This window comes from Chrysemys picta, chromosome 13 (genome assembly GCF_011386835.1).
Source record: "Chrysemys picta bellii isolate R12L10 chromosome 13, ASM1138683v2, whole genome shotgun sequence".
NCBI lineage: Eukaryota > Metazoa > Chordata > Testudines > Emydidae > Chrysemys > Chrysemys picta.
The window spans coordinates 52,194,119-52,447,061 of record NC_088803.1 but is presented as its reverse complement, the minus strand read 5'-3'; the positions used below and the strand labels follow the sequence as shown (position 1 = coordinate 52,447,061).

The 252,943-nt window shown below is 52.6% G+C and overlaps 10 protein-coding genes and 3 long non-coding RNA genes across 37 annotated transcripts; 5 read left to right on the top strand and 8 right to left on the bottom strand.

Annotated features, from left to right (window-relative positions):
• The first annotated feature begins 9,558 nt into the window (after positions 1-9,558).
• Positions 9,559-41,788, top strand: SNPH (syntaphilin). Of its 7 annotated transcripts, XR_002889429.3 has the most exons (7): positions 9,574-9,724; positions 9,955-10,060; positions 30,334-30,424; positions 31,931-32,137; positions 35,242-35,391; positions 37,336-39,510; positions 40,204-41,788. XR_002889429.3 is itself a non-coding variant. In XM_005304915.5 (6 exons), exons 3-6 carry the CDS (start codon positions 30,381-30,383, stop codon positions 38,570-38,572), a joined length of 1,539 nt encoding a protein of 512 aa, XP_005304972.2. In that variant the 5' UTR covers positions 9,559-9,724; positions 9,955-10,060; positions 30,334-30,380; the 3' UTR covers positions 38,573-41,788. The 7 variants fall into 7 exon arrangements, 6 of the variants coding, with proteins under 6 accessions (XP_005304972.2, XP_008170411.2, XP_023964695.2 ...); XM_005304915.5 differs by having other exon boundaries at positions 9,559-9,724; positions 32,030-32,137; positions 37,336-41,788; XM_008172189.4 differs by having other exon boundaries at positions 31,949-32,137; positions 37,336-41,788.
• A 1,145-nt stretch (positions 41,789-42,933) lies between these two features.
• On the bottom strand, positions 42,934-54,179 carry SDCBP2 (syndecan binding protein 2). 6 transcript variants are annotated; one of them, XM_065566310.1, is made up of 10 exons: positions 54,074-54,136; positions 50,422-50,654; positions 48,218-48,295; positions 47,724-47,787; positions 47,048-47,157; positions 46,163-46,327; positions 45,545-45,720; positions 45,278-45,449; positions 44,151-44,242; positions 42,934-43,356 (listed from the first exon to the last, which is right to left on the bottom strand). In XM_065566310.1, the coding sequence occupies exons 3-10, from the start codon at positions 48,269-48,271 to the stop codon at positions 43,302-43,304; spliced, it is 888 nt and encodes a 295-aa protein (XP_065422382.1). In that variant the 5' UTR covers positions 48,272-48,295; positions 50,422-50,654; positions 54,074-54,136; the 3' UTR covers positions 42,934-43,301. The 6 variants fall into 6 exon arrangements, with proteins under 6 accessions (XP_065422382.1, XP_065422381.1, XP_023964696.2 ...); XM_065566309.1 differs by lacking the exon at positions 50,422-50,654 and having other exon boundaries at positions 46,163-46,324; positions 54,074-54,179; XM_024108928.3 differs by lacking the exon at positions 50,422-50,654 and having other exon boundaries at positions 54,074-54,176.
• Positions 54,180-67,085: 12,906 nt separating this feature from the next.
• Positions 67,086-83,120, bottom strand: FKBP1A (FKBP prolyl isomerase 1A). Of its 2 annotated transcripts, XM_005304922.5 has the most exons (5): positions 82,976-83,120; positions 82,822-82,869; positions 71,389-71,501; positions 68,581-68,742; positions 67,086-68,145 (listed from the first exon to the last, which is right to left on the bottom strand). In XM_005304922.5, the coding sequence occupies exons 1-4, from the start codon at positions 83,010-83,012 to the stop codon at positions 68,614-68,616; spliced, it is 327 nt and encodes a 108-aa protein (XP_005304979.1). In that variant the 5' UTR covers positions 83,013-83,120; the 3' UTR covers positions 67,086-68,145; positions 68,581-68,613. The 2 variants fall into 2 exon arrangements, with proteins under 2 accessions (XP_005304979.1, XP_005304978.2); XM_005304921.5 differs by lacking the exons at positions 82,822-82,869; positions 82,976-83,120 and adding an exon at positions 80,730-80,947.
• Positions 83,121-83,182: 62 nt separating this feature from the next.
• On the top strand, positions 83,183-85,782 carry LOC122172397 (uncharacterized). The gene is made up of 2 exons (XR_006172702.2): positions 83,183-83,491; positions 84,490-85,782. It is a non-coding gene; the product is annotated as an uncharacterized LOC122172397 (long non-coding RNA).
• A 447-nt stretch (positions 85,783-86,229) lies between these two features.
• LOC101935850 (sodium-dependent lysophosphatidylcholine symporter 1-B-like) lies at positions 86,230-107,528 on the bottom strand. 5 transcript variants are annotated; one of them, XM_024108931.3, is made up of 14 exons: positions 101,991-103,278; positions 100,310-100,432; positions 99,752-99,876; positions 98,261-98,393; positions 97,368-97,446; positions 96,369-96,526; positions 96,159-96,249; positions 95,543-95,664; positions 94,343-94,426; positions 93,931-94,014; positions 91,847-91,959; positions 91,065-91,208; positions 90,414-90,590; positions 86,230-89,334 (listed from the first exon to the last, which is right to left on the bottom strand). In XM_024108931.3, the coding sequence occupies exons 1-14, from the start codon at positions 102,075-102,077 to the stop codon at positions 89,304-89,306; spliced, it is 1,551 nt and encodes a 516-aa protein (XP_023964699.2). In that variant the 5' UTR covers positions 102,078-103,278; the 3' UTR covers positions 86,230-89,303. The 5 variants fall into 5 exon arrangements, with proteins under 5 accessions (XP_023964699.2, XP_065422377.1, XP_042698555.2 ...); XM_065566305.1 differs by lacking the exon at positions 101,991-103,278 and adding an exon at positions 100,747-101,599; XM_042842621.2 differs by lacking the exon at positions 100,310-100,432 and having other exon boundaries at positions 101,991-107,528.
• Positions 100,362-110,243, top strand: LOC135975385 (uncharacterized). Its single transcript, XR_010592408.1, has 2 exons — positions 100,362-100,488; positions 101,599-110,243. It is a non-coding gene; the product is annotated as an uncharacterized LOC135975385 (long non-coding RNA).
• Positions 109,436-124,071, bottom strand: NSFL1C (NSFL1 cofactor). The gene is made up of 9 exons (XM_005304926.5): positions 123,865-124,071; positions 121,702-121,799; positions 120,062-120,136; positions 116,628-116,793; positions 116,160-116,252; positions 114,699-114,808; positions 113,861-113,998; positions 112,913-113,077; positions 109,436-111,401 (listed from the first exon to the last, which is right to left on the bottom strand). Exons 1-9 carry the CDS (start codon positions 123,964-123,966, stop codon positions 111,239-111,241), a joined length of 1,110 nt encoding a protein of 369 aa, XP_005304983.1. The 5' UTR covers positions 123,967-124,071; the 3' UTR covers positions 109,436-111,238.
• A 2,515-nt stretch (positions 124,072-126,586) lies between these two features.
• LOC101944493 (signal-regulatory protein beta-1-like) lies at positions 126,587-133,101 on the bottom strand. Of its 2 annotated transcripts, XM_065566274.1 has the most exons (5): positions 132,531-133,101; positions 132,238-132,417; positions 129,190-129,531; positions 128,476-128,581; positions 126,587-127,725 (listed from the first exon to the last, which is right to left on the bottom strand). In XM_065566274.1, the coding sequence occupies exons 2-5, from the start codon at positions 132,308-132,310 to the stop codon at positions 127,581-127,583; spliced, it is 666 nt and encodes a 221-aa protein (XP_065422346.1). In that variant the 5' UTR covers positions 132,311-132,417; positions 132,531-133,101; the 3' UTR covers positions 126,587-127,580. The 2 variants fall into 2 exon arrangements, with proteins under 2 accessions (XP_065422346.1, XP_008170427.3); XM_008172205.4 differs by lacking the exon at positions 132,531-133,101 and having other exon boundaries at positions 132,238-132,465.
• A 242-nt stretch (positions 133,102-133,343) lies between these two features.
• LOC122172398 (uncharacterized) lies at positions 133,344-137,676 on the top strand. The gene is made up of 3 exons (XR_010592407.1): positions 133,344-134,246; positions 135,522-137,500; positions 137,552-137,676. It is a non-coding gene; the product is annotated as an uncharacterized LOC122172398 (long non-coding RNA).
• LOC101936938 (signal-regulatory protein beta-1-like) lies at positions 135,484-170,678 on the bottom strand. Of its 5 annotated transcripts, XM_065566268.1 has the most exons (10): positions 170,086-170,678; positions 169,443-169,562; positions 162,678-162,850; positions 160,238-160,579; positions 146,230-146,403; positions 145,050-145,391; positions 141,378-141,692; positions 140,406-140,756; positions 139,704-139,814; positions 135,484-138,349 (listed from the first exon to the last, which is right to left on the bottom strand). In XM_065566268.1, exons 3-9 carry the CDS (start codon positions 162,748-162,750, stop codon positions 139,708-139,710), a joined length of 1,704 nt encoding a protein of 567 aa, XP_065422340.1. In that variant the 5' UTR covers positions 162,751-162,850; positions 169,443-169,562; positions 170,086-170,678; the 3' UTR covers positions 135,484-138,349; positions 139,704-139,707. The 5 variants fall into 5 exon arrangements, with proteins under 5 accessions (XP_065422340.1, XP_065422343.1, XP_065422339.1 ...); XM_065566271.1 differs by lacking the exons at positions 169,443-169,562; positions 170,086-170,678 and adding an exon at positions 164,166-165,267 and having other exon boundaries at positions 139,704-139,811; XM_065566267.1 differs by lacking the exons at positions 169,443-169,562; positions 170,086-170,678 and adding an exon at positions 164,166-165,265.
• Positions 170,679-174,049: 3,371 nt separating this feature from the next.
• Positions 174,050-190,438, bottom strand: LOC101945039 (signal-regulatory protein beta-1-like). Of its 2 annotated transcripts, XM_065566273.1 has the most exons (8): positions 190,199-190,438; positions 187,690-189,594; positions 183,957-184,130; positions 180,292-180,633; positions 178,912-179,226; positions 177,553-177,903; positions 176,865-176,975; positions 174,050-175,796 (listed from the first exon to the last, which is right to left on the bottom strand). In XM_065566273.1, the coding sequence occupies exons 3-7, from the start codon at positions 184,027-184,029 to the stop codon at positions 176,881-176,883; spliced, it is 1,176 nt and encodes a 391-aa protein (XP_065422345.1). In that variant the 5' UTR covers positions 184,030-184,130; positions 187,690-189,594; positions 190,199-190,438; the 3' UTR covers positions 174,050-175,796; positions 176,865-176,880. The 2 variants fall into 2 exon arrangements, with proteins under 2 accessions (XP_065422345.1, XP_065422344.1); XM_065566272.1 differs by having other exon boundaries at positions 187,690-190,438.
• Positions 190,439-192,454: 2,016 nt separating this feature from the next.
• LOC101952660 (signal-regulatory protein beta-1-like) lies at positions 192,455-215,658 on the bottom strand. Its single transcript, XM_065565238.1, has 10 exons — positions 215,226-215,658; positions 212,931-213,272; positions 211,779-211,899; positions 200,008-200,105; positions 199,742-199,915; positions 197,397-197,738; positions 196,236-196,550; positions 195,196-195,546; positions 194,483-194,590; positions 192,455-193,595 (listed from the first exon to the last, which is right to left on the bottom strand). The coding sequence occupies exons 1-9, from the start codon at positions 215,479-215,481 to the stop codon at positions 194,487-194,489; spliced, it is 2,103 nt and encodes a 700-aa protein (XP_065421310.1). The 5' UTR covers positions 215,482-215,658; the 3' UTR covers positions 192,455-193,595; positions 194,483-194,486.
• Positions 215,659-224,166: 8,508 nt separating this feature from the next.
• On the top strand, positions 224,167-236,429 carry LOC101952936 (tyrosine-protein phosphatase non-receptor type substrate 1-like). 3 transcript variants are annotated; one of them, XM_065566266.1, is made up of 6 exons: positions 224,167-224,303; positions 225,440-225,544; positions 227,537-227,878; positions 231,722-231,929; positions 232,432-232,474; positions 236,001-236,429. In XM_065566266.1, the coding sequence occupies exons 2-6, from the start codon at positions 225,472-225,474 to the stop codon at positions 236,136-236,138; spliced, it is 804 nt and encodes a 267-aa protein (XP_065422338.1). In that variant the 5' UTR covers positions 224,167-224,303; positions 225,440-225,471; the 3' UTR covers positions 236,139-236,429. The 3 variants fall into 3 exon arrangements, with proteins under 3 accessions (XP_065422338.1, XP_005291786.2, XP_042703331.2); XM_005291729.5 differs by lacking the exon at positions 224,167-224,303 and adding an exon at positions 231,930-231,951 and having other exon boundaries at positions 225,130-225,544; positions 231,722-231,826; XM_042847397.2 differs by lacking the exon at positions 224,167-224,303 and having other exon boundaries at positions 225,130-225,544.
• The last annotated feature ends 16,514 nt before the right edge of the window (positions 236,430-252,943 follow it).

The following is a 252,943-nucleotide window of genomic DNA, read 5'->3' as shown; positions in this document are numbered from 1 at the left end:
CATTTAGTTTCTCTGCAAGACTTTATTGTCTTTAAGTGCTTCTTTTGTATCTCGATCGTCCAGGGGCCCCACTGGTTGTTTAACAGGCTTCCTGCTTCTGATGTACTTAAAAAACATTTTGTTATTACCTTTGGAGTTTTTGGCTAGCAGTTCTTCAAACTCCTTTTTGGCTTTTCTTATTACATTTTTACACTTAATTTGGCAGTGTTTATGCTCCTTTCTATTTACCTCACTAGGATTTGACTTCCACTTTTTAAAAGATGACACATACTGGAGCCAGGATTTGCTTCCTTGATTTAGCATCTCCCAGGCAAATTATACAGTTTAAAAAATAGTGTTTACACTTGATTTGCAGAGCAGCCCTACCAACGATCCATTTTTGGAAATATCCTGGAGAAAATGTCTCTTTTAAACTGTCAGCAGTTTAAGAGTAAAACAGAATGCTAAAGGTTCCTATTCTCCCCATAATGATCTGATTTGTGTGTAGCTTTAAGGGGAAAGGGAGCTTATTACCACTTATTGAAATTGCACAAAGTGCTGATATGCTTACTCCTAGGATTTGGTGTGCAGCTCAGGAAAAGGGCAAGTTACAGATGTCCAGAATGACTGGAAGAAGCTGAAAACAGGGAAGAGCAGAGCTGGTTTGGCACTTGCCTAGCAGATCACATTGTATGTATTTTTTATTGTACAGGCACCTTGAATTTGAAAAATTAAAATAAATACTGTAAACTCAAGTGTACATCCCAAGGATCTCAGTTCTGCTCCTTCCTTCTCCCAGTTGGGCTTCTACCTCCTGGATAGAATTCTGGGGATCCCTGTTCGATTCACCACTTATTAAGCTAAAAGAACGAGGAGTACTTGGGGCACCTTAGAGACTAACAAATTTATTTGAGCATAAGCTTTCGTGGGCTACAGCCCACTTCTTCAGATGCATGCAGTGGAAAATACAATAGAAATATATATATATATATATATATATATATATATATATATATATATATATATATATATATCTTTCTACTGTATTTTATATATAGATACAGAGAACATGAAAAAATGGGGGTTGCCATACAAACTCTAATGAGACTAATTGATTAAGGTGGGCTATTATCAGCAGGAGAACAAAAACTTTTGTAGTGATAATCAGGATGGCCCATTTCCAACAGTTGACAAGAAGGTGTGCGTAACAGTAGGGGGGAAATTAGCATGGGGAAATAGTTTTTACTTTGTGTAATGACTCATCCACTCCCAGTCTTTATTCAAGCCTAATTTAATGGTGTCCAATTTGCAAATTAATTCCAGTTCTGCAGTTAAGCTGCGTTTCAAGTTGAGGAAGACTTATTCTTTGTTTAACAGTGATGACATGCTTGGCACTGTACCAGACATAAAGATAGACCTGGTCCCAATGGGCTTACAAGCTAAAAGATAGACATAGAGGAGACAGGCTACACTGGAAAATTCAGAGGAGGGACTAACTTCTAGATTTGTTTGTTTGTTTATGGGGCATTGCAAAAGAAGGGAGTTTTAGAGCTTGAGCCAAAGGGGATTTGGATGAGCTCCTTAGCTCCATTGCACAGGTGTAGTGAGGGCATAATTTAAAGGCATGTGGGCTGCATGTTACCAAAATTCTGATTTTTTGCAAGATCTTTCATTACTGACGATGATGTGTGAGAAGGAAAGAAGCCAGAGCCCAGATGAAGTTTACAGATTAAGTTTGCAGGGCTGGCATTTAAAAACAATATTTTTTAAAGTGAGCACATTTGGTTATAGAGTCCTTGAGACACAACAAACATGGAATCTCGCAATGACCTTTTTACCGTTGCTTTTCAAAGCAGGACTGTACTTTAATGTTGTATTTCAATTCAAGAATTGCTGTCTTAGTTTTTGATATATAATATAGGCCTTAGTCCTGCAACTGCAGGTGCACCTTTCATTGAATCATAGCATATCAGGGTTGGAAGGGACCTCAGGAGGTCATCTAGTCCAACCCCCTGCTCAAAGCAGGACCAATCCCCAACTAAATCATCCCAGCCAGGGCTTTGTCAGTGCCCACATAGAGTCCTATTGATTTAAATGGGGCGCAGCAGTGCACCCGTGGATTGTCGACTGCAGGATCAGAGCCATAGATTTCCACCTGACAGAATCTCTCAGTTCTTCTTTGAGTGATCGGCCACCTGTATTCTACTTCTGGTGTGCATGCGCCTGAGACCATAATCTTTTTGAATAGCAATGCCTGCACGCCGCATGCCCTCTGGTGCCCCATAGCCAAAGGTGTAAAGGGAAGAGTAGCCACAACTGTCCTTCAGTTTCTTCTTACCGCCCAGAACAGCGAGATGGAACTCCTGCAGTGTCCCCGTCATGGTGCAATGCTTTCCCTACTTATTTGTTAGTTGTAACTGGTGTTATAGTTAGCATAATTAGATTCCCTTCCATGTATGCGTACCCACCCATTCAACTAATACCAAAGGTCCTGGCGTAGCTCAGACAGGGTGCAGCCTTGATGATAATGATAGCCCCGACATGGCCCAGACAGTTTTGGTAGGCTCATCAGGTCCATCAATACGGGCTCTGATCACACTTCCAGCTCAACATGATATAATAATGTAAACCAAGGGCCATATTCTATACCCAGTCCTACATCAGTGTACCTCACAGTCTGGATGTTGGCTGGCTAACAACCACAGACAGATCCTCTTCCAAGAACATCCAGGATATTCTGGCTTGTAGTAGAAAGGACTCCACTAAGGCAACTTATGGGGGAAAATGGAAGCAATTCTCTGTCTGGGCAATGCAGATGCCCATACCTCCATTAGAGACGGCAATAGCCACTATTCTAGTTTACTTGCTAGCCCTAAAGTGTTCAGGACTCTCCGTCAGCTCCATAAGAGTCTTTTGGCAGCTATTTCTGCTTATCATCCTCTCATACATGGTCACTCGATCGTCTCACAGCCAGGAGTTGTTACGTTTCACCAATTGTCGAGGGTCAGCCTTTCTGGGACCTCATAATTATGTTATTGGGGTTAATGAGTCCTCCCTTTGAACCCCTGGCATGCTGTTCATTATACCACCTGTCTATGAAGATCACCCTCTTAGTGGCTGTAACCTCATCCAGAAGAATAGGAGAGATCCAAGCCCTTATGGCAGGAACACTGTCTAGACTGTTCGGTAAGGACAATGTGACACTAAGGTCCCCACTCAAAATTCTTGCTTAAAGTTGTCTCTGAATTTCATTTGAATCTAGTGATCCACTTGCCAGTTTTCTTTCCCACGCCTGATCCCACTCAAGATGAAGCTAAACTCCACACCTTGGATGCAGTCAGGACTATCTTTTACCTTTTGGACAGAATGAGACCATTCAGAAATTCCCCTAGACTATTTCTGGCCATTGCCACCAAAATGAAAAGTCAGGTTGTAGCCGCACAAAGATTTTCTAAATGGGCTTTGGTCTGCATTACAACTTTCTCTGCAATAGCTCACTTGGACCCCCCCCTACGGAGATCAAAGTTTGTTCCACCAAAGCTCGAGCAGCCTCGACAGCTTTGCAAAGGGGCATTCCAGTCTCAGAGACTTACCGATCAGCTCCCTGAAGTTCAGTGCTCACCTTCACCCAGCACGATCCCTTAGCTGAGGACTCCAGATCCAATGTCTGTTTTGGCAAAGCTGTTTTACGGTCATTGTTTCAACAGAGTCTGAGCATAGACTCATAGAATATCAGGGTTGGAAGGGACCTCAAGAGGTCATCTAGTCCAACCCCCTGCTCAAAGCAGGACCAATTCCCAACTAAATCATCCCAGCCAGGGCTTTATCAAGCCGGGCCTTAAAAACCTCCAATGAAGGAGACTCCACCACCTCCCTAGGTAACGCATTCCAGTGTTTCACCCACATCCAGGCCTTGAGCTCGCTGCTTGTGTGTCACCAGAAGTGGTATACGTGTTGACAATCACTCTGAAGAACAAATGGTTGGCTACTCTACCTGTGGTTTTCCTAGATCTGTTGTTCACAATATATTCCACAACTCTCCTTCCTTCCCCCACGACTACAGAGTCCTATAGCAATTGCGTTCTGTTTTAAGGAAGGAGCTACGCTGCAGTTGAGACCGCTCCACAGGGCGCTGAAGGACATGCAAAGTACAGGTGCAGCCCCAACGGACACTGCTATTCAAAAAGATTCTGATCTCGCACGCATGGGGCACATGCATGTCAGAAGTGGAATATATGTGAACAACATATATCACAGATCCACAACTACAATAGGGTAAGTGACCATTTTTTTTCACTTACATTGATAAATGATCTGGAAAAAGGGGTAAATGGGGAGGTGGTAAAATTTGCAGATGATACAAAATTGCTCAAGGTATTTAAGTCCAAAGCTGACTGAAAAGAGTTTCAAAGGGATCTCACAAAATTGGGTGACTGGGCAACAACATGGCAGATGAAATTCAGTGTTGATAAATGCAAAGTAATGCACACTGGAAAACATAATCCCAACTACATATACAAAATGATGGATCCAAATTAGCTTTTGCCACTCAAGGAAGATCTTGGCGTCATTGTGGGTAGTTCTCTAGAAAACATCCACTCAATGTGCAGTGGCAGTCAAAAAAGCTAACAGAATGTTAGGAACCATTAGGACAGAAAATATCATAATGCCACTGTATAAATCCAGAGTACTCCCACATCTTGAATACTGCATGCAGTTCTGGTTGCCCCATCTCAAAAAATATATATTAGAATTGGAAATGGTACAGAGAAGGTCAACAAAAATTATTAAGGGTATGGAACAGCTTCCATGTGAGGAGAGATTAAAAAGACTGGGACTTTTTAGCTTGGAAAGGAGATGACTAAAGGGGGAATATGATAGAGGTCTATAAATCATGAATTGAGTGGAGAAAGCAAATAAGGAAGTGTTATTTACTCCTTCACATAAGAATCAGGATCACCCCATGAAATTAATAGGCAGCAGGTTTAAAACAAACCAACTGAAGTATTTCTTCACACAATCCAAAATCAACCTGTGGAACTCATTGCCAGGGGATCTAGTGAAGGCCAAAAATATAATGGGGTTCAAAAAAGAATTAGATACTTTCATGGAGGACAGGTTCATTAATGGCTATTAGCCAAGATGGTCAGGGATACAACTGCATATTCTGAGTGTCCCTAAGCCTCTGACTGCCAGAAGCTGGGAGTGGACAACAGGGGATGGATCACTTGAAGATTGACTGTTCTATTCATTCCCTCTGAAATACGTGGCATTGGCCACTGTCAGAAGACAGGTTACTGGGCTAGATGGACCATTGAGCTGACCGAGTATGGCCGTTCTTATAAGGAATAATTTGATTTCAATCGAAGGCTTCGTTGCTGTCTTCAAAGCCTGGTAAGTCAAGGAGCATATAGTAGTTAATAATGCTTCACTGTGTACCATATACTATCCATACAGAAAAATGAATGTAGTGTGATTAAAAAAAAAAAGATTAATTCAATTAATGGATTGAGTACAAACTTGGGCTCTGATCCCATAACATGCAAGAAAACTCCTGAGCATGTGTGAATATAGTTTCGGGACTGGGTCCTTAATACTCCATTGGAAACATTGCTGGTTATAGGAAACATTGCTACTTATATGCAGTGCAATGGGTGGATCCAGTATTTTGAAAAGGCTCATGGAAGACAGGCATGTTGTTTATCCTGATGCTAGCATTAAGGTTATATCAACAATTCTCTTTAGAAAAAAATCTAGGGGATTTTAATATCTCAGCCACAATTTTTTTCTATTGTCTAAAAGATGGGACCAAATACTATTTACGGAAACTGAAAAAAAGATTGGTTTGCCATCGGTTTAAGTTATAGGAATGCCCCTTCCCCGCAAAAGTTAAATGAGTGGTGTTAATTTTAGTTTTGAATTTCTGAATTTCCACACATTTATCAGTTTGGATACCTCCTCAGGGCCCAAACACATGTTGCTCACCACTGACATGTGAAAAGTTACTTGTTTGTGGAATCAGGGCCCAATCCTGCATAAGAGTAGCCCTTCCCATTGATTCAATTAGACTACTCACATGAGTAAGAGTTAGTAGAATTAGCCATTAATTATTATTTAAATGCTGTTTGCTTGCTTGTTGTTGCCCAGCTTGAGATAACCTAATAAGGTACAAATTAAAAAAGGAGTCCTTGCCGTTATTCCAGGGCAGATTTGACAGATTGTCTTCTGTGAAGAAAGAGACCCTGCCAGGCAGAACTGAAAGACCTAAGTCTATCTCTATAGAAGCAGAACATTTTCCATTGATGACATGTGCAGGAGAAATCTCATCCAAATTTAGACTGGCCTGGGACTGTAATTATGAATGGCTTATATTTTTCTTTTCTTTGTTGGCTGGCCAGACACTTTTATTTAGGAGTCTGAGTACCAATTTGTGGAGAAAAAGGGAGTTTGTTTTTCAAAATCTAGCATCTGTTACCTTGGGAGCAGGCCCATGACCAAGTCAGCAATAAAAATGTTTCTTTGACTTCCAGTCCCAGGCCTCACCCACCAAAGCTTGCTAAGTCCCCATTGGGCCATCTTGTATATGAATCAGGAAGGCTCAAATGATGGGCATTCTAGAAAATGTAGTTGTAAACCCAAAATGAAAACTTTTGAAAAATAGGCTCTAGGATGTTATGAAAGGAATTTTTTTGGAAATGGCTTCCTTGTCAGAAAGGTAGTTTTCAAGGACCCTCTCAGGCCACATCTGACTAGTTAAGGGAGTAGTTACTGACACTATCATTTGTCACTCCTCAAGTAAACTTTTATGCTAACTGTTATGCTAGCTGACTGCCAGGAACTGGGAGTGGATGTCAGTGGATGGATTATTCAATGATTGCCTGTTCTGTTCATTCCCTCTGACACACCTGGCTTTGGCCACTGTTGGAAGACAGGATACTGGGCTAGATGGACCATTGGTCTGACCCAGTATGGCCGTTCTTATGTTATAGTCTTCTGTACTTGGGGAGAAAATTAACTGCATATTTTACATCTGCAACTGCCTTGTGGTAGTGCCTTCATAAATCCCAGGTAGCCTGTCTGATAGCTGGTTTTGAAGTGCAGCGTAGAAGAACTGACACGTTAGGGTATGATACAAGGAAGGGAAAGGGAAAGACCTGCAGTGTATGGTGCATCCAGAGAAAAACTGCTGCATGAGAGACTCAGGTGGAGAGAAATTAATGCCGGTGACGCAGGAGATGGAGACCAGGAGGGAGAAGGGTCTGAACATGAAAATAACTGCAGTACCTGGGGTGCATGAGAAGACACGACTATAGATCCAAGGTGCGACAATAATACAAATACAGAAGGACACAACAGTGAATAGGAAGATGAACCAGCAGAAATATAGTCTCCTTACTGTACTGGTTGGTACATTGTAATGTAAACAGTAGGTGACCCGGATGCTGCTCTCTTGCGGGGATAACTATCCCTGCCGCTTCCTTAGCTAGAGTTCTGCTGCGCTTCAGTCATTTGTGGATGGAAGATATGGACATTCTCACCTTCCCAGGCTCTCACTTTGCAGTCTAGGGTTACAATTATTGGAGCAGATTATTTGTTCTGCTTTCATGGTTCTGGCTTCTGCTGTGGACGGCTCAAACTCCTTTGAGCTCCAATTCAGTCCAGAACCGTTCAGGTGTCCAGAAAAACTGGCACTCCCAACTTTCAATGTGTTGCAGGTGTTTTTAAGTCACCAAACTCTGTAATGTCTATAGGAAGCATACTTCTGTCCCCTCCAGTCTTTCATGGGAGAAGAGATCATCTCTCCCTTGTGGAACTCTTCAATAGGACCCAGATTTCAATGCTGGAGATTTTGACTCCACTTCAAAATCAAGATCTGTAGATGGTTTAGGAACCTTGCAAAGGTCACTGTTTGAAAGACTTCCACAGAATGAGGTGTGTTTTGAAGAGGGATTTGAAGGAGGAAAGAGGTTATTTAGCTTGCATGTGTCTAAGAGTGAGGAGCTTGCAGTATGGAAGAAAGCATGAAAGGAAGAGTAGGAGCAGGATATAACCAAAGTGGTTTGGAAGAAGATCTGAGAAGGCAAGCAGGGATGAACAAGAGAAGTGTAAGCCGGAGAGAGAGAGAAATTGAACACAATGTGTATACTTCAGTTGAATCAAATACAAACCTTACAAGAAAAAAATACTATAATAAACAATATCATGTGCTTACAAATTATATCAGATTCAATATAAAATGAGAAGTTAGGGATTTTATGAATGCAGTTTGCAAATATAGACAAATACAAATTTGTTTAGCTGAGTATATATAATATTTGAGGCATGAGTTTGGTTTATTTAATCTAGATGTTTGTATTTTAAATAATGTAGAAGACGTTATATTAAATAGATATCAAAGAAAATGTATGAGTAGTAGTATGACCAGCAAGAACATGTATCAAGATATGTTGCACAAAGGAATCTCTGCCTTCAATGTCAATATGGATTAAGGGTCTGAATGCATGTTTCCCATTAGATGTTTTACTCTGAATTGAGAGGACATGCCGAGACATTTAAGAAGCTGTACACAAATGTGTGTGTTGCCATTACTAAGTATAAACTTTTCTTTTGTTAGTTAATGTTTATTAGCGTTTGTAGCTATATATGTTGTTAATTGCAGCCCAGATGTTGGCTGCATTTCTGTCCTGTGTGAGTGAGCTGTGTGTGTGTGTGTATTGAGCTGTGATCCTGCAAAGATTTTTGCACATGCTTTACAAATACTGCACAAAGTTAAGTATGTACAAAAGTCTTTGCAGGATTAGGACTTTATAGACTAAAACGACAGCACCTTTCATCCAAAAGTCTCTCAACGCACTTTACAGATTTTTCACAGTATCTAGTCCCAAACAGATTGAATAGTCAGGAAATACAAAATAGAATCCCAAATACCTTAAACACCTGACAGATGAATTGTCACCGTATCTCCCTGTTTGACTGTTCTGGGTCTGATTCCTTGCTCCTCTCCATCCATTTTACACAGATCAGACTCTGTCCTAGAGACTGTAAAGTGCTTTGGGGAAATCTGTCTGGATGGGATGCATGTTGCTATAGAAACTATTATTGCTTGTGTGACATTTCCTGTGGCTTTTTTCCCCCTTTGTTTGTGTGGCAGCCTTCACAAGCTGTGCAAGGCATTGGGCTATTCATGGAGTTTCTTGTCCTTTCACTCCTGCTGCAGTTTATTAACACTGCCGACGCCCTCCCCCTTGACACGGAACATAGTGAGGTTGTGTGAATTGCAGCGGGACTGGAAAACCAAACAGGTAACTGCCATGTGCTTAGATTAGATGTGTCCTGGCCTCACGGCACTGAAGTCCGGAGTGGCACCAGGAATGAATATGGCCCATCATTCCGAAGTGGAGCGGGTTTAGTTAGAGCCCCCTAACACGCGTGGCTGGAGTGCTTTGGGTCCACTGATCGCGGGGAGCGGGAGGAGGGGGGGTCTGCTATAAACTTTGCAAAAATCGCCCTTGACGGGGGCAGGAAAAGCCCAGCGGGGCGGGGACCCCCTCGCCGCTGCCAAGCGCCAGCTATCGCTTTAAGAGCCAAGCGGCAGTCACGCAGCGGCATGTGAGCGCAGGCAGGCGCTGCCTTCCATCCATGACCAGCCCTCCCAGCGCCAGCGCCCGCGCCAGCCCCAGCGCAGCCGCCTCTCCCAGCGCCCGGCCGGCCACGCACCAGCATCCTGGCATGGCCGCGGAAGCAGGTGATGGAGGCAGAGCTCCCATTCCCCCTGCCGGCACGGGAAATGGACGATGCTTTGCGGGGGATTAGGCTGCGGAGGGCGGGCGGGCGGGGGTGAGCATCTCTTGCCGTGCGCCCCGGGGTGAGCCTGTCCGTGCGCATCCCTCCCCGCGGGGCTGAGGTTTGGGAGGGGCAGGGGCCTGGCGCTCGGCTCTGATCGGTTCCCCTTGCCTCTGTGTTCCCCGCTGGCAGGTTGCTGAGCTAGCCGGCTGCCTGCTGCAGTACCGCAGTGGTGCTGCCCCCCCACCCCCGGAGGAATTGCCGAGAAGACCCGGTGGGCCCCGCTGAGCCAACTCAGGTGAGCGCAACGCCCCCAAGATGCGCACACAAAGCGCTGCATCACCCTGGGGGGGGGGGGGGGAGGAAAGCCAGGGGCTGGGGAAATGCTCCGGACACTGGAGTGGGGATAAGGCTCTCGCCTCCCCAGAAGTAAAACTTAATGATGCTGCATGTGACCGGCACAAACCGCCCCTCTGCAAACGCAACGCAGCCCCGGAGCTCGGGCTCTGCGGCGAGGAGGCTGCCAGGCTGCTTGGCAAGGGGGGGGGGGGGATATTCCACTTTGGGTCGGGCAGGCCCCCAATCAGCGTCTTGCCCGGGCCATTCCCGATGCCTCTCCGGCAGCATTGCACCCTGGGGCCTTGTTGTGCAGGTGGGGGGGTATTATTTAATGATGGATGCTGCATCTCAAAGGGGTCGCTGGCAGCACAGGGGTGATTGATGCGTGTGCTCCTTGCTTATTTCTTCCCCCTCAAGGTCAATGAAGGCAGATTCTCCCTTAAAAATCCCCTGCCCTGCATGTGTCATCCCTGTAAAATATCGCTCTGCCCCTGTCTCTAGATAAGGCATATTTGAAGTAATGATCTTGCTCAGGCAGGTAAAATCATTTCCCCCAACCTTTTCTAGGTCTCTCTGATCTTTAAGCGTTTGCATCTTGTGCTCAAAAGAAAGCAACATCTCTGCCCACGCTTTATAGGGCCAGCACAAGGTGTCCACCACCACAGAAACCCCACTTCAGCCCCAAAGGCTTCTTTATAGACTTTGTGAATGGCTTCTCCTGGCTCAGGGTGGATTGAGGTTAGAGGGGAGCTGGTCATACCAACATTTCGCTTTTTTCTTCCACATTGAGAAGTGAATTTCTCTTCGCACGTCATTCTCCCTAGCCCCATGGAATTGTATCTTCGGTCCCTGAGCTGCCCAAGCAGGCCGGCTCGCTTTGCCTTCTGTAATCAGCTGCTTCCCTGACTCACCGTTCTATCTGGGCCTCACCTAGGAACATGGGGCCTAGATCCCAGGGATCCTGCCTTCAATCTACCCCTGCTCTTATCCCCGCTGGTCCCTAAGCGTCTGTCACAGAATTCCACTCCCCCACGCCTCTGCCCATGAATAAGTGTCTCTGCGTCAAACAGGGCTGCTTGGAGAGACTGTGTGTTTTGATAAAGCCAGTTAACAGAGTGCCACATACTGTGCACATTGGCATAGGTGCTGGAACTAAGGATGCTGCTGCTCACCCTGGCTTGATGGGGTTTCCGTTATATCCGGGGTTTACAATTTGGTTCAATGGCTCTCCGCCCCCCCCCACTGTAAAAATTGTTCCAGCCCCCCTGCAGATTGGATCAGGCGCAATGTAAAGTTGACAGCAAATTAACCCCCGTGGAACTGGGACAAGCTGATGAACTGAACCCCTCTGCACAACAGGGAATGTGTCAGTTGTAACCAGCTTTACAATCTTGCTGTATGTTTTTCAAACTATTCTTGAAGACACACGGGAAGCTTTCCCGTCGTACAGGAAGGGAAAGAGTTACCCTCCGATGATCCCTTCCTCCTGGGAATACCAGCACCCTTTGTCCCTGCGTTAATATCAGTTTGAAAAACCGATCAGCTACTTAGCACCATAACGTATTCTTGTCTAACGGGTTTCTTTTCAATAGGATCTTTGATGGAAACTCAGCATTTAGTGGTGAGCCAAAAAAAGAAAAGGTTTCCAGTTACATGTGTAATAGCAGCTCTCAGAGAAATCCCTTTCTGCTGCTGCAATGGCTCCTTAAAGCACAAATCTTGAATGTGCATGTTAGTCTACAGTACCACCTTTCCCTAGTCACTTCTGTCACCAGCCCCCTGGAAACCACCAAAAATCCCAGAGCCCACAGGATCAAATGATCTTAGAGTGCAGGGCCGGCTCCAGGCACCAGCGCAGGAAGCGGGTGCTTGGGGCGGCCAATGGAAAGGGGCGGCACATCCGGGTCTTCGGCGGCAATTTGGCGGCGTGTCCCTCTCGGAGCAAAGGACCCGCCGCTGAATTGCCGCTGAAGAATGAAGCGGTGCGGTAGAGCTGCCGCCGAACTGCCACCGATCGCGGATTTATTTATTTAGTTCCCCCCCCCCCCCCCCACACACACACACTTCGCCGCTTGGGGCAGCAAAAAAGCTGGAGCCGGCCCTAGAGTGGGGCAGATGCTTCATCTGAAGGAGCGGGAAGCAGGGTAAACCTCAGATTTGCCCCATTATAAAATGGTTGTACTTTGCCTAGGAAATTTCCTTCAGATTCTGTGTCTTTAAAAACCATCATCCCATCTCTAAGATAAGAAGCTTTTAAAAACGTAAAGGGATGAGCACTGTCTTTGCTGGGGGGAGCCAAAGGCTCCCTGGGCCTCATTGTCAGAGATGCTGGGAACACAGGCTCCGTTTACACTGCCGGGGAGGGTGAGCCTGCCAGCCTGGGTTTGCAGACTCACGCTCGCTGGGCTGGAGCGAACGTTGTGGCTCTAGCAGAGACGCGGACTAGCCACCCGGGCTCAGATGCAGGGGGTCGAGTGGGCTTGAGCGCCTGAGCTGCAGCCGAGCTACGAGGTCCACGCTGATATTTTTAGCGCACTAGCTAGAGCCCCGTTAGCACCAGTCTAACGAGGCTCACTCCCAGCTGCAGTGTAAACTTACCCACAGAGCCCTCATTGGCTTTCAACGGCCTTCCAAGTGCTCCGCACATCTGAAAATCAGTCCACGACTGCGATTGTGTGTGTACAATCATGCATAAGTAAAGCACAAATATTCCACAGTGCGGGTAAGTAACCCCTGGAACAATTTAACAAGGGTGGTCGGGGAGTCTCCATAAATCAAGATCAGATATTTTTCTCAAGGATCTGCTCTAGTTCAGGGGTGTGCACAAGTGGGGGCAAGCAGGGCCCTGGGCCCTGCAATAATTGGGGTGGGGGGGGGCACAAAGCTCTTCTGGCAGCGAGTTCCTCTGGCCCCAGGGCCTCAGCGGGGGCACAGAATGTGCCCCTCCGAAAGCAGTGAAATTTAAATTCCTGCTTATGCCGCTGCTGTAATTCAAACAGGAATTAGTCTTGTGGCCTGTGCTGTGCAGGAGGTCGGACTAGGTGAGCACAGTGCTCCCTTCTGGCTTGACAATCTGTTAATCAAATCGACTGAAGATGCCCGTAATTCCCACAGACCAGCTAGCTGCCAAAATTGTTACTTTGTGTCTGCAAATGACGTGGGCTCCAATGGAAAGGCTGAGATGAGGCTCTTTTGAAAATTTGGCCCAGAATATCTTTGCGTGTATTCTCCCTACTCTGTAGCATTGGTAAATAAGCATTGCCACTCCCAGAATGGGGCGTTTTCCTGCTGACCTTTGTAGGGAAGGCTGGAGCAGGGCTGTCAGAATGGAGCCATGATGGCTTGTGTGCTTGGGTTGAAACCCAGAAATAAATCGATGTTGGCCCAGTGGAAAACTGCAAGCTCTGCAGGGAAACAAATGTTGGGTGGAAACATGAATCTGCTTTTGCCAGTGTTTGCACACCTGCCTGTGCGTTCCCCAAGCCTATTCCTTGCCAAGGAGCAAAGCAGGTCTGATGGCAAATCCATCACTTCACCCCATGTAGCAGTTCGGGGATGGGGTGGATAATGAAGGGGAAAGGATTCTGGGTAAGCAGAGCCAACCTTCTGTATTCTGCATGAGATGATTCAAATTCACATATGTTTAAATACGATTAATGAAGCTATGGATTTAAAAGCCGTAATAAAGCTAGTATTGTCCCCAAGACCCAGGGTTCGAATGGTGAAGCATTTAACAAAGGCAGGAATTTCTCTTTCTTCCCCCCCCCCCTTGTATATCTATTATTAAGTAACAAATCTGAGACCAACACTGCCCCATTGGATCATAACAGTCAGATCACAACTTAAGCAGTTGGCTGCTCCATTGTAAACAGGTGGGATTCAGGCAGTTGGAGTCCTACAGCCACAAAAATTACAAGGCTCTTCCTACAGTCACCTCCATAGTTGGGCACAAGAGAGACCAATGGCTTCCAAACACCCCCAGGTCTTTGTGCTGCAATTTGCTGATCAGTTCTTAGTGCCTTGCAATTACCCTCTGGCAGGGGGAGTGGAATGTAACCCGTGCAAGTTCATTCGGTACAGAGGCCATCAGGTCGCCAGACTGAGCAACTGCCCCATGCCACTGATAACAGATCTTTGCAATCCATGTGGTTCCAGTTTATGGGGGGGCCGGATCCCATTGCTCCAAAGAGCCCATCTCAATCTGCCACTATGTTCAATGTGACCCTAATATAAACATCTTGTATTCTTTGCCTTCCCTCCTCCCACCCCTGGGGAAAAAAACGATTGAAAGATTTGTAATGATCTTTCTGAACTTAGAACATCTTCCCCCACACCAGGTTTATGTTTTGTTTGTGATTTTTTTTTTAACACAAAACAAAAAAAGGCCTAATATAGAATAGCGCAAGGAGGCCTCTTTAAAGTGCGCCTCAGCATTTTGTTAGCCATTTCAAAACGAAGGTTCGGATCTGCCTTCACTGTGTGCCCGGTATTTTTAACCCTTTGGGGTTGCCGAACGCTGGGTATATCCCACTAGCAACTTTGCAGGATGTGGAAGTGACACTGGTACTCGTGAGATCTCCCGATATGAATCACTGGAATGCATTACCTAGGGAGGTATTGGAGTCTCCTTCCTTGGAGGTTTTTAAGGCCCGGCTTGACAAAGCCCTGGCTGGGATGATTTAGTTGGGAATTGGTCCTGCTTTGAGCAGGGGGTTGGACTAGATACCTCCTGAGGTCCCTTCAACCCTGATCTTCTATGATAGTATAGTGAAAAGCAGGGTATAGGCGCCTAAATGTAAATCCTCCATTTTATGGTAATGGCTGTCGTTTATTAAATAGGTTTATATCAGAAATGTGTTCTTGATGCTACTGGAGTGATGTGTGACAAGGAAACCAAGGTCATTCTGAGTTCAGATAGTCTCGCTGTTCTTCCTTCAGCCCCATTGTGTCTCGGCTTTGCAGTCACTCAGGGCTGTGTGGTTGCACTGAAGTGCCAAGAAAGCCTTTCCACAGGATTTCCCTGGGTTTGCCAGTGACCTTTAGGTTCTTTTTCAGACATGGCCTCCAGTTTTGTGGTTGCAGATGGAAGCATTGAGACATTTACCTGATTGCCACCCGCAAATCGGGTGGTTAGCTGTCGAAATTCTGACGTATGTGCCCAGAGTTACTTGCGGGCACAGAATTATGCCCACAGGATTGGAGGCTGGGTTGAGGCTTACACCGAAGTGTGGAGTCGGTCGGTTTTCGTTTGCTTTCTAAAAGCAGGGCCCTGGTTCTGAATCAGGATCCTCTAGGAGAGACCCATGCGCCCACGCAGAGTGTATCCAACGTCAGTGGGATGCCACACAGGTGCAGGGATTCATGTTAGCATATCCTCAGGCAGGACTGGGGATTGATATAAGAAGTATGTGGGGAAAGAGGGCATGAGTTAACTTTTGGGACAGAAACCAAACTTACCATCCAGTTCCTGGCGTTTTTGTTTTTATTTTTATTTTTTATTTATTCATTGCCAGTCAGTTAAAATCTTGTTCCAAAATGGCTATCATTCCCATTAAATTAAGAGTAAAGGCTGCAAAGGGCAGACATTAGATTAGTATAAATAAACTCTTAACCTTTGAGAGAAATGTGCTTTCCTGGGCTAGAGCCTAGTGGATTAGCCCGATTATAACTGAACTGCCCCCCTCTTTACTGACAAATCAAATTCTGTTTAGAACCAACATTCAGACACAGTCAAGTTTAAACCCTGCTTAAAGATCCTTCTCAAACTCTGTTTAAAGCCCTGTGTGAGTGGGCACATAGCAGGTTTAGTGAGCACAGTTCTCAGGGGGGAAAGATTGTCCCCATCAGTCAGGAGGGCCCTTCGAACACTATTAGCCAAAGCCATATTGAACCAGAGTTGTAGCTTGCTGAGTTCTTCTCCCAGGCGAGCTCCATTGGGATGTACGTAAACCGCTATTTAGAACTTTGCTTTGAACCCTCCAGAAGGAGGGATGAAGCCTCAACACAGCCCGCAAACACGAGGCGAGGCCATTCTGTTAGAAACTGGCAAAGGTCAGCATTAGATTAGATTATGTAAAATATAACAAAAGGAGCAATGAAAGGGAAAACAACCCTAAATCCAACACAATAGCAGCACTGCATGAGGAACAGTGACTCGAATAGCAGGTGGCCAGACAATTTCAGTATCAGAGTTAATGTTCTGAAACAAGTCTCCTGTGCGTGGCCTCTGCACGTTCCCACTCTCGGAACAATCTGATGGATCCTGCTCCAATTACCCAGTGAAGTTTCTGGTCCGTCTGCTGTCTCAGTTGGCAGGAACTGAGGGAGTCGGAGTGCCATGCCACCCTTTCGTAGCCTCACCCTCCGAACGTTCACAGTCACCCGGGGGCATGAGAGCGCTTCAACAGGCACTGCTGCTAGACCGTTCCACTGGTCCACTCTCACTGTGGCCACATCCCAGGAGTGTGAACGTGCCGGGGTCCTCAAAGAATTCTGGTTCATTTTCATATCATCTTGGGAACTATCCATCCTTTACTTTCACATGACTTATGAGGAGAGGCTGAGGGAACTGGGATTGTTTAGTCTGCAGAAGAGATGAATGAGGTGGGATTTGATAGCTGCTTTCAACTACCTGAAAGGGGGTTCCAAAGAGGATGGATCTAGTATTCTCAGTGGTGGCAGATGACAGAACAAGGAGTAATGGTCTCAAGTTGCAGTGGGGGATGTTTAGGTTGGATATTAGGAAACACTATTTCACTAGGAGGGTGGTGAAGCACTGGAATGGGTTACCTAGGGAGGTGGTGGAATCTCCTTCCTTAGAGGTTTTCAAGGTCAGGCTTGACAAAGCCCTGGCTAGGATGATTTAGAGGGGGATTGGTCCTGCTTTGAGCAGGGGGTGGGACTAGATGACCTCCTGAGGTCCCTTCCAACCCTGATATTCTGTGATTCTGTGGTCACTGTTCTATACAGAAACCAGGCCCTGTCCTCTCAAAAGGGCCTGTCCAGTTCTTGGCAGAGCTGATAGGTACAAGATGGTCTCTAGGCATTTTTGGTTAGATCGTCAGCTGGCACAAACCAGCATAGCTCTGTTGCTGTTGTGGAAGCTATGCCAGTTGACCCCAGCTGGGGGTCTGGTGCTATATATCTGCAGAGAAGAGACCCCTAACTGAAGGGTTTCGTTCTTTTACTGGGTAGACCCTGTTCTTCCCTTTCAGTAAGCGTCAGGTTCCCCTCTCACAGAGATACTACTGCTTGGCTCCGTTTTAGGTGGCAGCTTTCTGCCTGCCTGAGTGAGGTTCAATGGTGCTGAGGGCCTCAACTTCCTTTGGAGTCGGTGGCAGGTGAGGGCACCCAGCACCTAGCAGGATGGTGGAGCGTAAGGCCTCGGCTAGGCTGCTGAGTTAGACTTGTACTGGCCTTGTTCTGGAGCCAGCACAGTACCTAGGCAGCATCCACTGATTCGCTCAGAATTCCCGTGTGGGAGACACCTGAAAACGTGTGTCTGCTTGGCACAGGAAAGGTGGCTGAGCTGGCGTCCCTCCCTGGGCGGATGGCAAACTTATTCCCATATCTGTTTTAATGCGGTGCAATACATTGTGTTCCACTGTATTATAAACACCCTCAAATCTTTATCTCAGCTAGGCAGTAGCCTACGATCGTATGTGATGGTCTCAGCAGCGCTATTTATCCTTTCACTCCAGTGAGGACTGCCTTTTGACTCGGTCTGCTTTTGTGTAGGTTTTGTCCCTATAAAATGTCGGAAATAGCCGTAGCTGTAGTATGCCCGCAAAGCACCGGACTGTGAATGCTGGAATCATACGATAGACCAAAAGACTGATCACTTCAAGTGCCGTTTTTCCTTTGCCTCCAATCCTTAATGGGACTGGCCGTCCCGTGGTGTTCAAAGCTCCACTACTTGAAGTGGAACAGAGTCATCCGCTGAAATGGCGATTCTGCATTCAGAACCTTCTATATTTCTGTTAGATCCTCTTTGAGATGCGGTGTCCAGAGCAGAGTGTTCGAGGTCAGGGCATAGTATTGATTTACAAAATGGCGTAATATGGCTCTCCATCCCATCCCTTTTTCATTCTCACACTTGGTTGTCTTTCGTGACCCCTGCCTCACACGGAGCACAGAGGTCTCCTCCGAGCTGTCCACAATGATAGCAATTCTTTTGGTGACGTTATAGCTAATTTAGAACCCAGTACGAGGCTCAGAGAGGATCTCTTTTGAGACTGGAATGCTAGTGTCCTTAGCCCGCCCAGAGACCATGTGCTATTTTGCTGTTACATGACGTACTGGAGAATCTGCTCCTCTGGATTTTGGAAGCCTACGTCAACGTATGGACGTTGGCAGTTTGATTCCCGGCTACAAGTCTTACATTGGTTTGGGGGGGCTGAATCTTAGGGCTTCGGCCCACACGGCTGTCGTGCACCAGACTAGAGAGCTTGGAATGACTGAGCCAATTGCTCAGTTCTTGCCATCCGACAGTGACTACAGCAACCAGGTGAAGAACTGAATATCCAAACAAACCTAGGCCAGCATTCTGACTGTTCCTGTTTAATTCAAGAAAATCTCCATTTTTAAACTGAAAGGAAGCTGGCCTAGAATTCCAGTCTGCCATACCAGAGTCCCACCCAATCGAGGGGACTTGCTGCATAATTTACATCCAGCTTGCTTGGGAGTCTGGGGGGCGAAATGATCTAAGGATGAGGAGGAGTCTGCTGATATGAATTCCATAGAAATTGTGAAAGTCTCTCTCTCTCTCTCTGAGTTGGCAACTGGCAGGCCCTCCCACTGCCATCTGGAATGAGATCACCCTGGACTGCGTAGGGAGTCTCAGGAAGTTGCCAACACCTGCCAGCAAGCTGGGATTACAAACATAGTCTAAATGCTTCTTCAGAAAACCCAGGTCCTCGCCTGGAGTAGATGGTCTCATCTCCCAGGCCTCCGTGCACACGAGATTGGACACATTCTGGCTACGCTTTATTCCAGCCATTGTCAACCGGTGGGTTGGGACCCCTAAGTGGGTTGCAGCCCCGTTTTATTGGGGTTGCCAGGGCTGGTGTTAGACTTGCAGGGGCCTGGGGCTGAAGACCAAGCCCCACTACCCGAGCCCAAGAGCTTCAGTCCTGGGTGGCAGGGCCCAGGGTTACATGCCTCCCGCCTAGGGCTGAAGCCCTGGGGCTTTGGCCCCCCCGCCCAGAGCGGTGGGGCTCAGGCTTTGGCTTTAGCCCCCACCCCCACCCCCACCCGGGGCAGCTGGGCTTGGGTGGGCTCAGGCTTCGATCCCCCGTCCAGGGGTCATGTACTAATTTTTGTTGCCAGAAGGGGGTCGTGCCCCCGGTGCAATGAAGTTTGAGAACTGTTGCCTTATTCTGTATCATCGGTAGTGCACAACATTACTGCAGAATGAAGCGCTTTCAGCGGGTGTAGACCGTGACTGATGTGCCCAGGTGAAGGAAGGACTTAAACTGTTGCTCCCCGCTCTTGGGGCTGGCCGTGCAAGTTTCCACATGTGGGTCAGGTGACTGCAGTTGGGGAATTTTGCATTCTTCTGCACTCCCTGGCATCTCTGCCAGGCAGGACCAAGGGCAGGGACTTGGAGTGAGGCTCTGGCTGGCAATTCAGAACTGTGTGTGGTGTGGGACCCCGTACGACTGTGCAGATAGCAGAGATCCCCTGCAGCCAAGTATCCATGGACTTGGGTGGACTGTCCCACTGACTTTCTGAATAGCCCCGAGGACTCATGGCTTAAGAATATTTTGGAGGTTGGGGGATATGAACCCACTGGCTCTTCTGCGTGGTGCTGGAACACATCCGTCCGATGGTAGTGCAGGGGATGCTGTTTGTTGTCTATCTGCAGCAGCGTCAGATGCTCTCCGATCCTTTAAACCTCATCCCCGTTGCCATGATAACCCTTACAGCTGGGTTATAGCAACCTAGAGGCCAACGTGGATTTTTGTGGGGTGCTGGTAGCTGCTGCCTTGAGGAAGAGGACTTGGGGGGCTGGCAGGGCGTTGGATTTCAATGACAGCTAAGCTTCCAAAGTCCAGGGACCATGGCTGAAGGCAGGGTGTCCTTTCTCCAGTAAATGCAACAAACAGAAGTGGGGGGAGCTGGGGCTTGGCAGGTTGGACACGAAAGGTGAAATTTATGAAAGACCAGTTGTAGGGTAGAAAATTGGGCCCTGTAGCAGAGTCGAAGGGTCAATCCCCTCCCCAGACAGCTGTGTTTTAGGGCGAATGGTGACTTGTAGGAGAGCACCTGGAGCAATGAAGAAAGAAAACAATTATCTGACTACTTTCCAGCTCTGCTTTAGGACTCTTTGTTACGACATTCCATGAGGCCTTATTCCATCTGATACTAACCCCCAGTATAGCCCCACTTTGTGATTCTTGTGCTAGATGCATCTTCTGGGGGTGTCGGGGTATTCAGGTGCCAGCAGAGTCACTCCATTCTGGAAAACGTGCTTCTGGACACTAGCTTTGCTAACCAGGGTTGCTGATGGTAAGTGGCCTGTGAACAGGGGAGGGCCAGGGTTTCAAACTCTGCATTTTCAGATCCATTTGGCATGCAGCTGTGTGTTGCGCTCGCAGGCCCCGTTTCAGAAGTTGTGCTCACATTGTAATGCATGTTGAAAGCTTTACAAACTCTGCTCTAATCACTCCTTCCCTTCCAACTGAACAGGCCGATGACGAGTGACATGAAGAGATGAGGATCAGTTCACTTACGAACTGATGGAATTCTCTCAAGTCTGCCGTGTTTCTTCTGGTAGGCTTCGTCTGTGCTGCAAAGCTAGGCCGGCATCGCCCCGGGGTGTAGATGCAGCCGTACAGGCACAGAAAGAGTTGTTCTTCTTCGCGTGATTGCTCATGTCCATTCCAATAGGTGTGTGTGCGCTGCGTGCACGAGCGTCGGACGTTTTTACCCATCGGGTCAGCTGTGGAGCCCCCTGGAGTGGCACCTTTATGGCGGTGTATATAGGCCCCTGCCGACCCACCGCTCCTTCTTACCGCCAGTGACGGTCGTTGGAGCAGCTGGTCTCTTGCTTGAGCAAGTGCTTCCTAGTGGTTTTGCCTGTACATAGTCGTTATCCTTCATCTTAGTAAGTTGGGGGATTCCCCTCCCCCCGATATTTTTTCCTGTCACCGGGGCATGCCGCGGCCCCAGGAGTTCAAGCCGTGCGATAGGTGCGGTAAACCTATGCCCAGTGGGGATCCACACACCACTTGTCTGAAGTGCCTGGGAGAGGGTCATTGGCAAGAAAAGTGCACCGGCTTCAGGCCCAGAACTAAGCGGGAGAGAGACTATCGCCTCACGCTCCTCCGGATGGCGTCCGCTCTCCGGCTCAAGAGCCAGCACCGGCAGCCTCGGTGCACAGCGCACCGGCCTCAGCACTGAACAAGGACTCACATAAGGAGCATCGGCACCATTCCCTGGTGCGGAAGGCCGGCTCATCGGTGGGCACCGATCACAATCCCCGGTGCCACATAAGAAGAAGAAGGTGGAACAGGGCCACTCCCCTGCCAAGAAGAGCGGACAGAACTCCAGCATGCTGTGTCCCATGCTGGGACGCCAGAAGGCTGGTCCACCAGTCCCGGCACCGTCGACTCAGGCCTTGAAGGGGGGTCCGTCGAGTCTGGTGTCGGTGGACTCTGGTCCGGGAAGTGTTGAGGGAGGACTGGACCTATTGGAATGGACATGAACAACACATCTCGAAGAACAACAGTTACGAAAGGTAGGCAACCGTCTTTTCTGCTGGTGTGGGACTCTTTTCGTGGCATAGCTGTGTCTACACTGAGAGTTTGTTGGCACTGCTGTGTTGGGCAGGGGGGTGTTTTGTTTTGTTTTTTGTTATCATCCCTGACCAAGATAGCTATGCCGATTACAGGTGTAGTACTTGAGTACTGCAAGGCATTCCCCCTAGTCCTTGTTCCCCAAATTGCTGTCAAAACTAATTGGGAGGAGGAAACTATTTCACCTGCTTTTGATCTTATTCAGGACATCACAGAATCCAACTTGCAAGCAAGAGCCAATCGAGCTGATGGGAAAGTGTGATCTTTAACAAGTTTAAATGTAACAGTCTCCTCAAGATGAATGGATGAAGTTCACACCTCGCTGCAGGTTCAGCAAGACAGTGCTGCACGAATGTATGAGTGACGCCTGTACTCTGCACCCAGAAGGACTAGAAATGCCATTGTGTAATGACGTCAGCAGGTGGACCTGACGGCTGTTGGTTTGTAGTGCTCTGTCCTGACCAGCAAAGCTGATCTCTCCCTTTGTTGCAATAAATGAGCCATAACCTTGCCCACTAATTAAGAGGATAGCCAAGAGATTGCAATGTCAGTTCAGGGGCGTACGTTTGGCCTGGTCTACACTGAAATATTAGATTGGCCTTGTTATGCCATTCAGGGCTGTGGAAAATTTTCACGCCCTGAGTGCGATGGTTAGGTCGACCTAACCCCCGGTGTAGACACAAGAAGGTCAATGGAAGAATTCTTCGGTTGACCTAGCTACCACCTCTCAGAAAGGTGGGTTAACTACATTGATGGAAGAACCCCTTTCGTCGATGTAGGAAGTGTCTACACTATGGTTTTACAATAGCACAGATGCAGCAGTTGTGGTGTAGACACGTTTTTAGACAGAAACCAGCTTGCTACACATACTTCATTTTTCATGCATTCATTTCTATTGCCTGGATACAAAAGTTGCAAACCTGTTGCCATCTAAGTCAATTGCAAAACTCTGATTGATTTCCATGGAGCCAGGATTTCATTCAGACTGTTGACGTGAGCTTTTCTGTTACATATGTAATCTCTGAAATGTTCCTCCCCATTCCCTTGGTCTCTTTCTCAGAGGTGATCCCATGGAGCCCATCCAGTGCTGGTTTGGTGGGGCTCTTCCTGCCTGCTAATTTGTTTGTCTCTCATGGTGTTTTTTGGATAATTGACATGATCCTGGCTTGCTTCAGTGTTTTGTCTTTCCTCCTGGCAAAGACAGATCTGTTAGTGGTACCTGCCTTACCCTGCACTCTTCATCACTGAATCGTTCACTTCATTGTTAGCAAGGTCCCTCTCTCTTTTCTAGGTGATGTAAATAACCCCTGACCCCACTGTTGCCTGACGCAGTAACTTCTCACTTAGATGAAGTGGCTTTTTCACCTCCCCTTTTTATTTACCGCTTCCTCACGTCTCTGCTTTGGCCTTCCCATTTTGCGCTGAAATCCTGCCCATCCTCTCCTGCCCCAGATGCTTTTCGATCTCCCAGAAGCACCTCTCTCTCTCCTGCCTTTGATTACGCTTCTGCATTTTCTTGGCCATCCCCAGTGGCAGCTGGTGTATTTGGTTGCTGGAGAGTATACAGCGCACGTGGGCATTCAGTCATTTATCTCTGAGCACTTTCCATTTCCTCTCTGTGTACTTTTCCTAATGACTAATAGACGAACAGCCGCAATAGAGTGTGTTGCCCGCAATGCTTGGGCTCATCGCCACAGCAACAATAAGACAAGCTTTCATGAAAGCTGCCTTCAGAAATGCAAGGCGTGTCCAGTGAGTACGAGCTCCGAGTGGAGTTGAGCGCCTGGGGATGAAGAGGGCAGGGTAGAGATTCTTCCATGGAGGTGTATGGGCTTCTACTAATGTAGCACCCCCGTGGGTAATAATTTTTCCAGTGCAAAACTCTGGAGTCCATCAACGCTTCCATGCTTCCTCTGATTCTCCACAGAATAAGTATTGTGCTTCCAGTGACGAATTGCCTGCCCTTTATACTCTATGAGCGTTGTACTGGGTAGGCTCTACTCTCTCCTCTTGACAAAGTGCTCTGAGGCTGGTGTCCTCCCTGCCTTTCAGATTTGGCTAGCTAATCTTGGATTTGCTGATGCTGTTGTGGAAGGACTATCTCCTTACTCAGTTGCACACACACAAAATGGGAAATGACTGTCGAGGATGGAGTACTGCAGAAAGGGATCTGGGGGTCACAGTGGACCACAAGCTAAATATGAGTCAACAGTGTAACGCTGTTGCAAAAGAAGTGAACATGATTCTGGGATGTATTAGCAGGAGTGTTGTAAGCAAGACACAAGAAGTAATTCTTCTGCTCTATTCTGCACTGATTAGGCCTCAGCTGGAGTATTGTGTCCAGTGGGCGCCACATTTCAGGAAAGATGTGGATAAATTGGAGAAAGTCAAGAGAAGAGCTACAAAAATGATTAAAGGTCTAGAAAATATGACCTATGAGGGAAGATTGAAAATATTGGATTTGTTTAGTCTGGAAAAGAGAAGACTGAGGGGGGACATGATAACAGTTTTCAAGTACATAAAAGGTTGCTACAAGGACGAGGGAGAAAAAATGTTGTTCTTAATCTCTGAGGATAGGACAAGAAGCAATGGGCTTAAATTGCAGCAGGGGAGGTTTAGGTTGGACATTAGGAAAAACTTCCTAGCTGTCAGGGTGGTTAAGCACTGGAATAAATTGCCTAGGGAGGTTGTGGAATCTCAATCATTGCAGATTTTTAAGAGCAGGTTAGAGAAACTCCTGTCATAGAATCAGAGCATTAGAAGGGACCTCATCTAGTCCAACCCCCTGCTCAAAGCAGGACCAACCCCCGGACAGATTTTTACCCCAGTTCCCTAAGTGGTCCTCTCAAGGATTGAACTCACAACCCTGGGTTTAGCAGGCCAATGCTCAAACCACTGAGCTCTCCCTCCCCCAGGGATGGTCTAGATAATACTTAGTCCTGCCAGAAGTGCAGGGGACTGGACTAGATGACCTCTCAAGGTCCCTTCCAGTGCTATGATTCTATGACCTTCCCTGGCTGCCCTTCTGCACGTCGATGCTTGAGATAGCCAAATTGATTCCTTGAGAGCAAAGATAGTGACAGTTTATTACTGATGATTAAAATCAAATATACTTGTTAAAACGGCTCTGGGGAAAGCCTGCAAAGCGGACCTGGATGTCTGTGTAAGACAAAGAAAGAACATGCAGTGTCTGAGCACGGTCGCATTTCAGGGCATAGTTGGCCAAGAGATTGGCGGTGGGGGGAGGGTGCACATATGACACAATGTTAGCAAAGAATGTTTGAAGCTGGATGGAATTTAGTTGCATTCTTGGTGAGTATAAGACAGCACTTTCCGGCTGGAGGTCTTGTCTTTCTGTGGAAGCAAAATCCTAAGCTGCAGTTCTGGGCCCTGATGCCATGAAGAGGCCAGGGCAGAGAGCCTGGCCTGAAATCGAGCGTTTGTCTTTCCTTTTTCTTTTCGTTTTTTAAATGAAAGTTTCACCAAACTCAACTCGTAATATCTATACAAATTAAAAAGCCCTGTTCGTTTGCCTCCTAATGCTCAAACATTGCAGCCATGAGCTAGTGCCGCTGAACCAGAAAGGGAAATGCACTGCTTCGTGTCCACTGTCCAGACTGAGCAAACGATACAAGGTAACAAACGAGAAATGCTGCAAAGCGAGTTTGACTTATTTAAATAAAAACAACAATCCACTTGCGATAGTCTGAGGTATTATTAGTAATACCAGTATGGGGACTTTTCAGTGCAGTGGGTGTGTACAAAGATGGAGTATCCATCTCACCATGGAATGGGCATGCGGGGGGGGGGGGGCTGCGAAAGAGAAGCTGATGTGATATTTCAAGGTAGAGCGCTGCATGATCTTGCTACTTAACACTTGGTCACTGCCCGGTCCAAGAGTTGCATTAAGCCTGGTGCCGACAGCCACCAGAAGCAAGGGCTAATGAGGGGGATTTCTGAATCACCCGGGGCAGGTTGGGGCCTACGTCCCACTGGTGACTTTGGAAATTTCCCTCTAAGACAAACTCTTTAGTCACCCACTAAATAGAGCATCTCCATGTGGAAAAACATGTGACCGGAAGGGTAAGAGCAGGAGGTGGAGACAATACCCTGCAAGTACCAGCTGCCAGGAGACATTTGCCCCATTAGAGGCAGACGGTGCTAAGTTATTGATCTTGTGAACAGCGTTGTGCTAGCCGCTGTCTGGACGCACGGTAACAGACAGTCCCTGTTCCAAGAAGCTTATGGCCTAACTAGACAAGCAGAAAGGAAAGATTCTTCTCTGCATTTTACATCTGGGGACTTGAGGCAGAGAGAGGTCAAGCAAGTTGCCATGGGGCATTCAGAGAATCGGTGGCAGAGCCAGGAAATACTGCCGGCTCTTTTGAGTCCCCATTCAGTGCCTTAGCACAAGACCATCCTTCCTAGGGAGTTGTGTGGCTCACCCTGGAATTCAGCCAGGAGCCGGCTGGCCTGGAGCTACTTGTCTAGCACATGCAGCTCTCCGCAGGCACCAGCTGGTCTTAAAACTGTTGGCAAAAGAAGCGATTTCTCGCCGCGCGGCTGCCAGTCCCATTCTCCCGCTCTGTACCCCGGCGCCGCGCTTGGAGCAGGTTCTCCCCCAGCTCTCCTGCAGCCCCACCCAGAGCCAGTGACGTGGGGCCCACCTCCTGCAGCCTGAAATCCTCTGCCAGGTTCCTGGGGCCGCTGTCTCCTGCGCGCCCCGGCAGCGCTGGAGTGACTGCTTTTCGCTCAATCAGTGCGCTTGGCGCTCGCCGAGCCTCTTCAGGGGCAGCGGTGAGGTTGGGGGTGCGTTTGCAAAGCCGCCTGGCTCGGGGAGGCAGACACTGGCTCCTACGTGGCTGATTGTGGCGCTTTGATCCAGCGTGGTCCGTCTGCTTCCTGCCTTCACACCTGGCTGCCGCCACCCCGAGCTTCCGTTCTCGAGGTGGAGCCCAAGGGCCAGAGTGAGACGGCAAATATCTGGCAAGGGGTTTGTTGTGGTCCCCATAGCGCGTTCGATGCTGTGCAGACCTAGCTGAGGAGACGGTACCCGGCCCACGTCGCTGATGAGCTAGCTCGGGAGCTCAGTGCATTCGTTTGGGTCTAGCCGTTGCCGGGGCTTTTGATTCTGTAACGGTTTCAGCGCTGTTGGTTTGGGAGCCCTTTGTGCAGAGGCTGGATGCTGCGGGGTCAGGGAGGAACGGCACCGCAGTCAGAGGCACAAGGTGGAATTTGCTATATTTGATGTGCCCAGAAAAAAGGGGTTGGGTGAGGAGAGAGAAGGCGGGAGAAGAGCTATAGAAAATGTTGGTGAGCCCTTCAACTGCCGTTGGCTCCATCCCTGGTCATCCCCTTTCCCTTCCTTTCCTGCCACCCCCCAAGGAGCATGGCCCAGCCAGCATGGAGCATTTCCAATAGCCACCCTATTGATTAGGAGATGGCTGGCTTGATTGTTCCCATCTCGCTGAGATAAGGGACGCTGGCAGAGTTTTCCATGCAGGGGCGAAACTGGTCAGGTCCTACTTAAAGCACCAAGGACGGCAGTGCAAAACTGCTGCTCATATCTGCTGCCCTTCATGTGTGGGGCAGAGGAGGCCTGGGTGAGGGCCAAAAGGAGGAGACGCACCTTCCACCCCAGAAAGTGCATTGATGGGGGCACAGAGCAGCCATATTTCCCGTAGGTTTATGGTGTGTTGGATAGTGTGAGAACACATAGGGCATAGGAAAGAGAGACTGTATTCATAGATCTAAGGCCAAAAGAGATGGCTGTGATCATCTAGTCCAGTGGTTCTCAATGAGGGGACACGTACCTGGGGGTCCGCAGAGATCTTCCAGGGGGACATCAGCTCATCTAGAGATTTGCCTAGTTCTACAACAGGCTACAGGAAAAGCACTAGTGAAGTCAGTACCAACTAACATTTCATACAGACAATGGCTTGTTTATACAGCTCTCTCTACGATACATGAAATGTAAGTACAATGTTTATATTCCAATTGATTTATTTGATAATGCTATGGTAGCACTGAGAAAGTCGGCCATTGTTCAGTACTAGTGGCTGTGACACTTGTATTTTTATGTCTGGTTGAGTACGTGAGTAGTTTTTAAGTGAGGTGAAACTTGGGGGTACACAAGACAAATCAGACCCCTGAGAGGGGTACAGTTGTCTGGAAAGGTTGAGAGCCACTGATCTAGTCTGAGCTCCTGTATAACACCAGCCGTAGAACTTCCCTGAATTAATTCCTACTTGAAATAGAGGAAAAACATCCAGTCTTGAGTTGAAAATGTCCAGGGATGGAGGATCCGCCCCAGCACTACAGCAGTGCCTGCTATAATCTAGAGTAGTGGTCACCAGCCGGTCGATTCTAGAGGATGTCCCCGTCGATCGCGATCTCCGGCGGTGCAGCGTGGCTGTCGCTAAGGCAGACTCCCTGCCTTCCCCAGCCCCACGCCGCTCCCGCAAGCGGCCAGCACGGCCCCGTGGCCCCAGGGCAGGGGTCTCCCTCTGCGCGCTGCTCCTGCCTGCAAGCACCGCTCCCGTTGGCCGGAGAGCTGCGGGGGCGGTGCTTGCAGAGAGGGGCAGTGCACAGAGCTATGTGCCCCCCACACTCCTCAGGGGCATAAGGGAAGCGTTGGACCCTTCTGGGAGCAGTGTGGGGCGGGGTAGGCAGGGAGCCTGCCTGAGCCTCGCTCTGCCTGCCGCTGACCAAGAGCCACCGGAGGTAAGTGCTGCCCGGTGGGAGGCTGCACCCCAACCCCCATCCCTGAGCCCCCTCCCAGAGCCAGTACCCCGAACCACCTCCTGTACCCCAAGCCCCAGCCCTAAGCCCCCTCCCAGAGTCAGCACCCCATACCATCTCCTGCACCCCAAGCCCCAGCCCTAAGCCCCCTCCCAGAGTCAGCACCCCATACCCTCTCCTGCACCCCAATCCCCAGCCCTGAGCCCCCGCCCAGAGCCAGCACCATATACCCTCTCCTGTACCCCAATCCCCAGCCCTGAGCCCCTGCCCAGAGCCAGCACCCCATACCCTCTCCTGCACCCCAATCCCCAGCCCTAAGCCCCCTCCCAGAGCCAGCACCCCATACCCTCTCCTGCACCCCATACCATCTCCTGCACCCCAAGCCCCAGCCCTGACCCCCCCCATCCCAGAGCCAGCACCACATACCCCCTCCTGCTTCCCAACCCCCTGCCCCAGCTCTGATCCCTTCCTGCAGCCCTCATCCCCTCCTGCATCCCAACCCCCTGCCCCAGGCTCAGCCCGGAGCCCCCTCCCACACTGCGAACCCCTCAGCCCAAGTTCAGAACCCGCATCCCCTCCCGAACGCCAACAGTGAGGGTGGGGGAGAGCGAGCGACGGAGAGAGGGAGGGATGGAGTGAGCGGGGCGGGACTTTGGGAATGGGGTGAGGCCTCAGGGTAGATCCTGGGTGGCCCTTAGATTTAAAAAGTGATCTTGGGTGTAAAAAGGTTGGAGACCACTGATCTAGAAAATAGCATCAAAGGAGAATTTAGGTGCTGACCTCGTATTTTCTAGATTTCTCTTCCCGTGCAGTTTCTTATTCCCACCCAGGGGCCAGCGCCAAAGGAAAGATTCCAATCGATTTCAATGGCCTCTGGATCAGACTCATTATTTGCATGAAAAACCAGATTTTTGGTTTTTCACGAGATTCTCTGCTCATGCGGGATTGCCTGGAATCCTCTAGTCCCATGTCTGGTTTCTTTGTGCTGTGGATGATTTTGATGTAACTGAGGAATAAATAGTAAGAGAACATAACATCGCGTGACCAGGCCCCTGGTGCGGACAGAAGAGAGTGGTCTGGCTAAAGCCCAGAGCTGGGCGTTAGGGACCTGCCTTCTACTCCCAATTGTGCGACCGACTCACTCTGCAACCTTAGGCAAGTTGCTTCACTTCTCTGGGCCTCAGTTTCTCCTGTAAAACAGGAGTAAAATGTGCACAGGGGGACTGAGGTTAATGTTTGTGAAGTGTTTTGAGTCCCCGGCCTGGACAGCGCAGAGCAGAGTACAGTATTAGGTGGCTGGTGATCAAACTGAAGGAGGATGGATAATACAGAGCACAGGAATGGTTCGTTTAAAAAAAAAACCCCACATGCTGGACCAAATCTTCATGTGATGTAAGTCAGCAGAGCTCCGCTGCCATGGGACTTGGCCCTCTGGGCAGAATGCCTTCCCCCAGGGACTGGAGGGGCTAAGCATCCGACATTCTGTCTGTCTGGGTCCCGTAGCACCCTACAGGCTCCCATCAGGGACCAGGCCCCAAAGCGGTAGGTACGGGACACACACAATGAAAAAGCTGGACCTTGCCCCAGACCCTCACTCAGCATCCTCCAGCCCTCCAGCCGAGGTGCCTCTCAAGTGACGTCGTTCACACTTCCAGCTCTCACTCTCTTTCCTCCTGTCTTTCTCTTTATTTAGCTGGTGTGCCGGTTACCCTCACTGCCGGGACCTGCAGTGCTATTGCTATGTCCCTGCCGGGAAGCAGACGGTCCTCCACTGGCTCTCGAAGGTGAATACGTCCAACCTATTATTGTAGATGACACCGGAATCCCTGCAGCGCCTTTGCCGAGAAACGATACAAACTAGAGGCCATTTTTCCTCTCCTCCCAAATGCATTAGTGCAGCCTGAGTGAAGGAGTAGATCCGAGCGCTTTTATTTAAGAAGGGCGGCTAGCAAGGTCTTTTTCTGGACCTGGACCGGCAGCATTGTGCACAGACCAGACCCCAGGGTCGGGCGATGGTTTTGGCAGCTGCCGAAATACCTTGTGGCCTGTCTTAACGACTCTTCTGCATAGCACTTGCACAAGGGTCCGCTTCCTGCATGCACACTTGCATTTGTCTCTCCACTGCAGTGCGTGAAGTCGGGATTATCTCTTCAGCTCTGTTGGGCCAAAGCCAGGTGTTGATGGAGTGTCCTTGTCCTCAGCCACTGGTGTGGAGGTTGTGGGGCTTTGCGGGGTTTGCCCCTTGAAGAGATTTTCCCTAGGCTGCCGTACTCTGGGTACAATCAGAGGACAAGGGAGAAATGCGTGTTCACACCAGAGTTTGTTCATTAGAATCATAGAATATCAGGGTTGGAATGGACCTCAGGAAGTCATCTAGTCCAACCCCCTGCTCAAAGCAGGACCAGTCCCCAACTAAATCATCCCAGCCAGGGCTTTGTCAAGCCTGACCTTAAAAACCTCTAAGGAAGGAGATTCCACCACCTCCCTAGGTAACCCATTCCAGTGCTTCACCACCCTCCTAGTGAAATAGCGTTTCCCAATATCCAACCTAAACCTCCCCCACTGCAACTTGAGACCATTGCTCCTTGTTCTGTCATCTGCCACCACTGAGAACAGCTGAGCTCCATCCTCTTTGGAACCCCCTTTCAGGTTCACATCCTCCCCGGACAGGAGTTATTTCACTATTGATTGTGTCAATGCCTGGCTAGCGGTACCTCCAGAGTGGCCATGTGATGCTGTCGAAGAAGAGAAGCCCAGAGGTGGCCCAGCAGACAGATGTTTTGGGAGTAGCAGGGTTGACTTGGCTATAAATAAAACACAATGGGATCCCAGCGGGCTCAGGAGAGTGTTGGGCTCGCGGTGTGAAGGGGAAAGGCGCGCTCGTTATAACAGAACGGGGGGTGGGGGAGGAGAGTGCCGAGTGGCTCCAAACCCAAACGGCACCCGAGGCAGAATTCACACCACTGCTGTCACTGGGCGCAAGACCCTAGCCGTAAGACGGGGTGGATTGGTGCCCGTTAGGCAGCCCCTGTCTGCGGCGCTCTCTGTAGAGCTGCTGAAGAGAGGTAGGAGCTCTTTGTTGTGATGGGCAGTAGAGGTGGGAGAGGGGCACAGCCTCCCTGGGCCTGGCCCAGGGGACGAGGGCAGCACCGGGTGTGCCGCTCCCCTCGGCCCCCCCCCCTTCGCTATTGTCACCGTTGTGAGACAGCCTTGCTCTGTTCCATCTTGATCCCCGCTGTTTGTTTTGTCCTTTTGTCTTGTGTGTCCCTGTGTCTGTGGTGGTTTGGAAGCCGGGGGTTTTATGGAAGGAGTGGCTTGGCCTCGTTCTTTAAGTCTTCAGCACCCCCTGCCACTCCGACTGAGAAACAGCCTCTTCTTCCTGCCTCCAGGCGCCCCTCTCCCCCCGTCAGCATGCGGGACACCTACGGCACCTCTTCACTGAGCAGCAGCAGCAACTCGGGCTCCTGCAAGGGCAGCGACAGCAGCCCCACCCCAAGGTAACCGGTCCAGAGCGCCCCGGGGAGGCCGCCCCGCCTCGCCCACCTGCTCCACTGACTGTCCGGCCAGCCACGTGGAACGGGGACACGGGCCTTGCAGTGGCTCCGTGAGCTTTCCCCGAGGGGGTCTGGTTTGTGGAAGCCTCTAAGGCGGACTGCTACGCAGAGTCTGAAAGCCCTTGCCCGGTCACTGGCTCTGCTGGCAAAGAGCAGCGTTAGTCTGAGGCCCGGGCTTGAAACCCCTCGAATCCCTTCGTCCCGTAGGTTCCTGTCCCCGCAGGGCTGGGGCTGGCGGGACTTGTGCATGTGCAGTAAGGCAAGGCATAGCACTGTGCGGGTGTGGAACGGCTGATCTGCCGGGAGGTCGTGTCAGAGGAAAGTTTTGCCCTGGTGTCCTTGTCCAAAAATTTCCCCGTCTCTGCTCCATTTTCTTTCCTGCCCATCACCTTGATTTCCAAGCACCCTTTTCCCTTTGTCGCCTTTCCCGCCAACACACACGCTGTCGCATAGAGCACTGGGCGCCACTGTCTGCTCCCTTCCCGCACGCCCTGGTGACATACGGAGATCCTTCAGGAGGAACGGCACCATGGAAACAAGAGGTGGTTGTTATTGTCCCTTTATGATGCCCGGAGGATGTTGGACTGGAAAGCAGGAGACCGGTGGACTTGTTGGAAGAGGAGAATTTTGACTCTTCCCTGGGATAAAGGACAGTTGAGCATGGAGCACATGAAATGGCCCCAAAGATTAAACACAGCTCCCATTGCATTTCTTTCCCCCTTGGGAGTAGAATTGCGGGGCCCGGGGATGCTGTGAAATGCAGTGGTACTTGCTACAGACAGCTACATTGGTCCCAGGGCTATAATGGATCGTTTCTATCCCTCTTCTCCACTCCCAAACCTAATTGCTGGTTCCTCAGTGAATGGCCCAAGCTCATCATGGAGAAACTGACCAACTTCTCGCTATAAGTAAACATATGGCCCCCTCCGAGTTTGCTGAGAAGGACTTAGCGGCTCAGAAATCTCTGCGTTACAGCTACTGTGAGCCCCTCTGCTCTCTTCTTTGCTTACATGTCGTCTGTGTGTATTGCAGCCGAGGGAACAGATCTCCAGTGCTGTGGCAATAACACTTCGCAGACACAATGCACAGCTGGCTTGGTTTGTCGCATGCCTCTTCGCCCTTCTTGTGCTGCACGTCAGGTCTGGGCCTTGCTGTGTCACTTGTGTCTTGTCGTGCTTGACTCAGCCAATACAACAGGAAGTGTGAGGACTGAGTAAACGTCGGTGCCATGGCCAGGGGAGAAATGACGTGGGGTTTAACAGCGGAGAAGATATTTCTGCTTTTCCTGTCCCCCCATTGCCACGCTCTGCTCCCCAGTTAATGAGTGCAGTTCCGTTGACTTCAGGGCAGCTGTGCCGATTAACCCCAGCGGAGAATATGGCTTGTTGTCTACAGCGTGTTGTGTGTTTAGGGTTGGGGCTGTATCGAAGCCCATTCCAGATGGGCCCCCAAATCTCCTGGGTTCTCCAGAGGCGCACACAGCCCAAGGGTGCCCTGCCAGGACAGATATTCTGCTTTGAATTTCTGAATGAATTCACTGTTTGGGACAGCGCTGGACTAATGATACCAGCCAGAGTCTGCAGCTAGACACTGCACTGGGCTTCCTCACGGAGCTCTGGCAATGACCCACAACCCTCCTCCATGCTTCACTCCCCGTTGTTCCAGCCCCAGGCCCCCATGCAGTCGCGTCAATACATGTCCCTCCTGAGAGGCAACCCCCTCTTCTAGTTCAGCCCTGGCCTTCTTGAGCAGTGGCGGCTAATCATGCCCCGTTGTCCAGGGGCTTTGTGCTATGGACAGGTGACAGCCATCAACCTTTATTTGTGCGTCTGATGCCAGCAGGAGTTGAACGTAGGTGTGCAGGAGCAAAAAGTTAGCCCATGACTGACTACTCACCGCGGCCCTTAGAGTCCTCGGGGTGACCCTTCGTGGCCACAAGGAGCGACTGCCTCAAGCAAGTTCTAATCCGGAGCTCTCTGCCTCTTGGAAACATGCTCCTGATGACGTATTCCCGGGGAGAGGTCCCACCTTGGGCTCGCTTTAGAAAATCACTAAGAATCTTGCGTTGCCATGGGAGCTCGCTCAGAGAGGTCGGGGTGTTTGCTGTCTGCAGGGTCCCCTCTCTCCTAGCAGAGCTCTGCGAAGGATCTACCCTTCTTCTAGGTCCAGCTTTAGTGTTAGCGTCCCAATGTGTCAGTAACCAGGGCAGGCGATGTTTCTGTAAGTGTCATGTCTAATGAACACTTCCTTTTGCTTCTGGTGGCTGTATTTTCCAGGGCTAAAGTGGAGTCCCTCTCCAGGGAGATGGGGCATCACCCATTCTGCCGTGGGACTGTCGGCTGCTTGGGGGCAAGGGCCTATCTTCAGTGTGTCCGTACAGTGCTTTATATGCCCATGAAGCTCTAGTCATAATAACCACAACCGTAGCTCAAGGCTGCAGCACAAATACCGTCTACCTAGGCGGGGGGTGTCCTAAGGGTCTGGTTAGAGGACACAGCCTGCTTTAATTTCTGCATGAAAATGTGTGATATTCAGCAGTTCTTAATATTCTTACCATGTGTCCCACTTTAGGAATATCGGGGCTCTGACACTGCAGGGTGTTAAGGGATGAGAGGGGTCTTCTGTTCGTCACACAGACAGGCTCCTTTCTCCAGGACCGATCTGGGGTGCCCTAGGTGTGTTCAGTTGAGCGCACGCTGGGACGTCTCATTGGAGTCCCGCAGGGTCTGGGGAGACCCTCAGTGTGGTCAGCTGAGCACATGCTGGGACGTCTCACTGGAGTCCAGGAGGGTGTGTAATCCAGGAGGTTTGTACTTCAGATCTGAGAAGTGGGGAGGAAAAGGTTAACATTCCCCACTTGGTGAAACCCCTCTTCCCTTTGAGACTCCTGGCTCCTATCAGCCTGTGCCCCAGCGCCTGGCTGTGCTAGAATCAAGGAAATGAGCCGAGATCTGGGGCGGAGCGGCTCTGTGGGACCAGCACTGACGTGGTCGGGATTGTTTTACTTGGCGTGCTTGGAGGGTTGTTGACTGTCCATGTTTTCCCAGGCGACCCATCAAGTACAGTCTGTGCAGCGATAACCATGGGATAAAGCCCCCCACTCCTGAGCAGTACCTGACCCCCCTCCAGCAGAAGGAGGTCTGCATTAGACACCTGAAGGCCCGGCTGAAGGACACCCAAGAGAGACTCCAGGACAGGTAAGTGCTGATGCAGGTGAGCAGGTAACAGGAGGGTCCCAATACCAGTGGGGATGAGGGAATGGAAGGTTGTAACTGAATGCATAGGAACCTCCAAATCAGGTCAGGCCATCTAATCTAGTGTCCTATCTCTGACAAGTATCAGAGGGGTAGCTGTGTTAGTCTGAATCTGTAAAAAGCAACAGAGGGTCCTGTGGCACCTTTAAGACTAACAGAAGTATTGGGAGCATAAGCTTTCGTGGGTAAGAACCTCACTTCTTCAGATGCAAGTAATGGAAATTTCCAGAGGCAGGTATAAATCAGTATGGAGATAACGAGGTTAGTTCAGTCAGGGAGGGTGAGATGCTCTGCTAGCAGTTGAGGTGTGAACACCAAGGGATGGCTACCTTTACATCTGCTATATATACACTTCAACCTCCCTGGCCACACAATAACAGATGTAAAGGTAGCCATCTTACAGCAAAAAAACTTCAGGACCAGACTCCAAAGAGAAACTGCTGAGCTCCAGTTCATTTGCAAATTTGACACCATCAGATCAGGATTAAACAAAGACTGTGAATGGCTAGCCAACTACAGAAGCAGTTTCTCCTCCCTTGGTGTCTTGCATCTGAAGAAGTGAGGTTCTTACCCACGAAAGCTTATGCTCCCAATACTTCTGTTAGTCTTAAAGGTGCCACAGGACCCTCTGTCTCTGACAGTGGCCAGTATCCACTGCTTCAGAGGGGGGTGCCAGAATCCATGTAGTGGACAACTATGACCAGAGGGGAAACAGCCTTCCCAGCTGCAGGCAATTCGTGGTTGGTTTGTGCCCTAAAGCATGAGAGTTTATATCCCTTATATAGGATAAAAATGTGTAGCTGTGGATGATCTCATTATCCATATGAATGTCTAATCCTTGTGCTAATCTGACTAAGCACTCAGTAACATCCTGTGGCAGTGAGTTCCACAGGTTAGTCAGGAGTGGTGTAAAGCAAAGTGTTTCTTTTTATCAGTTTTAAGTTTGTTGCCAAATTTGGGAAGGAAATTTGGAGATTGCAGAGACTGATTTTCACCTGGCAGGTTTGTGACTCTCCCGTTCTCCATCAAGTTGCTCTCTGATCTGATTTTCTTGAGCAGCAGATATTAGTACACTATGGTGTTCTTACATTTCTACCTGTATACTGTATATTTATTGAGCGTTGTATATGAATACAAATCGCCCTCTCCCCCCAATACCTAATAACTTGGCGGTGTAGGAAAAAGGATGGAGTTGTGAACTAGACTCATAGACTCTAGGTCAGAAGGGACCATTGTGATCATCTAGTCTGACCTCCTGCACATGGTAGGCCACAGAACCTCACCCACCCACTCCTGTCACAGACCCCTGACCTCTGGCTGAGGTACTGAAGGCCTCAAATCATGGTTTAAAGACTTCAAGTTACAGAGAATCCACCATTTACACTAGTTTAAACCTGCAGAGCTAAGAAGATTCTCATCTGACCACTGTAAGAGATGGTCACAGGGTTTCTATTTGGCTGTCCCCCCACTCTGCTTCCCTCAGAAAGTATCCCCACGGCCCCTATGTGCTTTCTGACCCCCTTCCCCACTGAGCACACCCCCCTCCCCAATGCTACTGTTACCCAAGGGAACCTGGGATTGGACAATCTAATCACAGAACAACTTCATGCCAAAGTACTTTGTGCTTCGGTTTACGACCATTTTTACCCATATACATCCTGTCTGCCCTTCTCCTTGTATAGAAGGTCCTTGCATAGGTGAGAGGAGAAAGATGGTGAGTAGGGGGTTTGGACAATAAATTGCCCTCAGAGAGTGACCCCAGAAATGCACCGTCCAAACTACTTTTAGCGTGGACTGTCAACACCTATGCAAAATTCCAACCTCCGGTCGTGTCACACCGGCCCCCTCGGGTGGAAGTGGTGGTGATTGTCTGTCTGTCTGGTGCAGGGATACTGAGATTGAGGATCTGAAGACCCAGCTCTCGAGGATGCAGGAGGACTGGATCGAGGAAGAGTGCCACCGTGTGGAGGCCCAGCTGGCACTCAAGGAGGCCCGGAAGGAGATCAAACAGCTGAAGCAGGTGATTGACACCGTGAAGAACAACCTGATGGAGAAGGACAAAGGCCTTCAGAAATACTTTGTGGACATCAACATCCAGAATAAAAAGCTGGAGACCCTGCTGCACAGCATGGAGATAGCACAGAACGGGGCTGTGAAGGAGGAAGGGGCCGGGGAGTCGGCAGGGGGCTCTCCAGCCCGGTCCCTCACCCGCAGCTCCACCTACACCAAGCTGAGTGACCAGGCAGCAGGGGACAGGAACGCTGGGGACTCACAGACCCTGTCAGCTGAGGAGGTGGTGGACAGTGGCTTCGTGGCTGCAGATGACTCGCTAAGCCGGACAGACTTGCTGGAGCAGAGCAGCCTGCTCTCATCAGGGGTAGAGTTCTGCACCGAGGAGGGGTCTCTACAGAGCTCCTTCACGCTGGGCTCCAGACTTCCCACCAGCTCCACCTATGAGAAACTGATGGGTACGCAAGGCAGCGTGGAGGCCGGAGTGCAGGCGAGCTGCATGCAGGAGCAGGCCATCCAAACTGACTTTGTGCATTACCAGCCGGACCTGGACACTATCCTGGAAAAGGTCATGAAGTCCCAGGCTTGCAGCCTGGGCAGCCCCACTTCCGTGTGGGTGTCCGAAATGGAAGACCTGGTGCCCAGCTCCGAGCCTCAGGCCCAGAACTTCTCTGGGACCACGGACTTGATGGCGACTGAACCCAACTCCGCTGTGGCGGTGACCGCAGGAGAGGGGCCAGAGACTCCGGAGGGGCAGGAGGGCTGCCCGGGACTGGTGACCAACAACCCTGCTGTGCACCAGCCCTCTAGCACTAGCCAGTCGGTGAGCGTCGTTTGCACCCTGGAGGAAGACGCTGCCGAGCTGAGCCAAGAAGCCACAGTACCGAAAAGCTATTGGAGTCGCCATTTCATCGTGGATCTCTTGGCCGTGGTGGTGCCGGCGGTGCCCACGGTAGCCTGGCTGTGCCGTACTCAGCGGAGGCAGGGCCAGCCCATATACAACATCAGCTCGCTGCTCCGCGGGTGCTGCACGGTCGCTCTGCACTCCTTACGGAAGATCAACTGTCGCTCCGTTAGCAACGTGGGAGGTAGCAGCGGCAGCTCCCAGCCATAACTCTTCTCTTCCACCAAGCAAACACATTGCACATGCTTCGAGAGCCGACTTGGTGAAAGGATCAGAATTTCTCTGACCACTGATTGTAAATTCCGGACACACCAAACGTTCGTTTTATTTATTTGAAGTACGTGGGCAACTTGACATCCTCTGATCTGCTGCAGCTAGAATATGCAATTCCAGGGGGCTTGCCGGGGGCCTGAGGAAAATGAGCTTCTGGGTTTGCTTTGGCTTCTGAGCTGTTTGAGGAATAAAAAAGGCCAATTCTGGAAGAGCAGAGTTGGGGGGGGCCCAGCCTCCTCGCTGCAGGACACTCGCCCAGCAGGTGATGTAGCTGATGGATTTTGCACTGTCTGCAAGTGACGTCTGTAGCCCAGATGTGTACTTGCCGGGTGCGTCTACACAGCGCAGCCCCCTGTGGCAGCAAGGCTCAGAGCCCGGGTCAGCGGACTCAAGCTCACGCTGCAGGGCTACAAATTGCAGTGTCGATGTTCTCGCTCAGGCTCTGAGACCCTCCCCGCACCCGGTATCGGAGCCCGGACCCCAGCGCCAGCCCAACATCTACACTGGCTATTTTGAACCTGCGGCAGAAGCCCGAGTCAGTTAACCTTACGCTCTGAGACTTGCTGCCATGGGACTCTTTCTGCTGTGTAGACGGACCCACGGTCACTTCATGTAGGGAGACAGAGCATTGCAAGCCCTTCCCTGGACTGATGGATCCCTTCCACCCCACCCTGCCTCCCCTGACTCGTCCACTTCTGTTGTTCCCTCTGGACAGGGCAGGGCCATTTGAAAGGCTAGCTGCCCAACTACCCTTTTATTGCATTGGACTTGTTCTGACAGTTGTTCCTGAGTCCCAAGAGGAACCCGCCACGCCTGCCGTCAGTGTGAGGGGAGTCCTGCGGGTCAAACCCTGCCCAGGGCTCCGAGGACATAGGGTAATGGCTGTAGCAAAGACTCATTTTAACGTGTAGAAAACAAAGGGGAACTCAAGAAGGCCTGGGCAGGAGAGATGGGGACAAGGGCTAGAACGGGGGAGGTGCCTCTCTAGAATAGATGTCCTTATTCCCAACACGCTTTGCAGAAGAAACAGGGAGAGGCCTGAATTCCCGGTTTGCAGAGAGGCGTCTAGTCTCAATCGGTGTGAGAGCCGGTGCAGAACGTGGCTTCCCTCCTTCTAGGAGCAGGGCTGGAGCAACGAGGGTTGCCCAAGTCTGCTCCCTTTGCCCGTGGGAGAGTCAGTGACTCTGAATCCCTTCCCTCAGAGGACAGAGTGGACAGATGCTTGCCTATACATTCACTTTGGAAACCATGTGAATGTCACTCCCTTATCCTTGGCCCCTCCTGGGGATTTGGACCTGTTGGTTCAAGTCCTGCTTTGCTGACCCAGTTCTAAAACTTTTTGCCTCCTGGAAGATGTGACAGTAAGGGCCCGGTGGCCAAGCAAGAGAAGCCAGATATACCTCATGTGACGCTCCAGAGCCGACTGCTGTATCTCTGGGCAGTATTACATATGCACCCGGGTTGCCCATGGTGAGAACTCCTTAAGTTCTGTAGCTTTCATTCCGTGCTTTGCACTATGTTCACTTTTTGCAAACGGAAGCTCCATTGTAGAGGTTTCTCTGCTGCAGGTTTCGATGACAGGCTGACGTCTGCACTGCTGGCAGAGTCCTGAAAGGACGAACCAAGGAGTCCTTTGCTGCTGCTCTGCGTCCATCCCAGCTCTTCGTCCTGGGGCAGGGAGAACAGCTGGCTTTCCTCAGGCCGTAGCGCGGCTCCCTTCGGTCCTGGAGTGTCTGCTAGGAGTGCAGGGTGAGAGTGTTTTGGTTACGCTAGCTGAGGGGGCGTCTGGCTACCCATCGCCGCAGAGCTTTCGATGCTGATGCTGAAAGCTGGAGATGCTGGAACTGGCATGGAGTGGGGGGGCGGGGGGGACAGAACAGAGAAGGCAGAGGGCCACGTGGGGCACAGGTAGAGCGTAGCCCTGGTCTCTGGAGGCAGCTTGTCTAAAACTCAGGCTGGCAGAAAACATCTTCAAGTGAAGGTGGCCTCCGGAAATGCCTTTAAAAGCCAAATCTCACTGCAGAGCTTGATCAGCTGGGGACAGATGCCTAGAGAGAATGAGGCCTCATCCAAACCATTTCCTCTGCCAATCTAGATGTTCAGCACAAGGCTGCTGGCGTACGCTCCAGTGCTCTGACGGGTAATCGGCTCGGGGTTATCTGCAGTGTTCGGCCCTGAGAGCGCATAAAATCAACTCCGTGAGCTTGGGTGGCCTTGCCCCTGTCTTCTCTGGGAAGTGACTGACCCGAAGGGCTAGGGCTTCAGAATGGCGTGAGTGCATTTTTGTACACACGCACACACACACACGCATGCACAGTGATAACTATGCACATATACCTTGTGTACAGAATTGCACACACGTGTTTCTGAATCTGGCTGCAAAGGTTTTGTTTACCTTTACGATTACTTGAACTAACAATGTTTCTGCTCTTACGTTCCCCCACCCCCTGCCCCGCTGCCCTCTCCTCCACACAGGTGGGGTGAGGGAGTATTTATTGTAATCGTTTTATTTTGTGATGGTTTAAAGCTAGTTTTCTGGCGGGGGTCAATCACATTGGTACACCTCCCCATGTTTTTTGCCCTCTGGGTCAGACTGTCAAACAGCTTTATTTAGACTTTACCACAGGTGGCTGGCTACCTTGGTCACGTGCCCCCCGCCCCCCAGTTACTGTTGTGGGGGGCAAGGGGGTGTTGCTGCATGTGTTGATGTTGCCACATGCTCGTACTTTCACAACCTGTATCCAGCACGCCTGGACTGTCACAAATCAATATCCCTTTGAAACAAGAGCTTGTTGCAGGATAAAAGTGGGCTACTGATTTTCAAAATGTGGTAGCCAGCTGGGGGAGCCGGGGGTGAAGGAGCCTGGGGTTTGATAATGTAATATAAAGTATTGGGGGAGACATGGACAAAACCCAGGCAAAATGGCAACTGTAATTGGAACTAGGATATAAGCTCTTGTGCGATGTACTTGTGAATGTGTGTACATGTCCGTTAGACTATCCAAAGCTCTGCTGAGAAATCAATGTAGGATTATATTTGAAAGAGAAATCTATATATTTTTTAAATACAGAACTTAAAAGCTGTAACCACTTTTTGTTCCCAGGGGCCTGTAATCTTTGTCTGTTGGTGGATGTAATAAATGTCATTGGGGCTCTGCCGTGCCTGTTTCCATGAAGCCGGCCGTAGGCTTCCTCTCTGGAGCGAGCTGGGCTGGAGCGCACGTTCCGCAGATGTTCCCCGGTCAACGTGTCCCTGCCTCTGAGCCAGGGCCGCCCGGGGGGGGGGGGGGGGGGCAATTTGCCCCCATGAGAGTTTTCAGGGCCCCCCACGAGAGTTTTCAGCAGCAATTCGGCGGCGGGTCCTTCACTCGCTCCTGGACCCGCCGCCGAAGACCCCAGGCCCCCTGAATCCTCTGGGTGGCCCTGCTCTGAGCGACGAAACATTGCTAGAGTTAGGGCCTAGCCCTGCTGCCCAGACGTGATGTCTCGACCCGGAATGTCCATTCTGCTCCCGGGGCACTAAGCGGCTCTCAGGCCTGGGCAGTCAAACCCGAGCCAGGGATGGGGAAGCGGCGACACCCAGAGGGCCTTGTGCTTGATGGCTCAGCGGAGGCTTTCAGGCATGCCGTGCTGGTGGGGTGTGTCTCAGGGCGGGACTGGGGAAGTAGGAAGGCTGATAAAGCAGACAGGAGATAGGGCAGTTCTAGTTTAAGTCCTTGATTCTCAGTGGGGCAGAGGCCCCGCACAGCGTGGCTCTAGTGGACCATGGAGAAAGGAATAAGACTTCTTCTGACAGTGCTGAGTACGGCGTTCTGGGCCAGGACTGGGGACTTTATGCTGCATCGTGTTGGGACTTCAGTCCACCAGTCCCCACTATGCCCCTTTGGGTAGCAGCCTGGGAGTATTAACATGCGCCTGTCTTTGCCTTGAGGCCTTTCCCGTTCTCACCTACTCTACCCATTAATCTGTGATGGGACAAACGCCCTCGGATCTGACCTGCTCTGCAAACATCTCCCTCAAGCACTGCAGCTGGCCCGTGATTTAGCTGAAGAAGAACTCATGCCCATGGTTCCCCCTCCCCCTCACACACACACGGCTTGACAAGTCCCACGTTGTGCAAAGAGGAACAAGTGCGAATGCATTGCTAGCCAGCCGCAGGGCTCACCCTTCAGTAGTAAACTACTTGGGGGCGGTATTGCACAGTGGCTTTGGCACACTCGATGCTGGAGTGGCCACTGAGCCATTCATTAGCGCCTAAACCAACCCTCACTTCCCTCGGTTTAAGAACAGCAAATAGGAACAGCTTTAATTTAGTTTATTAAAAGAGCTCTCTTTGTGTGGGTCTCGAAAGAGCTGCATCACATGACCTCCACCAGGGAGGCCCCCCAGAACCATTCACCTCGCTTCTGTGTATGTTCACCCGCATCTCTACCCACCTCCACCTCCCCACGCTCCTTCGGACACCAGCCGATTGGATGGACAAAACAAGTCTCAAGCTGTCCGGGTGAATGAATAAAAGATTAAAGGAAAGAGTTGGTCTTTGCTCTAGAATATCCCCCATAGAGATGCACCTGTTTTCCCAGGCATTGTAGGAAAGTCTTTGGTATATTGCATTTAATAAGAGGAAGGAAGATTCTCTGAGCTCCCGCTGACCAGGGGCCTGGCTTTAAGCATCAGGAAGCGAGTGGTCCATGGATGACTTGATCTGCCCCGGTGACAGCCTAGTTCGTAGATGGAAAAAAGGTCAGTTAGGAAGTGTTTTTGCAAAGGATCTGCCCAGTATCTTTACCTAGCACCCCTCCTCCCAGAGCCTACTTACGGGACATTTTTGGGGGGTGGGGAGGGCAGGAATGGACTCTTCCAGAACAGCACCAAAAAAACTGTACTAGGTAAACCAATGTATGTAGTACAGGGTGCGCTAGGTGCTGTACAGAAAAGGAACATGACATGGTCCCTGCCTCGAACGGCGTCCACACTAACCATGCAAGGTACAGAGGAAGGTGGAGGAACAGGCCTGCAAAAACCCTGCTGAGGGAGCTGTGGGACTTCGCAGGAGCGCTGTTGGTGCCGGGGGTTTTTGGTTTTTGATCCTTTTAATTGAAAAGGGAAAGATGCCAGAGTCCAGCGGCGGCCAGCGGCCCCGTTGCGCTAACCACCATGCAGAGGCAGTGTGGGATTTTTGGCACCTATGAAAGGCATAATTTGTTAGCAATTTACAGTAATTAACCTGACCCTTGTCTAGCACCTGTGGCTGAAAGCGCTCACCACTTCACAACCGTGTTCATTTCAGCTCAGAGCCTCCCTGCGGGGTCGGGAAGGCTGATCCCCAGTGCACAAAAGGGACCAGCGCAGCCTACACTGTAATAAAAGCCCCAGGGCACGGCCGTGGCTGGAGCCAGGGCTCTGAATTCTAACAGAACTCTATGAAGAGCTCACAGATGCCTCCAGCTGGGACGCGCCGGGCCAGGAGGCCTCACTTTGCCATTGTACGTGTGTGGGAAGCCAGTGTCCCTACCGTTTGACCATGTGCTCGTAGATCACTGTGGGGATGATGGTGATGGTGACGGCGTTACCAGCTGTAACCAGGATATCCAGGATTTGTTTGTCCTTGAGGGGGGAAGAGTTGAGAAACACGATATTACAGCCCCAGATACTGCACCTGCCAAGCGTTCCTCCCCCCCAGGCAGAGCGAACGCACAGCTGCCACTCCGTTGTGCACTCCTGCAGCAGCACAAAGGGGACCTAGCATGGCCAGAGTGTAGGCCCGTCAGTTCCCTGCTAGGGGTGAGTTATGCATGCACAGGGGGTTATTTGCATGGACAGCTGTGCAAACCTAGCTATTAAAAAAAAAGTCAGCCTTGATTTTTTTTAAAACGTTTTTAACCCAGCAGCCTTTAAAACCAAAAGACTCACCCCCTAGAGGCAGCTGCAGGGACCTCCCACAAACCTCCCATAAAGCAGCCCTTATTCAGGCTGACAACACACCAGTTAACTTCACTAAATGACATGAAAAAAGACTTTGTTTCGCCCCACCAAGCCCCAGGCTGGGGCACGCTGGTCCCCCAGTAAAAGGAAGGCCTGGGAAGAGGGACCAAAACAGCCACTGAGTGTTGGCTGCAGCAAAAGACTCCAATTTATCATTTAATTTCTGGTACATTTAACTAGAGATCAGTTTCCTTCAGCCTCCAACCACAATTTTTTCTTTTAATCAACGAAACCACCTGGGGGAGATTTTCAAAGCCACAAGGGGGCGTTCGGGACCCTAGTCCCACTGAAAGGGGCTGGGTGGCTCTAAAAATCTTCCCCTCAAACTCCTCAGTACCCAGCTGCTCTGACTGCATCACACTGATGGCCACAGGAAACACGTCAACAGCAGCAATGAACAAGGAGGCATCAGTAACCCACAGTGGCAGCGTCTCAGAACACTCAGTTCCTGTTTCTCCAGAGAGAGACAAATCTTCAACTGTAGGGCACCCAAACCCGTGTTTCCAACGGCTCCCCCAGAGAGGCGGGATTCTCCTGCTGTGGGACCAGGCCCCGAGCGAGGGATGGTCACAAGTTGGTCCCTTTCCTGGCCAGGGGCCTGTCTCCGGGAGTCTCCCGCGCGCACCCCTCCCAGCCCATCTCGCCGGCGGCCTTTACCTTCAGGCCGATGACATTCTGCCCGTTCAGCTCACAGATGTAGTGGTTGATGAGGAGGCCGTTCCGGGCTGCAGAGCTGCCTTTGGTGAGAGAAACGATCTTCCCCTTCTTGATGACAAACCCCACGTGCCCCGTGCTGTCCTTGTGCATCGTCACCGTGCGCTGGAAGGGCCTGGGGGGGAGGCACCGGGACACGGGTGGTTAGTCAGGACCTGACGCTCCGCTGAGGAAGCTGGATGCAGGCCGAGCGCCCCCCACCCCACTCACCTGTCTCGCACGATCACGACGATTTTCTCCGGGGCAGCCTTTTTCAGGGCCCTGTTGGCCTTGTCCGTGCTCCAGCCAGCGCAGTCCTTCCCGTTGATCTGCAGCACCTGGTCCCCGAAGCGCAGCCCGACGAGGGACGCTGGGGAGTTGGCCTTAACCAGCTGCACAAACACCCCCTGCGGGAGAAGGAGTCAGACCGTCACATGGGCAGCACCGGGCATCCTGTGCCCGGGACAGCGCGCGCATCGCTCAGCGGCGACCCCTCCAGCTGACTGCAGAGCAGCTCAGCAAGGGATGCTGGCCAGGCCTCAGCTGGAAGGATTTGGGGCTGCAACCTGGGGGTTTGTGACAGAGGTAAAGGACCACAGAGGGCACTGCCAGGGCGACCCTGGCACCAGGCTGGCTCCAGGGAGTTTGACTCTTGGTACCCCGTCTCACGGTCACAGCACAGCAAAGTGCATCCTCAGACCAAACCGATCACTATCCCAAAGGGGTCCAGCTTCTCCTTGTACTATTCTATCCAACCCCGAGGTCCCAGCCCCAGCACTCAGGAGCCAGGCCTGATGGGACCGCAGGGAACCCAAGGTGAGCGGTGCACACACTGGCCTCAGAACCCACCTGGTCGATGCTTTTCAGCTGGAGCCCAGTCTTCCCGCGCTCGTCCTTGCAGAGGTGGAGCTCCCGCAGGCCCGGCCTGATCTCTGCCCTGCGCAACCCGAGGTTGTTTCCCGTCAATGGGGCGACCAGCACACCCTGGGAGGAAGGGAGCAGGGCCCCTGCCTGCTGGAGAATCCAACCAGCACGTGAACAATCTGAGCCAACTCAAGTGCAGATGGTCCATGGGGTGCAATGAGAGTGGGGGAGAAGATGGTCCCTCACATGTGTCTATCACTGGAGTGGGCAGCGGGGGGGCGAGGTGTGGGGGGAGATGGGAGACTCTCGGGTAGCAGAGCCAGGCAGCAGAAGAGGGAGGGGACCCCACCTACACATCTCCCCAGCCCCTTGCACCTCACAGCCATGGGCCAGGGATCAGGAAAGATCTTTCCTCCAGAACTGCTGCAGAATGTTGCAGGTGCCAAGTGCAAGGCCCAGCAAGGTGCCAGGAGCAAAAGCCGGTGGCATCAGGAGTAACCAGTGGCTCGGGGCTGTGGGCTGTGTGGGAAGGCGGGATTCCAAGCGGTGAAGGAGACACAGAAACGCCACATTCCCCAGAAACGAGGGACAGCCCAAAGTTTGGCATCAGCTTAATCCCTGAGAGCCATCTACAGGCCAGCCAGGAAGTGAGACTCAGACTGGCTCTCCCAGGCCCACTCCTCAGGCACCAGACCAACTCCTTCTTGAAGGGGACTTCTGCCGGGGTCCGTCCCCTCCTCCCAGGAGACGGTACAGTGTCCGGCAGGGGTGAGGACGAGGACACGGCTTATTGGGGCCTAGGCCGTGAGTGGTGCCAGCGGGGGGACAGACAGACACAGTTACATTCTCTGGACAGACAACGATACCTACATTGCCACTTGCTGGGACCAGTGCTAAGTCCTTCTGGACCTCTTCACTGGAGAGCGAGAGCCCCATGTAATCCCCAAGCTCCGTGAGGTTTGGATACAGAACAGGTGGGGCTGAGGGGGGACGAGAGAAGAACATTGTCCATTCAGAGAGCTAAGCTGACCAGGCACCGCCTGGGCCAGCCAGGGAGCTCGCAGCCCTGGGGCCCTGTCCTCCTGCCACAGGATTCGAGTGCCTCCCTCGAGATGAACAGCAATTACCCACGTCCTGCAGCCCCAAGACCCCGCAAGACAGAAGCCCTTAGCCCCAGCACCCCACTGCGGGACTGATGCTCTGAGCCCCGGCAGGTGCACCCCAGTGCTCCAACTGCTGAACATTGTCATAGGCGGCTCGGAAGGTCAGTAAGTTTGGCCATCCCTGTCCTATAGCCTCAGGGCAAAGATCTGGCCTTCCCCCAGACGTCCCCTCCCCCCTGCATCACCCCAAGCAGCCAGTTCACAGCCCCTCCTCACTGCGCCTGGCCTGAGAGAGGAGTGCCGCTGAAATTAACCCTTTGTTCACTGGGGAATAAGTGCTGTCCCCTGCACCCTGAGCCGCTATCGGAACCACTCCTGGGCTAGAAGACTGTCCCTCAAAACCGCCTCTCGTGGCGAGAGGCCGAGTCTCAGCTGGGACTTACCCGTCGCTGGCTCTGACTTCTCTGCAACCCCAGCCAGAGCCCTGGCGGCTGCATTCGCCTGAGCCTGGGAAGAAAAGACAGACTTCACTAGGTGGGCCGGCAGTGGGCAGGGAGAGCGGGCAGGGTTGGCACATTTTATCACCCCAGCTCCTGGGGAGCTGGGATTGTCCTTGCGCTCTGTCAGTGGCTGGAGCGAATCCACGCCTTCCCTTTCAGCACCGGGTAATGGGCTGGGAGACATGTTCTCAGGGCAGGGCGCTGGGAGACAAAGCTGAGCTGGTCACTGAAACCAAACCACAGGCAAGGCGGGGACCCTGCTCACTCAGCGTCCGAGGCCTTTGCTTGAAAAGGGACATAGCGCATCACTAGGCGCAAGGCCGTCAGGGCGCACCGTCACCGCCCCTCCACACGGACGGGGCCACACTGGAGCCTTGGCAGAAGCTGCTCCAACAGCCGAGTTTGGTGTCAACTGGACCCACAACCCAGCCTCTTACCTGCAAGGTTTGATCCACCTTCATGTCCTCCAGGGATGGGTATAGAGTTGACATGGCTGCTTCCTCCACAGGAACCACCTGTAAGAGGCATGCGAAGGCAAGGGTGAGACAGATGCTCTGGAGAAAACAGAGAGCAAAGGTTACATTCCTCCCGCCCTCCCAGTTCATTGTCAAACTTTATTCTGAGCCGCCTGATGTACCAGGGCAAGGAAAGGCCCAGCATCTCGGAGCACAAAGCTCCAAACACTGCTGCATTAATGTCCAGAGTCAGCACGCTGCAGGGCCAGTCTACATGGGGCTGGGCAAGTACTGTTCCCAAGTTTCAGGTTCCAATGGGGTATGTACATGGCACACAGCCCAAGAGGTCAGAGAGACCATAAAACACTCTTGCTGGAGTGTTGCTGGATGCAAGGTAACATTGCACTGTTCTTAGACTCTAGAACCCTCACATACCAGAACCAAAATCCAGAGAGAGACGAAGCAGGCTGCTCCTTAAGGCAGTGATGCACAACTCGCCCCGGCCTTGCTTTAAGCTGTTTCTTTCTCTCCTGCACACTTTGCTACAGCACTCCCTAGCTTGCAAGCCGGACCAGGAAACCCCGTGCAAATTAAAATGTCAGCCTACAGTTCCAGCAGTTTTCAAATACACCAGCTCAAAGCAAAACCTGAGCCTAAACCACTGTGTTTCACCTGTCTCTGGGCTGCAGCCACAGGACGGCTAATTCAGACCAGGTTCACCCATCTGCCGGAAACTGGCACCTGGCCAGTGTCTAGTTTGGAACATGAACTCTGGGTTCTCTTAGCCAAGCTGGGCACAACTCAGCTCCCAAGAACCCAAAGCAAAAGCGATCAGCCCAACCATCACCCTGTAATCTGCTCAGCCTTCACGGGCAAAACGCCCAGCGGGGGCATGAGTGTAGGATGGGGTCATGGGGGACGGGGACACACACACACACACTCTCTCTCTCTCTTCAGTGGAAATTGCCAGGGGAATAAGGTTTTTCTCAGGCTGCATCATGCCCGGTTTAAATTCTTCCCTGGTCATGTCAGTGCCCTTGCCACCCCATGCAATTAAAACCACATGGTGCCCTCCTGCGGCTTGGGGCTCTCATTTTGTGTGCCTGTATCCCATCTCCAATCAGCGCTGCAAGCTATTCATAGCCAGGTGGGGAAACTGAGGCAGGAGGTGGTGATGGGCCTGGTCCAAGGTTGCACAGGAAGTCTGTGGCAGAGCCAGGAATAGATCAACACCCCCGGACCAGCCTGCCATTCTAAGGACCACAGCCCTGGCTGGCAGGGGGGGCACCTGCAAACCAAGCGGTTCCTGCTGCACGAGACCGGCACCATGCGTCAGACATTTGTTCTCTGTGTTTTGCTGGCTTCCAACCTCTGCTGGTAACTACCCAAGTTCTGTGGCGTTAGCTGGTGTGATCTGCTGTCTGAATAGCTGCCTCTGTGCCATTAATACCCGCAGCATAAACAGGCAGCGGGGCGGGCGCCTGCCCCGGAGTCCAATTTCCCCACAGCTGTGAGCCAACCCAGCCCCGGGAGCTCAGGGCACAGGAGGCCTGTGGCAGCAGGCACGGCCCGTGAACAGATCCCATTCAAACAGGTTGGTCACGTGAGGCCTGGGACTGAGCTTTGGGTCCAGGCCAAGTTTCTGCAGCATCACATGATTGGTTTCTGCACAGAAAAGGAAGGCATCCTAATGCCAGAACAGCTTAAAGGGACAAGACGCCGTTTCTCTCTCGCCCGGGCACCTCCACCACCCGAGAAGGCTGGCACAGCTCCTATTTTTGGTAATGCTGTTATCTGCCCCCTGGCTCTGCCCCACCCTCAAACGCTTCGCCTGCAGGGCGCGCCAGTGGGCTTGTGACTGGGTATCTTTATGTCTTATGCACATATGACGTGTGTGTGTGTGTGTATGTGTGTGTGTGCGCACACGTGCGCAAGCACGTCTGTCCCGCTGCGTGTGTGAGAGAGAGAGAGCCAGCAATGGAGCCTATGAATGAAGCACAGGGGAGGATAAGAAAATACCGTTCGCAGCCTCAGCCCCTGAGCTCCAAAGACAGAGAGAGACGCACACACAAAACACAGCAGGCTATACAGTGAGTCGCTCTCTCTCACACACACACACACACACAGCACAGAGTACAGTCAGTCTCTCTCTCTCTCTCACACACACACACACACACCCCACCTACCTTTTGGAAGATGTTTCAGGTAAATTCACATCCTGCTCCAAGGAAAAGTCTCAGATCAAATTTGCCAATTTGCCCTCACTGGCAAGACCTGAGTCTTTCAAAAAAATTCCCCTGCAGACTTTCACACCCCAAACATTTCAGCCGGGCTAACAAGGCAAGGGAGGCAGGGGTGTCAGAAGGTGAAACTGACCATCGACACACGTGAAACGGATTAGTTACGTCCCTTGTCTGAGCTGCAAAAAGGACACAAACAATGTCACTAGTAAAATCTGGCTCACCCGCCCGCTCCGTTTGAGGTACTATTAGTAACACAGGCCAGGACACTTGGTAAGTCTGTTTTTATAGATATGGTATCAATTGGCATAGCTCCATTAGAGTCAATTGGAGTGGGAGCTGGCCCACAGTTTTTACATTAACGTTGCCCTGGTCCTTTTTTTTTTTTTTTTTTTTTAACACACACACACTCTCTCTCTCTCTCTCTCTCTCTCTGAGTCCAGCCCTGTCTTTAAGGTATTCACCCTCAAAACAATCCTGTGCAGTAGGGAAGTGCTATTATCTCCCTTTTACAGCTGGGAAACTGAGGCACGGATATCATAAGTGATTTGCCCAAGGTCACACAGGCGGACATGGCAGAGTCACGATTTGCACCCAGGTCACCAGAGTCCTAGGCTAACAACCACTGGGCCAGCCTCCCTCTGTTCTACATCAGGCACAAATGGGGGCTATACAGGGATACCGGAACAAGCAATAGCATATTTCTGTGGCAAGTGATGGTCTGATGGCAAAGCACCCATTGCTGTCAACTGCCGGTGGAAGCAACCTCTGCCAGCAGCCCCACTGGCGGGAGGGTGCTAGAGATTACGGCAGCCACCTGAGGTTTATTGCTGTGCTCTCCCAGCCAGGGTAGAGCTGTGATGGCTTCCCCCGAAGAGCCAAGTGAAAACCAGCTCCCACTCCCACCTCCCCCAGTGATATTGAGACAGGGCCCAGACCACAATGACTTGGAAAGCAACTGAGGAATCTCCCTAGTCCTACTCAGGTCTAATCCTGCAGGCTGGCCTCAGGCAAAGTTGCCATTGTCTGCAGCTGGAGTGATGGGAAACCCAGCAGGGAAGGAGCGCGGTGGCAGGGGAGGAGTGTGTGGTGGGGGTTAGACACATGAGACTCCTGGTTTACTCAGCGGTGTAGCTTTACTTTCTACCCTTCCTGCGGTCTGGCCTGAACCACCCCTAAAGATTCCGGGCCAAGTTCTCAGTGGGTGTAAATGCGTGCGAGTCTCCTGGTTACACCTGGAAAGAATCTGGCCTTCTGCACATTCCGACCCTACAGAACAAAAACCAGCCGCTCGGGCGCTCAGGCCAAGATCCTAGGTGCCCAACTCCCATTGAACTCACCGAAATACAGCTCTGAGCCTGAGTCCACACGCTTCCCTGGTGAGCCTGGTTTTCAGTGCCCCAGTGACGCAGGGGTTGGGTTTTTCCACCCACATCCCTAAGACACTATCAGCTGATCTAATAGCAAAAGCAAAGGCTATCCCTGCCCAGTTTATTGACTCGGTGACATCAGCCGCCCTTCTGGGCCGTTACTGCTCTGCAGGGCCGCAATTGCCCAAGTCAGGGATTAGTCAGAACCAACCAGACCATGTTCTGGAGTCGTCGCTTTATTTCCCCCCACTAGCAGGGCGCCCGCTTACAAAGGCATGTCTAGTGCAGCCCCTGGCTCTGAAAACACAACCCGAAGGTCAGGATCTCCCGAATGACGTGAACTGTTGGAATAAATGTCATGACCATGGCCACTGACTAAACGGGCCAAGATCTCAGAACAGCAGCACACCCCTGAGACCAGAGAGAAAACAACCACCCTGGGTCCTGACGCCCCACACTCGGCCAAACCTCAGCCCTTCTGGAACACGGAAGTACCCGAAAACACTCAGGTGCCCAGGAGTTCAGAGCTAGAAAGCACAGACGCAGCAGGAATTCATTAACTCCACTCACGGATCCAGCCAGTGAGGGCATCTGGAAAACAGACTCCAGCCTGATCTGCGTCAGCGTTCCCATCTTCCCCGTCCCTTGCACTAATCCTGCAGGAGAAACGTCAGGATCAAGCCTGAGTCCAGTGAAGTCAGGTGCTGAGTGACTCCAGTGGGAGCAGATTGGGCCTTCAAAGTGACTCCAGGGTGGATGGAAAATGTACCAGGAAAAAAAATTCCACCTCGTTCTATCACCATTCCGCCAGCTTTGCATGCGCAATAATAACCCTCAAGGGAAGCAGATCCCAAAGCCGAACGGGGTGATTGTCCAGCAAGAAGAACAGCGCCCCCTTCACACAAGCCCCACAGGGTCCTCAGCAATTTAACACTATGGGGAAAAGGGCTCAGGCCACCTCCTCAACATGTGGAAATTGTTAGAATTCAGTTGGAGTCCATGGACCTAGGACAATTCACATCAGCTGAGGTCTTGTCTCCAGATGTTCCAGTGCTCAGCACCCACAGCTGGGCCCAGATGTTCCAGTGCTCCACATGCACGGCTGGGCCCAGATGTTCCAGTGTTCCACATGCACGGCTGGGCCCAGAGGTTCCCGTGCTCGGCCCCCACAGGTTGGCCCAGATGTTCCAGTGCTCCACATGCATGGCTGGGCCCAGATGTTCCAGTGCTCCACATGCACGGCTGAGCACAGACGTTCCCGTGCTCGGCCCCCACGGCTGGGCCCAGACGTTCCTGTGCTCGGCCCCCACGGCTGGGCCCAGATGTTCCCGTGCTCGGCCCCCAGCTTTTTGAAGGCGCTCAGCTCCCACTGTGCACCTGGGGTGTCGCTCCCTTTTGACAATCTGGCCCTCGGAGCCAAATCCTGTTGTGACATGAGCACTCGGGGCTCGCACTGCTCCCAGTGGAAGTGCTACCACCAGAGAACAGAATCTGTGCCTATAACATCCTCAGTTAGAACAGGTGAAAGCACCTTGTCTCAGCCTGCTTGAAAAAACCAGACTGCATCCCGTCCGGCACCTGCCAGCCAAGCCCCCAGCCAAGCGTCCCAGAGAGGAGAAACCCAGCTGGGCAAACCAACCTTTACTGCTCTGTGGAGTCGAATGCAGAGCTGGGCTGAATCCGAGCCCACAACAAACACCTGGGTTTGATTAGCAAACAGTAAATACCCCCAATGGCCTGTGAGGGGATGTTAGCTGGGGTGGGATCTGACTTACTACAGAGAGTTCTTTCCTGGGTGTCTGGCGGGTGAGTCTTGCCCACATGCTCAGGGTTTAGCTGATCGCCATATCTGGGGTCGGGAAGGAATTTTCCTCCAGGGCAGATTGGCAGAGGCCCTGGGGGGGTTTCGCCTTCCTCTGTAGCGTGGGGCATGGGTCACTTGCTGGAGGATTCTCTACACCTTGAAGTCTTTAAACCACAAGTTGAGGACTTCAATAACTCAGACACAGGTCAGGGGTTCGATACAGGGCTGGGTGGGTGAGATTCTGAGGCCTGCGTTGTGCAGGAGGTCAGACTAGACGATCATAATGGTCCCTTCTGACCTTAAAGTCTATGAGTCTATGATTCTAAGGAAACCGAACAGCCCAAAGAAGGAGCGGTGGGATGGGGGGAGACAGGTGAAGCTTAGCGTCCCCCCGCTCCCTTGCTGAAGGGGTGTCCCTCCTTACCTGACAGACAGCTCTGGAGCAGGTTTCTCTTCTCCAGCACACTCTGCCTTCCTCTTCCAAAGGTCTGTGATTTTATAATAGCAGCAAAACACAGGTGCTGCCTGCCTGGGAGGGGCGTCACCCCATCAGCTGACGCCGTAGTCACCAGAGAGGAATTCAGAGCCCAGGAAACAGGCAGGTGCTGGAAAGAGGAAGCCAAGCTCCGTCCCTGCTCCACACTGGCAAAGTGTGCGAGGATCACCCAGGCCCAAAGCAAGGAGCATGCATGGAATACGTGCAGGTCTGAGACTCAGGCTCCAGGATTCAGGATCTGGCTGGAAGGCAGGTCTAGTCTGGGGGAACCGCTTCTCCTAGCCTATCTGCAAGGTCTAGGTCAGCCACTGGCGCCCCCTTGGGGAGGCAGTGTGGCCTAGTGCTGTGGGGACCAGGGGACCAGGGCTAAGTCCTGGTGCTGACACCCATGCTGTGGCCTCGAGAAGTCACCTCCCAGCGCTACACTGGGGTTGCTGATACACAACCCTTCGCTCCCACGCTTCAGCGCAGTCGTTGAAAATTCTTTGCATCTTTGCATGTGACCATTTGGGACATTTTTAAAGCTGTTGCAAAGTCTTATTTTCCCCCAGAGAGCCCTGTTTTCTCTGGCAACGACGTCCCATCTTTGTCTAGCACGTCGCACAGCCTGGGCACCACCGACAGCGACAAGACACGAGGGCTGGGGCAGCCTGGTGATCGGTACCTTAGCCAGCCTGGTGAGAACAGAACAGCTACAATGGCCCCAAATCTGCACTTGGGGCCATGGCTGCAAGTTGTGTGGCCTGGTAACGTTGATACAAAGCAACACAAACAGACACACCCAGGGTGCAGTTAATACTGGAGCTGCCTGACTGCCCAGTTGCTGAAGGTGAGAAATGCACGTCAGATTCCATTGGCTTTAAAGAGCTCTGGCCGTGCTCTGGAGTATCACCACTACTTCCAGCTTCTGCAGCACGAAGCCTGATGGTGTCATAGCCCTGCAGTCAGGGACAGTGTGTCCCTGGATCCTAATTTATTACATACTATTCTAAATGCTCAGCATTGCAATGACACTGTGACGGTTCTCGGGGTACCCAGCACTGTGAGTCATCTTGTTACCCCTGGCTCCAGACTAGTGCGGGAGACTCGCTTGTTCTTGGCTGGGTGGCAGCTCCTATCAGCCACTCCCTCTCCGCTGGGCTATGCCAGCCCTGGCTCTGCCTTGCTGGTTAACAATATGTGCGCCCCAGGCCTCAAGACCCTTTGACTCGTCCCCCTGTGATATCCAGCCCCTGACACTGGCTACTCACAGAAATCCCAGACCCTCTGCCCCCAACGGTGCCGTGCACTCCAGTTGACTAGGTTTATCTTAAATCACCATTCCTGTATAGCACACAGCACTTGTGAGCATGTACAATACAACAAAAGTAGGTTGATTTAAGAAAGAATAAAGCTTTAACTAGAAACAAGAGAGCCTGGTGGAAACAAATGGTTACAATACAAAACAAAATCACAAAACACCAACCTCAGCCTACTGTGATTAACAGTTCCCTTTCCTAGCTAATAAAGTCGGTCCTTCTCCCCTCCCCACAACATTCAGTTTGTTGCTGAGCTGGCTGGCTTCCCAGGAGTCCAAAAGGCCATGAAAACAGCCCTGCTCCCCAAAGGGTTTCCTCAGTGAATGGATACAGGGTGCGTCTCCCTCTTCTGGGTTATAGTGAAAACAGCCAGGGCAAACCCCAGCCTTGTTATGCGTTTCCTTTTTCACCTTCAAGTGGTTTCACTTGTTTGCTATTGCATCTGGTGGTTTTTTCCATTGAACATACTTGTATTGCACAAGGCTACACAACTGAGCCATGCATTACATCACCAGCTAAAAAGGACGGGGTGACACCACCACACTGCCTGAATGGGCCATCACCGAGTCACATTATCCCCTGGGTTTATTTTCTAGCCCTCAGTCTATAAAGCACACTTTCAATATAAATACGTTACTCCTTAAATATTACCCATACATACATCGCGTAATGATTGTGATGCTTGACAAGTTCTGAGCTTTCTGTAGCTACCTGTGACTCTTCACGGATAAATAGCCTGCAAGACATGTGTTTGGTGTAGTGGGTTTGTCAGGTCTGAGGTGAGAGTTGTTTGCGAAGCTCAGGGGACCCTTTGCTAAGGGGCGTCTGTGTGACCCCTCCGCCCTGACATCGATGCAGTAGGTTAGCCTGCGGGTGCAGGTCTGGGCTCTCTTTTCTGGCCAGGGTGTCTCCTACCCCGTTTGCTTTCCCTTTGATGTGCACAGTCTCCAGGTGCTGTTCCTGCAGCCCTATACTCCAGCGCAATGCCTAGAGCTGGTACCTTTGGGCTTGACTGGGGAGTGATCCGTTAACACCCTCATTTTCAGTTGCACAGCGAATGTTTGACTGCCCCATTGCACACTCATTCTCTGACAGGGTAGTTTTGTTCAGTTGGGGATGTATGCAAGAATGCAATGGGGTGGTTTTTGTTGCTCTCCCCTCTTTGCATTAGAACTGCCCCCAGTCTGGTATTGGATGCAGCTAGGGTGACCAGACGTCCCGATAAGATTGGGACTGTCCCGATTTTTAGCTGTTTGTCCCGCATCTCGATCGATCTCTGGTCGGGACACAATTTGTCCCGATATTTTGTTGTTGTTGTTGTTGTTGCTCCGCCGGCAGCACACTCCCCCCCCCTGCCCCGGTGTCTCGATATGTCTTCCTCTGATCTGGTCACCCTAGATGCAGCTGTACCCAATGTTAATTGATCCTCACCACCCCCACTGCAGGCAGCACTAATAAGCCCATTCTACAAATGGGAAAACTGAGTTACTCAAGGCTGCACGAGTCAGTGGCCGAGTCAGGAGCAGAGCCCAGGATTCCTGACGCTCAGGCCTGCGCTTATCTGCTAGACACTGCTCTGTCTCTGGCCATGAGCACGTGGGTATGACACCGCTGGGGGAGTGATCACAGGCCTTCACTACAACAGCCTACGTAACAGCCAACGTGGTAATGCCGTGAGGCTTTGGAAACCAAGAAGAAAAATCGGTAGCTGGTGAGACGGTCTTGTGGCCTAGAAGTCCTCACAAATATTCATTACGGTGGATCAACCAGGTCCCTCTGATGTGAAAGGGGAGGTGGGCTGTGGATTTCTGTGGCATCTAGGGGTGTTGGGCACACACTGAATTTCAAAGGTATAAAGGGAACACAAGGGTCATGCTCAGGTTAAATGCACATGTGGTCTGAGCAGCATTTAAATGAACTTCCCCCTTGTGATCAGCTTCCTCCTGGTTACAAAGGGTGTGTTTAGTTTGAACAAAGGGGGAAAGAGGCTGCTAAGTATTTTTTGCATAGGGCAAACCGCAGCATAAATAAGAAAGGATCAGGGAGCGAGGGTCAACCGTCAGGGCATAACTGCCCCCAGATTTTCTCTGCTGCTCTGATGTTGGGCACAAAATCAGGGGCAATACCAGGGGTGCAGGAACCTGTTTGTTGTTTAGCAAAACCACCCTGTTGTGTGCAACGTCACCCTGACGCCCTCTGGGTGTGTTACACAACAGGAGACATTTCTCCAAAGGCCTTGGAATGCTGCCCTACTGGCTCTGGGGACCTCAGCCAGGGGAAGGCACATGGGGAGCGGGCTATTCTTAGCAGCAGCCGTGGGAAGGCGTGCCCCGGAAGAGCGTCATTGCCACTGAAGCCCTGATAAGCTTTTTCCATAACACCCATGCTGTAACCCGGGCCTCTGTCTGTGAGAGGAACCCGTCGCTAGCTGCAGGGGTGAGTGACGGGAGGGCTGGAGGGGCTGCGTTCCTCTACCCACAGCGCGCTCAGTCAGGGTCACCCCTGAGGATTTTCTGGCTGAGCCAGAAAGGGCTTGATTTCCAGCTGCCAGTGAGAGAAACCCGGCCAGTTTCATTCATTCAAAAGTGTGGAGACTTCTATCACTGTTTAAACGTGGCTTAGAGTGGCCTAGCTGGCCCAGATAAGCGTGTCCCCACACAGACCTGCACTGCTTTCTCAGCATCACACCTTGAGCAAAACCGGAGCAAGGTCAGAGTGTCGCCAAGCCCCAAACTGCAGGGCTGAAGCCACAAGGAAATGCTGCAGGAGTTCCCCTGGCCCTGCACTGCGCTGAGCCGACGCTGCTTGCTATGATCGCGCTTGTAGCAAAGGTTAAACTGCCAGGATTAAAAATATCCAAAAGCCACATCGAGGAACGGGGGGACCCTTAACAAAGCAGGACTCCTGGGATGCAGGGACTCCGCCTGTGGCCAGTGGAAGAGAAGGGGAGTTTTGTTAGGGATATCAATGGGTCCTGATCCCCGAATTGCTCAAATTAAAACGGACACTGAAACTGACCCGGCTGGAAGCAGCTGCCTGCTACACGGCTACTGCTGCCCCGACACGTTCAAACCCAGCTCGGCCTGTAGCCTACACTGGCTCCTGAATCTCCAGCCCTGCCACTCCCACAGAGCACAAGGCCTCGAGCACCCCTGGGCAGCAGGTCGGATATATCACAGCCTCAGGCACCGCCCTGCTGCCGGCCCCGGGGAGAGGCTTGCTCCAGGGCAGTAGCTGAGCCCCCGGACCCCAGTTTGTAAAACTCCGGCCAGGCTTAGATTCTGCAGAGATACACGCCACGGGAAGCGCTGCAGAAGCCCACCTGCCCTGCTTGAGTTCAATTAACGGGAAATCTTCCAGGTTCCCCCCTTCCTCTGCAGCCTCCTGCTGCGGCATGAGAGCCAGAAAGTGAACCTGTCTAGAAACCACAGCCACACTTGGCCAGGCAACACCCCGGAAAAGATTACTTCATAACAACAGCTGCTAGGCAACCGTGACCCACCCCGTGGATTACAGCACAACCAAGGAGTTTACGTCTATGGCGTATCTTGTGTCGCATTGGCTCAGTGTATTGTCAGTCGCCCTGCCACTGGTGGCGTTTGCTGGGGTGGCGTCATTCCAGCCGGCGATGGGACTGTCTCCAGCCCAGAGCACGCTCCAGCCGGCTCTCCTGCTCAGGCAGATGAATTGATTTCTGGCCATTAAATAAGTGTTTGAACATTTTTCTGTTTCACAGATTTTAAGAGCAGAAGAGACTATCATGATAATCTCATTTGATTTCAGGCATAACGCAGGCTGGAGAACCTCACCCAGGGATTTCTGTAGTTCGTTATGAGATTCTTAGCGATTCTAAACGGGGCTACAGTGAAGAGGCTATTTTGATGGATTCGTTAATATCAGCACAGGGCTTTGAGAGCGGATCTGTGCTAGCCAGAGGGCAGGGACTGCTCCAGTTAAGGTTGCAACTGCCTCTTTTGAGTTGATCTTAACTTTCCCAAACTTTCACCTTTTGGACTGAAATTGTCCAGGTTTAGGGTCTGGTAAAAAACAGAAAAAAAAAAGAAAGAGTTGAGCCATTTTGGAGTAGAAGGGGGGTGGGGAGATGAACTTCTCCTACTACCAAAGAAACCCCCCAAAAACATACAAAGTTGTTCCGATTAACTTTACAGCTAAAACTCCTGTGCGTAAGAAGCTAAATAGGGCAAGGACCTACTAGCTGTTCTTGAGGAGAAAGGCCTTTGAGAGCTGTGGTGTACCTGAATTTGATTTGACTGAGTGGTGACCCTTTGACAATTGCCTGCTGTTCACACGCAGGCCCGTTTGCACAAGGTTTTTCACTAGCCCTGCCTCCACCCAGGGTGACCAGATTGCACGTGTGAAAAATAGAGGCACATCTGTTTTCGGAGAGGAAGGGGGCATAGAGTTGCTTATCGGAGACAAAGCCCCTAATATTGGGAGGTCTGGTCTGGTCACCCTACCTCTGCAGCTCACTTAGGCCCCGGCCCGACTCTGCAAAGCTTTACGCACTCGGGGTAGCCACCCTGAAGTCAGTGAAACTACCAGTAGAGTGTCACCTCCTCCCAATTGAGTCGGACGAGACTTGGTATTTTTCTTAAATCCCAACGCCTCAGAGAGAACCCTGGGACTGGGGGCGACTCTCAGCTTTCATTTGAGTTTTTAAAAAGACAGACCATTCTAGCTCTCGTTGCTGCAGAGAAAAGCTTGAAAGGGCGACCCCTAAAGGCTCAAAAACCAGCAGGCAAATCCTCACAAAACCCACAGTTCTTCGGTTTAAAGAGTTCATTATTTTAGGGGGCTTGGCCCAAGATTTTTGGGCACCGGGAGTTGGCAGTAACTTGATCCCGCAAGCTGAGTGTTGTAGCCATGCAGACCCCAGTGGAAATACTCACCTGGGTAACAGTACTAATACCCAGCTCTTACCGACCACCATCCTTCAAAGACTTCACAGGATCAGGGCCATACAGAACTTTTCATCCATGGATCTCAAAGCACTTCACAAAGTTGGTCAGTATCATCCCTGTTTTACAGATGGGGAAACTGAGGCACGGAGGGGTGACATGGCTTGTCCAAGGTCAGCTGGCAGGCCACTACCGGAGCTGGGCCTAGAACCCACCCTGAGTCCTTGACTCGTGCTCTATCCACCAGCCCCCACTGCCTCTCTATCAGACAGTAATCTATCAACATTATAAGAGCTGTAGTAATAAAGACACTCCCATGCATTTCAGGCTTTTTCCCTTACTGGGCTTTAAAAAAAAAGATAGGATCGCTTTTTATTTATAGTCCAAACTTAGCAAAAAGGAAACACTCCACGTACACGGTGACAAGTCCATCTGATTTCAGCGTCTCACTAATCGGAGGTTCTATTTGTAACACAATGAATTTTGGTTTTTTATCCATTATATATTAGTTTTACCCAGACAGTGTCCAAGTGACCCAGCCGACAATAACCAAGCGAGAAGTGCCAGGACGACACAGATTTCTATTTCACGCTAAAGAAAATGCCTTTGAAAAACCATCCCTACTTTGAAGGAGTCCGTCCCTCTGTCATGTCCCTGCTGCTGCCTGTCGCGTAGCGTGTGGGAATCTACGTGCCACATGCCAGAACGCAGCCAGGGCTCCCTCTGCAAACCCTGCTGAGAGAAATGTGAACTCGCACAGTCCCTGCAGGCTGCATCCTGTCGCCAGGACCCGGCCCTGTCTGTTCAGAGAGGCCCAGCCCCGGAAAAAGCTACAACAATGGAGCTCATACAGCTGGTCATTGTTGATCTCTCTCCTGGCAGCTGAGCGTCCTGACCTACTTTAGCAAGAGTAGAATGAGAGGCCTTGGGCACCCTGAGATTCCCGCTCTCGGCTTCCACCCTTGTCAGGATACCGCTTGGGATAACTGGCCAGACTCACCTTCCGGGCTGGACTCTTACCCCCAAGAGAATTAGGCGGATTGCTTGTTAAGCACTACCCCTGTGCTCAGCCCTGGACACAGACACAGAGCCCAAGCCTGACCGCATTGACACCAATAGAAAAAAATCCTGTTGGCTTCTCCAGCAGCAGGTCCACGTCCCAGTGCACTAGGCATGGACGTGACGTGACTGAGGCCCTGGGATGTGCTGGAGGAGTCATCCGCCCTGGGCTGTTTGTGGGTGTTGCAGAGAAATAGATGCCATCCTCCCTCGGGCCCTGCACTCGGGAACAGGAACACGGAGCCCCTCACGCCTGGAGGAACTAGCTCTGTGGAGAGGTGGCTGGGTGGGAGCCGGGACTGCCATCCGACCATCCGTGGTGCATTGAGCGCCTGGCTTTTCCCAGAGCCGAGCTGCTGGGGCAGCATGGAGAGATTGGCAGCTGCTGTCTGAGCCACACATGGGAGAACAGCAGGGGGGTAGCTTCTGGCCTCCGTGCTCCTTCACTTACCCCCGACCAAATTCGCACCATGCATAACTCCCACTGCTGGAGAAATACTGGGGTGCGGGAGAGACAATCACAGAAGGGAACTGCGTGTTTCCCTCGTGCATCAGCCCTTCCACCCACACCCCAACTCACTCCCACGCTCTCCCTTCGAGCACAGCCCCCGCTCGACAGCTCCCCGGGGGGGGAACAGCCACGTATGACACCCCGCTCTGCTCATGACATCAGCTCCCTGTTCAAACCCGTCATCCTGCACCTGGGCTCCGTGGGTGGAAAGGCTCCATCTGAGGGCCAATGGGCTGAGAGACACGGCGCGGCCAGCGCTTGCTTAACGTTGCTACACTTGGCCTGTATGGCAACTGTTGCTAAGTAGCACAGGAATTGGGGCTGCGAGCCAGAGGGGTCACTTATGAACCCGATAGAAAACAAGGAAGCAGATTACAGTATTTTCACAGCCACAATAAATGGAGGCAGAACAGGAGTTCAGCACCAAAAGGTCAAACATGTGCCATGGAGCTATCTTCACCACCCAGTGACTCATGCGTTTGTTACATAAAGGGGGGGAAGGGCAAAGAGGGAGGGAAGGGGAAAAGTAGACTGAAAAGCAGGAGGGGGATTGCTCTGTGGGCTCTGGCACCCTGGCGGGGACCGAAAACTCACTGCTGGGCTGGACACACACTGCGAGAAGCTATCCAGAACTGGCCCCGTGTGGGGTTCGGGGCGCCCGGGAATGCCGTTCTAACAGTCGGCCTCACTAAGGGCAGGAGGCCAGGGCTTGATACAATCCAGGGAAAATACCTTGACACACCATTTGTACTGCTAAAAATGAGCCATCGTTGGTCTCAGAATAAACTCCCCCAAAAGCCAGAAACCAGCCTCCACCGGTCCAGCCAGCCTGCCTTTGCTCAGCCTGCACAGACATACTCCCGCGGGGCTCCGCAGGACGCAGCACTGCCAGGCGCTGGTTAATAATTAAAGCAAAGAAACCCGCAGCCTGTTTTTTAATCTGTGCCTCAAGCACCCACCTAGAGTTGGTCCTTCTGCACGGAGCGCTGAGCGGCACCGGGCAGCGTTTATACCCAGGCACCTGGAGGACAAAGGCACTGCTGTCCTGGGATCCGGCAGCACCCGGCCGCTCAGCCTGGGGAGAAGGGTCAGGGCTTTGGCCAAGCCGTACTGAGCAGCAGAGCGGTGCTGGAGCCATGCTGACATGTTCAGCGTGGCAGGCTCCACGCTGCGGCTTAGGCTAACAGCTCAGAGGAAGATGGAGCTGGCCCTAGCTTTAATGTAAGGCAGGATTTTCACAGGCATCAAAGTAGCTTGAGAGCAAAAGTGCCCATAGATGCTTTAGAAAACCCCACTCAATCAGGGCCCCCCGGGAGGGTGGGGGGCAGCAAGTGGGGCAATTTGCCCCAGGTGCCCCCACGAGAATATAGTATTCTATAGTATTGCAACTTTTTTTTATGGAAGGGCCCCCCAAAATTGCTTTGCCCCAGGCCCCCTGAATCCTCTGTGCGGCCCTGCACTCAATTTCCTCTACCCCCAGTTCACGCTCAGGCCTTCAGAAAGTCGGGGGGGGGGGGGGGGGGCAGGTTTTAATGACAGGCCAAAGCCTTTCCAGGTGAGGCAGCGGGGCTAAGAGTATCAGTACCTCATTATCGCTGTTAGGAACTCAGAGGCGAGGTGGTGACTCAGACGCTATTTTAAAGGGTGGAACCCCCCATCCCACCCCCACCACCTCGAGTTCTGAATCACTGGCACTGTAAATAGTGAGAATTTCGAAGCCAGGCACAGAACTGCTGTCTGATGAAGGGACTCAGCCCCTGGGATAATTGCTGGATGGGCGGGCGAGGAAGCTGGGATTCAGGAAAGCTTGATTCAGCGTGCTCAGCTGTGCCACTGCTTCCTCACGTGGCCTTGAGCAAGTCACCCAACTTCTCCACACCCCAATCTCCTCCGCTGTGTCATGCCACCGGTTACCCACCTTCACAAGGCAGCGTGAGATCCACACTCGTAGTGCAGTTAATGGATGGCCCCTGGGCCCAGATCCCTAAGCACCACCTCCACTCACTGCCCTGCTGAAGTCACAGGGCAACGGAGGACGCGCTGTGACAGAGCGATGGCTGTAGGTGAACGGGCCCCATTCGCGATGAGAGCAGGGTGCGAATCTGACTTCTGTCCAAGCGGCTTTATTGTTCGCTGCTCTAGATCTCCATTCCCTCTACCAGGGCAAAGCTCTTTGGAAGTTGTCTGCCCCCTTTGATGGAGCTTGAGAAGGGGTCAACTGCTATTTTCTTACCCCAGAAGAATCCTGTAAGCTGAGCTGTTGAGATCTTTGATGGCCACAAACGGCAGCACTCAGAAGTCAGAGCACTTACACGGGGGGGAGAGTCCACCTGAGTGCAGATCTGTGCTGGGCAAACTCCCCCACTGCACATGGAGCAGACCCCGGAGCACCCGTCCCAGCCCAGGAACAGCCAGCGCTCCAGGAACAAAGCCAGTCGCGGGTTTGGGGAAGGGTGAAAGCAGAGATTTGGCTCAGCTCAGTCAACTTTGCACCATTGCTTGCGGAGTGAACATAGAGGGCCTCAAAGGCAGAGTTCTATTTAGATATATACTTCCTGCTCATTCACTAGCACCCTCAGCTCCCCCCTTCCCTCTCTGGCAAGCAAATCTTTGGAGGACCTGAACATTAAGGCCACTGGAGGCTATGCCCAGCCTCAGTTCTTACTGCCCCCAATGAAGGGAATGCCAACAGCTCAGCCTCTTCATGCCAACCCTCCTCCTCTTGGCCCAGCTCTGGGGTGGAGAATAGTGCAGCGGCAACTCGAATTCAGCTCTTCCAATGATCTTGCACCAGGCACTCAGAGAGCCCGGACAGAAAGCAGTAATGATTTCACATTTAAAGCCAGGGAAAAAAAAGTAAAGTATTCATTAAACGAAGCATTTTAGTAATTACGACTCTTCTGTCCTTTGCTGGATGAATTACCCTCGAGAGGGAATGTTCTGCTACTATCAAAGAAATCAACTGCGACTCATGTGCTTTGCCTGCTTTAAGCAATCAGTATGTGATTGAAACTGATAAACATCAGAGGTCTCTGGCAGTTTCATGAGGAGCCGGGAGCACGGCCTGGATCTAGTCACAAGGAGCCGGGGGCTGCTGCTGCTCAGATTGCAGAACAGGGTCATCGCTTTTGGACAGGGACTGGATTTTTTCCAGCAACAACTGAAAAATCCCCAAACCAAAAACAGTTGGTTTGTTTCAAACCAAAACTGAATTTTCAGGTGTCCCCCCCCCCGCACAAAGCAAGACGATCAGGGATGCACCCCCTGGTGTGGGTGTCCCTAAATCTCCGCTTGCCAGAAGCTGAATCACTCGATGACTGCCCCGTTCTGTTGATTCCCTCTGAAGCATTGGCACTGACCCGTCGGACACAGGATACTGGGCTAGATGGACCATTGGTCTGAGCCAATATGGCCGTACTGATGTAAACAAATCTCATTGTGTATCAAAAACACCTGACACAGAGACAAAGATTCCCCCCCCTCAGGTTTTTGTTTACAGCACGGGTCGGCAGCCTTTTAGGAGTGGTGTGCCAAGCCTTCATTTCTTCACTCTGATTAATTGAAGGTTTTGCATGCCAGTAATACATTTTCACAAGGTCTCTTTCCTCTAAGTCTATAATATAGAACTAAACTATTGTTGTATGTAAAGTAAATAAGGTTTTTAAAATGTTTAAGAAGCTTCATTTAAAATTAAGTTAAAATGCAGAGCCCCCCGGACCGGTGGCCAGGACCCGGGTAGCCTGAGTGCTGCCTTCGGCACGCGTGCCATTGGTTGCCTACCCCTGCTCTCTAGCTTACTAGCGATCATTTCCCCCCTCAACAAATTCAAGACTCAAAATTCCTCTCATGCCCTTGGACCAAAAATAAATAAATAAATAAAATAAAGCCACCCCCATGGACCAAGAGCTAAATGAACTCAGCAGTACGTGAGCACAAGCCCGACTGTCCTACACAGGCTAGAGAGATGGATTTTGATTAGGCAAATCTACTTGCAGGGGCATGAGTGCTGCACAGCTTCTGCTACCGCACAGCCACTAAACCAGAGTCCAAGGTGTAACTTCGATCTCCTTCCCACGGACAAATGCCGACGTTGGTATCTGATGTCCATAAACAGTAGCATCAGGTCTCCTCTCCGTACCACCGGTGCAGAGTAAGCCCTCTGGGTGGGTACAGCAGTGTGTCTGCTCCCAGCCCCACACTCACCCTCCACTGACTTTCTTCCTCCATTTGCACAAGAAGCAATTTCAATGTCCTGCTGCTCCCACTTGGCAGTAAAAGTGACACAATCTGGCCAGATTCACTGTCCGGCACAGAGAAAAGTAATCAAGGGTTAGGAAGAGCGCGCAGGCAAGCAGGACACAGGGGCAGGTGACCAGAAGAGAAAAGGGGGGTGAGGGGCAGAGAGAAAGACATGGCACTTGTTAGAGAGATGACAGAGGTGGGGAACTAGAAGGTCTTTGGGGCGTCAAACATTTTGCATTTGTGACAATCAGACAAACTTCTCCCCAGCAGGGGTTCCCAACCTCCTGCCCTACTCACAACCCAATTCCTAGCAGCTGGGCAGAGTCACCAGCAGCTCTCTGCTTTCCCGGCTTCAGGTGGGGCGTGGCTGCTGTTCTCACTAATCAGCTAGGAATCAGAAAGGCCTCGGGAGCCCTGTGTGCTCCCTGCTCAGGGCTGTACTACCACCCTCCCCTCCGTGCAGAAACAGGGCTCGCTCCCTGCCCCACGTGCAGGCTGAGAACTGGAACGCTAAGCCCTGGCCCAATGCCCTGAGACGGAGGGATAAACCATTCCAGCCAGGGCTTTCGAACGCTCCAAGCTGGTGCTGAGGTGAAGGCAATTCCCCCCCTCAACGCCTGCCAGGTGATACTTTTAATAGCTTTACGGTAATGCAATTATGGGAACTTAGGCAAGCTGCCCTGTCACTGACACTCAAGGCGTCTAAGGCGTCTCAGCCTCTCTGAGCCGAAAGGGCCGAGATACCGAATTCAAACGCTTCGCTCTGGAGAGACCTGGCACACCTCAGCCAACGAAGGCAGCTGTGCATCCGCACAGATCTGCTGCCTCCACCCCCAGCTTCCGTGTCAGCGCGCTGTTAGCCAGCCGGGCTCAGCGGCAGAGAGGCGAGCGAAAAACCCCCGACACAGGCGTTGAGAAAAGCCAGCATAAAGCATTTTATTGCAATAATAAAACGTGATACTTTAATGTGGTGGAGGAGGACGTGATGGCGGCAATTTCTCTTACCAAAAATTACTACACAGGGCAGAGGCAGGCGAGTGGGAAGGACCGCAGCGGAGCAGGAGCTGTGCGTCATACGTGAGACTGCTGCAGGCTGTGATGACCAGCATCAAGTTTTGGTAGAGAACACTCAGGTCTAAGTCGTAATGACGACGACTGGGGTTTGGGTTTTCTCTTGTGGGCTGGTTTCTTTTTGTATCTCCCCCCTTCCCCACCCCCCCGTAAACAGCACCTTCAATTTAAAAGTTCAATTCAAGTTCTTGAATTTAGGTAGTTGCAGAGCTTTGATGGCTAAAGATAAAAAGGTCTTTGAAATACAAGAGAAAATAACCAAGAGATGGAAAAGTCAATGGGTAGCGATGGGGGCAGCTGTCAGGGCAGCCCCAGCCACCCTGGAGGAAAAATACTGCTGGGGCATCAACACCGCGTTGAAACTGTCCTTCCACAAGGCAGACGGGAAAGGGGAAGCGAGTCGCTCCCAGGGGCCCAGTTTCAGCCAAGGGAACAAATACATTAGCCTAGAACTACTCTGCTTTCCAGAGTCAATCAGCCCTCGATAGCGCCTCGAGAGCTATGGCTTTTGGAGCAGCAGCCGTTTGTTTTTTTTAATACACAATAGATATTTGCATCCAAAAAATTAACAGGTTTTCTTTGTTCAAACAATTCCTAGCTCAGGTTAACCCATCCGTGTACTTACTGGTAAATGCTCCATCATACACAACTTAATCTATACCCAGAACAAAAAGAAGATTAAGAATTTGACCCCCCAAATGGTGAGGTTTACGACGTATAGTTGAAAAGACAAAAGCACAACACAAGGAGGAAGAGTCAGAAGCAAAGCTGAGTGATCAGACACATTCAATCAGGGATACGGTTATACAACGAGTGTCGTGGAATATCAGGAAAAGCTCCAGACAAAGTCATGTGCATTTTTCTTGAAGCCGAGATTCTGGAGTCCTCCATGTGCCAAACCTGGAGGAGAGAGAAGAGGAGCCAATGCATCAAAGTGGGCTGCGGAGGGAGCCCAACTCGGAGTCCCAAGACCCCTGGAGGGAGTAACTGGGGTACGTGAGGGGATTTGAAGACAAAACCATTGCAGCCCGGAGCAGGCGCATTCTGAGGCATGTTCGGCTTTTGCAATTAACTCTCCCGCCTGCCGCACGAAGCCCCATTTGCTGTGCTGGGTTAGGAGCAGATCTATGCTCTGCTTCACCTCGGAGCAGGCCAAGCCACCCAAATCTCTACACACAAGCAGGCTCCGTCTACTTGCCTCAAACCCTGTTACAGGCAACACTGTCCCCCTCCCCACACACTCCTGACTGATGCGACTTCCCCGCCTCTGAGATGAGCAGAACCAACTGTAGGACATGCAGTTCAAGTGCTGGCGGTCACCAGGCCTTCACCTACCCAAGAACAGGGAGTTGAGGAAGGGGCCTCCTGTCATTCCAATTTCATAAGCTCCACATCAAAAATTAGCGTGGCATTTGGGGGGATGATGCCTGGGTGGCCAGTAGAACCATAGGCGTAATCTGGAGAGATGATCATCTTTGCTCTCTGCCCGACACTCATCTGTGGAAAGACACAGAACAAAGTCAGACGAATGCAAAAACTCCAAAACAGGCAAAGGCACCTCGACAGCGCAAAGCATGTTCTAGCCGGGGCAGCTACCCACAGGGCAGCGCCCGATGTTAGCACGCGGGCATTCTGCCCACCGCACAGAGGAGACATCATGCAGGGAACAGACAACAGAACAATGACCACGGTCAGGCTGCTCGTGTGCTCAGACCACTGCCCGTCATGCTGACAAAGTCTCATCGTTTCCTTGTATTCCCCTGTCTGTAGCTATCTGTTATCTTGTCTTAGACTCTGGCTGTAAGCTCTTTGGGGGAGAGGCCGCCGTTTGTTCAGGGTTCGTACGTCGCTAGCACATGGACCAGCATCTCTTCATGACTACGGCTCCCAGGCACTAGGGTAACACAGATAATTAATAATAATTAGCCCTTGCAATGCAGCCCATCCTCCTCCTCAGGTTATTCCTGAAGACAAAGAGGGAGAAGAAATCACTTATCTCCTGTACGTGCTCAGATTCCATCCTGCTCCTACTGATGGATCTAGGAGGTGACTGTGTGGGAACTAATTCCATGTAGACTAGATTACAGACGAACACGGGAATCACCTCACTCAGAATGAATGCACCCATGATTCTTGTGAGAAGGGAATACGTTAGCTATGTGCACTAACCTTTCTGCCCACGGTACTTCAGCACCATGGCAGATGCTCCTTTCTCTGGTTAGTCAAAGACCCGCAGCCTCAGCTAGTGTAAGTTTGATGCCAGGCTCCACAGTTCTGCAGGGGATTGGCATAAACCATGGAAGAGATATGCACCTGTATCCAAGTTCCTGACCCAACCAGCATTACAGCAGACAGCTGTTCTGCTCTGATCAGGGGCTGGGTTACAGGCATGCTGCATGGGACGTCAACCAAAGACACGGGGACTCGCACATGTGCTGTGTGGACAAAGGCAGCTAATGAAGCCTCCTGTGCCACCCACTCTGAACGGAGACAGCTCAGCGTTCCACCCACGAGCACTCTGCAAAGCGCAGCGGAAAGCCAGGAATAAGAGAAGAATGAGACTGGGGGGAAATCTCGGACTTGGCTTCGATTCCTCCTGTCGCCCCTGCCTAGACATGGACATGTTAGGACAACAGCTACAAGGGCACGCCCGTTGCCTAGTGATGGTTAGTCCTCCAAGCCACAGATGCCCTGGAAGCCCCACCCCAGCACACATTTCGCCCCCATCACTTCGGGTGGAAGGTACTTGGGGTGAGATTTTCCAGAGCACCCAAGCGCTAGTGAAAGTCCATGGGAGTTTGGTGCTTTAGAAAATACCATCATTCTTCTGGCTACATGTGCTGGCCCAGCCAGGTGGGGAAAGGAGAGCAGTGCAGAGACAGTAACACTCGGCGGGAGGAGGAGATGACAAAAGAGCAGGGCAGACTGACACCCCCCGTTACAGAGACACAGAAGACTGACAGTGAAATGGATGCAAATCTGAGTGACACACCCTGGAACAGGAGCAAGGCCCAAGGCCCTGGGCACAGGGAACGCAACAGGAGACGCAGGAAGCCGGTGGGGAGTAGACAACAGGAAGTAGGAAGAGCATTTGAAAGAGGAAAGCGAAGGACACACTGAAAATGGGCTACACGTCCTATTTTTAGATCCTGGTTAAGGCGATGCACTCAGGAGAGGAAGCAGAATAGAAGATGCCCTTCATATGAGCTGTGAGAAGGGGAGCTCACAGCCCATTTCCTCAGGATACTGGCCAGCTCTGTATTAGGCAGGGGCTGCTACACACAAGGCGAAGCGTGAGTCCTGCACAGTCAGGAACGATGGGAAGTAAGTATCCACGTCCTACTGAAACTGCAGGGTCTCAAAGGGGGCAGGGCAGAGCCCAGGAACCCAACTGGAATTTGGCCAGGACAATACAGGTTGCACTCTCCCGCCTACAGCATGCCTTGGGCTCCATTTTCCAGGGACACATTTATTTACTATCTAGCATCTAGGAGCCCTCGTCATAGACCAGGGCCCCACTGTGCTAGGTGCTGTACAAACACAGAACCAAAAGATGGTCTCTGCCCCACAGAGTTGACAATCTAAGTATAAGCTGAGACGCCAGATGGATACAGACATACAGGGGAGCCCCAAGGAAAACAGTGAGGCACTATAGGTCAGCATGACAGGCGATGGTCTGAGCACGCCAGCAGCCAGCCACTGTCCCGTTTTTTGTAGGCACCATAGCAAAGAAGAGTTTTAAGGAGAGATCTGATGGTGGACAGTGATTTTGCAGATGTTTACAGGGAGCTCTTCCCAAGCAGGAGGGGCAGCCCGGGAGATGGTAGCCCCAGTTTGGGTCTGTCTCATCTGAGAGACTGTGTTGGGTCAGTGCAGATTCAGCAGGAGAGATGGCACCTACTGAGTCACTGACACCCTGTAGGTGTCCCACTGAAGGGCTTGGCAGGCCCAACCCCGCTGAGCTCATCAGATCCAGGAGGCGGTGAGGCAGAAGGTGACATTTACTCCCACACTTAAAATCCTGGATCGGGGAAAAGAAGAGAACAGCACATGCCGCAAGCATGAGTCTCTCCCACGTCTCTGATCCTCAGCTGCTCATCTCCAAACTGCCCTCGCAACAGACAGAGGGACACAGCAACACACCTGCGCAACCCCTTCTTCCCAGCCGCGGATCACCTCCTGCTTGCCCATCACAAACTTGAATGGCTTGTTCCTGTCGCGGGAGGAATCAAACTTTTTCCCATCCTCCAGCATACCTGAAAAGAGAAGCAATACGTCAAACACGCAGCATGGAAAAGACCCCACGCCGCGTCAGACCCTGGTGCAGTCTGACCACCCGTGTGAACAGCAGGGTACTGGCTCCCAGACACCGATGCCAAACGTTGCAGTCCTGGGATCAGGGTGGGCTCCCAGCAGAGGTCAGTTACTGGCCTCCAGGGGGCAGCTTTTCAAGTACAGATGCCCCCACAGGATGCACGCCCAGATTGCAGAGCTCCCAGAGGGAAGACGTTCCCAAACACCACTTGCAGCTGGACCCAATGAATTGAGTGCAACTCCAGATGCTATGCCTTCTAGCTGGCAATGCAAGGGGAGAAGCTAAGGTCACGGAGAGAAGAAATGTTCAGACAGAACAGGTGGATTCCTGACATGTCAGATCACATGCAAGCCTCATGAGCCCAGAAGAAAGATGGGAACAACAATGATGGCGGGGAGGGGGAAGAGCCCTTCCATCGCCTGGTGCTCCTTGATGGGTCATGTCGCACAGCAGACTGCACCCTTGTTCTTGCTGGCCTGATCGCACCTTGCTCTTCACAAGGTTAAAATCCCCAGTTAGTCTGTAGGAGCACAGAGAAATCGCTCCTCTCGCTTCTGCCCACAGATCTGCAACCACCAATTGCCATGCCAACCAGGCACGCAAAGCTGAAAGAAGCGGTGCAGTGAATGCCAGGCTTGCTGGCTCCTGCGCTACCAACCCCACCCAGCTAAGAGGGGAGATGGCAGGGCTTTTAGAGAGCCAACACTGCACAGCACACCCACGCTGGTCTCCTGCTAGAAGCTGTAATGGAGGCACTCGCATCAAGGTGTTTCTCCTGGATCCCCTGGCTTGTTTCAGTCTGGATTTGAGCGCACAAGAACCCACAGGCTGCAGCCAGAATCGGGGCCATGTTATGCTAAGTGCAGAATACACACCTCTTCTAAGGGAGCCCTGTACCTCGCCCTTACCACAGTGAGTGCATTGGTACTTCGGCTAAAGCAAGGTTAACATCCTCAGGGCTAAATATAGTTCCTGAACACAAGCAAAGGAGGAATTTCCTCCTCTTCTGGCAGTTCCCTCCCTTGCTCCTTGGAGTTTCCGTGACCTTCTTGGGGAAACTTGGGAGCTTTCACTGCCTTATACAAGCAGCAGAGCTTGTCCATTGGCCAAGTTTCTTACACAAACGGCCAACCCAGGAATAAGCCCTTTGGGGGCTGCACACATGAGAGGAGCCTGGAGCACACAATGCATCAAAAGTGATTTCTGCACCACCGGGTGTTCTCATGGAGTCAGCATCCCATTTTACTGGCTTTGTCCTCATCCCACACATTCCTCTAGCCCTCCACACGTGGCCAGAGGCAGCCAGGGGACAGTCTAGCCAGTTCCAAGGGGAACTGAGCTGGGACCCCACCAACACAAGAAATCCAAACCATGGGGCTTCCGAGAACAGCCACAGAACTAGGGGCTCAAGGTGCACAGGAAATCGTTGTGCTCACTAAACCGAAGCAGCGCAATGAAGCGGGTCTGTAAGCAGAACTAAAGGGTCACACTATCAGTTTGCTACAAAGGATGCCTGAGGCGGTTTAGCCCAGGGACGGGTCTCCTTTCTACAGGAGCCCTAGATCCCGCTAACAACAGGTGACTGAGAAATCAACCCCCACAGGCACCAGACTGGAACAGGCTAGTTAGCTCCTACAAACAGGCTGAAGAGTAACCAAGAGTGTAATGATTAACTAACTGCATTACCCACACTCCTCTTTTCCCCAGTTCTTCAAAAACAAGCATGTTTTCCCCAACAGAAGCTGTTTTACTCTTGGAAAAATAAATCCGTTGTCTCGTCCAGCAGGACACTGTCCAGAGAGATTTCCCCTAATCAGGGCAGACAGTGAGTCACTGCCCGGGGGCAAGAGGACAAAATGCACTGTGTACACGGGGAGAACAAATTACATCTTACTTCAGACTGTGTTATCACAGCAGCCAGAGTGTCTAGGGCCATAACCAAATAGGAAGTGGGTGGGAGGGCCAAGGATACGGGTCTGGGTAGAGCCGCTTGGAGAGGAGCAATATAATGGAAGGAAGGGGACGGACAAAGCCCCGTGCTGGGAGAGCAGTAACCACTGAAGTTCCTCGCATGTGTGAATACACCAGTGAAGGGAGATGCAAGCAGCACAAGAACTCGCCCTACACAATGCCGACTAGATGAGCTGCTCCTTGATAGATCAATCTGGGAATGAGTTGTGTGTGCACTGGCTCAAATCGGCTGTCCCTGACCGGCCCTGTCAAAACAACCATGCGACAGGACTGCTACCACCACACTCAGCGGGTGGGATCCCTGCTCGTCAGGCCGCCTGCTGCTATCCAACCAGCATTCCCGAGGGGTATAGACACAAACCCACACCAAGCGAGACAAGGCCTTTCCAAACGAGGCCCATTAGCTCCCCACTCACCAGCAGTGCTGAGGCAGCACCGCCTGCCTTTCCAAGGCTAAAGACTCGAAGCCAGCAGAGCACATTTGAAAGGCAAAATAATTCCCAAGCCAGGTACACAAAGTGAAATCTGCCCTACAGTGATCCACACGCTTTCTAACCTGTGTGAAACAGCCCTCGCCGCACGGCACAGTTCAGATTTAATAACAGGCTGGAGCACGTTGCCGTGCGGAGACCATTCTTGTACAATCCATTACAGAACATTTCCAGAGTACCTCCCAAAGTGCTGTAATTACCATCGCCTTACAATAGCGAAAAACACAAAGCACAGAGCGCCCGGCCCCCATTCTAGCTCGCAGCGCCCCAGGCTCCGCCATGGCGCTGCCCCGTTGAGAGCGTAGGCGAGCCGGCCGATAATGGGGATTGTCTGCAAGTACAGAGCGTGCTGGCAGGCTAAGAGGAGCTCCGTGCCTTGCTGCGTGTCAGAGGAGATCTAACTGCAATTAGCCCAGTTCTCACACGGTACTGTCCAGCTCCATTCAGGTCACCCACTAGCACTCCACCCTACCTCCATGCAGGCCTGTGTTTGCTGGAGTTTTGTTCATTTACAGGAATAAGCTCCAGGGATTTTTCAAATACTGCTAATGTGCCCAATGCTTGGAAAGCAGCTTCATTGCACCAAAGAATTCAACTCCGAGGTCCCTGGCTCAGCAAGTCAGCACCGGCATAGCCCTGCCAAGCAAAACACCGGCCTGGTCCAGGGAACAATGAGCTAGTAGTCACTGTTTGCTTTTCTCGGGGATACAATCCCTCTCGGTTCTCAGCCTTCTCGCACCTGGGCTCCACAAACCAGCCACCGTCTGCTGCACCTCACTCAAATCCCACAATCCTTTGAGCCACACACTGGGTGCCGCGCCAAAGCAGGGAGCAGAAGGCTGGTAGTTTTACAGGGTCAGGCTGGACAGTGTTTCGCTATCCTCCCCTCTCCCACCACCACCACGGTGTTCTCGTCCGAGGCTTCTTTTCCGGGAAGCAGAACGCAATGCTGCCAGGGAGGTGCTGCAACCAGCACAAAGAGAGAGGGAGTGAACTTTCCCTCTGGCTGATAATCCCCTCCCCCCCCCCAGCTCCTCTTCCCTCTCCCAATTATCAGCATTCTATTAATGAGGGGTGTGGCACAGGAGCCCCTCACGCTCCGAAGGGACAGGTATGGCCATTCTTTTCCTCTCCCCGGCGCCTCTGCACCCTCAGTTTAGCACCCGGCCCTGGTGGCGTGCATGCTTACAGCACCAGGGATGGCACCAAGGTTACTGATTTCCTCTCCCCTACAGCTTGTGACTTCGGTATAGAGCTGAGCACCTCATGGCCCAGCTACGACGTTCGTGCTAGGGAGTTCCCACAAGCCAACTGCAAACTATAGTGACAAAGGGAGAAACTATTCCCTAACCTTGCCTGCTCTACATTCAGGCACAATGCACCACGGCCAGGCCAGCGCTCGAAGTCTGTGCACCAGTGAACCGCCTCCTGCCCTGGCCAATGTGTGCAGTGGGGTGGACACCAAGGCATCCAATTTCCTGCAGAATTTAAACTCATGTAAGAGGCCCCAGTGAGGATCAGGGCACCGCTGTAACAGGCAGTGCACAGGGAAATGTGGCCCCAGCCCTGAAGAGCTTCACTTTCCAAGTATGACCCGATGAAGTGTTTTCCTGAGTCTGCAAACGCATGGCTCTAGTGCCTCTGCTCACATCTGCCCCCTGGGGCAGAGGGAAATTAACAGGATGCTAGTCAGTTTCACAGATGCTCTTTGGAACCCTCTGGGCAGCTGTGACACTGTCAAAAATCAAGTCACTTCCACACTGCAGCGGATTGGGGAAGCTCTAGCAGATCCTGGAGTTATGCCGAGCGGAGAACCATCCCGAAAGAGAGGGGCAGAGTAGCGAAGACAGCTACCCCTTTTCTTCAGATGCTCTGGGACCAGAGACTCTTTCCTTCCAGTGGCTGGAGGCGAAGCATCAAGACACCAACTAATCAGAGGCTGAAATGGAGCCCACAAGCAGGAAAGCACCCTGGGAACCCCAGCCCCCTCCTTTGCTCTCCGGCAGTGGAGAGGGCCGGGGTGGGAGAGAGCCAGGCTGCCCACCGGGACGTTGCCTCCCGACTCCCATGAGCAGAGCTCTGCTTCCTGGGCCTTCTGTATTTACTCCTGTAGCGGGTTTGGACTGGATGTTTCTCATTCGTCCCCTTGAGCAAGAGGACAACGTGCTGCATCTGGCATGTTACTGCAAACCCATGTCGCTAGCTGAGGTCTACACGCCTTTAGAAACAACCACAGAGCAAAACCAGCTGCAAAGGAGACAGGAGGATGTGTCCCCCACCCTCCCTTAGCATCGCCTCTCATGCAAGGTTCCCCTCTTCAAGAGCCCCTCCCCCTCAAAAAGAAACGAGCCTGCAACTCAACAGCTCTGGGCTACATCAGAGGGGAGGTGTAGTGAGCTCCAAAGGCGAGCACCAGACGTGCCGCAGCTCCAGCCCAGGCCCCTCCATGGACCAAGTGTGGCTGCCTGGCCCAGGGCAAGAGCCACTCCCTCAGGCAGGCTGTTCCCATGCCATTAAGGACGTGGAGCCTTGTACCAATTCCTCTTTGGAGGCCTGATCTCTGAGATCATGGCACAAACTGCTGACAGCAAAACCAAGCCAACAGGAAGTTTAAGGTTCGCAGACAGGGTTATGTTTACTGTGCAATGCGAAAGAGAAGGCATTGTACTAGTACTGCGGGGCATGTAATCCAGAAAGCAATCTACCTCCTGCACCAGGGATCCCGGAACACAGCCCTTGGGTCTGCTTCAGGAGCTGCAGACAGCATGCACTTGGCCGTTCCCAAGATGCAATGGGCAAGCCAGCTAAAGCTCCCCTGCCCAGCACCCTGTCCTCTTGGTCAATAGTGCTGGAAGAGGGATGGCCTGAAATCCGCCTGCCCTCTGGATGAACCAGCAGCTTCAGGCCCCTCCATCTCCTAAACTGAAAAGCAGCGTCAAGGTAGACAAGGCCCTCACTGGAGAAGAGGCTGCGAGAAATGGCATGGAAAACAAAGAACATTCCTGCACTAGCACTGTTTACTGCACGAGGTATGAACAGAATGCCTATGTCATCCTAATGCTCTAAGATAGACACCTCTGCTCAGGCCAGCTGCGTTTCCTAACGACTGGTAAAGGGGCAGGAAACCTTGCAACGCTAGGTCAGCTACGATCAATCTGGCTCAGTTATGACCAACAGAGGTAGCCTGTGGATAACAGCAGCACACCAGAGGTCACCAGTCCAGCATCCTGCCAGTGACCAATGCCAGATGCTAAAGGAAGGTGTTAAACCCCACAATGGACAGTTACGTAACAACATACCCGTGAGGGAAATCTCTTCCTAACAACAGACAACAGTCATGCTTTGTATTTATAGCAGCACCTTGGGGCCCCAATCATGGATCAGCGACCCACTGTGCCAGGCGCCGCCCCAAACAGTTTACAGCCTACATGGACAGATTCTAACCTTCAAACCAATTCAAACAAACTCCTAACAAGCTCAGTGAGGTGCTATTAATTAAGGGACACTATTTGATTAATCTCCCCTCTAAGTTAGCCAGTGTTAATTTTTCTAGGCTCTTCCTACAGAAGCTTTTCCACATCCACTGCCCTTCTCTTGACCTTTTCTAATTTCTGCCACGTGCTGTAGAGATGTGAATGATTCAAACTGACCGCGGTATTCCAGGCGAGGCTACCACCAACTTCCACAACAGCCTGGGGATATTGTCCTTCCCTCAGTGCAGCCGCACACCTGACTGCCTCTTTCTCAGTGGCACCGTGCAGCAAGTGTTTTCACTGAGCTGGCCACAGTGACACCTACATCTCCCTTCCCGTGTCCCACATCCTGCATTTGCCGCCACTAAACTTCACCTTCCGGCCCTCACCCAGCTCACCCTCAGCAAGCGGGAACTCCCTCCACCTACCACGGCCAGCCAGAAGTCTGGAGTGCAGACACCACAATGAGAAGCGCTATGTGAACATCCCCATCATGTTACCCCATCTCCCACTTACATTAGGTCTTTCTGTGGCTCTTCTATCTCCCCTCGAGTCCCAACTGAGCTAAATAACTGCAACCTCAGTACACTTTGCCATCCTACTCGCCCCCCCCGCCCCCCGGATCATTAGTAACCAGCCCTAGCACGGATCCTTCGGACTCCTCACAATTAACCTACTTCCCCGGTCAGAAGCAGCTATTCAGTCCCACTATTTTCTCTTAGCCAGTTTCTAATACATGAGAGAACTTTACTCTCCACTTAGTTTCCTTAATAGCCTTTTGTAACAGACTTTATCAAAGGCTTTTTTGAAAACCCAAATGTGTTCTATCCAGCAGGGCTCCTTAGCCGCCGCATTACTAACCTCTCCAAGAATCCTCCCAGGTTGGAGAGAGACAACTTCCCATTACACACTGTACTGGTTGGTCTAGCATGCTTTCCTAGGTGCTTTAATACTATTCTTCTAACTTGTTTACCTGACACTGTGGTAAGGCGCATTGGTCTAATTGCCAGGATCACCCTGCCCCATTTTTAAAGACAGGCACAAGACTGATTACCCTACAATAGAGTGGCTGATTTTGATCAATTACATATTTGAGTTGGCTCCAGGTCTAGTTCCTGGTGGACAGGTGTCCATGGTGAAAGCCAAAATGGGGACTCAGCCAAGAGCATCCTCTTTCTGCTAGAGGTGGTCCCCGTGGAAGAGGGTCAAGGTACCTCGGTAGGGAAGCTCAGGGGAACACGGCCGCTCTGGCCCAGGAATACAGCCTATGCGGATTAGACACATCAAGCTCCAAGGATGTCAATCTTTCATGAACGCTCAGTTTGACCCATTTTATAAAATGAAACCCTTGTGGAAGTGCTGGGTCAGCCACCCTGGGGACCAGAGCCCACTACCACCCCACACGTGCAGTACACACATTCTATTGCTAAAGAACTGGTACAGCAACATCCTGAACACATACTTACGAAGTGGCAGCCTAGAGAGACGTCTCCACAGACTGCTGGCAAACGCAATACGTGCTTTTTACCTAAGTCACCACGCTCGAGAACCAGATGTGTTAAAATGAAACCAAATAGGACAAAGAAACAGGAACGCTGTGGTTTACCTGCACCCAGCGAAGCGAAGCTGCTTTGCTCTTGCTAATCACATCCATGCAAGAGAGCCTGAGCTTCTCTCGTTTTTCAAATTCAACATAATAGGTACATTGATCCTATTAAATAGACCGTTCTCAAAGATCCCCATTTAATTATGTTGCAATAATGGTTTCAGAACTAGATATTTGACAAAAAATAACTCTCATCAAATGACTCCAGAACTGTACCGTAATGAAGCCGAATTAAATAAGACCTGCATTGCCATGTAGCAATTGTGAGCCATTACAGAAAGCTACAAGTATGCAGCCTTGGGACAGGAAATTCCTTCACTGCCAAGAGGAGAAGCTGTTTGCACTTCAGACAATTCTGATTTGGGGATTAATCCCATACCTGTGCCCTTTAAGGTACCTGTTGGGAACCGCATACAATGCGCTCCAAATCAGTGCTCTCGTTTACGCGGTTCTAGATTCCAGGAATGTTACTAAACAGCCAGCGGACAGGGGAGTCGAGCTGTGCATGCCTGAAACGTTTATTTAGGACACAAGTCCCCTCTCCAATGTGCACCGCAGGCCTTGACAAGCCCCACGTACAGGGAGAGGGGGGTAGTAGAGCCAACAGCCACTGCGCAGACTGGAGAGTTTTGCTGGCATTGTCCCGGGGGGTCAGCAGACCAAGGTCTCTCACTGCTGAGCTGCCATTCTCTCAAGGAACCAAACATTCAGAGCAAACCCTCAGCCCCAAGGGCCATTAGAATATAAGCAGGGGGGGGGGGGGGGAACGGACGGGGTGGGGGGGGACAGCACTGAAGACAGGCTGCTGCTGCTTCGAAAGTAGCCTGAGATCTGTAGTGGGGATGGGACGGGAAGGAAACACTTGGGACAACTCCCCCTGAATGAATCTGTGGGGAGGAGTTAGGAAGGGATCCCATGGGCAAGCATCTGTGCTGCCTCAAAGCCAGTAAAGGCTCGCAATAGGGATGGGAGAGGGGACGCTGCTGGGGAGTTCGGAGGGCTGGCAGGCAGCAACGCTGGCCCACCGAGAGCCACTTGAGTGCCTGCCAGCCATCCCTTTGTTCTTCCACTGGCAGAGGAAATGGGGCTGCCGGCAAAAGAGGCAGCCCCACTTCCTCTCCCCCACCCCGCCCCCGATTAAAAGGTTGACGGGGAAGGAAGGAGAAGCAGATGGCCTGGTTGTGAGCCATCAGCCTTGCAGGAGCCAGCACAGAGATCTAGCCTCACCGTACCCTGGAACCTTCCCCTCCCCCTATCCCCACCATGGGGCAGGACTGTAAGGGGCACAGCTCCACAGCTTGGGGGAGGGAGATGGACCCAGGCGTTCCTCACCCCATCCTGACAGTGGCTCTTCTTCAAACAGTAGCAACCCCAGGAGACTGCCACCTCCCCTCTTTCCTTAGGACAGGAGGAAGACTAGAGTTTGGAGCATTGGAGACAGGGGAGAACTATCTGAGATGATTTATCTTAAAAGTGACGAAGTTACTGAAGACAGTGCTAATAGGCTAAGCTATAGCAACGTGTGCCTTAGAAAGACCTTGGAATGACCACCACCACGAACTGGGAGTCCTACGCTACCAAGCCAGAACAGAGACAGGCAACCAAGTCATAAAACATCCATCGCTCACCAAACGACAGCTGGCATCTCCCACTGCCTCTCTTTACAGCTACAGCGCTGATCCTAGAACCGAGAGCTGCAGGTTGGCTGAGCTGGTGTGCCATTTTACATCACAGCCAATCCGGCTTCAAACCAGGACGGCAAAGAATCGCCAAAGAGGGTAAAATAGGCTATTTCCTTGTCCCAGCAGATGCACAATGTTACATCATAGAGAGTGTTAAAAGGTAACAGGCAAGGAATGAGGATTGGACAGGAACAAGAACATGTGTCACTACAGGGCGTGCGGCTGTGGAGAGAGGTTAGTCTGCTCAGATATTTCTGAGCCACGGAGCAGCAAGCCCAACCCTTCTACACAGTTTTAATGTTTTTAATTGCTTGTCAGGAAGCCTTTACAATTAGGTTTAGTCAAGAATTTATGGGGAGAGAGAGAGAGAGATAACCTGACCAGAGCACAGAATGAACAGCTCCTTCACAGAAAAGATTCTCCAAAACAGAGAACTACCTCTGACTTCTTGTGTAAAGGAGACACTATCAACCACGTCATGGTACTTACACTCTACACTAATACAATTGTGTCTTGAGACCCAGTTAAAACACTGTCCCCTGACCTTCCCCTTCTTCTGTGGCTGAAGCTTTGGACAGCACCAAGACATTGACCGCATTATAGTCCTGCCTACGCTGAAGTTGGAATCCTATTACAATCAGGTTCTTGACACCTGTAATGTAGATGGACACACAGCATTTGGACTCCATGCCGCCATCCCACATGCTTATCCCTTTTCCACCATCAAAGGGAACAGACTTCTGGCTGAGAAGGGTAGAACACTGGAGATATTAGGGAAAGATGACGGGGCAAGTCGCTTGCGGGCCCTCCTGCTAGACCACAGAGCCAACCAAACAGTAGGACACCCAGAAACTTCACCAAAGCACCTCCTATTTGACCTACACCCAAGGGTGGGGCTGCTAAATGCATCTGTCTCTAGGGAACCCATCAGAAGACACACAGCAAAGAACAAAGTGAGATGATCCCTAGCAGAATATTGCATGCGAAGGAGCTTTCAAGCTACACAGCCCACCAGGGACTGCCTGAACATAGGGCTACAAAGCAGCTGCTTCAAGTGCTGCAGTGAACGGTTACCCCTTAAACATGTATCCCAGTCCGGGGGGGCGTCTGCTCTCGACTCTTGCGGGTTGGTCTCAGCACTTAGGGGGGCACGTACGCAAGGAGAGACTCCTTCTGTACCAGGCCTCTTCATAGCCTCGCAAAAGCCAGGTTCCAAAAGGCGAGCAACGGACTGCCCCCCAGCCAATCCACAATGGAGACCTCCATGTACCTTCCCCCCCTTACTCCTGGGGGGAGGGGAGGCAGTGGCCCATCCCATGGCCTCTCCCCCACAAGCCACACACCCTACTGTCATCCCCCCCAGCTCCATCAAATGCTTGGAGCTCCTCCACTCCACGATGCAGACCTGAGCCTCCACCCCATGGGGCACAGCCCCCACCCCACAGGGCACAGCCTATAGGGCATGGCCCCCCAGCACAGCCACCACCCCACGGAGCACAGCCTATAGGGCACAGTCCCCCCAGCACAGCCTCCCACAGGGCACAGCCCCCACCCCACGGGGCACAGCCTATAGGGCACAGCCCCCCAGCACAGCCTCCACCCCACGGGGCACAGCCCCCCAGCACAGCCTCCCACTGGGCACAGCCCCCACCCCACGGGGCACAGCCTATAGGGCATGCCCCCCCGGCACAGCCCCCACCCCACGGGGCACAGCCTATAGGGCACGGCCCCCCAGCACAGCCTCCACCCCACGGGGCACAGCCTATAGGACACAGCCCCCCAGCACAGCCTCCACCCCACGGGGCACAGCCCCCCAGCACAGCCCCCACCCCACGGGGCACAGCCTATAGGGCATGCCCCCCCGGCACAGCCCCCACCCCACGGGGCACAGCCCATAGGGCACGGCCCCCCCAGCACAGCCTCCCACGGGGCACAGCCCATAGGGCACAGCCCCCCAGCATAGCCCCCACCCCACGGGGCACGGCCCCCACCCCACGGGGCACGGCCCCCCGGCACAGCCCCCCGCGGCGGGACTCACCCGTGTAGTGCACCACGCAGGTCTGTCCGCGCTTGGGGAAGGTCCGCCCTGCGGGGAGAGACAGAGAGACCGTGAGCGGTGGGACCGGGGGGGGGGGGGGGATGGGGCGAGGCCGGGGGTCCCGCGGGGGGCGGCGGGCCCGGGCTCCCCTCACCGTCTCCGGGGGCGATGGTCTCCACGTGCACGCCCATCCCGCTGCCACAGCCACCGCCCGCCCGATCCCGCAGCCGCCGCACTCAGCTCAGGAGGAGACCGCGTGCGCATGCGCAGCCTCCTCGGCTCGGCCCGGCCGCACGCCGCCATAGAGAGCTCGCCGCCTAGAGAGGCCCCGCCCTGCGCGGAGGCGGCGGCCATCTTGCGTGAAGTCCCCCACCCCCTCGCTCCCCTGCGCGCGGAGCCGTGTCGGGCCGCCGCAGGGCGGCCATCTTGGCCCCACAAGGCGCGCCGGGATCGTTGCCATGGGAACCGGGCGCCCCTGAGCAGAGCCGCTGCCGCCCGCCGGCCTGGAGCCTCTCCTGCGCCGGGCACGTGTCCCAGCGGCTCCGTCCCCCCCACCCCCGAGATCGGGGCGCTGCAGTCACACGACTCCGGGAGCTGGGGCTTGGGAACATCGAGGTAGCGCTCCGCGTCCCTATTGCCCCAGGCCGGGCTCGCTGCAGAGAGCAGGCGGGTAAGACTGTCCAGAGAGCCCCATGAGCTCGCCTCCCTCCCAGCGCTTGTCGGGGTCAGCCCCGGGGGGCTTGGGGGGCTGCACTGATGCACTGTCAGGCCCGGCCTCCCTGTATCGGTGTAACGCCATCGCTCGGGGCGGGGGTGAAAATCCGACCTGGGCTGACAGCTCGCACGTGGGAAACACCAGGACACTTTTTTTTCGGGGGCGGGGAGGGTATAGTTGCCTATATTTAAAAAAGCCCCTAATCTCCGCCTGCCTGATCACCCTATACTAGGGTGACTAGATGTCCCTTTTTTTATATAGGCTTCTATTCCCCCCCACTCCCTGTCCCGATTTTTCACACTTGCTGTCTGGTCACCCTAGCCTATACTGTCCCCAGGGGACAGCACTGTGTCACAGGCAAGGTTCTCCTGCCGCCAGAGCTACCACCTCTCGGGGAGGTGGACACTACAGGAGAAGTAGTCGCGTCTTCACTAAAGCGCTACGGCCGCTACATCAGGGCTCTAGCTCTGTACCTGTAGACAAGCCCTCAGACTTTGAACTCTACATTCCAAGGCGCTTCCCCCCATTACGTGAGCAACTGTTTTATCCAATCTCTTAGGACCGACTGACCCATGTTCAACGAGAACTGTTTTATCCAAAAATCTCCTCGGGACCCAGGAGTGGCTTTGCATTGAAGAGGATTATTTCTAGTTAGAAGTCTTATTTTCTCATCTGAAGTGGAGGAATTCGACTTTTGCTAAGTGAGCAGGGATGCTTCACGGACAGGGAAGAATGTTAAAAAAGCAAACACTTTCAGTGGGTGGCATTAAAATGCGAGACAAGAGGAGCTGCGTGACATAATAGATAAGAGGCTGGAACACAGGATTTTAATTGAACTTCATTGCTCAAATCTTTTAGAAAGCAAAATATTCAAACTCCAACATTCCTGGTTTGCTTTGTTCTTAACTGTAGAAATATTTCAATTCACACACCCCCATTCTATTATTTGCCAGCTTGATGTCTCCCCCACTTCCACCAGACTGGTGCCAGCAGAGGAAAGGCAGTAAACCCAAATCCAAGATGGAAATAGGAAGGCGCGCGCTCGTCCCACTGCTGATTATTATCTCTGTCAAAGGGGACCGCAGCGATCTGCTCTGGAAATCTGTAGCATTTACCTTCCCCACTGGTAAATGGGAGTGAGGATGCGGGAAGGGAAGACACAGCTCTGTTTATTTATAAGTATTTTCATGATGCTCATCACTCAAGTATATGAGCACCTTGCCCGCTTTAATCATTTTAACTGCCCAGCTTCCCTATGAGGTAGGAAGTGTTACCATCTTTGTTATCAGCTGGTGAAACCATGCCACAGAAAGGTCACATGAGTAACCTGCAGAATAGCAATGGTCCAGATCACCTGATGTTTAACCACAGGATGATCCTTCCTCCCTAGTGGAGCTGTAGTGGTGCTAACTCCCACAAGCCCTTTAGGCAGCAATTAAAAATTTACCTATATTTTGCCGTCAGTTGACTGTAGCCCGAAGCACCCAAGACAGAGATGATCTGTTACACAAGATGTGATCACTAGTAGTATGCGAGATTCTATCTCATGTAATAGCATCATCAGTAGTGTGTTAATAAGTGCCTGGCGAAGACTGGTGCCACCAATGTACCACAGATTATCCTTAGAAAAGTAAAATGGCATCTGCTCACACCCCCAGTTTCCATCAGTGTACTGGCAGAAGTGAAGCTGAAAGCTTGTCAATAATTCCAGCCAGCGATTACCCCACGCTTCCTCAGGCGCCTCTCCGAGTTCTGAGCTCCACTCTGGCCTCACAGCAGACGGCTCAGGAGCTCTCCATGTCCCATCTACCCTGCTGGGTCAGGACCCAGCAAAGGTGTTTAGTGGCTCCTAGAAGTATCAGAACTAGCTTCTTCCAGCTCAGACACAGAGCTCCAGGAAAATGGCTTTGCCCAGTTAACCTTCCCCACATACAGTCTAAGCTCTAACAAAGGGCCTCCGGTACTTTCTTGGATCCAGCTGCTCTTCTGGCCAAACATGTTGTCAGCATCTCTGCTGTGCTCTCCGGAGAAACATCTTACCCCTAACTAGAGCTCCTCCCAGCTGAGAGACAAGTCTCTTTATAGCTGTAGCCAGTTTCAAGTATGCCCAGTCACCCTCCAGCCCTGCCGTAATCCCTTCCCTGTCAGACTGCATGTGAAGGCGTGTATATTCCACCACAAGACTATGTTAGAAAATACTGGTTCAAGACATAAAGCTCAGAAGAAAAATAAAGAGCTACATTAGGTCCGTGGTTCCCCGTTAACTGTTGTGGAAGGCTTGGTGGGTTTGTCGGTCACTTCTGAAGACCTAGATTCAAATCCCCCTTGAGCTTGGTGTTCTCATCTTACTCCTTACTGAACACCTGCAATGCCCACATGATTTCCAGGATCTCTTTAACAGAAGTTTCTTAATGGGGAAGGGGGCATAGCAAGGACTGCCTGAGACACAGAGATGAGCTGGAAGAAGACCTCATTGGTCACCCTTGGTGACACCACAGTGAGGTCTGCACTCAGCAGGGAACAGAATGAGGTGTCAGCTTCTAGTATCTCAGTTCATGGTTAAACTTTACAACCTGCAAAACAAGCTGATTCTCCTTGAACAATTCCCCACCAAGCTGGCTGATCCACAGGGAGAGCTGTGAAGGGAGGCCTTCTCCTGCTTGCAAAGCAAGAAATGCCAAGGGGAGAAAACATTAATGTTTGCATCGGTTTAATACTTTTAAAAATCTGCCTTTGAGTTTATAGTTAAAAAAACAGTTGAAAAATACTGACATCAGAAAATACAAATCTACAAATACAAATCCACCTGTAAGGATGGAGCAGCACAATACACATCCTTCCCAGCCTGAATGGTGCGATATAGCAATTGCAAATGCATCTGAACACAGTTCTTGTCAACCATATGACTTTTAGCATGAGAACTAATCATGTTTCATTTCTTGGCACACAAAGGGCATCAAAATACATAGACAACAACGCTGAATGGGAAGCAACGGGCCATAGCCCATTAGGTTCAAAACACCCAGACCAGCCTTCCTGAACTACATGTCTGGCCCTCGTGACAAAGTAAATGTGATCTGCGTGTAACTGATATAATGTTGCTTTCCTGCCAAGCTATCTGCAGACATCCTGCTACAGCTCTGAGATGGGATCTTCCCCATTCATCGCAAAGCGTGGTTAACTCTTACGCCTCAAGATGTCACTCTAAGGACCAGATTTTCAAATAAAGTGAAAAGAAGAACAGGAGCACTTGTGGCACCTTAGAGACTAACAAATTTATTAGAGCATAAGCTTTCGTGCATATATGCATCCGAAGAAGTGGGCTGTAGTCCACAAAAGCTTATGCTCTAATAAATTTGTTAGTCTCTAAGGTGCCACAAGTGCTCCTGCTCTTCTTTTTGCGGATACAGACTAACACGGCTGCTACTCTGAAACCTGTCAAATAAAGTGGGTGCAAAACTGGGGGCTAATTTGTACAAATACTGCCACTGTGTGTGCAGATTGGGTAGCTGCAAGCTCAAATGTTTAAAGCAGTGGTTCTCAACCTCTTTACCATTGTGGGCTCATATGCAGCTCTCTTTGTGTTATGAGGGCTGCGTCCACACAATATAGATATAGATATAGATATATTCTACCTGTATGGGCCTGAGGATGTCACATGGGCCGCAGCTGTGTGCTGACTGGGCTGCCCGTGGGTTGAGAACCGCTGGTTTAAAGAAAAGGCAGAAAAGGCACTGGCCTGAAAAACAACAAGCTAATGCATGATGCCAAAGGCAATTACATTTTACTTACTGAAAGTTTAGTCACTACAGAAGGGCCAGACCCAACCCTTGATCTCTGTGCGGTGGGACATGTGTGGTATGCTGAAGGTAGTACAACATGCTGATTTTGTAGAGCTGTTCTAGAAACTATTAAAAGTGCAGTTCAGCTGTTTCCATTGAGTGAATTTGACACCCTGCAGATGGCAGGCACAGGGCAGACCTTGTAATAAACCCCGAAGAAAGCAAGATCCCAGGTAGCTTAGTCCATTCCTGTGACCCCTTTCACAGAGAAATTCATCTGAGTGATAACTAGCTGACCTGCCTGCTGATGAACCCGAGGCAGGGAACCATGGTTGGTTTTGGAAATAGTGATACTAGCGGTCGTGTGGTGTGTATACTTCTCCTTTGGAGCACGTGCTTCTCTTTGAAGTTTCTACACTTGAACTTTGGGATCTTTCCGAAGATTAATAGATTCTGTCTTTACAAACACAGGGGACCAGCCCTCTGGGAAACAAGGTGAACTAGGATCATCCTACTGGCCACTCTCCAGGAACAGCATCATGCCAGCAGGTGATCAAAATATTGTAGCTCTCTCTATGGTAGTTGATGAAGGCAGGTGCTTAGCTATTGACAACAGGCAGTGAACCACTTTTCCTTACCCCTCCCAAGCCTCACAACCTACATCTATCATGCTTCCTTCAGCCTTGTCAATAACCGGCAGTAATACCCAGACCTGGTACCCATGTTACAGCGTGTCAGAGTGACTACCTATGCTGTATCTAACCCACAGTTCCAAGTGGCTGAATTCAGCAGTTCTCTTTGGCGTGGCGTTCTGGATGGAGAACAGTGAGTCAGCTGCTCTGCATGGGGGAGGTTGTAATCCCAGGTCTGCGCAGGGCTATAAGGCAACCAACATCCCTACACTGTCACCTGGGCCACTCCCTGTGACCTACAACCTACCAAGGAAATTCCACCTCAGGTGATCTGACTGACAGTGGTCTAGCGATCCCTGATTGGTTCTTTGACCATAGAGACGCCCATGGGGCGTACTAGGAAGTGTCCAGGCAACAATGTAGATTCCTAGCTAGCTACCATACTTCTGAACTCCTGGCACTGACCTTGCTCTGACTCCTAATCAACCCCTGAAAACCCAACACCGACCCCGATACCTGGTATTGACCCTGGACATGATTTCTGACTCTGGCTAGACCCTCGGCTTGACTATTGACTCTGATACTGGTCTGATCCCTGGCTTCAGTTTTGGGATCCCAAATTCTTGCCACTAGTCCTGCCTACCTTTACCTAGGAATTTGACAGAAGTAAATCTTCGTGCTGCAAGGCAGGAACTGATCACCACATGGGGTCAAAAGGACCCATCCTCCCTCATCTCCGCACAGGTACAGTATTACTCAGTCAGGATCATTAAGGAGGTGTTTGACACCTTCCTCTGAAGCAGCCAGCATTGACCATTCCACTATCACCGGTAGGATCCTGGATGAGCTGGACCATCTGCTGTTCTGGTGGGACAGTTCCTCTGTTCCTAATGCGATGGGTGGGTTAGTACAGTGTAGGAGACTTCATCTTGCCAGTTTGATGACCTAGAAATATAGTATGCATACAATACCCTTCCTAAAAAAATTGTATTTCCCCCCAGACTTAGCTCTCAGTACTAATGATCCTGATCTTCCAGAGAGAAACTCTCTCTTTTCTCCCCACATCTCCCCCACCCTGTGGTCCTGTTTTGAGTGTGCCAGAGCAGGCAGAAAAGCGAAAGCTAAGCCATGCAGAACGCAGTGCTGTGGGGTCACGCGGCTCTGCAGGCCTCACTGCACAAGCACCGCAGGGCTGGGCTGGCACAGGGAAAGGCAGTAAGTAGAGCTGTGTCCTTTGTGATGGGGACAATCAGCAACAACAGGCAGCTAAGCCTTTAAATTACACTGATGCATCCTCATGGCCGTGTAGCAATACTGGATTCTTTCCAAGTGAATTTCCCGACAGACGTTCGTTTACCCTGGGTTTCCATCCTTTACCCAATGACTGTTAAAAAAAACAGAAATGAATATGAAATCCAACTTAAAATCCACATTCAAGAGAGAGAGGGAGGCCGCGGTGTTTGGTCCCAGACCCAGTTCCAGTCCCACTGCATCAACATGGAGTGTCCTGGCCATAAACGGGTTTATTTCCTGGCAAATTCTCCTTTTCTCCCCAAACGTCTAGGCATGGGGACAAAAGGGAGCAGAGGTGACAATCACTCAGGCTCAGACACATTTCAGGACCCATATCTCCAATTGTTCCTGAGGCAGCACTGCCTGCTAGCAAATGGGGGGTATTGTTCTGGTCATCCCCATCTCAATGTACAGGGTGCGGAGGAGACATCTGGCGGAGCCATCACGGCTGGCCAGCCATGTTATACCTCCTGAAGCTTCCCAGTTCAGCCTTCTGAAGCATTAGGAGACCCCAAGCTGCCCTGGAACTGGTGGCATAGCAGTGCATAAAGAACTTTAAAAACCCCAGTGTGCTGAAAAAAGTCTAAGGCCTGCTCTAGAAGCACTACATCGGCACAGCTGCACCACTGTCGTGTGTCTGGTGAAGATGCTGTATACTGACGGGAGAGAGCTCTCCCATTGTCATCATAAATCTGTCTCCAGGTGAGGCGGTGACTATGTCAGTAGAAGCTCTCCCACTGCTATAGTCCTGTCCACACCAGCACTTAGGTCAGTGTAACTTACGTCGCTCGGGGGTGGCTTATGCACACCTTCAGTAAGCGGTAGTGTCGACCTGGCCTGAATAAAGACAGTAATCCTGGCTCCGCATCAGGAATCGCTACAGAGAGGAGACTAGAGGGGAGCTCCCAGCTCTTCCCGTCCCAGCCTCCCCATACTTAGGAAAAGGTGTAGAAGTATTTGCTGGCTGGTTGCCATTGAGTGTGGATTGAGATGTGAGTTGAATTCCACTGCAAAGTGGCTAGCATATACTCATGCTGGGGAGTCCTTCCAAGTCAGCCCTCTCCGTTGTGATGGAACCTGTGCTGGGTGTATTAGGCAGTTCTAGTGTGGAGGCTCGAACCAAAGAACTGCAGAACACGGTAAACGCTCCTCAGAGGGCACTGCACTTACCCAGTTGCCTCCATCTCCACCCTCATCTGTTTCCTCCTCTCCTCGTCGATGGGATAGAAGCAGAATATGGCCATGGCAATGAGCAGCAGGGTTATTGGGACAGGGGCCATGAGTATCCGCAGCGTGAGGATGACAGAGGGGTTGTGTGTGCAGTCACTGGCTCTGTAACCTGCAAAACTGAAGAGAAGCACAATGAAAAAAGCACCAGCAATCAGCCATGGAAACACTGGCCTTCGTTTCCCCTAGAAACAGGAGCCCCTGGGCAGAGCGCTGGCAATGGAAAAGCTTACACACACCACAGTCCCAGCAAGTCACGGCAGAGAATTGGAAAGGAGCAAACAGCGACTTCACTCGCAGGTTTGCTGAGCAGGAAGTGCTGTAGGGAATGGCATAGGAGAGCTGGCCATGGGACACTCCCAGCTCATCCAGTTCCAGCCACCCCCAGCAGGAGGTGCTGTGGGGAATGGTATAGGAGTGCTGGCCTTGGGGAGCTCCCAGTTAGTCCAGGTCCAGCCACCCCCAGCAGGAGGTGCTGTGGGGAATGGTATAGGAGAGCTGGCCTTGGGGAGCTCCCAGCTAGTCCAGGTCCAGCCTCTCCCATGGGGTACCTGTGAACCCAATGATAAATAGAAAGTAGATTTTGAGGCCTACTGTAGGCTCATTGTTGATATCCCCAAGGAGAGTCCTCCTGCAAACTTGTTGAAGAAAACATAGAACGAGTAGAAAAAAGCTTCCAGGTTTAGGTAGTTCGGGTTCTTCAGCCTGAAATCATCCACCGCGTCTGGTAGCATGGACCTGGGGATAAAGGTGCTAGTCAAACCCAGCACTGCTGCCTGCCCTCTTCTCTCCTGTTAGGCATTGCTGGGTTTTGACACTGCAGCCCTCCAGCACTGGCCAACGCTTCGGACTATGATTTGGGGGAAAAACACAGTAGGACCCAGGTTTTCAAGGCTGCATGTGCACTTTTGTGCCTAAGTTGAGCAATTGCGCTACCTGCATATGCAAATTAGGCGTGTATATGTGTGCACATATTTGCAGGAGTCTGGACATTGGGCCTTGGGTGCCATTTTGCAGGAGGCAGTACAAGAGAGGAGGTAAGTGTTTCGCATAATGAAAGCAGGGCCACATGCATGCAGCTATCTCTGCATTTTCACGGTTCGCAGACTGATGCAATGCCAGTGCTGTACAATCACTCGGTAACCCACAAACCTCCCTGTCTAATGCCACTCACACCCATGACAAAGGTGCCCATCCCCCTGTGCTCTGGGATTTGGCCACGCAGATGAACGCACCCACATCTAGGCCTTTATCAACCAGGCTTCCCAACAGACTCTCCCTCCCCCCGATTCAGTTTGTTCCTCCTACCAACCTAGCCCTTTAACGGTCCAGGAATGAGCAGCCCCGGACGTGGCTTGGAGAACCGCTCCACTCACCAGGGTAACAAGTAGAGGACAGCCAGGCTGCATCCCGCTAATACCACCATGAAGACGAAGACCAGGAAGTTGTGACTCACTAGGGTGATAACGATGAGGGCAGGGATAATTAACTACAGCAGAGAGAGAGAGAAAAGTGCTTATGCTCCCTTTGGTCTGCGTGCGTGTGGCCCTCACGCCCCAGGACCCAAAGCCCATGCTCCCCACTGTCTCCACACAAACGCCTCCTGGGCTCACGAATACCTACTACGGCCTAAACCTCACTTCTCCCATCAGAGCTGCCTGCATCAAAGAGACCTGCAAGTCCAGTAGCAACTCCGCATCAATGCTTGGACATTAGACTAGTTCTGATATTTCAGTGCCCTCTCAATGGTCTAATACTCAATGGAAGCTCCTCGGGGCAGGGACTGCATGTCTCCTTCCTGTGTCCTGTGCAGCCCTGAGAGCACGGACGGCGCTCGACAGGTGATAACATCATGCTGCGTTAATTACTGAGTGTCATAGGAACCCCCGCAGGAGCAGAAATCACATACGATTCCAGCATAGAAGGGAGCGTGGTGCAGTGGTCTGGATTCCTGGGTTCTGGCTCTGCCACTCTCACTCTATGACCTTGGGTGAGTCACCTAGATCCAGATTTACAAAGGGACTTAGGTGCCTAAAGATGCAGATAGGCACTCCAGTGGGATTTTACAAAAGCCCCTAAGCAGGTTGGGCGCCTGACTCCCGAGACTGTCAATGGGAGTTAGGCACATAACCAGCCTAGGTGCTTTTATAAAATCTCATTAGGGGCCTGCCTGCATCTTCAGGTACTTGAGTCCCTTTGTAAACGTGGCCCCTAGAGGTGAGCACCCACACTGGGGGCCAGGTTTTGAGCATTGCTCAGCACAGTGGATGCAGCCCGAAGGGACTGTCCGTGGTGCTGAGCCCCCCGGCTCCCATTGACACTGACTGCAGGTGTGGACACAGAGCCTTGGGGCTTGATCTTGTGAGGTGTGGGGTGTCCTCAGCAAACCCTGACCTCCCTGGGAAAACTCCCCGCACAGCCCCACGTCCATTCCTTAACCTCCCTGCACCTTCTCTGTACCCATTGCATGGGCTAGCCAGAGGACAAGTTAATTAACCTGAGGGGTGGAAGGCTCTAGGGAGGTGGTGACCAACTTGCAGCCCGTGGCCCATCAGGGTAATCCGCTAGCGGGTGCAAGACAGTTTGTTTACATTGACCGTCCGCAGGCACGGCCACCCGCAGCTCCCAGTGGGCCAATGGGAGCTGCGGGCTGCAGGGAAGGGCTGGCCCGCAGGCCACAGGTTGCCCACCGCTGCTCTAGGGGAATGCAAAGCATTAATCAACTCTTCTTATTCTCCCTGGGTATTAAGGACACCCAACGACCAGCCCTGTGGGACTCCAGGGCAGTATGGGGGAGGGGAAGGGTATTATGCCGCAGTCGCTATACTGGTCACTGCCCAGGCCGTGGCCGCTCGGTTTTACACAAAGCTGAGCGTGCGTAGCCGAGGGATCTGCATGCGGCACGTTCTCTGCTCTCCCTGCACCCAGCTGAGCCTGTGATCAGCCCAGTGACACCTCTTCAGCCAGCCCTCCGGGGCGGTGCTGGTGCCAGCTGTCAGCGAGCCTGTCGCGTCCTGGAGGGTTTGCTGGGGAGTCTCGTGTAGGGGTGCTGGGTCAGACTTTCACCTTCCCCGTGCAGTGGGGGGGGGCGAGGGGAGGGAGCGCTAAAGAGGAGGGGCTCACAGAGGCTCCATTACCAGCTCTGTTCAGCAGGAGACACTCTAGGGAATGGGGCAGAACTGCGTATGGACGTGCTCGTCCCTACTCCGGTGGGGGCCACGCGCAGCAGGGGTCCCTGCGAGGAATGGTACAGGTATAGCACAGGTGGGCTGGGGAGGGGCTTTCCGTTACTCCAGTCCCAGCAGCAGGAGCTGTAGGGAGCAGGGTAGGAGGGCTGACGGGGGGCAGGGTGCCAGTCCCAGCCTCTTCCAGAAGGAGGCGCTGCGGGGGGCAGGGCAGAAGTGCTGTAGGAATTTCAGTTTAAATATCTATTTAAAGTCAGAGGCGAAAGGAAACTCACTGATAGGCCCACGAACAGAGCTGTTTTTTTCCCAAAACGCACCAGAAACCACTGCCAGAAGGGAATGGAGAGGGAAGCCACGACCTGGGGGAGACAGAGCCACAGGGGGAGACTCAGCAAGGCCTTCCAGGACCCTCAAAGCATTCCCCGGGAGACATCCATGTTATGGCGGGGGGGAACATGGGCAGCAAAGATACTGAAATCCATCAGACCAGCCTTGGGCACCGTTATCCCCTCTCCCTGCCCTGCCCACACTGGGGGCTTCAGATCAACCTCTGTCATGCTAGGTGAAAGCGCGGGCGGGGCCCTGGATAGGTGGGGGTTTGACCCCTCCCTGGAGTACACTATGGGGCACCATTGGCATCGGAGAGTGGGGCTGGGAGGGGAGACCGGTTCCGCTGTGTAGACGTACCAGCATGATGAGCACCAAGTGCTGGAACTTCCCAGCCAGCCCAGCAGCATGTGTGCAGAAAAAGGCAAAGATCCCCTGGGCGATCTGGGAAGGGAACATACAGACGCTCAGCGCTTAGCCCCTGGGCCTGCCGTCCGGCCCCGAAGGCACCTGCAGTGTAGCAAGGTGGGAGGTCTTTGCTGCTCCTCGCCATCTGGCTGGAGATGCCTGTTCCGCCTGCCCCCCACTCTCATACCCCCGCTGCTGAATCCTCATCCGTTTTTCCAGGGATCTCAGAACCCACCTGTCCAACGTGTTCTCAGCCAGTGACTCACTCGCTGGCTTCCCACGCCTGCACTTCGTAGCACCAGGCCTTCCGCGCCCACCTGCCTCTCGGGGGCGGTTTCATTTTAAAACCCTGAAAGTTCCTGTGAGTTCGGTGCTGGTGAAAAGAGCCAGATCAGCTGCCCTGTAGACCCAGATTCTCTCTTTGCTCCTGGAGCAGGCACATCGTGGGCATCAATGGAGCAAACACCCCCTTGCCACCTGCCAATGTGCCCTGGATAGACCCCCCCCCTCACAATAAGGGGGCATTCATTCTCTTTGCCCATTCACGCCTTGGTCTCTCTGCCGAGGCTGCCGGTTAGAGGTAGGTGAGGTGGTTTCTAGGATACCAACACTCACCCTTGGGGAATCGGACAGCGAATACGGGACTCATGATGACCAAGAGGCCACCTAACACGGTCTAGCAGGAACAACTTTCAATCGCTGCAGACCGGAGATGGATTTGAACCTGCCCTCTAGAGTTAAAGGCTCTGCACAGGATCTCTTCTCCTGGCCTATTGACCCCCTCAGGGGTCTTATCCCAACAGCCCCACAGCAGGGGCTGCTGCAGCCCGCTGGCACAATCTCACGTTTATTAGCATGGCCTGACGGGGGATTGTACTGGTGGGCAGGGATGGGAAAGGTAGAGCCCGGGGCTAGGCACAGCCTGTCCCACAGGTGGTGAAAGCTCCTGGAGTCTGTGCAGGTCCCTCCTTGCCTCTTCCCACACGGCTCGTGTGTTTCAAGCCACCGGTCCCCCACCCTCCCCCTCCACCGCGGGGACCTGCTTCTCCTCCTTGTTCAGATACTTTTGCCCCAGGACTTGCTGAAAGAGCCCAGCTGCTGCCCAGGCTGCGGTCGCCCCTCACTCCACGCCAGCCAGGGGTGTGAGCGTACCTGGAAGGCCAGGGACATGAAGAGGAAGCCACAGAGCAGCCAGGCGTAGGGCCGGTGTCCCAGGATTAGTCGCAGGCTGTGAAAGAAGGGCAGCTGGGTCTTTCCCAAGGGACTGAGGGGCCCTGCAGGGGTGAGAAGGGAAGTGCAGCAGAGTCACCCCCAGCCCTACCCCCCGGGGACGGTGGGGATTACTGTTCGCGTTCCAGCCGAGAGCCACGAACACTATCCCAGGCCGCCTCGCGACTGAGGCCTTCGCCATGCTTGGCCCGGCCTCGCAGCCTGACCGGGGTTCTGACCGGCCTTGCTCTACCGCAGTCTCATTTTCCCTTCTGCCTTCCCGGCCGAGGGGAGTAGCCTCCTCACAGCTGACATGAACTGGATGGTGGAGGAGGCTGGAAAGCAACAAGCCACCAACTCCCACGACATCGCAGGCTGGAGAAAGTCTTGAGACTGAAGCCCCTCGACCCGCCTCCTTCCCCCCCACAGGCCAGGCACTATGTCTCCCAGCCAGCAGATTCCCAGCTCCCTCCCCTGCAGGACTTGCACCCATCCCCCAGAGCCACGGCCACAGGGCACCTCCCAACCATCGCAGGAGGAGCCAGAGAAGTGACCTAACCAGGCTGCTCCTTCACTCCGAGGAAGAGAATCAGGCAGGCCAGGCAGTAGATCGAGCCCAGGACCACGGAGGCGATCACGTACGCCCTGCGCTGGAAGACAAGAGCCGATGCAGCCGTCACAACCTAGGCGCTGGCTGCAGGGAGCACAGACAGCGCTCTCGCACCCAGAGCTCTGCAGAGGAGCGGGGAGCAGACGGCCAGGTGCTTACTGTGTTCTCCAAGGTGTCGGTGAGCCCCAGGGAGGTGCTGTTGTACAGAGTCCCATTGGGCACGCTGCAGCTTTTCACCATGCTGGCGTGGTACCTGCCGACTATCTGCCCCTGGATACCCGAGCCGACCAGCGTGCTGAACACCTCCACCCCCATTCCTGCCAAGAGCCAGGACAAATGGGAGAGGGGTCAGTCAGCCTTGCGGCCTGAGCCTCAGAGCAGATCCCCTAGGGAAAGGGAGGCCAGCATGTGCCTGGCAAAGTAACCTATTGGCTTTGTGTGCCTGAAAGGTAGGGTGACCAGACAGCAAATGTGAAAAATCGGGAGCGGCTGGAGGGTAATAGGAACCTATATAAGAAAAAGATCCAAAAATCGGGACTGTCCCTATAAAATCGGGACATCTGGTCACCCTACTGAAAGGGTGAGACTGCCCTCTGGTGGCTGCTCACAAAGCAGGGAAGAGATCTACTATTTCTGCCTGCTCTAAAATTTCCCCCTTCACTCCAGTGGTAGAGGCCTAACTTGTTGGAACTGAGGGGCTAGGGGCTAGTCCTGGTTCCCCATGGGAGTTGTTTGTCTAATAAATGCTTCTACACAGAGACTCTTTACAGCAACCAGCCCAAGGCCTGTGTGTGTTCAGGATAACCACACCCCGTGCCGCGGGATATTGCCTGCACCGTGGATGGGCTGATTTAACAAAAGAAGAACTTCTAGGGATGCCACGTGCCCTGAGATTGAGATCCAAGCCATCGGAGCGTCCCTGGTTAACGCTGCAGCCCAGTTACTGTTTAGCTACAATAACATGTGGATCCCAAGTATGGGATTTTTTTTTACATTTTATAAGGTATCAGGTCAAATTCACGCCCGGTGTGACCCTATTACAAACCCAGATTCAGAGACAACACCCCTCTGGCATGGAGTGAGAAGTCACACACTGGAGAGAACTCGCACAGGCCTGGGACTGGGAAGGAAACCCTGCATCCGGGCAGAGACACTTACTGTAGGCAGTGGCCGAATCCCGGTCTCGCTGATTCCCTCCCAGAAACATGGTCAGGGAGGAATACGGCACATGATAGCACTGGGGAGAAAAACAGCTCAGATACCAGACAACTCAGCTGCTTCTCCTCTGCCTGATACTGGGATCCCCTGTCTCTCACATCCCACCCTCTGGGGCAGACACCTCCCTCCCCTCCCGGGAACACTTTTGGTGCAGGAGCTACCACCCTAGAGAACAGACGTGAAAACTAAAACTACTGCCCTAGTTCACGACGTCACTATATGACCAACCAGATACCATGCCCTACAGCGCCCCCTGCTGGGAACAGCTGGGATGGGAAGAACTGTGAGCTCGACCTCCACCCTACAGACTGACCTCCACCATAACCAGTTACCCTCTACCGTGCCCTACAGTGCCCCCTGCTGGGAAAGTCTGGGGCCAGAGCAGCTGTGAGCTCTGCCCACAGCCAGTGGTCTTATAGCGTTCCCTACAGCACCCCTGGCTGGGAGAGTTTGGCACTGGAGTTGCTGTGAGCTCCCCTACAGGTTGAGTTCCTGTTCTCGAAGGGCCACTCGGGCACCTCCAGCATAGCCGAGATTCTGGTACTGCTCGTGTGACCTTGCATGCACGGTCTGTGCGAGGTCACGCCCCCAGAACGTGCCATTTTGAAGAACATGCCACCCCACCCCCACTGGCATGACCTCGCACACACACGGCATGCTTCATCCGTGCTATGGGAAACAAACACATCCAGCTTTGTGTCAGTCCCAGGCAGGGGACAAACCATTTAGAAACAGGATGGTCCAGCTTAAAATGGGACAAACGGCCTGCCTAGCCTGTTCTCTGCAGCAAGGTGAAGACAGCTCCTGACATGCTTAGCCGCTGGCGTCCTTACAGTCATGCTTGTCTGGAAGAAGCAGTACGTGGTCAGGTACCAAAGGAACTTGAGGGAGACAGGCATGGCGTCCGAGGGGGTGGACCAGACCAGGCAGTAGAAGACCACCCCGAACGGCGTGGAGGAGACAATCCTGCAGGGCAAGCAGAGATGATTCAACACAAGCACCGAAGCAAAGTGAGAGTCGGGTTTATTCCTGCCTCATGCACTGGCCTCCTTTGCTGCTCGCCACACCACAGATCCTCCGCTGCAGGATCAGGGCTGCCAGGCGTCCGTTTTTCAACCGGAACGCCCAGTCAAAAAGGGACCCTGGCGGCTCTGGTCGGCACCACTGACCGGGCTGGTAAAAGTCCGCTCGGTGGCGCAGTGAGGCCTAGGGGTAAGGGAGACTCCCTGCCCGCCCTAGCTCCACGCGGCTCCCGGAAGCAGCCGCCAGGTCCTTGCGGCCCCTAGGCACATGGGCGGCCAGGGAGGCTCCACATGCTGCCCCGCCCCTAGTGCCGGCTCCACATCTCCCATTGGCTGGGAACCACGACCAATGGGAGATGTGGGGGCGGTGCCTGCAGGTACGGGGGCAGCCCACTGAGCCTCCCTGGCCACCCATGTGCCTAGGGGCCAGCCAGGATCCTCACCCCAACACCCTGCCCCAGCCCGGAGCCCTCTCCCGCACCCTGAACCCCTCATTTCTGGCCCCACCTGGATCCCACACCCCCAGCCCAGAGCCCATACTTCCCCTCACTCCAACCCCAGCCCGGAGCTCCCTCCCGCACCCCAAACCCCTCATCCCTGGCCTCACCCCAGAGCCCACAGCCCCAGCTGGAGCCCTCACCCCCCCCTCCTGCACCCCAACCCCCTGTCCCAGCCCAGTGAAAGTGAGTGAGCAACAGAGGAAGGGGGGATGGGGCAAGCAGGGGCGGGGTGTTCGGTTTTGTGCGATTAGAAAGTTGGGGCAACCCTCTGTGGGATCAGGGTGAGCAGGGGAGGGGAGCTTTGCTCAAAGCAAGGGAAAAAACAGATAGGCAAAGCAGAGCCACGCTGGCCCCCAGATCTGTTATCACAGCCCCTGCTCGAATATTCGAGGCCCTGATCCAGCAGTGGGATCCATGGGGACAGGGGTCCAGCCACATGGACCCAGCTGCAGGCTCGGGGGTTAAATATTAGAGCAGGAATCCTCTGTATATTTATTGTGCTGCTCACTTCATGGGAGAGCTTGTCCCCTGCCCCTCCCACAGCTTAGCGGCTTGTCTGGAAGGCTCCATGTAACGCAGGTGAGAGCCACTGGGTATCAAACCTCCAGTCACCTTGACTATGTAGTGAATCATGCAGAAATTGCAATTGTTCCAAGGGGACCGATTCTGGCCAGTGCTCCCCCTTTTCAAACTGCGCGTTTTACGCGCCCAGCCAGAGGCGTTGGTCCCAGTCCCTGAAGAGGCTGCACCCGGCCTCCAAAGCCAAATCAACGCCCGTTCTGCCTCAGCCCCCAGTGCTCACCATGGGATCAGCTTGCCAAACTTCCTCCTGGGGCTCTTGCTGACCAGGAAGCCGACAGCGGGGTCTGTAACGGCGTCCCAGGCTCGCCCAAGGAAAAGGATCAGAGAGGAATGGAACGGTTCCAACTGGGAGAGACAAACGGCTGGATCAGGCCACAGCACGCAAGCGAACAAGATCCCAGCCAAAGGCGGAAAGAGTCAGAATGACTCGGCCCTGGAGAGGCCAGCTCTGGGCAGAATTCCAGGCTATCTTTCTTGGAAATGCAATGACATGGAAATCTCTCCCCACCCCCACACCTCCTCCTCCTGCAGCTCTGTGGAGCTAAGGGTCCTGATGAAATCATAGCACTTGAAGCTGTGGGGCACCAGCAAGGTCTTTCCAAGAACACTATCCAGCACCATCAAGGTCTTTCCAAGAACACTATCCAGCACCATCAAGGTCTTTCCAAGAAGAAGCTGCAAGACCCACTTTCACCCAGACTGCCCCACACATACACACTCCTGTACGGAGCCTCTCTGCTTCCAAGCCCCACCATCCTGCGAGAAAGCGGCCGCTCACTTGCACAACGTCCAGTAGGAAAATCTGGAGGAAGAACCCGAGGGCGTTTCCTGTCATCTGGTACGGCGCACCACCTATGGCGTAACAGAGCTTCCTGGAGAAGGGCAGGGGTGTCAGCTGCATCTGGAACCAAGACACAGATGAGCCCCGCTGGCTGCAAACTGACCTGCGCCCAAGAGGTTAGCGACCCTGCTCTCTGCCCTTGCTCTTCCCATCCCTGGATATCCTCCCAACCCTGCCCAGAGCCTCAGCTTTCCCCCAACCATGATCCCTGCCACTGCAGCTGTCACTTGGGCTGAGGACTCCACAATCTGAAGCAGCCACAGGAATTGGTGTGACATGAGGCTCTCCTCTTTCTTCCTTCCAGGCCTGAGTATGTGACCCCAGCCCCCCCACCATGCTCCAGCCTAGCAGAGAGCAAAGACCCACGTGTGCACCTTGGGCTTGAATCTGTGGCCTGTGCAGCATCTGGGCCCGTTCCTGCTAGATGGACTTTTCGGTATCAGCATTTTAGTGGGTGGATGCCCAACTCTGCTAGGAGTCTAATGCAACTTCCACTCCTGCTCTTCCCAGCCTGTAGGTTTCAGTCCTTGTCCCCTGTGCACCCAGGTGGGACTATTGTTAGGTGGGCTTCTGCCTCGACGGCAGGCTGTTGGGATCAGCTGCTTTGGTACTTTGTGGACATGAATCTCCCAAGTTACCAACACTAATGGCTTCGTTCTCCTCTCATGTACCCTGGTGTATGTCTGCGAAAACACCCAATTTCCACTGGCTTAACCACACTCAGAATCTAGCCGTAAAGCACCAGTGAATCACTGATCTGTCAGATAACACTCAGTTTTGCTCTTCCTTTTCCACCGTGGCTTCATGATAACACATAAGTGCGAATTTCACACAGCATCACCGCTGCTGACCCAGGGACAGAATAAAGTCCAGAGTCCACTGGGTTTTTATAGATCGGGGAGAGGGGGCAGGGGAACATTTTAGGGGAAAGGAGATGGGCTGATGACAGAGTCCATCATTCAGCTAGGTGCAGACAGATTTATTGATGCGTCTGGCGGGCCAATTTTCAGAGCTTGCAGCAAAGATCTAGGATCTAGTGAAGTAGGATTCCCTTTTGTTTATAGACAGTTTCACTTTCCGGCTCTCATGCACAAGTCATGGTTGGCTTGCATGCATTGCAGGGAATGCTGAGTTGTTTAACAGTTTCCATTGCAGCTCCGTTTTTAAAATCTCTTGGTTTTGTAAAAGTGTCTCTTCCCCTTGTGCTTCCCTCCCCATCTTTTCAGGGCCCCCAGCAGCAGTGTCGACAGGTCACTCTTCCTTGAGTGGTGCCTTACAACAGGTGCTAACACTCGGCTCCACCTTGCATTGCTGGGAGCCCCTTTCCCAGCCCTGCAGAAGAACTGCTGGGTGCAGGTCAAAAGCGTCTCTCTCACCACCAGATGTTGAGCCACTAAAAGAGACTAACCCCCCAGCACCAGCACCCCCGTGTCTCGGGATATCGCCACGTCTCAGGGCACCCGGGTCATTGGAGTGCCAGCAGCAACCAAATGTAAACGCCCCCCTTGCACAGGGTGTTCTCAGGCTGAGTCATAGTGAAGCCCTTCAAATCCCCCCCGGCTACCCGAGCCAGCGAGATTGCATGGGCCGCGAGAGAGTCTGTCCCCGCGGCTCTTACCTCGGCGTGGCTCGAACTCGCTCCAGGGCTGTCTCCCGCGTGGGTTAACCCCGGCAGCGGCGCATGCCTCGGGCTGTCTGGAAGCATGTTTCCAAACACGCGGCCTCCCTGACAGGCAAAGGGCGGAAGGCTCGAGCCCAGCTCCTAGGTGGGGAAAACAACCCCGCGGCAGTGCCCCGGCGGGTAACAGGAGCCCGGCCCGGGCAGGGCTTAGCTGCCTTATCGCAGCGGGCAGAGGCAGAACCGAAACTGACCAAACCCACCCCGGGGAGGAGCCTAGCGAGCCGCTTGGCTAAGGTCCCACGCTGCCCTGTGTGCGCTTTGGAGGGGGAGAAGCGGGGTTTGCACTGAAACAGGCCAGACCCCGCGAGCTGCCCTGGGGGGCTGCAGATCAGTGGTTCTCAGCCTTGGGGGGCGCAGGGCTCATGTGTAAATGGATATCGCCTGTCACAGCCCAGGAAATAGTCTGGGGGTGCAGGCCCTGGGGAGAGGGATGGGTCCTGCCCAGCACTCGCCCCCCAGTGGCATCTCCTGTGCTGCGGGGTGGCTGGACTGGGCTCTCTGCTCCAGGTGTTGCAAGCGCCTGGAACCCAGGTTGAGGTGCTGGTCAGGTTTGACCCCCCACCCCCCCGACTGGACCAAACCTGGGGGAGTGGAGTCATGACCTGGCTCATGGGGTTGCAGCGGCTCCCATTCGGCCAACCCAGACTCCTGTCCTCATGACAGCTGGGCCAAAGCGGGGTGGTGCTGGGACCCTGGTGGGTTCAGTGCCTGGAGCAAGGGGGGAGCTCAGCCAGCCCTGGGGGACAGGAGCCAGCACAAGGCCCTTTGAAGCATTCTGGCGCCCCGTGGGTCGAGGAACGCTGCTGTAGAACTGAAAGGTGAGGGATCGTCAGCAGCCCCTTCCAGTCCCCTCCAGCTTGGATTAATTTACAAGATCTGGAGAGTTTTCAGGCTGACGCACCAGGCTCCACTAATAACAGCGCCGGGACTGACTCAGAAGCACATCTTTTCATCACCATCCTACTCCCGGCCTGGAGCACCAGCATTACTCATATGGTACCGCAGCCAAAGCCAACTCCGACTCCCACTAGCATACCGAGGGAAGCACGTATCCTTCTACACACAATCTGCTTCATTATACCTAGCAGCAGGGAGGGAGACACTGAATCCCAAACAAAAATCCACAAGGGGCCGGATTTTTCAAATGTATCCTTGTGCACCTGCCTGCAACCCGCACCTCCCCCCACCCCCCCCCTGCACGAGTTGGAGAGCTGCAAAACAGCCGTTGGAGGTCTGGCCCTCAGTGCTTGGCCCCTTTGACTCCCCTGGGGTTTCTGGGGGCAGCAGGCTGCCTTTTCTGTACACGATAAAAATGGAGTTTGTGGAGGTGCTATGAAGCCGGCAGCACAGCGATGTCCATCGCTGCCTGGCTAATGCCACCCAATTCCCTTCCGGCGAGGAAAGCTTTTCTATTCCTCGAGTCAGGTCTTGCTAAGGCCTTTCGTTGTATCCCCACTCACGCCCGCATCAAGCCTAGGCCAGAGGTCACTAGAGGTAATGCAGACCCAGGTGGTCGTGTTTGCAACCCACTCAGGCTTGACAGGCTGGGCCAGGGTGAGCAATTGTAAGAAATGGCACCAACCTTCTTCTGCCATTACACTGGGCTACTGGGAGCTCTCAGGGCTGCGGCGATTAACGATGCCGTGCACCAAGGCCCGGAAGCTGCCCGAGCCAGCTCTTGACACACAGGGACCGTAAGAACAGCCAGACTGGTCAGACCAATGGTCCAGCTAGCCCAGTAACCTGTCTTCCAACAGAGGCCAGTGCCAGGGGCTTCAGAGGGAATGAACAGAACAGTGCAATTAATGAGTGATCCATGCAGCTGTCCAATCCCAGCAGCTGGCAGTCAGAGGCGTAGGGACACCCAGAGCACGGGGCTGGGTCCCTGTGAACGTTCGAGGGAGAACGCACTGCAGCAAGAGAGAGGCTACAGCGATCCCGTTTGCCTCGGTTTTGGTCTCAACTGATTACAGAGACATTTGGGGATGGGTGCGAAGGAATCTGGACAACGGCTGCTACACTGTGTCACTGTGTACACACGCAGGGCAGACCAGACCCTCCAAGAAATTACCATCAGGCCAGCCGGAGTGGGTCTGGCCTGGAGAGACGTTTCAAGGCAGCTCCTGACTCAGGAACGTGCTCCCGAAGGAGTTCCAACCAGAGCTAATGAAGCAGCTTTTCGGAGGTTGCAGCGAGGTAGAGGGGCTGGTTACTGCGGAGGAATCCTGCCAATCAGCCCTGGAGGTTCTTTGCGGCGAACCCAGTGGCAGCCTTGGGATAAATTACATCTACCAGCCCCAAGAAGGCAGGTTCCTCCCCGCCCTGCCCAAGAGAGGCAACAGCAATATCTTCACAGAGCTGCAGCAGCCTCCTTCATGGAGTTTGTGGGATGAATGTGTGTGGTCATGGCTGGGCGTGAGGAGAAAGGGGATGGACGTGCAGGTGCTGTGTGTGTCAGGCTCTGGGCAGCTGGTGTTGAAGATTAGAGAAAGCACATTCCACCAGCTCCAAGACGGACTGAATGCCTTTCAGTCACTGGAAAGATATCTTTTACATAAATTATTGACTGCCGTAAGCTTTGGCATATGCATTATTTACCTGAGTGAGAACAAGAACCACAGTTCAACCCTTAGCATAAGCCAGTTCACTTCAGGGTTTTTTTCCTTCCTCGTGTAAACTGAAGGGCTTAATCCAGTGTAAAAATGCCAGTTGGAAATCCCCGCTCCTCCACACAGAGGTGTGAATAGAAAGGCCCAGCTCTTCACCATTGTACATGTGCTAGTCCTGGTCTAATTTACATGCATAATTATTGCAATTGCACATGTACATTCAATTTGACAGCTCTGAGGGTGTTTGTATGGTTGCTACAATGGCAAGCAAACCAAACGAAGGCGTTTGTACGTGCACAGTGCTGAATATCTGATTCCAGTTACAGGCTTTTCAGTCGCTCAGATCTCCATTCAGACATACAGAAACCTGTGTCTAGAGAGCAGATCTTGAAAAGGACCCAATCCTGCAGCCTTTACTCATGCAAGAACTCCTATTGACTACCATAGTTTTGCCCAGAACCTCATTTAAGTCCCTCCTTACATGGCTTGAGTTGCTTATAAACGTAACCGTTCTGCCAGATGAAGCTGGCAGGAAGAAGGGCTGGGTTCAGTATCTACTGGTTCCTCTTAACAATACAAAACGGAACCAGCGTGAGCAGCCACCCAGTAATCTGTGAAAGTTAACCCCCCCCCCCCCGGGCACAATACTTCCCCTCTCACAAGCACTGAATCGGTGCACAGCAAAGAAAACTTAATACAAAGGGAAAAGGAACCAAGAATCCATTTGGGAAAACACCACAACCATCATTCAAAAACATCACTAAGAGCAACCTCCACCCCAGAGTACATTGGGCGGTGTCCTTTGCCTCGGTTTCTCACCTTGCGGTCTGAGAGTCCAACAAATGTTCCTTCGACAGCCCACTGCCCTCTCCCTCCACTGCACCGCGCTCACAGTTGCTGTCCTTGGTCAGCAAAGACCCAGAGTTCAGAGGGGGTGAGGCATCAAGCAACACCTCAGCTGCTGGAGCCATCATTACAACTGGGCTGTCCCTCCCAGGACTGTCCCTACCGCGGGACATCACACCCTGCGGTTCCGCCACTTACCCCAGCTCTCAGCAATTTCAGCGTGCAGTGATTTCGGCAGGTAGTGGGGAACCGCACTACTAGTGCAGACTCGTTCACAGCAACACTGTCCGGCCCCAGGTCTCAGGCTCAGCACGCGGGTGTCACTGATCACTAGAGCTAAAAACAAGAACTCGGTGGAATCCCGTCAGCTCCGGCTTTACTCAGTGGACAGAGAGGATCCAATGGTACCTAGGACTCCTTAGGCACAGCTCCCACGTAGGGACCTGACCCCACCCTCTCCCCCTTTCATTGGGATTTGGCATGCCTGCCCCTTGCTTAGTGAGCGAGGATCAGTTTGGACAGGCAAAGTGCAATTCGGCTGCCCTTCGCTCAGACAATAAGGGTAACATTTCATTACCTTTGCACTCAATCCCGAAGTGATCTGTAACACACCACCAGCCAAAATGGATCACTTTGGCCAAGCAGCTCCATCATGCTCTGCGTCTAGGTAGAGGAGCGGTGTTCACGCAAATACAGTCTGTTCCTGAAACCTTCTTCCCCCAGCTCCTCACTAGACGCTGGGGAGAGCTCATTCAGACCCTGCTCACATAAACGTGAACCCAGACGGAAGAAGGGAAACGCAGAGTTCTGAACTCTGGTCTTTGCTAGAGAATAAAGGAGAAATTACTTAAAATAAGTTTGTAGTTTAAGATGTGTAAGATTTGGGACCTTGATTTTTAGGCAGTTCACATTCACCGCTAGAAACAAAGCGTCTACATCTAGGGGCAGGGGGAGCGGAGCACTGTATTCCTTCAAACGTGCAACAGGCCTGTGAACATACCCGCAGCTGCAGACGTCTATAAACATGCCTGCGCTTGTTTAAAGGGCCCGATCCAAAACCTACTGAAGTGAACAGGACACTTTCCACTGACTTCAGTGGACTTTGGATCAGGCTTCGTGTGTCCTACTGTGACTTACTATGTGCGTGCACACCCCTTCTACGGCAACTTAATTCCAAAGGTGGCGAGAATTCAACGGCAATTAGGCACGGGAGGTGAAGCTGGTAAGGCAGCTCTATTTTATAAAAGCCGAAAGCCCACCACCAATAGACTGAACTTCAAAAGAGCATCCTGGGAGCGGGCTTTGGTTTTTTAGAGGTTCTATTTAAACGTGTTATGCTGGGCAGCAGCATTTAGGTCAGTTTCTAGTTCTAGGAGATGTGGTGTGTTATGATCAGACACTTCCTCGTGAGCAGGAGAGTTTCACAATCCTAAACTAAATAGGGCTGATGATAGCCAAAGGTAACAATGATGACCTGCTACTTTAAAATCAAATCCTTAAAAAGAGATTCTAGGTCCATCCATGTTAAACAAAACAGAAAATATGCCCACTGAAAGGTAACCTTCGAGCATGTCACATCGGGGTAGTGAAGCCATCTACCATCAAGGAGACCCTTACTTGGAAAGAACAGAGGTAGAAGCAGCATATAGCACCGCAAAGGGGAAGTACAAGCTTCCTGGACATAGGGGAAGAGCAGAACCTGCTCAGAGAAGGGCGGAGAGGTTGGGCCTCAGCTGCAGAAGTATGTGAAAAATGTGCAGTTATTAGAAAGGGAGGAGGAACAATGAACCAAATATGGAGGAGGCGGCGCATGAGAGAGTCCTGTGATTCTCACCTCTTGGAGGAGACGGCCATTGCAGTGAGAATGCTTGTCAGGGGAGTGGGAACATTTATACAGCTACGACTGCCAACCACAAACAGAACAGTCTGAGTTATTAAACTTTGAGCAGTATCCTCTCCACTACTTCTCTCTCTCTCTCACTCACTCACACACACACGCACAGAGCAGTGTTTACTCTTTACAAATAAAGCTCAGCAGACCTATGGGGGGGGGGGGGGGAGGGTCTCACATAAACATACACAAAAAACCTGGGCAGAAATCAAGAGGTGTAAATTCTAACATGAGAAAGTGAGTTTTTGCCAGGGTGCATTATGAACCAGGAGACATGCAGGCAGAACTCTGCTTGGGAGCAGGGAGAGAGGAAATCGGCTGCTTTAATAATAAATAAGTAACAATCCAGTGTCTTGGGCCCTGAAAGAGAAAAAGTGTTTTTAAAAAGAAAATGAGACAGCAGCATGAGTCTGACTCTCCATCGGTTTTATCAAGTGTGGCACAGATTAGCTTCCCACCCAGAAAAACGGCAGAACATGAACACCTGAAGCCCGCCGAATCTACCCAGGAGTGCAGGAAAAAGGCATTTTTGCCCTCCGAAAGCTGACTCTGTTAATGAACGGACCTCCCAGCAGTAGGAGTTGCAGAGGCGAGAATTCCCTCCCTCCCCTGCAGGGAGTAGTTCAGAGTGAAGCATGCAAGGCCTGCAATAACAGGTTAAAAAAGGCAACTCGCCATCCCACTGGTAAGAACCGTTGTGTGCTTTCCAGCCCAGTTTCACCTTCTACCTTCGTCCACTCTGGTGTATTTTTAACTTTTCGGTCTCCAGCAATAAGCCTCAGTAATTGTCCTTTGTCTATTATTAATATTGTCTATTGAAGAAGACAAGCTACAGTCAGGAAGATGCCACGTACAGGATAGCCAGGTGACTCTACGAGCCCTGCCGGGTCAAAAGTGGTAGCTATAGAAGATCTATAACCAGGCTAACAACATTTGCACTGCTGTGCTCAGACAAACTCTACACAGCCCCGCAGGGGGAGATGCTGCAGACATAACCAAAGCTCCCATGAGATGAGGACTACACATTAGTCGGAAAGCCTGAGAAGAAGGGAAGGAGAATTAGCAGAGCACGGCGACAAGGAGTCTATTAAACTAGGCTTCACCAGTGTGTGTGAGAGAGAGTTACACCTTGCAAAGCTCCTCCGAGATTCAGAGCTGAAAGCTCCTGGGCAGTTCAATGACAGAGATGCTTCCCACTAAAAACCGTGGCAGCAGTGCCACCCTTTGGCTTGGAGAGGTAATACACTTTTCATAATGTACCCCATCTACCCCAAATAACGAAACCATCACAGCACATGGGATTTCAAGGGTTCGCATAGAAACCAGGCTACAAAACTAGTTCAGTTGTGCAGCAGAACCAGACTAATCCCGACCCCAGTCTGAAGCAATCTAATCTGAATCACGCTGAGTCGCTGACACGCATTATGGCACACCCATCCTGTTTTCTTGGAAAACCACCACCAGTTAGAGGGGAAACGGGGGATTTATCTTCCCGGCCTCTTCCTTTGCTCAACTCCTCTAGCTCCGCTCAGGCAGTTGCACCCTCTGCTGCACGCGGGTAATTACGTCTGCACTCTCCCCAAAGGGCAAGCTGAGGCGAGCCTGACATTTGGCGGCATTACATCACAAGAAGCCAGGCTCATTTGGGACAATTGTGAGATCCAAGTTCTCCTTTGACAAATCGCTTTGAAACAAACATCCTGGCATGCGGCAGCTCTGGCTCTACTCCGGCCCTGGGGAAAAATCCACCGTCATGCTCTTTTGAGTGCTGATCACACAGATGCCTTATCCTGAAATGTGACATCACCACTTACGGCATTAAACAATCTGTGCAAAACCCCAATGCCACAACTCAAAGTGGCTCACCGTCAGTGGAACGGCAAATACTGCCAAGATAGTAACGCCAAATTAGCTGATGATTGTTCTATACGGAGCAAACCTGCTAGTAACATCCACCTAGAGGGCAAAAGCAGATGCCAGCTGTTCCTCAACAAATGTGGACAATTTCATGCGTCACCTTAGAAAGGGTCAGAAGACATTTTCCTATTTTTTAATGGTCACTTTCACAATAATTTACAACGTTTGCCGTTACGTACATCATATAGCCATTTAATCATGAAAAATGCTAATTCATTCAACCCCCAGTAGGTCTGCTATCCACTCCCCTGCCTCTGTTGTGCTCGATGCACCTAGCCAAGCACGTTTCTCACGCTGAACTTGTGGAGCCCGCTGACCCCTCCCCCGCGCAGGCATGCCTAGTGCTTGTTCTCTGCTCATTGCAAGTACCAAAACTGAGGAACAAAAAACTGTGAAGCATCAGGGGAGGTAGTTACGGAGCTCGAGCTCTACGCTCACGCGTGACTAGGCCTGGAAAATGGGGTGCATGCTCTAACAACTCATGTGGTCACAATTCAGATACTTGCATCAGAGCGATACTACTGGTCTCAATATAGCATCTCATTAGCTGGTGTCACAAAGCCGACGGTTCAGCACAGCTGGCCGGCTCTGCACGGGCTAAGTCCAGAACACCGAGTCAGACGCGAGAGGTACTGGGACGTGAGGTGCACTAGGTGGCAAACCTGCATACGCTACGCCTGGCTCAAGCTAATCCCATTAGTCCCTCATTTCTAGGAGCACCGAATTCACCCCCAGGATTCGTAATAAAAGAAGAGACCTGAGCCCAAAATGCAAACAATGAAACAGACAAAGAGTAGAGGACTCCAAGTGTGCAGTTCTACTGGTCCTCAACAAATGTGAGGAAGTAAATTAAAGGGTTAATCTCTTCCCCACAGCCTTGAGCTACGCTCAGGCCATTCCTAGCAGCTCAACAATTCATTTTTTAAATTCCTTACCAAAAATCTCCACTTTGCATGAAGATCGAGTGGATCCATCTTTATCACTTTTCACTTCCACAGCAGATCCAGCATCCTGCCCTCTTGGGAGCAGGCTGTACTTCCCAAAGCCACGAGGCAGCCCAGCACACAGCCAGGCAAAACTGCAGACAGACAGCCTCGCTTAATGGAGGGAGGAGAAAACAAGAGAGCAGGCTGGATGCCGTGAGGTAGAGCCCTGCACTGGGCTACTTTTTAACCCCGCTCTCGCTAGTGTGGCGGTGGGTCCTGCAGGACCCCAGTCCCGCTGCAGAGCTCTACACTAGTTCCACGCAGGGCTCTCTGGTGAGGAACGTCAGAACCTGTAGTTGGGGCTGGGGGAAATCAGAACTTTACTTCTGAAAAAGGATGAGAAAAGCACTAATCTTACACCTCTACATGCAAATCCAAGCTTTAACCCACATACCACACAAGAGAATTGTGGCTCCCCATGGCTCTATCGGCTAGTGCTGGTGTTATAGCAATGTCAGTGTCAGCCTGGCAATCAGATCACCCATTTCTGGGATGGTTTTTATTGAACACACTGAAACAAAGGAAGCGTTTTGCATAAGGCCCGGGAGGAGCGAAGAGTAATGGGTTGCTATAAGTCGCTCTTCCCCAGCATGGACGGAAACTACTTCCTTTGAGCTCCCTTTCACCAGACCTCCCTCCTCCTCTACAGTTAGTAACGTGATCCATACAGCAACCGTGACAACTCCAGTGGGAGAATTTCTGGCACAACAGGCTGCAGCCCCTTTCAAAACGGGTTTGTTTTGTTTATTCATTTTAAAGTCCACTGATCATCACAAAAACATGGGAAATGCAACTAATGAGAAAAAAGTCCAACCAAGATCTAAGAACCCAGAGCTACAGGTAGATGTGACACTGTGCTGCATGGCGCAGGTGCGCGTACAGGACGGAACGACACATGCGCGCAGCAGGTAGACGTGTGAAGAGAGATGGGTTCCATTATATTAATCGCTGGACGATGACAGCATTGAGCAGGTTGGCTTCCTTCAGGGTTTGGTCCTCGTCAGACAGCTCTTTATTCGGGAAGGTGGTCATGAGGACAAAGCTGGTAGCAGCCATCGCTGGCCGGGCATCTACTATGAAGAGCCGGATGTCACGGATGCTGTCCAAAGGGATCAAACACACAATGGTGACCCTGTTATTTCATTTACTGCACAAATGTGTGGGAAACAGACTAACCTTACCTCTCTTCCCGAAGATGTAAGCCCCTGCAATGTCACGGCAGCAACACTGCCAGCAAACGGCAGAGGCCACATTAAGCAGATTTCACATTTAAACTACTTTTAAAGGTGACTTTTCATTTTCTGTTGCACATCTATACAGACACACAAGTCCCCTGAAATAACACATGAAACTGCTTTCTACCTATTACAAGTGAGGCTAAAGGCTTTGAGCATAAGTTGTGGTCACAACTAAATAGTCTTTGGGCTTGTCTTCACTACCCGCCCGGATCGGCGGGTAGAAATCGATCTCTTGGGGATCGATTTATTGCGTCTCGTCGGGACGCGATAATCCATCCCCGAATCGACGCGCGTATTCCACCAGCCCTGGTAGGAGTAAGCGCCGTCGACGGGGGAGCCGCGGCGGTCGATTTGTCGCCATCCTCACAGCGGGGTAAGTCAGATCAGATGCGTCGAATTCAGTTACACTATTCCCGTAGCTGAATTTGCGTATCTGAAATTGATTCCCGCCCCCGTAGTGTAGACGTAGCCTTTGTAACTTCCTGCCTTAAACACGTGCAGTAGTTGGTGGCTGTACTAGCAAGTTTTTAATACCTGCAGATCACCATGGTGTCTGGGCACATTGGTGACTCAAGAGATTCCTGGATGTATAGTTTGTAAAATGCTTTGGTATCCCTCCCTTCAGGACAAAAGGTGCCATGTAATTTATAAAGTGCTGCATGGGCAGGAGAGCAGCATTCTGCGTAAGTGCAGCAGATCACAGATTATCTGAACCCTTAGGGGGCATGACAGCATTGTGGACAACAAGGGGGCCAGGAAAAGAGATTTGTTTTCCAGTCTCCCTGCTTGAGCAGGGATGTGGTTCAATTCTCCTATAAGAACTGGAGGAAAGTATGGGTGACCACCTGTGTTCTTCAAGACTGGCTGGCTGAGCAGGACTTCAGCACAGAAGTCACATACTTAAGTTCTACCGAGCAATGGACTCCATGGAATTAATTTTGCTCCTCCCGCTGAACCTGTTTGAAAGGAGAATCTCCTCTCTCAAGCTATCTGCAGTGAAGAGAGTGGCTAAGGAAATAAGTGTGTATTCAGGGTCAGAAGAAGTCAACTGAGCTAAGTTCCTTAATTATCTGAAGATGTCCAAAGACGTTGGGATAATTTAGGCACTACAGACAGTTAATACTGAAGTGTTCAAATGAGAGATCACCAGCTCAACAGCTGTCACTGTTAGGCTAGGATTTGTTTTCCTACCTATAGTTAACAATTGCCAAGCCCCACAGTAATTCTGCTCCTATTCACCTATACAGAAGGATCCCCAGAGCTCCCTTTAGCGGGCTAGCCAGGATTTTAACAGCTGCTCCAGCTGTGTACCGTTCGCAGTGTCACTCAGGCCCTCCCAGTTAGTAACCTGGGTTTCCAGTTGCCCCTGTACCTGTGGCTGTGGTTAAATTTCTGGACCAATCGCCCGCCATCAGCGAGCCGGATTTGGATGTTGGTGGTGGGCTCTGACTCATCAATGGTGATAGAAGAACTGGCTTTGGCTTCGTTCTCTGCTTGCTGTGCTGGAGAGCTGGTGCCCATCACCTGGGGGGCAGTGCTAAGGAGGAGGAAAATAATGGAGGACAGATTTTATAAACCACCTCTTTCCGGGCCCAGGAATCAGGATTCCCACAAAAGATGCACAGTTGCAAACATATTAGCACTGAGAACAGGAACTCAGGAACCAACTGGTGACACATCAAGGGCCCTCAGACACTTATCTAATCTCCAAACCAATCTCTCAGAGCCAACCTCCAATGTCTTCCAATCCAACCCCCACTCAACCTCACCTAGACATTCCCATGCTCCCAGACATCTAATCATGGTCTCTACTACCTCCCCATTGCCTCGCTTAGCATTGATCTCTTCACCGTAACTGCTAATGAGGGTGCACATCACACACAATATTTAGCATTTACAAACATTAAATGATTAATCACCACCGTGTTATCCTCTTTTTACACATGAGGAAACAAAGACTAAGTGATTGGACCTAGGCCACAGAATCAGGGTCAGAGCCAGGAATCAAACTCATGTTCCTGGCTCAGAGACTTATGCTCTGACCTCTGCATCACACTTTATATCTGCCATCAATGCCATTTTTCAATTGATTCACAGGAGTTTGCAATAGGGAACTAACAGCAAGGAGTTAAAGCCGGTCCTTCATATTTGTTAAAAACACCTACAACATTAAATGCTGTTAATCTTGCTTATAAAATGCCACCTATTCCATCATCCTAACAAACAGCCAAATCAACTACTATTTTGTTAAAGAAAGAAACCGTGAGAGCTCAGATGGGCTACGGCAGCAGATACCAAATCAGAACTTCTGTCTTCTCACCTGCCCAGTTTCTGCCCCTCTCCAGTGAAAGCCCTGAAGGCACCTTTGGATTTCACAAAATCCTCGTCACGGTGGTCCTCCATATCCAAGTTCACTTGTCCGCCGCGTGCTAACCTGCGGAGCTCGCCTGGGACTTCCCTGGAAGCAAGAAGAAGGTGCATTGTAATAAAATCCACACATAAAGAGCTGAAAACTACCTTCTGCTGCCTCCTGACACACAGGCAGGCTCCTCTTCTGGAGCAGCTCCAAAGTGGTGCCCACCCCCGCAAATGGCTCTAAGAGAGACAGGCATGCAGAAGAGATTACAGAACATGCACCCAGATAACGCTTGCTTCCCATTTATGCTGCCCAGGGAACTGTCACCACAAATGCCAGTCCCATCATAGGCTATTAGAAACCTTCCCTCCTGTCCCCAGGAATCAAAGCATCCTTTAGTCATCATCTCATCAGCGAAGCAGGATTTGCGGAGGACTCACCCTCCCAGGGCCTAACACACATGAAAGGTTTCTCGCACTAGCCTGCGTTTGGGATAACCTGCCTTTTGTAATCCTCAGGAGTCTGCATCCCACATGTGTAAGAGCCTGTTCCCTCACTTCTAATCCTCAAAGTCTCACATCGCTTCATGGATGGGGCTGCTTCCACAGTTAAATACCTGATAGACAGGCAACCGCTGTATTTTATAAGAAACTAATGAGAATGCTTCAGATGAAATGAGCTATTTACATGAAGCTCCGATTCCCAGCATGCTGGATTTCCTACATTCCTATATTTTACCATACAGGCTCTTCCTTCTCAGGCACACCCCATCAGAGGTTCCCCCAACCCTCATGCTGCATACCCTCTGCGGATAGACTCCAGAAACTGGGCATTGGATGGGTCTTGGTAGCTCCTCAGCTCCCCGTTGTCCAGGCTGAATCCACTCTTCCACAGCTTCAGTACAATATGTACCTGCAACCACCCCAAGCAGAAAAGTTAATTCCTCGCCAGTGTCTTAACAAAACACAGCAACGCCTGGCAGTGAAGAGCCTGAACATGCGGGGAATTTCAAAGAGAGGCTTGTGCCCCAGTGGGGACTCCTCTAAGCCAACACAGACAAAAGAAAGAAAAAACATCTGCTGGCTGCTTGGTGGTATCACTCCACAACACAAAGTCAGCATCACAGATCACCCTCTTTTTGGCAGGTCTGCTTAAAAAGCCAAAGAGTGCATGGGACAGGGAGACTAAGGGCTGGTCCACACTAAGCCCCCAGTTCGAACTAAGATACGCAACTTCAGCTACGTGAATAACGTAGCTGAAGTCGAAGTATCTTAGTTCGAACTACAAGGTACTTACCGCGGGTCCACACGCGGCAGGCAGGCTCCCCCGTCGACTCCGCGTACTCCTCTCGCGGAGCAGGAGTACCGGCGTCGAGGGTGAGCACTTCTGGGATCAATTTATCGCGTCTAGACAAGACGCGATAAATCGATCCCAGAAGATCGATTGCTTACCGCTGAACCCGGAGGTAAGTATAGACCAGGGGTCGGCAACCTTTCAGGAGTGGTGTGCCGAGTCTTCATTTATTCACTCTAATATAAGGTTTCGCGTGCCAGTAATACATTTTAACGTTTTAGAAGGTCTCTTTCTATATGTCTATAATATGTAACGAAACTATTGTTGTATTAAAGTAAATAAGGTTTATAAAATGTTTAAGAAGCTTCATTTAAAATTAAATTAAAATGCAGAGCCCCCGGACCGGTGGCCAGGACCCGGGCAGTGTGAGTGCCACTGAAAATCAGCTCGTGTGCCGCCTTCGGCACGCATGCCATAGGTTGCCTACCCCTGGTATAGACGTACCCTGAGCCACACGCCCACCCCAGAGGTGGCTCCTCCAAGCTCACAAGAGAACATACTGGTCAGGCAGAGGAGAGAAGCCTGCACTGCCACTGCTGCTGTGCCTCCTCTGGGGATACAGGGAATTTCATTCTCCAGTGCTTTCTATACACCACCTTTCAGGAGCATTAATTTCACAGCTAGAGATGTTGAGAAAAGGTCCTTGAGCTTATGCGGAGCTTCCAGGTTTTTAATTAACAGGTCAGCAGAACACTGCCTACAGAACACTTGATTATTCACTAAATCTACCCCGGGAGCAAAGCGCACTCTCCAGTCTAAGAATTTACCAAAGCGAGGCTTACTGCACCTCAGCCTTCTCTGTCCATTTCCTTCTCTGGGCTCGTCAAGAGGGAAAACAGACACTTTGTAGCGAAATAAAATAATCCACTAAGGAAGATCTTTGCAAAGTTGTAAGGTGAGAGCTACTCACATCCTGAGCAGAATGCTGCCTCCTCTCTCCTGACACGTAGGCCGACTCCTCCTCCGGAGCAGCTCCAAGGCGGTACCCTCCCCCTGCAAATGGCTACAAGAGAGAGGAATGCAGAAGAGATTACAGAACGATATGCACCCAGACAATGCTCGCTTCCCCGTCACGAACATCGCCATGTGAAAACATGGGCTTCACCGTACCGGCAATATGGTTATCAGCTACATAACACGGCTCAAAGCTGCAGCTTGTTAGCCAATTAATCGTTTGACACCCCGAATTAGCTTTTCTTGCCATTTGGCACATATGCTAGATCAGCTCTAATGGAGGGGTTTGGATACAGCTGTCCTCACAAGATAATCCCAGCACTCACCAATATAGAACAGCTGTCACTGAGCTGGTGGAGGGAGAACAACTCCCTTAAAAACAGATTTAAATAAGGAAAGGAAGGAAGACCCCAGCATTCCTCACTTTTGCTCTGCTGCTCTCGCCGGAGTTCTTAGCCGGCCGATCAACAGCCACCGCTCCGTGCTCCTTAGCTCCTTTGAACAGATCCTCCACCAGCTCATTGGGGCTTTTCTTCCTTGGAGGGCCAACGATCTGCTGCCCACTTCTCTCCGAGCCCCCAGCATAAAACCTGAACAGAACACACATTTATTATCTAGGGACTTGGGGTTAGTTACTTGGACAAATGATTTTCCAGGACAGGGACCTGAGAAACCCCAAAAGGTTACAGGATAAGACTGAGTTTCAGGTCCCGGATGTGGCTGCCCACACAAACAGTTTTTGCTCTTGCACAGTTGGTTATTCTCACTTTCTCTTCTATAGTCATGCAATTTACTGGGAAGTGTTCATCTACTGTGGCCAATCACTGTAACTGATGTGAACAGAAAGCCATGAAATGAGGTCTCTGCCAGACTCAGCAGCTCCTTCTGTAACAGAGTTTGAAAAGCTGTGTATGAGCTAGTGACAATCAAATGATCTCCTAGCCGCAAAGCTCTCAAATTAACAAATGGGTGGAGGGGGGAGAATCTAGTCTAATGGGACTGGTTATCTGCTCTCCTGGATTCTATTGCCAGATACACCACCAACTTAAGTCACTGAACTGATCTGTGCCTTAATTTACCCATCTGTAAGAGTGTTTATATACTTGGCCACCTCACAGGGATACTGTATGGCTTCATTCAATTTGCTTTGCATGTCACCCGTAAACTACTTATAGAATCAGAGAAACGTAGGGCTGGAAGGGCCCTCGCGAGATCATCCAGTCCAGCGCCCTGCACTGAGGCACAATCAAGTAAACCGAGACCATCCCCGACAGGGTGTTTGTCTAACTCGCTCTTAAAGTCCTGCAATGATAGGGATTCCACAACCTCCCTTGGAAGCCTATTCCAGTGCTTAACTATCCTTATAGTTAGACATTTTTTTCCTAATATCTAACCTAAATCTCCCTTGCTGCAGATTAAGTGGATTATTTCTTGTTCTACCTTCAGTGGACATGGAGAGGAACGCATTAGTGTCCTCTTTATAACAGCCCTTAACATACTGGAAAAATTATCGAATCCCCTCTCAATCTTCTTTTCTCAAGACTAAACATGCTTAGTTTTTTAACCTTTCTAAATCTTTCATCATTTTTGTTGCTTCTCTTTGGATTCTCTCCGATTTGTCCACATCTTTCCTATAGTGCAGTGCCCAGAACTGGACACAGGACTCCAGCTAAAGGCCTCACCAATGCTAAATATAGGGGGACAATTACCTCCTGTGTCTCTTTAACATTCCTGTTATTACACCCCAGAATATTAACCTTTTTAGCAACTGCACCACATTGTTGACTTGTATTCAATTTGTGATCCACTATAACCCCCAGATTCCTTTCAGCAGTACTACTTCCTAGCCAGTTATCTCCCATTTTGTAGTTGTGCATTTGATTTTCTCTTACTAAGTGCAGTATTTTGCACTTGTCTTTATTAAATTTCATATTGTTGATCCCAGACCAACTCTCCAATTTGTCAAGGTCATTTTGAATTCTAATCATGTCCTCCAAAGTGCTGGCAACCCCCCCACGCTTGGTGTAATCTGCAAATTTTATAAGCATATTCTCCATTTCATTATCCAAGTCATTAATGAAAATATTGACTAATATCAGGCCCAGGACTGACCCTGCAGACCCCACTAGATATGCCCTCCTAGTTTGGCAGTGAACCACTGATAACTACTCTTAACTAGTTGTGCACCCATTTTATAATAATTTAATCTAGACCACATGTCCTAGTTTGCTTACCAGAATGTCATGTGGGTGACATATGGGTTTCAGAGTCCGGGCTCCAGCCCAAGCCAGAACATACACACTATTTTCAGCCCTACAGCCCAAGGCCTGTGAGCTTGAGTCAGTTGACCTGGGCTCTGAGACTTGGTGCAGCAAGTCTTTCTTTGCAACGTAGACATACCCTTACTATTCTTCCCATCTTTCCCTTGCATCAGGATGGTTTCCTATTGAGCCCCTAATATTGTCTCTTTGAGAAACTGCCTTCTTTCCTGAACTCCTGTTGGGACCTTACCTACCAGTTCTGAGTTTGTTAGTCTGCTTTTTTAAGTCCATTGCTACTCTCTCGCCTTCCATTCCTTAAAATCATGAACTCTCTCATTTCATGATCACGTTCACCCAAATTGCCTTGAACCTTCAGATTTTCAACCAATTCCTCCTTGCTAGCCAGAATCAAATCTAAAATGGCTGTCTCACTGATTCCTTCCTCCATTTTCTGAAACAAAAAATTGTCCTCTAATACACTCCAAGAACTTATTGGAAAAATAATACAGCAAAACCCAAAATATCCAACAGATGTCTGGGTAGTTACAGTCCCCCATTAATACTTGTGTTTTGCATATTTCTATTATTTGTTCTCAAAATGCCTCATCCACCTCATCCTCCTGATTTGTTAGTCTATAGTAGACCATGACATCACCCATTTCCCCCCCCGCCCTTTATCTTCATCCAGAGACTTTCAACTGGTGTGACTCTCACCTCCTTCTCGACCTCAGAACAAGAGTACATACTGAGGTACAATGCAACACCTCCTCCCTGGCCTATCCTTCCTGAACAAGCCATAACCCCACTATACCACCAAGTCTCTGTGATGCCAATTAAGTCATAATTTAGCTTATGGACTAATACTTCCAGTTCTTCCGGTTTACTCCCCATATTCCTGGCATTTGTGTATATAGACATCTAAGAGGTTGAGCAACTTCCCCCATTGCTACCCCTCCTGTTGCTCCTATGACCCTACCATAATTTTCCATTCCTGCTCCACCCCCCACCCTCAACATTTAGTCCTCTGTTAACATCACTTGTTTTATACCTGACTGTGGGCTTTTCTCACCTGCCTCTTTTGAATCTAATGTAAAGCTCTCCTCGCTAGCTGTCCTTATAGCTGTCACTGCAGGAAATTGCCCACTAACATTTCCTAAATGATGCTCAAAAGAAGGGAAAAACCCAGATGAGGGGAACTACAACTGCATTCCCATACAGCAGTGTCTCAAACAAAGACACGGGAGTGCTGGGGCTCGCTGCTCTAGCAAAAATGCAAACACTCATTGTGCAAGCCCTGAAATTCACTTCTGTTAACAACGGGGAGAAGGCCATGCATTCAGAACTGTACTGATCACCATTGAATTTAACATCTCACAACTCACAAACCAGTACAGGACATTTCGACAAACAGTGCTAAGCCTGTCCTTGCAGAAACCATTTTCATTGACTAGCTTTTCAGAATAAGACTCAGTGAGTATGAAAACGTGAGACTCATCAGTAGTGGTTACAATACAGATTTAAATAAGGTTCTGTACAGTTCCATGCTCTCCCACAAGACAAAAGACTATATGGTTTACACATTTAACCGGAGACTGACCGTTGTCCCTCTTCCTCTTCATCATCTTCTTCTTGAGCATGAACAAGGTCTCTGAATGATGTCACCCGGTGGTCACTGTAAAAAGATAACCAAAATGAGCGCACACTTTCCGCAAAGAGATAGATCTATATCAGCCATGTAACGTGAACTATACAAGCAGGAAAGTGGCTGTTATGTTGTGCTCCTGTCCTCTACTATGCGTCTGGGTTAAGCCGCATTTATTTCCACTGAACTTCAGTTCTTGCACTAATTAAACACCCTCTATATACTGATCAAATGGCAGCTCAGAGGTGACAGGTACTATCGCTGTCCTCATTAACCATTCAGCAAAGCCGACCTGCTCTTTCCCTCTTGGGGACTGTTGTCAAAATAAGGGAGAATATCCTAATATCCTACACTTAGCTTCCCCCCCCCCCCATCTCAACTAAAATCAACAACATACACTCTTAGAATAATCTAAACATATCTAAGAGATCCCTAGAAATAAATAGGTTTGTGCCTTTTGTGTCTTTATGATATATAAAGAAAGATCTGAAAAGTTTCTGTACAAGAGAAAAAAAGGAACCTGGATTGAAGAAAGCTGGAGTAGAAGAATTTCCGCACTTATACAGTGGATTAATCTGGATCCCTTCCAACCCTAGGGACCTGATTCTTCACTCCACTGGACCATCGAGTCACACTGGTGTAAAACTGGTGTAAGAGTGGTGAATCAGTCTCCAAGTATCTGAGACTCTCCCCATCACATCTACAAATACCATGTGGGTGTACGCACAATGCTTGAGAAGGGGTCACGAACACAACAAACGTAACAAATCTTCAGTCATTTCCCTGCAGATGTACTGGATTTAGAAACCTTTATTTATCCACAGAATAATTATGGCATAATCCCAAAAAATGCAAGGTATCTTATGCTGCCCTGTTCTAGGGAGCCTCTGTTAAAGGTGAATGGAGTTCAGGTTACATGTCTATTGATCCTCTGTGCTTCTGTTGTGCTACCTGCTAGGGTGTTAACTGAAATGGCAATTTTTTTGTGATGTGGGCACTTACCCACAAGAATCTGGATTTAGACCATTAAATTCATTTCACACAGACAACTAACCAATCAGATGATAACTCTCTGTGCTTCAGATCCCTCATCTGAAAATGGGGATAATATTTTCCTATTTCACAGGGATAGGATGATGCCAAATTCATTCAAGCTTGTAAAGTGCCTTGACATCCTCAGCTAGGCGGTGTATAGAATTGCAAACTATTCTAGAGAATTATAGTATTGTGCAGATCTCACCGGTATTATAGAAAATGTTTAGATCAATCTGCTGAGTTCTCTTCTGGCCCCAAAGCAAACTAAAATAAAATAATCCATTCTTCTTGAGCAATGAGGTAAAATCATTCTACACAGTTCTTTGGATAAAATGTGCAATCCCATCCAAGCTAGGGGAATACAACACTGCTGGGGTTTTCACAAAGGCTAATGAAACTTACGAAATAAAGCTGAACCAGAATTCATGGATGTCTTTGCTGATAACTGTTATACAACAATGCGATGGGCATAGTATAAGTACTTTGATAAGTGGCTTCCACTCCCACATATATAACTGCTTAATGAAGAGACCCGTATAATTTGGAAAGTTTCTCCTCACCTGGGTGCAGTGCCTCTGGACACAGAGCTGGCAGTTGGCGGAGGAAGCGTCACAATGTCTTCATCACCCCCATCCTCATAGAAACTAGCTAGAGCAAGCTGAAAGGACAGAATTACAGCAGGTTTTAAAAGAATAAGCCCAATCACCTCGTACATCATTGCAGTCACAAAGGTATCTATTGAAAAGATTAATATACTGCATTTACTTCGAACTTTTGTCACATCCAATCGCTTAAACCACATCTACTCTAAGGAATTTTACAAACCAGTTTCCATGTTCAGGAATCTTAGCAGAGACAAGGCTCATCTAGCAGCTTCTTTTTACTGCCATGGTAGGGGTTGCCTACACTCAAAAATTTACTGAAATGGCTCTTCTGGAATAACTCTTTGTGGGGATACTCTTATTCCAGAAGAAGAGTGCTTGTTTCTGATTTAGTTTAATCTACTTCTAAAGTGGATTTAGTCAAATCTGAAAAAGGCGGTCTTCTTCCAGAATAAGAGTATCTTCATGGGGACTTATACACAAATAATTATTACAGAATAGCTAGTTCAGTAAATTTCCAAGCGTACACAAGCCCTTAATTAAATGTGCTAGTGTAGACATGGCCAGAGGGTAAGTTTGCAGGGAAAAAGGCAATTGGTCAAACTGGTGATCACACATTCACTTACAATTTTCGGGTCCTGTTCACACCATGGCTGAATCTGTACTAGCAATAACTGGTTTTCACCACTTCTGACCAGGTGGATACCATTTACAGATCCTTCCACTCTACCTGACTGGCTAAATGCAGGAGTCTGTATCCTACACAACCTCGATTAAGCATATTGCATAGACTTTGAATAAAGCAACAGAGGGTCCTGTGGCACCTTTGAGACTAACAGAAGTACTGGGAGCATAAGCTTTCGTGGGTAAGAACCTCACTTCTTCAGACTTGCATCTGAAGAAGTGAGGTTCTTACCCACGAAAGCTTATGCTCCCAGTACTTCTGTTAGTCTCAAAGGTGCCACAGGACCCTCTGTTGCTTTTTACAGATTCAGACTAACACGGCTACCCCTCTGAGACTTTGAATAGTTTCAGGCAGCTGAAATTAGGATAAACAGAGGAATTTTCAGTGCTCTTAATATATATGAAAGGATCAAAGCCTGTTTGGGTTAATCACACTTCCATAGAATCTTATACCTCAAGCTAACAAAACTCAGTGATAAATATTATTTACCTGAATAGGAGATTGCCTCAGCCAGTTACATAGAGATTTGTAAGGTTACAAAATGGAAGTGATATGTCACTCAGTTCTTTCACTTGATGATTTAATCTGCCTCTAAAGAGTTTCAGTTCATATTAAAGTATAACAGGTATGGGGGGAGGGGGGAGGCAGCGCATTACTGCACAATATTGTGAGTCAAGACTCTTGGCTCCATCACTGTGTGAACGTGGCTAGACAAGTCACTTCATTGCTGTGCCTCGGTTTCCCTATCTGGATAATACTTATGCGGATGGTTCTGTGAGGCCTAATCAATGCTAGTAAGGAGCGTTGAGATTTTCAGATGAAACGATGTGCTAGAGAAAAGTGAAGGGAGGGCACAGACTTGGTTTCTGTCATGCACCAGAAGCCCGCGGGGATTTACAGGCGATTAACTGCAGCCACATCCTGAGAAAGGCGCCAGCTCCAGGCAGGCTCCTGAGTGTCCCTCCCCGCAGCCTGCGGGGGACGCGGTCTCTGCGACGGCTTTGCACAGGGGAGCCAGTGGCCGGTTCAGGGGGTGCAGCGCCTGGGAGAACAGGCCGGGGGGAGGGGGGGACTCTGCTCACGCGGGCACCGGCTCGCGTCCAACGAGCAGGAAGAGCGGCCGGAGCCCGGGGGGGGGGCGGAAACCCTGGGGGGAAGGGGGCCGGAGTCGGGGGGGGGAGCGGGGCCGGGCCGGCAGTGAAAGCGGAGGAGTCGGGGCCGCGGGCGGGCGCCGGGGAGGGGAGGCCGGGCCGGGGGTGGGGGGAGGTCGCCCCGCGGAGGGAGAAGGGGGGGAGCCGAAGGGGGAGGGGAGGCCGGGCCTGGGGGGGGGGGGGCGGGTCACCTCCCTGCCGGGATGACGGTGCGGTTCCGCGGCGGCCCCTCCCCCGGCGGCCCAGCCGCCTCCCGGCCCGGCCCTGCCCCGGGCCCGGCGCTACCTGCAGGTCCCAGCCCGCGGACTCCAGGAAGAAGCGGGCTCGCTCCTCCTCGGTCCCGGTCACGGCCACGAACTCCCTCAGCGCCTCCTGCCGATCCGCCATCTTCCCGGTGCAGCGGCCAACCCCCCCCGGCCCGCGCCGGAGGCCGCGCCTGGCGGGCCGGGCGTGCAGCACTCAAAGCCCTCCGTGCGGAAACGCGCGCCGCCCACAGCGCCACCTGCCGGCGCCCAGCGCCACGTGCCGCTCCCTGGGCGGGAGCTTCCGGCCGGGCGCAGGAGGGACACGCTGCCCTCTGCTGGGGGGGAGATGGAAACGCAGGGGCCACCAGTTCATAAACCTGCCCCCGCTTCCCACGAGGGTCCCGCCCCACTAAGGTTTATTCTGGAGGGAGGGATAGCTCAGTGGTTTGAGCATTGGCCTGCTAAACCCAGGGTTGTGAGTTCAATCCTTGAGGGGGCCCTTTAGGGAACTGGGGTAAAAATCTGTCTGGGAATTGGCCCTGCTTTGAGCAGGGGGTTGGACTAGATGACCTCCTGAGGTCTCCTCCAACCCTGGTATTCTATGATTCTATGCTGGGTGCTCAGACCACTCCTACATCTGAACCCCAATCACACCCCCAGGAGCTGGGCCGAGGGAGGGAGGGACAGTTCCTCTCCTGGGGTGCGTCAGGACCCCAGCTCCGCCGAGCTCAGGGGATGAAGGCTCAGTTCCCAGCCCTGTCACAGCCTCCACAGACAAACCACTCACGCCAAGAGCTTTAAAAGCAGCCACTGGTTTTGGGGGCCCAAGTTTTCAGAAACACTGAACACCCCACCCACACTGGGAGTCACCATGCAAATGATGCCCTCTCTGGAGTGTGCCCCAGACCAGAGCCACTCCAAAATCAGGGGATGCTTTTGAACATTTTGGCCCCAATCTCTCTGAGCCTGAGTTCTCCTTCCATACAATGGACATAATAACCTCAGCCTACCTCCCAGGGTGCCAAAAGGATACAGGCCCAGCCCCTCAAAGGTAGAGAACTCAGGCATAGGGGCTACAATCAGTCGTTTGTGAGCTGCTCCGATACCACTGTGGCGGGGCCATCAGAGTCCCTAGGCAGATTAGACAGACCTGAAGGAGGTCAGTAAAACGGTTCCCACAGTGGGGGAAACACTTCCACAAACAGAACCCAGACTTGCACACTCTCCCGGCAGCATACAACCAGCCGGGTCCCGGGAGATAACGGGCAGTAAGAGCAGGTCACACTGCAGTTCTGCTCTGCAATACGTCCCGTGACAATGGGATCGGGGGAGGGCAAGTGAAGGACTCTGCACATCTGGGGGTGAATTTAGGCACCTTCAGAGCAGCTTATCTTCATACAGAAGCAAATGCAAAAAATGTCCTGCCTTCTTAGGACCCAGAGCCCAGACCAAGGCTCAAAGCAGCAGAAAAGGCACAAGAAATCACTATAGCTGGTCTGTGTTCCCTGTTCCCATGTCCCCCAGGTCCCAGAGCACAGCCCAGTATGGCCACCTCCAGGATCTGATGCTGCTTAAGGCAGAGGCTGGTTATTAACGGCCGGGCCAGCGAGTTGTTTCATTTTCACCTTATTTTGGGCTTTTATTTCCCACCAGATTCTTTTCCTCATCCCCATTCTACCCACATCAGGCTGTGACACCGTTTCAGTTACCCGAGCCAGGTGTCTGCGGTGAATTATTAGTGATCCGATAAGAGGGTTCTCCAGTATGGAAGGGAGCTGTGGTAGAGATTACACAGCCCCCACCCCCAACCTTCTCCACTCCAAACCTTTGGCAGATGCTCTCTGTGGCCAGGGGGACTGTGCTGCAGACATAGCTGACCTGGCCCTCCAGGCAAGCAGGGTGAGACCCATGAGCAGAGGGGACTCTTCTGCACATGGGGTTTCATTCCCCCAACCCCATATTTTCTTCCCACTCTTCTTCCATCCTGGCCCCTCTTGTGGACGGACACCAGTCTGCTGCAAATGGAGCCAAACCCTGAGTCCATGAGCTCCTGGTTCTGGGCAGAGATTGGTCACTGATCCTAGCTTTGGGTCTCTCAGGTTCAGGCCCCATGTCTGACCCCCTTCTGAGGGCAGTGGGACCCCACAGTCTGGCTGCCTCAGACCCCAGACCCAGTGCTTCAAGCCTCCCAAGCTCCCAGTGCTTAAACACCCTCCCCTAGAGTCCACGGGGTGGTGGAAGCTCTGGTGTCCAACTAAACCCTTCAGCAGGGCAGGAAAGCACCTAGCACAGGCTTAGCAAAGGAGATTCTCATCCACAGCCACGCGGGGGTCATTTGGGGGTGTTTGTTTTGAGCCCAAGGAATGAGGAGGGCTGGCAGTATTGTCAAAACAGCAGTATTGCTAAGCCCCAACATTCAAAACATCCTGAGTCAGACCCCAAAAATCAGGAGACAGCCCCCAAAATTATGATTTTTTTTTTTAAATGATGAATGGTTTTTGAGCTGTCTTCTGATTTTTGACACCCCACCACCCCATGTGTGCATGTCACGTAGTGTTGCCAATTTATAGCCGGGGATACAATTTTGGCCACTGCATCCTGACAACAATTAATTTCATGTGCTAGCCCCCACATCAGCTCTGCACCCCCAACCCCACCTCAGTTAATATCATGCCCTCCAGCCCTGACCTCTGCCCCAGCCCATCAACTCTGCCTCACAACCCATTCTGCAGCGCCCGGTGCCCGCAGCTCTGCACCAGTTAGTCGAGTAGCCCGCAGCACAGCAGGGGCCCTTTATAAGCAATACAGACAGCAACACACTGATCAACCATTGCATTAGCTCGTCACTTACAGACACCTCACTCAGGGGGAGTTAAGGTCACTGCTGCAGAGGGACCGCCAGCTCCCCAGGGCTTTCAGGACTGTGGGCATCAAACCCAGCTCTCAAAACACTAGGAAATGCTCAGTCCAAGTCCTCCCAGCCTACGCCCATAGAAAAAAGCTTGATTTTGTCCTTGACTGACTACATGGGACAATTAGACCTCCGTGGTAGGTCAGCCCAAGGACTTGGCCTGTCCGGGTAAGTGCAGCCCTCTTTGATGTGGTTTATTTTCAAAGGGAAGTGATTCCCGAATTCCCCACTGCGCGCTCACGAAGGCAGGAGGCTCCCTGCTCGCATCAGCCCAGGGGGCCAGGGAGTCGTGCGCAGTGAGTTTGTTCTTCGGAGGTTGCCCGGAGCAGAGAGGCGGGTAATTAATGGGGGGGGAGGCTTCCATTTATTACACGTGTGTTGTGATCGCCACAGTCAGGCCCAATGGCCTCTTCCCGGAGAATGATATCCTTTAAAACCCCCCTCTCCAGGGTGCTCCCGTGATTGGTCAGGGCAGACCCAGCGGTGACAACACGTGACTAGTTCTTTCCAATCAGGTCGCAGTGTCACATCTGCAAAACACCCAGCTCCTGCCAGCCCAGGGAGCAAGAGTCCGAGCGTCAGGGTCGAACCCGCAGGACTCAGGGGCGCTGCGGCGGGGCCCCGGGTCACAGCCGCACGGTGTGTTCCACAGGAGTAAATTGCATTTCACCCCATCTGAAAGGAATAAAATCAATAATTCAATTTGTCATATTTGAGCTCTGCTCCCTGAAGTGAAGGTCAGTGCGGATAGCTCCGAGAGACGGGCGGAGGGGCCAGAAGCCAAGCCAGGAATTCCCTGTCAGCTGCTCCATCAGGAGGTGGGTGAGTTTGGTGGGTACATCCCATCAAACCTGGGCTCCCTCTGCCCGACCAGCAGGGCTCACTGCAGGTGCATCCGTGGACTCGTTTCCTGGCCGGCAGGGACAGAGGCACAGACAGAGACGTTGGCAGGCGGCGACGGTGCGAGAAAACCAGGAAACGGCCCCCGGGCTGCAAAAGGAAAGAATCCAACTGATGAAGGAGGAGAGTCAGTCAATGACCCTTCCCTGAGCATTAACCCAGCCCAGTCAGGAGCTCCCCAGGCCTAAGGGCCACCAGCGCCTCACATCCCCGTGCTGGAGAACGTTCAGCCGGTAAATCATCGTTAGTCTGGTAGCAGAGGTGTTAATTCTCCATGGCCCATTGCTCCCGCCAACCCCACCGCAGCCCAAGGCAGGCTGCGTAGCAGGGGAAGAGTGCAGGGGGCCCAATCCCCCAGCCCCTGCCACTGATACCCCCTGGGACAAACACAGGGTGGAGGGTCCTGCTGCCACTTCTGCCTCTCCGGAGGATAGGGGGAGGACAGCCCTGCCGCTGGCCCTCAGGGGAAGAGGCCCCCGCTGCCACTCCTGAGCAGAGGAGGGGCCCTGCCACTGCTCCCAGGCAGAGGGCCCTGCCATTGCTGGGGGAGAAGGGGAGCCCCTGCCTGCCCAATGTTGGTAGACACCCCCCAGCCTAGCCCAGACCACAGCTCTTGTGCGCCATGTGCATAATCCAGCCCTGCCTGACCCAGTTACTCTCGTCTTCCCAGGAATCACTTTCTCCAGGACAGAGGCCGCCCAGCAAGTCGTGACCCCCAGAGACATCCAGAGCATAACGCTCCCTTCCTTAGGGGGCTTTGTCCCTGGGCTGCAGCATTAATGCCGCTCATGCTCGTTCCGGTGCTCTGCCCAGCGCAAACGACAGAGAAGCGACAGGTACCCTTTGCTCATCGTGGAGAGGAAGGAGAAGAGGAGGAAGGCGGCAATCAGCACCTTCTCCAGGAAGAGCCCGATCCAGAGAGCAGGGATGGCTAAGGGCCACCTACCTGTGGTAGAAAAGTATCAGATCAGCAAATGGACAGGAGCCCCCAGGGAGTTTCTGTGAGGTGTGAGAGTGGTACCTGCCCAGAGCCGCACACCCACCCGGCACCCCCACACGGGCACAGCACAGACCGGAGAACTGCTGGTTCTCAGCCATCCCACACCCGCTCCCAGGCCCCTGCCCCCGGCTCAGATCAATCTGAGCCTACACCTAGCCCAGCAGGGGATGCTGAGACCCTCACGGGTCCAGGTTTTGCTGGAGAGATTTGCAGAGTTGGGAAACACGAGACGGGAGGGGAAGTAGCAAAAAGGGTCCCCACCCTGCTGTGCACGGCTTCGCACACACACATACACAAGCAGTTGCTGCTCATCTAGGGGTGTGGGGGGGGCAGGAAGGGGAAATCTCCAGAGCAAATCAGAGCTAGAGCAGAATTTCCCCTGGTCCTTCCTGTACTGCAGCCCCCTCTGTACAGGCAAAAGTCTCCCCCTGGCCCCACTTTAACACCGGCTCAGGGAACTCCCCGGTCAGTGTCTGGGCCGAGCTGGGTTGTTCCCCGCCCTGGTCCCAGCCCCGGTGGGGAGGGGCGTGGGGCTGGGGGGAGCTCGCACTCACCGCTCACAGACACGACGGTGCCAGCGCCGGATCTGAACTCCTCATCGGCTCCCGACCCCTTCACAAACTTCACACAGCGATAGATCCCGGCGTCCTCGGGGCGGGTGTCACTGATGCGGATGGTGAAGTCTGTGTCAGAGCCATTCACAGCCCGCGTCACCCGGGGGAATGATCCCACCTCTGTATAAACGAGCTGGCGGCCACTGCCCGAGCCCTTGAACCACTTCACGGGTCCTACTGGCTTGAGCCCAGTCACAGAGCAGTTCAGTGTGAGAGTCTCTCCCGCTAGCACCGACACGGCGCCCTGGGGCTGCAGCAGCTGGAACTCCTGGGCCCCGGCCCCTGGAAGGAGAGAACAGGCCGGGCCGAGAGAGGAGAGAGAGATTTTATTTGGACAGCCTGAGCTTAAAACTCCAGATATTTCATTCACAGACTAGTCCAGCTCCTAGCCTGGGCTCAGCTCTTCTCCCCTCTCCCCCTCAGGCTTTGATTCGCAGCTGTTTGCAGCCCTCATCTTGGGCGGGGAGCCAGCGAAGAACGAACCAGGATTATGAGACTCCCCTGCCTTAAATAGGTTTTACATGTGGCGGGAATCCTTTGTCTCCCAGTGTGATTCCCACCTCCCGGTCAGTGGGAAAATACTCATATTCTTATGGAGTCCAGTATCAGGTGACTTGATCACATGACCCTGCAGCCATAACTCAGAGTTAGTTTGCAGGGTCCCCAGGAGGACTTCTCTTTGGGTGATAACCATCTTCTGGGACCTATTGTTTTCTCTAATGGCTCTTCCTCACAGCAGCCATCTAGACTGACTGCATTCTGTCTGGGGCGTTCCCCAGGTGTAAACACACTTGTAATGGATACATAGTCAATATTCCTAACTTCAGATACAGACATGATACATGCATACACATAGGATAATCATAGTTAGTAAATCAGAACCTTTCCCATGATACCTCACATGACCCATCTCGCAGAAAATACATCTTAGATCTGCGATAATCACATCATAAGCATATCTCTATGAAGAATATGGGGCGTAGTGTCACAACGTCTCCTAGAAGAGCAGGGTTTGCAGGGCTGAGACGAAGCACTGCTCAGCCACCCCTCCCAGACTCACTCACAGAGAGTCAGGCTCTTCAGTGGGGATTTGAAATTAAAAGAAAGACGTCCCTAGCTCACTGCAGAAATCTCCCTGTGACAAGGGGCTCCCTGGGGCGTCTCTTACACATCTAGTTAATGGCGAGACAGCAGGATTGCCAGCCCCAAACGTTTAAAAAATAAATCACAAGTCAGGCCCCCGAAATCACGAGATTGGCTTAAAAATCAGGAGATTAAAAATAGATATTTGGGGTTTTTTAATTTGTTTTCTGGCTGATCAGCCTGTAGGGCACACTCACCTCATTTTCCAGCTTCTCTCCACAAGGAGGGTGAGAAACTTAAGTTAAAAATAAAATAATTTTAAAAAATGTTAAAAAATTAAACACAATAAAAAAGCAAATAAAAATATAAAAAAAACAAAGCAAAGCTGGGAGTTTGCTGATTCCAGCAGCTGGAACTCTAAGAAACACTCTGATACTTCCCAATATTGCGAGACTCACGATAAAATCATAATAGCTGGTGACACTGAGCCTTTGTGCCCTTTACAGTCCTAGCCCGACAGGTCAGATTCCCCAGTTACCTGTTAGCGTTCTTTAAGGAGTTAGCAAAGGACGAGGCGAAGGGAATTCCTAACCTTTCTGACTGTCGCCCCTCAAGAGGAGGAATGCTTGGCAGCGCCGGGCTAAGGGGTGAAGTGCTGCCCTGGGTTACGGCACTAGCTGGAAGCAAAGAGCAAACGGCCACAGCTCAGCGTGGGAAGAAGGTAAATGTTGGGGTGCCCAGCGCTAGGATGGGGCTGGGCCAGCGCTTTTTTTGAAGTGCAGTTGAATAGCCGCGTGGCATCCTCGCCATTAATCAAGGCAATGGAAGAATGTGGTGAGCGGGACAAAGGCACCGTGCACCACACCAGCAGATCAAACTCAGCGCTCATCACTACTTATTCATTGTGCATCTGCGGTGTGGGAGCACGTGGGAGTCCCAGCCACAGGCCAGGACCCCGTTGTCCGAGGTGCTGCATGAACACAGAGCAAAATGATGGGCACTGCGCCAACGAGCGGACAGGCTAAGGGTCTGTCTACACTGGAGCGGGAGGGCAGGATTTCCAGCCGCAGGAGACATGCCCCCACTAGCTTTGATTCAGCAAGTGCACTCAAAATAGCGGTGTAGCCCTGCCAGCAGGACGGGCAAGCTCCCCCAGGACGTACCTAGGGTTCCTATGGCAACACACCATGAGTCATCTCTCAGTGCAAACCGGAAGGAACAGTTTAAAAACTCCATGCTGGTGGGTTACAAGCTAATTTGAACTGCCAAGAGGAGAACAAACTGTCTGCAGCACTGTGGCTAGCCAAAGGAAGACGTTGCTTTCTGTGCAGCTGCAGTCAAGCCAGAAAGAGGAAATCCGATGCTGTTAAGAAGGGATCAGACCAGGGCCGGCTCCGGGGTTTTGGCCGCCCCAAGCAGCCAAACAAACAACCAAACAAACAAAAAGCTGCGATCGCAATCGCGATCTGCGGCAGCAATTCGGCGGGAGGCCCTTCGCTCCGAGCGGGAGTGAGGGACCATCCGCCGAATTGCCGCTGAGCAGCTGGACGTGCCGCCCCTCTCCGAAGGGGCCGCCCCAAGCACCTGCTTGGTAAGCTGGTGCCTGGCGCCGGCCCTGGATCAGACAGTAACACAGGGAATGCTGTCGTGCCACTATGGGAAAGGAGAAATAGAAAAGATCCATAGAAGGGCAACAAACTTTAGACTAGATGGTTAGTGCCCATATGGGCAATATAGATATGTTGATGGGTAGCTTCTACACTTGTGGTTTTCAACCTTTTTTCATTTGCGGACCCCCCCAAAATTTAGGCTGGAGGTGCAGACCCCTTTGGAAGTCTGAGACATCGCCGGCGGAGCTACAGGGGTCCAGAGACCACAGGCTGAAAACTGCTGTTCTGCACTCACCAGGGATCTCCAGGAGAAGAATCAGCAGCAGGCATGGAAGAGACAATCCAGACACTTGGGTTGATGGAGCCATTGTGATGGCAGAGGGGAAACCTTACAGCCTCGCTGCCTTTGCCAGCTCTCCAATGTCCGTTGAGCTACTGAGAAGTTTACGGCTCCAGCTCAGATCATCCCCTGGCCCTACCGCAGAAGGAAGTAGATTGCATTAGTGATGGCTCCAGCGGCTAGATTTGTTCAGACTTAACTATTAACGTACTTTGCTTCTCACAGCAAAGCGGTTGTTGCTGTCCCACCTTCTTTCATGAAGCTTCACTTTCTCCAGTCCTTTGCCCTCCTCGACATGATGGTCCGATGGGGCCAAAACTGCAGAGATCTCATGACATGAGCCCCTCTCCCAGATCAAAACCTGATCCATCCAACGGGCCTTTTCCAGTCTGGCTCAGACATGGAACTGAAACTGCAAGGGCAGGTTTGGATCCAGCGCTTCCAGCCTGAAACCCCCATTCCCAAGAAAGATAAAATAAAATAAAGCCCTTGGATTCAAAGTAGCCCTTTGGCCAACTCTAACACGAGACGTTGTTTGAAATCCCGCTTAATTTGTGCCCAACCAGCTCCTGCTTGACTGATGTTACGAGTAGGGCAGGCACTGAGAGGGTTAACTATCTGTGTTCCTTTTCGCTTGATTTCTTGTGGTGACTTCCCAGTTCCCTTAGAGTCTAGACCTACAGCCCCACAAACCGCTCCCTGCACACAAGGCCTGCGTGGGGATTTGCCTTGCCTACAGCCATCACTGGCATGGACAGGCCAAATTGCTGTGGGCACGGGTGGAACTTCCCAGCTTTGCCCATTTAATCCCGCGTAGCTAATCCTGCATGGGGACAGGCTCCGGTAGCTCCCCGCGGCGGGGACAGGCTCCGGGAGCTCCCCGTGGCCGGGGACAGGCTCCGGGAGCTCCCCTTGGCCGGGGACAGGCTCCGGGAGCTCCCCGCGGCCGGGGACAGGCTCCGGGAGCTCCCCGTGGCCGGGGACAGGCTCCGGGAGCTCCCCGCGGCAAGGGACAGGCTCCGGTAGCTCCCCGCGGCAGGGGACAGGCTCCGGTAGCTCCCCGCGGCCGGGGACAGGGTCCGGTAGCTCCCCGCGGCCGGGGACAGGCTCCAGTAGCAGGGATGCAGCGGGAAACTACATGCTAAAAGTAGCCGCATAGACAGGGAGGCACAGGCGCCGACTTTCTACTGTGCTGGGGGGTGCTCTGCCCCAGACCTCACTGATACCAGTCGGCTCTGTGTGTTCTTGGGGAACCAGGGCGCCGGATCCAGCCTGTCTGACTCATGAAGGACACCCTGGCCCCTCCCCCCCCCCCAGCCTCTGCTTGAACCAAAACCGATCCGAGAAAAGACCGGCAGAGAGCAGTGAAGGGCGGTGGAAGACACACCAAGACCCCTCCCGACAAGGGTGACAGGATTAAGGCATCTCCATTAGCCTAGAGATGACCAGAGATGCCAAGGCAAGAACCGCTCGGAACTCTGGGACCAGAACATCAGGGAAGCAGTGCATGCTGGGGGATCTCTGCTCCAGATGTTAATGAACCTACGACTGCACACCCCCAGCTCAGCAGTTATGAGACCCATTATAGTAATGAATCCTTGATTGACATCCAAAATACTGAAGCTGCCTAATTGCATTGTGAGCTCCCCGGAAGGAACACCGCCCATAGCCAGGAATGATCAGCTCCTATCATCTACTCTAGACTAAAGAAAACCCTTCAGTCATCAATTTACCCATAAACAAGCCAAGTGTTCTCCCTTGAACCATTGTTGTTTCTCTACAAAACCCCTGACCTACATTCAAGTCAGTGTTCTGATGCCTGGATCCAAACTCTGCATCGGTTCCTCTGGGACTCCATCTTCTCCTGACAGATCGTGCTGGGGGCTCTGCCTGTCTCCAGCACCCCAGACCCTCAGCTACCACCATCACCTGGGACCCCCGACCAGTTCAACCTGCATGGAATGGTGAGATCCCAGCTCCAGCTCTCTCTGTTTTCTTTTCTACCTCAGGCAGGTCTAGTATTTTTATGTTTGAGTTTTGTAACCTTTAATAATGGAACTGTTATGTTGGTTTAGGCTCCTTGCTTAGTTCTCACTATTATTCAGTAAATAACTCGTGTGGTTAAGCTGGTTGCTTCCCTCTCGCTCTCTCTGAACTTAACTCTTTTGTGTTTTTAGCTTCCCCATTTACTCTGCAGCAACGCTCCTCGTACCTAAGCTAAAGATCCCTGCAGTGCCCAAAAATCCTGTGGGGTTTGCTCACCCAGTGGGTTACTGCCAGGACAATTGTAACGTGAAAGTGGGGATAGGGACCAGGGCCGGCTCCAGGCACCAGCCGAGCAAGCTCGTGCTTGGGGCGGCAGATTTCAAAGGGCGGCATTCCATCTAATCCTTTTTTTTTTTTTTTTTGGTTTTGGTTTGTTTTGCGCTTCACCGCTTTGGCCACCCCTGCAGGTTTTTTCTTTATGGTTTACTGCTCCCGCTGCCCTGTAGGGGGCGGAGGAGGGGAGCGCCCTGCATCAAGCCCAGTAGGGCAGCCCGCGTCCTTCCCTGCCTGCCGAACGGAGCGGCGCGGAGCCCTCCCAGCAGGCGGCGCAGGGGGAGGGGCCGCGTGGCAAGTGCCCCGCTTAAGGAAGCCCTGGCTGTCCCCCTTCTCTCCCCCCCCCCCCCCCCCCGCTAGCCAGGGTGCGCACTCCGCTGCCTGGGGTCTGCAGGGCCGGGAGTCCCCCTGCACCCACGCTCCCACCGCCCCGCAGGTATTTTTTGTTTGTTTTTTTTTTTTTTTTCCTTCGCCGTTCCGGCAGGCGGGCCAGTTTGTTGTCCCCCGTGCTTGCCGCTCCGGCCAGGGGCAGGTTTGTTTCCCCCCTCCCTTTGCTGCTCCGGCCGGTTTGTTCCCCCCTCCCTCTTTGCCACTCTGGCCGGGGGCAGGTTTGTTTCCCGCCCCCCCCCCCTTTTGCCGCTCCAGCCGGTTTGTTGTCCCCCCGGCTGGGGGCAGGTTTGTTGCCTGCCCCCGCCCCCCTTTGCCGCTCCGGCCGGGGGCAGGTTTGTTTTCCTCCTCCCCTCCCCCCAACTTGCTGCTCCGGGCGGCTGGGCATTTTTTGCTTTGTTAAATACGAAGTTTAAACCCTATTGCTTAAAATGAATTGACCTTTTCCCACTGCTTTTAAATTAAGCCTAAAACACATTTTTATCAAATTCAATATAAGCTATTTTTAAGTAGAATTTTATTTTACTTGACAGCAATGAATAATCTGAAACAGCCAAAAACCTGTGAGATGGATGATGCTGTTTATTTGACACAAGAAGTTTTATTCTGGGTGTTGTTTTAGAAAGGGCGCGTCTGATGTCGTCCTTCACATCAAGCCGGTTTCGAGATTTTGTCTCTATTGTGAGAAGGCTGGAGAATCCACTCGCGCATTCGCAGGTAGTGGGAAATGGCAGAAGGACTCCCAGGGTCATTTCAGACACCAGTGGGTATTCACTTGCACCTGAGCACCAGGACCGGTTTGGAGGCAGCTGTGTGAATTTTGCTTTCACTGCATCATCACTGATCATGTCAACAAACTGTTTCTGTGCGTGAATATGGTCAGTAGGTAACTGCTCAGCTGTCACACTGAAAGGGTTCTTCACCAGGGAATGAAGTGCTTCTGGTAGCGCTGGGAAGTCACGTGAGAACTCCTTGCGAAGGGCTCTCAAATGTTCACTGTTCGCTGACTTGAGAGCACTATCACTGTTAACTTCCTCCTCCTTGCTGAACGAGGAAAGTGTCGGAAACGTGCCGTATCTGTCTGTATCCAGCTTCCTGCCCCATGGATCCAACTTCATCTGGAAGGCTCTGATTTTATTCGTCGGGTCTATTCATGTTGAACGTTTTCCCTGCAGCGACAGACTGAGATCATTAAGGCTATCGAAAGTATCAACTAGGTATGCCAAGCAGAGAAGCCATTTCTTGTCACTGAACTTTTTGTTCAGCTCTTGTTTCTCTTTTCGCAGGAAAAAACCTGCCATCTCTTCACGAAGTATGAAAACGCGCTAGAAAGCCATCAGACTTGAGTGTGGAAAAGCAGAACTTCATATTCACCATTGCAGAGCTCTCGAAAGAGGCGACTAGTCAGAGCATGAGCTTTAATATAGTTCACTGCTCGTATAACAACATCCACCACAGCATTGAGGCATATTGGCAAGGTCTTTGCACCTAGGACTTAATGACGGATTCCACAATAAATGACAATCACATTAGGTGAGACACACTTTACCTTCTGCTGAAAGCCAGACCGTGCACCCATCATTGCTGGAGCACTGTCGGTACAGATACCACAAAGATTTTTCCATTCAATGCCATTGCTTTCGAAAAAGGCATTCACCTGATTGAAAATGGCCTGTGCTGTTGTGGTTATTTCAAATTGTTCACAGAATAAGAACTCAACCTTAACATCCCCGGCATTACCATACCATCCGAATGCTATCAATTGTGCGCAGTGAGTAACATCAGTAGTTTCATGAAGTTGCAGGCTGAACATACTGAACGCAGAGTGTTTAATTTTATGCACAACTTGTTTTTTGATGTCTTCAGACATCTCACATATTCTGCGTTTCACGGTATCATTAGACATGGAAAGCATATTCCATTTTTTGGCAGTTTCATTTCCACCCAGAATATCTTTGCATGCTGGCAGAATGAGCTCCTCACGTGCTGTACGCAGCGTTTGGAATGGGCAATTCATAGTAACACAACAAAAGAGGCCTCCACAGCTGAGGACATTTGCTGTCGGAAACTTCCATCAACATCAAGCCTGGCCTTCTTTGTTGCTTCTTCTCTACATTTGAAAAAATCCACATTTCGATTTTTAGGCTCAGGATGTCCAATTTCCAGAGGTCGCTGCAGTTTGCATGGTTTCATTGATTCGGCAGAGAAGACTTCACAGCAAATGACGCATTCCGGTTTTTCAATACCAGAGGTGATGATACTGGTAAAACCGAGTTTAATGTAAGACATGAGATACTTTCGTTTTTTAGCGGTTTTAGCAGTACAGGTGGCCATTATTTTCAGGAGGTTTGTGCTCGTGTGTCTGACTGTTAATTAATAAAGTACTTGTTCAACTGCTAAAGAATCAAACCCTCTAATGTTGTCTCAGTACCAGGACCAGCCATAGGAAAAATGGCGCCCTGGGCAAACTTCTATTTGGCGCCCTTTCTTTGGGGGTGGAGCTGGGCTGGAGGTGGAGTGGAGCGGAGCGGGGGGTGGAATTCGGGGTGGAGCAGGGCTGGAGGTGGAGCGGAGCTGGGGATGGAGCGGAGCTGGGGATGGAGCCAGGTGGAGTGCAGTTGGGGGTGGAGGTAGAGTGGAGCCGGAGCGGAGCTGGGGGTGGAGCTAGAGGGGGAGCAGGGCTGGAGGAGCTTGGGGCTCTGAGGTCAGCACATGGTGATGATGGTGGCTCACAACCAAGCGCCCGGCCGGGCTCACAGCGGGTGGCGGGGCTTGGGGCTGACAACCCTGTGTGTGGCAGGGCTGAGGGTTAACAACCTTGTGCCTGGCGGCGCTCCTGGCTGATAACCCTCTGCATGGTCGGGCTCCACCTGACAACTCCAGTACACGGGTCAGGGGTCACTGGGTCCTGGAAGCCCTAGCTCAGGGCTCACAGCCCCACTCCTGGTTGGGGATCACAACACCGCACCTGGCTGGGGTTGGGGCACACAGTCCCGCATGGGAGTGGGGTGTCAGGGCTCACAGCCCGGCGCAGGGGTTGGGGCTCGTGGCTCGCAGCCCACGCTGGGGTTGGGGCTCGCAATGCCCCACACAACCAGGTTGCAACCCCCAGTTTGAGAACCAATGCGCTAAAGGGAGCAGGGATCCCGGTCAGGAGTCCTTCCAGCGGCTTCGCAATCAATAGCCATGAGTGAGTGGCGGATACATTCCATCAGGGGCCTGGGCTCCATCTGATTGGCCAGCAGGGGTCACTGCAGCTCCACCATCTAGGGACTCGTTTCCTGCACTGGGGGGACAGAAGCTGCAGACAGAGAAGTTGGCAGTGGCGACAGTGCGAGAAAACAGGGAAATCGACCAGGGGCTGCAAAAGGAAAGAATCCAACAGGTGAATGAGGAGAGTCAGTCAATGACCCGTCCCTTAGCATTAACCCGGCCCAGGGAGGAGCCCCCCGGGGGCAAACTGCGCTAGTACGCTCCATGTCAGCCCCCATCACACCCTGAGCTGGGGGTGTTGGGGAGCAGTCATCTCACGCTGTACGTTTAACCGAGGGGAGATTTACTCGGGGCTCTGACTCTCCTGGATTTCCAGTGACTGTGACAAGCTGGTACCTGAATTCCCCCCTCCCTAGAAAGGGGAGGGTCTCTCCAGGTCAGGGATCAGGACCGGGGCACGAGTATCAGGAAGCCCAGAGGAGGGCGATGCTGGAGTGGATTCAAGCTAGAACTGTTGTGTTCCCCGAGGGACGGTGCCACCAGCTCTGGGCTGAGGACCAGGCTGAGCAGGATGGAACGAGCTGGGGGTTTGTCTCTGTGGGGCACAGACATGGGGACCTGGGCAGCAATGCCAGGGGAGGCTGGGTAACAGCAGTCACCGGGCTCTGGAATCAAGGAATCCGGTCCAGAGCCACGACTGGGTTGCTGGGACCCTCGTACAGCCCCGGCGCAGGAGAGGGTCAGAGACCCAGGAATGCCTGGCCCTCGGGCTGGAGTGGGACTCTTGTTCTGGGGGGTGAATCCCCTGGGGCAGGATTTCCAGCAGCGACATGGCTGGGACAATGCGCCTAACATGAGATAAAGGGGAACTGATCCCCTGTGTGTCCCTGGCCCCTGCAGGGCTCCCCCGACCCGCCTGGCTGTTTGGGGCAGGGATTCCGGAGCTCACCAGCGGCCTGGACTGTGTCCCCCAGGGAATCTGCCCCAGGGGAACCTGGGAGGCATTTTCCAGATGGAGGGAGCGTGTGGAGAGGAGGCTGCGTGTGACCAGGAGAGGAGCAAAGGGGCTTCTCTGTGACAGAGGCACAGACAGTGATGGAAAGCCTGGCCAGCCCCGCCAGCTTGCCATGGAACTCACCCTGAGCCAGCAGGACCCACTCGATGGGGCAGAGCAATTCATTTCCCACTTGTTCCCAATCCTTGGGGGCTCTGATGCCCGGTGACAGCAGCAGGTAGTGCCCAGGGAGATGGTCACCTGGGGATGGAGCCGTTTGGGCTCTAGGAACTGGACTGGGGCCGTGAAAAAAACTGTCCTGTCACCAGTGATCTAGGCTGGCATCAGACGGGGAGGGTCTGTATCCCATGAGCAGCCCCAGACACACCCAACCCCACAACACTGACTCCCTATGAGACTTTAACGCTTCCTGCTCTGCTCCTGGGCTGCAGCATTACAATCCTTTCCCTCTGGCTCCCAGGGGAACTCACAGCAAATCTACATTTACCTGGTTACGCTTTGCTTCTCAGGAAGAGGAAGAGGAGGAAGGCGGCTGTCAGCACCTTCTCCAGGAAGAGCCCGATCCAGAGAGCGGGGCTGGAGAACAGACTCTGACCTGCTGTGTAAATGCACCAGATCAGCCAATGGACAGAAACCCCCTGTGGACAAGAGAACTGCTGGTTCCTGGCCATCCCGCCCTGGGTCACGCGTGCACCTTTACCGGGCTCCGAGGAAACTGGCCTTCCATGGGGCTTGGCGAGTTCCTGTCTGTGAACAGCAGGTTGGCAAATGGCCCCCTGCAGAGTTTGCCCAGCTCTGCCTGGCAGCTGTATCCACACGCTGCTGGCTGGCCCCAGGGCAGCCCAGACTCTACAGGGGAGACCTCGAGCTTCGCAGAGCAGGAGAATAAGGACTCAGGAGTGACCATCTTCAAGCCCCTCTCCAAGGGACAGTCACACCCTGCAGGGCTGCACAGAGCATCTTCCCAGTGACATTTCCTGCCCCCAACCTTCCCCCTCCCGCTCCGCCCACGGGCCCCAGGAGAGCAGAGCCGAGCGATAATCCTGGAATAAAAGAGTGGCTGTTACACTGAGGGGCTCCCCTGGCAGAGATGGGCTGAAATGGCCCCTGGGTTCCGCAGACCAGACCTGGCATTTCCCAGCAGTGCGGGGGGGGGGGGGGGGCGGGGGGTGTTCAACTGCACATTTACCTGCATCACATGAAGTGGGATCTTTGCCTGGCTCAGGAGGTGGCTGGGAGAGTCTCAGCATCGCGCTGGCACCGACAGGGAGCTGGGAATCGTGCACAACCCGACAGGTGAACGCAGACTGATTCCTCTGCTCAGTTGCATTGACCTCCAGGGAACTCTGGAGCGTGTACGTCCCGTCTGGATTCTCAGCCAGGGAGGAGGGTTTTCCCAGATCCATCTCATTTCCGTTCTCCAGCCAGGTGAGACTCGCGTCCTTTGGGTAAAACCCCTCCGCGTGGCAGGTGAACGTCACAGACTCGTTCAGTGCGACGGGCGCCGCTGGGGCAGTGCCCACTCGCAGCCTGGGGGGAACTGAGAACACAGATATCCTGCGCTGGGCATCTACAGAAATTCTCCTTTTCCTGCTGAGTTACAGGGAAATTCCTGGGCTGGACAGACTGACCTCCCCCTGAGCCCACCTCCATCCGCCCCCCCCCCCCCCACATCCCTCCCTGGAGCACGTTCAGCTCTCACTGAATCTCTTCTTTATCCAGGCCCTTCCCAGCTGGGGGGAGGCTCAGGGAAATTCTTTAAAAGCCACCAGAATTAGCAGAGGGGAGGAAAAAATGTTCCCCATGTCCCCACTTTCCCTCCTCTCCATCCGTGGACAAAATGCACAGTGCGCTGGGTAACTTCAGCTGGGGGGTGGGATCTTACCAGGGTTCAGACAAGGACAAACACCTTCCATCCCACACAACCTCCACACACACCCAACCCCTCTGGGCCGGAGCAGGGCACTTCCTGACCCAAGGGAAGGGTCTCTATGTTCTAAGGACCTGAGGATGAGAGATGGGAACAGGGCAGAGACTGGACCCAAATCTGGATTTCAGTGTCTGACCCCCCACAAAATACCCACCCGAAAGGGACCCAAAGGGCGATGGGTCCGTCTCAGCCCCCACACCCCCCAGTAGCGCAACCGGGGCTGACCCCTACCTCGCAGGGCATCGCTGAGGTTGTAAGTCGTACGCAGGGGAGCCGGTAAGGTGCTGTGCTCCATCTGACAGGTGAGCTGGGAGCGGGTGTCTCCTGCGGTCAGGCTCACCCCCACGGTGCTGGACACGCTGTAGGAGACGCTCTTGTGTGCAGGGAGAACCCGGGTCTGGGAGTCTGGGAGTTTGGCCCCATTTTTGAGCCAGGTCACAGCGATGTCTCTGGGGGCGAATCCTCCTGACGTGCAGGTGAAAGTCACTGGGGGACCCGGCTCTGCCCTGCTGTGGGGGCCGGACACGGATGGGGCCGATGGTTTGCCTGCAGGGAAAAGCATTTTTGAGTCAGATCCCTCGGCGACTGAGAGCCCGTTTCCCCAGCCCCACGGGAGCCACTTCCCACAGGGACAGCCTGAGATCAGGGGAGCCACAGCCCCCGCCCCTGAGCACATGCCTGGTCCTTGCTCCCCGTCTCTACTGGGGTGGCCCCGGGCACTGGGAGGGGAGGAGAAGCCCCCTGGTGCTGGGAGCAATTCCCCCGTGTGACGGGTTGGATCACAGAAACCCCCTTGGGAGCTGCCACCCGATGTGCAAAGACTACCCCTGCTTCTGTTTTCCCTGCCAGCTCAGGACTCCAGCACCCTGTCTTGCTGAGCCAGACACTCCGGTCTGGCTCCAGACACAGACCCAGGGTCTGAATCACTTGTCCCAAAGCTGCAAGTTTACCTGAAAATAGCTCACAGTAGTGTCCCTGTCTTTAGCACTCGGATGCCCAACTCCCAATGGGGTCTAAACCCAGATAAATCCGTTTTACCCTGCATAAAGCTTAAGCAGGGCAAACTCAGAAATTGTTCGCCCTCTATAACAGTGATAGAGAGATATGCACAGTTGTTTGCTCCCCCAGGTATTAATACGTACTCTGAGTAAATTACTAAATAAAAAGTGATTTTATTAAATACAGACAGTAGGATTTAAGTGGTTCAAAGTAGTAACAGACAGAACAAAGTAAGTCACCCAGCAAAATAAAACAAAATGCGCAAATCTATGTCTAATCAAACTAAATACAGATAATTTCCTCACCAGTTCCAGAGCACTCCCTTTTACAGGCTAATCTCCTTTTAAATTAATGGAGATATCCCATCTCCTAGAACTGGAAGGGACCTTGAAAGGTCATCGAGTCCAGCCCCCTGCCTTCACTAGCAGGACCAAGTACTGATTTTGCCCCAGATCCCTAAGTGGCCCCCTCAAGGATTGAACTCACAACCCTGGGTTTATCAGGCCAATGCTCAAACCACTGAGCTAGCCCTCGCCCCCGCGAGGCCTGGCTCCAGCAATCACTCACACCCCCTGTAGTTACTGTCCTTTGTTTCAGTCTCCTTCAAGTATGGGGGGGAGGGGTGGAGAGGCTCCTTCTTTAGCTAGCTGAAGACAAAATGGAGGGGGTCTCCCACGGGTTTAAATAGACTCTCTCTCTGTGGGTGGAGACACCACCCCCCCCCCTATGCAAAGTCCAGCTCCAAGATGGAGTTCTGGAGTCACCTGGGCAAGTCACATGTCCCCGCATGACTCAGTCTTTACAGGCCGAAGCCATTGTCCACATGGTATCTTGCATGTCTCCAGGAAGACTTCTTATGTGGATTGGAGCATTCCAAGATGCATTGTTCTCCAAAAAGAACAGGAGTACTTGTGGCACCTTAGAGACTAACAAATTTATTAGAGCATAAGCTTTCATGGGCTACAACCCATTTCTTCGGATGCATATGCTTATGCTCTAATAAATTCATTAGTCTCTAAGGTGCCAGAAGTCCTCCTGTTCTTTTTGAGGATACAGACTAACACGGCTGCTACCCTGAAAATTGTTCTCCAAGTGTTTCCTGATCAGGTACTTAACCTGGCGAATTCCTTCCTAAAGAAGCTGACCAAATGCCTCCCAAAGCTTACTTAGAAACCAAGCAAGCATACAGCCCATATTCTTAACCTTAAGTAGAAAATGATATATATATATATATATATACACAAATAAGATGAATAGATATAGTAGACCATAATCTTTACGGAGATATGTTACATGTCACAGGCAGCACAAAACATATTCCAGTTATGTCATACATACATTTATAAGCACCCCCTCCCCATAAAGCCTTATGGGGTACACTGTCACACCCCGCGTAGGTGAGTGTGAGGAGTCGCAGCCGGTTCGGCTGGAGGCTGCGAAGGGCGGCAGAGCCGGGTACCCCCCCACCACCACCAGCCGCTCCGGCAGCTCTTTCTGGAGGGGCCGAGTGAGAAGAATCAACCCAACACCTGACACCCCCCCCCCCCCCAATGCACCTACCCGGCCAGTCACCCCCCCCCCACTGCACCCACCCGGCCAGTCACCCCCCACTGCACCCCCTGGCACACCTGGAACTTCGTTTTCGTTGGGGAGCAGCGATCCCTGGGGTAGAACAGACATTTCTCCCTCTTCTTCCCCCATCTCCCTAAAATAGGGTTACCATATTTCAACAATCAAAAAAGAGGACGGGAGGAGCCCTGCCCTAGCCCCGCCCCTATCCTGCCCTAGCCCCGCCCCTGCCCCTTCCACTCCCTCCCACTTCCCGCCCCCTCAGAACCCCCAACCCTCCCCCTCACTCCTTGTCCCCGTGATTGCCCCCTCCTGGGACCCCTGCCCCTAACTGCCCCCCAGGACTCCACCCCCTCCCTAAGCCTTCCTGCTCCTTGTCCCCTGACTGCCCCCTCCTGAGACCTTCCCCACATCCTAACTGGCCCCCTAGGACTCTACCCCCCTACCTGTCCCCTGACTGCCCCAACCCTTATCCACACCCCCACCCCTGGACAGCCCCCCCCCCCCCGAACTCCTGACCCATCTAAACCCCTCTGCTCCCTGTCCCCTGACTGTCCCCTCCTGGGACCCCTGCTCCTAACTGCCCTCCAGAACCCCACCCCCTACCTAAGCCTCCCTGTGCCTTGTCCCCTAACTGCCCCCTCCTGAGACCCCCCCCACCTGTACCCTGACTGCCCAAAACCTTACATCCCCAACCCCCAGACAGCCCCCCCTGAACTCCTGACCCATCCAACCCTCCCCCCTGCTCCCTGTCTCTTGACTACCCCCCCACCCAGAACCTCCCTGCCGCTTCTCTGACCCCCGGCCCCCTTACTGTGCTGCAGAGCGGCGTGCTCGGCAGCGGGGGAGGGGAGCAGGGTCGGACCTCCAGACGGCCGGAGGCCAAGGGGACGGCCGGCGATCTGTGAATGCGGGGGGGGGGGGGGGAGAGAGAGGAGGGGACTGGTCTCAAGTTGCAGGGGAGAGGAGGGGGAAGTGGAGGAGGGGCTCTGACTGCCGGAGCCCGTGCGAGTGGCAGGATCCGGCCGGCTGCCCTGTAAGCCACGCATGCTCTGCATGGGGGGAAATCCGGACATTTACAAATTCCCCCCGGACGCTATTTTTAACTCAAAAAAGCCGGACATGTCCGGGGGAATCCGGACGAATGGTAACCCTACCTAAAAGCCACACCCTCCCCACCCCCAGGTGTAGGTCTGAACCCAGGTCCCACTTTGATGCAGTCTCGGTGGGAAGCGCAGCTCCCCGGTCAGTGTCTGGGCCGAGCTGGGTTGTTCCCCGCCCTGGTACCAGCCCCCGGTGGGGAGGGGCGTGGGGCTGGGGGGAGCTCGCACTCACCGCTCACAAACACGACGGTGCCAGCGCCGGATCTGAACTCCTCATCGGCTCCCGACCCCTTCATAAATTTCACACAGTGATAGATCCCGGTGTCCTCGGGGCGGGTGTCACTGATGCGGATGGTAAAGTCTGTGCTAGAGCCATTCACAGCCCGCGTCACCCGGGGGAATGATCCCTTCTGGTCATAAACGAGCTGGCGGCCACTGCCCGAGTCCTTGAACCACTTCACGGGTCCTACTGGAGCGAGCCCAGTCAGAGAGCAGTTCAGAGTGAGAGTCTCTCCCGCTGACACCGACACGGCGTCCTGGGGCTGCAGCAGCTGGAACTCCTGGGCCCCGGCCCCTGGAAGGAGAGAACAGGCTGGGCTGGGGGAGGCTGGTTGACAAGCCCCAGTCCCGCAGCAGCAGGGGGTTCAGTCCCACGACTGGCACCGCTGTGTGGATCCTGCTCCCAGCCCTGCCTAGAGCCGGGCCCAGCCCACGGAGGGGCTTTGGCTGGCTGGGGAATAACTTTATGTCGTTCCACAGCGACCCCTGCAGGCTGCCCCGGAGTCGCGTTTCCAGAGCTCCGCCCCGGCTCCCGGGAGCAGGCAGGGACCAGGGAGCTGTTGCGCTGAGCGTGAGCAGGGGAGCCGGGGCAGGGACAGAACCTCATGGGCACGAGCAGGGAAAAGGGCCCTGAGCCCAGCTGCTGCTGCTCCAGCCACAGAGAAGGAGCTTCTGGGTGTGTCACTTACTGCCAATGAACGGAGGGTTATTTTGCCCCTTGATGGCCCCATACAGACATGGCACCTGATGAAGTCTGAAAGCAACACGATTTAAAGGGATAAAAAGAAATATTTTTAACCCAGCTCTAGCTAACCTGTGGAATTCACAGCTGCAGGATATTGTTGAATCTAATTGCTCAGTAAGGTTTCTACAAAAGATCAGACACTTATAAAAAGAAGACCAGCCCCTGCAGTGACACCAGCTGGGATCATTTTAAACACTGTGACCGGTTCTCACACTCCAGAGCACAAGCTGATCACAAGCTGGGGGCAGGAAGTTCCTCTTGCGCTATAAAATACACAAGGGTTTATTCCTCCCTTTAGAGCAGCTGGAATTTCTCTCCGTTGCAAGCAGCAAGAAAGCAGACTAGACGGCTTGTGCCCGCGTGGGCAGTGTCTATGTTCTACACTCACCAGGGATCTCCAGGAGAAGCAGCAGCACCAGGCATGGAAGAGACAATCCAGACACAGGGGTTGATGGAGCCATTTTGTTGTCAGAGGGGCGACCTTTCAACACCGCAGCCTTTGCCAGCTCTCCGTTGTCCAAAGAGATACTGAGAAGTGTGAGGTTCAGGATCAGATCTTCCCCTAATGCAGAAGGAAGTGGATGGTGTTAGTTACATTTCCCTATTCCACCACAGACTCAACTGTTTTTTCCCACCATTAATTTTACTTCTCACAGCGAAGCGGCTGGTGACCCGTGTTCTCTTGTGAAGCCTCACGTAATCCAGCCCTTCGACAGCCATGAGCTGAAGCACCCAGGCTAATGCTGCTGGGGTATTGAAGGGTGGAGAGAGGGGCCCTGGCAGAGGGCTGCTCTTTGGGAAGGGAATTCCCTGACAGTGTTGAAATCTCCCTCCTGAACACCAAACCAGAGCATTTACCAGCCACTGCACGTTCAGAAACACTGTCCACAGAGACGTCTGAAAGCTGGGCCCAGAGACCCCTGTTCTGGAGCTAGTCCCTGGCGGTGACTGCTACCAGAGAGGCTCCTTCAACACACGCCTCAGTGGGGAGACAGCACGTGGCCACTCCCAGCACCCGATCTGTTAATTAGAGATGGGCTGGGAAGGGAGAGGGTGGATCTGGATTAGGTCTAGGCTGGAGTTTGGCTTTGGGAGTTAGTTCGAATCCAGTTTGGCTAAGAGGAGAAAGAAGATCTGTACTAAAAGCACTGGACTGGGATCCAGGAGATGTTCAATTATGTGTGACCTTGGGGAAGTCGCTGAGTCCTTCAGGGCCCCCGTTCCCATCTTGAAATTGCCTTTTTCTGACTTGGCTAGTTAGCTGGTGTCAGGGCTGATTCCCCACTCTGGCACTTCAAGTGCAGAAGGTGGGGTCCACAAGGATTCTAAAAATTAATACTGGTCACTTCAGGCTGGTATTAAACTCCCAAGGTTACAGCTTCTCTCTGACCTTGGATGGGTAGATGGTGCCCCCACTCAAATGCAAAAAAAAAAACCCAAAACCCTTTTGAGAACCCAGAAAGGTGCACTTTGGAATTCCTTCCTGGGGGGTACCCTCAAGCCCTTTCACCCCCCCTCCAGGGAACAGCTGAGAATGAAAAACAAAGGAAATTAGCTGTTGCCACCAGCTAATTAAAAAAAAACATATACACAAACCTCTTAGGGATACAAAAATCCAAACCCGTTCTTAAAAAAGGAAAATTTTATTAAAAACAAAAAGAAAGAAAATACATTTGGAACTTAGGCTTTTTGCTAGATCTTTAAAAAAAACAATTACAAAAATTAAGTATCAGGAGGTAGCCGTGTTAGTCTGTATCTACAAAAACAACAAGGAGTCTGGTGGCACTTTAAAGACGAACAGATTTATTTGGGCATAAGCTTTCGTTGGTAAAAACCTCACTTCTTCAGATGCATGGAGTGAAAGTTACAGATGCAGGCATTATATACTGACCCATGGAGAGCAGGGAGTTACTTCACAAGTGGAGAACCAGTGTTGACAGGGCCAATTCAATCAGGGTGGATGTAGTCCACTCCCAATAATAGATGAGGAGGTGTCAATTCCAGGAGAGGAAAAGCTGCTTCTGTAATGAGCCAGCCACTCCCAGTCTCTATTCAAACCCAGATTAATGGTGTTAAATTTGCAAATGAATTTTAGTTCTGCAGTTTCTCTTTGAAGTCTGTTTCTGAAGTTTTTTTGTTCAATGATAGTGACTTTTAAATCTGTAATAGAATGACCAGGGAGATTGAAGTGTTCACTTACTGGCTTATGTATGTTACCATTCCTGATGTCCGATTTGTGTCCATTTATTCTTTTGCGGAGGGACTGTCCGGTTTGGCCAATGTACATGGCAGAGGGGCATTGCTGGCACATGATGGCATATATCACATTAGTAGATGTGCAGGTGAATGAGCCCTTGATGGTGTGGCTGATGTGGTTGGGTCCTCTGATGGTGTCACCAGAGTAGATATGGGGACAGAGTAGGCAACGAGGTTTGCTACAGAGATTGGTTCCTGGGTTGGTGTTTCTGTGGTGTGGTGTGTAGTTGCTGGTGAGTATTTGCTTCAGGTTGGGGGGCTGTCTGTAAGCAAGGACTGGTCTGCCTCCCAAGGTCTGTGAGAATGAGGGATCATTTTCCAGGATAGGTTGTAGATCGTGGATAATGCGCTGGAGAGGTTTTAGCTGGGGGCTGTATGTGATGGCCAGTGGTGTTCTGTTATTGTCCTTGTTGGGCCTGTCCTGTAGTAGGTGATTTCTGGGTACCCATCTTGCTCTGTCATTCTGTTTCCTCACTTCCCCAGGTGGGTATTGTAGTTTTAAGAATGCTTGATAAAGATCTTGTAGGTGTTTGTCTCTGTCTGAGGGGTTGGAGCAAATTCGGTTTTATCTTAGGGCTTGGCTGTAGACAATGGATCATATGATGTGTCTTGGATGGAAGCTGGAGGCATGTAGGTACTGTGACAAAGTTCCTCCTCTATCTTGGTGGGTCCTGCGCTTATTGGCAGATTTTCTTGCCTCAGATTCACCATGTGGGTTGGGGAACAGCCCAGAGACCTTCCCCTCTGGAAGAACCCACAGTCCAGGTCAATTGGGAAGTTTGGGGGGGGGGGAGAACCCGGGCCCACCCTCTACTCCAGGTTCCAGCCCAGGGCCCTGTGGACTGCAGCTGTCTATAGTGCCTCCTGTAACAGCTGCATGACAGCTACAACACCCTGGGCTACTTCCCCATGGCCTCCTCCAAACACCTTCCTTAGTCTCACCACAGGACCTTCCTCCTGGTGTCTGATAACGCTTGTGCTCCTCAGTCCTCCAGCAGCACACCCACACCCTCTCAGCTCCTTGCGCCTCTTGCTCCCAGCTCCTCACACTCACACCACAAAGTGAAGTGAGCTCCCTTTAAAACCCAGGTGCCCTGATTAGCCTGCCTTAATTGACTCTAGCAGTTTCTTCTTAATTGGCTCCAGGTGTCCTAATTAGCCTGCCTGCCTTAACTGGTTCTAGCAGGTTCCTGATTACTCTAGTGCAGCCCCTGCTCTGGTCACTCAGGGAACAGAAAACTACTCATCCAGTGACCAGTATATTTGCCCTCTACCAGACTCCTGTATTCCATTGGTCTGGGTCTGTCACAGTACGTATAGCGGTCAGTAGGTTTCCAGTATAGGGTGGTGTTTATGTGACCATCACTTATTTGCACTGTAGTGTCCAGGAAGTGGATCTCTTGTGTGGACTGGTCCAGGCTGAGGTTGATGGTGGGGTGGAAATTGTTGAAGTCCAGGTGGAATTCTTCAAGGGCCTCCTTTCCGTGGGTCCATATGATGAAGATGTCATCAATGTAGCGCAAGTAGAGGAGGGGCACTAGGGGACGAGAGCTGGGAAAGCGTTGTTCTAAGTCAGCCATAAAAATGTTGGCATACTGTGGGGCCATGCGGGTACCCATAGCAGTGCCACTGACTTGAAGGTATAAGTTGTCCCCAAATCTGAAGTGGTTGTGGGTGAGGACAAAGTCACAAAGCTCAGCCACCAGTCGTACTGTGGCCTCATCAGGGATACTGTTCCTGACGGCTTGTAGTCCATCTTTGTGTGGAATGTTGGTGTAGAGGGTTTCTACATCCATAGTGGCTAGGATGGTGTTTTCATGAAGATCACTAATGCATTGTAGTTTCCTCAGGAAGTCAGTGGTGTCTCGAAGATAGCTGGGAGTGCTGGTAGCGTAGGGCCTGAGGAGGGAGTCTACATAGCCAGACAATCCTGCTGTCAGGGTGCCAATGCCTGAGATGATGGGGCGTCCAGGGTTTCCAGGTTTATGGATCTTGGGTAGCAGATAGAATACCCCTGGTCGGGATTCTGGGGGTGTGACCATGTAGATTTGTTCCCGTACTGTATCCGGGAGTTTCTTGAGCAGGTTCCCTTCCAGCTCTACGAGATAGGTATAGATAGGTGTAGTTTCTTTTGGTATTCCTCAGTGGGATCAGAGGATAGTGGCCTGTAGAATGTGGTCTTGGCAAAAATTAAGCATCAAGACAGGTCTCCTGTGGTTCAGCTTAAAGGTTACAAGCAAAACAAAAGCACAGAGGAGTCCACAAACCAATAAGAAATAAAAGAAATAACCCTAATCACGTCTTTCTAGACCTTCCCAGATTTACTTACATGTCTGGGGTTTCAGATAAGCAATCTTTCGGTATGATCTGATGATTTTCATACCTGGCCTTTAGCTTCTCACAGCATAAGTGCTGCCCTGTTCTGCTCTTCCCCGGAAAACCACAACACACAGACAAAGGGAAGTTGTTTCCCAATTTTAAAAAGTTCTAGACTTCCCATTGGCTGTTTTGGTCAGGTGCCCACTCCCTTCTTTTTACCTGTGGGCTTTTTTCTAACCCTTTACAGGTAAAGCAAGTAGAGAACAGCTACTAACAGGGATTTTATAGCTAACTGGCTGGGTGTCCGTAAAAGGGAGCTACCTCCCTCCTTCATTTCTGACAGATGGGAAATTATTTAGGGCAGGGAATTGTCTCTTACACCATGTTTGTACAGCACCTAGCACCATGGGGCCTAGATCTCAGCGCTGTGCTCTAGACTGTATAAATAATCATGATAATTAATAAATAAATGGAAGCTGGCATTAAAACACGTCCCCCTCAAATATTTGCATGGGTTAGGATTTGAGAGTCTGTTTTTGTCCCATTTCTAGTCTTAAAGCTCCACCAGCCTCTGCTCCACTATGTTTTCACTCTGTGTCAGTTTGCGGAAAACTCGATCTCTCCCAAATGAGATCACAGGGAGCAGGGCGGGCACCCAAACTGAATTACACCCGTCTTTGTTGTTTTCTGCTGCGATGTCTTTTCCTTTGCCAGCTAAATCCTCTGACCACAAACCTACAGCAGCACCAAGGGATCTCTGTGTGTCTGGCGTCCTGTTTGCATCTGTCCTGGTTCTGAGCGGCTTGATCAATGACGTCTGCCATGAAGCATTCCAGTGAGTACCCAGCAGTCAGGTGATGGGCTCTTTGGATGCAGTTCAGCGGGTTTAATGACTGGCCAATGAAATCAGACAAGGGACGATGTCTGTGTTTCGGGGCAGACGGAGCTCGTCATCAGTGTATAACAAACGAATTGCTAGTGTGAACATCGATATAGGAATTGTATCTCTCTGATTGTGTCCCTCTCCCCGAGCCGTTCCCATTGCACTGGTGTTCTCGGACTCTAAGCTCTTTGAGGCAGGGACCATGTATTTGTCTGTGTTTCTGCCAAGCCCGGCAGCGCTGATCCTGCCTGGGACGTGACCCTCAAACATATCAGTGTTATTGGACATTTTTCCAAGGGCTTTTCTGCACAGCTCCCCTCTCAGTTTCCTCCCCATCCATGAACACACACACCACTCAACACACACGTCACACACAGTAGCGTAGCTAGCGAGGTGCAGGGGAAGCAGCTGCTTCCCCCACCTTTCCAAAAGCGGCCAGAGGAGCGAGGGGGGGGCGCAGCATGGCGGCCGACAGCCGCGGCCGGAGGAGCGAGGGGGGGCGCAGCATGGCGGCTGACAGCCGCGGCTGGAGGAGCAAGGGGGGACCATGGGGGTGGCACAGCAGAGCCGGAGGAGCCATGGAGGGGGGAGGGGTGGTGCGGCCAGAGGAGGAGCCATGGGGGGGGCACAGAGTGGCCGAAGGAGGAGCCAAGGGGGGCGTGGCCAGAGGAGGAGCTCGGAGGGCGCCTTTTTTGTTTTCTCCCCCTCCTCTTAGAAGCTGGCTATACCACTGGTCACACAGCAGAGCCACCCAGCCCTGCATTGCTGTGACCTCCCTTCTGCAGCGCTGGGCTGCATGGAGCCCCTCAGAGCTGCTAACAGCCCCCGGCTGGGTGTACAACACAGCCGCAAGTGATGTGGATCCTGGAGGCGTTGCTGGGCCCGGCTTGTTAAAGAGCAGCCGACACTGGCCAGAAAACTCTTGAAAAGCTGAGGAAGAAATTCCCCCCGGTCCCCGTCGCTGTGTCTCCTTTTCCTTATTTCCTTTCACCGAGGAGATCGGCAGGGAACGAGGGTTGGGGGTTGGGTTGGGCCAGGATCATCGGGCCCAACCCCCATTCCCATCCCAGTTCTTCTGGCCTCCCCGACCAACTGCTGCACGTGCGTGCGGAAGCAGCTACCCTCCAGGAACTCTTAGAGCGACACGGTTCCTGCTTTCATGCAAATGCCCAGAGCTTAGAGATAAAGAAAAAGGGGCAGAGAAGTGCCCGGGGGGACCGTGGAAGCCGGGCGCTTTCTGAACTGGATGGTTCCCCCAGTTTAATTGCTCAGGTTTTGCTGCCATTGTGGAACATTCATTACTTCAAACAGACCCAACACCAGCCTTCAGTCACAAACCTTCAGCCCCTGTCCTGCCCCCCAGAGCCGAAATGTGGGGGGTACATGGGGTAACATCCCCCTCCCATTTCTATCACGGCACCTGCTGATTTCATACTCCCCCTGGTAGGGGCCAGGGAGGCAGATCTGGCTCTTGCATGGGACTTTTGTTTTCAGGGCAAGAAATTAAAAAGGCTGATGGGAAAACAGCTCCAGAAAAGGGACTTGCCAAAAGGAGGTTAAATAGGACAGAGCAGGATGGAGGGAGGGGAGTGGTTAAACCCACAAACTGCAGAGGGGCCAGATAAACCCTGGGCTGCTACAAAAAGGCACCAGATGTTCTGGATACAAAATCAAAACGCACCTAGTGCAGAGTGGGGGCTTTGTAACTAACACACGGAATGACAAACAGCGATAACAGACGAGCTGCGACGTCCCTTTTCAATGACAAACACTGCACTCAGGGGGAGGTAACGGCGCTGCTGCTCGGGGGTGTGACACTAGCAAACCAAGTGCCAGCTCATGCCAAGCCCCCTCATAGCTCCACTGATCCCTGACACAGCCCGAGCTGGAGCCAGGCTGGCTCACCTGGGTGTTAGTGTTGTTACACGAGGGATTAGAGTTACACAAATGAGCTTCCTGTTTAGACTTTATTGAATGCGTGTGAGTTGCTGCCTGTGTTAATCTCACTTATAACAGCTGTAGCCACCGTGTACGGTGCTACTGGAGCGTTCGCATTGGAAGCGTCTGTAGCTGTGCACATCAGCGGACAGAAGAGAAGCATGAACCAGTGTGAAACGCTAATCTCCAAAAGCAACGGTTATGTCCTGCCTGACAACGCAGGCCCATCGACACCAAATGAAATACTATGGACCAGCAGATGGCAAAAGACTTTGTTGATTGCTGGAACCCAGGAAGAGGAGACACACAAGTGAATTCCTCCCAGCAGCTGAGTTTGCAACTTGAAGCAGAAGGAGGGAAGGAATAAAAAGCCCAAACAAGGAGGAACTCTGTCTCCATGCTGCTTAGATCCTCAAGGACAAGGTTTGTCCGGCATAAGCAAGTAATCCCCAGTGTTTAGCCTGGGTTAGCCCTAAAGGACATATACAGTTTGTTTATATATAGAGGCTTATATTAGTTCTTGGAACTCATTTGTGTGTTTATCTGCTTTAACCTTGTAAAGAACTCTCTTGTTTCCTTTTCCTATATAATAAATATTCAGATAGTTCATTATAGGACTGGCTACAAGTATTGTCTTTGGGGTGAGATCTAAAGTGCAATCGACCTGGGGTAAGTGACTGGTCCTTTGGGACTGGGAGTAACCGGAATATTGCTGGGATCTTTGGTGCAAGGGACCATCTATGGGAAAGAAAAGCGAACCTCCCTGGGTGGTGAGACAGACGGGAGTGCCCAAGGGGACTGTCTCTGACTCCATAGTAAGGCTGTTATGGAGCCTGAGGCGTTTGCAGGTGAAATCTAAGTACAGAACTCACAGCCAATCTGGGCTTTGTGCCAATCCGGCTTCCTCACCCTCTGCCCTGAGCTTGGTACCAGGCTCCGGAGCCGCTGTAGGACAGTTTGACAGGGGCCTTCTGATCCCAGCATCTTCCAAGATGTGGGACTTCAACCCAGCCCAACTCATGCGCTAGGAAGGCAGGAAATGCTCCCTGAAGGTCTCCTCTCCCTCTCCCTGCTGCCCCAACAGAGCCACAAAGAGACGCTGGATGTTTTCCTTGCCGTGGGATGGGCCGGCCGGCTCAGGGGCAGATCAGCCAAAGGACTCTGCACGTCTGGGGTGAGTTCAAGCATTGCCAGGGCGGTTTATTGTCGAACAGAAATTATTACACAACCATCTCCTGCCTCTTCAGAGCTGGGCAGAGGCAGGAGGCTTCAGCCAGAGTCCAGAATAGCAGAAAAGACACAACCCAGCACTACACATGGTCTGTGTCCCACCTCCCCGGTGTCCCTGCGCACAGACCAGCATGGGCACCTATGGGATCCGGCCCTGCCCACGGCCCTCAGGGACCCTCTCCAGGCCACTCTGGTGATTGGCCAGACCCAGCAGTAACAGCAGGGGTCTGTTTCTCTCCAATCAAGTCACAGGGTCACATCCGTAAAACGCCCAGCTCCTGCCAGCCCAGGGAGCAAGAGTCTGAGCGTCAGGCCAATCCCACAGGACTCAGCAGAGCTGCTCCGGGACCACCGGGTCTCACGGACACACAGCGTATTACACACGAACAAATGGCGTTACACCCCCGTATTCCACATATCTGCTCCCTGAAGTGAAGGTCAGTGCAGTGGGTACGTCCCATCAGAGATTCCTAAATTCCCAGGCCAGAAGGGACCGTTGTGCTCCTCTAATCTGACCTGCTCTAAAGCACAGGCCAGAGAACCTCCCCTGGATAATCCCTAGAGCAGATCCTTTAGAGAAACATCCCGTCTTGATTTTAAAATTGTCAATGATGGAGAATCCACCACAACTCTTGGTAAATTGTTCCAGTGGTTAATTACTCTCACCATTAAAAATTTAGGCCTCATTTCCAGTCAGAATTTGTCTAGCTTCAACTTCCAGCCATTGGATCGTGTGTCAGACCTTTATCTGCCAGACTGACGAGCCCATTATGAAATGTTTGTTCCCCACGACACGTAGGTACTTATAGACTGCAACCAGGTCACCCCTTCACCTTCGCTCTGTCAAGCCTGGGCTCCATCTGATTGGCCAGCAGGGGTCACTGCAGCTCCACCATCTAGGGACTCGTTTCCTGCACTGGGGGACAGAGGCTGCAGACAGAGAAGTTGGCAGGTGGCAACAGTGCAAGAAAACAGGGAAATAGACCAGGGGCTGCAAAAGGAAAGAATCCAACAGGTGAGGAGAGTCAGTCAATGACCTGTCCCTTAGCATTAACCCGACCCAGGGAGGAGCCCCCCAGGGGCAAACTGCTCTAGTACGCTCCATGTCAGCCCCCGCCACGCCCTGAGCTGGGGGTTTCGGGAAGCAGTCATCTCACGCTGTACGTTTAACCGAGGGGAGATTTACTCGGGCCTCTGACTCTCCTGGATTTCCAGTGACCCTAGAAAGGGGAGGGTCCCCCCAGGTCAGGGGTCAGGACTGGGGCACGAGTATCAGGAAGCCCAGAGGAGGGCGATGCTGGAGAGGATTCAAGCTAGAACTGTTGTGTTCCCCAAGGAACTGTGCCACCAGCTCTGGGCTGAGGACCAGGCTGAGCAGGATGGAACGAGCTGCGGGTTTGTCCCTGTGGGGCACAGACACGGGGACCTGGGCAGCAATGCCAGGGGAGGCTGGGTAACAGCAGTCACCGGGCTCTGGAACTAAGGAATCCGGTCCACAGCCACGAATGGGTCGCTGGGACCCTCGTACAGGCCCGGCGCAGGAGGGGGTCAGGGACACGGGAATGCCTGGCCCTCAGGCTGGAGTGGGACTCTTGTTCTGGGGGGTGAATCCCCTGGGGCAAAGATTCCAGAGCTCACCAGGCTCCCTGGACTGTGTCCCCGGGGGAACCTGCCCCAGTAGGACCCAGTCACTAGTGATCTGGGCTGGCATCAGACGGGGAGGGTCTGTCTCCCATGAGCAGCCCCAGACACACCCAACCCCACAACACTGACTCCCTATGAGACTTTAACGCTTCCTGCTCTGCTCCTGGGCTGCAGCATTACAATCCTTTCCCTCTGGCTCCCAGGGAAACTCACAGAAAATCTACATTTACCTGGTTACGCTTTGCTTCTCAGGAAGAGGAAGAGGAGGAAGGCGGCTGTCAGCACCTTCTCCAGGAAGAGCCCAATCCAGAGAGCGGGGCTGGAGAACAGACTCTGACCTGCTGTGTAAATGTATCAGATCAGCCAATGGACAGGAACCCCCTCATCCCCGCCACTCCCCCCTGTCACCCGCAGACAAGAGAACTGCCTGGCTCACATGCACCTTTACCGGGCTCCGAGGAAACTGGCCTTCCCTGGGGCTTGGCGAGTTCCTGTCTGTGAACAGCAGGTTGGCAAATGGCCCCTGCAGTGTTTGCCCAGCTCTGCCTGGCAGCTGTATCCACACGCTGCTGCCTGGCCCCAGGGCAGCCCAGACTCTACAGGGGAGACCTCGAGCTTCACAGAGCAGGAGAATAAGGACTCAGGAGTGACCATGTTCAAGCCCCTCTCCAAGAGACAGTCACACCCTGCAGGGCTGCACAGAGCATCTTCCCTGGGCACAGAGTGCGGCCGAAGTGACATTTCCTGCCCCCAACCTGCCCCCTCCCGCTCCGCCCACGGAGAGCTGAGCGATAATCCTGGAATAAAAGAGTGGCTGTTACACTGAGGGGCTCCCCTGGCGGAGATGGGCTGAAATGGCCCCTGGGTTCCGCAGACCAGACCTGGCGTTTCCCAGCAGTGCGGGGCGGGGGAGGGGGTTCCACTGCACATTTCCCTGCAGTAGATGAAGTGGGATCTTTGCCTGGCTCAGGAGGTGGCTGGGAGATTCTCAGTGTCACGCTGGCATTGACGGGGGGCTGGGAATCGTGCACAGCCCGACAGGTGAACATGGACTGATTCCTCTGCTCAGTTGCTTTGACCTCCATGGAGCTCTGGAGCGTGTACGTCCCGTCTGGATTCTCAGTCAGGGGGGAGGGTTTTCCCAGATTCGTCTCATTTCCGTTCTCCAGCCAGGTGAGACTCGCGTCCTTCGGGTAAAACCCCTCCGCATGGCAGGTGAACGTCACAGACTCGTTCAGTGTGATGGGCACTGCTGGGGCAGTGCCCACTCGCAGCCTGGGGGGAACTGAGAACAGATATCCTGCACGCGGCATCTACAGAAATTCTCCTTTTCCTGCTGAGTTACAGGGAAATTCCTGGGGCTGGACAAACTGACCTTCCCACTGACCCCACATCCATCTACCCCGCACCCTCCTCCCAGGGCCCTCCCTGGAGCATGTCCAGGTCTCACTGGAATCTCTTTTTCCAGGCCCTTCCCAGCCGGGGGGAGGCTCAGGGAAATTCTTTATAAACAAACAGAATTAGCAGAGGGGGAAAAAATGTTCCCCACGTCCCCACTTTCCCTCCCCTTCCTCTCTGGACAAAATGCACAGCGCGCTGGGTAACTTCAACTGGGGGGTGGGATCTTACTGGGGTTCAGACAAGGACAAACACCTTCCAACCCACACACCCTCCACACACACCCCGACCCCTCTGGGCCGGAGCAGGGCTCTTCCTGGCCCACGGGAAGGGTCTCTACGTTCTAAGGGCCTGAGGATGAGAGACGGGCACAGGGCACAGACTGGACCTAAATCTGGATTTCAGTGTCTGACCTCCCACAAAATACCCACCCGAAAGGGACCCAAAGGCTGAAGGATCCATCTCAGCCCCCACACCCCTAGTAGCGGAGCCCCCAGGGGTCAGCCCCGGCTGGGCTCCTACCTCGCAGGGCATCGCTGAGGTTGTAAGTCGCACGCAGGGGAGCCGGTAAGGTGCTGTGCTCTATCTGACAGGTGAGCTGGGAGCGGGTGTCTCCTGCGGTCAGGTTCACCCCCACGGTGCTGGACACGCTGTAGGAGACGTTCTCGTGTGCAGGGAGAACCCGGGGCTCGGGGGCTGGGAGTTTAGCCCCATTTTTGAGCCAGGTCACAGTGATGTTTCTGGGAGAGAATCCTCCTGACGTGCAGGTGAAAGTCACTGGGGGACCCGGCTCTGCCCTGCTGGGGGGGCCGGACACAGACGGGGCCGACGGTCTGGCTGCAGGGAGAAGCGTTTATCAGTCAGATCCCTCTGCGACTGAGAGCCCCTCTCCCCGCCCAACGGGACCCACCTCCTCACAGGGACAGCCTGAGATCGGGGGAGCCACAGCCCCTGAGCAAATGCAAAGGTGGGGGGCAGACAAGTCTTTGCTGGGGCTGGGGAAGTGTCATAGGAAAGGCAGAAAAACATCCCAGTAACCCCATGGCTGCAGCCGAGCTCTGTGCCCACAGCCAGAGCCCTACAGGGGATGGGGGCGGGGGGTCGAGTAGATTCACCCCAGGACCGGGTCTGGCCGCAGGTCAGTTCTGCCAAGGAAGCACAAACTCTCTGCAGCCGTGTAGCCCCACAAAATGCTCCCCTCCCGTTTTGCTACTGGGAGTGGTTTCTGCCACGCAGCGTAGCAGTTTGGTAAACGCTCCCGGTCTGCTTCCTCTGGGGGGGGGGGTGGTTGCAAAACGGGAGGGATGGGGTTGTGGTGGAAAACACTCCCGGTCTGCTTCCTCTGGGAGGATGGTTGCGAAACGGGAGGGATGGGGTTTGTGGTTGAAAACACTCACCGTCTGCTTCCTCCTGGCTAATGTGCCAAATTGAATTGATCTATTGCATGATTGAGGCATGCTGTTTCACTTTTTTTTGTGTGAATCCGTGAAAAGGGATTTTTTTTACTTTACTCTTCCAATTTGCATCATATACAAAGCAATTTTGGGGGCCACTTCCATTAAAAAAAAGTTGCAATACTCTAGTAACATGTATTTGGAAATGTAAAAAATAACCAGTGAAATACATTCAAAAATTAATTTGTAATAATTTGAAAATACACTAAATCCAACATTTGAAAACATTAAATGCTTTAATGGGATGTAGACATTTGCAGTTACATAATGGGCTCTCACTGGGTGATGGTGATGGTTGGTGCAAAAGGGCTGTCGCTGCCTGGGGGTGGATAGAGAGGAGCTGCGTTGATTAATCTTTGACAGGCTAGGAATTGGAGGCCTGTGCCTTTAAGACCCCAGCCCCAGGAACCCGCCCCCTGCTCCGAGGCTGACATGCAGCGTCCCTGTGAGAACAACAAAAACAGCCTCTGCCCCCCCCACACCCCTAGATTAGCGAGCACAGTGTGTGGCTCATCCCACGGGGTCACTGTTCCCCCCCCTCCCCCTCCCTAAACGGGGGTTTTGTACCCGCACGGGGTCTGGCAGTGTCACCCCTCCCCCGCTTAACCCCGGCTCTCACCCCCCACCACCGATTTTTGCCCTTCAGCCCCTCTTCTGCCGCTAGCTACAGTAGCTTGAACCCCCCCGGCCAGTACAATTCTGCCCCCTGCTCAGACCCTGACAGCCCCCCCGCTGCGATTTGCCCCCTTAATACTTTTAAACCCCCCCAAAGAGGAGGGAGCAAATCGTTAGCAGAAGTAAGGGCAGAGAGAGGGCAGTGGCTACAACGAAGGTGACTGAGCATGCTCAGTTGGACTGAGCATGCTCAGTACACCCAAAATAGCAAAACGGGAGCAGAGCATTTTGTGGGGCTACACCGGCAGCTCTTCCTGGAGGGGCCGAGTGAGAAGAATCAACCCAACAGCTGACACCCCCCAATGCACCCACCCGGCCAGTCACCCCCCAATGCACCCCCCAGTGCACCTGGCACTTCGTTTTCGTTGGGGGGCAGCGATCCCTGGGGCTAGAACAGACATTTCTCCCTCTTCTCCCCCCATCTCCCTAATCCCCCCCCCCCCCGCCCAGGTGTAGGTCTGAACCCAGGTCCCACTTTGCTGCGGTCTCGGTGGAAGCGCAGGTCCCCGGTCAGTGTCTGGGCCGAGCTGGGTTGTTCCCCGCCCTGGTACCAGCCCCCGGTGGGGAGGGGCGTGGGGCTGGGGGGAGCTCGCACTCACCGCTCACAGACACGACGGTGCCAGCGCCGGATCTGATCTCCTCATCGGCTCCCGACCCCTTCAGAAACTTCACACAGCGATAGATCCCGGCGTCCTCGGGGCGGGTGTCACTGATGCGGATGGTGAAGTCTGTGTCAGAGCCATTCACAGCCCGCGTCACCCGGGGGAATGATCCCCTCTGGTCATAAACGAGCTGGCGGCCACTGCCCGAGCCCTTGAACCACTTCACGGGTCCTCGTGGACCGAACCCAGACACAGAGCAGATCAGAGTGAGAGTCTCTCCCGCTGACACCGACACGGCGTCCTGGGGCTGCAGCAGCTGGAACTCCTGGGCCCCGGCCCCTGGAAGGAGAGAACAGGCCGGGCTGGGGGAGGCTGGTTGACAAGCCCCAGTCCCGCAGCAGCAGGGGGTTCAGTCCCACGCCCGGCACCGCTGTGTGGATCCTGCTCCCAGCCCTGCGTGTCAGGGGGCTTATTCCTTCACCCGCTCACTTCCCTGGTCCTTCTCGCATGAACAGAGAGCAACAAATACCCGAAGTCCAAAGGCGCAAACAACTCGATGTTTATTGGGTTGAACTTCAAGCCAGCAGGAGTCCAGTTTCCTTCTCAGTGTCCCCCTTCCCAGCTCTGACACCACAGAGCCGTCCCTGTTCCCATTCCCCCCTTAGCAAAACATGATTCCAATTTCCCCACCCACATTCCCTGTTCCCATCCCCCCCTCACTTCCTGATTGACTGCAGACTATATAGTAAAACTTGAGTTCGGCTTAGCTATCCCTTAGCCAATCATTTTACTGAAATGTAACTAACCAATCCTGACACATTGTAACGTGGGTATTTAACCAATTATATCCCACCACCTTAATTGGTTTACACCCAACAAAATTAATTATACAGCAGACAGAAACCATCACAGAACCAGACAGAGACCATGCAAACAAACATACAAAACAATACAGAAGTGAGGATTTCACAACTACATCTCTACAGACAGAAGGGTTTTCCAGCTGTGTCTATTGATAAGTGAGTTCTTACCAGACAGGATGCTATCAAACTAAGTGTCCTTTTACCTCTTCTAGGCTCTTCCCTTTCTCTGGAGGTGACGGGAATATCAGGACAGGATTGTATTCTAACAGCCCAATAGCACCTTATTTCCCTTATTGCATCCGAAGAAGTGGGCTGTAGTCCACGAAAGCTTATGCTCTAATAAATTTGTTAGTCTCTAAGGTGCCACAAGTACTCCTGTTCTCCTTATTTCCCTGTGACTAGTTTGGAATGTGAGGATGTGACCATTCACTTCTCAAAGGCCTTACTTAGCCTAAGAACAGAGCCTCAGACTGTCACAGTACGAGAAGGCCCTTACACAGACAGACAGTGATTTTGATTCTCTCTTTTATACCTCTAGAACTAGCTAACTGATAAGAATACACCTAAATTCTTAAAGTATAGGCCTTTACAGACAGGCCTGAATATCTATATCCTAACACTGCCTAGAGCCGGGCCCTGCCCAGGGTGGGGCTTTAGCTGCCCGGGGAGTAACTTTGTGTCGTTCCACAGCAACCCCTGCAGGCTGCCCCGGAGCCGCGTTTCCAGAGCTTCGCCCCGGCTCCCGGGAGCAGGCAGGAACCAGGGAGCTGTTGCGCTGAGCGTGAGCAGAGGAGCCGGGGCAGGGACAGAACCTCATGGGCACGAGCAGGGACAAGGGCCCTGAGCCCAGCTGCTGCTGCTCCAGCCCCAGAGAAGGAGCTTCTGGGTGTGTCACTTACTGCCAATGAACGGAGGGTTATTTTGCCCCTTGATGGCCCCACACAGACATGGCACCCAATGAAGTCTGAAAGCAACATGATTTAAAGGGATAAAAAGAAATATTTTTAACCCAGATCTAACTAACCTGTGGAATTCACTGCTGCAGGATATTGTTGAATCTAATTGCTCAGTAAGATTTCTACAAAAAGATCAGACACTTATAAAAAGAAGACCAGCCCCTGCAGTGACACCAGCTGGGATCAAGTTTTAAACACTGTTACCGGTTCTCACACTCCAGAGCATAAGCTGATCACAAGCTGGGGTCAAGAATATAAAATACTCAAGGGTTTATTCCTCCCTTTAGAGCAGGGGTAGGCAACCTATGGAACGTGTACTGAACGTGGCACGCAAGCTGATTTTCAGTGGCACTCCCACTGCCCGGGTCCTGGCCACCAGTCCAGGGGGCTCTGCATTTTAATTTAATTTTAAATGAAGCTTCTTAAACATTTTAAAAACCCTATTTACTTTACATACAACAATAGTTTAGTTCTATATTATAGACTTATAGAAAGAGACCTTCTATAAACAATAAATGTATGACTGGCACGCGAATCCTTACATTAGAGTGACTAAATGAAGACTTGGCACAGCACTTCCGAAAGGTTGCCGACCCCTGGTCTATGTTCTACACTCACCAGGGATCTCCAGGAGAAGCAGCAGCACCAGGCATGGAAGAGACAATCCAGACACAGGGGTCAACAGAGCCATTTTGTTGTCAGAGGGCGACCTTTCAACACAGCAGCCTTTGCCAGCTCTCCGTTGTCCAAAGAGATACTGAGAAGTTTGAGGTTCAGGATCAGACCTTCCCCTAATGCAGAAGGAAGTGGATTGCGTTAGTTATATTTCCCTATTCCATCTTTGTGCAGACTCAACTGTTTTTTCTGCACCATTAATTTTACTTCTCACAGCGAAGCGGCTGGTGACCCGTGTTCTCTTGTGAAGCTTCACGTAATCCAGCCCTTCGACTGCCATGATCTTCAGCACCCAGGCTAACGCTGCTGGGGTATTGAAGGGTGGAGAGAGGGGCCCTGGCAGAGGGCTGCTCTTTGGGAAGGGAATTCCCTGACAGTGTTGAAATCTCCCTCCCAAATACCAAACCAGAGCATTTACCAGCCACTGCACGTTCAGAAACACTGTCCACAGAGACGTCTGAAAGCTGGGCCCGGAGACCCCTGTTCTGGAGCTAGTCCCTGGCGGTGACTGCTACCAGAGAGGCTCCTTCAACACACACCTCAGTGGGGGGACGGCACATGGCCACTCCCAGCACCTGATCTGTTAATTAGAGATGGGCTGGGCAGGGAGAGGGTAGATTTGGATTAGGTCTAGGCTGGAGTTTGTCTTAGTTTGGATCCAGTTCGGATGAGAGGAGAAAGAAGGTCTGTGCTAAAAGCACTGGACTGGGATCCAGGAGATGTTCAATTATCTGTGACCTCGGGGAAGCCGCTGAGTCCTTCAGGGCCCCCGTTCCCATCTTGAAATTGCCTTTGTCTGATTAGGCTAGTTCCATGGTGTCAAGTCTGATTCCCCACTTTGCACTTCAAGTGCAGAAGGTGGTGGGGGGGCACAAGGATTCTAAAAATTAATACTGGTCACTTCAGGTTGGTATTAAACTCCCAAGGTTACAGCTTCTCTCTGCCCTTGGATGGGTAGATGCTGCCCCCACTGAAATGCAAAAAAAAACCCTTTTGAGAACCCAGAAAGGTGCATTTGGGAATTCCTTCCTGGGGGGTACCCTCAAGCCCTTTCACCCCCCCTCCAGGGAACAGCTGAGAATGAAAAACAAAGGAAATCAGCTGTTGCCACCAGCTAGTTAAAAAAGCATGTGCACAAACCTCTTAGGGACAGAAAAATCCAGTCCTGGTCTTTCAAAAGGTCAATGTTATTAAAAACAAAAAGAAAAAATACATCTGGAACTTAGGCTTTTGCTGGATCTTTAGCTTGTGGTTCAGCTCGAAGGTTACAAGCAAAACAAAAGCCCCTGGGGTTAGCACAGAGGAATCCACAAACCAATAAGAAATAAAAGAAATAACCCAGATCAAGTCTTCCGACATTTTCCCTGCCTTATTTACATGTCTGGGGTTTCAGATAAGTAATCTCTAGGTCTGATCTGATGATTTTCATACCTGGTGTTTAGCGTCTCACAGCATAAGTGCTGCCCTGTTCTGCTCTTCCCTGGAAAACCACAACACACAGACAAAGGGAAGTTGGTTCCCAATTTTAAAAAGTTCTAGACTTCCCATTGGCTCTTTTGGTCAGGTGCCCACTCCCTTCTTTTTAACCTTTGCTTTACCTGTAAAAGGTTAAAGAAAAGCCCAAATAAACGAACAGCTACTAACAGGGATTTTATAGCTAACTGGCTGGCTGGGTGTCCGTAAAAGGGAGCTACCCCCCTTCTTCGTTTATGACAGATGGGAAATTATTTAGGGCAGGTAAGTGTCTCTTACACTGTGTTTGTACAGCACTTAGCACCATGGGGCCTAGATCTCAGCGGTGTGTGATGATAATTAATAAATAAATGGAGGCCGGCACTAAACCATGTCCCTCTCAAATATTTCCATGGGTTAGGATTTGAGAGTCTGTTTTTGGTTTTGTCCCATTTCTAGTCTTAAAGCTCCATCATCCTCTGCTCCATTGTGTTTTCACTCTGTGTCAGTTTGTGGAGAACTCGATCTCTCCCAAATGAGATCACAGGGAGCAGGGCGGGCACCCAAACTCAATTACACACGTCTTCCTTGTTTTCTGCTGTGATGTCTTTTCCTTTGCCAGCTGAATCCTCTGACCACAAACCTACAGCAGCACCGAGGGATCTCTGTGCGTCTGGCGTCCTGTTTGCATCTGTCCTGGGTCTGAGCGACTTGATCAATGACATGTGCCATGAAGCATTCCAGTGAATACCCAGCAGCCAGGTGATGGGCTCTTTGGATGCAGTTCAGCGGGTTTAATGACTGGACAATGAAATCAGACAAGGGATGATGTCTGTGTTTCGGGGCAGACGGAGCTCATCATCAGTGTATAACAAACGAATTGCTAGTGTGAACACCGATATAGGAATTGTATCTCTCTGATTGTGTCCCTCTCCCCGAGCCGTTCCCATTGCACTGGTGTTCTCGGACTCTAAGCTCTTTGGGGCAGGGACCATGTATTTGTCTGTGTTTCTGCCAAGCCCGGCAGCGCTGAAGCTGCCTGGGATGTGACCCTCAAACACATCAGTGTTATTGGACACATTTCCAGGGGCTTTTCTACATCTCCCCTCTCAGTTTTCCCCCAGTCCATGAACACACACACCACTCAACACACACACGTCACACAGCAGGGCCACCCAGCCCTGCATTGCTGTGACCTCCCTTCTGCAGGGCTGGGCTGCATGGAGCCCCTCAGAGCTGCTAACAGCCCCCGGCTGGGTGTACAACACAACAGCAAGTGATGTGGAGCCCGGAGGCGTTGCTGGGCCCAGCTTGTTAAAGAGCAGCCGACACTGGCCAGAAAACTCTTGAAAAGCTGAGGAAGAAATTCCCCCCGTTCCCCGTCGCTGTGTCTCCTTTTGCTTATTTCCTTTCACCGAGGAGATCGGCAGGGAACGGGGGTTGGGGTTGGGTTGGGCCAGGATCATCGGGCCCAGCCCCCATTCCCATCACAGTTCTCCTGGCCTCCCCGACCAACTGCTGCACGTGCGTGCGGAAGCAGCTACCGTCCAGGAACTCTTAGAGAGACACGGTTCCTGCTTTCATGCAAATGCCCAGAGCTTAGAGATAAAGAAAAGGGGGCAGAGAAATGCCCAGGGGGGCCCGCGGAGGCCGGGCGCTTTCTGAACTGGATGGTTCCCCCAGTTTAATTGCTCAGGTCAAAGCACAAGAGCTTTTGGTTTTGCTGCCATTGTGGAACATTCATGACTTCAAACAGACCCAACACCAGCCTTCAGCCACAAACCTTCAGCCCCTGTCCTGCCCCACAGAGGTGAAATGTGGGGGGTACCTGGGGTAACATCCCCCTCCCATTTCTACCATGGTTTATATCTGCTGGGGACCCCTGACCCCTCCCCAGGGCACAGGCTGGGGGCTGGCTGCTGTATGAGACTCGCCGCCAACTTCTCCCCTTCTCACACAGGCCTGGGCTCAGCAAAACCACCCCAGAGCTTCCCCTGGGCAGGCAGGGCACTGGGGCACCAGGCTCCCTCGCCATGCTGCAGAGAGACGGCGCCTGCACCTGCTCTGGGCAATGTCCACAGCGCCTCTCCCCCGCTCACCCCCCTGCACAGCTGGGTTCTGCCCCCTCCCCGCAGTGCACAGCTGGCTCTAAGTTCTCAATACCCAGTGTCTGACTGTCCCCCACCCTCCCCTGAACAGCTGTCTCTTCTCCTTTCCCCTATATGCGCCCAGCTCATATCTCCCCCGGCACACAGCTGCCCCTTGCCCCAGTTGCCTGCAGGCTCAGGACAGGTCCCTCACAGCTAGAGCCTCTTCCCCACCCTCCTGCAGGCAGCTGGCTCCAGGCGTTTACTGCCAGCGCCCACAGCTCCTGCCCCCGTTCCCTCGTAACACAGCTGGCGCTGGGCTCTCCGCTCTCGCCTGCCCACCCCAGACAGCCATTCACCTACAGCAGCTCTCTGCCTTCTTCACTTGTCTGCCCCAGGCCCTGCCTTCCTGCCCAGAGCTCCCCTTGGCACCAGCTGCACCAGCCTTTCCCTTGGGTCCTGAAGCCTGACAGGTCTCGTGCTGCCAACCAGGCCCTGTCCAAGCTGGCCGTCCCCGTCGGCTGGAAGCTCCGGAGCAGCTCTCTGCTGGAACAGTCTCCAGTTGCTATTCCAGAGCATCCGACGACATATCCAGAGTCGCTCTAGATCCAAACTCCTTTGTCTCCCAAGTGCCAGCCCTGAGCCCCGCTGCAGGACACCAGAACCTTTAAATTGTGCCCCCCACTAGCCACACTCACCTCCCCTTTGCCTCCCCCTCTCTAAGGGCAGCTCCCCGGTTCTGCCCCTCAACTGGGGCGCATGGTGCTCAGCTCCCAACTGCTTGTGTCAAAGCCACCGGCACCTCCTGATTTCATACTCCCCCGGGCGGGTACCCATAGCAGTGCCGCTGACTTGAAGGTATATATTGTCCCCAAATGTGAAATAGTTGTGGGTGAGGACAAAATCACAAAGTTCAGCCACCAGGTTAGCTGTGACATTATCAGGGATATAGTCAGCGGCACTGCTATGGGTACCCGCATGGCCCCACAATATGCCAACATTTTTATGGCTGACTTAGAACAACGCTTCCTTAGCTCTCGTCCCCTAACGCCCCTACTCTACTTGCGCTACATTGATGACATCTTCATCATCTGGACCCATGGAAAAGAAGCCCTTGAGGAATTTCACCATGATTTCAATAATTTCCATCCCACCATCAACCTCAGCCTAGATCAATCCACACAAGCGGTCCATTTCCTGGACACTACTGTGCTAATAAGCGATGGTCACATAAATACCACCCTATACCGGAAACCTACTGACCGCTACACTTACCTACATGCCTCCAGCTTCCATCCAGGACACACCACACAATCCATTGTCTACAGCCAAGCTCTAAGATATAACCGCATTTGCTCCAATCCCTCAGATAGAGGCAAGCACCTACAAGATCTCTATCAAGCATTCTTAAAACTACAATACCCACCTGCTGAAGTGAAAAAACAGATTGACAAAGCCAGACGAGTACCCAGAAGTCACCTCCTACAAGACAGGCCCAACAAAGAAAATAACAGAACACCACTAGCTGTCACCTTCAGCCCCCAACTAAAACCTCTCCAGCGCATCATCAGAGATCTACAACCTATCCTGAAAGATGATCCTTTACTCTCACAGATCTTGGGAGACAGACCTGTCCTCGCTTACAGACAATCCCCCAACCTAAAGCAAATACTCACCAGCAACCACACATCACTGAACAAAACCACTATCCCAGGAACCTATCCTTGTAACAAACCCCGATGCCAACTCTGTCCACATATCTATTCAAGTGACATCATCATAGGACCTAATCACATCAGCCATACCATCAGGGGCTCGTTCACCTGCACATCTACCAATGTGATATATGCCATCATGTGCCAGCAATGCCCCTCTGCCATGTACATTGGCCAAACCGGACAGTCTCTACGCAAAAGAATTAATGGACACAAATCTGACATCAGGAATCATAATACTCAAAAACCAGTGGGAGAACACTTTAACCTGTCTGGTCATTCAGTGACAGACCTGCAGGTGGCTATCTTACAACAGAAAAACTTCAAAAACAGACTCCAACGAGAGACTGCTGAGCTGGAATTGATATGCAAACTAGACACAATCAACAAAGGATTGAATAAGGACTGGGAATGGCTGAGCCATTACAAACATTGAATCTATCTCCCCTTGTAAGTATTCTCACACTTCTTATCAACCTGTCTGTATTGGGCTAGCTTGATTATCACTTCAAAAGTTTTTTTTCCTCTTACTTAATTGGCCTCTCAGAGTTGGTAAGACAACTCCCACCTGTTTATGCTCTCTGTATGTGTGTATATATATCTCCTCAATATATGTTCCATACTATATGCATCCGAAGAAGTGGGCTGTAGTCCACGAAAGCTTATGCTCTAATAAATTTGTTAGTCTCTAAGGTGCCACAAGTACTCCTGTTCTTTTTGCGGATACAGACTAACACGGCTGCTACTCTGAAACCTGTCATCAGATAAACCCTGGGCTGCTACAAAAAGGCTGCAGATGTTCTGGGTACAATATCAACATGCACCTAGTGCAGGGTGGGGGGGCTTTGTAACTAACATACGTAATAACAAAGAGTGATATCAACCCTGATATTCAGCCTGAAAACTGTGAAGTGATGTTTTGCACTGATTTGCACTCGGTTTTTTATTCTTGTAATAAACACCGATAAATTTCTGGCAAATTGTAAACAAAATAAACACTGAGAACGAAGGGCCTTGAATGTGCCCGAGGTGCAGCCGGCAGTGGAAGGCCTGGCCAGGCCTGCCAGCTTTCCATGTAGCTCACCCCAAGCCAGCAGGACCCACTGTATGGGGCAGAGCAATTCATCCGCCACTTGTACTCAATCCTTGGGGTCTCTGATGCCTGAGTGCCCAGGGAGATGGTCACCTGGTGATGTGGCCAGTTAGTGTCTCTAGGAACTGGGCTGGGACCATCAGAAAACCACCAGGTCACTAGTGCTCTGAGGTGGAACTGAACGGGGAGGGTCTGGATCCTATGAGCAGCCCCAGAGACACCCAACCCCACAACACTGACTTCCTGTGAGACTTTAACCCTTCCTGCTCTGCTCCTGGGCTGCAGCATGAAATTCGGTTCCTTCTGGCCCCTTTTCTCCAGGAACTCAGCCCAGTGTTAATCACAGAAAAGCAGCAGTTACCTGGTTACCCTTTGCTTCTCAGGAAGAGGAGGAAGGCGGCAGTCAGCACCTTCTCCAGGAAGAGTCCGAGCCAGAGAGCGAGGCTGGAAAACAGCCCAGACCCTGTAGTGGAGATTTGACCTGCAGTGTAAATGCATCAGATCAGCAAATGGACAGGAAGTCAGTGGGGAGTTTGTGTTAGTTCCTGTGAGCACATCCCAGTGCCTGCCCCGCCCCACCCCACCCCACACACAGACAGACACACACACACACATCCCCAGACATCCCCTTGGCACGGCTCAGAGGACACTGCACGTCACCACGGCTCAGCACGGCACTTGCAGGTCTCACAGGTGAACAGCAGTGTGCCAGCTCAACCCAGCAGGGCCTGCCCAGCTCTGCCTGGCAATTGTCTCCACCAAAAGCGGCTGGCTGGCCCCAGACCAGGCCCACAGGTGCTGGAAGTAGGGGTGCTGGGGATGCTGCCGCACCCCCTGGCTTGAAGTAGTTTCCATTGTATCCGGGGTTTGCAATTTGGTTCAAAGGCTCTCAGCCCCACACTGTAAAAATTGTTCCTGGCCCCCTGGCCAGGCCAGTCCTGACTGACGAGTGGAGTCCTTGGGTTTAGGGAACCTCAGGCAGCAGCTTCACCCCAAAGACTCACCTCGTTCAAAGTCAGGCCTGGTGCTGGAGTCCTATTCACCAGCTGTATCAGGAGCCCTCGGCAAAGAGTTTGGCTAAAGTAACATTTCCTGCCCTTGCACTTCCCTTTCCTCGGCAAACCACATGGGAGAGGAGAAGCGTGGTGAGCCCTGCCGTGTTAGGAGCAGTTCCCCTGGTAGGCGGGCCAGAGAAGGACCCCCCTGTTCAGCTGGAGTCACTGAATGGGCCAGCAGCGACTGCAGCTTTTTATGGAGAGGCTCAAGGGAAGACACATCAACCTGACACTGATCCCTGACCCAGCCCGCGCTGGAGCCAGGCTGGCTCTCCTGGGTGTTAGTGGTGTTACACGAGGGATTAGAGTTACACAAAGGAGCTTCCTGTTTAGCCTTTATTGAATGCGTTGAGTTGCTGCCTGTGTTAATCTCACTTATAACAGCTGTAGCCACCGTGTACGGTGCTACTGGAGCATTCGCATTGGAAGCGTCTGTAGCTGTGCACATCAGCGGACAGGAGAGTAACATGAACCAGTGTGAAACGCTAATCTCCAAAAGCAGCGGTTCTGTCCTGCCTGACACAGCAGGCCCATCGACACCAGACAAAATACATCTCTACCCCAATAGAACGCTGTCCTTGGGAGCCAAAAAATCTTACCGCATTATAGGTGAAACCGCGTTATATCGAACTTGCTTTGATCCGCCGGAGCGCGCAGCCCCGCCCCCCCCACCCCGGAGCACTGCTTTACCGCGTTATATCCGAATTTGCGTTATATCGGGGTAGAGGTGTACTGAGGACCCTGAGGGGGCAAAAGACTTTGTTGATTGCTGCAACCCAGGAAGAGGAGACACACAAGTGAATTCCTCCCAGCAGCTGAGTTTGCAACTTGAAGCAGAAAGAGGGAAGGGATAAAAAGCCCTGGGGTGAGTTCAAGCATTACCAGGGTGGTTTATTGTCAAACAGAAATTACACAACCATCTCCTGACCCCTCAGAGCGGAGCAGAGGCAGGAGGCTTCAACAGAAAAGAAGCAGAAAAGACACAACCCAGCACTACACATGTCTGTGTTCCCACCTCCCTGGTGTCCCAGAGCAGGGCCGTCCTTAGGCCTAAGCGGCATACAGGGCTGGGTAGGGAACCTGAAAATTTGGGGCACCACTGGGTCTTAGTGTCCACCCGTCCGGCTCTTCCTACCCTTGTTCTGACCCTTCCTGCAGGCTCCCACAGCCAGCTGCTGCAGCCCGGTGACTCTTAGGCCTTGGCTACACTTGTAAGTTACAGCGCATTAAAGCAGCCTGGGCACCCTAGCTCACTCCCCGTCCACACTGGCAAGGCAGGTAGAGTGCTCTGACTCCACAGCTACATCGCTCCTGGTACTCCACCTCGGCGAGCAGAATAACGTTTGCTGCGCCCCCCTGGAGCGCTGCAGCGCCAGTGTGAACGGGGTGTTGCATTACTGTGCTGTGATCGGCCTCTGGTAATGTCCCATAATCCCCGTAAGTCAAGTGGCCACTCTTGTCATTGATTTGGAATCGGCTGCAGGAATGCGGATATGCCCTTTCAAAGCTCCGTTTCTGACAGCTGGCTGCTTATCTGCTCCGAGACAAAGAAACCATTAGTGTGGAATGCTGTGGGGGGAGGGAAGGAGGGTCTGCTGCTATCTGAACTTACAAGACAGCATGCTGACATGCTCTCAGCCCCCCAAAAACCCACTCTCTCTCCCCCACACACACACACAACACACTCCCTGTCACACTCCACCCCACCCCCCATTTGAAAAGCACGTTGCAGTCACTTGGATGCTGGGATAGCTGCCCATAATGCACCGCTCCAATGGCGCTGCAAGTGCCGCAAATGCGGCCATGCCAGTGCGCTCGCAGCTGTAAGTGTGGACAGACTGCAGCATTTTCCCTAATGCGCTCTCCGAAGGCGGGTTTAACTCACAGCGCTCTACATTTTATTCCGGAGGGGAGCTAGTAACTTAAAAGTGAAAAAGCCTCCAGCTACCAGACTTATTAGCACAACATTGAAACTGTTAAAGAGCTATTGAAGTGGCAATGAAGCCATTTAACAGGTATTTGCCAACCCCCAGGTATACACTGTCAGTTTCTGAATTTACTGACAAAACCAGTTGTGCATCACTGTCATATTTACTCAGAACATGTCAGTCTACAGGACCTTAGTTTAAAATTTGCTTTAGAAATATTTCAGTAGTGATTTGGTGAAGATTATAAAATCACATCTCTAAAAAATCCTTGCATAGATTTTTAGATGCACAATCATCTTTCGCCTCAAATGCTTGGATCTTCAGACATACAGTTTTTTAAATAAATCCTTCAAAAGACCACCCTTAGCTAAAATACACATTTTAATTTTAATTACTATAGTAAAAAAACCTTGCTTCCAAAGTCTTCCTGTCCTTTCTGTCCATCGCTTTCTCCCTTCACCCTCACCCCCTGCCCCACTGAAGAGAGCCCTTAAAGCAGGGGTGAGCAAACTTTTTGGCCTGAGGACCACATCGGGGTTCTGAAATTGTATGGAGGGCCAGGTAGGGAAGGCTGTGCCTCCCCAAAGAGTCTGGCCCCACGCCCACTATCCGCCCCCTCCCACTTCCTGCCCCCTAACTGCCCCCCTCAGAACCTCCGCCCTATCCAACCCCCCCTGCTCCTTGTCCCCTGACCACCACCCCCAGAACCCCCCCTGCCCCTAACCGCTCCCCTTGGACCCCACCCCCTATCCAACACCCCTGCTCCCTGTCCCCTGACTGCCCTGACCCTTATCCACACCCCCGCCCCCCCGGGACTCCCACACCTATCCAACCACCCCGTTCCCTGTCCCCTGACTGCCCCCCCAGCAGAACCTCCTCCCCATCCAACCTCCCCCTGCTCCCTGTCCCCTGACTGTCCCCCAGAACCCTCTACCCTTATCCAACCCCCACTCCCCACCCCATTACAATGCCATTCAGAGCAGCATGTCTGGCAGCCACGCCACCGCGCTGCCTGGCAGGAGCTCGCAGCCCCACCGCCCAGCAGGGCCGGCTCCAGGCACCAGCCCACCAAGCATGTGCTTGGGGTGGCGCCTGGAGGGGGGCGGCATGGCGGGGCGCTCCAGCCCGAGAGCGGGGCCGCGACTAGGCTCACCGCCCTCCCCGCGGCGCTCCTGCCGCCAGGGGCTCTCCGCCCTCCGCTTGGCACTCTGGCCGCCGGGGAGAGCGGAGAGCCGCGGCGGGCTCTCCGCCCTGCTCCCAGCACTCTGGCCGCCGGGGAGAGCGGAGAGCCCCGGCCGGGCTCGCCGCCCTCCTCCCGGCGCTCTGGCTGCCGGGGGCTGTCCGCCTTCCCCCCGGTGCTCTGGCCGCCCTGTTCCCGGCGCTCTGGCCGGTGAGGGATTGCTCGGTGCCCTCCCCTGCCGCGCTGGGGGGGGGGGGGGGGCGGCGGGTGGCTTTTTTTGCCTAGGGCGGCAAAAAAGCCAGAGCCGGCCCTGCCGCCCAGAGCGCTGAGGCTGCAGGGGAGGGGGGACAGTAGGGGAGGGGCCGGGGGCTAGGGCCGGGCAGGATGATCCTGCAGGCCAGACATGTCCCGCGAGCCGTAGTTTGCCCACCTCTGCCTTAAAGGGACAATACCCCTTTCCTTCCAGATAGCTGGACAAAGAGTTTCCCTTTCTTTACTTCTGACTATGTGATGAACTAGTTTTAAGAGAACCCGCCAGCAACATCAGTACCTTAGTAAGATATGAAATCCTTTGTTATGCCTAAAATCTTTGGAAACGTATTTTTTAAAGTTGGGGAAATTTCATAAATATGTCTATTGTTATGGAGATCACACAAAGTAAATTAGGGTTCCCTTTTTCTAAAAGCAATGCACATTGTTATGAACACACAAACCTCTGTGACTGATTAATTTAAAATAATGTCTTTACTACATATTTAACTCACTGAAACATTCTGGAATGATTTATGAAGGTTTAAGAGTACATTAAAATATTAAATCAGCTTAGAAATACTTATTAAGAAAATGTAAAACAGGGAAGAGCTGCATCATATAGTCCATAGTATTTAATGTTGTATTCAGCAAGACAGCCGACTCGCCCTTACTACAAAGTTTTTCCAAAGAAATCTTTGACAAACGTCAGGGCATATCAAAAAACCCATGACTGACATTTTTTTATTCCCAAGGTTAGTGCTTTTAATTAGGTACATTCTGCATGCCCAGTCTTTACCTTCTTTAGAAAGAAATTGCAGAAGAGTGTTTTTTTCAAATGTCGTTTGCTTCATTTCGGTTCAGGGATTTGCCTGGAAGGGGTGGAGCAGGGAGGGGGAGGGAAGAGAGGAGGGAGACAGTGAGGAGAGGTGGAGCTTGGGCAGAGTGAGGGCGGGGCCTGGGGCGGAGCAGGGTTGGAGTATGGGCGGGGCCACAGGTGGGCTGGGGAGCTAGCCTCCCCAAGTGGCAGCTTCACCCACCGCCCATGACAGCAGGTCAGAGCAGGTTGGCTCCTGCACACCCAGCGTGCGCTGCAGTGTCCTTAGGCAGGGGCCGTATTCACAGAGCCGAATGCGCCGGCGCGGCGCAGTCTGCGGGAGGGACAGGGTACGGGGGTCTCTGCGGGGAACTGGGATTCTCCGCCGCCATAAGGCAGGCTGGGCGGTTTGGTATCCTTTGCTGTCTCGTCCCTCCCCCACCCCGGGTTGCTTGCCCAGGCTGCTGTCGGGCATAGGGGCAACAGTTTAATAATGTTGCGTAGGGCCCCATAAATCCTAAGGACGGCCCTGGCCCAGAGCACAGACCAGCATGGGCACCTATGGGATCCAGCCAGGCCCACGGCCCTCAGGGACCCTCTCCAGGCCACTCCGGTGATTGGCCAGACCCAGCAGTAACAGCAGGGGTCTATTTCTCTCCAATCAGGTCACAGGGTCACATCTGCAAACTGCCCAGCTCCTGCCAGCCCAGGGACCAAGAGTCTGAGCCTCAGGCCAGACCTGCAGGACTCAGGGGCCACCGGGTCTCACAGACACACTGCGTGTTACACATCCACAAATGGCGTTACACCCCCGTATTCCACATATCTGCTCCCTGAAGCGAAGGTCAGTGCAGACAGCGCAGAGGGATGGGCTGAAGGGGGCAGGGAGCCCGGTCAGGAGTCCTTCCAGTGACTCTTTTATCAGCAGGCAGGACTGAGTGGTGGGTATGTCCCATCAGAGATTCCTAAATTCCCAGGCCAGAAGGGACCGTTGTGCTCCTCTAGTCTGACCTCCTCTAAAGCACAGGCCAGAGAACCTCCCCTGGATAATCCCTAGAGCAGATCCTTTAGAGAAACATCCCGTCTGGATTTTAAAATTGTCAATGATGGAGAATCTACCACAACTCTTGGTAAATTGTTCCATTGGTTAATTACTCTCATCATTAAAAATTTAGGCCTCATTTCCAGTCAGAATTTGTCTGACTTCAACTTCCAGCCATTAGATCATGTGTCAGACCTTTATCTGCCAGACTGACGAGCCCATTATGAAATATTTGTTCCCCACGTCACATAGGTACTTATAGACTGTAACCAGGTCACCCCTTCACCATCACTCTGTCAAGCCAGGGCTCCATCTGATTGGCCAGCAGGGGTCACTGCAGCTCCACCATCTAGGGACTTGTTTCCTGCTCTGGGGGACAGAAGCTGCAGACAGAGAAGTTGGCAGGTGGCGACAGTGCGAGAAATCTGAGAAATAGACCAGTGGCTGCAAAAGGAAAGAATCCAACAGGTGAATGAGGAGAATCAGTCAATGACCTGTCCCTTAGCATTAACCCGACCCAGGGAGGAGCCCCCCAGGGGCAAACTGCTCTAGTACGCTCCACGTCAGCCCCCACCACGCCCTGAGTTGGGGGTGTCGGGGAGCAGTCATCTCACGCTGTACGTTTAACCGAGGGGAGATTTACTCGGGGCTCTGACTCTCCTGGATTTCCAGTGACTGTGACAAGCTGATACCTGAATTCCCCCCTCCCTAGAAAGGGAAGGGACCCTCCAGATCAGGGATCAGGGCTGGGGCACGAGTATTAGGAAGCCCAGAGGAGAGCAATGCTGGAGTGGATTCAAGCTAGAACTGTTGTGTTCCCCGAGGGACGGTGCCACCAGCTCTGGGCTGAGGACCAGGCTGAACAGGATGGAACGAGCTGGGGGTTTGTCTCTGTGGGGCACAGACACGGGGACCTGGGCAGCAATGCCAGGGGAGGCTGGGTAACAGCAGTCACCGGGCTCTGGAACTAAGGAATCCGGTCCAGAGCCACGAATGGGTCGCTGGGACCCTCGTACAGGCCCGGATGGAGGGAGCGTGTGGAGAGGAGGCTGCATGTGACCAGGAGAGGAGCAAAGGGGCTTCTCTGTGACGGAGGCGCAGACAGTGAGGGAAAGCCTGGCCAGCCCTGCCAGCTCACCATGGAGCTCACCCTGAGCCAGCAGGACCCACTCTATGGGGCAGAGCAATTCATTTCCCACTTGTACCCAATCCTTGGGGTCGCTGATGCCCGGTGACAGCAGCAGGTAGTGCCCAGTGAGATGGTCACCTGGGGATGGGGCCGTTTGGGCTCTAGGAACTGGACTGGGGCCCTGAAAAAGCCACCCGGTCACTAGTGATCTGGGCTGGCATCAGACTGGGCGGGTCTGTATCCAATGAGCAGCCCAGACACACCCAACCCCACAACACTGACTCCCTATGAGACTTTAACGCTTCCTGCTCTGCTCCTGGGCTGCAGCATTACAATCCGTTCCCTCTGGCTCCCAGGGGAACTCACAGCAAATCTACATTTACCTGGTTACGCTTTGCTTCACAGAAAGAGGAAGAGGAAGAAGGCGGCTGTCAGCACCTTCTCCAGGAAGAGCCCGATCCAGAGAGCGGGGCTGGAGAACAGACTCTGACCTGCTGTGTAAATGTATCAGATCAGCCAATGGACAGAAACCCCCCGCGGACAAGAGAAGTGCTGGTTCCCGGCCATCCCGCCCTGGCTCACATGCACCTTTACCGGGCTCCGAGGAAACTGGCCTTCCCTGGGGCTTGGCGAGTTCCTGTCTGTGAACAGCAGGTTGGCAAATGGCCCCTGCAGAGTTTGCCCAGCTCTGCCTGGCAGCTGTATCCACACGCTGCTGCCTGGCCCCAGGGCAGCCCAGACTTTACGGGGGAGACCTCGAGCTTCGCAGAGCAGGAGAATAAGGACTCAGGAGTGACCATGTTCGAGCCCCTCTCTAGGGACAGTCACACCCTGCAGGGCTGCACAGAGCATCTTCCCAGTGACAGTTCCTGCCCTTAACCTTCCCCCTCCCACTCCGCCCACGGGCCCCAGGAGAGCAGAGCCCAGCGATAATCCTGGAATAAAAGAGTGGCTGTTACACTGAGGGGCTCCCCTGGCGGAGATGGGCTGAAATGGCCCCTGGGTTCCGCAGACCAGACCTGGCGTTTCCCAGCAGTGCGGGGGGTGGGGGCGGTTCAACTGCACATTTACCTGCAGTAGGTGAAGTGGGATCTTTGCCTGGCTCAGCAGATGGCTGGGAGAGTCTCAGTGTCGCGCTGGCACTGACGGGGGACTGGGAATCGTGCACAACCCGACAGGTGAACATGGACTGACTCCTCTGCTCGGTTGCGTTGACCTCCAGGGAGCTCTGGAGCGTGTACGTCCCGTCTGGATTCTCAGCCAGGGGGGAGGGTTTTCCCAGATTCGTCTCATTTCCGTTCTCCAGCCAGGTGAGACTCACGTCCTTGGGGTAAAACCCCTCCGCGTGGCAGGTGAACGTCACAGACTCGTTCGGTGCGACGGGCGCCGCTGGGTCAGTGCCCACTCGCAGCCTGGGGGGAACTGAGAACACAAATATCCTGCGCTCGGCATCTACAGAAATTCTCCTTTTCCTGCTGAGTTACAGGGAAATTCCTGGGCTGGACAGACTGACCTTCCCCCCGAGCCCACCTCCATCCACCCCCCATGTCCCTCCCTGGAGCACATTCAGCTCTCACTGGAATCTCTTCTTTATCCAGGCCCTTACCTCCCTCCCTCACAGGAGCAGCCGGCTGGCATTTATCTGTGTGTCCCCTTCCCCTCTCCAGCCACAGAGGCCCCTTTTGTCCCATGCCGCCCTGTCCAGAGTTCTGATCCCCAGACGCCCTCCTGTTCCGCACGGGGAGGGGCTGCCTCTGCACAGTGAGGACCCATGACCTCTCCACAGCGCATCCCGACAGAGCATCTCAAAGCACCGCCCAACACACATTAATTAAACCTCCCATTGCCCTGCAGGTGGGTGAGCAGGAGCGCAGCGCCCATGGGCCTCCTCCTGGAAGCTGCCTGGTGGATCTGAACAGTGATGACACTGGCCCTGCCCCTTGGGGCACAGGGATCCCCCTCTGTGCACAGCACAGGGCCCCGGTCACAGCTGGGGGGAGGCTCAGGGAATTTCTTTAAAAACAAACAGAATTAGCAGAGGGGAAAAAAATGTTCCTCACGTCCCCACTTTCCCTCCCCTTCCTCTTTGGACAAAACGCACAGCGCGCTGGTTAACTTCAACTGGGGGGTGGGATCTTTCCGGGGTTCAGACAAGGACAAACACCTTCCATCCCACACACCCTCCACACACACCCAACCCCTCTGGGCCGGAGCAGGGCACTTCCTGGCCCAAGCGAAGGGTCTCTACATTCTAAGGGCCTGAGGATGAGCGATGGGCAAAGGGCACAGACTGGACCCAAATCTGGATTTCAGTGTCTGACCTCCCACAAAATACCCACCCAAAAGGGACCCAAAGGGCGATGGGTCCGTCTCAGCCCCCCAACCCCCCATAGCAGAGCCCCCAGTGGTAAGTCCCGGCTGGGCTCCTACCTCGCAGGGCATCGCTGAGGTTGTAAGTCGCACGCAGGGGAGCCGGTAAGGTGCTGTGCTCTATCTGACAGGTGAGCTGGGAGCGGGTGTCTCCTGCGGTCAGGCTCACCCCCACAGTGCTGGACACGCTGTAGGAGACGTTCTCGTGTGCAGGGAGAACCCGGGCCTGGGGGGCTGGGAGTTTGGCCCCATTTTTGAGCCAGGTCACAGCGATGTCTCTGGGGGCGAATCCTCCTGACGTGCAGGTGAAAGTCACTTGGGGACCCGGCTCTGCCCTGCTGGGGGGGCCGGACATGGACGGGGCCGACGGTCTGGCTGCAGGGAGAAGCGTTCATCAGTCAGATCCCTCTGCTCCCGAGAGCCCAGCCCCCCCCCCCGTCTCACAGAACCTGCCCCATAGCAAATGCAAAGGGGGGGCAAGGCTAGGAGAGTCCTTGCTGGGGCTGGGGAAGTGTCATAGGAGAGGAAGAAAAACATCCAAGTAAGTCCATGGCTGCAGCCGAGCTCTGTGCCCACAGCCAGAGCCCTACAGGGGATGGGGGCGGGGGGTCGAGTAGATTCACACGTCCGTGGCAGCACCGGATCTGAACTCCTCATCGGCTCCTCACCCCTTCTTAAACTTCACACAGCGATAGATCCCGGCGTCCTCGGGGCAGGTGTCATTGATGTGGATGGTGAAGTATGCTCCAATACATCTGTTAGTCTTAAAGGTGCCACAGGACTCTCTGTTGTTTTTTACAGATCCAGACTAACACGGCTACCCCTCTGATACTTGACCCCAGGACCGGGTCTGGCCGCAGGTCAGTTCTGCCAAGGACTCTCTGCAGCCGCCCCAGCCTGCCTGCTCCTCGCTCCCCGTCTCCATGGGGCTGCCCCGGGCACTGGGAGGGGAGGAGAAACCCCCCGGTGCTGGGAGCAATTCCCCCGCGTAGGTGAGTGTGAGGAGTCGCAGCTGGTTCGGCTGGAGGCTGCGAAGGGCGGCAGAGCCGGGTACCCCCCCCCCCCCAGCAGCTCCGGCAGCTCTTTCTGGAGGGGCCGAGTGAGAAGAATCAACCCAACACCTGACCCCTCCCCCCCAATGCACCCACCCGGACAGTCACCCCCCACTGCACCCCCCAGTGCACCTGGCACTTCGTTTTCGTTGGGGGGCAGCGATCCCTGGGGCTAGAACAGACATTTCTCCCTCTTCTCCCTCCGCCTCCCTAAAATCCATAACCCCTCCTCATACAAGTGTAGATCTCAACCCAGGTCCCACGTTGCTGCAGTCTCGGTGGGAAGCGCAGCTCCCCGGTCAGTGTTTGGGCCGAGCTGGGTTGTTCCCCGCCCTGGTACCAGCCCCCGGTGGGGAGGGGCGTGGGGCTGGGGGGAGCTCGCACTCACCGCTCACAGACACGACGGTGCCAGCGCCGGATCTGATCTCCTCATCGGCTCCCGACCCCTTCAGAAACTTCACACAGCGATAGATCCCGGCGTCCTCGGGGCGGGTGTCACTGATGCGGATGGTGAAGTCTGTGCCAGAGCCACTCACAGCCCGCGTCACCCGGGGGAATGATCCTCTCTCTGCATAAACGAGCTGGCGGCCACTGCCCGAGCCCTTGAACCACTTCACGGGTCCCGGTGGACCGAGCCCAGTCACAGAGCAGTTCAGTGTGAGAGTCTCTCCCGCTGACACCGACACGGCGCCCCGGGGCTGCAGCAGCTGGAACTCCTGGGCCCCGGCCCCTGGAAGGAGAGAACAGGCCGGGCTGGGGGAGGCTGGTTGACAAGCCCCAGTCCCGCAGCAGCAGGGGGTTCAGTCCCACGCCCGGCACCGCTGTGTGGATCCTGCTCCCAGCCCTGCCTAGAGCCGGGCCCTGCCCGGGGTGGGGCTTTAGCTGCCCGGGGAGTAACTTTGTGTCCTTCCACAGCGACCCCTGCAGGCTGCCCTGGAGCCGCGTTTCCAGAGCTTCTCCCCGGCTCCTGGGAGCAGGCAGGGACCAGGGAGCTGTTGTGCTGAGCGTGAGCAGGGGAGCCGGGCAGGTACAGAACCTCATGGGCAGGAGCAGGGACAAGGGCCCTGAGCCCAGCTGCTGCGCTGCTCCAGCCACAGAGAAGGAGCTTCTGGGTGTGTCACTTACTGCCAATGAACGGAGGGTTATTTTGCCCCTGGATGGCCCCACACAGACATGGCAGCTTCCCAGCGCCGGCTGACCATGGGGAGCTCTGCAGCAAGGTCCTGCACACATGAGACGCTCCCCAGCCAGGGAGCCGCCTATCAGCTGGGGCCTGAAGTGCTGAGGTGGGGGGAACAAAGGAGGAGTTCTCAGCATGGAAGGAGTTCATAGCGGGAGCTCAGGGCTGAGATTGGGATGGATGGTGGCTGTAGATTTGTTAATGATCCACAGGAGCAGTTGTACAGCCAGGTGGCAGCATGACATTATACTGATAACTCATAATGGGGGTGGGTGGGTAATGGGGGGGGTGCAGGAGCCGTGCTGCTGATGGGTTCTGAATCCCTTATACCTGCTCAGGGCAAAGACCGAGGCAGCACCGTGTGCAGCTCAGCGAGGACAGTTTCTCAACGCACACGGGCTGCAAAAAGAAAAAAATAAGGCAAAAGAACCTGGGCAGGACAGTAAGGTCCCAGGCCCCAGTCAGGCAGCCCCCTGCACCGAGCCCCTTTCCCTGCGATGGGACGCTGGGCGGGGACAGGTCGGCCTGCACTGATCCAGGTCCTTATACAGAAATAGGACACAGTGTAATAGTGTTAATTAGGGCTGTCGATTAATCGCAATTAACTCACGCGATTAACTCAGAAAAATTAGTCGCAATTAAACAACAGGATACCAATTGAAATTTATTAAATATTTTGGATATTTTTTCACATTTTCAAATATATTGATTTCTATTACAACAGAGAATATAAAGTAGACAGTGCTCATCACATTATTATTTGTATTACAAATATTTGCACTGTAAAAATGATCAACAAAAGAAAGAGTATATTTCAATTCACCTCATACAAGTACTGTAGTGAAATCTCTCTATCGTGAAAGCACAACTTACAAATGTAGATTATTTGTTACATAACTGTACTCAAAAACAAAACAATGTAAAATTTTAGAGGCTACAAGTCCACTCAGTCCCACTTCTTGTTCAGTCAATCGCTCAGACAAACACATTTGTTTACATTTACGGGAGATAATGCTGCCCGCTTCTTGTTTACAATGTCGCCTGGAAGTGAGAACAGGCATTTGCATGGCACTTTTGTAGCTGGCATTGCAAGGTATCTACGTGCCAGATATGCTAAACATTCGTATGCCCCTTCATGCTTCGGCCACCATTCAAGAGGACATGCTTCTATGCTGATGATGCTCGTTAAAAAAAATTAAATGTTAATTAAATTAATGACTGAACTCCTTGGGGGAGAAATGTATGTCTCCTGTTCTGTTTTACCCGCATTTCATGTTATAGCAATGTCCGATGATGACCCAGCACACATTCATTTTAAGAACACTGTCACAGCAGATTTGACAAAACGCAAAGAAGGTACCAATGTGAGATTTCTAAAAATAGCTACAGCACTCGACCCAAGGTTTAAGACTCTGAACACGTGCCGTCCAAAATCTGAGAGAGACGAGGTGTGGAACATGCTTTCAGAATGAGCAACACTCCAATGTGGAAACTACAGAACCCGAACCACCAAAAAAGAAACTCAACCTTCTGCTGGTGGCATCTGACTCAGATGATGAAAATGAACATGCGTCAGTCCGCACTGCTCTGGATCGTTATCGAGCAGTACGTCCTCTGGAATGGTAGCTGAAGCATGAAGGGACATATGAATCTTTAGTGCTTCTGGCACGTAAATATCTTGCGGCGCCGGCTACAACAGTGCCATGCGAACACCTGTTCTCATTTTCAGGTGACATTGTAAACAAGAAGAGGGCAGCATTATCTCCTGCAAATTGTAACCAAACTTGTTTGTCTTAGCGATTGGCTGAACAAGAGGTAGGACTGAGTGCGCTTGTAAGCTCTAAAGATTTACACTGTTTTATTTTTGAATGCAGTTATTTTTTGTACATAATTTTACATTTGTAAATTAATCTTTCATGATAAAGAGATTGTATTACAGTACTTGTATTGCACGAATTGAAAAATACTATTTCATTTGTTTTTTACAGTGCAAATATTTGTAAACAAAAATAAATATACAGTGAGCACATTATACTTTGTATTCTGTGTTGTAATTGAAATCAATATATTTGAAAATGTAGAAAATATCCAAAATATTTAAATAAATGTTATTCTTTTATTATTTAACAGCGTGGTTAATTGCAATTAATTTTTTTAAATTGAGCAATTAATCGTGATTAATTTTTTAAATCACTCGACAGCCCTAGTGTTAATGGAAAGTGTATTTTTTTCTAAACATAGAAACAGTTCTGAAAGAGGAAAGGTCCATAGGTCCAACCAACAGTACACAGGCATCGGGAGTGCGGGGTGGGAAGCACTCTGGATAGCAGGGGTGATACAGACCAGGGCTAATTGTTAACGGGCAAGGAGAAGGGTAACAGAGATGAGAGGTGGCTCCAACAACGAACAGCCAAGGGACGGGAAAGGATGTTGGGTTCTGCTATTTGCCCTTTTCCATAACGGGAAGAGTGAAGGGCACCCACCCGATGGAATCTGAAGCCAACACGATTTCAAGGGATAAAAAGAAATATTTTTAACCCACATCTAACTAACCTGTGGAATTCACTGCTGCAGGATACTGTTGAATCTAATTGCTCAGTAAGATTTCTATAAAAAGATCAGACATTTATAAAAATAAGAACAGCCCCTGCAGTGACACCAGCTGGGATCATTTTAAACGCTGTGAACAGTTCTCACATTCCAGAGTATAGGCTGATCACAAGCTGGGGTCAGGAAGGTTTCCTCTGGGATATAAAATACACAAAGGTTTATTCCTCCCTTTAGAGCAGCTGGAATTTCCCCCTGTTCAAGGAGCAAGAAAGTAGACTAGACGGCTTGTGCCCACGTGGGCAGTGTCTATGTTCTACACTCACCAGGGATCTCCAGGAGAAGCAGCAGCACCAACCATGGAAGAGACAATCCAGACACAGGGGTCGACGGAGCCATTTTGTTGTCAGAGGGGCGACCTTTCAACACCGCAGCCTTTGCCAGCTCTCCGTTGTCCAAAGAGATACTGAGAAGTTTGAGGTGCAGGATCAGACCTTCCCCTAATGCAGAAGGAAGTAGACTGTGTTAGTGACATTTCCTGCTTCCACCTTCTAGACTGTAACCAGGGCACCCCTTAACCTTCACTTTGTTAAGCCTGGGCTCCACTGCAGCTCCACCATCTAGGGACTCGTTTCCTGGACTGCAGGGACAGAGGCTGCAGACAGAGAAGTTGGCAGGTGGCGACAGTGCGAGAAAACTGGGAAATAGACCAAGGGCTACAAAAGGAAAGAATCCAACAGGTGAATGAGCAGAGTCAGTCAATGACCCGTCCCTTAGCATTAACCCGGCCCAGGGAGGAGCCCCCCAGGGGCAAACTGCTCTAGTACGCTCCATGTCAGCCCCCAGCACGCCCTGAGCTGGGGGTGTCGGGGAGCAGTCATCTCACGCTGTACGTTTAACCGAGGGGAGATTTACTCGGGGCTCTGACTCTCCTGGATTTCCAGTGTGACCCTAGAAAGGGGAGGGACCCTCCAGGTCAGGGATCAGGACCGGGGCACGAGTATCAGGAAGCCCAGAGGAGGGCGATGCTGGACTGGATTCAAGCTAGAACTGTTGTGTTCCCCGAGGGACGGTGCTACCAGCTCTGGGCTGAGGACCAGGCTGAGCAGGATGGAACGAGCTGGGGGTTTGTCTCTGTGGGGCACAGACACGGGGACCTGGGCAGCAATGCCAGGGGAGGCTGGATAACAGCAGTTACCGGGCTCTGGAATGAAGGAATCCCGTCCAGAGCCATAGCCAGGGGAAGGCCGGTCTTGTCCTTAAAGCACTAGACGGGAGTCAGGAGATCTAGGTTCAATGAACAGCTCTCCCTCCCCATGCGACCTGGGCCGCTCACTTCGGTCTGCACTGCAATTAAACCCCCACACCTGGCCCATGTCAGCCGATGCAGGTCACGGGGCTCAGGCTACAAAGCTATTCAATGGCAGTGTGGACATTCAGGCCAGCGCTAGAGACTGAGCTCCAGGACCCCGTGATAGGGGAGAGTCCCAGAACATCTACACTGCAATTTCCCCACCCTGTTCCCCACCCCCCGTCCCCAGAGCACCGTGAGCCTGAGTGGGCTGAGTCGGGCCGGCCGCGGGGGTTTAATGGCAGTGTAGACCTATGCTCAGGCTAGGTCTACACTGCGATCGGCAGGTGTGACTGCAGCGCATATTGACACCCTGCAGCCAGGGTGTGGCCACTGCAGTGTGTGCCCAGGGCCCTGGCTGGGCAGGGCCAGCCCATGCGGACTCCCATTCCCAGCAATATTCTGAGCTCCGAGACCAACTGCTCCGGGGGGAATAAGCAGTTCAAGTCCACGAGCTCTCAAAAAGACATAGTTGCTGCCCTCGTGCAAATGCCCGGTGCTCACAGATAAAGAAAAAGGGGAAGAGAAATGCACGGGGTGCAGCCCTCAGCTGCCGAGTGTTCTCGGAACTGGATGACTCTCTGAAGAGTAATCGCGAAGGGTGTGACACAAGAGCTTCGGGTTTTGCAGCCATAGTGCAAGTGTAAGCGGGGGAATGGTCCCGCTATTGTGGGGAACTTTCCTGGCGTATGCACTACCCCGGTGAAGTGGGCTAGCGAAAGGATCTGAGTCCTCGCTCCCACTCCCTTTACCCAGAGGCCTCCCTGCCCTCGAGGACTCTCCTTGCACTCTCCTGTGGGGCAGAGTCCTCCTAACCCCGACAAGGCTGGGCCCAGGATTCCTGGGGGGCTCGACCCCCAACCCTGCTGTGGTCACCTAGGACAGGGGCTAGGGGGTCCCCACTCCGGGGCGCTCTCTCTGCACTGGACATTTCCCTGATCCACTGACCATTACATACGATTTAAAGCAAATACAAGTTATTTAATCAGCAATTAGTTTAACAAGAATAAGGAAAAATGGGAAAGGTTAAAGGAAACACGTCACCCTGCTCTGTGGCAGGGAACATCACAAACAGTGTCTCTGGATGTCAGGGTAGTTCACAGTCTGTTCCTTGTAGGTCCCCGGCCTCCTTCTTCGGCCCTGGCTGTGCTGCAGGGATGCTGCGGGTCGGACACTTGCTCTGGCGGTGGCCACATGCCCTCAGGCTCTGGGTGGCAGGACCCTTCTTCCCAGCGTTGCCCCCGCCCTGGCGGGGTTACAATCCCCCTCTTGGCTGGGGGCATCTCCCGGCACCGGGCCCGCTGCCCAGGATCCCCCTCGCTCTCCCCAGCTGCTCCCCGCGCCCGGCTCCGGACTGCTCCAGCCCCAGCTCCAGCTCCACCCTGCCTCAGCTCCAGCTAGAGCGATCAGACAGTAAGTGTGAAAACCTGGGACAGGGGGTGGGGGAGTAATAGGAGCCTATATAAGAAAACGCCCCAAATATCAAGACTGTCCCTATAAAATCGGGACAGCTGGTCACCCTAGCTCCATCCCCTCTGCCTCAGCTCTGCTCCCAGCACAGGGTCTGCTCCCCCGGGCGGCTTTTCCGGCCCCTCTGGCTCTGGGCTGGGCAGGCTCTGCTCCCAGCTCAGCTTGGGCCCCTGCTCTCCCCTTAGCTCAGCCCCACGCTGTCTGACCCAGACAATTCCAGGACATGGAGGAGGGGACCTCCCCGGCCTCCTGACTCCCTGATTAGCCTGCCCGCCCTGTCAATCACACTGACCTGAGCGTTGGCCTCTCCCCATTGGTCCTGGGGACTGTCAGTCTCAGGGTCCTGATTTCCCATGGACCCTTCCCCTGTTAGTGCTGGGAGCTAGCAACCAAAACACCCCATGGGATGTTAGTAAGGGAACAACAGTCCCCCTTACACAAGTTTCATCACTTTCCAAAAACTGACTCCCCACCCTTCAGCCATGGACATCCACCCCACATCCGGCCCCAGACTCTGCACAGCCTGCCTGGGACTTGCCAAGAGAAACAGCCCCAATGGGCCAGATCGAAACCTCCTGACGTAAACTCCTATGGGGGGCCCAGGGAATTGCCTCTAAATTCTTCTGTCGGGGGCAGAGGAAAGAGTGGCCTTTGCCCCCCATAGAAGCAGCAGTGGGTCTGGCCCCAGCTATTGTGGAGTTCGCAGTATCCACCAGAAGCCAGGGCCAGCAGCTGGAAAGCTCTGTACCGCTGCACCAGCTCTGGGGCCCTCCGCAGCTCTCTCCAGCTCCCTGGCAGGGTGACTCCACTGGCCCTCCACTGCCAGGCCTCCCTCTGCCAATAGCTGCCCCTGGGTGCCACAAAAGGGAAGCAAGTTGTGTTGTACGTTGTGGATCTCTGGAAAATGTCTGACCACCTGGGCTGTAGGGGCAGAGTTGCCATTAGTGCTGGGAGAAGATGCCTGTGGGTCAGTGGGCTACAATGCCCAACCCAAAGCAGTCCCAGGGCAGAGTCTGCTGGCAGGAAACACCTTGGGCCCACCTCCACGAGGGGAATAGCTCCGAGCGCGGCTCCCAGCACTCGGAGCCTGTTCACACTAGCACTTTAAAGTGCTCAAAGTGATTTTCACCCCCCTGAGCCAGCAAGTTAGAGCGCTATAAAATGTAAGTGTAGACAAGCCCTAACTTGTCTAAGTAATTTTTGACTTGTTCTTTCCCTAGTTTAGACTCTGATCCTACCTCATTTTCACTGGCATTCACTGTGAGACGTCCAATCGCCACCAACCTTCTTGGTGAGAACCTAAACAAAGAAGTCATTAAGCACCTCTGCCATTTCCACATTTTCTGTTATTGTCTTTCCCCCCCTCATTGAGTAACAGGCCTCCTCTGTCCTTGGTCTTCCTCTTGCTTCCATGTCCCGAGCTAGCTTGATCTCATTTTGTGCCTTGGCTTTTCTAATTTTGTCCCTACATACTTGTGTTAGTTGTTTATATTTGTAAGCAGAGCCCTGACATCTGGTGGTGAGCTGTGGAAAAGGACTTCAGGGGCTGATCTTGTTTGCATGGGCACACCCACCCTGCCTAGCATGTTGGATTGCTTGCCCAAATGGTCACTTTGGCTGCTGTGGGATCCCCAGTCTCTTTGTTACTGGGGCAGGAGTAATAAAGGGTTGTTATCCTGGTTATGTGACGAACTGTCCTTGGCATTTTATGAAGGAGGGACTCGCCCTCACCTAAGTAGCACTCACTAGGCAAGGGACATGGGTTCCAAACCCCTGTCAATTAAAGGGTGGGTTTCCTGAACATCATTGTTACTCTTCTGATCTCCAGTGTGCAATAACAGAGCTAATTTTGATTTCCTTAGGAATCTTGTTATATGCTACAGAGCTGAAATCACTGATACCTGCATTTAAGTGTTAGATGATTTACTTTGGGTTAGTGTTGTGCTGGCCGTGGGCCTCTCCTACTATCAGCTGAAATCACTAAAGAGCTGAGAGCTGTGTTAAGAAGCGGGGGGCTGAAGACAAGTTGGTGAGCAGCTAGCGGAGAGGCATGGCAAACGGAGTGGATAGCAGGGCGGCTGGAGGAGAGGAGCGGATAGAGGAGAGGCTTGGTGAGCTCGCAGAGAGACGGGGCTGGCAGAGAAGACTGCGGCAGAAGTCCACAGAGAGGCATGGCAATCGACTGTCAACCCGAGCAGCGGAGCATGTAAGATGCCCCCCATACCTCCCCGTCCCCACTTCCACCCAGGCTGGGAGGTAAACTCTGCAGAGGAACTTCTAGAACTCTAGGGGCTGCACTGACCAAGGCCAGAAACTGTGGGTGGGGTGACTGTTAGGTTGCTGGACTTAAGACCCTGAGGGGAAAAGGACACTGCCAAACTTACTTGGGGCGGGGGGGGCTTTTGGTCATGGTTTGTCTTATGAATCCTGTTTGTGGTGTTTCCCCAACATAATGCCACATTGTTTCCCTCCTTTATTAAAAGCCTTTTGCTACCATATTGCCTCGTAGAGGCGCCCGGGGGGTGGTATGTAATTGTCCCAGGTCACTGGGTGGAGGCTCGAGACGGTTTTGCATTGCGTTATTGAAACGGAACCCCTAGATACTGAACCCGGCCCTTGTTGCTGTCAACTCTGAGGGGCAGGATGGTTCCATATTCAACCTTGTATGTGATCAGCAACCAGACAGGAGTCCCCTGGGGAGTTTCTGCTAATGCGTCTGATGCGTGACTGGGATCTGTCCAGTGGCCTCTCTCCTTCACACAGACTAGGGGGTTCCTAGAACTGCCCCTTTGCCTGCCTGGGACAAATCTAACCCTCCTCCAGGTTGCGCAGGTGGCTCAGAGATCCTCAGCGTCTCACTCGCCCTGACGGGGGGCTGGGAATTGTGCACAATCCGACGAGTGAAGACGGACTGATTCCTCTGCTCAGTTGCTTTGACCTCCAGGGAGCTCTGGAGCGTGTACGTCCCGTCTGGATTCTCAGCCGGGGGGAGGCCTTTCCTAGACCTGTCTCGTTTCCGTTCTCCAGCCAGCTGAGACTCGCGTCCTTCGGGTAAAACCCCTCCGCGCGGCAGGGGAAGGTCACAGACTCATTCAGTGCGACGGGCGCCGCTGGGTCGGTGCCCACTTGCAGCCTGGGTGGAACTGGAAACAAATGAAAAACACCATGGAAATCTCTATGTGCAGAAATGCTCCTTTTCCTGCTGATTCCAAGGGATATTTCAAGACTTGGAAAACAGCCCTCCCCAGTGGCCCACGTCCCACTCCCCACCCACAGGGCTTCCTCTGGGGTTTGTTCAACTCTCTCCTTCACTGGAGCATCCCCCCAGCAATACCGCCTCCTGCCCTGCATGGGAGAGACGCGTCAGATGATCAGCCCCCCAGTTCCCTTCTGGGATGAACTGGATCCGGAGGAATCCCAGCCCGAGGGGGAATCTTCCTAAATTAAAAGAGTCTGAGAATCAGAGATGGACACAAGCCGCTGACTCCAGATCTGAATTTGGATTTCAATACCCCAGGGACCCACTCCCCACTTCATCCAGCCCTGCCCCCAACACTGGGGTGGAGCAGATGCCGTGGCCTGATCTGGACTCATCGCTGCTGTAGGTGGGAGGATCTGAGCCCTGCTGGAGTGCTGCTGTGAGACTGGTTACTTGGGCGAAGGGCCCGTCTCAAACCCAGCCCAAAGGGCGATGGGTCCGTCTCAGCCGCCAGAACCCCCAGGGGTCAGCCCCGGCTGGGCTCCTACCTCGCAGGGCATCGCTGAGGTTGTAAGTCGCACGCAGGGGAGCCGGTAAGGTGTTGTGCTCTATCTGACAGGTGAGCTGGGAGCGGGTGTCTCCTGCGGTCAGGTTCACCCCCACGGTGCTGGACACGCTGTAAGAGACGCTCTCGTGTGCAAGGAGAACCCGGGGCTGGGAGTTTGGCCCCATTTTTGAACCAGGTCATAGCGATGTCTCCCAATACCCAGTATCTGTCTGTCCCCGACCCTCCCCTGCACAGCTGTCTCTTGTCCTCCCCCCAGTGCACAGCTGGCTCTAGGCACCCAGCTCACATGTCCCCCGGCACACAGCTGCCCCTTGCCCCAGCTGCCTGCAGGCTCAGGGCAGGTCCCTCACAGTTAGAGCCTCTCCCCACCCTCCTGCAGGCAGCTGGCTCCAGGCGTTTACTGCCAGCGCCCACAGCGCCTGCCCCCGTTCCCTCGTAACACAGCTGGCGCTGGGCTCTCCGCTCTCACCTGCCCACCCCAGACAGCCATTCACCTACAGCAGCTCTCTGCCTTCTTCACTTGTCTGCCCCAGGCCCTGCCTTCCTGCCCTGCCCAGAGCTCCCCTTGGCACCAGCTGCACCAGCCTTTCCCTTGGGTCCTGAAGCCTGACAGGTCTCATGCTGCCAACCAGGCCCTGTCCAAGCTGGCCGTCCCCGTCGGCTGGAAGCTCCGGAGCAGCTCTCTGCTGGAACAGTCTCCAGCTGCTATTCCAGAGCATCCGACGACATATCCAGAGTCGCTCTAGATCCAAACTCCTTTGTCTCCCGAGTGCCAGCCCTGAGCCCCGCTGCAGGACACCAGAACCTTTAAATTGTGCCCCCCACTATCCACACTCACCTCCCCTCTGCCTCCCCCTCTCTACGGGCAGCTCCCCGGTTCTGCCCCTGCACAGTGCTCAGCTCCCAACTGCTTGTACCACAGCCACCGGCAGCGTGGAGGGAGGGGAGCGGTTAAACCCGCAAACTGCAGAGGGGCCAGATAAACCCTGGGCTGCTACAAAAAGGCTCCAGATGTTCTGGATACAAAATCAAAACGCACCTAGTGCAGGGTGGGGGCTTTGTAACTAACACACGTAATGACAAATAGCGATAACAGACGAGCTGCAACATCCCTTTTCAATGACAAACACTGCACTCAGGGGTAGGTGCTGCACGGGGGCTGTGACGCTGGCAAACCAGGAGCCAGCGGACAGGAGAGTAGCATGAATAGCGTGAAACGCTAGTCTCCCAAAGCAGCGCTTATGTCCTGCCTGACACAGCAGACCCATCGCTACCAAACGAAATACTATGGACCAGCAGATGGCAAAAGACTTTGTTGATTGCTGCAACCCAGGAAGAGGAGACACACAAGTGAATTCCTCCCATCAGCTGAGTTTGCAACTTGAAGCAGAAGAAGGGAAGGAATAAAAAGCCCAAACAAGGAGGAACTCTGTCTCTATGCTGCTTAGATTCTCAAGGACAAGGTTTTTCTGGCATATGCAAGAAATCCCCAGTGTTTAGCTTGGATTAGCCCTAAAGGACATACAGAGTTTGTTTATACATACACTTTTCTATTAGTTCTTGAAACTTAAGGTTGGAATTCATTTGCGTGTAGATGTGTTTATCTGCTTTAACCTTGTAAAGGACGCTCTTGTTTCCTTTTCCTATATAATAAATATTCAGATAGTTCATTATAGGACTGGCTACAAGTATTGTCTTTGGGGTGAGATCTAAAGTGCAATTGATCTGGGGTAAGTGACTGGTCCTTTGGGACTGGGAGTAACCGGAATATTGCTGGGATCTTTGCTGCAAGGGACCATCTATGGGAAGGAAAAGCGAACGTCCCTGGGTGGTGAGACAGACGGGAGTGCCCAAGGGGACTGTCTCTGACTCCATGTTAAGGCTGTTATGGAGCCTGAGGCGTTTGCAGGTGAAATCTAAGTACAGAACTCACAGCCAATCTGGGCTTTGTGCCAATCCGGCTTCCTCACCCTCTGCTCTGAGCTTGGTACCAGGCTCCTGAGCTGCTGTAGGACAGCTTGACAGGGGCCTTCTGATCCCAGCATCTTCCAAGATGTGGGACTTCAACCCAGCCCAACTCATGCGCTAGGAAGGCAGGAAATGCTCCCTGAAGGTCTCCTCTCCCTCTCCCTGCTGCCCCAACAGAGCCACAAAGAGACGCTGGATGTTTTCCTTGCCGTGGGATGGGCCGGCCGGCTCAGGGGCAGATCAGCCAAAGGACTCTGCACGTCTGGGGTGAGTTCAAGCATTGCCAAGGCGGTTTATTGTCGAACAGAAATTATTACACAACCATCTCCTGCCTCTTCAGAGCTGGGCAGAGACAGGAGGCTTCAGCCAGAGTCCAGAGTAGCAGAAAAGACACAACCCAGCACTACACATGGTCTGTGTCCCACCTCCCCGGTGTCCCAGCGCACAGACCAGCATGGGCACCTATGGGATCCGGCCCTGCCCACGGCCCTCAGGGACCCTCTCCAGGCCACTCCGGTGATTGGCCAGACCCAGCAGTAACAGCAGGGGTCTGTTTCTCTCCAATCAAGTCACAGGGTCAAATCCATAAAACGCCCAGCTCCTGCCAGCCCGGGGACCTGCCAGCCCAGGTCTGAGCATCAGGCCAACCCCACAGGACTCAGCGGAGCTGCTCCGGGGCCACCGGGTCTCACGGACACACAGCGTATTACACAGAAACAAATGGCGTTACACCCCCGTATTCCACATATCTAGTCCCTGAAGCGAAGGTCAGTGCAGACAGCGCAGAGGGATGGGCTGAAGAGGGCAGGGAGCCCAGTCAGGAGTCCTTCATGTGGCTCTTTCGTCAGCTGGCAGGAGTGAGTGGTGGGTACGTCCCATCAGAGATTCCTAAATTCGTAGGCCAGAAGGGACCGTTGTGCTCCTCTAATCTGACCTGCTCTAAAGCACAGGCCAGAGAACCTCCCCTGGATAATCTCTAGAGCAGATCCTTTAGAGAAACATCCCGTCTTGATTTTAAAATTGTCAATGATGGAGAATCCACCACAACTCTTGGTAAATTGTTCCAATGGTTAATTACTCTCACCATTAAAAGTTTAGGCCTCATTTCCATTCAGAATTTGTCTGGCTTCAACTTCCATTCATTGGATCGTGTGTCAGACCTTTATCTGCCAGACTGACGAGCCCATTATGAAATGTTCGTTCCCCACGTCATGTAGGTACTTATAGACTGTAACCAGGTCACCCCTTCACCTTCGCTCTGTCAAGCCTGGGCTCCATCTGATTGGCCAGCAGGGGTCACTGCAGCTCCACCATCTAGGGACTCGTTTCCTGCTCTGGGGGACAGAGGCTGCAGACAGAGAAGTTGGCAGGTGGCAACAGTGCGAGAAAACAGGGAAATAGACCAGGGGCTGCAAAAGGAAAGAATCCAACAGGTGAATGAGGAGAGTCAGTCTATGACCTGTCCCTTAGCATTAACCCGACCCAGGGAGGAGCCCCCCAGGGGCAAACTGCTCTAGTATGCTCCACGTCAGCCCCCATCACGCCCTGAGCTGGGGGTGTCGGGGAGCAGTCATCTCACGCTGTATGTTTAACCGAGGGGAGATTTACTCGGGGCTCTGACTCTCCTGGATTTCCAGTGACACTAGAAAGTGGAGGGACCCTCCAGGTCAGGGATCAGGACTGGGGCACGAGTATCAGGAAGCCCAGAGGAGGGCGATGCTGGAGTGGATTCAGGCTAGAACTGTTGTGTTCCCCGAGGGACGGTGCCACCAGCTCTGGGCTGAGGACCAGGCTGAGCAGGATGGAACGAGCTGGGGGTTTGTCTCTGTGGGGCACAGACACGGGGACCTGGGCAGCAATGCCAGGGGAGGCTGGATAACAGCAGTCACCGGGCTCTGGAACTAAGGAATCCGGTCCAGAGCCACTAATGGGTCGCTGGGACCCTCGTACAGCCCCGGCGCAGTAGAGGGTCAGGGACCCGGGAATGCCTGGCCCTCGGGCTGGAGTGGGACTCTTGTTCTGGGGGGTGAATTCCCTGGGGCAGAGATTCCAGAGCTCACAAGGGGCCCTGAACTGTGTCCCCGGGGGAACCTGCCCCAGCAGAACCCAGTCACTAGTGATCTGGGCTGGCATCAGACGGGGAGGGTCTGTATCCCATGAGCAGCCCCAGACACACCCAACCCCACAACACTGACTCCCTCTGAGACTTTAACGCTTCCTGCTCTGCTCCTGGGCTGCAGCATTACAATCCGTTCCCTCTGGCTCCCAGGGGAACTCACAGCAAATCTACATTTACCTGGTTACGCTTTGCTTCTCTGGAAGAGGAAGAGGAGGAAGGCGGCTGTCAGCACCTTCTCCAGGAAGAGCCCAATCCAGAGAGCGGGGCTGGAGAACAGACTCTGACCTGCTGTGTAAATGTATCAGATCAGCCAATGGACAGGAACCCCCTCCTCCCCGCCATTCCCCCCTCTCACCCGCAGACAAGAGAAGTGCCTGGCTCACATGCCCCTTTACCGGGCTCCGAGGAAACTGTCCTTCCATGGGGCTTGGCGAGTTCCTGTCTGTGAACAGCAGGTTGGCAAATGGCCCCTGCAGAGTTTGCCCAGCTCTGCCTGGCAGCTGTATCCACACGCTGCTGGCTGGCCCCAGGGCAGCCCAGACTCTACAGGGGAGACCTCGAGCTTTGCAGAGCAGGAGAATAAGGACTCAGGAGTGACCATGTTCAAGCCCCTCTCCAAGAGACAGTCACACCCTGCAGGGCTGCACAGAGCATCTTCCCTTGGCACAGAGTGCGGCCGAAGTGACATTTCCTGCCCCCAACCTGCCCCCTCCCGCTCCGCCCCCGGTCCCCAGGAGAGCAGAGCTGAGCGATAATCCTGGAATAAAAGAGTGGCTGTTACACTGAGGGGCTCCCCTGGCAGAGATGGGCTGAAATGGCCCCTGGGTTCCGCAGACCAGACCTGGCGTTTCCCAGCAGTACAGGGGGGGAGGGTTCGACTGCACATTTACCTGCAGTAGGTGAAGTGGGATCTTTACCTGGGTCAGCAGGAACCTGGGAGAGTCTCAGCATCGCGCTGGCACTGACGGGGGGCTGGGAATCGTGCACAGCCCGACAGGTGAACGCAGACTGCCTCCTCTGCTCGGTTGCTTTGACCTCCAGGGAGCTCTGGAGCGTGTACGTCCCGTCTGGATTCTGAGTCATGGGGGAGGGTTTTCCCAGATTCATCTCATTTCCGTTCTCCAGCCAGGTGAGACTCGCGTCCTTCGGGTAAAACCCCTCCGCGTAGCAGGTGAACGTCACAGACTCGTTCAGTGCGACGGGCGCCGCTGGGGCAGTGCCCACTCGCAGCCTGGGGGGAACTGAGAACAGATATCCTGCGCTCGGCATCTACAGAAATTCTCCTTTTCCTGCTGAGTTACAGGGGAATTCCTGGGGCTGGACAAACAGACCTTCCCACTGAGCCCACGTCCATCTACCCTGCCATGTATTTGGTCCTGCCATGCGGGCAGGGGACTGGACTCGATGACCTCTCGAGGCCCCTTCCAGTCCTAGAATCTATGAATCCCTGAGCATGTCCAGCTCTCACTGGAATCTCTTTCTCCAGGCCCTTCCCAGCTCGGGGGAGGCTCAGGGAAATTCTTTGAAAACAAACAGAATTACCAGAGGGGGAAAAAATGTTCCCCACGTCCCCACTTTCCCTTCCCTTCCTCTTTGGACAAAACGCACAGCGCGCTGGGTAACTTCAACTGGGGGGTGGGATCTTACCGGGGTTCAGACAAGGACAAACACCTTCCAACCCACACACCCTCCACACACACCCCGAACCCTCTGGGTCGGACCAGGGCTCTTCCTGGCCCAAGGGAAGGGTCTCTACGTGCCTGAGGATGAGAGACGGGCACAGGGCACAGACTGGACCCAAATCTGGATTTCAGTGTCTGACCCCCCACAAAATACCCACCCAAAAGAGACCCAAAGGGCGATGGGTCCGTCTCAGCCCCCCACCCCTAGTAGCGGAGCCCCCAGGGGTCAGCCCCGGCTGGGCTCCTACCTCGCAGGGCAGCGCTGAGGTTGTAACTCGCACGCAGGGGAGCCGGTAAGGTGCTGTGCTCTATCTGACAGGTGAGCTGGGAGCGGGCGTCTCCTGCGGTCAGGTTCACCCCCACGGTGCTGGACATGTTGTAGGAGACGCTCTCGTGTGCAGGGAGAACCCGGGGCTGGGGGGCTGGGAGTTTGGCCCCATTTTTGAGCCAGGTCACAGTGATGTTTCTGGGGGAAAATCCTCCTGACGTGCAGGTGAAAGTCACTGGGGAACCCGGCTCTGCCCTGCTGGGGGGGCCAGACACGGACGGGGCCGACGGTCTGGCTGCAGGGAGAAGCGTTTATCAGTCAGATCCCTCTGCGCCTGAGAGCCCAGCCCCCCGCCCACGGGACCCACCTCCCCACAGGGACAACCTGAGATCGGGGGAGTTCCAGCCCCTCTGCCCCTGAGCAAATGCAAAGTGGGGGGGCAAGACTAGGAGAGTCTTTGCTGGGGCTGGGGAAGTGTCATAGGAAAGGCAGAAAAACATCCCAGTAACCCCATGGCTGCAGCCGAGCTCTGTGCCCACAGCCGGAGCCCTACAGGGGATGGGGGCGGGGGGTCGAGTAGATTCACCCCAGGACCGGGTCTGGCCGCAGCTCAGTTCTGCCAAGGAAGCACAAACTCTCTGCAGCCGCCCCAGCCTGCCTGCTCCTCGCTCCCCGTCTCCATGGGGCTGCCCCGGGCACTGGGGGGAGGAGAAACCCCCTGGTTCTGGGAGCGATTCCCCCGCGGAGGTGAGTGTGAGGAGTCGCAGCCGGTTCTGCTGGAGGCTGCGAAGGGCGGCAGAGCCGGGTACCCCCCCCCCCCCCCCGCCAGCAGCTCTGGCAGCTCTTTCTGGAGGGGCCCAGTGAGAAGAATCAACCCAACACCTGACCCCCCCCCCCAATGCACCCACCCGGCCAGTCACCGCCCACTGCACCCCCGGGTGCACCTGGCACTTCGTTTTCCCTAAAACCCATAACCCCGCCCCCCCGGCAGGTGTAGGTCTCAACCCAGGTCCCACTTTGCTGCAGTGTCGGTGGGAAGCGCAGCTCCCCGGTCAGTGTCTGGGCCCAGCTGGGTTGTTCCCCGCCCTGGTCCCAGCCCCCGGTGGGGAGCGGCGTGGGGCTGGGGGGAGCTCGCACTCACCGCTCACAGACACGACGGTGCCATTGCCGGATCTGATCTCCTCATCGACTACCGACCCCTTCTCAAACTTCACACAGTGATAGATCCCGGCGTCCTCGGGGCGGGTGTCACTGATGCGGATGGTGAAGTCTGTGTCAGAGCCACTCACAGCCCGCGTCACCCGGGGGAATGATCCCACGTTTCCATAAACGAGCTGGCGGCCACTGCCCGAGTCCTTGAACCACTTCACGGGTCCCACTGGCTGGAGCCCAGTCACAGAGCAGGTCAGAGTGAGAGTCTCTCCCGGTGACACCCACACGGCGCCCTGGGGCTGCAGCAGCTGGAGCTCCTGGGCCCCGGCCCCTGGAAGGAGAGAACAGGCCGGGCTGGGGAAGCTGGTTGACAAGCCCCAGTCCCGCAGCAGCAGGGGGTTCAGTCCCACGCCCGGCACCGCTGTGTGGATCCTGCTCCCAGCCCTGACTGTCAGGGGGCTTATTCCTTCACCCTGTCACTTCCCTGGTCCTTCTCCCATGAACAGAGAGCACCAAGACACCAAGTCCAAACGCGCAAACAATTGTATGTTTATTGGGGTGAACTTCCAGCCAGCAGGATTCCAGTTTCCTTCTCAGTGTCCCCCTTCCCAGCTCTGACACCACAGAGCCGTCCCTGTTCCCATTCCCTGTTCCCATTCCCCCGTTAGCAAAACATGATTCCAATTCCCCACCCACATTCCCTGTTCCCATCCCCCCCTTACTTCCTGAGTGACTGCAGACTATATAGTAAAACTTGAGTTCTGCTTAGCTATCCCTTAGCCAATCATTTTACTGAAATTTAACTAACCAATCCTGACACATTGTAACATGGTTATTTAACCAATTATGTCCCACCACCTTAATTGGTTTACACCCAACAAAATTAATTATACAGCAGACAGAATCACAGAACCAGACAGAGACCATGCAAATAACCATACAAAACAATACAGAAGTGAGGATTTCACAACTACATCTATACAGACAGAAGGGTTTTCCAGCTGTGTCTATTGATAAGTGAGTTCTTGCCAGACAGGATGCTATCAAACTAAGTTTCCTTTTACATCTTCTAGGCTCTTCCCTTTCTCTGGAGGAGATGGGAATATCAGGACAGGATTGTATCCTAACAGCCCCATAGCACCTTATTTCCGTGTGACTAGTTTGGAATGTGAGGATGTGACCGTTCACTTCTGAAAGGCCTTACTTAGCCTAAGAACAGAGCCGCAGACTGTCACAGTACGAGAAGGCCCTTACACAGACAGACAGTGATTTTGATTCTCTCTTTTATACCTCTAGAACTAGCTAAGTGATAAGAATACACCTAAATTCTTAAAGTATAGGCCTTTACAGACAGGCCTGAATATCTATATCCTAACACTGCCTAGAGCCAGGCCCTGCCCAGGGAGGGGCTTTGGCTGCCTGGGGAGTAACTTTGTGTCGTTCCACAGCGACCCCTGCAGGCTGCCCCGGAGCCGCGTTTCCAGAGCTCCGCCCCGGCTCCCGAGAACAGGCAGGGCCCAGGGAGCTGTTGTGCTGAGCGTGAGCAGGGGAGCTGGGGCAGGGACAGAACTTCATGGGCATGAGCAGGGACAAGGGCCCTGAGCCCAGCTGCTGCGCTGCTCCAGCCACAGAGAAGGAGCTTCTGGGTGTGTCACTTACTGCCAATGAACGGAGGGTTATTTTGCCCCTGGATGGCACCACACAGACATGGCACCCAATGAAGTCTGAAAGCAACATGATTTAAAGGGATAAAAAGAAATATTTTTATCCCAGATCTAACTAACCTGTGGAATTCACTGCTGCAGGATATTGTTGAATCTAATTGCTCAGTAAGATTTCTACAAAAAGATCAGACACTTATTAAAAGGAGACCAGCCCCTGCAGTGACACCAGCTGGGATCAAGTTTTAAACACTGTTACCGGTTCTCACACTCCAGAGCATAAGCTGATCACAAGCTGGGGTCAAGAATATAAAATACACAAGAGTTTATTCCTCCCTTTAGAGCAGGAGTAGGCAACTAATGGAACGTGTACTGAACGTGGCGCGCGTGCTGATTTGCAGTGGCACTCAGACTGCCCGGGTCCTGGCCACCGGTCCCGGGGGCTCCGCATTTTAATTTAATTTTAAATGAAGCTTCTTAAACATTTTAAAAACCCTATTTACTTTACATACAACAATAGTTTAGTTAGATATTATAGACTTATAGAAAGAGACCTTCTAAAAACGTTAAATGTATGACTGGCACGTGAAACCTTCAATTAGAGTGACTAAATGAAGACTCGGCACAGCACTTCTGAAAGGTTGCCGACCCCTGGTCTATGTTCTACACTCACCAGGGATTTCCAGGAGAAGCAGTAGCACCAACCATGGAAGAGACAATCCAGACACAGGGGTCGACGGAGCCATTTTGTTGTCAGAGGGGCGACCTTTCAACACCGCAGCCTTTGCCAGCTCTCCGTTGTCCAAAGAGATACTAAGAAGTTTGAAGTTCAGGATCAGACCTTCCCCTAATGCAGAAGGAAGTGGATTGCGTTAGTTATATTTCCCTATTCCACCTCTCTGCAGACTCAACTGTTTTTTTCCCCACCATTAATTTTACTTCTCACAGCGAAGCGGCTGGTGACCCGTGTTCTCTCGTTAAGCCTCACGTAATCCAGCCCTTCGACTGCCATGATCTTCAGCACCAGGCTAACGCAGCTGGGGTATTGAAGGGTGGAGAGAGGGGCCCTGGCAGAGGGCTGCTCTTTGGGAAGGGAATTCCCTGACAGTGTTTAAATCTCCCTCCCAAACACCAAACCAGAGCATTTACCAGCCACTGCACGTTCAGAAACACTGTCCACAGAGACGTCTGAAAGCTGGGCCCGGAGGCCCCTGTTCTGGAGCTAGTCCCTGGCGGTGACTGCTACCAGAGAGGCTCCTTCAACACACGCCTCAGTGGGCGGACGGCACATGGCCACTCCCAGCACCTGATCTGTTAATTAGAGATGGGCTGGGCAGGGAGAGGGTGGGTCTGGATTAGGTCTAGGCTGGAGTTTGGCTTTGGGTGTTAATTCGGATCTAGTTTGGCTAAGATCTGTGCTAAAAGCACTGGACTGGGATCCAGGAGATGTTCAATTATCTGTGACCCTGGGGAAGTCGCTGAGTCCTTCAGGGCCCCCGTTCCCATCTTGAAATTGTCCTTTTTCTCACTTGGATAGTTAGTGGGTAAATTATTTAGGGCAGGGAATTGTCTCCTACACTGTGTTTGTACAGCACCTAGCACCATGGGGCCTAGATCTCAGCACTGTGCTCAAGACTGTAAAAATAATCCTGATGATAATAAATAAATGGAGGCAGGTATTAAACCATGTCCCCCTTCAAATATTTCCATGGGTTAGGATTTGAGAGTCTGTTTTTGTTTTTGTCCCATTTCTAGTCTGAAGCTTCATCAACCTCTGCGCCATTGTGTTTTCACCTGTGCTTCAGGCCTCCGGTTTGCACAGGTCCTGGTTCTGAGCTAAAAGCACTGGACTGGGATCCAGGAGAGGTTCAATTATCTGTGACCCCGGGGAAGTCGCTGAGTCCTTCAGGGCCCCCGTTCCCATCTTGAAATTGCCTTTGTCTGACTTGGCTAGTTAGCTGGTGTCAGGGCTGATTCCCCACTTTGCACTTCGAGTGCAGAAGGTGGGGTCCACAAGGATTCTAAAAATTAATACTGGTCACTTCAGGCTGGTATTAAACTCCCAAGGTTACAGCTTCTCTCTGCCCTTGGATGGGTAGATGCTGCCCCCACTGAAATGCAAAAAAAACCCTTTTGAGAACCCAGGAAGGCGCACTTGGGAATTCCTTCCTGGGGGGTACCCTCAAGCCCTTTCACCCCCCCTCCAGGGAACAGCTGAGAATGAAAAACAAAGGAAATCAGCTGTTGCCACCAGCTAGTTAAAAAAGCATGTGCACAAACCTCTTAGGGACAGAAAAATCCAGTCCTGGTCTTTCAAAAGGTCAATGTTATTAAAAACAAAAAGAAAAAATACATCTGGAACTTAGGCTTTTGCTGGATCTTTAGCTTGTGGTTCAGCTCGAAGGTTACAAGCAAAACAAAAGCCCCTGGGGTTAGCACAGAGCAATCCACAAACCAATAAGAAATAAAAGAAATAACCCAGATCAAGTCTTCCGACATTTTCCCTGCCTTATTTACATGTCTGGGGTTTCAGATAAGTAATCTCTAGGTCTGATCTGATGATTTTCATACCTGGCTTTTAGCGTCTCACAGCATAAGTGCTGCCCTGTTCTGCTCTTCCCTGGAAAACCACAACACACAGACAAAGGGAAGTTGGTTCCCAATTTTAAAAAGTTCTAGACTTCCCATTGGCTCTTTTGGTCAGGTGCCCACTCCCTTCTTTTTAACCTTTGCTTTACCTGTAAAAGGTTAAAGAAAAGCCCAAATAAACGAACAGCTACTAACAGGGATTTTATAGCTAACTGGCTGGCTGGGTGTCCGTAAAAGGGAGTTACCCCCCTCCTTCATTTATGACAGATGGGAAATTATTTAGGGCAGGTAAGTGTCTCTTACACTGTGTTTGTACAGCACTTAGCACCATGGGGCTAGATCTCGGCGGTGTGTGATGATAATTAATAAATAAATGGAGGCCGGCACTAAACCATGTCCCCCTCAAATATTTCCATGGGTTAGGATTTGAGAGTCTGTTTTTGGTTTTGTCCCATTTCTAAACTTAAAGCTCCATCATCCTCTGCTCCATTGTGTTTTCACTCTGTGTCAGTTTGTGGAGAACTCGATCTCTCCCAAATGAAATCACAGGGAGCAGGGCGGGCACCCAAACTGAATTATACACGTCTTCCTTGTTTTCTGCTGTGATGTCTTTCCCTTTGCCAGCTGAATCCTCTGACCACAAACCTACAGCAGCACCAAGGGATCTCTGTGCGTCTGGCGTCCTGTTTGCATCTGTCCTGGTTCTGAGCGACTTGATCAATGACGTCTGCCATGAAGCATTCCAGTGAGTACCCAGCAGCCAGGTGATGGGCTCTTTGGATGCAGTTCAGCGGGTTTAATGACTGGACAATGAAATCAGACAAGGGACGATGTCTGTGTTTCGGGGGGTACATGGGGTAACATCCCCCTCCCATTTCTACCACGGTTTATATCTGCTGGGGACCCCTGACCCCTCCCCAGGGCACAGGCTGGGGGCTGGCTGCTGTAGGAGACTCGCCGCCAACTTCTCCCCTTCTCACACAGTCCTTGGCTCAGCAAAACCACCCCAGAGCTTCCCCTGGGCAGGCAGGACACTGGGCAGTGGGGCGCCAGGCTCCCTTGTCATGCTGCAGAGAGACGGCGCCTGCACCTGCTCTGGGCAGTGTCCACAGCGCCTCTCCCCGGCTCACACCCCTGCACATCTGGCTCCTGCCCTCTCCCCCCAGTGCACAGCTGGCTAGAGACCTCAGTGCTCAGCATCTCTCCCCTGCACAGCTGGTTCCTGCCCCAGTTCTCAATACCCAGTGTCTGACTGTCCCCCACCCTCCCCTGAACAGCTGTCTCTTCTCCTTCCCCCTATATGTGCCCAGCTCATATCTCCCTGGGCACACAGCTGCCCCTTGCCCCAGCTGCCTGCAGGCTCAGGGCAGGTCCCTCACAGCTAGAGCCTCTCCCCACCCTCCTGCAGGCAGCTGGCTCCAGGCGTTTACTGCCAGCACCCACAGCGCCTGCCCCCGTTCCCTCGTAACACAGCTGGTGCTGGGATCTCTGCTCTCGCCTGCCCACCCCAGACAGCCATTCACCTACAGCAGCTCTCTGCCTCCTTCACTTGTCTGCCCCAGGCCCTGCCTTCCTGCCCTGCCCAGAGCTCCCCTTGGCACCAGCTGCACCAGCCTTTCCCTTGGGTCCTGAAGCCTGACAGGTCTCGTGCTGCCAACCAGGCACTGTCCAAGCTGGCCGTCCCCGTCGGCTGGAAGCTCCGGAGCAGCTCTCTGCTGGAACAGTCTCCAGCTGCTATTCCAGAGCATCCGACGACATATCCAGAGTCGCTCTAGATCCAAACTCCTTTGTCTCCCAAGTGCCAGCCCTGAGCCCCGCTGCAGGACACCAGAACCTTTAAATTGTGCCCCCCACTATCCACACTCACCTCACCTCTGCCTCCCCCTCTCTACGGGCAGCTCCCCGGTTCTGCCCCTGCATGGTGCTCAGCTCCCAACTGCTTGTGCCACAGCCACTGGCACCTGCTGATTTCATACTCCCCCTGGTAGGGGCCAGGGAGGCAGATCTGGCTCTTGAATGGCACTTTTGTTTTCAGGGCAAGAAATGAAAAAGGCTGATGGGAAAACAGCTCCAGGAAAGGGACTCTCCAAAAGGAGGTTAAATAGGACAGAGCAGGGTGGAGGGAGGGGAGCGGTTAAACCCGCAAACTGCAGAGGGGCCAGATAAACCCTGGGCTGCTACAAAAAAGCTCCAGATGTTCTGGATACAAAATCAAAACGCACCTAGTGCAGGGTGGGGGCTTTGTAACTAACACACGAAATGACAAACAGCGATAACAGAGGAGATGCGACGTCCCTTTTCAATGACAAACACTGCACTCAGGGGGAGGTGCTGCACGGGGGCTGTGACGCTGGCAAACCAGGAGCCAGCGGACAGGAGAGTAGCATGAATAGCGTGAAACGCTAGTCTCCCAAAGCAGCGCTTATGTCCTGCCTGACACAGCAGACCCATCGCTACCAAACGAAATACTATGGACCAGCAGATGGCAAAAGACTTTGTTGATTGCTGCAACCCAGGAAGAGGAGACACACAAGTGAATTCTCCCAGCAGCTGAGTTTGCAACTTGAAGCAGAAGAAGGGAAGGAATAAAAAGCCCTAACAAGGAGGAACTCTGTCTCTATGCTGCTTAGATTCTCAAGGACAAGGTTTTTCAGGCATACGCAAGAAATCCCCAGTGTTTAGCCTGGGTTAGCCCTAAAGGACATATACAGTTTGTTTATACATAAAGGTTTCTATTAGTTCTTGGAAGTCATTTGTGTGTAGATGTGTTTATCTGCTTTAACCTTGTAAAGAACTCATTATAGGACTGGCTACAAGTATTGTCTTTGGGGTGAGATCTAAAGTGCGATTGACCTGGGGTAAGTGACTGGTCCTTTGGGACTGGGAGTAACCGGAATATTGCTGGGATCTTTGGTGCAAGGGACCATCTATGGGAAGGAAAAGCGAACGTCCCTGGGTGGTGAGACAGACGGGAGTGCCCAAGGGGACTGTCTCTGACTCCATGTTAAGGCTGTTATGGAGCCTGAGGCGTTTGCAGGTGAAATCTAAGTACAGAACTCACAGCCAATCTGGGCTTTGTGCCAATCCGGCTTCCTCACCCTCTGCCCTGAGCTTGGCACCAGGCTCCTGAGCTGCTGTAGGACAGCGTGACAGGGGCCTTCTGATCCCAGCATCTTCCAAGATGTGGGACTTCAACCCAGCCCAACTCATGCGCTAGGAAGCCAGGAAATGCTCCCTGAAGGTCTCCTCTCTCTCTCCCTGCTGCCCCAACAGAGCCACAAAGAGACGCTGGATGTTTTCCTTGCCGTGGGACGGGCCGGCCGGCTCAGGGGCAGATCAGCCAAAGGACTCTGCACGTCTGGGGTGAGTTCAAGCATTGCCAGGGCGGTTTATTGTCGAACAGAAATTATTACACAACCATCTCCTGCCTCTTCAGAGCTGGGCAGAGGCAGGAGACTTCAGCCAGAGTCCAGAGTAGCAGAAAAGACACAACCCATCACTGCACATGGTCTGTGTCCCACCTCCCCGGTGTCCCAGCGCACAGACCAGCATGGGCACCTATGGGATCCGGCCCTGCCCACGGCCCTCAGGGACCCTCTCCAGGCCACTCCGGTGATTGGCCAGACCCAGCAGTAACAGCAGGGGTCTATTTCTCTCCAATCAAGTCACAGGGTCACATCTGCAAAACGCCCAGCTCCTGCCAGCCCAGGGAGCAAGAGTCTGAGCCTCAGGCCAAACCTGCAGGATTCAGGGGGCTGCTTCGAGGCCACTGGGTCTCACGGACACACTGTACATGAACGAATGGCGTTACACCCCCGTATTCCACATATCTGCTCCCTGAAGCAAAGGTCAGTGCAGACAGAGCAGAGGGATGGGCTGAAGGGAGCAGGGAGCCCGGTCAGGAGTCCTTCATGTGGCTCTTTCATCAGCAGGCAGGATTGAGTGGTGGGTACGTCCCATCAGAGATTCCTAAATTCCCAGGCCAGAAGGGACCGTTGTGCTCCTCTAGTCTGACCTGCTCTAAAGCACAGGCCAGAGAACCTCCCCTGGATAATCCCTAGAGCAGATCCTTCAGAGAAACATCCCGTCTTGATTTTAAAATTGCAATGATGGAGAATCCATCGGTTTCAGAGTAGCAGCCGTGTTAGTCTGTATCCGCAAAAAGAAGAACAGGAGTACTTGTGGCACTTTAGAGACTAACAAATTTATTAGAGCATAAGCTTTCGTGGACTACAATTTTGTCCTCACCCACAACTATTTCACATTTGGGGACAATATATACCTTCAAGTCAGCGGCACTGCTATGGGTACCTGCATGGCCTCACAATATGCCAACATTTTTATGGCTGACTTAGAACAACGCTTCCTTAGCTCTCGTCCCCTAACGCCCCTACTCTACTTGCGCTACATTGATGACATCTTCATCATCTGGACCCATGGAAAAGAAGCCCTTGAGGAATTTCACCATGATTTCAATAATTTCCATCCCACCATCAACCTCAGCCTAGATCAATCCACACAAGCGGTCCATTTCCTGGACACTACTGTGCTAATAAGCGATGGTCACATAAATACCACCCTATACCGGAAACCTACTGACCGCTACACTTACCTACATGCCTCCAGCTTCCATCCAAGACACACCACACGATCCATTGTCTACAGCCAAGCTCTAAGATATAACCGCATTTGCTCCAATCCCTCGGATAGAGACAAGCACCTACAAGATCTCTATCAAGCATTCTTAAAACTACAATACCCACCTGCTGAAGTGAAAAAACAGATTGACAGAGCCAGACGAGTACCCAGAAGTCACCTCCTACAAGACAGGCCCAACAAAGAAAATAACAGAACACCACTAGCTGTCACCTTCAGCCCCCAACTAAAACCTCTCCAGCGCATCATCAGAGATCTACAACCTATCCTGAAAGATGATCCTTTACTCTCACAGATCTTGGGAGACAGACCTGTCCTCGCTTACAGACAACCCCCCAACCTAAAGCAAATACTCACCAGCAACCACACATCACTGAACAAAACCACTAACCCAGGAACCTATCCTTGTAACAAACCCCGATGCCAACTCTGTCCACATATCTATTCAAGTGACATCATCATAGGGCCTAATCACATCAGCCATACCATCAGGGGCTCGTTCACCTGCACATCTACCAATGTGATATATGCCATCATGTGCCAGCAATGCCCCTCTGCCATGTACATTGGCCAAACCGGACAGTCTCTACGAAAAAGAATTAATAGACACAAATCTGACATCAGGAATCATAATACTCAAAAACCAGTGGGAGAACACTTTAACCTGTCTGGTCATTCAGTGACAGACCTGCGGGTGGCTATATTACAACAGAAAAACTTCAAAAACAGACTCCAACGAGAGACTGCTGAGCTAGAATTGATATGCAAACTAGACACAATCAACTCCGGTTTGAATAAGGACTGGGAATGGCTGAGCCATTACAAACATTGATTCTATCTCCCCTTCTAAGTATGCTCACACTTCTTATCAAACTGTCTGTACTGGGCTATCTTGATTATCACTTCAAAAGTTTTTTTTTTTTTTTTTTTCCCCTCTTAATTAATTGGCCTCTCAGAGTTGGTAAGACAACTCCCACCTGTTTATGCTCTCTGTATGTGTGTATATATATCTCCTCAATATATGTTCCATTCTATATGCATCCGAAGAAGTGGGCTGTAGTCCACGAAAGCTTATGCTCTAATAAATTTGTTAGTCTCTAAGGTGCCACAAGTACTCCTGTTCTTCTTTTTGGAGAATCCATCACAACTCTTGGTAAATTGTTCCAATGGTTAATTACTCTCACCATTAAAAATTTAGGCCTCATTTCCAGTCAGAATTTGTCTGACTTCAACCAGGTCACCCCTTCATCTTCGCTTTGTCAAGCCTGGGCTCCATCTGATTGGCCAGCAGGGGTCACTGCAGCTCCACCATCTAGGGCACATGTGTCAAACTCAAGGCCCGCGGGCCACATCCGGCCCGCCATACAATTATATCCGGCCCGCGAAATCGTTTTATATATCTGTTTTTAATGGCCCTGTGATATGACGCCCCAATAACACACACTACAAATCCCATGATGCAGTGCAATTGCCGCCAACGGCAAGCCGCGGTTCAAGTTCGCGGTCTGTTGATGTATACAACGCTAATATCAAATCAAAGCTAGACCCCAACAATGGCCAAGAGAAAAATTGATTCTGAAAACCGAGGCTTTCAAAGCCGGTGGGAGAATGAGTATATGTTTACTGAAATTGCAGGTAAACCAGTGTGTCTCCTTTGCGGGAGTAATATCGCTGTAATGAAGGAGTATAACCTAAGACGGCACTACGAGACGAAACATGAGAACAAATTCAAAAACCTGAGCGCAGGACAGAAGCTACAAAAGGTAGAGGAGTTGAAGAAGAATTTGACATCCCAGCAGACGTTTTTCACCAAAGCAAAATCACAAAGTGAAGCTGCTGTGAAAGCAAGTTTCATTGTGGCCGAAGAGATCGCCAAATCAGGACGGCCGTTTACCGAGGGGGAATTCGTAAAGAATTGTATGATGAAAGTGTGCGACGTCCTTTGTCCAGATAAAACGCGAGCGTTTGCAAATGTAAGCCTCAGCAGAAACACTGTTGCTAATCGGGTTTGTGAGATGGCGACTGATTTGAAAACACAGTTGATTGAAAGAGCAAAAGATTTTGTTGCATACTCCCTTGCCGTGGATGAAACTACTGACGCGACTGACACTGCACAGCTGGCGATATTTATCCGTGGTGTGGATTCCAATTTGTGCGTAACAGAGGAAATACTGGACATTAAATCGATGCACGGGACAACGAAAGGAGAAGACATCTTTGGAAATGTATTTCAAAGTGTAACCGACATGAAACTGCCGTGGGAAAAACTCGTTGGACTTACAACAGATGGCGCACCTGCTATGTGTGGTGAAAAAAATGGACTGGTGGGAAGGATGCGCTCAAAGATGCGGGAGGAGAACTGTGCCGGTGAGTTGACAGTGTATCACTGCATCATACACCAGGAATCGCTGAGTGCTAAAGTCCTAAAAATGGATCATGTGATGAACACTGTAACACAAACCGTCAACTTTATCAGAGCCCACGGTTTAAATCACCGCCAATTCCAGTCTTTTCTGCGGGAAATAGATAGCGAGTTTGTCGATATGCCATATCATACGGAGGTCCGGTGGCTAAGTCGGGGAAAAGTTCTCAAAAGACACTTTGAGCTGCGAGAGGAAATCTGCCAGTTCATGGACAGTAAGGGGAAAGACTGCACAGTTCTGCGGGATGAAAAGTGGAAATGTGAGTTGGCGTTCCTGGCTGACATAACGTCGCATCTTAGCGCTTTAAACCTTCAACTCCAGGGACGGGAGCACATAATAACCGATATGCATGATGCAGTGAAGGCATTTCAAGTGAAGCTGCGCTTATGGGAGACACAAATGCACCAATGCAACTTGTCTCACTTTCCCTGTTGCCAAGTAATACGGAACCAAGAAAGTGCCACAGTTTTCCCAAATGCCACCTTTGCTGAAAAACTCAGCGCGCTGCGCACTGAGTTCGCACGGCGCTTCAGTGACTTTGAGGCACAGAAAAGTAACTTCGAGCTGCTTCGCAACCCATTTGCAGTCGATGTGGAAACCGCACCTGTAGAAATGCAGATGGAGCTGATAGAACTGCAATGTAACGGGACACTGAAGGCAAAGTACGACACTGCGGGGCCAGCACAGTTCACTCGCTTCATTCCTGAAGCGATGCCGCAGCTCCGCCAACATGCGGCTCGAATCCTGTCCATGTTTGGCAGCACATATCTGTGCGAGCAGCTGTTCTCTGTGATGAAAATTAACAAAACGTCACACAGGAGTCGCCTCACTGATGAACACCTGCAATCGATCCTGAGAATCTTCACAACACAGAACCTAACCCCAAACATAAACGAACTTGTTGCAAAGAAAAGACTCCAAGTATCAGGCTCTGACTAAATAGGACAAGAAAATGGAATGTTATGATTTGTTATGATTATACTTTTGCTTTAAATTCAATTTTTTATTTATATTTTCAGATTTTTTAATATTCCAGCATGTACAGATTTTGAATGTATTGTATTGACAGGATATTTTTTTATGAAGAGCAAAATATTTTAAGTTGAAATGTATTTATTTTGGAATGATATCCTGTATTTTGGTTCATATTAATGGTTAAAAAACATAAATATTTAGTCTGTTAAATAAATGGTTATACTGTTCGGCCCGCGAGTTTTGAGTTTTGGCCCCCTGTGCAATTGAGTTTGACACCCCTGATCTAGGGACTTGTTTCCTGCACTGGGGGACAGAGGCTGCAGACAGAGAAGTTGGCAGGTGGCGACAGTGCGAGAAATCTGGGAAATAGACCAGGGGCTGCAAAAGGAAAGAATCCAACAGGTGAATGAGGAGAGTCAGTCAATGACCTGTCCCTTAGCATTAACCCGGCCCAGGGAGGAGCCCCCCAGGGGCAAACTGCTCTAGTACGCTCCATGTCAGCCCCCACCACGCCCTGAGCTGGGGGTGTCGGGGAGCAGTCATCTCACGCTGTACGTTTAACCGAGAGGAGATTTACTGGGGGCTCTGACTCTCCTGGATTTCCAGTGACCCTAGAAAGGGGAGGGACCCTCCAGGTCAGGGATCAGGGCTGGGGTATGAGTATCAGGAAGCCTAGAGGAGGGCGATGCTGGAGTGGATTCAAGCTAGAACTGTTGTGTTCCCCGAGGGACGGTGCCACCAGCTCTGGGCTGAGGACCAGGCTGAGCAGGATGGAACGAGCTGCGGGTTTGTCTCTGTGGGGCACAGACACGGGGACCTGGGCAGCAATGCCAGGGGAGGCTGGTTAAGGGTCGCTGGGACCCTCGTACAGCCCCGGCGCAGGAGAGGGTCAGGGACCCAGGAATGCCTGGCCCTCGGGCTGGAGTGGGACTCTTGTTCTGGGGGGTGAATCCCCTGGGGCAGAGATTCCAGAGCTCACCAGGGGCCCTGGACTGTGTCCCCGGGGGAACCTGCCCCAGCAAACCCGGGAAGCATTTTCCAAATGGAGGGAGCATGTGGGGAGCAGGCTGCGGGTGAGGAGCACAGGGGCTGAATGTGACTATGGCTCTTTGTTTTCAGTTTTTATTGACTTTTACTGAAAAATTCTTTGTTTTACAGAAGCTACTGTTGGGTTTTTACTGATTATCATCAAACTTTGGGCCACTCAAAGACAGGAAAATACAGATTGTGTTAAGAATATCCAATTCAGTACATTATATAGATGTGTTTATGGTAATAATAAGTTAGTATAAGTGTAAATGTGTAAGGAAGTTCGGCTCTGTAGTGAAAGATACAAACACACACACGTATGCGTGTGCACCTGTGTCCATATTGTTAATGAGAGAGACAAGGCAGGTGAGGGACCATCCACCAACAGAAGTTGGTCCAATACAAGACATTACTTCCCCCACCTTGTCTCTCTAATATCCTGGGACCAACACAGCTACCAGAACCCTGCCAACATACCGTTAATCATCCTGCCATCTGGGAGGTCCAGACAGTGCTGGTTTTTTATTCTTGTAATAAACACCGATAAATTTCTGGCAAATTGTAAACAAAATAAACACTGAGAACGAAGGGCCTTGAATGTGCCCGAGGTGCAGCCGGCAGTGGAAGGCCTGGCCAGGCCTGCCAGCTTTCCATGTAGTTCACCCCAAGCCAGCAGGACCCACTCTATGGGGCAGAGCAATTCATCCGCCACTTGTACCCAATCCTTGGGGTCTCTGATGCCTGAGTGCCCAGGGAGATGGTCACTTGGTGATGTGGCCAGTTAGTGTCTCTAGGAACTGGGCTGGGACCATCAGAAAACCACCAGGTCACTAGTGATCTGAGCTGGACCTGAACTGGGAGGGTCTGGATCCTATGAGCAGCCCCAGAGACACCCAACCCCACAACACTGACTCCCTGTGAGACTTTAACCCTTCCTGCTCTGCTCCTGGGCTGCAGCATGAAATGCGGTTCCTTCTGGCCCCTTTTCTCTGGGAGCTCTGCCCAGTGTTAATCACAGAAAAGCAGCAGTTACCTGGTTACGCTTTGCTTCTCAGGAAGAGGAAGAGGAGGAAGGCGGCTGTCAGCACCTTCTCCAGGAAGAGCCCGATCCAGAGAGCGGGGCTGGAGAACAGCCCAGACCCTGTAGTGGAGATTTGACCTGCAGTGTAAATGCATCAGCTCAGCAAATGGACAGGAAGTCAGTGGCGAGTTTGCGTTAGTTCCTGTGAGCACATCCCAGTGCCTGCCCCACCCCACCCCACCCCACACAGAGACACACACACACACATCCCCAGTAGGGTGACCAGATGTCCTGATTTTATAGGGACAGTCCTGATTTTTGGGTCTTTTTCTTATATAGGCTCCTATTACCCCCCACCCCCGTCCCGATTTTTCACATTTGCTGTTTGGTCACCCTAATCCCCAGACATCCCCTTGGCACGGCTCAGAGGACACTGCACGTCACCACGGCTCAGCACGTCGCTTGCAGGTCTCACAGGTGAACAGCAGTGCGCCAGCTCAACCCAGCAGGGCCTGCCCAGCTCTGCCTGGCAACTGTCTCCACCAAAAGCGTCTGGCTGGCCCCAGACCAGGCCCACAGGTGCTGGAAGTAGGGGTGCTGGGGATGCTGCCGCACCCCCTGGCTTGAAGTAGTTTCCATTATAGCCGGGGTTTCATAGAATCATAGAATATCAGGCTTGGAAGGGACCTCAGGAGGTCATCTAGTCCAACCCCCAATTTGCAATTTGGTTCAAAGGCTCTCAGCACCCCCGCTGTAAAAATTGTTCCAGCCCCCCTGGCCAGGCCAGCCCTGAATGGCAAGTGGAGTCCTTGGGTTTAGGAAGTCTCAAGCAGCAGCTTCACCCCAACACCTGACCCCCCCACCCCCAGTACACCCACCCGGCCAGTCTCCCTCACTGCACACGCTGGTGCACTTGGCACTTCGTTTTCGTTGGGGGGCAGCGATCCCTGGGGCTAGAACAGACATCTCTCCCTCTTCTCCCCCCATCTCCCTAATCCCCCCCCCCCCCCCTTCCGCAGGTGCTGGTCTCAACTCAGGTCCCACTTTGCTGCAGTCTCGGTGGGAAGCGCAGCTCCCCGGTCAGTGTCTGGGCCGAGCTGGGTTGTTCCCCGCCCTGGTCCCAGCCCCCGGTGGGGAGGGGCGTGGGGCTGGGGGGAGCTCGCACTCACCGCTCACAGACACGACGGTGCCAGCGCCGGATCTGAACTCCTCATAGGCTCCCGACCACCTCTCAAACTTCACACAGCGATAGATCCCGGCGTCCTCGGGGCGGGTGTCACTGATGTGGATGGTGAAGTCTGTGTCAGAGCCACTCACAGCCCGCGTCACCCGGGGGAATGATCCCACCTGTGCATAAACGAGCTGGCGGCCACTGCCCGAGCCCTTGAACCACTTCACGGGTCCTACTGGAGCGAACCCAGTCAGAGAGCAGATCAGTGTGAGAGTCTCTCCCGCTGACACCGACACGGCGCCCTGGGGCTGCAGCAACTGGAACTCCTGGGCCCCGGCCCCTGGAAGGAGAGAACAGGCCGGGCTGGGGGAGGCTGGTTGACAAGCCCCAGTCCCGCAGCAGCAGGGGGTTCAGTCACATGCCCGGCACCGGTGTGTGGATCCTGCTCCCAGCCCTGCCTGTCAGGGGGCTTATTCCTTCACCCGCTCACTTCCCTGGTCCTTCTCGCATGAACAGAGAGCAACAAATACCCGAAGTGCAAAGGCACAAACAATTCGATGTTTATTGGGGTGAACTTCCAGCCAGCAGGATTCCAGTTTCCTTCCTCAGTGTCCCCCTTCCCAGCTCTGACACCACAGAGCCGTCCCTGTTCCCATTCCCTGTTCCCATCCACCCCTTACTTCCTGATTGACTGCAGACTTGACTGTAAAACTTGAGTTCTGCTTAGCTATCCCTTAATCAATCATTTTACTGAAATTTAACTAACCAATCCTGACACAGTGTAACATGGTTATTTAACCAATTATATCCCACCACCTTAATTGGTTTACACCCAACAAAATTAATTATACAGCAGACAGAAACAATCACAGAACCAGGCAGAGACCATGCAAATAAACATACAAAACAATACAGAAGTGAGGATTTCACAACTACATCTCTACAGACAGAAGGGTTTTCCAGCTGTGTCTATTGATAAGTGAGTTCTTACCAGACAGGATGCTATAAAACTATGTGTCCTTTTACCTCTTCTAGGCTCTTCCCTTTCTCTGGAGGTGATGGGAATATCAGGACAGGATTGTATTCTAACAGCCCCATAGCACCTTATTTCAGTGTGACTGGTTTGGAATGTGAGGATGTGACCGTTCACTTCTCAAAGGCCTTACTTAGCCTAAGAACAGAGCCGCAGACTGTCACAGTACGACAAGGCCCTTACACAGACAGACAGTGATTTTGATTCTTTCTTTCACAGCTCTAGAACTAGCTAAGTGATAAGAATACACCTAAATTCTTAAAGTATAGGCCTTTACAGACAGGCCTGAATATCTATATCCTAACACTGCCTAGAGCCGGGCCCTGCCCGGGGAGGGGTGTTGTCTGCCTGGGAGGTAACTTTGTGTTGTTCCGCAGCGACCCCTGCAGGCTGCCCTGGAGCCGCGTTTCCAGAGCTCCGCCCCGGCTCCCGGGAGCAGGCAGGGACCAGGGAGCTGTTGTGCTGAGCGTGAGCAGGGGAGCCGGGGCAAGGACAGAATCTCATGGGCACCAGCAGGGACAAGGGACCTGAGCTCAGCTGCTGCGCTGCTCCAGCCACAGAGAAGGAGCTTCTGGGTGTGTCACTTACTGCCAATGAACAGAGGGTTATTTTGCCCCTGGATGGCCCCACACAGACATGGCACGCGATGGAATCTGAAAGCAACACGATTTAAAGGGATAAAAAGAAATATTTTTAACCCAGATCTAACTAACCTGTGGAATTCAATGCTGCAGGATATTGTTGAATCTAATTGCTCAGTAAGATTTCAGAAAGATCAGACGTTTATAAAAAGAAGATCAGCCCCTGCAGTGACACGAGCTGGGATCAAGTTTTAAACACTGTTACCGGTTCTCACACTCCAGAGCATAAGCTGATCACAAGCTGGGGTCAAGAATATAAAATACACAAGGGTTTATTCCTCCCTTTAGAGCAGGGGTAGGCAACCTATGGCATGCGTGCCGAAGGCGGCACACGAGCTGATTTTCAGTGGCACTCACACTGCCCGGGTCCTGGCCACCGGTCCAGGGGGCTCCGCATTTTAATTTAATTCTAAATGAAGCTTCTTAAACATTTTAAAAACCCTATTTACTTTACATACAACAATAGTTTAGTTCTATATTATAGACTTATAGAAAGAGACCTTCTAAAAACAATAAATGTCTGACTGGCACGCGAAACCTTAAATTAGAGTGACTAAATGAAGACTCGGCACAGCACTTCTGAAAGGTTGCCGACCCCTGGTCTATGTTCTACACTCACCAGGGATTTCCAGGAGAAGCAGCAGCACCAGGCATGGAAGAGACAATCCAGACACAGGGGTCAACGGAGCCATTTTGTTGTCAGAGGGGCGACCTTTCAACACCACAGCCTTTGCCAGCTCTCCGTTGTCCAAAAAGATACTGAGAAGTTTGAGGTTCAGGATCAGACCTTCCCCTAATGCAGAAGGAAGTGGATTGCTGAAGTTACATTTCCCTATTCCACCTCTCTGCAGACTCAACTGTTTTTTCCCCACCATTAATTTTACTTCTCACAGCGAAGCGGCTGGTGACCCGTGTTCTCTTGTGAAGCCTCACGTAATCCAGCCCTTCGACTGCCATGATCTTCAGCACCCAGGCTAACGCTGCTGGGGTATTGAAGGTTGGAGAGAGGGGCCCTGGCAGAGGGCTGCTCTTTGGGAAGGGAATTCCCTGACAGTGTTTAAATCTCCCTCCCAAATACCAAACCAGAGCATTTACCAGCCACTGCACGTGCAGAAACACTGTCCACAGAGACATCTGAAAGCTGGGCCCGGAGACCCCTGTTCTGGAGCTAGTCCCTGGCAGTGACTGCTACCAGAGAGGCTCCTTCAACACACGCCTCAGTGGGGGGATGGCACATGGCCACTCCCAGCACCTGATCTGTTAATTAGAGATGGGCTGGGCAGGGAGAGGGTGGGTCTGGATTAGGTCTAGGCTGGAGTTTGGCTTTGGGTGTTAATTCGGATCTAGTTTGGATGAGAGGACAAAGAAGGTCTGTGCTATAAGAACTGGACTGGGATCCAGGAGATGTTCAATTATCTGTGACCTTGGGGAAGTCGCTGAGTCCTTCAGGACCTCCGTTCCTATCTTGAAATTGTCCTTTTTCTCACTTGGATAGTTAGAGAGTAAATTATTTAGGGCAGGGAATTGTCTCTTACACTGTGTTTGTACAGCGCCTAGCACCATGGGGGCCTAGATCTCAGCACTGTGCTCTAGACTGTAAAAATAATCCTGATGATAATAAATAAATGGAGGCCGGCACTAAACCATATCCCCCGTCAAATATTTCCATGGGTTAGGATTTGAGAATCTGTTTTTGGTTTTGTCCCATTTCTAGTCTTAAAGCTCCATCAACCTCTGCTCCATTGTGTTTTCATCTCTGTGCTTCTGGCGTCCGGTTTGCACAGGTCCTGGTTCTGAGCGGCTTGATCAGTTACGTCTGCCATGGAACATTCCAGCGAGTTCCCAGCAGCCAGGTGACGGGTCTCTGAAGTGGAATCGCGAAGGGTGTGACACAAGAGCTTTAGGTTTTTTCAAAAATTGACTCCTCAGTCCCCACCCTTCAGCCATAAACATCCACCCCACATCTGGCCCCAGACTCTGCACAGCCCGCCTGGGACCTGCCAAGAGAAACAGCCCCAATGGGCCTGATCGAAACCTCCTGACGTAAACTCCTATGGGGGGCCCAGGGAATTGCCTCTAAATTCTTCTGTCGGGGGCAGAGGAAAGAGTGGCCTTTGCCCCCCATAGAAGCAGCAGTGGGTCTGGCCCCAGATATTGTGGAGTTTGCAGTGTCCACCAGAAGCCAGGGCCATCAGCTGGAAAGCTCTGTACGGCTGCACCAGCTCTGGGGCCCTCCGCAGCTCTCTCCAACTCCCTGGCAGGGTGACTCCACTGGCCCCCCATTGCCAGGCCTCCCTCTGCCAATAGCTGCCCCTGGGTGCCACAAAAGGGAGGCAGGTTGTGTTGTACGTTGTGGATCTCTGGAAAATGTCTGACCACCTGGGCTGTAGGGGCAGAGTTGCCATTGGTGCTGGGAGAAGATGCCCGTGGGTCAGTGGGCTACAATGCCCAACCCAAAGCAGTCCCAGGGCAGAGTCTGCTGGCGGGAAACACCTTGGGCCCAGCTTTTAGGTGGCTTCAACTTATCTCCAGAAATTGCACATGCCCATTTGTCGCCCACACCCTCTGGACATGGAGTTCCCCCGTCTGGCACATGAACTAGGTTGGGTGGTGCTCGGCTCCCCCCTGCTTGTGCCAAGGCCCCCTGGTCCCTGCTGACTGTACACCCACCACCTGGGAGGCCGAGCCAGGAGAGCCGACCCTGGCATGTAACTTGGCTTTTCCAGGACAGAACTATTTCCCCATGCTTATCTGCCCCCGCCCCCCCCAACACCCGTTCCTTATATCTCCTTGTCAAGTGCTGGAAATGGGCCATTTTCATTACCATTACAAACAGTTATTTTTCTCTCCTGCTGACAACAGCTCACCTTAACTGATCACTCTCCTTATAGTGTGTATGGTAACACCCATTGTTTCATGTTCCCTGTGTATATATATATATATATCTTCCTTCTGTATTTTCCACTACATACATCCGATGAAGTGGGCTGTAATCCACGAAAGCTTATGCTCTAATAAATTTGTTAGTCTCTAAGGTGCCACAAGTACACCTGTTCTTTTTGCGGATACAGACTGACACGGCTGCTACTCTGAAATCTGAGATCCGGGTGGGTGGCCAGAGAACTCCAAAGGGACTCAGCAAAGTCTGAAATTCGAACCAGGACCAGCCAGCACAAAGAGTGGTGAATACACCATGAACCGTCCGAGTGTCCAGATAAACCGTGCGCCCCGACCAGAGTCTCCAGGCTCGGCTGGATACAGAGACAGGTTTCCCAGACTGACTATAACCACGTAGCACTTTATAAATAACACCTGCAACGAACAGATGAGTCGCTACATTATCTATTCACTCGCAGACACTTCTCTTGGGTGGGGTTAAGGAAGCTCCTGCACAGTGTGGGGGAGGGGGGCTCTGCCCCCCAGGCCCTTCTGAGACATGGGACTTTAACACAGCTGCAAATGTTAGGGAATTCCTGACATTCCTGCCCCCCACCCCGTCCCCAATGAGAACAGCAGCTTTAGTCCTGGGGATGGGACAGGCCGGCTGGCTCAGAGGCAGAACAGCCGCAGGACTCTGCAGTCAGGGGCGAGTTCAAGCATTGCCAGAAATTACACAGATTTCTCCTGCCTCTTCCCAGCTGAGCAGAGGCAGGAGGCTCCAGAATCACAAGGAAGGCACAAGCCAGCACGACTGATGGTCTGGGCTCCCTGCTCCCATCGCCTCCGTGTCCCAGAGCACAGACCAGCAGGGTCAGCTACAGGATCCAACCTTGCCCAGAGCAGAAGCGGGGGGTTAACGGGAGAGTGGGGGATGCAGCGAATCACTTCATTTTCATCTTACTTAGGGTTCCATTTATCACCATTGTAACGATGCTGTCTTTGGTGGGACACTTCTGAGAGTATCGATGCAGGACAAATTGCTTATAGCAGGGCAGTTACAGCCCAAGGCTGGGGTTTCTCCGCTTCTAAGGCACACCAAGCCAGCCAGATAGAGAGGACTTTGGTCTCACCCCACTGGCTAAGCATAAGTCACACAAGCAGTTCTCTTAGACACTCCTGTTTCCCAGTATCACCACCAGTGCCACTCGTTATGGGGACGAATGGTGATGAAAACCAATACCCCAGTAAAAGAAAAAAGGTTCTCTTGATCCCAAAGGGCCAAGTCCCAGACCCAGGTCAATATACAAGTCAGATCTTACCCACAAATCACGCTGTTGCCAATACTTTAGAATCTAAAATCTAAAGATTTATTCATAAAAAGAAAGAAATAGAGATGAGAGCTAGAACTGGTTAAATGGAATCAATTCCATACAGTGATGGCAAAGTTCTTGGTTCAGGCTTGTAGCAGTGATGGAATAAACTGCAGGTTCAAATCAAGTCTCTGGAACATCCCCAGCTGGGATGGGTCATTCAGTCCTTTGTTCAGAGCTTCAGTTTGTAGCAAGGTTCCTCCAGAGGTCAGAAGCAGGATTGAAGACAAGATGGAGGGGTTTTCAGGGCCTTTTATATTCTCTGCCCGTGGAAGGACCCCTTTTGTTCTTAGTGTGGAAAAATCACAGCAGCAAGATGGCGTCTTGAGTCATATGGGCAAGTCACGTGTCCGTGCATGACTCAGTTTTCAGGCCGACACCACTGTTTACATGTTAGTTTGAACATTTCCAGGAAAGCTCAGATGTGGATTGGCGTCTCCCAAAGTCCATTGTCAGTTAAGTGTTTCTTGATTGGGCACTTAATGAGAATAGTCCTTTCTTAAGAAGTTGACTGTAGCAGATCAAACACTCACCACCATGGTGCCTCCTGCTGGTTACCTCGGGAATTAACGCTTTAAGCCCAGAGCGCCTCCTGCTGGCCGGTGTCCTTCCTGCCTCAGGCCACCATGTCCCTCCTGGACCCCAGTGCCTGTTTCCTCAGGGGTGCTGCCCACAGCAGTGCCCCCACTCTCTGGGTCTCCCTTCCCAGGGGAACCCCCTCCCCCTATGCCCACCTTGCCTCAGTGGCTACTGCCAGTCACCAGCTAGCCCCCCATTCTCTGGGGCAAACCTGCAGTCTGCAATGGCCACTCATCATTGGCAAGGGGGTTGGACCTGCTGCCTTGACCTGCCCCTTCCCCAGCACTGCTCTGTCCAAGGTAACCTTTGCTCTTTCAGGCAGTCAGGTCCATCTCCCTCCAAAGCGAGAGAGAGACTGAGTGCCTTCTGGCCCTGCAGCTCTTTTAGGGCCCAGCCTGGCTCTGATTGGCTGCCTCCCAGCCTTTTCTGATTGGCTCCCAGCCCTCTCCAAGGGCTGGCTTTTAACCCCTTTTAAACCAGAGCGGCGTGACTGCCCCGCTACACTGACCAAATGCTTCACTGAGGCTACTTAGAATTAAAACACATTGAGATACAAGTACATAGCCAACAGTCATAACGTCAACTACACAAATGGTTCACACATACAGACAGCATAATCATAACCAGCAAATCATAACCTTTCCATAGACACCTCACACGACAACCTTTGTACAATAGTTGCTGCAAATATATAACAGTGGTTGCAACAATGATCTAAACGGTCATAGTTCATGTCAATAACATCACAACCGTGTCTTCTCATCCCTCCCATCTCACAGTCAGGCCCAGAGGCCTCCTGCAGGAGGATAACAGGCTTTAATGAGGCTGCTCCATCACTGGGCCAGGACAGACCCACTAGACTAGTTCTCTCCTACAAGTCACGGTGTCACGTCTGCAAAACGCCCAGCTCCTGCCAGCCCAGGGAGCAAGAGTCTGAGCCTCAGGGTCGAACCCGCAGGACTCAGGGGAGCTGCTCCGGGGCCGTTGGGTCTCACAGACACGCTGTGTTACGCCAGAATCATGTGTGTGGTACCCCATGTTCGAGCTCTGCTCCCCGAAGCGCAGGTCAATGCAGACAGCACAGAGAGACAGGATGAAGGGGGCAGGGAGCCAGGTCAGGAATTCCCTGGCGGCTGCTCCATCAGTAGGTGGGTGAGTTTGGTAGATGCAGCTCATCAGACTTGGCCTCCATTGGCCCGGCCAGCGGGGGTCACCGCAGCCCTGTCTAGGAACTCATTTCCCAGACTGCGGGAGGGAGGCGCAGACAGAGAAGTTGGCAGGCAGCCAAGGGTGCAAAAAAGCCAGGAAACAGACGTGTGGCTGGTAAAGGAAAGAACCAGAGAGATGAAAGAGGAGAGTCAGGGCATGACCTTCCCGTAGCATTAACCCAGCCCAGCAAGGAGCCTCCGCCGGGCACATGCCACACGGTGACGCGCCCAGTCAGGAGGGTAAGTCATCGTCCAGCTGAAGGTTTAAACTGAGAAAAAAAGTTAGTTGGGCCCTTGCTTCTGAAATGTCCTGCGATTCTGAGAAGCTGGTAACTGAATTCCCCCTCCCCTAGGAAAGGGGACGACCCCTCCAGGTCATAGATCAGGATATGGATGGTAGGAAGGACTGAGAAGGCAAAGACCAGGGAGGACTACAGCTGTACCCCGGTACCTTCTCGGGAGGGGACACCAGCTTTGGGTTGGAACCTGGGCTGGCCAGGCCAGGGAAGCCCAGAGTGGAGTGAGCTGGGGTTTGTCGCTGAGATAAGGCAGAGTGGCCTGGGGACCACCACCAGGCAGGGCCTGTTACATCATCTTCATTGCATGCTAACTAAGGAGGAGTCCTGCAGGAATCCACCCCAGAGACAGCAATCGGGCATGGCCACTTGCATGGACACCACCGAGAAATGGATCAGTTGCCTGGTAATGCCAGGGAGGAGTTGATTTGGCAGGGAGAGGGTTAATACGCTGGTGGAAGGTTTCCAGCAGGTACCTGTTTGGGACCTTATGCTTCGCAACAGAAGAAAATCTCCCACCTGGTCTGGGCCGGCAGGGCTCACCCTGACCCAGCTGCCTGTTTGGGGCAGTGACTCTGCCTGGCCAAGGGCCCTAGAGTACGCCCGCTGAACGCAGGAATGGGGTGGGTGCCGCCCATCACTGCTATGTTAGTGGAGCTAGTGAGGTCAAAGCTGGCTCAGAGATGCCCCCAGGTGTCACAGACACGGCCGTGCCAGCGCCGGATCTGAACACCTCATTGGGTCCTGTCACGTTCTTCCTAAACTTCACACAGCGATAGATCCCGGCGTCCTGGGGGCGGGTGTCACTGATGCGGATGGTGAAGTCTGTGTCAGAGCCACTCACAGCCCGTGTCACCTAGGGGAATGATCCCCTCTCTGCATAAACGAGCTGGCGGCCACTGCCCGAGCCCTTGAACCACTTCACGGGTCCTGGTGGACCAAGCCCAGTCAGAGAGCAGTTCAGTGTGAGAGTCTCTCCCTCTGACACCGACACGGCGCCCTGGGGCTGCAGCAGCTGGAACTCCTGGGCCCCGGCCCCTGGAAGGAGAGAACAGGCCGGGCTGGGGGAGGCTGGTTGACAAGCCCCAGTCCCGCAGCAGCAGGGGGTTCAGTCCCACGCCCGGCACCGCTGTGTGGATCCTGCTCCCAGCCCTGCCTAGAGCCGGGCCCTGCCCGGGGTGGGGCTTTGGCTGGCTAGGGAGTAACTTTGTGTTGTTCCACAGCGACCCCTGCAGGCTGCCCCGGAGCCGCGTTTCCAGAGCTCCGCCCCGGCTCCCAGGAGCAGGCAGGGCCCAGGGAGCTGTTGTGCTGAGCGTGAGCAGGGGAGCTGGGCAGGGACAGAACCCAGGGCCAGCGCAACCCATTAGGTGACCTAGGCGGTCGCTTAGGGTGCTACAATTTGGGGGACGGCGACCGCGGCAGCATTTCGCGGCAGGACCTTCCGCTGCCTAGGGCGGCAGAAAAGCTGGCGGCGCTCCTGACAGAACCTCATGGGGACGAGCAGGGACAAGGGCCCTGAGCCCAGCTGCTGCTGCTCCAGCCACACAAACCTCGGGGGTAAACTAGAGGCAGGCCGGCTTCATAGCTTCCCGAGCCAAGCCCTTCGCACCCACCAGAGGCTCCTGGCACCCCTCCATTCCCGCCTGTGCACCACCTGCCACCCCCTTCCACCTCAGGGCCTCCCTGCAACTCCCCCACTCCCTGCCTCATGACGGGCTCTAAGTGTCCCCTCATTCCACCCTCCCCCACACCAGGATCCCCCTTTCCTCAGGGGCTCTGTGTGCCCCCTCATTCCCCCTTCCTCCCTCTGCCATACGCCAGTGGCTCTGCGTGCCCCCTGCCCATCTCCCCCTGTACCAGGGTCCCCCATTCTCCCCTTCCACCAAGCCCTGCCATTTTCCTCACTGTTATTTCTTTTCTTTCTGTCTGGGAGAGAAGTCATGGAGGGCGTCAGCATGTTACACTGCCCTGGGATGACGGGCAGAGCTGAGCTGTTAATCTGGAAGGTGTTTATGGGCTGTCATCACCCTGTTCTTCGATCTCTACTCTAACCAATTACTGACCGAGCTGAAGCCAGTGTGTGTGCTAACCAGAGACAAGGGGTTCCATGTGTCCCCCATTTCCGTCTTCTGCTTTTCCAGTCTTCACCAAAATCAGTTTTGTTTGGCACCTGTAACCGTCCCTGGAATGTTGGGATTGATAAGAGTTCGAAAGTTCCTGTGTTACGTCCAGCTCGAAAGAGGAGTGGGGTGTAGGGCCTTGCTTCGCTCAGCAATAAATCACCAGCTCACCGTACGTTACGGGGGACCACCAGCGACGAGGGCTGCTTTGGGTGTCACCTACTTCCCATAAAGGGAGACACACTTTGCTCCTCAGACAACCCCACCCCGACACGGCAGCCCCGCTGGGCTGGCAGAGATCTGTAGCAACGTGCTGAGTAAACGAGACTCCCACAGACTTGACCATTGTAAACTCCCCCCTGGGAGCCACCTCTTGGGTGAGAGGTGTCAAGGGAAGAGAAGGAAATGAAAGGGTAGGAACCAATGACCAGTTCTCAGCCTGGACAGGGGATGGGACCCAGGACTGTATTAGGCTGGATGATCTTTCAGGTATTTATTAAGTGTCCACAGGAGCAGGTGTACAGCCAGGTGAGAACTGGAACCCATCGGATTGATCAAACTGGGGTGGGGGGATTGTGGGGTCAGGAGGAGCAGTGCATGCTCATGGGCTCTGACCCTGTTGTAATGTCTCAGGACAAAGGTCTAGGCAGCTCTGGGGGCAGCTCAGCGAAGACAATTTCTCAGTAGACGTGAGCTGCAGAAAGAATGGAATGAGACCGAAGGATCTGTGAAAATGGGGCTGGACGATAAGGTCTCAGCCCCGCTCCTGGATCCAAACAGGGTCTCTGCACACACACAGAACCCCTTCCACTGCGATGGGACGGAGGCGGAGAACGGCTCGCCAGGACCTAGCTGGTCACCAGCTGGGCTCAGGAAGAAGTTTCCTTTTATGGTATAAAATAATACAGGGGCTTAGATCGTCCACTGACGCATCTGGAATTTATCACTGTTTCAAGGAGCAGGAAAGCAGGCTAGACGGTTTGTGCTCACATGAGCAATACATGTGCCACTTACCGGGGATTTCCAGGAGAAGCAGCAGCACCAGGCATGGCCGAGACAATCCAGACGTATGGGTCAAGAAAGCCATCACGATGGCAGTGGGGAGACCCTTCAACACCGCAGCCTTTGCCAGCTCCCCATTGGCTCAAGAGATACTGAGAATTCAGAGTTAAGGATCAGACCATCCCCTGATGCAGAAGGAAGTGGATTGCGTTAGTGACATTTCCTGTTTTGAATCTGTGCAGGTGAAACTGTTTTTTCCCTACTATTAATTTTACTTCTCATAGCAAAGTGGCTAGTGACCCATGTTCTCCCATGAAGCCTCATGTAGTCCAGCCCTCTGACCCCCATGAAATACAGCACCCATGCTAATGCTGCTGGGGTATTTAGGGGGGGAGAGAGGGCCTTGGCAGAGTGCTACTCTTTGGGAAGTCAAGGAAATCTCCATCCCGCCCCCCTCAAAATCAAACCAGAGAATTTACCAGCTGTGGCATGTTCAGAAACACTGTCGGAAGAGATTAAAAGACACTCCCTGAGACCCCTTGTTCTGGAGCTATTCTCTGAACAGGGCTGTTAATCTGACAGGCCCCTTCGATGCTCATCTGAGTGGGCGGAAGTCACTTGGCCACTCACAGCACCTGAACCATATTAATGGGCCAAGGAGGTGGGGTTGGATCTGGATTAGGTCTAGACTGGGGTTGGGTTTGATGGTGGAGATCTTATGAGATCAGCTTTTCTCTGGAGAGCCAAACCTGAGCCATGAAACGGGCTTTTCCGGTTTTGGATCCAATGCAGAACTCACACTGGATCAGCGAGCCAGGAAGGTCTTGTGGTTATGGCACAGGTGAGCTGGGTTCTTTCACCATATCTGCCACGGAGTCACCTCGTGGGACCTTAGGCAAATCGCTTACTAACTCTGTGCTTCTGTCTCCAGCGGTGCAGGGGGGATAACAGCACCTTCCTTTTCCTGCCCCTTGTCTGTCTCGGCTTCTTAGACGGCAAGTTCTGTGGGGCAGAGACCACCAATTACCAGTGCCTAGCACAATGGGGCCCAGATGCTGCTGTGTCCTCTAGCACCTGTAATAAGTAAATGGATGGAGGGATGAACATGAGCCCCTTGCCTTGAAGGGGTTTGGATTTGAGATCCCACTTGGGGTCCATTGCTAGTGTTCAAACGGAATGAACATTCCCGCCCCGTGTTTTAACTCTTCGCTAGTTTGGACACCGCCAGGTCGTTTCCTGAGCAATGACTCAAGCAGAGGGCAGGCACTGAACGTGTTAATTACGCACGGGCCAGTTGTTTCTGTTTCCTGTTGTGACTTCCCATTTTCCTTTGCCAGCTGAGCGGAGTGAGCTCAGACCATTGTTGTTAAACCTACAGGGCTGACGGGTCTCCAACCTACAGCCCTGCAAATGGCTTTCCGCACGTCGGCGCAGCTTCAGCTGCTGAGCTTGCTGCTGGGTCTCTCTTCCTTGGACAAGTCAGGTGAGTACAAAGCGGGCAAGCAATGGGAGCTTTGCAATATGGGCTAACGAACAGAGAAAGCAATCAGCCAGTTAGAGATCTCCGTGCAGGAGGAAGACAGAGACAGATATCTATTTATGAGAGAGAGAGAGAGAGAGAGAGAGAGAGTGTTTAAAATAACCACAGAGCATTTACCCTCCCGGGGAGCCTGGGACGTGGCGTTGCAAGGTTAAAGGTCTTTCCATGTATTTCCCAGTGAGCGGGACTCGACTCTACAAAAACATCACAGTTCGTGGACTCTTTTCCAGGAGCTCCTCTGCAGTTTTCCTCCAGGTACATGCACACAGCACAGACCAGGCAGCACACGCGTGTCCTGCGCACTTCCGTGCACCCAGCCCTGCACTGCTGTGACCTCCCTCCGGCAGAGCTGGGCTGCATGGAGTCCCTCCAGAGCTGCTCCCACATCACCTGCTTGGTTTTACAGCAGAGCAGCAAGTGATGTCAATCTTGGAAGAGCTGCTGGGACCTCGCCGACGCTGGACAGAAAACTCCTGAAAAGCTTTGTACTTAGAAACAAGTCCTCCCCACCTCTTCCCGCATTCGGGGGCTTATTCCCTTTCAGTGAGGAGATCTGCAGGAGAAGAGGGTCTTGGTTTGTGCACAGATCGTCTGACCCATCCGCTTCCCCCTCCCATCCCCCTCTGCCATCACAGCTTTGATGATCTCCCAGCCCAGCTGCTCCAAGTGGGGAATAAACAGCAATAACGCATAACCTCTTAAAGAGACAACGTTCCTGCTTTCGTGCAACCGCCCCGAGTTTATAAATAAAAAAAGGGGAAGAGAAATGCATAGGCATGACTTTTAGAGTCACTCTGCACAGAACGTTGTTTCCAGGTTTGCATGTTCAGCACAAGCAACACGCGGAACCGGTTTTGCCACTGCTGGGCAAGTGCCTTCACCAGCATCCCGCCAGGAAGATGGCAACCCACAGCCTGCCCCAGACTCTGCGCCGAGAGAACCAGACTCAACCTCTCTGCAGTACTAGCCATGGGATGTACCCTGGGTGGCTCTCTGAATTCTTTTGATGGGGCAGGGGAAGGGGCAGGCTTTGTTCTGCCCCCCAGCAGCAGCACTGACCCCAAACATTGTGGATCTTGAAGGATCCACCAGAGACTGTGGCCACCAGCTTCCAAGCTCTGCGGCGTCATGCCGACTCCAGGGCTTTCTTCAGCTCTCCCCAGCTCCTGGCAGCACAGATCCATGGAAACCCCACGGCCAAGGCTCCCTCGGCCAGCAGCTGCCCCCTGGATGCCCATAAGTGGAGGGCTCGATGCCACGGAGTGATGCTCCAGAAGAGGGTAAAGGGGGCTGCTGGGCAGCGTTACCACAGGGCTTGGGGGGGAGGGACATAATCCCATTGGATCTGGGGGCTACCAGTCCCAACACAAGCCAGAGTCTGGGCCTGTGGGCCAAAGCATTCAGCCAGCCTCAACCAGGCATCTGATAGGGCATGCAAATTGTGCACTTCCCACACACACACACACCTTTGCACATGCAGTCCCCGGAGTTGTGCACATGAATTGGGTAATTTGGTGCCCAACCACCCATCTGCCTGGGCAAAGGCCCGTCTGTACCTGCTGATTGAAGACATGCCAGTGTGGAGGCCCAGGCTGGGAATTTGCCCCGGGGTTGTAACTTGGGTTTTGTTTACAGCACAAGGAACATTAAAGGTTCAGGTGGGAACAACCCCCCATCTTGATCTCCCAGGCCTCAGCAAAGTGAGGGGTTTACGTAGAATGGAGCAGAGTTCAGGGAGGTAAATGGTTAAACCCAACAGACGTCAGATCAACTTAGGGCTTCCGAAACCAAGTCTCCAGTTCCCCGTGGGTGGAGAGGAAGATCTCACTGAACACGCTGTGAGCACTGTGCAAGTAATGCACAATATTGGGAATAATAACAACCCCTTATCCTTGTCACTAACTAAAACCCTCCCACACTGTCTCTGCGCTGCAGGGGCCGGGGCCCAGGAGTTCCAGCTGCTGCAGCCCCAGGGCGCCGTGTCGGTGTCACCGGGAGAGAATCTCACTCTGATCTGCTCTGTGACTGGGCTCCAGCCAGTGGGACCCGTGAAGTGGTTCAAGGGCTCGGGCAGTGGCCGCCAGCTCGTTTATGCAGACGTGGGATCATTCCCCCGGGTGACGCGGGCTGTGAATCACTCTGACACAGACTTCACCATCCGCATCAATGACACCCGCCCCGAGGACGCCGGGATCTATCGCTGTGTGAAGTTTAGGAAGGGGTCGGGAGCCGATGAGGAGTTCAGATCCGGCGCTGGCACCGTCGTGTCTGTGAGTGGTGAGTGCGAGCTCCCCCCAGCCCCACGCCCCTCCCCACCGGGGGCTGGTACCAGGGCGGGAGGGGAACAAATCCAACTCAAACTCTTCCTGCCCGTTCTGTTCTGTATTCTTGTAGCTGTACCATGCCTTGTGCGGTAGAGAAGACACCGGACTCAGCAGTACCTGAGATAATGATGAATCTTAGCAAGGCTGCAGGACACAGGCACACCCTGTGGCTCTCCAGCTTCCAGACTAACACAGCCTGTGCTGCCCACTATCACCACACAGCCTCCCCCTGAATCCTGGCCTGGGTTTTTAACATAGATTCCAAGGCCAGAAGGGACCTTTGTGCCTAGCCAGACATCCTGGATAGCACAGGCCAGAGAACTGCCCCAGAACAATCCCTAGAGCGGATCTGCTAGAAAAACATCCCAGTCTTGATTTAAACATTGTCAGGGATGGAGAATCCTCACAGCCCCTGGGAAGTTTTTCCAGTGGTTAATTACTCACACTGCTAAAAAATGTACGCCTTGTTTAGCTTCAACTTCCAGCCATTGGATCGTGTTATACCTTTCTAGACTGAAGAGCCCGTTATTAAATATGTGTTCCCCAATGTAGGTACTTATAGAATATGCTCAAGACATCCCTTAACCTTCTTTGTTAAGCTAAACAGATTGAACTCCTGGAGTCGATCACTATAAGACAAGTTTTCGAATCCTTTCCATCATTCTCGTGGCTTTTCTCTGACCCCTCTCCAATTCCTCAACATCCTTCCTGTATTGTGGGCATCAGAACTGGACACAGGATTCCAGCAGCAGTTGCACCAGTGCCAAATCCAGAGAGAAAATAACCTCTCTACTTCTACCCCTGTTGGTGTATCCAAGGATCACATTAGCCTTTTTGGCCACTGCATCATGCTGGGAGCTTGTGTTCAGCTGATTAGCCACCATGACCCCCAAATCTTTTCCAGAGTCCCTGCTTCCCAGGCTAGAGTCCCCCATTGTGTGAATGGAGCCTTGCCCTGTGTTCCTAGATGTATATATTCGCATTTAGCCATGTTAAAAACATAGTGTTTTATTTGTGCACAGAGTACCAAGCAATCCAGATCGCTCTGTACCAGTGACCTGGCCTCTTCATTATTTACCATTCCCCAATTTTTGTGTCATCTGTTCACTTTATCAGTGGTGTTTTTATGTTTTCTTCCGGGTCATTAATAAAAATGTTTAATAGCATAGGGCCAAGAACTGATCCCTGCAGGATCCCTCTGGAAACACTCTTTCGATGATGACTCCCGGTTTACAGTTACATGTTGAGACCTATCAGTTAGCCAGTTTTTAATCCACTTAACGTGTGCCACGTTCATTTTATATCTTTCTAGTTTTTCAGTCAAAATATCCTGCATCAAATGCCTTACAGAAGTTCAAGTATATTACTGCTATTACCTTTACCAAACTTGTAATCCCATCAAAAAAAGATATTAAGTTAAACAGGATTTATTTTCCATAAACCCACATTGACTGGCATTCATTATATTACCTTCTTTAATGCTTTATTAATCAAGGCCCATAGCAGCTCCTCCATCATCTTGCCAGGGGTTGATGTCAGACTGGCAGGCCTATAATTACCTAGATCATCCTGCTTACTTTTTAAAATATTGCACAACATTCACTTTCTTCCAGTCTTCTGGAACTTCTGGGGTGTTCTAAGACTTATTGAAAATCAGCATTAATGGTCCAGTGAGCTCCTCAGCCAGCTCTTTTAAAACTCTTGAATGCAAGTTCTCCAGACCTGCCAATCTAAAAACATCTGACTTTAGTAACTACTGTTTAACATCCTCCAGAGATACTAGTGGAATGGAAAGAGTGTTGTCATATGACATGACTATATGATATGGTTTTTCCCCAAGTATAGAACAGAAATATTTATTGAACACTTCTGCCTTTTCTCCATTATTACTGATAATTCTACCATTTTCAAGTAATGGATCAGTTCCGTTGTTAGGATTCTTTTTGTTCCTAATATATTTTTAAAACTCCTTATTCTCCTTAACTCTGCTGGTCATAGATTTTTGCCTTGTATCCCTTTGCTTCCCTTATAAATTTTCATTCCTAGCTTCTGATTTATATTCATTACTATCAACTTTCCTTTTCTTCCAATTGTTTTATTTATATAGATATAGATAAATAATAGCTGCTTTCACTGCCTTTTTAAACTAGGTAGGTTTTTTAACCAACGTGGCCTTCTTCATCGATTGGGGCTTTTGGGGCATCTAGTTCTTAAACAATTCCTAATTATTCACTTTTTTCTGATTAAATTCTTCTTCCCACGTGATTTGGCTCATAATTATTTTCAGCTTTGTGAAACTGGCCCTTTGAAAGCACCATGTATCTATCTATATCACCTGTCTGGACTTTATTCTGTTTGCACATCATAAATACGATCAAATCATGACGACCTGTACCTAAGATACCATTGTTTTTTAGTTCTGTGTTCAGTTCCTCTTCATCTATCATGACAAGGTGTAATATAGAATTCCCCTGTGTTGGATGCAACACTTTTTGTGTTAGGAAATTGTCATCTATAGTGTTTAGAAATTCCCAGGATGTTTTAATCCTGGCAGCATGAGACCCCTAGCATATGTCACTCAAATTGAAGTGCCCCATCCTGTTCCCTAGTACAGTTTGGGAGTCTGTAGCAGACTCCAATTAATAGCCCATCTGGTGCTCCTGCTAGAACATTGATCCATAAGCATTCAAAATCATTTTCTTCTAAGTTATCAGTGACTCAGAAACAGGTAATGCCATCTTGGACACAGAGTGTCGCGCCCTCTCCCCTTTTGCCCACTCTCTCTTTCCTAAAGAGGTTGTAACTGTTGATTTTAACATTCCAATAGTGCGCATCCTCCCACCAGGTGTCAGTAACACCACCTAGACCGGGGTGGCCAACCTGAGCCTGAGAAGGAGCCAGAATTTACCAACATACATTGCCAAAGAGCCCCGGTAATACATCAGCAGCTCCCCATCAGCTCCCACCCCCCTCCCCCGCGCGCGCCTCACCGGCAGCGCCACCGACCAGCACCTTCTCCTCCCTCCCCGCACCTCCCGATCAGCTGTTTTGTGGCATGCAGGAGGCTCTGGGAGGGAAGGGGGAGGAGCAAGGGCACGGCAGGCTCACGGGTGGAGTGGGGGCAGGGCCTGTGGCAGAGACAGGGGGTTGAGCAGTGAGCACCCCCCGGCACATTCGAAAGTTAGACTCATAGACTTTAAGGTCAGACGGGACCATTATGATCATCTAGTCCGACCTCCTGCACATCACAGGCCTCAGAATCTCACCCACCCACTCCTGTAACAAACCCCTAACCTATGCCTGAGTTATTGAAGTCCTCAAATCATGGGTTTAAAGACCTCAGGGTGCAGAGAATCCTCCAGCAAGTGACCCGGGCCCCACGCTGCAGAGGAAGGCGAAAACCCCCAGGGCCTCTGCCAATCTGCCCTGGAGGAAAATTCCTTCCCGACCCCAGATATGGCGATCAGCTAAACCCTGAGCAAGTTGGCGCCTGTAGCTCCAGCCCCGGAGTCGGTGCCTGGACAAGGAGCCGCGTATTAACTTCTGAAGCCGCATGTGGCTCCGGAGCCACCGGTTGGCCACCCCTGACCTAGATCAAATGTATGCTCATAAAAGGAGCCATTCCAATTCCTTTTTGGTACCCAGGCTCCCAGGCAGTCCTGGAAGGTGCCTGTGGACCGCGGTACAGAAGCATCGCAGACAAACCCACCCGTCAGTTATTTATGTATATATAGCTGCAGAATGGTCTCTGCCACCCCTGAAGTGCAACTTGTGCCTCTAGGTTCTGTTTCCCCAGGTTACTCCCAGGGTTCAGCTGTGGCTGCTGCTGCCGGCACCGTCTGTGTCCTCCTGGTCGTTTTACTCCTTGTCTTCACTTACTTCTTTGTGAGAAAGAAGAGAGGTGAGTGCCGTGGTTCAACCAGCCTGTTCCAGTTACTCCAGGGATATTTGCTGCTCCAAGCACGACTGACTGACCCTGTTGTTTCTTTCCTCTGCCCATCTAGGTAGGAGCCCCGGCACAGCCAGGTCTGTATAAAATTGGTGTTACTCCAACAACTCTGTTAGTCAAGTAACTCAGTCTCACCCGTCCTCTCTCTGTCTGACCGAGCAGCCTCCTGGCTTAATCCCCTCACCGCATTTTGTTCTGTAAAAGATCCTGTATCCATAACACAGAGCTGGGCCCTGTTATTGGGACTTGAATTCTACCTGAAGCCAGACCCCGGTAGTTTGTCTCTATGCTGGGACGTCTCTCTGTGCCTAGGCGTTTCTCAGGCACCTGTTACCTTGGTATTTAAGAGCCCAGCAAAGCAATATAAGAAGCAAGCGCACAGAATGTCCTCCTCCAAAATCAGCCCCGAATACAAAGCCGATTCCAGGTTTGGTCAAGAACCCTGGCCAACCTTTCAGGGCCAGATTCTGTCTCTGGGATGCTTTTTGTCTACACAGTTTAATTCTGGGGGGCAAAATCCTCTTCTCTGTGTCTCATTAGGATTCTCTTTCCCCCAGGTCTCAGACTCCCTTTCCCAAGAACAGAAGGACTCAGAGCCAGGTATGGCATGATGCTGATACAAAGGGAGAGTTCACAGCTCAAGCTAGGGGTGTGGTAGGACATGTGACCTGCACTGGCTCAGATCACGCTTGGGTGCTAACACCAGAGTGTAGCTGCAGCAGCGGGAGCAGCGGGAGAGGCTAGCCGGGCCCCCTGGGTACACACGCGCCTGAGACCATAGGCATGTTCGGCCCCTCCCGCCACTCGCACCACCGTGGCTTCACTCCTGCGTGGATGTGTCTCCTCGACCTGGGAATCGCACCCCCAGCTTTAAGTGGAGACGTACCCAGGGGTGAATGAAAGTAACTTAAAGGACTTACTGGTACGCCGGAGTCCTGAGCAGGGGGGCGGGACCTCAACCAGAAGGGGCGTGGCCTCAGCCAGAAGGGGCAGAGCCTCAACTGGAAGGGGCGGGGCCTTTAAATCCCCGGGCCCTTAAATCCCTGGCCTGGGAAGCCAGTCCAGGATGCCGTGACGTACCGGCTTACTTTCACCTCTGGACATACCCCCAACTGCACTGGGGCTCCTCACCGCGTCCTAGGACCAGGCCCGCAGGGTTTTGGGCTGACGCATAAGGGCCGCAGGCATTTGGTCCCATTTCTATAGGCCTGCCAGTCTGCACAAAACCCAGCACAGCTGCCCCAGCTGGGGTGCAGGGGAGCTCCCCGGCTGCTCCCCTTCTGGCCTCCCAAATGGGTTCACTGAGCGTCCCAAGAGGCCATCTGGGCTGTCACTTTCCAGCCTGCGCCACCTCCCAGCAGCGCGCAGAGGCACTGGCCAGGTTCTTCTCTCACGGGTGTAAGGGGGGAGTAATTCCACTGAGGCCAACGCAGCGACACCAGCGTAACCGGGGGAGAATCAGGCTCATCGCCCTGTCATCGCTGTTTAAACACCGGGGTCACAGAGTTCCAGGCCAGAAGGGGCCACCAGAGTGTCCAGCCCGACCTCCTGTATGGCACAGGGCCAGGCCACCAACGCCCAGCACCCGCACACTGACCCAGCAGCCCCCAGGAGACAGGCAGAGAATAGAAGGGACCATGGTAATTCCCATGGAAAGAGAAGTCAGTAACATGGGGCCAGGCTCTGTGCTGGGCCTCTCACAACTGGGGGGAGGGGGCTGTTCTGCATGCCAGCAACACCCCCTTGCATCCTGTCACACCTCCCCCTCCACCCCTGGGCTGCCCCGAAAGTGGGGGCTGTGAGGGGAGACAGCATAGGGCCACATTACGGCAGCCTTATGCGCTATTGCTAGGGGGGGACATTCCCACCAGGGTAGGGTTACCATATTTCCACAAACAAAAAAGAGGACACTGGGGGGCGGGGGGGGGAAAGCCCCGCCCTAGCCCCGCCCCATCCACTCCCTCCCACTTCCCACCCCCTGACTGCTCCCCTCAGAACCCCAACCCCCCCTGCTTCTTGTCCCCTGACTGCCCCCTGCTGAGAACCCCCTACCCTAACTGCCCCCCCCAGGACCCTACGTGTCCCCTGACTGCCCTGACCCTTATCCACTCGCATGGGTGGTAGGGTTGTAGAAATTTTGGTGGTGCCCAGAACCCCCCACCCCACCTGCCTAAGGCTCTGGGAGGGGGGTTGGGTGGGGGGAGGAGGTCTGGGGTGCAGGTCCTGGGCTGGGGATTAGGGTGCAGGAGGGGTGCAGGTTCTGGGATAGCGTTTGGGTGCTGGGTGCAGGCTCCGGGCTGGGGCAGGGGGTGGGTGTGCAGGAGGGGGTGAGCGGTGCAGGCTCTGGGATGGAGTTTGGGGGTGAGAGGCGGTGCAAAGGGAGGGGGTGCAGGCTTTGGGAGGAAGTTTGAGGGCAGGAGGGGGTGTGTGGGAAGAGGGGAGGGGGTTTGGGAGGGAGTTTGGGGATAGGAGGGGATGCAGGGGTGAGGGCTGTGGGTCTGGGGATGAGGGGTTCATGATGCAGGAGGGGGCTCAGGGATGGAGCAGAGGATTAGGGTGTGTGGGGATGAAGGCTGGGGGGTTTGGGGTGTTGGAGAGGCTCAGGGCTAGGGTGGAAGGGCAGGGTAAGGGCAGCCTGTCTTCCCATTAGTGGATGGGGGCACTAGGACCCAGGGGCAGCAGACAGCAGTTGCTGCTGGCTCTGGCAGTACACGCAGACAAGGGAGAGACAGACAGGGAGGGGGGACCCACGGAGGGGGGGATGGCAGGTGGAGGCTGGGGACCCATCCAACACTCCCCCGCTCCCTGACTGCCCCCCCCTTACCATTCTGGCTCCACGTGGGTCGGTTTGTGTGTTACACAGGACTACAGACAGAGGGAGGGGGGAGCAGGGGAGGGCTCTGGCTGCTGGAGGCCAATGGGAGTGGGTCAATCGGCCTAGCCGCCCGATCAGCAGCCACACTCTGCATGGGAGGGAGGGAGGGAGGCGAGGGAGAAAACCTCCCCGGACATTTTAACCATGTTACCAATTCCTCCCGGACGGCTATTTAGAGACGCAAAATCCGGACATGTCCGGGGAAATACGGACGGATGGTAACCCTACACCAGGGGCCTCTCTGGCCCTGTCTACACTGCAATCAGGAGGTGTCACTGCGGCACATGTAGACAAACCCGAGCTAGCTTGCTAACGATAGCAGTGCGGCCACGGTGGCACGGATGGCAGCGTGCCGCCCTGGGTACGAGCCCACTGGGGACCCGGGGACCTGCTCAGGTGGCAAGCCCAGTCCACCTCCACTACACTGCAATCTTGACAAGCTGTTTAGATGAAAGCTAGCTTGGGAATCCTACATGTGCTGCAATCACACCTCCGACTGCAGTGTGGACGTACCCAAGGTCATCCCGGCTATTCCCGGCCGTTACCAGCAAAGCGGCTGCAGCGGGGAGCAGTACCTGGCCCAGGAAGGGGGCACATTGATTTTCCTGGCTTGCATTAGTAGCTGAGTTGAACCCCTTCCAGCCCCTGCTGTCGCTCAGGCACAGGGAGATTTTCCAGCCCGTGGCTACGTCCCCCGTGGCGCACTGCAGCTTGGGTGGAGTTCAGCCGCAAGACTCAGGTTCCTGTTGGGGTTTCTCTAGCGCCTTCGCGTTCTTTTTTTAAACTTAGCGTCTGGGTGTGATTCACTGGCAGCCCAGCTAGCATTAACCCCTTCGGTGCCAGGCATGGACTGCACCCAGAGAAGTCGGTATTTTGCACGCCGCGTGGGGATGTTCTATTGAACGGTACAGCATCCAGCGCAAACCAGGGCATGCACGCACCGCTCTGATGGCCCTATGTGCTGAGAGCAGAGAGGGGATGAAGAAATAAACTGCTTGGAGAGCAGGGGGAGGAAACTGGCCGATTCGGGCTGACTGTAACCTTGCAATCTCTCCTCTTCTCCTCCTCCCTGCTCGTTGGGTGCAAAGCTACACCACAGCGGGCCAGAGAGTAATTCAGAGGGATAAGACGAGGGCAGTTTGTTCTTCTAAACGCAGGGATACCATACCGTGCCTGTGCTCGTGCATAACTCAGCGCGTACACAGCTCGCTACTGCACCCAGGAACCAATGCATGAACCCTTTCATTTTAGCCCGGTGATAGCAAAGACCCAGACGTGCTCTACGCTGACCTGCAGCACACGGCCGGGCTCCAGCAGCCCAAGAAGAGCGCCCCAGAAGAACATTCTGAATATGCTGCCGTTAAGGTAACCCAGGCCATCGCCAGGTAGAGGGAGAAGGCAGCGAGGCTCTGGACACCCTCGGAGAAAGACTGTCGGAGGAGGAAGCAGCAACTTTCTGCAGAACACAGCGCACAGTCATCCAGGTCACACGCGCTCTCCGTGGTGGGCCCGGAACTGACACAGTCTCTTGTTCCCTGGCACCTTATTGCGCTATCGCTGGCGTTTGCCAGCACGGATGTGACTCAGAACCGGGGGAACTCATGACCTGGAAAGTCAGCAGCCGCCTGGCATGTTCCTGTTTTCAGAAACAATTAAAGATTTCAATTATATTCTCTCTAAGCAGAGCCAACGACTATTTGCCTGTGAAATCTGAGCCGCGGCCTTTGAACGGACGGTATCAGAGGCCATCACATGAACGGCCTCTGTGATTTCTGAGGTTGTTCTTAGGATAAAGTCCTCTAACGGTGGGACACACACATAGGGCTGACTTTTCCTTTTCCCTGGGGGTGCTCCGCCCCCAAGGCCTCGCCCCCACTCTGCCCCTTCCCGCCGAACGACTGTGGGGCCTCCTGGCTGCAGTCCAAAATGACAAACCAAACAATCCTGCAGCCCACAAAACAGCCCGGGCTCGCCCCGCGCAAGGCAAATCGCCCTCAGGACGGGAGGCTGGGTTTCTAACCCCCCCGGGCCTCGGGGGGCCCAGACTCCGCACCCTGGGCTCTAGGGGAAGCAAAGCAAACTACAGATGGCCCCTCTACCTCTGCAGAGGATCTTCGCCAGCTTTCCTGACCCACAGCTCCTTCTTGGAGGGGCTTGGGAGCTCCAACCCTGCTTCCCTCCTAGTGCCAGCCTGCACCAGGCTTGGATCCCCCCTTTCGAGGGGCTGCCCCTCTCCAGGTTTGACAAGCCGCACCGGTGGCTGGTTTGGGGCTGATTGTGCCCAGAGGAGCTCTTTAACCCCATCCTGACCGGGGGAGGGGGCCAGGGGAACCCATCCTACCACAGGGCAACTTGGTCACCATCTGTACGTACCTACAAAGGGAACTCCTCGATAATTGAGGGCACTTCAGTCTAGCAGAGAAAAGTCCAACGCAATCCAACAGCTGGAAGCGGAAGCTAGACCAATTCAGACTAATGCATTTTAACAGGGAGGATAATTAACCACCGGGGCAATTTACCAAGGGCCGTGACGGATTCTCCATCATTGGCAATTTTTAAATCAAGACCGGATTTTTTTTCTCTAACAGATCTGCTCTGGTTCAACCAGGAATTAATGCAGGGAAGTCCTATGGCCTGTGTTACACGGGTCAGACTAGATGATCACAGTCAAACCTTCTAGCCTTATAACCTAGGAATCTTAGGCCTGGTCTCCACCTAAAAATTCGATTGACCCAGCCATACTGCTCAGGGCCATTAAAAATGTTGCTCCTTGTTTGATATCATTACTCATTAGGTCACCCTAAGCCCCACTGTAGATGCAGCTGGGTCTTCTGTCGGCCTAGCTCCCCCCTCTCGGGGAGGTGGATTATCTACATCAATGGAAAAACCCCTCCCATCACGGTAGGGAGCGTCTACACCACGGTGCTGTAGACACAGCCCTACCGAGGGGCTAGACAGCCAGCACACCTACGGGAACTCTACACTGGGGGTTGGCCCTTTTGAAGATGATGAAGGGGGCTGCTAAATTGTGCAGGACCTTCCATTTCGGGGGGATCAGCCCCCCAGTTTGAAGGTTTCCTGGCACCTGGGGGAGCCCGTGGTGTTTTCGGCACTTTGGAGAGGAGGGTGGAAATAGTCACTGAAGGGAAATGATTCCATAACGAAGGGCTGGAGGGTGCCTAGCAAGGGATGGTGAGAAGCTGCACTGCCCGGGGGAAGGGGGGAGCAATGGGAGGCATTCTGCCTCATGGGGCCAGATCCTGAGCTGGTATAAATCAGGGTAGCTCCACTGGCTGCAGTGACGCTACCCCAATTTACAGCAGCTCAGGATCTGGGCCAGAGTCGCGTGCAGACACTCGGGGGCTGCATCCCGGCTGCCTTCTTTGCAGGGGGCAGCGAAGTCCCGCATGCCCGGACGGCTCCGTTGGTTCATGCACAGATGGGGCCGAGTCCTGGCATTGTCTGCAGCCGGGGAACAGGGCGGGAGTAACCCCTGCACACTCCAGGTGCCAGGGCTGTAATTCCACCTACACAAGCCAGGGAAGGGGGGGGTGATAAGGGTCCTTCCACCGCCCGCCCCCATCCAAGGGCTAGGCACCGTCTGGCCCTGCATGATTCATTGTCATAGCGAACAGCAGAGTTGGATGAAGGATACGACTTGAAACCAACACAGGTTCATTAGCCCTGATGCTCCTCTCACGAACCCCAGTGAAACCCCCATCCCCTCGGCTTCAGGCCAGTCGCTGAGTCACCTCTGAGAACTGACATGAGCAGCGGCCCTGTGAGCGAGGGCTGCGGGGGGTGCTAGATTGTATTCTCATCACACACAGGATTGCACATGGCTCCAGTGTACCCCCGAGCGGCCGGCTGCACTCATTAGCGTGAGGAGGAAGAATGTCCTGAGAGTTTCTTTGCATGCAAATGAGGGGCAGTTTACATGCCCAGCGTCTGAACGGGTATCCAAAGAGGATCACCCGGCACCAAACAGTCAGAGAGTTTTCTGTAGCACAGAGATTAGACTAGTAAGAAATGCGGATCTGAACCCGACAGCACCTCTGCACAAGACGGATCCGAGCTCCTCTTTCTTTCCTGCTGTGTATAAACGAGGAGGAATCCGGCACGGTGCTCAAGGAACACGCCAGCGGCATTTGTAACCCTTTGGGCATCTGAACTTTGTATCCCTTTCCAGAAAGATGGTTTAAAACAAATACTAAAATCCCAAGCCCCAGCCGGCATCTAGGGTTTGCAGACACAAGTGCTGTGAGAGCACATAGAAGGAGAGAGGAGTCGATCATGGTAACATAGCTTCTTTCCTTGGCCTCACTCTCAGACAGTCCCTTTCCATGCAATACTCGGAAACGCTAATGACCTTTCACAGCCCAGCAAAATGTATCAAATTCAGCCTCCTACTGGTTCCTGTCTAGTAACCTGGGAGCAAAATAAACTCTCCATCCCCAGTAGCAAATAGAGACTTAATTAATATAACAGCTCCCTCTCGTGGATAACAGGGAAAGTGCTTTCGGTACCCCTGTCTGCCTCTGTTTATGGCGCTTTTGCTACTTAATTGTATTAGAACTGTCCTCATGTAACTTGGCCTCTCAAGCTGCCTTTCCAGCCCGTAGCTCTTAATCATGTTCAAAGCCTTCTGGAGCATTCAGATTGTGTCATATCATGCGTTTAATAAAGCATCTTCCTCCCAGAGAATCCCAACGCGCTTTGCAAACAGCAGGCCAAATCCTGAGCGGCGCAGGGCCTTTGCAGCTCCCAGGAACATCAACAGTAGTTTTGAGAGCTCAGCACCCCTCAGGATTGGGCCTTCTGTCGACGAGCAGCATTTAAGGGAGCATCTGCTTCGCAGCGCACTGTGCATCACCCCCCAGCACATGGGCCATTCGTACGCTACCGGGGTCAGTTTCTCAGCGGCGACCGTGATCGCGCAGGAAGGAGAGAAATAGGAGGAGGAGGTTGTTGCTTTACCCTGGTAAAAGTAAATTTCCTGATTCACAACTTCATCTGATTTTTTTTAAAGCAACTTAACGTATTGATTAGTCTCTCCCTCGTTCACCATCCCACCCCCTTGGAACAAGCTGATGGCTATGCGCTGCCCCCAGCTCCTGGAGCCATGCAGGTAGGAGGGGCGGGCGCTGATGGGGTCTGTGACACTACAGCCATCTACACAACACATATACATTCTGCGTGGGCTGGGCGCTGGCCATGCTCCCAAGGTAGCCCAGTCCAACCCCTGGAGCCTTCATTGCTGATGATTTTAGCAAAGGTACCCAGGTTTCCATGGTGCCCACAGGGCCTGGCACATCACCCTCGGTGCCCTACTGCCTCCATACTAGCTACCAAAACTCCCAACTTCCCCCCCGACAGCTCCTAGGATGCAGGAAGGCCCCATCAATACAACCACCTGTGGCACTTAGAACATCCAGGTTTACTGTCAAATAAATTGAATTGAATCACTGTGACACTCTGTACCTCGGGGGAACACCCTGCACCTCCATGTTCATCCTTATAATATGATTGTGTGGTATCCAATGCAAAGTTTGTCATGTCGGGTGTCTTCGGAAGGCTCATGATGTACTGAGCATTGTTGATATAGTAATGTGATAGGTTGTAATTTCATGTATATAGTTATGAGGCTGAAAATGTGCCCTCATGGCTTAAAGCAAGACCAGGCACAACTCTCCAGGGGCAGTTCACACCTCATCAGGGCAGGTATGGGACAAACCCATCCCAGCCTCACAGGAACGAAGGACACTGGCCTAGGCAGCAACAAATTACTCTAATTGCCAGCTCAACTGTAAAACGTGAGTGAAAGGTCACAAAAACATCACTATAAGGGTAACCTAGGACAGCAAATGTTGATGGGAAAAGGCACAAAAGCAAGACAGACAGACTGACCTAGTCCCAGCAAACAGGCCGCTGGATAGAACTCAAGGACATTGTTAAGATCATGCCCGGTGAGCCAGAAAAGCGAGGGAACGGAAATCAGTGAGCCAAAACTGGTGTGGCGAAAACTAGGCCTAAGCTGTGGCCAAAAGAACGAGAAGACAGGTTGTTCTGCCCATCTCTCCCCTTCGGGGGTCCTTGAACCAAGAGGCTTTGGGGGGGTCGATGGATTGCTACATTGGCTGACTAAGACACCAGAAGGGGAAGGAGTGAGCTTCACCATAATGGCTGCCATCCCCACCGTCTCCTGGGAGGCCGGGCCTTCGTCATCCTAATCCTAAAGACATCCTGACCAGACCGGGCCAGAGAGAGGGACCCAGATACCACCACCATCTCCACCAGCTCCAGGCTAACAGCACCTGGGATGTAAAACTTTGTCACACCCACCCCAACACACCCACCTGTGTGTCGTTTTCCTTCCCCACCTTATTTCTTCTCTTTCCTACTCCTGTTGATGGATCCTCAGAGGAAGTACAGGACTCTCATGCCGGCCCCTCCCCTTTCTCAATTTCTTTAACGTACCTGCATCTCTACCCTGCCCTGGCTCTGAACACACCTGTCCCTGGCCGTTTGACCTAGCACCTTCCAAAGACACCAGCCTCCGCTGTTTAAAGACACACGATCCCTCTTTGTGGCAGACGCTACTGTATGACTTCCACTGGGGTCCCGCTACATCAGTGTCTGGATGCACAACTCTCCTCGGGGTCAGGCCCTGCCTCACTTGGGAGCTGGATCCCTTCCTTACTTTCCTGCATCCATCCTTCCGGAGCACAGCTCAGGCGCACAGCGTTTTCTTGAGAGCCGGTTGTTCTTTGAACATGAGAAGTCCTGCATGAAGCTCCGTGTCACTGGAGTTCCTTATCTGGCTCTCCCAGTTTTGTTCTTTTGCATTGTATTTTTTCATAACAATTCCCATATTGATTCTTGGAAAATTCACTTTAAAAAAAAATTATATATCAGGGGGCACCGTGTTGTGCTGGCCGAGCTTCTCGCTTCGGTGTAATTTCATTCACATGGTTTAGTTTCCCCAGATGAAGACGCTCAATACACTTAAAAAACAACAGCTCTGTTGACGACAGCCCTAAAAGCCCCTTTGCTGGTTCTCTCTCTGCTCCAGACAGTTTCCTCTGCACAATGGAATCTACGCTCTTCTCGAGACAGGCTGCACACACACTGTGCCGGCTCTGCTACTCCCTGTGTCACCGTGCAGTGCTTTGAATTTCTCTCCCCGTACAGAGCCTGCCTTACTCCCTGGCTGTCCGAGCGTTTCGGTGTGTACTGAGCAGCACTGGATCGGTGAGCTCCAGGGCGCTTCAGGCCTCAGCACTCCAGCACTTTGAAATGCCCCCTGGAATTCAAAGGAAGACGAAGCTAATTTTTGTATCAGAGGGACATTTTCTACCTTTTTTCTTTAGCTTTTATTACTGGCCCCTTAAGGGGGTATTTTCCAGACATCGAAAAATCTCAGCGTTGGGCATCTCCTCTGGAGCTGGGGATCACAACAGCTTGGAAATGGGGACCTCCCCTTTCCCCCCCTCCCCCAACTTGCTGCTGTGGATGCAGTCAGGATATTGCAGGTTTGAATTCGATTCCAGCCTGCTGGTGCTTGTCTGTTCTGCAGACGAATACAACATCAATACAGAGGTTCCCCTAGCAGCAGCCACACGCACATCTGGGAGGTCAGGAGGAAAATCCTGATTAAAAAGAGTGTCTCTTTCCTGTTATAAAACGGGGTGAAGGAAGGGAGCAAGCCCTTTGACGCATGTGCAACACCCAATCTGATACACCTGCAGCACTCCAACGCAATCTGATACACATGCAGCAGGCAGACACAGACACACAGCAGCAAGCCATGCACGCACTCAGCCAGGCACTTCTCCATCTATAATGCGAAAGAGATCACTTAAAAGTCCAGCCACACATGTTCTGTACAGAGCTGAAAACCCTCTGTGCCAGTCACTGCGCTCTAGAATCTTGGAGGTTTCTGGCTGATGCCAGCTTCCAGATTCCTTTCTCCGGCCCTCTTTCGGAGACTGAAACAAGGAAGCGAAAGGAGACAGCAAGAGATACATATCAATACAACAGGGATTAATCACGGCTCCCGTGACTAGTCGAGCGAGTTTTTATTGAAAGCAATGGTTCTTAGGCAATCCGAAGGAGAGGTTACAGGGTGACCAGATGTCCTGATTTTATAGGGACAGTCCTGATTTTGGGGTCTTTTTCTTATATAGGCTCCTATTACCCCCCACCCCCTGTCCTGGTTTTTCACATTTGCTGTCTGGCCATCCTAGGAGAGGCCATTTGTGAAATCTGTTTGCATGACTGCAAAGTCGTTTTGATAGTCAAGTGCCTGGGAAAGAAACATGGAGGGTGCTGGTGCTTTCAATGACAATGCCAAGCTTTGTATTTGATAGCCCAGCACAACACCACCTTGGTGCGGAGGGGGCAGGGGGGTATTAAAGGAGTTCATAAAGTCAAGCTGCATGAAGAGGCAGTGGGGGGTGCACGGCCCCTCTCTGGTGTGTGTAACTCACTGTGAAATGAAGCATTGAAAAAAAAAATACAGATTGGAAAGAGGAGAATTAAGCACCAGGTGAATTCCATGCACAGAAGCAGCGTCCAAGCTGCAGAAGGTCAGTCTCTGGTAAGTGGTAAAGCAGGTTTTTAACGGTTTTAATGAGGGAGACAAGACATTCGGTGGAGGCTACACACGTAATATTTCCGAGGCATTGGCAAAGGCTCCCCACTGCTGATCGTTAGTGGCAGCTGAGGGATCAGGGTATCCAGGGTGAAGTAGCTTAAAAATGCATGCTTGGCCCTGGGTAGACCACTAGGTCAGAACATCCCTGAACTCTGGTTCTTTGTTCAAAGGCTGAACCCAAATCAGGGGCTCCATTATGCAGAAGGCCCCCTAGCTTTATAATGGGCCCAAAAGAAACCCTTTAAATCCAAAATATCCTGCACTTCGGAGTCATTGAAAGCCAGATCCAGCTCTGGCCTCTTCTGGAACTAACCCTTTCACTTCTATAGCTCCTTTCGACAGAGGATCTCAAAGCATGTTGCAAACCAACTAATTAGGTCTCACAACCTCCTCAGGGGGTTGGTACGTTTTATCCCCATTGGACAGATACAGAAGCCAAGACAAAAGAAGTGAAGTGACTCCAGGCTTCTTGTCCACACTACAGGGTCGACAGCGGCCTAGCTATAGCACCGTAGCTAGGCCGCTGTAACCCCAGAGTGTAGATGCAGACTACTGTGACAGATGGGTTTTTCCATCGCTGCAGGAACTCCACCTCCCCGAGCAGCGGTAGCGAGGTTGACAGAAGCATTCTTCCACTGACCTAACCACGTTTATAGCAGAGGTTCGGGCAGCAGAGTTGGGTTGCTCAGCCGTGTGTAATTTCTCACACCGCTGCACGACATAGCTCTGTGGATCTAAGTTTTACCTGTAAACCAGACTTCCTCTTGTAGCCCTGGACACAGAAATGGCAGATCTGGGAATAGAACCCAGGAGTCCTACACCTACGTCTCACATTCTAACCACTACTAGACTTGGTCTGCAATTAAAAGTGATGTCGGCAAAGCTACGTCGGTCCAGCGTCTGAGGGGAGAAAAAGAAGACATGCCTGGCTGACAGCTGTGCCGACAAACCCCTCAATGTAGACTCAGCCGTGTCAATGGAAGAGGGCATCTGGCGACAGAGCTAACGTCATTCAGGGAGGTGGTGTTCCTACTCCGACAGAAGAACTCCCTCTGTTGGTGAAGGCTGTGTCTACACTAGGGAGCACAGCTGTGCTGACGTAGGCTTCATAGGATAGACATTCCCCTAGACAAGACTCCTTATTTTACTCAGGGCCGGCTCTACCATTTTTAAAAAGCAACAGAGGGTCCTGTGGCACCTTTGAGACTAACAGAAGTATTGGGAGCATAAGCTTTCGTGGGTAAGAACCTCACTTCTTCAGATGCAAGTCTGAAGAACCTCACTTGCATCACAAGTACTTGCATCTGAAGAAGTGAGGTTCTTACCCATGAAAGCTTATGCTCCCAGTACTTCTGTTAGTCTCAAAGGTGCCACAGGACCCTCTGTTGCTTTTTACAGATTCAGACTAACACGGCTCCCCCTCTGATACTCTACCATTTTTGCCGCCCAAAGCAAAGGAAAAAAAAAGCCGCTCGAACTGTGCCACCCCAAGAATGGATGGAATGCCGCCCCTTAGCATGTGCCGCCCCCGGCACGTGCTTCCTCCGGTGGAGCCGGCCCTGATTTTGCTCATTTAAAAAAAAACCCTGTTCCCTGAACAAGAAACCGATAGCATCTGTAGGGTCCTTTCCCTTAGAGGAGGGGCCCAACACATATTTTGTGCAAACAATTTAGGAAAGGATCTCGAAGAGGAGAAATCATACTGAGACCAAAACAACAAGGAGTCCTTGTGGTAGAACAGTAGGAGAACACTTCAATCTCCCTGGACATTCAATAACAGACTTAAAAGTGGCAATTCTTCAACAACAACATAAACCTTCAAAAATGAACTCCAACGAGAAACTGCAGAACTGGAATTAATTTGCAAACTGGACACCATCAAATCAGGCCTGAATAAAGACTGGGAGTGGATGGGTCACTACAAAAAGTAATTTTCCCCTCTGCTGATACTCACCCCTTTTTGTCAACTGTTGAGAATAGCCCACTTCCACCTTAATAGAATTGGCTCATTAGCACTGACCCCCCCACTTGGTATGGCAACTCCCATCTTTTCATGTGCTGTGTATTTATACCTCCCTACTGTATTTTCCACTCCATGCATCTGATGAAGTGGGTTTTAGCCCACGAAAGCTTATGCCCAAATAAATGTGTTAGTTTAAGGTGCCACCAGGACTCCTCGTTGTTTTTGCTGATACAGACTAACACGGCTGCTACTCTGAAACCTGTCACTATACGGAGACCGAAACGAGAGAGGGTGGGGAGGGATGAGGGGAAATGAAACTAGGCTCAATGTTTCGCAGGGCTTTTGCGTTCTTGGCTGGGCCAGGAAAGGGAAACTCCAGTGTGATGTAAACAAACACAAAACAGCAGGAGGGGAAGCTGCTCTGAGTGGTGCACCTGGGAAGTGAACAGTTCTGCGGCTTACTGGCCAGGAGAGGGATTTGATGGTTATTGTGGGAAAATCCTTTAAGCCATCGGCCTAGCGTGTGGTTGGCAGTGAAAGCACAAAACAAGCTCCTGGCACGTATCAGCGCAAGGTAAGAATACAAATCCAGGGCGGTCTATTGTTACTGTGCAAGGCACCGTTAGCTCTGTGGCTACTTAAATCTGAGGGACGGGCTGTGGCGGGGAGAGCGCCTCCCATTCCTTACCATCTCGCATTAGCCTGCCTGGGCTGAGCAGCTGGAAAGAATCAGGCAACGAATAACAAGTCAGGAAATTGAGAGGCTCTGCAGTGCTCAGGGTTGTCCTGGAGGGAGGCAGCGAAGGCCTGTGGGTGGAGATGGGGGACGGAAGAAGAGGGACTAGCTCTTCTCTGCCAGGCCAAGATGTGTCCAGGGTTTATCTAGCAAGAAAAGGCTAGGGAGGTTTTCAATAGTGGCCACTGATGTCAGGTTCGTGGTGCCCAGCTTGAGACACTTCTGACCCCCTTGCTTGCAGAGCGGCTGACCTCCCACTGTCCCCGCTGGAGCCAGTCAGAGCCAGGAGAGCTCAGATCCCCTGAGGACTGTCTCACTTTGGGCACCAAGAAACTGAGGGACCTTCAATTTGTGGCCACTCACTTCTGAAAACGTGGCTACTGGGCTGCAGTGGGAGCCCTGGCCCCTCGGCTCCACTGACAGCCAGGGCCCGGGAGTCCCGAGTTGGGCCCTGAAAGCAGCCAGAATTAGAGGGGACAGTGGGTCCATGGAGAACTGGTGAGGGATTTAAGTCCCCGGGGGCAAACAGTGGAGACCTGGGACATTCCGGGGACGCGTGGGAACCTGCCTGGGAAGGGAATAGCAAAGAAGCAGAATGAGTTGCTGGGTCTGACGAAGTATAAATGAGCTCATGAGCGAGAGAGACCTGATTGTGGAGAGCAGGGATGGACAGACCCAGGGTGTGGGGTGGACTGGCTGGACCTAGGCGACAGTTCTTGGTCAGCATTTCTGTGTGCGACGGAGCTGATAGCGTCGCTTTCCTATCACCGCCCAAGGAGGCAGCTAAAATACCCGGAGAGTGATCACTATGGTGTTCATACTAATGAGCAAAACATGGGCGACTTATTTTGCATGAAGGAGAGCAGCCAAGAAAGACCAGCTCTGTCCCCGTGACAAAGCGAGGGGAGCGTAACGTGGCCCGGAGACTGCCAATCGGCTCTCTCCAAAGTGGCAGCGCTCTCAGCAAACAGGCAAGAACCCTCTGTACATTTACAGTTACAGGATGCTGAGGAATCGTGTGCCCAATTATGTACAGTAGCTGCCAGATAACACGGTGATGGGCACAGTAGGAGAACCTGAATAGAGGAAAACAGAGTAGACCTACAGGGCATCCTGTATACAGCGCTGGTTATCAGAAATGGGCTCGGAAGATGGCATCTGGTTCCAGATCAGATCTAAGGTAGGGTTCTGGTCCAAAGCCCAGGCACGGAGAGGGGCTGAGTTTAACAGTAATGCAATTTCACAAGCTGGCTTTTTCCCTGCCCCGAGCAACATCCAGAAATCCGACCCCATCTGGATTTGCATCTGGCCCCAAAGCAAAAAGGCCCACTGGCCCCAGCACTATATCTGGGGCACTAGTCTTCAGGTCTAAGCACTGGTGTAATGCAGTCCCAAGAGCAGCTAGGAGTGGGGCTCTGTTGAACTCACTGTTACAATGGCAGGGATAATGAGGACACGGGCGTCAGAACTGCAGAGCCCCGACCTGCTGGGAGAGAAGTTTCTCATTCAGGTGACGGCCTGGGGAATGTAACAGGCAATTCCATCTCCATGATTTGTGACCTGGAGAAATAGGCTGGTGGAAGCCTGTGTGCTCCAGCTCTTTATTCATCCCAACACAATAGGGGAGCCGGGAAAGAAAAGCGAAGCCCAGACGGGCTTTTGGAAGGAGGCTGTTCTCATAGTTACGCAACAGCAAGACTCTGTGCAAAGCCCTGAAGTCCGGAGAGGGAAGGAAAATAGAAATAGCCCTGAAGTGAGAAGTGGCCAGGCCCCGGATACGCCGGGGGGTTGGGCAGAGTCTGCTTCCAGGCCCTCTGCTGCTTTCCTGACAAAGACAAGCTAAGGATCAATCAACTGGCCTTGGACAAAGAGAGAAACCAGTTAGTCTCTAGATGCTATAAATTGGACTTCCTGGCAGAAAACGGGGACCAACTGGTCAGAAGCAAACAGAACAGCTCCTGCTGCTGCGAACAAACCCCTTTTTGTATTCTGGTACAAAAGATGGTCCGTCCTGACAAGATGGGAGCCTGTGCCTTTCAAAACCAGCACGGAGCGCTCGGGCTGGTTTCTCGCCAGACAGATAAATGCTGTGATTGAAGACCAGCCCTGCCAGGGTGACACTAATTCCATGCAATGCACCCAGCTGAACCCCAGGAGACAAACGGGAGGTGGGAAACAGCTTCTGCAGCGCCCAAGGAAAAGCAGTTGGCTACCCAAGCTAGTTACAAAAGTGCCAAGTTATTATCTGCGCCTAGCATGGATGGAAGCCACCAAGGAAAGAACACGGCTTGCAAACAGCCAAGGGAAGCACACCCAGCTGAAAGCAAGCTTGCAATAACGCCGAGTAATTAGTTCAGAGAACATGATTCAGAAAAGAGGACAATCCAGGGGATGAGAGCAGATCGGGGAATGATTTAATTACTAAGGGGAGGAAGTGCAGTCTCAATTAGTGCACAGTAGCAGGTGTCAGGGTGGCTGGGTTTCATTCCCAGCTATGCCTCTGAATCACTGTGTGACCTCGGGCAGGTCACGTAAATGCTCTGTGCCTTACTTTCCCCATCTATGAAATGGGGATAATACAACCTGCTTGCCTCGCAGAACCGATGTGAGGCTAGATTAATGAATGCTTGTAAAGCACTTTGGCCCAGATCCTCAAAGGTATTGAGGCTCCGAGCCTCCATTGAGATGTTAATACGGAGGGGGTCACGGATGGGTCTGCAAAGCTGTGGCACCTCTAACACTGTTACAAAGAGTATCGCGCCGTCCAGCCTGGCAAAGCGCAGAGGCAAGCTAGTGAGAATACCACCGTATGGAACCAGTTACCCCAGGGAGGGACACCGCTGAAGTCACTATAGCAAGTCAGAAAACTCCAGATGTTAGGGAACCATCTGCCCTAGAGACCTGGAAAACAGGCTCGGGTTGGTAATAAATGGCAAAGAGAAGGCCAGGAGAAACAGCTTGTGCTGGAGCCCTGGGTGAGCTCAAAGAAAAGCAGCGCTCAACTGCCTGGATCGATTCCTCCTGCCCCGCGACTCGACGTCAGCACCTCACAGACAGGAGAGTCTCTGGCTCGGATGAATGAACAGACAGTGTCACTGGACTGCGACAGGGAAAGGCGGCTCAGAGGGAGGCAGTTTCATGTCTCAGGAGCTCTTTGAAATCTTGGGGGCTGCAGTTAATGCTGGTACCTTACAGCGCATTGATGCGTATCCCCCCCTCCAGAGAACGTCCTGGACTATTTTCATTCGGCTGTACAGAGCTGTCCCCTGCCTCCCGGTTTTCCTTTGCTCTGCATCTCAGAGACTCTCCTTCAGGCGGAGAGGGGCCCTTTGGAGCCCACCAATGCTGCTCTGATTCGCCTCAGGCCAATACAAGGGTCACCTTTCCCGCCACACGGCCAGGGTGCTGCTTCTGCAGCCCGTCCAGGCCCAGCGAGACAGAAGGCCAAACAGGCCCAAGACACAGAAACGACATCCCCGCCCACTTCACACCTGCCGCTTCCTTCCAGTCTGCCAGCTGGGAGGGCCAAGGGACTGGAACAAGTAGGTTTGGCCATTCAGTCTGCGACTCCTGCTGAGGCTTAAACCAGGACTCCTGTGGTCCCTAGGCAGCAGTGCTGCTCACTGAACTAAAACGGAAGCTCCCTCTGATCTCCGCTGGAGGAGCCGAGCTGAGCTGGTCTCCGCCGGGACGCTGCTCTTTGCAGGTACCTCCGCGCTTCTCTGTTCTCACTCCCAGGCCGGCCCTGCTTTGGTCTCCTCATCCAGTGCTGACTGAGCATCCGCTTTCATCTCCTGTATTTGATCTTTCTCTCTCAGCAAAGCAGCCCCGAACCGCTCCCGTGAAAGGCACTGTCTGAATAAAAGTGGTGTTCTCCTGCATCTGAGAACCCCGGTCGGGCTCGAGACACCAGCCGCCCGCAGAGCGCTGGAGAGGAACGGCTAGATCGGAATCCATGCCCATCACCTGTCACCCGGTGCACTGCCAGCCTCACCACTGCAGCCTGTCCTTGCTCTAAGATAGACTACTGTCACCAGCCCCCGGGCCGTGTAAAAGCTACGAGGAAACCAGTGCCAATGGGGACTGCACTGGAGAAACACAACCAGGATTGGAAGGTAAAAATAAGCCAGGAAACAATTTGAGGGAGCTACACAACAAGCGGATACATGATCGCACAAGAATGCTGACGGGGTCTTCATAAACCAGTGACAACCTGTGTAGAAGAGCGACCGTGGGGTCACGCCGGCCTCTACTGAAGTCAATGGCAAAGTTCCCACCAACTTTAATGGGAGCAGGATGGAGTCTGGCCCGGTGCTGGGAGAGAGGGGGTGGGGGGTGCTTCAGTGCAGTCTAATCTCTCATCATGAGGGGGCTCTTGTCTGAATTACTCTGCTCGGCTACTATGGTGATGGGGACTAGATAGCTACCAGATGAGCTAGTGATTATCTCCTGAAATGTCGAGAGCTGAATAAGCCCAGCTGGCCGCCTATAGTAGCTGCCTCTCTCCTTTTGCAGCAAGATGACACCAGCTGGGCTAGCCTGCTCTCCCAACACACAGGAACGTCTCCAAAGCCCCCTTCTGCCTCTGCTCCAGGACAGTCTTCTGCCTTTGAGGCCACGGCCGCATCGCTTTGTGCCCACAAGACCTAGTCGCAGGCCGGATCTGTAGGCTGCAAGGGTTGAGTTTCTGTCCCTCGTATAATCCCCCCCACTGGAGAGATCAACTATACCTTAGTCTCCCTTTTATTTGCTTGGGCAGCGCACGTGAAGGCGGAAAGCAAGTTCACACCAGCAGGAGGAAAATGGACTCGGCTGATCAAATATGCATGTAAAAATGGAAATACTTTTTCCTTATTGCTACGCCAGGCAGCCAGGAACAGCCGAGGCGCATGGAGCCGCATCCTGCCCGAGAGGTCACCAGGGTTAGGGGCCAGCCGCGCAGTATCCAGGGCCCCTGACATGTCTGTGTGTGCAGGGTAGGAACAGGGGGAACAGGCTGCTTTGCTCAGCTGGGTCCATCACACATGCGTGACCTGACCCTGCTCGGAGTCCATCCACAGCCTGCCCCAGGAAAGCCAGCGCAGCCTGGAAACATGGGCTTGTGCTGGCCTCCACACCACGAGTCAGAAACCAGGAGACCAGTCTGGGAACACTGCTTGGCTTTTATCCTTTGGCTCAAACGTTTGCAGCCAGATTCTAGTCCCTTTGAAGGCTGCTCCACACTGTTCTTTTGGAGGAAATCAGCATTAGAGTTGGCGTAGCTGGTTGTGGGAGCAGTCGCACGCACAGGAATCCCTAGGTGGTATAGGGGCTGTGGAGCAGACGGAGCAATCACTGGTACAGCGCCTCCTGCTGGAGACCTCGGGAATTAGCTCAATTCCAGCTCTTGGAGCACCCTCTGCTGGCCAGTGTCTCACCTGCCTCACCCCCCCGTGTCCCTCCTGGACCCCGGTGCCCTTTACCTCGGGGTTCTGCCCCAGCAGTACCCCCCAGGCTCTGGGTCTCCCCTCCCAGGGGAACCCCCAACCCTCTATCCCCACCTTGCCTCAGTGGCTACTGCCAGTCGTCATCTAGCCCCGTTCTCTGGGGCAGACTGCAATCTGTCATTGCCACTCATCACTGGCAAGGGGGTAAGACCAGCGGCCTCTGTCTATCCCTAGGCTGCACTGCTGTAGCCCCAGTACCTGGTTAGGCCTTACCCAAGGCCTCAGCCTGGGGAGTTGCCAGGCTGGAGCTCCCCAGCTCCTCTTGCCTTTCTCCAGCACTGCTCTGCATCAGGTACCCTGCTCCCAGGCAGCCAGGCCCTTCTCCCTCCAAGGCTGGAGAGAGACTCTGACCCAGCACCTCCCCTAGCCCTTTTATCAGGGCCTGCTGGGGCCTGATTAGGTGTGGCCCCAGCTGTGGCTGCTTCCCCAATCAGCCTACCTTTTCTCCCAGGAGCGGGGTAACTGCCCCTCTATAGGCTCCTTTGCTGGCCGAGGGAGCTTGTGTTGGGAAAGGAAGTGTGGCAACAGTGCTTGCAAGGCTCTGACTGTTTCTGGATGCAGAACAGCCCCTTGGGAGCCACTGCAGCCAGGCTCAGTTTAGAGCAGCCCCCAGGCTGCTCTATCCTGTGCCAGGAACACAACTGGCCCAGGCTGGTTCCAGGATCAGGTGGGGAGAACAGAAAGGTAGCTTTGGGCCTCTTGTGCACAGCCCCCGGATCCGTCCCAGGCTCTCTCACACCAATGCAGAAACGTTTTTGCATGTCTGTGTGCCGCTGGGGCTGTCACTTTCTCCTCCTCCTCACAGGAGTATTTCCAGAGTGTGGTGGGTACAGAGCCTTCCTGGGACTGAACTATTCCGTACCACGGGCCAGATTCACTCATACAGCATAAAGGGCAGACATGTCCACAGCGCTCTGCATGCTTCCAGGTAAGCAGCGCTGCTGACCTTTGATATTTGCGGACAGGCTGTGTGCACATTCAGCTGGGAAGGTTGTGTTCCCAGACCTGTACGTCTCACTTTGCTTTAAGAGGAACATAAAGAGCTTGTGAAAGGTGTTAGACTCCAATGCCAGGAATCTGAGCTGTTCCGTGTGAGAACGGAACAGGCCGAGGAGCGGACAGCACCGGTGTAAGCTCCCCCGGGCCGCCCTGCTATCACAGACCCAAAGAGGCCCCTCAACCCACACTGATCACAGTGCCAGGCACGGCACGGCAGGTAACGGTGAGTTATTCGTGGTTTAATAGAGAGATCATGCCCAGTTAGGGACCCAGTTCATGCTCCATTCATAAGCCTTGCATCAAGCATGCACAACCCTGGCACTTTTGCTGCTACGGATCTGGGAGGGGGGTGGG

Bases quoted from the DNA above. Each gene is read 5' to 3' on its own strand.
- LOC101935850 (XM_024108931.3), bottom strand. From the start codon at position 102,077: ATGCTTCCAGACAGCCCGAGGCATGCGCCGCTGCCGGGGTTAACCCAC. The intron at 99,877-100,309 runs GTGAGCGGCCGC...TGTCTCTCCCAG, and splicing joins TCCTACTGGACGTTGTGCAA to TTGGAACCGTTCCATTCCTC. The intron at 91,209-91,846 runs GTGAGTGGAGCG...CTTTATCCCCAG, and splicing joins GTCCTCTACTTGTTACCCTG to GTCCATGCTACCAGACGCGG.
- LOC101944493 (XM_065566274.1), bottom strand. From the start codon at position 132,310: ATGGCTCCATCAACCCAAGTGTCTGGATTGTCTCTTCCATGCCTGCTG. The intron at 128,582-129,189 runs GTGAGTGCGAGC...TTTCTACCACAG, and splicing joins CACCGTCGTGTCTGTGAGCG to GTAGGTGGCCCTTAGCCATC. The intron at 127,726-128,475 runs GTACCTGTCGCT...TTCCTTTTGCAG, and splicing joins CTCTCCACGATGAGCAAAGG to CCCGGGGGCCGTTTCCTGGT.
- LOC101952936 (XM_065566266.1), top strand. From the start codon at position 225,472: ATGGCTTTCCGCACGTCGGCGCAGCTTCAGCTGCTGAGCTTGCTGCTG. The intron at 225,545-227,536 runs GTGAGTACAAAG...TCTGCGCTGCAG, and splicing joins CTCTTCCTTGGACAAGTCAG to GGGCCGGGGCCCAGGAGTTC. The intron at 231,930-232,431 runs GTAGGAGCCCCG...TCTTTCCCCCAG, and splicing joins TCTTTCCTCTGCCCATCTAG to GTCTCAGACTCCCTTTCCCA.
- LOC101945039 (XM_065566272.1), bottom strand. From the start codon at position 184,029: ATGGCTCCGTCGACCCCTGTGTCTGGATTGTCTCTTCCATGGTTGGTG. The intron at 180,634-183,956 runs GTGAGTGTAGAA...CTCTCCTTCCAG, and splicing joins GCTTCTCCTGGAGATCCCTG to GGGCCGGGGCCCAGGAGTTC. The intron at 177,904-178,911 runs GTAGGAGCCCAG...TTGTGTTCTCAG, and splicing joins CCTCAGCGATGCCCTGCGAG to TTCCCCCCAGGCTGCGAGTG.
- LOC101952660 (XM_065565238.1), bottom strand. From the start codon at position 215,481: ATGGTGGGGAAAAAACAGTTGAGTCTGCAGAGAGGTGGAATAGGGAAA. The intron at 200,106-211,778 runs ACCAGGTAACTG...TCAATACCCCAG, and splicing joins TTCCTGAGAAGCAAAGCGTA to CTGCGTTAGCCTGGTGCTGA. The intron at 197,739-199,741 runs GTGAGTGTAGAA...CTCTCCTTCCAG, and splicing joins GCTTCTCCTGGAAATCCCTG to GGGCCGGGGCCCAGGAGCTC.
- NSFL1C (XM_005304926.5), bottom strand. From the start codon at position 123,966: ATGGCGGATCGGCAGGAGGCGCTGAGGGAGTTCGTGGCCGTGACCGGG. The intron at 116,253-116,627 runs GTGAGGAATGCT...TCTCTCTTGTAG, and splicing joins GCGAGAGCAGCAGAGCAAAA to CCATTTGCAGGGGGAGGGTA. The intron at 113,999-114,698 runs GTATGCAGCATG...TCTTGCTTCCAG, and splicing joins CTGGAGTCTATCCGCAGAGG to GGAAGTCCCAGGCGAGCTCC.
- SNPH (XM_024108927.3), top strand. From the start codon at position 30,381: ATGTCCCTGCCGGGAAGCAGACGGTCCTCCACTGGCTCTCGAAG. The intron at 32,138-35,241 runs GTAACCGGTCCA...ATGTTTTCCCAG, and splicing joins GACAGCAGCCCCACCCCAAG to GCGACCCATCAAGTACAGTC. The intron at 35,392-37,335 runs GTAAGTGCTGAT...TGTCTGGTGCAG, and splicing joins CAAGAGAGACTCCAGGACAG to GGATACTGAGATTGAGGATC.
- LOC101936938 (XM_065566268.1), bottom strand. From the start codon at position 162,750: ATGGCTCTGTTGACCCCTGTGTCTGGATTGTCTCTTCCATGCCTGGTG. The intron at 145,392-146,229 runs GTGAGTGTAGAA...CTCTCCTTCCAG, and splicing joins GCTTCTCCTGGAGATCCCTG to GGGCCGGGGCCCAGGAGTTC. The intron at 139,815-140,405 runs GTAAATGTGCAG...GCATTTACACAG, and splicing joins TCCCACTTCATGTGATGCAG to CAGGTCAGAGTCTGTTCTCC.
- FKBP1A (XM_005304921.5), bottom strand. From the start codon at position 80,823: ATGGCACACCAGCTCAGCCAACCTGCAGCTCTCGGTTCTAGGATCAGC. The intron at 71,502-80,729 runs GTGAGCGATGGA...TTCTCTTTTCAG, and splicing joins GAGATGCCAGCTGTCGTTTG to GTATGCTGGAGGATGGGAAA. The intron at 68,743-71,388 runs GTGTGTTGCTGT...GTCTTTCCACAG, and splicing joins GGGAAGAAGGGGTTGCGCAG to ATGAGTGTCGGGCAGAGAGC.
- SDCBP2 (XM_024108928.3), bottom strand. From the start codon at position 48,271: ATGTCAACTCTATACCCATCCCTGGAGGACATGAAGGTGGATCAAACC. The intron at 47,158-47,723 runs GTAAGTCCCAGC...GTCCCCCCTCAG, and splicing joins GAAGTCAGAGCCAGCGACGG to CCCCACCTGTTCTGTATCCA. The intron at 45,450-45,544 runs GTGAGTGGGGTG...CCTCCCCCCCAG, and splicing joins GTCGTGATCGTGCGAGACAG to GCCCTTCCAGCGCACGGTGA.